This window comes from Microcebus murinus, chromosome 2 (assembly GCF_040939455.1).
Source record: "Microcebus murinus isolate Inina chromosome 2, M.murinus_Inina_mat1.0, whole genome shotgun sequence".
Classification (NCBI taxonomy): domain Eukaryota; kingdom Metazoa; phylum Chordata; class Mammalia; order Primates; family Cheirogaleidae; genus Microcebus; species Microcebus murinus.
In genome coordinates this window covers 105,964,866-106,253,223 of record NC_134105.1, presented here as the reverse complement: position 1 = coordinate 106,253,223, position 288,358 = coordinate 105,964,866, and the positions used below count along the sequence as shown (strand labels likewise).

The following is a 288,358-nucleotide window of genomic DNA, read 5'->3' as shown; positions in this document are numbered from 1 at the left end:
GCAGGAGGATCGCTTAAGGTAAGGAGTTCAAGACCAGCCTGAGCAAGAGCAAGAACCCGTCTCTACTAAAAATAGAAAAAAAATTAGCCAGTCAACTAAAAATAGAAACAAAAAATAAGTCAGGCCTGGTGGCTCACACCTCTAGTCCCAGCTACTTGGGAGGCTGAGGCAGGAGGATCACTTGAGCCCAAGAGTTTGAGGTTGCTGTGAGCTAAGTTGATGCCCCGGCACTCACTCTAACCCAGGCAACAAAGCCAGACTCTGTCTCAAAAAAAAAAAAAAAAATATATATATATATATATATATATATCCTTCTCTTCTATGTTACTAAATGAATTTCTGTTTTTAAGAGGTTGAGTATCAAAGGGTAAAAAATAAACCTTCATTTAAAAGATGAATGTTGTAGGCTTGGTGGTAGTTATGAAAGTGATTTAACTTTGACCGTGCTTCATCTTACAACTTTAATATCAAACTGGTTAGGAAAGGGGAAGGAGGGGGGGAAGGGGAAGAGGGGGGGAGGATGAAATTATTTATGAATGAATGGATTTTGTTGGTTTTTTTACATATTTAATATAGAAGTTCCTCTTATTCCCTAGAAGATCATGGCCTTTGAACACTCACACAACCTCTGAATTGTGCTTACGTAATTATAGCAGTGAACTTTGGCACCTAGAAAAGTCTGACTTTCTGAGATTATAATAGTAACTTCCAGCCATACTCTGGATTTGACTTTGCTAACCATAATTGAGCAACTGTAAATTACTGCCATATTAATGTTTTAAGGCACAGGGATAGTCTAATTCTAATTTGTAATTATTTATGTTGCCAATTATATGTTTGAAAGACATTTGTATCTGAACAACTATTGAAACTGTTAAATTCATGACAGTTTTGTATTGTGGAAGGTGGTTAATAAAAAACAAAAAGGTTGATCTTTGTCCAATAAATTGCTAAACAATGTCAATAAATCAAGTCTGAGTATTATGCAATAAAAAATAAATAAATAAATGATGCTGACAAAGCTGGATATCCATGCGCAGAAGAATGAGACTAGACCCCTATCTCTCACAATACGCAAAACCTACTCAGAATGGAATAAAGACTTAAGTTTAAGACCTGAAACCATAATATGACTGGAAGACAAGATAAGGGAAATGCTTCAGGACATTAGTTAGGCAAAGATTTTACGGCTAAGACCTCAAAAGCACAAGTAACAAAAACAAAAACAGACAAATGAGACTATATTAAACTAAAAAGCTTCTGCCTAGCAAAAGAAACAATCAACAGAGTGAAGAGACAACCTACAGAATGGGAGAAAATATTTTCAAACTATTCATTTGATAAGGAACTAATATCTAGAATGTATGAGAAATTCAAACTCAATATCAAAAAAATATATAAATAATCCCATTAAAAAATGGGCAAAGGTTCTGAAGAGTCATTTCTCAAAAGAAAACATACCAATGACCAACAGGTATGTGAAAAAATGCTCAATATCACTAATCATCAGGGAAATGCAAATCAAAACAGTAAGGAGATATCATCTTATTCCAATTAGAATGACCATTATCAAAAAGACAAAAAATAATGAATTCTGGCAAGGATGTGGAAAACAGAGAATTCTTGTATGCTATTGGTGGGAATGTAAATTAGTACAGTCATTATGTAAAACAGTAGCACTAATCCCAATAGCCAAAATACATAATCAACCTAAGTGGCTCTCAGTGGATGAATGGACAGGGAAAATGTGGTATATATACATACTGGAGTACTATTCAGCCATAAAAAATGAAATCCTATCATTTGCAGCAACATGGATGGAACTGGAGGTCATCATGTTAAGTGAAATATTCCAAACATAGAAAGACAAATACTTCACGTTTTCACTTATGTGGGAGCTAAAAAACTTGATCTCATGGAGGTAGAGAGTAGAATGATAGTTGCCAGAGGCTGAGGGGGAGGGGAGATAAAGAGAGATTGGTTAATGGGTACAAACACATAGTTAGATAGAAGGAATAAGTTCTGGTGTTCAATAGCACAGTAGGATGACTATAGTTGATAACAATACATTGTATATTTCAAAATAGTTAACAGATTTGAAATGTTACCACACACAAAGAAATGGTAAATGTTTAAGATGAAGGATATCCTAAATACCCTTATTTGATCAGTTCACATTGTATACATGTACCAAAATATCATATGTACCCCATAAATATATATAATTATTACGTATCAATTTAAGAATTTTAAAAAAATGAAAATAGGAGAGGTTACCCTTTATGAGACAGGCTGTGCGAAACAGAGGAAGGGATACTAATTTTCTTTTCTGTAAACATTTGTTCGGATTTTTAATCATATGTATATCACATGATTTTTGTCATCGGGGAATTATCTGCTGTAGAACACAATTTTTTTCCTTTGTGACACTAATGAAACTAATTAGTATTTTTTATTTTTTTTATTACAGGGTATTATGAGGGTACAAACAGTTTGGTTACATTTTTATGTCTTTGCCTCACCCAAACGAGGGTTAGAGGCATGCCCTTCCCATCTACAATGCTCACTGTGTCCTTTAGTTGTGAGTTTACCACCCCCCAACCCCTTAATCCCTGGAGAATATTATTACCATGTGAGCACCATAGTGTTAATCAGTCAGTACGAATTTGATGGCGAATACAAGTGGAGCCTATTCTTCCAATCTTGTGATACCTCACTTCGGATAATGGGCTCAAGCTCAATCCAGGAAAATATAAGAGGTGCTAGATCACTGTTGTTTCTTATAATTGAGTAATGTTCCATTGTGTACATATACCAAATTTTAATAATCCACTCATGAATTGATGGGCACTTGGGTTGTTTCCACATCCTTGCAATAGTGAATTGTGCTGCCATAAACATTCAGGTGCAGATGTCTTTATTATACAATGTCTTTTGCTCTTTTGGGTAGGCGCCTAATCGTGCTATTGCTGAATAGAATGGTATTTCTATTTTTAGCTCTTTGAGGTATCTCCAAATTCTTTTCTGCAGAGGTTGCATTAATTTGCAGTACCACCAGCAGTGTAAGAGTGTTCCTGTCTCTCCACATCCTAACCAGCATTTGTTGTTTTGGGATTTTTTGATAGAGGCCAATCTCACTGAGGGTAGATGATATCTCATTGTGGTTTTGATTTGCATTTCTCTAATGATTAGAGATGTTGAGCATTTTTAAAATATGTTTGCTGGCCATTATTCTGTCTTCTTTTGAAAAGTTTCTGTTCATGTCCTTTGCCCATGTATTGATGCGGTTGTTTGATTTTTTCTTGTTGATTTTTTTAAGTTCTAGATAGATTCTTGTTATCAGCCCCTATTAGATGTATAGAGAGAAAATATTTTATCCCATTCTGTAGGCTGTCTATTCACTCTAATGATAGTTATTATTTTTTAAAGAAATAAATGAAAACTCCTAATTAATAACTTCATATTTTATCTTTAAAAGCTGTGAAAAGAAGAACAAACTAAACCCGAAGTAGACAGACAAATGAAATCGATAAAAAGTCTCAAAGAGCTAAAAATAGAAATACCATTCAATCCAGCAATAGCATTATTAGGCATCTACCCAAAAGAGCATAAGACATTCTATCATAAAGACATCTGCACCCGAATGTTTATGACAGCACAACTCACTATTGCAAGGATGTGGAAACAACCAAGTGTCCGTCAATTCATGAGTGGATTATTAAAATTTGGTATATGTTTACAATGGAATATTACTCAATTCTAAGAAGCAACAGTGAGCTAGCACCGCTTATATTATCCTGGATTGAGCTTAAGCCCATTATCCAAAGCGAGGTGACACAAGATCAGAATAATGGGCTTCACATGTACTGGCCATCAAATTGGAACTGACTGATTAACACTATGGTACTCAAAGGGTGGTGGTGCTCACCAGGGATTCGGGGGTTGGAGGGATGGACCCACATTTGAGGGATGTGGTGAAGGGCATACCTCTTACCCTTGCTAGAGAGAGGCAAAGATATAAAATGTAACCAAAACGTTAAAAAAAAAAAAATTTATCAGGTGTTGGGCAGGTGGGAGGGGGGAGGATGGGATGAGTATTTACATACATAGTGAGTGTGATGCACACTGTCTGGGGGATGGGCACGCTTGCTTACTCGAGGGGGGAGGAGACGCAAGGGCAATGTATGTAACCCTAACATTTGTATCCCCATAATATGCTGAAATAAAAAAATTTTTAAAAGGCCAATGAAAAGATTAATAAAATTGATAAACCTGTAGCCTGATCGATCTATAAAAAAAGAAAAAGGAACAGCACACGTTGTCAATATCAGAAATGAGGGAGGTGACATAACTACAGATCCTGCAGATGTTAAAAGATTAGCAAGGGAATATTATGAGTGACTTTATGCCAATAAATTCAACAACTTTGATGAAATTAGTAAACTTCTTGAAAAACACAGACTATTAAAGTTCACTCAAAAAATATAGATAACCTCAATAGCTCTATTATATCTGTTAAAGAAATTAAAATTGTAGCTACCAATCTTCTTAAAAATGTCACATAAGTGCATCTAATTGTTAAAACCACATTTGCATCCAAAACTTTAGCTGTAGGAGTCTAAGAAATGTGGTTTTATCTTTCCAGATTCAGCAAACCAATTCATAGTATCTGCCTCCCTGCATTTTAGGTGAAGTGTTTTTTTCCTAGACTCCAATAATTTGAAAAATAAAAGAGAAAGTGGTCTTCGTACAAAAAAAAAAAAAGATGTTTCTCCTCCATTTTGAAAAACTCTTTAATGACTTAACAATTGATCAATAGATTCTGAAGCAAGAGAACCAGCACACCGATCGGGAGCTAACAAAGATTCGATAGATTCCAAAAGGCTGAGGAACAGAGGCCCCCAGATAGTCTCCAAGGAGTTAGATACCAAGAGTCCTAAGATTTGCTGTGGTAGTAAGGAAGCCCAGGTTTCAAGATTTTAGCTATTGTTTTGAGGTAATGACCAAAAGTAAAAGCTTGCAAAATTTTAGGAAAGTATATGGAGGTATTATCAGATTCACTTGCCATCTGTTGTCTTAATGTTGTTTCATACTATTTTGTGTTCCTTTAAATTATTTTTATATTTCATCATACTAAGAAATCACCAACTGTTAGTATACCAATAATTTATGTACCACTAATAAAAAAAATGCTGTCAAATAAACCATGACACAATATTTTTATTACTTTGTGTTTTGACTTTTTATTTTTTAAGAGTTCTTTTGAACTTATTCAGACATAGATATTAACTGCATATAATTCTTATGAACAAACAAAAGAAAAATTTAAGAGAAAGTAATTGGTTATGGATTCTAAAACTTCATAAAGGTATTCTACCTCTTCCAAGTCAGCGTTAATAGAGCTAATTCATTTCTTTCAATAACTGCCATTGTTCTATGGCTTTCCTGTAACAGACACTGCTAGCTGTCTCTCACCAAATTCGTCAGTAACAAAACCTAATTTTTAATTAGGTACATGATCACCAAATTAAACACTACATATCCTAGCTTCACTTGCATATAAGTGTGGTCCTGTGAATACTTCTTATCAACATAGCAGCAGAAGGATTGTGTTGGTTGTGTCTTACTTCTGATAATTCACTTTAAAAGTGGGGAAAGGGAGGTATCCTTGCTCCTTCCTCCAGCCTCCTACCTAGAAAGCTATTGTGATGGATAAAACTTTAGCATTCATGTTGAGGCATAAAAGCAGGTAACAGAGCAATGAGCTTTAAAAAGCCTGGGCCCCTGTTAACTTCAGGGAACTAGACTTTAGTGCCTACCTGTGGACTTTTATTAAGTGAGAGAGAGAGAGAAATAAACTTGTACTTTTCTTAAGCACCTGTTATTTGGGTTGTTTTTGCTTTAAGCAAAACATTTAGACCTAATTAATGCTTATTTCCAGTTTTTTTCCCACTACAAAGTACATACATACCTACGTACATGCAAAAGAGCTGCAGCAATCATCCTTGTGCGTACAGCCTCAAATTTTTGTGCTTTTGTTTTAATAAAATATGTTCCCAAGAGTAGAATTTCTGAGTTGAGGGGTTCATGAATTTTTCAGGTAAAGAGAATTTGCCAAACAGCTTTCCAAAAGGTTGTTAAAAAACCATATATTATCTTCTTTCATTGCTACCAATTTGGTAAGTTACAATGGATATCTCATTATTACTTTAATTTGCATTTTCACGACTACTAATGAGGATGGTTATCTTTCTTCTGTTTATTAACCATTTTGGATTTTCTCTTCATGAGTTATCGTTTCCTAGTCTTTGTTCACTTATTGTTTGAGTGTTGAACCTTTTCTTATAAATTTGTAAGAGGTTGTGCTCATTATTAATTGGTGTTTTTTTTTTTGAGACAGAGTCTGGCTCTGTTGCCCATGCAAGAGTGTGGTGGCATCAGCCTAGCTCACAGCAACCTCAAACTCCTGGGCTCAAGCAATCCTTCTGCCTCAGCCTCCCGAGTAGCTGGGACTACAGGCATGTGTGCCACCATGCCCAGCTAATTTTTTCTATATATATTTTTTAGATGGCAAATTGATTTCTTTCTATTTTTAGTGGAGATGGGGTCTCGCTCTTGCTCAGGCTAATCTCGAACTCCTGACCTTGAGCAATCCGCCAGCCTTGGCCTCCCAGAGTGCTAGGATTACAGGTATGAACCACCACGCCCAGCCTCATTATTAATATTAACTCTCATTTGTAATATAGATATCTTCCCAATCTACAGTTGGTTTAAGCCATCTATTGCCATAAAGACCTTTTTTTTTTAATATATGTACATTTTATTTTATAGTTTCTAAATTCCTATTTTGGTTTTATAAAAAGTTCAAAACCTCCATGTCTTTAATACTAGAATTTATTTATAGTTATCTTATGAGGCAGAGTTCCAATTACTTCTTTTTCCTAGGCTGGGCAAGGTGGCTCACACCTGTAATCCTATCACTCTGGGAGGCAGAGGTGGGAGAATCGCTTGAACTCAGGAGTTCGAGACCAGCCTAAGCAAGCATGAGAGCCCATCTCTGCTAAAATAGAAAAATTAACCAGGCACCGTGGTGTCATGTACCTGTAGTCCCAGCTTCTCAGGAGGCTGAGGCAGGACGATCACTTGAGCCCTGGAGTTGGAGGTTGCAGTGAACTACAATGACACCACTGCACTCTACCCAGGGCAACAGAGGAGTGAAATTCCAACAGAAAAAGGAAACTTTTTTTCCTAGATGGATAGCCAATCCATTCATTAATTATTCTTTGCAGTCATATGAAATAACATCCAATGCATAATTTCCATATTTACTGAGATCTATTTCTTAGCTTTCTATTCTACTCCTCTTCTATTTACAAATTTCTATTTTAATACCATGATATTTTGATGATATCAGCTCTGGGTTTCAATATCTAGTATGACAGATCTCTCACCCCTACTATTATATTTTTTTCATATTTGGGGGCCATTTTAATACAACTTAGAATTGTATTTAATTTATAAATTTAATTATATAAAATATTCTAAACCAAGAATAGATTGTGTCTCAATTAATCCGCTACATGTTTATTGTCTTTCAAATGACTCTGTAGTTTTCTTCATATGACTCTATACCATTCTTGTGAAATGTATTCCTAAAGTGTTTTAAATTTTTGTCGCTTTCTGAATGGACTATTTATTTCCATTTGCATTTCTACTTGGTTATTGCTAAAAGGAAAAATACCTTTGATTTTCATATGTTTATCTTTTCTATCTGATGAAATTCCCTTATAAATTCTAGTATTTCTTTGATTTTTCAAATAGAGTTGGAGTTTTCTAGATATACAGTCATATCACCATGAAGAGGGCCAAGTTTATCTATGGCTTGCCCATGTGTGGGGACATGCAGGTCCCTTTGCCTTAGCAGCTGGCTCTCCAGGCCCGTGGAAGGGTGCTTTTACCTGACTCCACAAAGACTGCAAAGTCAATAGGCTATTTTAACTGTCACATTTCTGAACTGGCTCACCTGGCCTAGGATTAAACCACCAAAATTACAACAACTCTTGTCGGGTTTCCCTTGATCATGGTGGTGGGAAACCAACTCCACTTCCTGCCTCTCCTTTATGAGCTTGAGTCTTTTCAAAGTATGTAACGCAGTGCAAAACGTGCCATTTTGAAACTACCAAAAACTGTCTACTGTGAATCAGAATCACATGTTTGAGCTGAAATTTCTCCAGGCCAGTGCCCTTCTCTCACCAAGAAGCTGATGTTGCTGTTGGTACTGTTGCTGCTATTGTTGAAATGTAGAGTCTGAGATACAAGCCATAGATGTAACTTTCCACCTTCCCCCGTTTTTAGTTATTTTTCTGGAACTAACAATTTGATCTCAGAAAATTCTAACAAGGCTGCTTTTACCCTCTGTTTCTCTCATCTGCCAACTACTGTATGTCCTCTTGTGGGCTATAAATCATTGTGCAGTCGTCTTGTAAACTGAGCTTATTATAGCCCACAGAAATTTCAGAAGTCAGCATTAAATTCTAAGAACATCTCAAGGCTTCAAATAAATTTTCCCATATAATCACAGCGATTATCTCAAAATGCATTGCTTCAGTGCTAGGGGTTATGATCTATCCAAACCAAACAAAATGAAAATCATAAATTCCTATGGTTCATTTGGTTAATGGTCAGTCTCCAAAGTCCACTTAACTAAGAAATACATGAGAATTATGAACAGTCATCACTGAGGCCCTCACTTGCCTCCTTTCCCACTGGCAGAAAGCAAAAGTGCTCGTATTTATTTTCTCCGCAAGGACAGAGAAAGGTAAAAGGGGACCCAAGAGCTTCAGGTGACCCAGTCTCGAGTCCAGGAATCCATTGTATTACTAAAATTATCAACTGCTACAGAGAAACTAAAGAGAGAAAATTCAGTTTTTTTCCAAAATACGTTTATTTAAATATTTTTTTAAACACACGATTTTTATGAGATTCCATCAGTCCTTTAGCAGCTTCTTTGCTCTGAAGTCCCCTTTGCTTTGTTTTTCTTTGTTTGCCTTATTCTTTTCTGCCTCTTCTTTTCATCTGCAAATGGGATTATTTTTAGCTCTGCGGGGAACAGGTTTTTGGTAAAAGCTACTTGACTTTCTGTTTTGATTTAATGCCCTTTACTTATTGATCTGTGCAGAATGTGTATCCATACAGCAATACTGAGCTGTTTAATTGTTGTTCATCTTTATGTCTCCTACTCCACTACCCTACCACTACCCTCAGCTCTCTAACCACTAAAATATCTTGTCATAAACAATGCTCCTAGTGTGTTTTCATTTCTGCCAAGCAGATCAAGAACATTGCAAATGTTTACCCAATGGTCGGCAAACAAGCCACTAAAGGTAAGAAGTATTAGCAGCACCCAATCTGGTTTGATAAAAGAGACACGTTATTGTTCCGAGTAGTAAGCAAGGCTAGAAAATGAAATACAGAGATGCACTCTTGCTGTCACTTTCATTCACCAAACATTTTAGGAATCAATCAATTCCCTCATCTCCTGGGGGACAGCAGGATTTCAGAGTGCTTGACACTGAATCCACAAATATAAAAGTGTCCACAGTGGGTTTACGGTGCAAGATGAGATTTTAAAAATAGATGTAAATGAATAACTGAAATACACAATTAAAAGGTGATGAATGGAACTTTTCTTTCTAGGCATGAAAGATTAACTGGCAAGGAACATTTCCTACAGCAAAAATATCAAAATATATGAAGCAAATGTTTTCAGACATTGAGAACAAACGGCCAGGGAGGACTGTGATCCTGAGAGCAGGAAAATAATCCATGTAAGCCTATAATTGTTCCCTGCCTTTCCACATGGAGGCAATTGTCAAATCACATCACAGGGAGGGAGAACCCAAGCAGAGCATGGCGATCTCACTCAACTGAGGAAACAGATCGAAGTTAAGAGGGTCTCAGGTAACTGTGTAAAATGTCCAGTGGTCTAACATATCTGCAAGTGGTGTTCCAAACTCAAGAAGCTTAACAAGCCCTAAGTATCACACACACACACAGACACACACACATCCACAGAGACACACAGGAGCACACTGAGATCAAATTGCTAAACAATAGTGATAAAAAGAAAATCTTAAAAGCAACCAGGGGAAAAGAACACCTTACATATATGGGGAAAATAAGAATAAGCATAGACCAGGGTGTCCACGGGCTCTGGGCACAGGGCAGCACCACACGGGATGTGCTGAAAGCTGAGGGAGTGTCCCCTCCTCCTGACTGTGTCCCTCCAGGGCGCTTTACTGAAAAAGCTGAACACTGTGCCAACTTTCAAGGAGAAATATTAAAGGAATGCTGTTCGTTATCACTGATCCTTATAACGAAGGATGAATTTGGAGCAGAGTAGCAATGAAGGGGCAATCAGCACAGCACTCAGTAAGGAACATGATATGCACAAAGGGAGTATTCACGTGTTCCAAAATGAATTCTCAACCTTAACGTTTGTACCCCCATAATATGCTGAAATGAAAAATAAATGCACTAGATCAATTAGCCGTTAATAAATAAATAAATAAAATGAATTCTCAGGATTTTCTGAGGTGTTTTGAACTGGGTATTTGAAGGAAGAAGACAGACTTTCCCAGAGAGGTAAGACTTTATTTCCAAAATAAAGCTGCGTCAAGGTGAATCAGAGCTACTGACAATTCATGCAGAAGCATTTTCACACAAACATGGGCAGGGACACGTGAACACAGGCTCTAAGAACAGAGGTCAACGGGGAAGGTGCACAAACCCAACGCGGCTTGAAAAAGCGAAGCTGACTGGCATCACTTGAGGGCAGTGTGGTACCCAAAACAGTAATGGGCTGCACATTTTTGAAGGCACTGCAGCTTGCCACACACTTTATCCCACAGCGACTCTGCGAGATCATCGAAACAGACATTATCACCCCCGTTTGGCACAGGAAGAAACTGAGTTGGAAGCTAGAACGCCAGTCTCCTGATCCAGTGTACCTGCTGCTCCATCTCATTACCTCCCTTTTTCAAAGCCATGCTTCAAATTCCTCTTCTTCCAGGAAGCCTTCCATGAATAACCCCAGGCCAATCTCCTTTTCACTTAGCACACTGAAGAATTCCTTGCATAACCTTACACAATGCCTGGGAACAGTGATTCTCTAACTTTGCCTGAGCACCCATATCACCAGAGGGCTTGATGACCAGGCCGTGTTCTGGGGTGAGGCCCCTAATTTGCATTTCTACCAAGTTCCCAGGTGCTGCTGAGGCCGCTGGTCAGGGGACTGCAATTGGGAACCACTAATTTAGAAGCTAGTGGGATCTTCACCACTGTCCTAGGTTCAGGCCTGTGAGTCTAGGATAGACAATGCCAAACGTTAACTTTTTCAAACACAGACTTTCCAACAGTTAAATCTCACTTTTTCTGGATCTCCAGAGGCCCTGACTGCAATACATGACTTCCCAGCTGGGCAGACAGACGAGTTTAAATTGGCCTTCTTATTCTTTGACATCAGAATAGTCTGCTGTTCATAAAAGTTTCCTCCTTTGTCCTCTTTAAGCCAAGAACAAAGCATAGAGCTGGGCTATCGTCACCATCATTACGATAGCACATGCCGGCCACTGTGTCTCAGCCCTTTCCTATACATTGTCTCTTTTTTTTTTTTCCCCAAAGAGACAGGATCTTGCTCTATTCCCCGGGCTGGAGTGCAGTGGCATGATGATAGCTCACTGTAACCTCAACTTCCTGGGCTCAAGCGATCTTCCTACCTCAGCCTCCCCAGTAGCTGGAACAACAGGCACACACGACCACAGCCAGCTGTTTGTTTTAGAGTCTTGCTATGTTGCCCAGGCTGGTCTCAAACTCCTGGTCTCAAGCAGTCCTCTTGCCTTGGCCTCCCAAAGTGCTGGGATTACAAGGGTGAGCCACCACACTGGGCCCATTGTCTTTTTCGAGAACTGTAAGTAGGAGAGACTGCTTCTGTGTTTGTAGTCCTTTTTGGAAGGGGGAAAAGAGATACCTTAATAAACATTTTCCTCCAACTAAAAAGGGTGACTGACCACTTGGGAGAAATATTCATACTCAGGTTAGCTTTTTTCAGAAAAATACATATATAGTATCTTCTTTTAATATAATTACACCAAGTAAAAGCTTGAGACACCTCTGTTTCTTACAAATGAATTTTCTTTTAAGAAGAAAATGTCCTTCTTCAGTTGTAAACCCAAATTCACAATAGAAACTATGCCTAAAAGCTGCCAATATGTCATTCAGGGCAAACCTTTTTAAAAAGAGACACAAACTGGTAGTTCTTGGGTTGTCATCAGCCAGCAGGTATGTATTTGGGGTGTCTCACACAGTTATTTTCTCAAATCTTGAGTCAATGTATTAAAGTCAGGAAAGTTCACACAGAAAACCAGATGTCCAGTTTTCTTGGTAAGTGTGGGTTACAGCCAAGCCAGAGCCTGACTTTCTACTTGACGACACGCACCTGTACCTGCTTCCTTTGGACAGGACAGGTGGTTTCCAGTTCAGTGCAGATTCCACCACGTGCACTGATGCCCCAGTGCTTGTCCGCTTGTCCCTGGTTTGTATCTGAGCCTGCCCTCCTGTTTATACAGAACCATCTCGGCACCTGAACTTGTAGTAATAATGAAATAATCCTAAAATTCTTTTAGACAAATGTTAAAAGGGTATGATGAGAGTTTCCTTACGACTGTTCTCTACTTCTTCAGGGTTCCTCTCCTTTTATCCTTGATGCCCCAGAAGACCAGAATGAAGTCCTAGGACTTGAGGTTCTGAGATCAGGAGAGCAGGTGTAGTGATGGGAGTCACAGGATGTCTTGATAGGAGCTGTCATCGACAGAAAGGGAGAGACCATTAAGGAAAAGAGGAGCCAGGAATGGAGGGGAGAGAGGCTGAGGAAAGGACACAGAAAGGGGAGACTTACCAGTACCTCCTGAGCCAGAGCCTCCAGGCTACAATGAGCGCAAGGAGGGACACCAGGCACACCAGCACTGCCAGGATGATCAAGCCCAGGGAGGTGCCACTCCCACCTGCGTTGGGGGAACACAGGATGTCTCTCAGCACAGGGACCCTCCCCATGTCAAATCCCCTTGTCCAAGCTCATGTGACGGAACCAAGTACTTCTTACTTCCTCCTTCATTGAGAGCACCTATTTCTATCCCTCGCAAGTGTAGATTCCCGATCTTTTCTTAAGGTCCAGGCATCCCTAAGTAAGTTTGCTTCAGCATTTGCTAGTAGAGCGTACAGGGGGAGGACAGGCCTGAGTCTAAAATCAGCTCTTCTACTTTCTGCATGACAGCGGACAGTGACCCTTTCTCAGTCTCAATTTCCTGACCTACAAAACGAGAACAGCAGTACTTGCTTCAAAGGAGAGTTCTGAGGATGAGATGAAATGCTCTATGCAGAGTCAGCAGATCCAGAACAGGAAGCACTCAGCAAACCACACCTCTCTTTGTCAACCTGACTGTCCAAAGTCCCTGGACCCCTCTGCTGGGGAACAAATCTTCCTGGGATTTCTTATTTGCCACCTACTTCTGGATCTCTGAGTTTTCTAGTCTTGTTTCTTCTTGTATACAGAATATTATATCTCAATCCCTTTTGAGTTCAGGTCTTTATTTCCCTCTTCCCTGTATCTGGAATCCCCTACTCCTATCCCTCCCCTCTCTGAAACTCCTCTATGCTGGGTGCATCCAGCCCATCCTTCCCCAGTGCCTGCCTCTCTGCCTGAGGACCTCCTCCTCCCATGTCCAGCCAGGCCCCAGCCCTTTCTCACCCCAGTGGAGGATGATGTCCTGGCCCTCTAGACTGCTGTGCGTCACCCGACAGGACAGGCCAGCTGCCTTCTCGGCCATTACATCCAGGGTCGCTCGGAGATACCACGTCTCGTCAGCATTGGGCAGGAGGTCACTGTGCAGAGTGTCTGGCTGCTCCTGCTCTCCCCGCATCCACCTCACCCACACGGGCTTTGGGTAGAATCCTGAGACGTGACACACCAGCAGCAGACGGCCAGGCCCGGGACTGGGGCCACTGGACAGCCAGGCCTCGGGCTTCACTGTACCCAACAGGGATGGGGCATCGTAGAGTGAAGACTCTGCACTAGAGGTTACAGGCCTCAGATCGGGCTCACAGCCCAACATGCAGTCTAATAACTTCAACCCATTTGAGTCACCTTCTCCAGAACCTTCCCTGGTCCTCATTCCCCTTCTCTGATCCCAGCCTCCTATAAACGGCCCTCCTCTGCACTCCTACTTCAGCTGCAACAGGTGGCAAGTTCCAAACATTGCTTTGTTAATCTATCTTCCCATGCTCACCCTCAAGCAGGGATGCTGCCTACCCAACTCAGCTTTGACCCCCAGTGTTTACCTAATTCAATTCATGGAACCCAATAAGTGCTCAGTTGACATCTATGAAATGATAAATGCCCTCACACCTTATCCAGCCCCTCCAGGGATGCTCAGATGCCCTTCCTGAGATGCTCTAGGCATGAGAACCCTGCAGTGCGGGCCTGGGGTGAGGAAGGCAGGCTGACCTTGCTTCTCCAGCTCTGACTTCCCTGCCTCAAGGAGGCCAGTGACAAGCTGGGGGCAGGTGTCATTCAGAAGCCACTGCACCGTTTCCCTTGTGCCTTGGTCATAGTTGAGCACACTGATGACCTCATTTATCCAAACTGGGGCCTTCGGGGCTGGCTCCCAAGAAGTTCCTTGGAAACTCAGGATATGGTTTCCTTCGTGGGCTATGTGCAAGAAGTTTTCCGAGGCGTTCCCAGGGCGCACCTCACAGCCTGCAGACAGTTGGAGCTCCACGGGATCTGTGGAGAGGAACCGGCAGAGATCAGAGAAGCGTTCAAAAGACTGCACAGGATGAAAGAGAGGAAATTGGTGTGAGGGTTATAACGGAGACCCCGGAATCCAGGGAAGTGAGAGTGGGTGACGGGTGACCTGGAGCAGGCAGGAATAAGGGACATTGTGGGAAGTCAGAGACTGGGACATCTCCAGGCAGAAGTGGAAATCAGAAGGGGGTGGACAGGACAGAGAATCCTTTCAGGTGGGGCCGCCACCTCCCAGCTGGGCTTCCTGCGCCCGTTCTCTCCCCTTGGATCCCGCCCAGGCTCCCATCCCTGAGCTCACAGGCTAAGCGCAGCATTTTCACGAATTCCTGTACGTCCCTGGTGAAGCTGGTTCGGTAAACTCGCAAGATATGCTGAAGCATGTCCCACTGTCGGTTGCTGAATTTGCCCCAGGACCAGGGCTTCAGGAAGCGGACGGTGGCCGAGCCATTGCTCCACGCGTGGGTCTGCAGCTCGCCCAGCCGCGCCAAGCCGTCCGTGCGCGTCCAGCTGCTGTTGGCGAAGGACGAGATCTGCAGGCAGCGGAAGGGGAAAAGCCTTTGCGGGACTGGGAGAGAAGGAAGATTGGAGGCGCGTGCCGAGTGGCCAGGAGAGCAGGCAGCAAAGGGAGAAGGAAGGGCGAAAGCAACGACAACAGCAGGTGAGCCTGGTAGGACGGGTGGCGTCTGCGAGCTCCAGCCGCGCGCTCCCCCTCCCCGGGTCCCGAGCGGGGAGCCCCGGGCTCTCTGGCTGGGCTCCCTCTCTCGACCCTCCCGGCGGTGCCCAGGGCCCTCGTTCCAATCACCTTCAGAGCTGCCCCAAGCCTGGAGGAGCGCCCAGAGCGGCAGAAGCAGCAGCGACCTCATGGCGCCGAGGGGGAACCCCGTGGAGCTCCGACCCCCCCCCGCGCTCCTCTCCGGCCTCCTTTGGCGAGGGTGCGGCCGGTCCCCAAGCCCACACGCAGGCGACGCTCTCACTCCTGGTGGCCGGCGGCTGGCTGCTTCTGCACAGGGTCTCCGATGTTAGCTCTTCCAGCTGTGAGAAGGCTGGGGGGAAGTTGAAAAAGCAGGGCAGAAAGTTGTGTCTGTGTTATAACTCCGACCCACTGTGTTAAAAATGCAAAGAGGAAAGCAAAATCAGGAAAGTCTTTGCTTTAGCAGTGCATATCTCTAGGTGGAAAGACAATGTGTGGTTTTGGTTTTGTTTGGTGTTTTTTTTTTTTTTTCGTTTTCTTTTCTTTTCTTTTCTTTTTTTTTTTTTTCTTTTTTTTTTTTTTTTGAGACAGAGTCTTGCTCTGTTGCCCTGGCTAAAGTGCCTAGCTCACAGCAACCTCAAACTCCTGGCCTCAAGCAATCTTCCTGCCTCAGCCTCCCAAGTAGCTGCCACTACAGGCACACACCACTGCGCCTGCTAATTTTTTCTATACATTTTTAGTTGGCCAATTAAGTCTCACTCTTGCTCAGGCTGGTCTCAAACTCCTGACCTGCAGCGATCTGCCCGCCTCTGCCTCCCAGAGTGCTAGGATTATAGCCATGACCCACCAGGCCTGGACTATGTCTGATTTTCATTTCCTTGACACTTTCATGTCTTTAAAATTTCTACAAGTGAAGATATCACATTTATAACAAAGTAAAAGCATGAACGTTTTCTCTGTTATACATTGAGAGGAATGGACTATGTTGGTTAAGATTCTTTACAACACTGGCATCCCAAGATTCTTCCATCTCAGTGTTCCCGGTCTCACGTTTATCCTGTGTCTTAGTCCTTGCTCTCCCTTCCCTGGCCTCTTCTCTGTCTTCTCTGACTCTTTTCTGGCAGGTGTATCCCTGGATCCTACTCTTCCTCTTCTCCCCCTCCTGCTCGGCCTGCTCACCTTCTCCTCTGGCTCCTCATTCATTCGCTCTCCAAATGCCAGCCTCCGTTTTCAAGAACGAAGGTAAGATATCAGTGTGTGTCTGTGTACCTGGACAGCCAGCTCCCCTCTTCTCACACCAAAAATAAGAAAAAGTGACAGAAACAGTGGTTCAGAGCCTTAGAGCACCCTCAAGAAAGCCCCCTCTTTGCAGAGTGGGAACCTGGGCAGCAAGCTGACACCTCCCTCTCCCTCACTCCTTTCACCCAAACCCTCTCTATTTGGCTTCTTTTACCTCATCTCCATATTTCCCCCTTTGCCACCACCCTAAGGTTTTGCCTGATCTCCCAAAGTAGCATTCTTAGGATAGAGAACAAAATCACTGGCACAGCCCACAAGATTACGCACAATTTTGCCCTGGTCTACCTTTGAGCTTGTCCCAGCACCCTGGTTCATTGGCTCTATACTTTAGCCTTGCTCAGATGCTTTCAGTTTCTCCAACATGCAAAGCCTTTTCCTGCCCAAGTCTCTGCTCACACAGTTTCCTCTGTGTGGAAAGCTCTTAACCCTCTCCTCACCTCACCCCTGCCCAGTGCCTAGTTATTTCCACTCAGATCTCAATTCAAAGGTCGCTTTCTCAGGGGAGTCTTCTCACACCTCCCAAATTGTGTGAGCAAAGACAAGAGAACTGGGTCAGACCCCACTGCCACTCCTTGTGCACTAGCTAGCTTAGAGAACATTTCCTCCCAGCACATATAAGAATTCTAATTATAAAAAAGGTCTGTCTCTTTGTGTGTTCTATTTTCAATGAGTTGGAGAGATGGCAGAATGCAGAGATCATGTCTCCTTTCTCTGGTCCCTCCCATTTGCCAAGATTAATGCTTCCCTCTCCTACACCCCATTGTAATAAGAGCCCCAAAGAGAATAGGCTTCTGCCTCTCACTCTAGGCTGGCACCTTGGAGATAGCACTAACCCATCTTTATCTTATTATGCTTCATGTTGACCCCAAACAGCTTACAATAACATAATAACTTGCTTTGATAACAAATAAGGGGATAACTTATTAAATTAGGATAAAAATTTACACAAATAATGGATAGGAGGGAAGCTATGAGGATGGCAGAAAAAATGGTTATATCAATCATGGTGCAATATCTAATTTTGCATTCTTCAAATTTCTAAGCTCTCTTTAAACACTTGAACAGTTTTATTTTGTTTATCTGTATCTTAAAATTTTCAAGTGCTAACATTCTTATAAACTTAAAGACAAGAAGCTGTTTTCCATTTCTATTTTTGTTTTTATTTTAAATCACAGAAACCAGGTAGTATAACTTTCAAAAGTTAGGGTTATCTGGAGCTATACAAATCTTTTGTCTAAACATCAGTTGATCCAGATATTATTTGCCTATTACAACTTCCACCAGTTTCTTCTGCGAAAAGAACCTTTGAATCCTTGAATGCTTTGCAATTTGTTGCCTAGAAAGAATCGTTCATAGCAAGACTAACTCAGAATAATAGAGCATAGGGAAATGATGATTTACTCAAGGCCTCAAAATAAGCCCATCGTGGGTAGTACATGATCTCATTTATGTGGGAATCTAAAACAGTCAAATTCATGGAAGTCGAGAGTAGACTGTGGTTGCCAGGAGCTAGGGGAAAGGATTAAATGAAATGTTGGTCAAAGGATACAAGTTTCAGTCATGTAAGATGAATTAATTCTGGAGATCTATAAAGTATAGTATAGTGAGGATAGTTAACAATACTCTATTATATACTTATAATTTGCTAGAAAGATCTCAAATCTTCTCACCACACACAAACACATGCATGCACAAAATAGTAACTATGTAGAGGTAATGAATATTTTAATGAACCTGATTATGGTGATCATTTCATAACTGTTAAAAGAAAAACTGTAGATGAATTTAATTTAGCAGAGGTTATTTGAGCAAAGAAACAATTCATGAATTGGGCAGACCGTGAACCAGTAAATGTCTAGAGAGATCTACCCAATAACAATGGACAGACAGTATTTGTAGACAGGAAGAGGAAGTGACATACAGAAATAGGCTGACTGGTTAAAGCTTTGTATTGACCTTATTTCAACAGGTTTGAGCAGTTTGTAGACTGTGAGTGACTGAAAGTTTGGCTGCCATGATTGGACAAGACTCAATTACTTGTTACAAGAATACACTCTCACGTTTGGTTGCAGTTTTGTTTAGTTTTTTAACATATTATTTACACATTAGGTTAGGTTACAGTTCACCATTACAGATGCAGCTTAATTTAATTTAATTTAACAGAATGTATACAGATGTTAAAATATCAAATTGTATGCCTTAAATATATATGTTTTATGTGTCACTGATATCTCAATTAAGCTATTAAAAATATTATAGCCCATGGTGGGCGTATACATCGGTACATGGTACTTTCCACTTTTCCAAGGGAGTAGCTTTGATCCATGCACCTAGATTTAATCATTTATTTTACTTCTAGAGTATTTTGAGCTTCCAAAGAGCTTTCCCATATACCATTTTGTTTAATCCCCACAATAACTAGGAGAGATGGGATTACCGTTCTTAACTTGTAAATGAGGAAACCAAATCAAATGAGGACATGTGACTCTGGAAATCAACACATAGTTAATGGCTCAGAGAAGGAACTAGCATTTTGATCTTCTCACGTATACTTCCTTTTCTCACAGCTGCATGCTGAGGCTGCACGTCATGCTCTGAGGAGGAAGTTAAGTGATACGACCAGTGTGCTTTCTTCCCTTTTGGGATTCTACAATTCTAGATCATTCTTCTGGAGAAGAGTGTAAGAATTTCTCAGATGGGGAAAAAGTAGGACTAGAATCAAAGAATTACAAATGATTTCTCAGAAAATAGCTTGAATATTATTCATCATGGAACACTGAAGGTATATGAAGCCCAAGTATCATGAGGGCAGTGAGATTATTGTTTTCTCCTTTTACCAGTGAGAAAAATAATGGGTACAACCTTCTTACTGCCCATTAGCCACCTGGCGTCAAAGTCTCCTGTCTCTCAGGATTGTATTCTGGTTGGTTCCGATTGCCATATACTGATTTGCTTAGTTATCTCTTTAATCCTAGCATTAATTTTTGTTTCCTTTTCACTTCTAGCATTAATGTTCAGTTAGCTGGCTTGATTTAAGTTTCTGAAATAAAACTTTCCCATTGATCTCCAAAGTCCTTTTTGTTTGCTTTTACTTATTTATGTGAATCATGCACACATATCACTAACTAAAAATAACTGGCTCATATATTTTGCTCCTTTATTTTCTGATCTCCTGCCTCTTCTCTCACTGAATACTATTCCCCAATGCCTACAACCCTGACTAGAGCATTATAGATATTCAATAAACATTTCCTAAACAAATACATTTCCAAGCATATTTCCTATGTCTGCAACCATTCCAAGTACTTTGTAGCCATTTTGTTATTTAGTCTTGGTAAAGACACTACAAAGTAACTTTGGCTTTGTTCACTGCTGTCTCCAGCACCTGGAACAGTCCCTGGGACACCTTATACACTCAATAAATACTTTTTTTTTTTTTTTTTTGAGACAGAGTCTAGCTTTCTTGCCTAGGCTAGAGTGAGTGCCGTGGCGTCAGCCTAGCTCACAGCAACCTCAAACTCCTGGGCTCAAGCCATCCTCCTGCCTCAGCCTCCCAAGTAGCTGGGACTACAGGCACAAGCCACCATGCCCGGCTGATTTTTATATATATATATATTAGTTGGCCAATTAATTTCTTTCTATTTTTATGGTAGAGACGGGGTCTCGCTCAGGCTGGTTTTGAACTCCTGACCTTGAGCAATCCACCCGCCTCGGCCTCCCAGAGTGCTAGGATTACAGGCGTGAGCCACCGCGCCCGGCCAATAAATACTTTTTGAAAGAATGAAGGTAGGTAGTATTAATCTACATTTTTTTTGCTGAAAAAATTAAGTACAGAGATTTTGGATAGCTTTTCACCAACTGGTAAATATTGACCCTAGAATTATAACTCAGGAATCTGCATTCCAGTGATTTTTGCACTACACTGCATGTTTTCTCCACTGCACTGCATGTCTTCCCTCATATTGCCCCAGGGAACAAATGGATATACTGCCAAGGGTGCCTAAAATGGAAAGAGAAGGATAGAGTTGGGGATATCCAGGAGCTTCAGCTCTGAAGACACTTGGGAAAACCAGTGTGCATGTGTGTGTGTGCAAGAGAGAGAGACAGAGAGAACCTGCTGCATGTAGATACAGTATTCAGGGTAACATGGAAACATTGAAAGCATTGCAAGCATTGGTGGAGAAAATAGAAGGCTAGGGGACTGAGAACACTCTAGATATACTCTTTATATGTTCTATGGTCAAGCAAAAAGTGTGCACTGTATGCCAAGGTCATATAGCAGAGTGAAATAATCTAAAGTTGGATCCAAAGATTCCTGCACCACTTCTGCAGATCCACAGTGGATGGAGTCCTGCCATGCATAGGAAATGGAAATATGCACTATGTATATCAAGTAGCAATCCAGATCTAGGAATTGCTAGATCTGACCTAGCAATTCCACTCTTCTGATTTTATTTATTTCAAGTAGTCTCTCTTTTTTTCTTAATTAGTCTAGGTAAAGGTTTTTCCATTTTGTTTATCTTTTTAAAAAAATAATTTTTTATTTCATTGATGTTTTATATATTTTAAGTCTCACTTTCATTTATTTCTGCTCTGATCTTTATTATATCTTTGCTTCTGGTAATTTGGGGTTTGGTTTGTTCTTGCTTTTTTAGTTTCTTGAGGTGCATCATTAAGTTGTTTATTTGAAGTCTGACCTGGCAATTCCACTCCTGAATACATACAGAAATGCAGGTCTGTGTGCACCAAGAAACATATACAAGAGTGTTCACAAGGGCATTGTTTGTAATGACCCCAACTGAAAACGTTTTTTTCCTTTATCAACTGAAGAGTAGTTGTACTTGTTTAAATGGAACTCTTATATATTTCTTTAGTTTGGGAATGTTCTCATTTATCTTTTTCATAGTTGCTTCTCCATCTTATTCTTAACATCTCTTTAGCTTGATTGTATACTTTCCTTTTTTTGGTCTCTGCTATGGTTTGAATATGGTTTGCCCTCACCAAACCTCATGTTGAAGCTTGGTCCCCAGTGTGGAGGTGTTGGGAGGTGATGCCTTCAAGAGGTGAGTAGGTCATTAAGGTGGATTCACATATTTCTCATGGGACCAGGTTAGTTCAGGTGGAAATAGATTAGTTCCTTCAAGAGCAGGTTGTTATAAAGCAAGGTTGCCTCTCATGGTTTGCCCTTTTTTGCCCTTTCCATTTCTCCACCATGTTTTTTTTCTTTTTTTTTTTGAGACAGAGTCTCGTTTTGTTGCCCAGGCTAGAGTGAATGCCATGGCGTCAGCCTCACTCACAACAACCTCAAACTCCTGGGCTCAAGCAATCCTGCTGCCTCAGCCTCCTGAGTAGCTGGGACTACAGGTATGGGCCAGCCCTGCTAATTTTTTGTGTATATATATATATTAGTTGGCCAATTAATTTCTTTCTATTTATAGTAGAGACAGGGTCTCGCTCTTGCTCAGGCTGGTTTCAAACTCCTGACCTCAAGCAATCCCCCCACCTCAACGGTCCCAGAGTGCTAGGATTACAGGTGTGAGACACCTCGCCCAGCCTCTACACTAGGTTTGACACAGCACAAGACCCTCACCAAAAGTTTCCAGATGTGGTCACCCAATCTTGAACTACTAAGTCTATAAAACTGTGAGCTGGAAAAAAAGAAAAGGCTCCTATTTTGAAAATATATTACCCAGTCTCAGGTATTCTTTTTAACAACACAAAATGGATTAACACAATCTCTCAGTGCATTTTGGGTAATTTCTTCAGAGATATCTTCTACTTTCCTAAATTCACATTCAACTATCTCTGTTCTGCTATTTAACTTTTCCATTAATTTGTTAATATTAGTGACAAATTTCCCATATCTTGAAAATTTAATATTTTAAAAGTCTTTCTGATCTTTTTATTATACTGTCCTGTTTTTCAATATGCTTTCAGTTCTTTGTTTTTGCTCATTAACACTATAAGCATATTTTTTATTTTTTCACATTGTGTTATTACCATCAACTCTTGGGATGTAAATGCTCTTATTGTGTCTGCTGACTCTTTTCCCAATGTAACTTGTGCTTTTTATTGTGCCCTCATACTCATAGAAGGTTTTGTTCATGTTTTATAGCCTTTTTTCCCTGTGGGAGTCCCATCAGCTTTAAGTTGTGAACAAGTCCATACAGAACAATTATGTATTTGCTTCTATACGAAGGCCCTAGATATATCAATGGCCCTGGACCCATTCCTGTGTTAACTTCTCAGCTTGTGGTTCACGCTCTGTGCAGACAATAACATACTGAGGCTCCAAACTTGTGCATATCACAGGCCTGGGGCTTTAATTTCTCCAGGAATTTTTTTTTTTCATTTTACCCAAGGCTCTAGCCAGTTTCTCCTCACTTCCCAGGGACAATGGGAAAAGGTTTTCTTGTCCCTCCTCCTACAGACTTTGCACCTGTTAGAAAATCCAGCTTTATTCCAGGGACCTCTTTAGCAGAGTATCATCTCCCATGATTCCAAGGCAAAGCCTCTTGTCCCTGCTTGGACTTTGGAAAGCCAGCCCCCAGCACCTAGGTAAAACTAGGACCAAAGCACCCATAAGCTGCCACTCTGTCAGCTCACTATTATGGATTTAATGCTTCTCTTTGTTATACACAGGCTCCTGTGAGCTTACTGGTGTTATTTACAATCTTCAGGTTCTATTTCACTCAGCATTTGCGAGCCTTTGAAATATGCATTGAGATTGGTGGACAGTCTCCATTATCTCACTGTGACTTGTTCCCAGAAATTGTACACTATAATGTTTGATGTTGTGTTTTTCTGAGCACCTTTATTGAAAAGGAGCATTTACAATTCTATCCTATCTAGAAGAGCTCATACAGAAGGGGAAAGGTCTTAAATCATCCAAATGAGGGACAATTTAAAGGAGTCTCCAGTGTTTGAAGATCTGTCATGAAAAAATGGGAACTCACTGGCTTCTCAGTTGCTTTGGCTGGTGGCAGTAGGTACAGTGTGTCAAAGTTACAAGAAAGACACAGTTTAGTTGGACACAAGAATGACAAAATTATATCACTGTTAGCATTAGCCAATTAAGAAAGGTCTGACTTTTTGTGAACTCTGCCAACAGGGATGTCCATACTGGACCCAGATGGTCACCTGTCAAATGTGCTATTGGAAAGACTACTGCATGGAGTGGGGTCATCAGATTTTGAGCTTTTTCAGTTTCACACCAAATTTTAATCTCATGAGCTCACCTTTCATGATCTGTGGCTCAAGCAACCTGGAAATCTAAGCTTATAGATTAAACATATCGGGGGACATTAACCACCAGTGAAATGGAACAAAGTTCATAAAGTAACCAAAGGATACAGGGAACCTCATCTTTATGGATACTTTCACAGAATCTCCAATTTTTATTTCAAGGAGTGAGAGGGAGCACTTATCATTTTATGGTCTTCCTTTTCCCCTCCATGACCCACAATTTACAAAGCAAATGCCTTTGAAGAGTAAACATCATGTAACAGCCACCTAGCTACACCTGCCACAGTTGTTTGAAACCATACATTGCCTTTTCTCTTGAATGTTTCATTCTTTTTGCTTCATTCTCTCCAATCACACCTTCTGCTTCCTCCACCTCCTGCTCCTGCTCCTCTTTTCCCTCTCCCTCCCCCTGTCTCACATATCTCCTGTTTCTCTTTCCAGCTGTGCTGCATCTGCTCCCACATCCTCTCAGGTCATGCCTTTCCTCCTTCCCTCTCCCACATTCTTCTCCCCCCTCACCCTTACCTCATGTCTTATCCCTCTCTTCTGTCCCAGCTCCCGCCTAGCAAACTCACTCTCTTCCCAAATGGAAGTGGCCTCTAGCAATCTAGGACCTAAAGGCTCTATCCAGGGGCTTGGAAACTGGGTTTCTCCCTACCTGGCTTCTCTGGCAGAGCCCTGGCCCTGACCCCTGTGGCTGGTTCCCGTTTCATCCACAACCCAGAACCACAGTGGAGGCTTCAGAGAAGGTGAGATGTCAACTGAAGTTCAACTGGATGAGTGAAACTGGGTTTAAGGAAGTGAACTTGCCTCTTAGAATAATGCTTTAGTTGCTAATCTTTCTTGAGCAGTTTCTATGTGCCAGCATGACAGTGAGCACTTTACATTTATTTTTCTCTTTTGATTCTCACAACAGCCTGATAAGGTAGGTAACATTATTAGAGATATTTTACAGATGAGAAAAACAAGTGTTAGAAATGTAAAGTGACTTTCCCAAGGGTCTATGGCAGGTGTCCTCAAACTATGGCCTTCAGACCACATGCGGGCTGCCTAGCACATTTATCCTGCCCTCCGCTGCCTGTCCTGCTTAGCACCTGCCAACTCATCCTGGACCCACAATTGGCATTCTCCGACGGTCTGAGGGACAGTGAACTGGCCCCCTGTTTAAAAAGTTTGAGGACCCCTGTTCTATGGTTAGAGGGTGGCAGCAATTGGATTGGAGCCTGGGTCCAGATTCTCAGCTACTATCCAACACAGCTTCCCCTTGGGGGAGGGAAACACAGGAAAGGGTTCTTAGCTCCCCTGGCCCACCCCGTGGCATGCCTGGAGCAGGAATGGTTTGGAGTATGCAAAGCGAGCGCAGATATCCCTGCAAACAATATTGCCAGAGTTACATTGTTCATAGCGCCACTGCAAGAAACTGGGCTACAAGATCTGACTAGCTTTCCCTATAGCACTTTTAAGAGTGGAGACACTGGACTAAAGGAGACTACCAAGAGGAGTTAAAAACAAGCTTTCCCACCTTAGGGGCAATCCATTTAGTCTCTGTGAGCCTCAGTTTCCTTATTTACAAAATGAGAGCCTCATATGAGACTTCTGTAGGAGACTAGGTAACGTGTGTAAATTACCTGGCACATAGTAGATCCTTGATACCTTTTGGTTGAATCTTAATCCAGTTTCTCATAGGAACACATCACCAGCCTCCCAACCTACCCATTTCTATCTGTGGGCTAATTCCAAGTCATCTATCACTTCTCACGCCAGTTAATCCAGGAGCCCCTCTCACCAGCACCCCTCATCACCCAATCTGAGCTAAGTGACAGCTCTGTTTCTCCACAGAACCTTGTGCATGCCTCCGTGTTAGCTCCACAGCCACTGTCTACTGGGCTGTCCCCCTCACTGGTCTGAGGTACTGGAGCGTGGGGACCTCTCCGTTTATCTCAATATTTCCACTGCTGAGCACAGGGTCAGACACATCACAGGTGCTCAGGAAATGGTTTTTAATTAAAGTCCTGTTTTGAAAGTGTATCTGTGGACTTAGCTGAACATACTTTGTTTTCAGTGGTAGTGTGAAAGCAGTTGCCCAGATAAACCCACTGCTATTGTGATGTTGAGACCTAGTCGCACAGTTCTCAGCATAGCCTGGAAATCCTCAAAATGCAAGTGATTTGTTTGTTCTGCACAGATTTCCTCTAAAGCAGTGTTTTCCAAACTACGGTTTTAGTGTAATCCATGTACTTGGGGCACTGGCGAGGTTATTGATGAGCGCTGCACAACACCAATGCCTCTCCCATGTCATGACTCCCCAACAGTTTTTCTGCTTTTTCTCTCAGTGAGGGGGAAAGATCATAGAACTGATCCGCACTGAAGGTCGTGTGTTCTTCCGTCGAGAGCACCCATAATCTATCCTTGTCCATTAAAAAGTATTAACTCATTCCCACTCTATATTTGGTGTCTGTAAACAGCTCCTTCACACTAAAACATAAGTAGCCTCCAATAAGAATACCATCCAATCTTTCAGCAGCCTTTGACAGGGAATTCTGTTTAAGCCTTTTTTGTTTTTTTTTTTTTTGAGACAGAGTCTCGCTTTGTTGCCTGTTGATGTCGTGGCATCAGCCTAGCTCACAACAACCTCAAACTCCTGGACTCAAGCAATCCTCCTGCCTCAGTCTCCCGAGACTACAGGCATGCGCCACCATGCCCGGCTCATTTTTTTCTATTTATATTAGTTGGCCAATTAATGTCTTTCTATTTATAGTAGAGACAGGGTCTCGCTCTTGCTCAGGCTGGTTTTGAACTCCTGACCTCGAGCAATCCTCCCGCCTCGGCCTCCCAGAGTGCTAGGATTCCAGGCGTGAGGCACTGAGCCCGGCCTGTTTAAGCCTTTAATATGACAAAATTTCGTATAAAATAAGTTCTCTAATAATATGCTAAAATAAATAAAATGAGTTCTCTGGGCATGGAGAATGAAATAAAATTTTTTTCAGTTCCATAAATACTTGATGAGCACGGAGTGGGCTTTAAGTTCTATTTGCCACTGAACAAGGCTCTCAGGCTGAGCACTTCCTTTCCCGCCCCCAGAGGCTGCCTCCTCTCCGTCCTGACAGGCTGTCTCACCCACAGAGCCCTCGTTTTAACTTCCTCCCTGTGCCTCACCATTTCTTTCCATTTTCCACCACAGAATTCCAGCTATAGTCAAGTAAAGTCTTCTTGTATCCCTGGACCTACCTACTGGACACATCTCTCCTCATGAGAGATTAGTCTCCACGTAGGCAGAGATTTTTATTAATTTTGTTCACTGCTATATCTCCAGCACTCAGAATAGCGTCTAGCATTATTGAATGAAGGAATAGTTGAATGCAATTATTACCTGGTGTTTAAGAACAAGCTTACCTTGTTGACTAAAAAAGTATATTCCCAGAAAGTTCGGTGACGATTGACTTATTGAATCTGAACTGCTAGTTTCACACTGACTCACATGCTATTTCATCATATTCTGGCTTGCCTTTCAGTTCAAAGTTTTATTTTCTCTTTTGGTTATGTTGCCTAATAGCTTCTCTGCCAAGTTGCAAATACTCACATGTAGAGAGAAAAAATTGTATAAAAATACTTAATGATTCACCTTTCCTTACGGTCAAGAATTAACAACTAATAAAATTGTTTGGTAACTGCCTGGTTTTTTTAAGCTTTGTAATGTCACATCAATCCTATGAGCAGCTAAAAAGATCATAAAAATAACATTCCCATTCAAAGCACAGACCCAGCAAAATGGCTATACAAACAAAATATGTATACAAATTAAACTTTTTTTTACTTTTTCCAAGGGTATTATGAATATAAAAACCCAGATTTAAAATATATATGCAAATCATAAAAGTGGAGACATCTGTTCCCTATTAAGTCTGTGCTTTAAAATTTCTAGTTACCAATCAAGAAGCTACAGTCGATTCAGAAGGAGCACAGTCTCTAAGAAACCATGACAGGTAAAACATTATTGTCTGACAAGTGATGCCTAGAATCAGGTCTGAGATGGCAAGGAGGGACTATGAATCACAAAATGAGAAAGAGAGGAAATTTTGAAGCATATTAGGAAAAACAGCAAGAGGAGCGAAAGTGGGTAGTTCAAGTCATGACAGTATGAGAATGTTACCGGTCTTGCATGGTTGTTTTGCTTTACTGTGGTGCTACAAACTGTGAGAAGCTGAAGCAAACCTGAGAACTTAAAAGGACATATAAGGTCAGACGCAGTGGCTCATGCCTGTAATTCTAGCACTTTGGGAGGCCAAGGCAGGAGGATCGCTTGAGGCTAGGAGTTCAAGACCACCCTGAGCAACATAGTGAGAACCCCATCTCTACATAAATAGAAAGAAAAATTAGCCAGGCACATAGCTGCACACCTGTAGTCTCAGCTACTCGGAGGGGCTGAGGCAAGAGGATCACTTGAGCCCAGGAGTTTGAGGTTGCAGTGAGCTATGATGATGCCACTGCACTCTACCCAGGGCAATAGAGCAAGACTCTGCCTCAAAAAAAAGAAGGACATATAGGATCATCCAGGAAGTCCTTGTCTCAACACCAAATCTAACTTAAATCAACTGTGTCAACTTGGATAACACTCTTAACTTTCCTGAAGCCCAATTTTCGCACCCGGAAAGTGCAGTCAACTAATACCCCCTCACAGAGTTGTGATGTTTCGATCAATCATGATGGTATACTTAGGTGTTGCATTATTATGTGCTGGACAAAAGTACCCGACATGTCCATAATCAAGCTCCTGATTCCTCCCCAACCCCAGAACTACCCTATACCAGTTTTTTTTTTTTTTTTTTTTTTTTTTTTTTGAGACAGAGTCTCACTCTGTTCCCCAGGCTAGAGTGCCATGGCATCAGCCTAGCTCACTTCAACCTCAAACTCCTGGGCTTAAACGATCTTCCTGCCTCAGCCTCCCGAGTAGCTGGGACTACAGGCATGCGCCACCATGCCCGGCTAATTTTTTTCTATATATTTTTAGTTGGCCAATTAATTTATTTCTATTTATAGTAGAGATGAGGTCTCGCTCTTGCTCAGGCTGGTTTCGAACTCCTGACCCCGAGCGATTGGCCTGCCTCGGCCTCCCATATACCAGTTTTCTTAATCACTGGCACCTCCTTTCCTACAGTTGTTAAGGCAAAAGACTTTGGGATCATCCTTTATTCCTTTCTTTTCTCCAGCCCATCAGGAAATCCATCAACTCCACTTTTAAAATGTATCCAACATCCCACTGCTGCACCCCACCACCACCACCACTACCCTGGCCCCGTATCACCCGTTTTGTTCTGTTTTTTTTTTTCACTCAGACTATTGCAATAGCTTCCTCAATGGCCTCCCAGCCTCACCTCTGGATCCTACAGTGCTTAATCTTAGCAGCCAGAGAGAGCCCTTTAAAATGTGTCGGATTGCATTATTCATATGCTCAGAACCTTCCGATGGCTCACATCTCACCCCAGGTGAAACCCACAGCCTTACAGTGGCCCACAGGACCTGTGGGATCTGGCCCCCTGCTGCACTTCCCCGACCCAATTCCCTCCCCCTTTCTTCTTCACTCACTTGGTAACAGTTACATGGGCCTCTTTACTGTTGCCTAAAACCACCAGCCAAGTTCCCACCTCAGGACCTTTGCACCCTGTTTCTACCTGGAATATTGACCCCCCTGATATCAGCATGACTTGCTCCCTTACCTGGGCCAGAACTCGGCTCAATTGTCATCTTCTCTGTGAGCCTTTCTTGACCACCTTCCACCAGGCTTCTCCTTCTCCCTGTCATTGTCTATGCCCCTACGCTGCTTTGTTTTTCTCCATCAGATTTATAATTACCTGATTATAGAGGTGATTCTACCCTAGAGACTCCAGAAAGAATATATTCCTGCTAGCTCCTTGATTTCAGCCCAGTGAGTCTCATTTCAACCCTGTCCTGTTGTATCAGTCCCATTTGACATTCTTTATATATTTACAGAAGGAAAAAAGTACTAAAAAAATGTTTGCTCGTTCACCGACTATTACAAACATTTTGGTTCCTCCTCCCCAGCCCTATTTACATGTTTTAAGTTTACGATTTTACAATATTTTACTAAAAAGAGTTTCATATATTACTAAGTTTGTGTATATGTGCAGATAAAACTATTAGAAGGGAAATTTCTAAGATGTCAATGGTGTTTTCTCCAGGTAAAGAGGTAAACCAGCAATTTTTGTTTTGTTTCACAATTTTTTCACAATTTTATGATTTTTCCCCCAAAATGTCTATAATATACCTTTAATGGTTTTATAATCAAAAGACCTTCAATTTATAATCAAACTGCCAAGGCTGATAAAGCACAGCGAGCATAGCCTGTTTCCCATAGCTATGACCGGAAGAGAAAGAGTGGGCTTCCTGTGGGGTTTGTTGACCCAAGAACCAAATGAAATAAGTCAAATTCTTGGCTGATTCTCTTTAACCACCCTCAGGAGACTGTCTGCAAATGCCTCTTAGTAGGAAGAGAAGGAAGTAGCCCAGGACTTTTGAGAGTGTAAATATAGATTTAATAAAGAGAAGGTGGGGCAGGATTCCCTGAGTAGATCTGCCTGCATCAAACAGCAAACGAAATCATAGGTGCCAGAACACCGTGTCCCTTCCTATTTAGGCACCAGCCACCCCACCCCAGACACACACGTGACCAGACAAAAACCGGTACTTGAGGAAAAGCAGCAGAGTCACCCAACACACCCAAGGACTAAGATCATTCCCCACTCTGCCCCAAGTACACCTCTCTTGCCTCAGTTTCTCTCCCTACTGTTGAGGCGCTGTGGGGTGAGTAGATCAGCCCTGGTGTGTCTGACTGAGTGCTCAAGGGTCACTGCATAAGGAAAACAAGAGGATGGGAGACAGGTGTTCTCACTCAGCAGCTGCCTCTATCATGCCCAGGTTCACATCTGCATCCCAACAGCCCTACTAATGAGGGACTTGGGGAATGCGCCAGAAATGCCACTGACTCCACCCCACCAACACCAAACTGCCTCGGCCGGCTAAGTGTAGGGAGAGAGTAAAGAGCTTTTTAGTTTTTTAATCTGCTCTATCACTAACAGCAGTGAGATCTGGGGGCAAGTTGTTTGTTTCACAATCTATAAAGTTGTGGTCAAAGTGCCTAAGCGGGAGAGTGGGAAGTCAAACAGTCAAGACCACTTTCCTAAGAGGCAACTTTGCACATTCCAGGAATGCTCCCCAGGTACAGGAAGTACACGGTTTAGGTGAAGTGAGCCTCCCTGTGGTCCCTTCTACCTCTCCCTCATCTCCCTTTATCCCTGTTTTCTCTGGACTCTCCTAATGGACCAAACATCCTCCTTATACTCATAAAAAAGGAGCCTCAACTTATGGTAGTCACTCTCCTGACCATCTACATCTCTCCCTATACCATACACCCCCATCTCTATCTGCCATGGCTTGTTCATGACAATCCTGATCATGTTCTTGCACCTTAGCAGGTTCCTCGAATGTGCTATGCTTGAAATGGGCACATCATCCAGGAACAGCTTTCAAGGGGGCTAGAAAGAATCCTTGGACTTAAAGGAAAGAGGAGAAAATGAATGTACAATTTGCAAATTTAGGCTTGACTTCGCAGCATCTCTGGAAACTAACCCCACAGAAGTATCGTTGTGAGTAAAATTGTTCTTCCCTTTCTTGCTTCTCCTTCTACTGTAGTTTCTTTTCCCAAAAACCTTTTCCTCAAATAGGGTCATATGAGTCACCTGGGAAGATTCAAAGGACGATACGGTGTGTAACCCCAGGGAATTCCCATTATAAGGAGGGCAGCAAGACAACCCTAGCTATAAAAAGAACTAAGGGAGTAGGGGATGACCTATTTAGCTGGTCCAGTCCTTTCATTTTTCAAGTGAAAATGAAATGCATAGAGGGAAACTATTTAGTGACAAAGAATCTCTATGTCAGCTCCTGAATCCCAGAGCAGTTTTTCAGACATGAGTGTGAAAAGGGAAAAGAAATACCGGCAAAACTGAAGCTATCATAGAGAACATGGTTTTACAAAGAATTAACCAGCTGAACAAGGAATGGTTTTGGGTGTGCCGTCTACATCTGTCCGCAAAGACCTGTCAGAATGAATACAGCCAGAAGGATGGCAGAAGTTGAGCAGGGACCAAAATGAGAAAGATTTCTAGTGCCTCCTAAATGGGGACTTCACACTGTAGTGTCATGATATGCCAGAAAGTAGTATGACTTCCCAGCGTTAAATATACTCCAACGAAAACACAGCAGCTCCTGAACAAATGACATATATGAGCTTCTCCTTAAGCCTCTTCCCTTCACAAGTATATGACTCAGAGTTGATCACCTTCATAAAAACTGCTTGCAGTTCAATACCAGCAACAAGCAAGGAACTATTCCACCAGGGAAATTCTATCTCCAAGTAATACTAACTCAAGATCTACAGAGTCTTCATATTTACTGTAATTTCCTAAAATAAACCTAAGGCTGGAAGAAAAATATATGGGCATTTTCTGACTTATCTTGATACCAAAAGCCATCATCCATAGCCAGTACCCTTCTGTGTAGCCAGTGACTTCGTTTAAGTCACATGAATGGGTGACGGGGAAGGGCGGGGTCAGAACTGTGGGAAAATGATGGGCAAAAGGGAGGCAGGGAAAGAGGAACCAAAATGTTTGCAATAGTTGGTGAATGAGCAAATCTTTTTTTCAGTGCTTTTTTCCCTTCTATAAACGTATAAAGAATGTCAAACAGGACCGATAGAACAGGGTTGTCGGCCGGGCGCGGTGGCTCACGCCTGTAATCCTAGCACTCTGGGAGGCCGAGGCAGGCGGATTGCTCGAGATCAGGAGTTTGAAACCAGCCTGAGCAAGAGTAAGACCCCATCTCTACTATAAATAGAAATTAATTGGCCAACTAATACATATAGAAAAAATTAGCCGGGCATGGTGGCGCATGCCTGTAGTCCCAGCTACTTGGGAGGCTGAGGCAGCAGGATTGCTTGAGCCCAGGAGTTTGAGGTTGCTGTGAGCTAGGCTGACGCCACAGCACTCACTCTAGCCTGGGCAACAAAGCAAGACTCTGTCTCAAAAAAAAACAAAAACGAAAAAAAGAAAAGAATAGGGTTGTCAAAATTGTGAGACCACTCCACAGAGAGAGGTAGTAGAGCTCGAGTAAGTAAAACACAGTTGCCTTGAAGAAGCACTGCTGTCTGTGGTTAGGTTTCCTGAGCCTGGTGCTGTGTCGTTTATGGGAGGGCCAGCAGTGTCTGAGTGTCAGCCACCTGGCAAGAAGCAAGGAGCTTAGCAAGGACAAGAGCTTCACATTCTCTCATCTATCCCTCCAGCAAGTATTTATTGAGCACCGACTATATGCCAGATACTACTGTGTTTCCCCGAAAATAAGACCTACACATAAAAAAAAGCCCTAGCAGGATTTCTAAGCATTTGTACAATATAAGCCCTACCCCGAAAATAAGACCTAGTGATGGGCGTGGCTACGCAGCGTATCTGCACAACCCGTGCATTTTGTTGCGGAGCAGCAGTGAAGAAGACGAACAGCCCTTCTCATCTGCCCCATCGTGACAGCTACTATCCCAGAGGTGACTGGAAAGGTGCGGGCAGCCCCACCAACAAGGTCGGCTCCCCCTGGAAGGTCTCAGCCATCCTGTGTGTGCTGCAAGCTGAGGCTTTGAGGGGAAAATAACACATCCCCTGAAAATAAGCCCTAGGGTGTCTTCTTGAGGAAAAATAAATATAAGACCCTGTCTTATTTTCGGGGAAACACGGTAGGAACACAAAAGTAAATAGGACATGGTCTGTGTTCACATGGAGCTTACACTGAGTGAGGTAGGTATACACTCAAACCTCAAAATAGAATTCAGCATAATTAAGTGCTAAAGTGGAGGCAAACAAGCCTGAGGAAAAGCCCCTAACCTGGCCTGGGGTGTGAGGGGTCAGGAAAGGCTTCCCAGAGTAAAGAAAACCAGAAGCCAACGCTAATGCCAAGGTGAAAGGCATCATGAGAAAATCTTTCCTCCTCAGATAATGTATTTTTTACTTTCATTTATGGCCCAGACAAAAGGACAAAGGTGCTGATCAAAAGAGGTCGGTAAAAAGGATGAGAGGTTGAAACCAGCTGAGATCATATTACATGAAGTACATGCAGATTTGAGCACACAGGAGGGACAGCTTAACTGTGAGAAAGTGACAGAGGTGACGTTTAGGCCAAAGAGTGGAGACTGAGTGAAAAACACTGGCAAGAGAATTGGGGGAGGAGATGCTGACACAGTGATATTCATGGATGACCAATTTCTTCAGTGCAAAGAGAATGTCACCTAGAGCCCATTGCTCAAATTGTCTCATTATTTTTTTCCTAGTAAACCCAACATCTGCAGAGCATGCTCACTTGTCCTTCTAGAAACCCAAAGAAAGTATTTTTTTTCTCTTCAACATTTTCTTTGATGTTTCCACCAGGTTGCCTTCTCCCTAAAAGATGGCAGAAAAAAATGTGTGTTCTCTGATATACAATCAGCTCTGAGAGGCAAATGAAACTTGTCCCTATCTCCACATGCATAGGTTTTTTTCACTGCTGTATGAGGGTGGGATTGTGCTGAACTTTTCCTCAAACTCAGTACATTCACCAAGGAGGATTCTGGTGCTGGATGACATGAAGGCACTGAAAGAAGCCTCACTACACTGGACATTTATATGAGATTTCCCTTCAAGTGGATCCTCTTGAGGCTGAGAAAGGATGGCATGCCAGATGAAGCTCTTCCCAACTCATTGCCTGCACAGACCCATTCCCCTGGGAATGCTTCCCAGGGACAATCACAAAACCACTGACACATTCCTCTTGGTGAGGTGCTATCTTTATCCTTCTCTGTTTTCCTGTTGCTGAGCTTTTTCCAGTTTGGATGCTTTACAGCTCTCCCAGACCTTTCTTGTAGTGTTTCAGTATACTCTGATACCCTGGAAATGTTCTGCTGACCAAACCTGAGGGGAAAAAGAATGACATGCCTCAAGCATACATTATTATGAGAATTCAACATTTTTCTTCTGAGAATTCAAAACAAAGGAAGAAAACCAAAATGAGGTATGGTCAGTTGTCACTCATCTGTTATCACTATCCACTTTCAACTGTTAACTTTCAACTATCACTGTCCACATTTTTGAGGGGGAAGTATAGTATCACTTTATTATATATTCCATGCTTTGAAGGAAATAATAAACAGATACTGGAAGCTCTCTGAAAATACAACCAAAGGGTTTTTTGAAAGCTAGACTGAAATAAGACTTTAACAAGAGATGCTATTACCCCATTCTCCAAAATAGATCTACCAGAACATCAGTTGAATGACACTTCTTAGACTTCTCAGATTTCTTAGATTCTTACATACCAGGAATCAAAATAAAACCACCTTATGTTCAAAATGTCAATTTATTAATAATAACCCATACTTGAATTTGGTTGTTTTTGTGGGTTTTAAGATGGAAGTGTATAAAAGCACGTATAAGTAGTTCGAAAGTTTAATCTTTACTAGTCTTATTTTGCTTGGTGTAACATATGCTTCATTCCCACTGTCACCACCTGACCCTAATTCAGGACCTTAATTAGACACACACGTTCCACTTTTAACTATCAAATGGAGCAGGACTGAACTTAGGATATAACCTATTCATACATCTGTTTCTCTCTCTCTCTTTCTCTCAAATACACACAGACCCACTCACGCATCACTCATCCATGTCAGGTCCATTGCTGTTTTGACCACAAGTTAGCAGTTTAGGGTCTACATGAACAGTAAAAGTACAGAGAATATGTGGAAAAAAAAAATCTAGAAACAGATAACCAAATTGAGCATGGTGCCAAATGCTGGGGATACAAGGATTAGCAAAATTAGCTTATTTTACTGAAGAGGTAACCGAGTCTCAATGACTTTGCCGTTTCCTCTTGGGTCAAAGACACAGTGCTGTGTGATGTGACTGGCCCAAAGACACAGCCAACAAGTGGCAGAACTGGCATGCAGACCCAGGCCTGACTGACCCCCAGGCCTGTACTCTTAAGTATCATGAAGATAGCCTCTCACACGACCATTTTAAAAGGCCCTACAATCTAATAGGTATTAATATAAAGAGATTAATAAGTGCAATAAGGTGCTTTTGTTCTTTTTTTTATAGAAGGAGCAGGGCATAGGAGAAGGAAGTTGTCTGTCCTGGGCAGGAGAGGAAAGTTATTAAAGTTTCTTGGAAGACGTGTTCCTCCAGCTGAGTTGTGAAAGACCAGCAGCTGTAGAAAGACAGGGATTGGGGAAAAGGCATCTGGGGCAAAGAGAACAACACACAGAAAAAGTAAAATAGTAAACAGAGCCGGAGAATGCAGATTTCATATTTCTCGATCAAGCGAGGAAGGGCGTTGGAGAAGATGAGAATGTTGGGGCAAATCGAAGTCAGACAGGGGAAGGAGAAAGGATAAGGGATTGCCTGGAATGCTGAACGAAGGAGTCTGAAGAAAGAGACATGGTCAGATTGTGGTTCATGACAATCACTCTGGGGGCAGCAAACTGGATGCCTTGAAAAGCTAGTGAGACCGGAGGAAAGGAGACCAGACAGGAGCACCAGCGACACTTTAAATGAGACATAGTAAAAGTCAGAATTAAGGCGGTAACCTAGAAGAATTCATTCTGCTATGAATCAATAGGAGGAGGGAGAGAGAGCAGGGGGAGACATACAGATTTGGGAGTCAGTAATAAATAAATGGCAAGAGAGGGGAAAAGCTACCCAAAAATAACATGCACAGTGAGAAGATCAAGGACAGAATCCTGAAAAACATAAAACAGTCGATGAACTGGCAATACACAAAATGACCCAAGAGGAAATGGCAAAAGGAGGAGAATCAAGAACCAATAAAGGAAAGTCTCATGAAGAAAACAGTGAATAGAGTCAAATCCTGCAAGAGGATGGGACTGTCCCTAGTAGGATGGGACAGTCCCTAGTAGGATGGGACTGAAGAGTCCACTGAATTTGGCAATTAGATTTAATTCAATGTAAACTTTATCAGCGAAGTTTGTTTAAAATGGTGGGATAATGTGCCTGACTACAGCAGATAGAAGATGGAAAAGAAAGCAGAGTTTAAGAATTTTGGAAGTGTGGCTGCAAAAAAGCAGGAGAGAGATGAAAGAGTACACAACTATGTCAGGGCCTGCTGCCAGTAGGCACTCGCATATGATACATGCTGGGAATCCAGCTTTATTGTCTTAGCTAGTGCCTGAGCCTGCTCTGCTGCCTGCAGACATTCTTGAGCAGTACCCCTGCCTCTTCCCCATTTGTGTCTGGCACAGTGGTTCTGACCCGACTTTGGAGGCACCAGGCAGAACAGTCAGATTCTGCCTCTTGAAACACAGATGAGGCTATAGCCAGCAATGGTAGAGTTCCCAGAGCCATTTGGGGGTCTCAAACCTAGCCACGTCCAGGTATCTCACTGACTGAGAGTCTGGCAGAGGATCTTGGGACTGAGGTTCCCGCGGGTAGGAAGGATTCCCAGGGCCAGAGAGAATGAACTTTCCACTTCCAAACAAGAAACTCTCAGTGAGGACCAAGGGAGACTGGCTTCATCTTCTCAGCTGGCTCTTTAACTTTACAGCTCAATTTCCTAGTTGAGCCTATGGAAGGCACTTTTGCCAGATTCAGAAAAGAACAGAGAAACACAACCAAATCAACAGGAAAAACCCACAGGAAGTCTCCTATATCTATTTGGTGTGCACTTTGCCTGGTCAGGCTCATCCTTCCTACATAAGGACATGGTGAGAAAGTGGTCCCCAAGTTCACAGAGTAGCACAGAAACCAGTTATTATAGAAAGTATGCTAAGTGGGGCAGATGATTCTACATTCCAAACACGTAAGAGTTGACCCTAGCACTTCAGATTTATGAACTTTTGTATGATTATAACTTAATGAAATATCTTCAAGTAAATCATTCTATAGTTCTTCTAGACTGTTCTTCCAAGTTAAGGACTATATTTTATTCATATCTGTAGACTCCACACTATACACTATACACACAGTACTTTACACATAATAGGTGCTCTGTAAATGCTAAAAACAAATTACTTAACTCTACAAGTGTTTAGTGAGTACCTTCTGTATACCATGTTCTGGGGGCTAAGGAAACAGTTTAAGACCTTACTCTCATGGAGCTTATGTTCTAGTTTGGGAAACAAACAATAAGCAAGTAAACAAATATGTAATATTTTCAAATGGTGATAATATTAAGGGGAAATTAAGGAAGATTTAGGGATAGACTGATAAAAGCTCTAGTTTATAGATGGTGGTCAGAGAAGGCCCCTTTGATAAGATGAACATTTGAGTAAAGACCTGAACAAGCACACTCTTGACCTAGAAAAAGAGTATTCCAGGCAGAAGGAGTGTGTTTGGCATGTTCACAGAACAGCAATAAAGCCAGGGTAGCTAGATCAGGTGAGCACAAGGAAGAGGGTATGAGGTGAGAGCACAGAGGCAGCTGGGGCTTGGAAAGGAATTATTTTGATCTTAACCTTAGATGAATTTTACCTCATTCTCAAGGAATGCAAATGAAGCTAGTATTAGTCATAAACAACCTTAGAGGTAAATATACTGCCCACATGTGTTGCAAAAGCATCCTTATCCTAAATAAGCATGGTTATTAGATTATTTGCTCTTTGGAAGATCTATCCCTTACTGCATTCCCTCCAAAAAGACAATTTAAAATAAACTGGGAAAAAATATTTCTGAACTAACAGTTCAAAAATATCTTTTTATTTTTTTATTTTATTTTCTTTTTTTTTGAGACAGAGTCTCACTTTGTTGTCCAGGCTAGAGTGAGTGCCGTGGCGTCAGCCTAGCTCACAGCAACCTCAAACTCCTGGGCTCGAGTGATCCTTCTGCCTCAGCCTCCCGAGTAGCTGGGACTACAGGCATGCGCCACTATGCCTGGCTAATTTTTTTTTTATATATATATATCAGTTGGCCAATTAATTTCTTTCTGTTTATAGTACAGACGGGGTCTCGCTCTTGCTCAGGCTGGTTTTGAACTCCTGACCTTGAGCAATCCGCCCGCCTCAGCCTCCCAGAGTGCTAGGATTACAGGTGTGAGCCACAGCGCCCGGCCTAAAAATATCTTTTTAAATGGTAATTAATACTCCTGTTCTACACTAGTCAGTCCACTAAGGTATGCTTTTTTAAAGTGCTAAGGCTTATCTTCCCCATTCATGCAGGTTTCTACTACTCATCACACGCTAATGGGTCCCTTCTGACTACTGTCTGCATGAGATTAACTTCCCAAACCTCAAATTCCTCCTACCCCTAAATGGAAGGAGAAAAATTAATTTGGGTTTCATGGCATTCTGATTCTGGAGCACTGGGCATGAAAAGTCTGCAAGTGATTCTAGTACGAGCAACGTATATAAATGCTAAAAGAATGCAGAACCCTGGAATGAGGTTAACAGTCATTTCTCATCTGAGATGAAGGCCAGGCACAGAGAATTCTGTTATTAAATCTCCTGTGAACACACCTGTCCCTGCAATACTTGCTAATGTCAAAGTGACCAAACAGCAAGATAAAGAAGAAATAGTTTGGGTCAGAACAAGGGCAGAAGGAGGCTTAAGGATGGAAAGAGGAGCATGGAACAGAGGGAGATGTGAAGAGGCAAAATACCTTGGAATTAACTGAGGGTGTAATGGGAATGAGCAGAAGAATACACAGGAATATAGAAGAGAAACTGATGTCATCTTGCACTCTTGCTTACCTATATATCTGTGTCTTCCTCCACATGACTCCCAGCAGGTAGGTGGATTTTGAGTAATATTAATACAATCCCAGCACAGCGTTCACAGAGCCCTGCACATACCCAACACCAGTTTTTCGAGGAACAAGAAAAAAAGGTTTACTCTCTTCCCCCTATTTCGCCATATATCTCCCTGACTGCTATTAGTTTAGTAGTTTCCCTTCTTTTTCTCTCCAGTTTCTTTCACTTCCCACTGTGGCCTACAAGTCAACCCAGGAATGGGCCCTCTGAGGTATTACCAAGCTTTGGAGGCCAGAGACAAAATGGCAGATCCGAGGGTTACCGTCTATTGCCAAAGATCGGCCACCAGACTTAAAAGCGGCGAAGAGGCTACACAGAGGTAAAACCAGAAAGAGACAAAGATCAGAAGAGAAGCAGAAAGAAGTTAACTGCAAGGCTGCTGCAGTGGTATGGCTCAGATCTGCTTGTGCCTGCAAACATTCACCGTGGCATCCTTCCCTTGGGGTCCTCGGCATGACCCCTGGGACAAGGGCCGAGTGCTAGAGGGGCTGTGTCTAGGACAAAAACAAGAAAAGGTACTCATGAGGGACAGAAGGATGGAGGAAGACTCCAGGGACTGAGTGTGAAGAAGAGGACGGAGACGGGGTACTTAAGACTAGTCGGAGCCAGCGTGTGACGATAAAGGGGGTCTGTAGGTGGCCGGGGCTTATGAAGAGGGAAGCCAAAGGTGTAGGAGGAACTGCGAGTCCTCAAAGACCTGGCAGAAGCAGGTCTAGCCCAACAGATAAATGGCAGGACATAGCCACACCCACGGAGACAGTCCAGAGTCGATTCCCCTATGCAAACAACTTCTCAGAGCCAATTCAGACCTACTGGCCTCAACGATTTCCTCTTACAAACGTGGACCGCCATCGCCAGAACTACAACACCCACAGTGCCCCGCGCAGGCCGAGTGACCCAGCCCCTTCCGGTGCGCACTAGCCAATGGGCTTAACCAATTTGCTCTAGCCCCGGGTAAAGCGAAGGAAGGAGAGGGCGCTTCTGGTCCTGTGACTTGTTCGTTGGACCGTCGGGGACTCCGAAAGTGCAGCGCTACGGCGAGACGGTGAGGCATCGGTACCACGGCTAAGGAAGGGATCAGCCACGGCACGGGTTCCCTATGCACACGGATAGGGCTGGCCCGCTCCTCTTGGACCCCGCCTCTTCCGGGGCGGGCCTCGAGCCTGGGGCACATGCGCACTTGCCCACCTTCTCCGGGGCGGGCCTCCGACTGGAAACCCGGGCGCAGTTAACTATTACCCATCTGTTAGGGCTGCCCTGGGCCTGGGATGCATGCACACTTCAAAAGGCCCGACAGTTGGGCAGGGACCCGGCGTTGTTTCGTTTGCTGTGTGCACAAGACTATGTATTTTGGGTAGTAGGTATTTTGGGTAATGCTTTCCTTTTATATTTTTCTTTTTGTTGTTTAACTTCAGGATGCAGCAAAGAAGTGTTATTCAAAGAGCCCTGAAGCCGATTGTGAAGTTTGGACTCTGTAACGAGCCAGCTATGGGATCTTAGGCAAGTCACTTAGTCATAGAAACACCAGCGTCCTCATCTCTGAAACTGTGACACTTGGGGCGCAGGCTGCCTTCTATCGCTGCTGGGAAGACTGTAGAAATGGTACTACTGCTGGTGCCCACAGCCCTCCCCATCCCCGTGGGCAGGAGCTGGGCGTAGGTCCAGCATTGAATGATGTGAGGACAGGGAGGGTATTTCTAGGGTCAGCTGGAAGGAGAGGTGGGGAAGGAGAAGCTTCTTTCGATTGTCTCTGGAGCCCATATCTCATCAGTCAGCAATCCCTGATGATTCTCTACCTACATATCTTCCTACTTTTCTCCATCCCCACTGCCATTCACAAATGACCATCATCTCTTATTTCCTTGTCTCCAGTCACCTGCCCATCCCCTACTGGATCGTTCTTAGAGGCAAATTTGATCATGAAAACATTTCATGGCTTCTCTTTGCCCCCAGAATAAAATCCAGACACCTTAACAAGGCTGTCATCTCCTGACTTCTTCCTAGTCCTGCAGCCTTCCTCCACTCCCTCTGTGTTCCAGTCATCTTCACATACTATCGAACCAGGCTGCCTCTTACCTCGGGGGCTTTTTGCATATAGCAACAATTTAATGAATATTCTGAACTCTGCAGAGACAATCTTGAGGAGGTTTTAACTAATGCCTTCAACCATACCCTCAATTCTCCCCTTCCAACCCTAACAGATTCTGTAGTTTTCTTTTTACTTAGTTATTAGAAGTCCAGTCTAGTGTAGTCCACTTAAAAACTTCAATCTCACATCAAGTTTTACACCCCAGAATGGGATACAGCAATATGGTGTAGGGTAGCAGAACTGACTTTCCACCTTTTTTTTTTCTTTTTTTTTTTTTTTTTTTTTTTTTTTTTTTTGAGACAGAGTCTCGCTTTTGTTGCCCAGGCTAGAGTGAGTGCCGTGGTGTCAGCCTAGCTCACAGCAACCTCAAACTCCTGGGCTCGAGTGATCCTTCTGCTTCAGCCTCCCGGGTAGCTGGGACTACAGGCATGCGCCACCATGCCCGGCTAATTTTTTTTTTATATATATATCAGTTGGCCAATTAATTTCTTTCTATTTATAGTAGAGACGGGGTCTCGCTCTTGCTCAGGCTGGTTTTGAACTCCTGACCTTGAGCAATCCGCCCGCCTCGGCCTCCCAAGAGCTAGGATTACAGGCGTGAGCCACAGCGCCCGGCCTACTTTCCACCTTTTAATGGCACCTCTCAAATGTTAGTGCAGAACAGTTCTCTGGGTGGCCTTGGACCAACCTAGTCCCCTTTTCTTGCTTGTAGTTCTCAAGAATAACTGTAGAATATGCTGGGAATGTAATATCCTGATGTAGGAAGGAATTGCCTGGGACACCCCAGGCTTTGTTCCTCTCTCCCCTGGAAGCAGGATGTCCATCAGAGCTCTTCCCAGTGGGTCACATTGCCATTGAAGGTGCCACAGGGTGGGCTATTTTGGGGGGCCCAAGTGGGGCACATGCAGAGAAAAAGTCTATCCACCTTGCACAGCTTTCTTGAACCTTGGGGGACCAGCTCACAATGGATCCAAGATTTCTTTTATCCCTTGCTGCCTACTTGTAAATAATACACTTCACATAACTTGTTGCATGTGAGTGTGCTCTGCCTTATCCAACATTGGTAGCACTTCAGCCCAGGATGTGGTTGGTGGAAGTGTTTGGCCTCCTATTCCTGGTGGTTGGCATAGTGATGATCTCTGCTATTCTCCATACAGTGGGAGTCCTCCCTTGGGATTGGTTATTAGTGGACCTGCTTCAGAAAATTGGTCCTGTGAGCAGGGTCTGGTCTGACAGAGCCATGGCTTTCTGGTGAAGTAGGATGGTGATACCCACCCCACCGTCGCCCCCAGCCCCCAGTGCAGACACATCAGCCTGGGCTTGCAGGGGCTGAATGAGTTACAAGGAAGGAAAGAAGGGTAGTAAATGGGACATAGTCTCCCCCACTCCCCTGCAGAGATGAGTGAGCTGACTACATGGACTGAGACAAAGAGAACAGAATGTAGAAACACGTGATTCTCATTCCTGGACCAGAAAGCTGGGAAGAGGGTACTCAGATGGCACCTGCAAGGGAATGGGAAAGAGGTCCTCAGTCCCTGGGACATCAGACAGGGAACCAGCACAGGCAGTATGGGCCTTCACAGATGGGGAGACTCACCATCTAAAGGACAGATATGGAGGAAGGCCAGGGAAACCTTTTGCAGTGTGGTTGGCATGTTTGTTTGTTAAAGGGACACTGCAGACCCAAATGTCTCAGGCTGAATGGCACAGTTAGAAATGGAGCCAAAGCTTCTGGCTCCCCACTGAAGTTCAATGGCTCTATAAACCTGTTAAGATAAAAAGGGAAAGGAAGGGAATTCAGACTTTTCTGGGGTTCATGGATCCTGTCACCTACATCATAATATTTACAGGTCTTCTTAGGGGAAAACAATTAAACTGATGACATCTGGAGATTTGAGGTTGAACATGGTAACATATGGTGCTTATTTGCTTATGGTGCTTATCTGCTTGTGGGTAGAGTTCTTTGGCCATTTCAGGTGCCAGTGACTAGCTCCCATCACGGAGTGCAATTACAGGCATTGCTATTTGGGCTGCATGTGGAACAGAACATCACTGCTGCCTGAGTGGGGATGTCCCTTCACAGCTAAGAATTCAAGCCATAGAAGTGGAGCATATGCACTCCTTCCTGCCACCTAAGCTACCCAAGACCCAAGACCCACCGGGCTATTGAACAGAAGCAGTACTGCGTGCTAAATGGAAAACAGAACATTACTTGGTTAATTCAAAACTTGCTACAGATAAAAATGTTATAAGCTATGCTGGCACAATGTAACTGCCCCATTTGACTGGTCAAAAAGGCCTTTGGGGCATAGAGACTAATAATGGACTATCCCAGGCTGAATGCCAAGGCCACCTGGGCTGGGAGCCAAAAAAGTATCCCAGATGAAGTCAAACAAAAATGTTTAACTCTAGCAGCACTCACTAATAAAAAGGAGGCCCCACAGCTGGTAGACCTCTCTGGGTACTGGACACAGTATGTACCCCGCTTGAGTGCTCTTGTGGCCTCCTTAGTCAAAACTACCAACAGAGCTGCCGAATTTGAATGGCACCCTTTGCACTAGCAAGCCTTGAAAGCCATTCAACAAGTTGTGACCCAGACACTGACTTTAAAACCTTTAAAGCCTGATAGAGTTACAGGTGTCCACAAAGCCCGTGTCTGCTAATGGGGAGTCTGTGGCAACAGAAAACTGCCACTAGGGTACACCGGCCTCTTATTTTAGACACATAAGTTGCCTGAGGCAACCACCAGATATGTCTCTTCTGAATGTCAATTCCTTACTGCCACTGGGCACTGATGGGGACTGAGCATCTTATAGCCAGAAAGACGCATGTGACACTGCAGCATGAGCTGCCCATTCTCACTTGGGCACCCACAAGCCCCACCAATAAAATTGGACAGGCTTGACAGACATCAATTATCAAATGGAAATGGTACGTTCAAGATTGAGCCCAGCCAGGATCCCAAGGAACCAGTTGGCTCCATAAACAAATGGCTGGCATGTCTGAAGGGACCGAGCAACCCATTAGGGGCTACTTTGGCTCCTCCTGTGGCTACCTGGACCCAAGACTCAGAGACATGCCTACTGATGGTATGGCAGGGTTTCTCGAAGGCTCTGCAAAACAACAAGCAGATGTGTCCACCAGGCTGTGGCTGCCATCCAGTCATGGGAACGGCCATCTTTTGACTGAGCTTAAACATGAACATTCTACCCATGGGGCCAAACTACCTGCAATAGTAATTACCATCCAGCCCACCTCTCCCACCATATCTTGCTACGTTTTCACCAACTCATGGGTCATTGCTGACAACTAGCCATCTGGCCAGAAGAATGGCAACTAAATGAATGAGCTATTAATGGACCTCTTGGGGTTTTTGTAAATATAATTTTTAATTTTATTTTTTGTAATGAACTATTACCTTTTTTTAATTTCAGAGTATTATGGGGGTACAAATGCTTTGGTTACATAAATTGCCTTTGTACCACCCAAGTCAGAGCTACAAGCGTGCCCATCTCCCAGACAGCGTGCACTGCACCCATTAGGTGTGAATTTACCCATCCCCTCCTGCCCCCTCCCACCTGCCCTTAATGGACCTCTTATATGGGGTCTAGGACTATGGCAACAGCTTGCTGTTGGGAAGAGACAAATATATATCATTCATGTGGACCCTGGGACTATCATAGCCCCCCTTGAGAAGAACTTGTCATGTTTTTGGATACCTCACAGGACTTTATTCTGATCAAGGAATGTCCTTCACTGCCCAAGCAACATGACAGGCACACTCTCACAGAATATGATGGACTTTCCTTGCACTCTGTCATCCACGTGGCCATGGAGCTGCAGGGGTGGGAGGCAGAACCAAGGAGTATCAGGGTGTATGATCCCTAATCTTTCTAGTCAGGTGGGTGGCGTTATCAGACATGTCAAGTTTGTATGGGGCCTGACCTCCCTTCATGGGATGGACGACTGAGGCTGAAAGGTCTGGATCACACAAGAGCAGTGGGTGCCCGCAGAAGTAGTATCCTGGGGTCTGGGGCAGACAGACTGGGCCACTACACCACCTCATCCCAACCCCTACCTGATAGGCAGGGAGTACCAGGAACTCCAGGAGGGGTGGGGGGAAGGGCAGTAACCTGTCCATCTGCTTTTCCATGAGGACATGGCAGCACGGCCCTGGAATCATCACACTTCCATTAGGCTCTCCCAAGCTGTGACCACTGCGGGTAACCTGATGAAGTGCTGGATCTGCCATCTCGTACCTTGTTCTGTCACAGACCCTAGAGGCCCTCTGATCCTGCAGTGGTAAACTACACCAGCATTGCTAACGTCACAGCATTGCCAACAGAACCCGGGGGCTGGCCTGCCAAGTGAGGCTCTGCCACTCGACACTCGGGAGGGAGCTAGAGGTGCCCTGTTTTAACTTAACTGACTCTGGCAAAGTGTCACAGCCACAGCCAACAAAACACTGGTGAGCTGGTGCTTTGACACACCATGGTCCTTGACTACTTGGACCAGAAGTGTCCTGGAAACAATAACTAAACAAGGACTGGATGAATGCTATGAACGATATTGTATGGGGGAAACTGAGCTCATGCAACTATATGATTATTGAGGCCTGGCTGGTGAATGTCTCCATGCCTATGAACAGGTCACTGAGCAATCACACAAGGGAGGGGTGCTATGTGCACATGAGGGCGATGTCTTTCTTTGAGGGCATTTGGGGGTGACCTGAATATGGGATGGGCAATGTCATGCCTGAAAGCTAATGGATGATGGGGTTCTACACATTGGGTGGCTGGGGTTGCCCCTGGATACGACCCCTGGGAATGAAGCACACCACTGTGCCTGCCAGCAGCCTAAAGCTGTGCCCCTTTACTAGGAATCTGCCAGGAGGAGTCACTGACTCTGGGTGTATGTCCCTTATGAGAGCTTTGATCCATACATAGGAATAAGTGCTCAAAAAAAAAAAAAAAACCAAAAAATTATAAGAAACCTGTCCTTGACCATGGAAAATATGGCTTCCTCCACTGCCACTGCCTTGGCAGCCCAGCAGACATCCTGCAATGCCCAAGAGAAGGTTGTTTTAGACAACAGAATTGCTCTGGAATTCCTTTCAACCCAGTCAGGAGGAATATATGCCACTACCGACACTTCTTGCTGTACCTGGACTAACACCTCCGGCATTGCAGAAGCTCGAGTGGAGGAGATCCAGAAGCAGGCCCACCAGCTGCAGACAGCGGCACATCTGAAGGATCCTTCTTTGGCCTCATTAGAAAATTCTTATCTGGATCTCTGCGACCCTGGGCAGGTCACTGCTTCAGTGAGGTCTGGCCATCCTGCTAAGGTTATAGTCCTCCTGGGCCTAATGGAATGTATTCTGGCTGTGACTCAATGATGTTTCCCTCATACTGTGTCAGCCAAGGTGTCACATGAACTGACAAGACAAATGTCCACCTCCGGACCTAAGGAGATCAGTGGACATATGAAATGCACTAACTTTGCTAAGAGGGATATCTGGGTTGTAGGTGCAGTGGAGGACAATTCCCACCCCTTTCTTGCTTGTAGTTCTCAAAAATAACTTGTAGAGTGTTCTGGGAATGCAGTATCCCAGGATAGGAAGGAACTGCCTAAAACAAACCTGGCCTCATGCCCATTCCTCTTAGGGAATGAAACATCTTGAGCTAGGAAGGAGCTGCCCAGGACATCCTGGGCTTTGTTCCTCTCTCCCCTGGAAGCAGGATGTCCTTCAAAGCTCTGCCCAGTGAGCTGCATGACTGCTAAGGTATGTGACCCCTGGTGGGCTGCCTTTGGGGTCCCTCAGCTGTGGTGCAAGTGGGGCACATGCGGTCAAGAAGTCCATCCAGCTGGCTGTGGTGGTTCACACTTGTAATCCTAGCACTTTGAGAGGTGGAGGCAGGAGGATCACTTGAGGCTAGGAATTCAAGACCAGCCTGAGCAACATAGTGAGACCTCATCTCTACAAAAAAGAAAAAAGAAAAAAAAGAAAAGAAAAATTAACCAGGCCTGGACGTGCAAGCCTGTAGTCCCAGCTACTTGGGAGGCTGAGGCAGGAGGATCGTTTGAGCCCCAGAGTTTGAGGCTGCAGTGAGCTATGACAGCACCACTGCACTCCAGCCTGGGCAACAGAGTGATCCTGTTGCGAAAAAAAAAAAAAAAAAAGTCTATCCACCCCAGGCAGCTTTCTTGAGGCTTAAGGGACCAGCTCACAATGGATCCTAGCCTTCTTTTGTTCCTTGATGCCTAGCTATAAGTAATAAACCTGCTTCACACAGCTTGTTACATGTGTTTTGTCTCACTGGACTCGGGCAATGCTAGGTGACACTGCAGCCCAGGATGCAGTGGGCGGAAGTGTTTGGACCCCCATTCCGGGTGGTTGGCATGGTGATGATCTCTACTGTTCCCCAGGTGTGAGAGGCTCCCTTCTTCCTTTGAGATTGGTTATTAGTGAACCTGCTTCACGGTGAGATGCATGTTCCTATTTGTCTTCAGTTTGAAATCTTAACTGACAATTCCAGGGCACCAAAGTGGTCCTACTTGACATCCTGCTTCACAAATGCTGTCACCTTTGCCCAGTACACTTGTCACTCACCTCAGCCCCTTCTCTCTTTTCCCATCTTCCTGCGACTGGCTCCTCCTCATCCTTTAGGTCTCAGCATAAACATCACTCCTGCCAAGAGGGAGTCTGACATTGCCAAGCCTACACAAGGCAGGAGGCTGATCGATTGTGTCCCACACTCCTGTGGCTCCCTCATCCTAGCCCTCTCCAGCTATGTGTCAAGTGACTCTTCTCCCACTAGGCTGGCCCCATGAGGGCTGGGACAGGGGGAGCTAGTTTTGTTCTTCTTTGTGCCCAAAGTGTCTCACACATATAGAGCACTTGATAGTTGTTGACGAAATATGTGAACAAATGATTTTGTGTAGTTTTGTGGGAAGAGGGAGCTATGTGGTTAGGAAAACCCTAGAGTCCTGTTGATACGCCAACATCCCCATGGCCCCAAGAACTACTGCTCTCTGTTCCTGCTTCACATATCAGATCATGTTTGCAGAAAAATCTTTGAAATATCTAAAGGGCTGTATTAGAATCTGCACTTTTATTAATCAGATTTATTTGCCCAACCTACCCTGTAAGCATTTGTAAAGAGGAAACTATGAGACAGTCAAGGGTGGGGTATTACATTAAACTCTTTGCTCCATTCCCCACTTGATTCGAAGCCTGGCTCTGCCCCATAGGGGCTCCCTTCCCACAACTTGATTGTAATGGAAGGGAAATCATGGCTGCTCCTACTACTTCACCATAGCTTCCTTCATGCATTTGTTCAACAAGCTACAATTAACTGGCCTGGAAGGGCTAATGGGGGCTTTAATGTGTGTCCAGCTGGGGCCCAGCCTAGTGGGGTCACAAAGAGGGAGGAACAGCTTCCCCAAAGGAAGCATATTCCTACACTCGGACACTAAGGCTGAGTCCTCAGGAGCTAGGGCCATTCCTTGCTTCTCCCCTGCCCCTTCCTCTCCACATCCCCACAATGGATCACAAAGGAAAGTTCATGCCCCAGAAAAATGCCCCTTGGCCTTCAGAGCCCTGGGATGAAAAAGGGTGTTATTCCCAGGAAGCAGCTCAAGACATAAGATTCTCCCCATACCCTCATCCTGGATTGTCTATGCTGTCCTTTACAATAGGGGCAGCATTTTTATCTGAAGAACCAAGTTCCTGGATTTACTAAAACATTAACTTACCCAGAATATCACACCAGCCAACAAATAGATATTGAGTGATATTTATATGCTAGTTTCTGAGGATTCTAAAGACACAATTCCTGCTCTCAAGTTGATAACCATCTAGTAAAGAGGGGAAAAATCCAGCTTCAAAACTAAGCACTATGGCCTGGAAGTGATGGGGGTCAGGAAGCTTCCCAAGGACACTAACACCAGCTTAGTCCTAATGTAGGGTTGACCAAGCAGAGAAGGGGGAGGGGAGGGATGCAGAACTGCAGACGGAGTGAACATCAGGTAGAGAAGCCAGGAGATAACAGATATCAGCCCTTGCTGGGCACCCATCCTGGGCTGGACATTACTCTAAAAACTCAACAACAACCCTTTGAAATAGGTACTAAAGCCCTTTTCATATATGAGGAAACTGAGGCATGGGGAAGTTAAGTAACTATATTGAATAAGGTCACATTTTTTTTAATAAGTGAGGATGCCAAGACTCAGACCAGGAAGTCTGAGTCCAGAGTTGCTGCTCTTCACCACTTTGTCACTTGGGACTTGCAGTTGATGTAAGCTGTCTTTTGCAAAGGACTGTAAGACACGTGGGAGAGCAGGGCTAGGCAGGTAGACGGAAAAGGATATCATGAATGTAGAGTTTATATACCAGATGGTGGCATTGGGACTTTGTCTTAAAGGCAACGGGGACCCGAATGATGGATTCTGAGGAGTCAAGGGTCTGATTTATTTGTGTATATTTATCTGTTAACATTGGGGAAGACGGATGAGGGAATAAGACTACTAGCGGTAAGAACAGCTGGCAAACTACTGAGGTGATCCAGGCAGGGACTGATGAGGACCAAGAATTGGAAGCTTGAGCTAAGGTAGAAGCAATGAGGATAAGGAGGAGGGGATGGATTCTAGGGCTGTTTCAGAAGTACAAGGACACTGAAACTGAGTCAGTGCAGGGAGCTGGGAAGGACCAGTCTAGCATGACTCCCAGGTTCTTTGTTTTGAAGAGGGGGTAAGTTTGAGGTCGCAGTGAGCTATGATGACCCCACTGCACTCTAGCTCAGGCAACACAGTGAGACCCTGTTAAAAAATAATAATAATAATTATTATTATTATTTAAAAACCTGAAGAGAGGATATGGAGGAGAAGCAGATTTGAATGGGAATGTCATGAGGATGGGTTTGGGTGTGATGGGTCACAGATGCCTGTGAGACAGTAGAAGGTTCAACTGGACAAGGCAATGGGAAGTTAGATTTCTAAGTCTGAAGTTAGGAAGGAAATCTGAGTAGAGATACACGCTGGAGAGCCATTGGCACATAGGTTGTTGCTGAAACCATGAGAGTGGATGAGGTAATCCAGAGAAGATAAAAAGAGTGGCCTTGGCTGGGCGCGGTGGCTCACGCCTGTAATCCTAGCACTCTGGGAGGCTGAGGCAGGCAGATTGCTCAAGGTCAGGAGTTCGAAACCAGCCTGAGCAAGAGTGAGACCCTGTCTCTACTATAAATAGAAAGAAATTAATTGGCCAACTAACATATATATAGAAAAAATGAGCCGGGCATGGTGGCGCATGCCTGTAGTCCCAGCTACTCGGGAGGCTGAGGCAGAAGGATTGCCTGAGCCCAGGAGTTTGAGGTTGCTGTGAGCTAGGCTGATGCCACGGCACTCACTCTAGCCTGGGCAACAAAGCGAGACTCTGTCTCCAAAAAAAAAAAAAAAAAAAAGGTGGCCTCTGGGGGGAAAAGCAGCAAACACACAGAAGAGCAACTGGGTGCAGAGGGGCCCTGGAGGGGAAGCCCAGGTAGGAGGACACTGTGCAGGCATGACACCATTAACGCTGCGGGGAGGAAAGGATTTCGAGAAGGAGGAATCGGTCAATTCTGACAGGTCAAGGTAAGATCTGAAAAACACTAGTCTATTTGGGATGAAGTTGTTGGCCCTGAGTGGCTGGTGGGATGGAAGCAAGATCAAAGCGGGTTTCAGACAAGCGGGAGGGAGGGATGGAGACAGTACTTTGCAGAAAGCTTGGCTCTGGTGGAAAAAGAGAGAGAACACAGGATCCAGGGAGTGGTTTGGTTTTTTGTGGGTTTTGTTCTGTTTTGTTTTGTTTTTAGGTAAGAGAGACAGCATGATGTATTCCTTTCCTATTGCTGCTATAACAGATTACTCCGAACTTAGTGATTTAACACAAATGTACTACCTTACAGTTCTGGACATCAGAGGTCCTAAAATGAGTTGGCAGGGCTGCATTCTTTTTGGAGGCTCCAGGGAAGAATCTATTTCCTTGCCTTTTCTAGCTTCTAGAGTTTTCCTATATTCCTTGGCTTGCATCCCAAAGCCAGCAGTTTACCGTCTTCCAAGCTCTCTTTTTCTCTCTTCCTCCCTCCCTCCCTCCCTCTCTCTGCTGCTGTTGGCACATTGCTTTCTGTCTGAACTTATTAGAATCCTTGTGATTCCATTGGGTCCCCCCAGACAATCCAAGATAATTTTCCCATTTCAATATCCTTAACTTAATTATATCTGCAAAGTCTGTTTTATCATGTTAGGTGACATCTATGGGTTCTAGCGATTAGGACGTGGACATTTTCGGGAGGCTGCTACTTGACCAACCACATAAGGTATCCACCTGGCACATCATAAGTTCTCACAAATATTATTATGATGATAATAATGTTAATATTTCTATGCTGAGGAGAAAGAGCCATCAGAAAGAAAGACATTACAAACATAGGAGAAAGAGAGAGCGAGATTCTGAAAGACAGAAAGTAAAAGACAGAAAGTACTTTCAGAAAACCCCTCCAGAACCCGGCTGGAGAGAGGAAGACTCTGGTCCCCAGACATTAAGTGAGATAATGTACACATTGCTGTCAATGATCTTGGAACGTAGCATTCACTACATATTTGCTTGCCTGCCTTATTCCTCAAGTGTTCCCAGGCTAGTAAAGGATCAGGCTATCACTCGACAACCTCAGCCCAACAACCCCAACATATACTATCAGGTAAGCTCCCCAAAATTTCACCTCTGAGTTGTCGTCATTTCTCCCAGAGCTCCTGGCTCAGTGTCTTTTGCAAAATATATGCTCAATAAATGTTTGGGGATGAATAAATAAATGAATTAATGAAAGAACAAATGATCAACCTTCATGGGCTGGGAGAACACTGATTTAGGGCTATCGGAATATAGCAGCTTCTGACAATGAAGACTTCCTCCAGAAGACTTGTTGTTTTAGCAAGGTAGAAAAAGAGAACTTAAGGAACAGGAAGGGAGGTGTCCCAGGTGGGAGGATTTCTTCAGAAGGGGAAAAAGAAAGATGGGACTGCAAAGAGGTATGTGGGGGTCAAGTTTTACCCCTTCAGTGAAATTGATTGGTGATCAGTAAAGGGCATTAGAAGCCACTAAGAATGAATTGGCCACTGATACAAGATAAAATGGGATAATGTTACTGTACTCTATACTGGAAATTTGCTTAGAGAGTAAATTTAGGTGCTCTCACCACTAAAAAAGAAAAGTAACTAAGTGAGGAAGTGAATATGTTAATTTGCTTGACTGTAGTAATCATTTCACTACATACATGTAAATGATATGTTGTACACCTTAAATATGTATAATTTTTATTTAAAAAAATAGAAATTAGAAAACAACTAATTACTCTCGGTTTGGGAGAGATATGCAAACAGCACTACAATAGAAAAAGCACTAGAAAAAAAGGGCCCTGCAGTGGAATTTTTTATAAATTCTATTATAATTGAATAGATGCCTGATTCTAGAACTAAATTCTGCATGACCTTGAACAAATTACTCAATCTCATTGAGCCTCAGTTACCTGAGAAGATAAAGAGAGCTGATGCGGGTGAAGCATTTAGCCCAGTAGCTGGTGTAAAGAAAGAAATAATGCAATAAATTATTGCTATTACTGTCTCTCAGAGTTGTCATTATAAATAACATGTGAAGCACCTAGGATAGCATTTTAATGGATGCTCAGTAAATAGACTTTAATCTCCTCTTTTCCACATTAGAAATGTAAACCAAATGCTCTCGGGACATGAGAGACGCTGGGAGCTGGAAGGCTCTTGAGACTCTGTTGCTGTCATCCAGGTGAGAGGACTCGGGCCTGGCTCAGCATCCACACAGGACCCAGGTGTTTGGGATTTAAGCAATCGGTACAGAACACCTCCCTTTTCCCCACCTGATTATATAACAGGTCCTTTTTTCCTCACCCAAATTCTGAACCAGTGGAGACAGAGAGATGAAGCAGATGGTAAAACTCTATAACTGATGAAGACCATGTTGGAAGATATGGCTTAACTGTGTGCAGCCACAGTGGCTTCCTAACAGGGAGGTTCAGGGTTATTCTGACTCACCACTCCATCACAATTATTGATGGAGAGCCACGGGCCTCTCGCTCACGGGGCCATGCCCCTGTAAAACTCACAGAAAGGAGAGGTACAAGTGGGTGTTCTGCACCCTGAAGGGAAAAGTGAATGCCAGAGCAAAGAGAGGCCAGGGGTGTTAGTCTAATAGGTTTTGTGCCCCAAGAAAGGAAACACCAAGAATGTGGAGGAAGTGTTCCCCCAATGCCATGTTCTATTTCTTTTTTTCTACTTAGACTTCCAGATACAACCATCTAGGTCATCCGGAGACACCAGCCCTCACCAGTGGCGAGGCTGATGAGGTGGTGGGTGAGCTGGTGGAGTCTGCCCTGGAGTTACTCAGGGAGCTCTAGCTGCCTGGCACTGCAGTGTGACTCAGTTTCTGGGCCCTGCCTGTTCAGAAATAGATGAAGAACAATGCAACTTTGATATCTTTGGCATCTGGTTCAGAGGACGGTGAGTTGCTTGGCCAATTCCTAACAGGTCAGAAATCTAACGTGGAAACAGAAAAGCAATCACCAGAGCTCCACCAAACATTCCTCAGTACCAGTCATAAAAGCCAGAACTCGTCGTCTAAAGTGAGGTGGGTGTAACCAGTCAGACCACAGCCTCGTGTGAAGCACGGGACTAGGGAACGAGAGGGAACACAGGAGACAGGGGTTGAGAGGCTCAGTCTGGTTGGAGAGATGAAATCAAGAGGCCTAAAACAAGGAGCCATAAAGGACACAGAGAAAACTGCTAATGAGTATAGAGTTTCTTTGAGGTGAAAGGAAAGTACTCTAAAATCAGATTGCAGTGATGTTTGAACAACCTCTTGGATATACTAAAAAACAGTGAATTGTATTCTATAAATGGGTGAATGTGAGTTATGCATCTCAATAAAGGTGTTATGAAAAGAAGACACACACATCGTGTTTTAGTGGGCTAGGAAACAAGAGACTAGAATCCCAGTCCGTATCATGCCAATAACTGTGTGACTTTGGCCACTTCCCTCTTCTTTATGCCTTAGTTTCCTCATCTGTTAGGTGAAGGTGCTGGACTAGATGACCTCTAAGGTTCCTGTGTTAGTTTCCTGGGGCTGCCATAACAGATTACCACAAACCTGGTGGTTTAAAAGAACAGAAATTCCTTCTTTCAGAATTCTGGAGGCCAGAAGTCTGAGATCAAGGTGCCAATACCAGGCTCCCTCCAGAGGCTCCCTGGGAGAATCCATCCCTTGCCTCTTCCAGTTTTTGGTGACTGTTGTCATTCATTGGCTTGTGGCCACATCTCTCTCCGCTCTGTCTTCACAACAGCTTCTCTGTGCGTCTGTGTCTCTTTCAAAATTCCCCCTCCTCTCTCTTAGAAGGACACATGTGACTGTATTTAGGGCTCACCTAGATGACCTAGAATAGACTCTCAAGATCCTTAACTTAATCTCATCTTTTGCCATGTAAGGTGATATTCATGTGTTCCAGAGAATTGATATAGATAACTCGGAATGGAGATGAGGGAACAATTCATCTACAGATCTTCGCAAGTTTATAGGAGAATGAGGAGAACTGAATTGAGAACATTGAACTGCCTTGTTTTTTCCAGACACCTCCTCTTCTCTTCACTTCTCTTCCATTCTAGTTATCCTAGCTCTTATTTAAAATAATGTACACTTGAATGGAATTTTATGGTTTGAAAAGTTACTATGCATTTTTCAGCTCATTTTGGTCCCATAAAAACCTATACACTTAGTATTCTTACTATTAGTCCATGTCTAATGAGTACATGGAGGCTCAGAGAGATTAAGTGACCTAACCAAGGTTACTAGCACTGAAAGTATCAGTGCCCAGACTCTAACCTGGCATTGCAAGTCCTGTGGCTCCCACTTTGCTGTCACCTGCCTGAATCATGGAATAGTATCAAATGATTCTACGCCAGGATGGAGTAGATGCACTTGGGTAGGTTCACTTCTCCCTAGTCTTCCTGCTAAGCACAGATAAAAACACTGGGTATTACATATTTTAAAAAAAATAAATAAATAAGAAGACTTGGAAAGGTGGGGACAAGAAGGCAGACTGACTAGGGACTTTGGAACCCAAAACTCAAAATGGCAGTGAGTTCACGGCTTTTTTTTTTTTTTTTTTTTTTTTTGCCTCATATGTCTTGGACTAGGTCCTAGGGAAGCAGCCCAGAAATGCCAATGGCCACAAATAAAGTGTCAAGAAAAGCCTGCTTGATTTCTCTAGCCAAAGCACTAGGAAAAAGGCAACCCAGGAAGCAGAACACTTTTAGACAATAACTGCCATACTGCAGCCAAACACCATGAAAAAAACCCACAGCCCCACATGCACCCTGTTAGCAAACGCCAGTGGGGAGCCTAGACTTCCACCTTCACCCAGGTGTAAGGAGGTTCCCCTCCCCCTGCTCCATCCCTCCCCCTGCTGTCATCAGAGATGACTGAATGGGGGCCCTGGACTTTCATCCTGCCCAGAAGCAAGGAGGTCTCTATCTAGGGGCACCCTCCAGCCCTGCCAGGGCAGAGTCAGAGGAGCGACCCAGGGAGTCTGGAATCCTGCATCCATCCAGCAATGAGGAAGCCCCTCTCCCCCTCCCCCTGGCTATCAAAGGAGGATGAGTGGAGAACCTGGACCTTCCACTCCACCTGGCATTAGCAAGGTGACACCCCCTGCCCCAACTGGTGTCAGAGAAAGCCTGCTAAAACAGAAGATTTAAATAAGATCCAGAGTCTCATAACACCCAAAATGTCCAGTATGCAATAAAAAAAATTGCATATCATACCAGGAAAATCTCAACTAGAATGAAAAAAAGACAATCAACAGATCGCAACACTGAGATGACACAGATACTGGAATTATCTGTAGAACGTCTACAGGGATGTTACAAAATCATAAGAATGTCTGAACGAGCAATTATGAATATGTTTGACATAAAAAAATAGAAAATCTTACTGAATGGAAGCTATAAAGAGAACCAAATGGAAATTTTAGAACCGAAAAATATAACTATCAAAATCAAAAACTTGGCCGGGCGCGGTGGCTCACGCCTGTAATCCTAGCACTCTGGGAGGCCGAGGCAGGCGGATTGCTCAAAGTCAGGAGTTTGAAACCAGCCTGAGCAAGAGCGAGACCCTGTCTCTACTAAAAATAGAAAGAAATTAATTGGCCAACTAATATATATAGAAAAAATTAGCCAGGCGTGGTGGTGCATGCCTGTAGTCCCAGCTATTTGGGAGGCTGAGGCAGGAGGATCGCTTGAGCCCAGGAGTTTGAGGTTGCTGTGAGCTAGGCTGTCGCCACGGCACTCATTCTAGCCTGGGCAACAGAGTGAAATTCTGACTCAAAAAAAAAATCAAAAACTCAGTGGATGGCTCAACAGCAGAATGGAGGGGACAGAGGAAAGAATCGGTGAACTTTAGGATGGAGCAAGGGAATGACCCAAGCTGAATAACTGTACATTGGGTAAATACAATAGACTTGCTTCTTCTAAATTATGTTTGACAGCTGAAGCAAAAAGTGTAACATTGTCTGAATCTGGATCTCAATGTATATGAAGGAAATATTTTAAAATATTATATTATAAAGGGGGAGGGTAGACGGACTTGAAGGAAGGTAAGGTTTCTACATTTGTCTCCAACTGCTAGAATACAGACACCAGCAGAACTTTGTGGTGATGGGATGGTTCTGTATCTTGATTGCAGTGGTAGTTACAAGAATCCACAGATGTAGGCCGGGCACAGTGGCTCACACCTGTAATCCCAGCATTTGGGGAGGCCAAGGTGTTCGAGACCAACCTGAGCAATGTTCAGACCTCATCTCTACAAAACAAATAGAAAAAAAAAGTAGCCAGGTGTGGTGGTGGTGTGCACCTGTAGTCTCAGCTACTCAGGAGGCTGAGGCAGGAAGATCGCTTGAGCATAGGCGTTTGAGGTTGCTGTGAGCTATGATGACACCACCACACTCTACCCCAGGCAATAGAGTGAGACTCTGTCTCAAAAAAAAAAAAAAATCTACAGGCATGATAAAATGACATAGACTATACACACACCTCATACCAATGCCAATTTACTGGTTTTGATTTTGGACTATAGTTATACAGAATGCAACCATTGGGCAACATTAGGGGAAGGGTACACAGAAACTTTTTTACTATCTTTGCAACTTACTACCGTTTTTCCCCGAAAATAAGACAAGGTCTTATATTTATTTTTCCTCAAGAAGACACCCTAGGGCTTATTGTCAGGGGATGTGTTATTTTTTTTAAGCACAGTACAACAATCTACATTTATTCAAATATGGTTAAGTCGTCTTCTTCTGGAACATCATCATAACTCTCCAAACCCTGAATTCTATCCTGAATTTCTTGCGACTCTATTTCCTTTAGAACCATTGGCCCCAATCTCTCATGCGGAGAGCAATAGAGCTGTCATGGGGCAGATGAGAAGGACTGCTCGTCTTCTTTACTGCTCCGCGACGAAATGCACGGGTTGTGCAGATATGCTGCGTAGCCACCCTGTCACTAGGTCTTATTTTCAGGGTAGGGCTTATATTGCGCAAATGCTTAGAAATCCTGCTAGGGCTTATTTTATGTGTAGGTCTTATTTTCAGGGAAACACCGTAGTTATCTAAAATAATTTCAAAATAAAAGGTTTTTAAAAAGACGATTGAAGGAGCATTTTCACAGGCCATCAGGGCAGTCCGTTTTCAATCTGGGGCTATCTGTGAAGGCAGGCGGTACTCAAAGGGCAGAAATTTCTGGACTGGAACCTCTGGCTCAGACCCTCGCCTCACCCTCAAGTGACATCACAAAGCCTCAGAAGCCCCACCCACCACCCCGAGGTGCTGCCAACTAAACTGTCAACGGAGGACTGTGTTTGTAGTGGAAGTAGATGTTCAACCCCGCTGAGAAAACCTCTCTGCCTTCTCCATTACACCCAAAGGAAAATGGCCCCGTGTGAGGAACAGGATCAGCAGATACACGACACAGTGCCACACCCACTCCTAGGAAACTGCAAAGAGCAAGCCCAATTTGCCAGTGTTTGCTTGGTCGTGTGGACAGTCTGCTGACACCACCTACCTACCTTGGTTGTCTTTGAGAAACCTACGTCTTCCCTACAACTTCCAGCCTTCTTATGGGACAAGGATGCATGTAAGTGTGCCACTGCCACACCTGATCTTGCTTACCTAATAGAAGTTGTCTTCTTCTTTGCACTCCTGATGACTCTAGTCACTCTACTCATCCTGGTCTGGAAAGTAACCAAAGACAAAGGCAACAAGAACAGAGAGCCAGACCCAAGAAAGGAGGCAGCAAACTGATGGCATGAAGACCTATGTCTCTTGGTGGGCACTCCACTGAGGTGAGGAGCTGGCAGCCCAAGAGGCAGGGCCATCTCGGAGCTGTCTTAGCACCCAGAGCCTGGGAAGGAAGAGCTGCTTTAGCCACTCAATTCTGCCAATGCCAGATGTTCCCCCCAGGCTTCATTTCCCTTCTCCACCACCCCCCCCCATTATAATGCACTCGTCCTGCTGCTCTTTGGCTTGTCCTAGCTTCTCAGTTTGAATGTCTTCTCTCAGTGGATCTTCTAGGCTAAAATTATAAACGGCTCTTGATTTCTGCATTCACGGAGGAAAGGAACAAATACATGGAGAATTAAAATTGATTACAAAATTCCCTTTATAGGCCACGCCTGTAATCCTAGCACTCTGGGAGGCAGAGGCAGGCGGATGGCTCAAGGTCAGGAGTTCAAGACCAGCCTGAGCAAGAGCGAGACCCTGTCTCTACTATAAATAGAAAGAAATTAATTGGCCAACTAATATAGATAGAAAAAATTAGCCGGGCATGGTGGCGCATGCCTGTAGTCCCAGCCACTCTGGAGGCTGAGGCAGGAGGATTGCTTGAGCCCAGGAGTTTGAGGTTGCTGTGAGCTAGGCTGATGCCACGGCACTCACTCTAGCCTGGGCAACAAAGCGAGACTCTGTCTAAAAAAAGAAAAAAAAATTCCTTTATAAATTGGGCATGTGTTAGCTATGAGACATTGAAATTACTGGGAGCTCAAAGCATCTCAAACTATATGATGAAGCTGTACTGGAAGCTCAGTTTCAGAAGATCCTTGAAATGGAACAGCTCACTCTACCCTGAATTCTAGGTAAACGCCTTCCTCCTTTTCACCTAATTCTGGGAATAAAGAGTACATCTTCTAAAAAAAAAAAAAATCTGAAGCACCAAATACTTCTCTCTCCTCTTCTCCCCCATCCTTCAACATAGTGGGTTGGCAAAATTTTTAACTAAACATAATCTAAAATGACAATTTTTCTTTTTTTGTCCTTTCAATATTTGGAATAAATTAATAAACTCCAAATTAAAGAGGCAGGTTTTTTAAAAAAAAAAAAACCATACTCTCATCCAGTTAAGTTTGGGTTATCCTAGGGAGCATTTGGCCATGTGCCTGAAAGGAGTGAGTATTTTTCTGGAAGAAAAAAACTCTTTGCCCAGCTCCGCTGTTAACCCTTCCTCCTAGAAAAGCATCGTATCAGGTGTTCCCCTGCCCCCACACTCACGTACACTTGACCCTGAACATCTCAAACCAAGATCCCCCTCCCTCAAAAACCCTTTCCCACTGCTTAGAACCATGGCACTGTGCTCGGCCTGCTGTGAAATGCCCTCTGGCACGTGGGCCATGCACTCTGCATCCCAAACCACGGGTCACTCTTCCACTTCCGCTTTCATCCGCAGACAGTGAGGAGCTTGGTCCCATGGGGAGGCCGGCGTTGCTGCCAGACCCAAGGGGAGTCTATCCCAGCCAGGGCTCCCACCTGCCTTCTCCAGCGCCTGGTGGTGGCAGTGGTGGTGTTTGTTTTTGTGGTTGGCCAGCTTCAGCAGAAACAGAGCACCGGGTGGCTGGCAGATGGGACTGAAAAGACCCTGGCCGAGGAAGACATAGTCGTCTCCCCTCTGGCAGCGCGGGCCCCCTTTATTAGAAGCCGCTGGCATTCCTCTCGAGGTGGCTATCATTCCCCTTCTCGATCGAGCACGTCTGCTTGGGAAGTAGGGGTGGCCGTGGGTGCGATGGTTACGGGTGCCTTGACTTGCGTGGGCATGGTCTCCCTGCATCTCTTCACTCGGGAGGAGTTCCATGAAAGGTGGGTGCACTCCTCGGAGTTAGCAGAAGGACCCTCAGTGCTCCTAACAGTCTCCAGATCTTTCTCTCCTTCCATGCAGATGCCTCTAATTCTGAACTCTTACTGTGCATCAGGCCCTGTCCCTGGCGCGGGGGGTACAAGAGCAGCAGAAAGGTGCCCCATCTTCTCTCCCTGCAGCCCATACAGCACAGTGAGAGGCACAGATGTCATGAAAGAATCACGTAGATGGATGCTTAACTGCAGACTGAGAAAATCTCTCTGAAAAAAGGAATTTGGCCTTACGACGATGTACGTCAAAGGAATCCACCTAGATGGAGAAGGCTTAGCTGAAGAAGTAACGCTTGGGCTGAGGGCTGGAGGATGAGTGGACGTGAAGCAGGTGAGGGGCGGGAGGACAGGGGCCAGGCCCCTGGAGGAAGAGATGCACGGGCCGAGGCCTGGGAAGGGAGGAGTCCATTGCATTAATCAGAGAGAAGGACAGTCAGAAGGGGTTGTGGAACACAGAAACTGAGCACAGGAATAGCACAATATGAGGCTGGAGATGTAGGCAGGGCCAGCTCTCACGAAAGCCTGGTGGGCAGCGATCATGGAGCTCAGAGCCATTTCCTTCCATCCTCTAAGAGCTCCCTACGCCTCAAACTCCTCGCGCACCCCACAGTCTCCTCAGTTGCCGTTATTTGGGACTTAAAAACAAACCAGCCAGACTGCATTGTAAGCTTAAGACCACCAGATGGCAGCAAAGGATCAGCAAACCTAGTCCTTTCAGCCACTGTGTAGGCAAAGGGACCTTCTCTGCCTTGCTCTCTGATAGCCGGACTGTCAGTGCCTCCCTCTGACTCCATAAAGGACAATCAAGTTGTCCACAGTAATGGGAATGTCTTATCCAGAAGATCTCCCGTGCTTCCCCTTAACATACAGCACCTTTATGCTGCTATACCCTATGAAAAGGGCATTTTTCCATTATCTCCGCTATAAAAGGGAAGCTGAGGCACAGAGCATCAGGGAGGCTGGCTGCCCAAACTCTCACAGCAGAGCCTAGGTTCTTTTCCTCTCCCCCGCTGCCTCCTGCATTCATTGTGAAATAATACATCCCTCGCTTTGAGGAAGTTCTTCTTTCTCTATCAGGAATGCTTTTGCTCTAAAATGCTGCCAGCATGAGTTTGAGGTGTTCTCTCGAGCGAGATGTGCAGCAATTGGCCTGCCTTGGACGCCTCGTGTCTGCCTCTGTTGTCTGCTCTTATGGCTTCTCCCTGGCACCTTCAGAGAGGTCCGTCCGCAGCTCCAGCTCCTGCACCTGTAGGCGCCAAGCCAAGTCCTGACCACCATGGAGCAGCCAGTGGGCAACAGGGAGCCAGAGGGTGAAGGCAGTGAAGAGGAGGGCGACGCTGTTCCTCCTTTCATGGAGTCCCAGTCCAGGTGTCACTGAGGGCTTCCCTGGGGCCAGCAGCAACCCTAGGTGCTTTCTGAGAAAGGCCAGGAAGTGGGAACTGTTGGAATGCTCTGAACATTCAGAAGCCAGAGAGGTCTGCGTGTGCTAGAACAGTCAGGCAGAGCATCCTGAAGCAGCCACATGTTAGGGAAATAGAAATGAAGCACGGAAGGAATTGCATGAGGCATGTGAAGGGACAGTGAGCCAGTTGTGTGGTGCACAGGAGGGAACAGTGGGATCAGATTGGGAAAACAACACCAAAAGAGTGGTGGAGGGCCACCACTGATTTTCCCAATCAGGTTTCTGATTTCCTGATTCAGGTTCCTGATTTTCCCAATCAGGTTGGGAAAAGAGTACCAAAAGACTGGTGGAGGGCCTTGGACACCAGGCCAGGGTGTTCAATTTCAACAAACAGGGAGCCAGCGAAGGTTTTTGAGAAGAGTGACAGGTGAAATAAATGTTCGAGATTAATCTGGCATAGTCAATATATAAGATGAATAGGAAAAGTGAGACACTGAGTCAAGAAGACTAGTTAAAATGCTAGTTTAATAAAACTTTCCAAAGTTTCTAATACTTTTCTGTTTCTGTGACTTTGCCCATTCTATTTCATCCACCTGAAATGCCCCTTTGTAAACCTGTCTCTTCTCAGTAGTTTTTTGTTTGTTTGTTCCTTGAGACAGGGTTCTGCTCTGTTGCCTGGGCTGGAGTGTAGTGGCATTGTCACAGCTCACAGCAACCTCGAACTCCTGGGCTCAAGTGATCCTCCTGCCTCAGCCTCCCGAGTAGCTGAGACTACAGGTGCGCACCACCACACCCAGATAATTTTTTTTTATTTTGGGTAGAGACAGGGTCTCACTACATTGCTCAGGCTGGTCTCAAACTCCTGACCTTAAACTCCTGCATTGGCTTCCCAAAGTGCTAAAACTATAGGTGTGAGCCACCGTGTGCAGCTCAATAATACTTAAAGGGTGTCTCTGAAGGAGGTAGGAGGAGTGGAATTCAGAGGGGTCCATACCCACAGCCACAGCGATGGGGATCTTTGCCCACTCCCATCCTCCCAGCTCAGAGTGCCCACTGGCTGCGTCAGGGGCTGAAACAGGTGATGCCACAAGTCAGGGGTGGGATGAGACACCTCAAAAAGCGTATGTAGCTGTCTTCTCAAGAGGATGTGAGAATGGAAGGAGACCCCACACACACACTGGTCTTTCTCCATGCCTGTACATGCTCTCTAATGGTTTTAGCCCACCGAAGCTCAAAACCTGTGGGTTCCCTAATTGATAATCAGCACTGCCCAGAGCTGTCGTCATCCAGACAAATGCATGATGTGTCAGAGTCAGAAGGGCCACAGGCCACCCAGAACTCCACTCTCATTTTGCAGAGGGGCCCCTAATGCCCAGAGAAGCGAAGGGAGGCAGAGATGCAGGGGAGCGGCTCAGAGTGAGTCCTGGAGGCAGCCAGTCACCTGCAGGGAACCCCGGCTCCACCCTCCCACCAGCTGCCCATCCATCCACAGGCAAAGCATCTAAGCCACTGGTTCTCAAAGTATGACCCTGGGATCCCTGGGGACCCCCCCCAAAAAAAACCATCAGGGAATCTATGAGGTTGAAACTGTTTTCATAAAAATATGAAGATTTTTTTTTCCTTTTTCACTCTCATTCTGTCATGAGTGTACAGAAGGGTTTTTTGAGAGGATACAAGACCCATCTTGAAGACATATGCAAAAAGATAGAACAATGACATTCTTCTCCCCAAATATGTTATTTCTGTTAACATATAATAAACTTATCGCTATAATTTTATATGAATTACTAAGTACTTTTTAAAGTTAAGTGTTAATTTCTAATAAACAAAAGCTCCTTGGGGGTCATCCATAATTTTTAAGATGGTAAAGGAGGACTGAAAGTAAAAAAGTTTGAGAACCACTGATTTGAACTCTTTAAGCCTCCATTTCCTTGTCTGTAAAATGAGCATAATGCTTGTTTCACAGGACAGCTCGAGGCTCAGAAAAGACACCTCATGGAAAATGCCTGGATAGTCTTCCTGGTAAGAGTGGCTGAGTAAGATCAGTATCCTGTTTCTTCAACCTCCACTCTCTCCAGCATCACCCCAGGGCAGGTCTTGCTTTTCTCTGGGGCTCAGAGAACCCAGAGTACGGGGTCCGGGGAGCAAAGCACTGTGGAGTATGCAGGTGCTTCTCTGCCAGGAGCCGAGCTGCATGCACAAGGCCCCCATCTGTGCCTGGGGCAGACCCCTGGGTCAAGGCCACCATCCAGCGAGTGACACTCCTACCAGGTGGCACACAGTAAGGTACCTGTCGGAAATTGCTGAGATCCCAGAAATCTGTCAGCGCATCTGCAGCTCACCTGTCTCACCAGCTGAGGGCAGAAAGCCCCCACAAGTAGAACGGCAGAGCAGGCTCCCGACACACACGCACAGAAAGCTTTGGACACGTCCAGAACAGGAAAGTCACATTTAGGGAATGTCTCCCTTAAACCACTGTTTTAAGAGCCATGACATTTCCCAGCCACGAGTAAGTAAGGGCTGCCAACCCGGCAACAGGGATGGTAAACACCCCTGGATAAGTCCCCACCCTAGAGTAAGGGAAACATCCTCGCAGTGCTCAGCTATCAGTTTTCCTTTAAACAAGAAGGATTCCAATATTATATTGCCTCCTTAGGCCTTTTTTGTTTTTGAGACAGAGTCTCACTCTATTGCCCAGGCTACAATGTCTTGGCATCAACCTAGCTCACAACAACCTCAAACTCCTGGGCTCAAGCAATCCTCCTGCCTCAGCCTCCCCAGTAGCTGGGACTACAGGCATGCGCCACCATCCCCGGCTAATTTTTTCTATATATTTTTAGTTGGCCAATTAATTTCTTTCTATTTTTAGTAGAGACGAGGGTCTCACTCTTGCTCAGGCTGGTCTCGAACTCCTGACCTTGAGCGATCCTCCCACTTCGGCCTCCCAGAGTGCCAGGATTACAGGGATGAGCCACCACGCCCAGCCCTCCTTAGCCTTTTAAATTACTGCTGCCTCCACCCCTCCCCCACCAGAGTCTGTCTTATTTCTAATTAAATACTGGGAGGAGTCAGAAGACGGACTCCTGAACTTGCCTGTCCACTAATTCCCTGTATAAATGATCCTCAGTTTCCTCATGTGTAAAATGGAGAGGAAAAAAATACACCCATCTCATAGGATTGTCAGGCATTAAGGAGAGAGATAAAGGATCTTTGTGAAGTCTAAGGTGCCATTTAGTAATTCTTGCTGTTAACATCTCAGGCAGGAAAAGCCAAATTGGTAGATCCTGTTCATATACAAGTAGATCTTTTTTAATGTATTCAGAAAAAATATATGTATACCTGGTTTGAGTTCAGAAAAAAAGCACTGATTTAGGCCAGGCCCGGTGGCTCACACCTGTAATCCTAGCACGGGGCAGGAAGATTGCTCGAGGTCAGGAGTTCGAAACCAGCCTGAACAAGAGCGAGACCCCTGTCTCTACTATAAATAGAAAGAAATTAATTGGCCAATTAATATATATAGAAAAAATTAGCCGGGCCTGGTGGCGCATGCCTGTAGTCCCAGCTACTCGGGAGGCTGAGGCAGGAGGATTGCCTGAGCCCAGGAGTTTGAGGTTGCTGTGAGCTAGGCTGACGCCACGGCACTCACTCTAGCCTGGGCAACAAAGCGAGACTCTGTCTCAAGAAAAAAAAAAAAAAAAAGGCAGTGATTTACTAAGAGCAAGTTCCTTGGAGTTTTGTTGGTATCCTTGATTCTATTAATGAACAATCTAAGTAAAATGGTTCTATAAACAGCCATACAATAGTGACCTGGGAGAAAACTGTCCTTTCCTGTGAATAACAAATAGCGAATATATACCTCTTTAGAGTTTACACAGTGATTTTACCTACATTGCCTCCTGATTCCTCTTCTGAACACTGAGAGGAAGCTATCATTAGTCTTCCCTCTGAAAAACAGGCCCAGAGAAGTGAAGTAACCTGCTCAAGGTTTTAAAGTGAGTCAGGGGTGCAGTCGGATCTTCTGAGCCTAATGCTCCCATTCTTTCCACCCTTCCCCCTCAGAAGACCCCACCTGAACTCCCAGGGAGATTATGTGGGCAGCTCTGGTCGCCAAAGGCTTTATATGAACCAATTTATCCAGCCTGCTACAGGATAACCAAGAGGGCTCTGCACCCCCATTTCCTCATCCCCAGTAAATGCCAACTGCTTTTTCTTGTCCCAGCTGAATGACGTCCCAGCCTTTCTCCTCAGTGTGCAGGGGCTGCCAGCACTCCTCAGAGGCCAGCTCCCTCCTGCCACCCAGGCAAACCTCCCAAGCAAGGTTTCCTCCTGAGCCACAGTGTGGAGGGGTTCGGGAGCAGGGCTCAGCTGAGGGGGCAGAGGAAAGGAGGGACCTGAGACATCCTTTCTAGGAAGGTGGAGATCTCAGAGGACCAAAGTCAGGGGCACTAGCCCTGTACCTACTGCTTATACCTTAGTGCTCTCTGCAGGTCACTCGACGACTGCCCTGGTCCTTGGTTACCTCATCCATAAAAATGCCTTGTATATTTCAGAAAGCTCTTTTGAATAAACCCAAGTGAAAGGAAGGCCCAAATGCTTGCTGTCTCTGTCTGCAGGAAAGCTTTATTTGATCTCGCCAACTATCTACCCCCAAATTGCACTTTTTCAATTCACATCAATATGTATTTCAGCCAATTGCTTCTACTCTTAACCTGAGATACATGGATATATTTTGGGGGGGGGCACTCAGACGTTGGGGGGGTGACTACACTTTCACTAACTTCTAAGTGAATTTGGCATTTCTTTATTACAAGCCCCAGTAGTATTGGCAATACCTGTGTCTCAGTCAGTAATAGAAATCAAGATGTTTTCATATCCTATCAGTTGTTGCAGGTCTCTTGAAATATTGTTTATAATCATCATAACTTGGAAATTATAGTGGTTATTAGATCTGTCTCTGGATCTGGTTATTGAATGCCTTGTTAAAGAAGGCTGTAGATTACCATGTCACACATTTGGTGTTTGAGTCTTTCAATAAGTATATTTCAGTAAAATTGGCTTCTTCTGTAATCCTATGTATTCTATTTCAGTTTAGGCATTTGAGAACATTGCGAGGAGTCCGTAAGCTTCACCAGACTGCTAGAAGGGATTTGGGCACAGAAAGAGTCAGAGCTCCCTGACCCAAAATGCTCCCCTGAGTGCTCAAGGATGTCTGTGACCAACCAAGCTCCCAGCACCAAGCTCCTCTGTGTACAGACGGACACCGAAGAGAGCCGGCTGAAGGGTGAGGCACCTCATCTCCTTATCCCCAACAAGTACTGGGAATTGCTATGTCGTCTAATTCTCACAAAGATCCAAGGAAGATGACCACTTGAGTATGTTTCAAAGAGGAAGAAACAACAGCTCACACAGTAGTAAGCAACAGAAGCCAAGGTAGGAGGATCATTTGAGCTCAGGAGTTCAAGACCAGCCTGAGCAAGAGTGAGACCCATCTCTACTAAAAAGACAAAAAATTAGCCGGGCGTGGTGGTGCACCCCTGTTGTCCCAGCTGCTTGGAGGCTGAGACAGGAGGATAGCTTGAGCCCAGGAGTTTGAGGTTGCTGTGAGCTAGGCTGACGCCAGGGCACTCTAGTCCGGGCAACAAAGCAAGACTCAGTCTTAAAAAAAAGGGGGGGGAGGGGAGCAAGAAGAAGCAGTAAGCAACAGCCACCCCAGCCCACCCTCCCTGCCCCTCTGTGGTCAAAGGCCATGTCTCACATTCCCCCCACGGGGCCCCATCCTGTAAAGGTGAAGAGCTGGACTAGGAGTCGGGTACAACCAGCTGTGTGACCAGGGGAAGTCACTCGACTTCTCTGAGCCTGTGAATCCTCATCACCACAGTGAGGATAAACACATCCATTCCACAGGGTTTCCTTGTGTGGGTTCAGTGAGAAAACATGTGTAAAGAGCTTAGCATGGTGACTGGCCCCTGCTAGCTATATCCTAAAAAGTAGCTATCATCACTATTAGAGAAGGGACTCAGCACACCGCATTTGTAGTTGCATTACAGCCCATTGAAGAAATTACAGGCACTTCTAAGGCCTCTCTCTCCAGCCTCCAATTCCGCTCATCAGAAATAGCCACGAGTTTTGTTTGTTTTCCCTCTCTCTCCCGGCATCCGTGACTTCTTAAAAGCCAAATGGACTTCCCCTCCTCCCCAGCGAGGAGCGCAGGCTGCAAAGATGAAAGCTTCCTCCGTTTCGGGGCCAGGGACGGCGGGCCCGGGTGGCGGGCTGCAGTGCAGGGACCCTGGGCTCGCCTGAGCAGGCCGCTGTCCCCAAGCTCGGCGCGGGCCGAGGGGAAGACCGCACCGCCCGCGTCTCTGCGTGCATGTGTGTCATTTATTTTCTTGCCTGGCTGGGGGGAGGTGGCTGAGGTTCCACAAGCTGTACCTGACAGATAATTACACAAAGACAAATCGTGCCCTGCCTTACCCTTCTCCCGGTATGGAAGCCTCCAGACTCCGTGTGTGTCGCGGGTGGGGGTGGGGGCGGGGATGCGCGGGGCGGCGGGGCGCAGCACCGCGGGCGGGGGAGGGGCCGGCCCCGGCTGACCCATTACTCATCTGCCAGCTGGGGTTGACAGAGGAGCCGGGAAGAGCTGGGGCGGGCTCTGCCTGAAGCACGGACACTTTTCCGCACTGGGTTCTGGCTCCCTCAGAGGGCGACAGACACAGCGGGCGTCGGCGCCCTCGCGGGGGCCTGGTCCAAAGTCGGTTGCTCCGTCAGGGGCCGGAAGCCAGACCGCTCGGGGGTCTCTGCAGCGCCCCCTGGGGGAGAAGCCACGCAGAGCCGGGAGGGGCCCGACGCCCCCAGACCTGGTTCGATTCCCACGCTGACGGAATTCCAGTTTCTCTAGTTTCTCGCCGGGGTTTCTCCTCATCTCCTAGATTCCTGCCCAGACCCTCTCGAATGCCACTATCTTCTCCTTTTTCCTTTCCCTTCCTAGTAAACCTTTTTGTGTGTTCGTTTCATGACAAGGATTTTTTTTTTCATGTTCCCAGGCGAAAACCTGGAACACTGTGTATATAGCCTCCAAACCTCCTACACATTTTTTAAAAATTGAAAATGGTAGTGATGTTCACTGTAATCTTGAATGTATAATTATTTTATGTTGACCAGCATGGAAACTAATAAAAATAAATCGAGCCTATAAACATATTAAGCTTACTATTTTTTAAAAAAAAAAAAAAACATCTGCTCAGGGATGTTAAGACTTTAGTTTTAAATTCTCCCCAAACTGAAGGAGAGCCCCAACTTCCTCATCAATGAAATGGAGAAAAAAATACTATTGTGAACTAAAATAAAATATTAAGCCTTCCTCCCAGCTGACCAAATGGACCCCCTCTTGGCCAAGGGAACCCCAGAAATACCCCAAAACTGAGCTGCTGGCCATAAGAAGGAAGGTCAGACATGCCTCATCATCACGCCCCTTCCTTCTTGGAGATACCCTTTGTAACTCGTTAACAGGACTAAGGCTAGACAAAGCTTAAATCACACCTGCCCGTCAGCCATTAACAGATCACTTGAGTCTGGGTATACCGAGTCCAGTATATGTCCGGTGGCTTGTCTCTGATTAACAGACTTCCTTATCTCAACTTAAAACATTCCAAGCCTTTAGACAAAGCTTCATTTCTTTAACTCATCACAAATCAGAGAATCTTCACACCCACCTATAACCTGTAATGCCCTGCTTTGAGATGCGCTGACTTTGGGGGCTAAACCGATGTATGCCTTCCATGTATTGATTTTCAACTTTACATGTAATTCCTGTCTCTCTGAAATGTATACCAAACTGTAACCCAACCACAGCAAGACCACTTGCTAAAGGCTTCTTGGGCATGGCTCTCCAGGCCACGGTTGCATGTATTCGGCTCAGAATAAACCTCTTTAAATTATTTTACAGAGTTTGAGTTCTTTTCCATCGACACTATCTTCCTCAGAGAGTTCTTGCTTAGTGCAAGGCATACTACTGCGTTCACTTATTTATTCATGGAGCATCTATTAAGTACCAGCAGAATGTCTGGCACCAGGCATGACTTAGTTTGGTCTGTATCATCAAAGAGAAGGACGGAATATGTAAGAGTCCTCTGGGAGGGGCCCCCAAGGCAGGAGTGATTGATGAACTCCACCGAGGGGTCAGGGAGAGCTTCAGTGAGGAGGCTTTGTGATCAATAGTTATCTCTTGGGCCATTTTCTTTAACACAGAGTTTGGCCTCCTTTTGTTCCTCAAAACAGATTGCCACCTGCCAGACTCCCTCCCTCACTATATCTATATGTGGCATCTCAATCTCAGTTCATTCTTCCCTCCGGCCTTCTCTGAACCCCCAAGTGAGACTAGCAATCATCTCTGCTCCCAGAACCCCACACACTGACCTTTATCTCACAGCGGAATTACCTGGGGTTGGACCTGCTCCCCCACAGGAACCCTGGACCCTCAGGGCAGGGGCCACCTCTTCCTTCCCCAGCCACCATCCTCACCGTCCCCACATCCCCACGCTGGCACAGAGCAGGCTCACAACTGCTGCTGAGCTGACCCAGCCTCTCCCCATCAGTCTCCTCTGGCTCTGTCATTCTCCCCCTTTCCCTCCCTCCTCCCTCTGTCCTCTTTCTCCATTTGGCTTCTGCTCATCCTCCTCTCTCCAGCTCTGCAGAGCCTCCTCCCTGCTCTTTTGTTCTCTTTGGGAGGATCTATAACAGAGGAAAGATGCCCCCCTCCTTGTCGGGCACATTCATTCACCTCCCTCGCCCGTGCCCGGCCATCGCAGTGGGTAACACTCTTCTCCCTGCCATTTTCTGCCTTCTCTTGGCTCCTCTCTCTCCCCAGAGCTGGGGGCTGAGCTCTAACAGGTGGTCCCAAGTCCCACCCAGTCTCAGTGGCAGCCGTTTCTGCACAAGCCCCGCCCCCCCACATATTCCCATCCAGGCACAGCCCGGTCCACACACACACATTTTCCCTACACAGGCTCCACTGTGCACACATGCACCCACACACACACACACACACACACACACACACACACACACACATCCAGGGGCTGCCAGCCTTTCGGTGAGGAGCCACTTTTCCTTTTCTGAAAAGGGGTAGGGGATACCTTGAAGAGTAAACCCACAAGTTCTTTGGAGGGCACCCCCCTGTACTATTGGAAATTCCAGCAAACCTCAGGGGACAGGGTCCTCAAATGTCAACAGGCCTGGAGAAGATTCAGCAAGGAAAGTCCAGGTCCCCCAAAATACAGCTCCTCCCCGCAATCCAAGTCACGTGTGCTCAAGGATGCTGGACCAGTGGTCCCTGGTCAAGTCTTGGCCTGGGCACTGCTTCCCAGAGGTGTTCCTCCCAGCCCGCCAGGTCCTCCTGGCTCTGCCTGATGTGCCCTAATAGCTCCTTGCTCCCTGAGAGCCTTTTGACTCCCTCCACACTGAGGATCTCACCTCTGGGGTGTCCTGAAGCTCTGGACACCAATGTCCCACTCCCTTTACTTTCTAACCATCCTAGTCATCACTCTTCTTGTGGCTCCCCTTGCATCCCAGCCCCTCTTCCCCAGCTTCTGTTGGTTACACACCCGTCCCAAACCACACCTGCTCCTCTTTCTTCCCTGCCCCCAGCCTACTCAGCCACCCTCTTCTACAGAGAGCCTCCCTGAATTCATGAGGACACAGAGGACACTCCCTTGTTTGGGACATTCTCTTTGGTCTCTACCCTTAACCTAGAGTCATAGATTGACATAGTTTGCAGAACCTCAGGGTCCATCCAATGCAACCTCCTTATTTCCCAGATGAGAGAGCTGAGGCTGTAGAGGGGACGTAGGTTACCAAGGGCACACGGCTCAGTCACCTGTATGTAAACAGCATGCATTCACTCTTTGTTCAGTGCTCATATACTGTTATACAGATATCGGCAGACTCATTCCATGGCCTGGGGTGATGGTGTGGTTGGTGAAGGTGGGCCTGGGGGAGATGAGAGCTGAGAATAATTCTGCATAGGACCCCTGGGACAGACAGCCTCCTCCTGTTTCTTTCTGAGTCATCCTTAGGAACCTCAAAGCTGGGGAGGTGGTTAACTGGCTGACACAGTCACCCTTCACTTGGAGGAGAGCTCTCCAGGAGATGCTGGACTGGCATGGCAGTCTCTCTCTCTCTGTCTCTGTCTCTCTCTCTCCCCTCACCCCCCTCCCCTCTCCTGGGAGTTCTTGGTCTTCAGGGAGGGAAACATTTCTGGTAAATGAGGAGGCCATGGGCAAGAGCTCAGGAGAGAATAGTGTTCATTCTTGGGGTCAGTCTTCACCACCTGGAAACGATGGGAGGGGTGCTGAAGGCGTCTTTCTGTGGGCATAAGGACAAAGGTCAGGGTCAGCCAAGAAACAGACAATGAGGGAAACCATGGGGAAAAAGAGAAACAGAGATGGCCCAGTACCGGAAAGGAGTCAGCCAAGTTTCTCACCAGGCTGAATCCCAAGCAGGAAGAGATGACTATTTTCACCCCAGGTCCTGGCACAAAGAAGAGAGTGATGGGGAGGAAGGGGAGTGGGGGGCTCAAAGAACACGAAACGGAAAAACAGGAGAAATGGAAGAAACAAAGGAAGCCCCTTAAGAAGCAAAGAGGGGAGCAGAAAGGAAGGGCAGCGACATGGAGGCGGCAGGAAGGCAGGGACACGACTCGGGAGAAGGGCAGAGGAGGGGTGGGCGCGAGGAGCCAGCCGTCCTCCCGCGCCCACCGCGGGCTCCGGGCGGCCGCCGGGGGGCGCCGGGCGCACCGTGCGCTCCCCGCGCCTCGCCCGCCCGCCCGCCCGCCCGCGCCTCGGCCCCGCCACACTCCAGCAGAAGCCATTACAGAGAACAAACTACCTTCTTGTCTCCGAGATGGGTCCCCGGGGCGGAAGGCAAATTGCCTGCCTCGTGCATAATAAACCAGGCGTGGAGAGCCGCGCGGAGGAGGCCGCGCCGCCACCGGGCAGCCTGGCGGCGGACACCGAGGGAGGCGGGGAGGGGGGACAGTGCCTCCCGCCCCCGCCCCCGCCCGCGCCCGCCCGGAGCCCCTGCGGAGGGGCGGCTCCCAGCTCCAGGAGCAACTCAAACCGCTTTGAACCCCGGGCGGCTCCTCGGTAGCCCCATCCCCGCACCTAGTCCGCACACAAGTTTAGACTGTCCGCACCAAGCACGCGGTGCCTCTGCTCGGTCCGTTCCCTCTGCCTGGAATGCCTTCCTTCCCCGTGAAAAAGCGGCTGCCCTTCGCGTCGTTCAGGTCCCTGCTCAGAGGTTACATTCTCCTCACTTTGAACTCTCAACAGTCAGAAATAATAAAACAGCTCTTTCTTCGGGCTAAAGTAGCAGCACTTTGCTCAGACTCCCAGTATTTAGCGATTACATCCAAGGAGCAAGGGAAAGCAAGAAATGGCCTGGCCTACATCATGGGGAACTGTAAGTAGACTCAGGCGGCCTCCTAAAACCCTATGAGGGGACTCAGCAAGAGGTGAGAGTGGGAAAAGGGGACTGGGGTCAGTTTAAGGAGGCCCTGGACCAACTTGTTAGCGGGCTTAATTTTATCCTGACCTTGACTGGGAGCTGTGGGATGATTTCAGCCAGGAGAGCATCATATCAGATTTGCACTTTAGAAGGATTATTTCAGCAGCAGAGTCAAGTATGGATTAAATGGGGTCAGGCTGAAGACAGGACGATCAGATAGGAGGTTCTGGTATTCATCCAGACGGGAAGCGGAGAAAGCCCAAACCAAGGCAGGAGTAATAGAAATGGAGAGAAGCAGCCAGGCTGGAGTGTGCCTAGGAGGCCAAACTGGCAGGTACCAGCAGGTGACTGATTGGACATGAGGGATGGGGAAAGGGAAAGAGGAAAACAAACAAGCCTGGCTCCCAAATTGGGTTTAGATTAAAAACCTGGGGGAAAGGTGATACCACCCAGGAAAGAAAAAGTGGGTTTTACAGGTAGGGCATGCTGTTTTTGAGGTGCTGCAGGGATATTTTAAAAAAAAACCCTAAATATGAATCTGCAGCTCAGAAGGAAACTCTGCTGGGGAGACAGGTCTGGGAGCATCAGCATAATTTCAGTGGCTTGAGGACAAAAGAGGAGGTGTGATTACTCTCAAAAGCATGGGCACAAGGAGAAGAGGGCCCAGGACAAAACACCAGAGAATACCTACCTTTAAGAGACAGGCAGAGGAAGAGGATCCCACTTCTGCTGAGAAGGACTGGTCAGAGAGGTGACATCAAGAGCAAAAAAGGAGTTTCAAGGAGTGATCATTAGTGTCAAATGCTGCAGACAGGTCAAGGAAGTGTCAGGAAAAATTGTCAGGAAAGACTTTAAAAGGGACAAAGATTATTGGGTGTCCTGTCTAATTTACCCTTCAGGGTGATCTCTGCCTTACATTGTCTGGGAGCTATTTTACCACTCTGTTAAATTGTAGAAAACATAATAATGCAGATGATTTTTGCCCATAGAAATGCAAATTAGTTGTGTCTAGTAGAGTGCAATTGATTAGTGCCCTGTGGATAAACCCGTTTCATATCTATTTGCAAATTCTTTTCAGAATTCCTGGTTGACCTATATAAGTGTGGTACTTTGAATTTTCCTTTGAACCAGATGAAATATGTTACTGGAACCCTGATTAATTAATGGATTAAATGCACTTTTTAACATGTGTTCATTTTATATTTGTGTGAAAGTTATTATTTAAACTTTAAGAACATTATTCTGAAACAGAAGAAAATAACTGAAAAGTGACCATTAGATTTGACCACTAGAGCAAGATCTGCTTGGCAAGCTTGGCAAGAGCAGAAGACAAGATTTTAGCCAGGTGCGGCGGCCAGCACTTGTAATCCCAGCTACTCAGGAGGCTGAAGTGGGAGGATTGCTTGAGGCCAGGAGTTTGAGACCAGCCTGGGCAACACAGGGAGACCTAGTCTCTAAAAAAAGTTTTTTTTTTTTAAAAGACAGATTGTACTGTGTTAAGAGGGAGAGAGGAGGGTGAAATGAGGAATGAAAGACAATGGTTGTCAAGGAACTTGGCGTGAAGGGAAGGAAAGACATTGGGTATTAACGGGAGGGCACCATATTGTGCGAAGAAGGAAGGATTTAAGAAAAAATGTGCATGACTTCATGATGTAGATAAGAGCTGGCACTGTAATTCCTCTTTAACTTGTCAATACTGGCCAGGTGCAGAGGCTCACATCTGTAATCCTAGCACTTTGGGAGGCCAAGGCAGATGATTACTTAAGGCCAGTAGTTGAAACCAGCCTGAGCTACATAGAAAGCCCTCTCATAGCTCCACCCTTATTCCCTTCCTAACCCTTCTACAAAAACTAGAAAAAATTAGCCAGGCACAGTGGTGCATGCACCTGTAGTCCCAGCTACTCAGGAGACTGAGGCAGGAGAAATGCTTGAACCCAGGAGTTGGAGGTTGCTGTGAGCTATGATGATACCATTGCACTCTAGCCGGGGAAACAGAAGGAGACTTTGTCTAACAATAAAACAAGTAAATAAATAAATAAATAAAAATTGTCAATACTTTGGTAAGCTGTGCTGTGTATAAAAGCAATGACAGAGGCACACATGAGGCGGTAGTGGGGGAGCTCTATGAAATGACAAAGGAAGGGCTCTTAATTTGACATGGTGGGGTGCAGGCCCTCTGTGAGGAGGTAGCTCCGGATTTGAGTCTTTAAATAAGAGTGAGCCAAGTTATCTTTTCCTAAGATAATTATGGAGGCTCAAAAAAAGTCAGACATATTGCACTGAGTCAATATGAAGTGTTATGAAGGAAGCAAGCTGTGGTGGGAAAGCCCTATAGTCGAACGATCTAGATCTTTCTCTTGCCACTGATTTGCCATGAACATTATAGATACAGAAGCAATATGTTCTGCATGGAAAATTCGTGCAGTACATTTGAAATTGTACTTTCCTGAAAATCTAGGTTGTTTAGTTGCCATCATTTTGACATCCTTAAATGACACCAGAATCATGGATTCCACGTTAGTGCTTACAGGGAAACTCGAGGATCACGGATCCAAGCCCCTGCCTTTTTAAAATGCCATTCTAGTCATCTAAATTCCAAACTCCTAACTTTTTACATATCAAAAATGGGAAGGTGTTTCCCTGACCTGGGAATGCTTCAGTGTTATCGGCGATCTTAGATACCTGCATCCGACCTGCTCGACCAGCCCATTGACCTAAACTTAAATGCTAGGCTTTTCTCCTCAATCCATCAAAATCCCAATGGTTGTACAATTGCCCTGAGATTCTCTTACCCCCATGGAGATCTTAAATACAAGAGGAACCTTAAATATGCAGAGGAAGGGGTCTGTGTTCTCTTATCAAAAAGGAACCTATTTTTGAGCAATGAGGTCTGTTTTTCTTTTCCTACTCTAGTAAGCATCTGCCTTTTTAAAAAGGAGCCCTGGTATTCCAGCTTCTTTTTGTGGCATGTAGCCAGGACCAAAGGGACAGGCATCAAAAAAATTGTTTTAATAAGTGAAGAGACTGTTAATAGCCCTTCAGGTTATTAGAAGGAGAGAGCTGGAGCCTTGGGAGCCCTGAGGCTGGAAGCCTCTCAGGTTTATTTGCTGAGTTTTCCTCCTAGCTGGCCCGCTGGGTGTTGGGGATGGGAGATAGCAGAATTCCTTTTAAGGTCTAACTTCAGAGGCCCATTATTCTGCAAGTTGCATGAAATCACATATATGAAAGTGCCTGGCACACTTACTTAATAAATGTTAACTCCTTCCCCATTGCAAGCCCCCATTCTAACCGTGTGAAATCTCAGATGGTTTCATTGAAGGAAGGAGGAGCTAACATTTTCATCCCATGATAGAATGTCACACGCAGCAAAGTCAGTGAAGTTAGATGGGCAAGTGACAAGGTAAAGACAGAAAGAAGGTAGGCAGGGGCCAGCTAAGGTAGAGCTCATAGGAAATTAAAGTGTGGGTTTTATTTTAAGTGGAATAAGAAGCCATAAGATCTGAAGTAGAGGAGTGATGGGATGTGATTTACATTTTAAAAGGATTACTCTGGTTATATTATTTTTGTTAAAAACTGCTATGGTCTGCTATGTTTGTGTCCTCCCAAAATTCATATGTTGAAATCCTAACCCCCAAGCTGGTGATATTAGGAGGTGGGAGATTTGGGGAGGTGAGTAGGTCATAGGGCGGAGCCCTCGTGGTTGGGATTAGGCACACTGACAAAAGAGGCCCTGGAGAGCCGCCCTGTCCCTCCCTCCATGTGAGGACACAGTGAGAAGGTGCCATCTATGGACTAGGAAACAGGTCCTCACCAGACACTGCTGTCAGCACCTTGTTCTTGAACTTTCCAGCCTCCAGAACTGTGAGAAATAGATTTCTGTTGTTTGGAAGACAACAGTATTTTGTCCTATTAATAGCAGCAGACTCAGATAAAGGCTAATTTTCTAGTGTTGGTGGTGAAACTAAGAACAGTTTCCTTTTTCCAGATCAGGTAACAATTCCCTAGGGAATTGCTACCAATGCCCTGCTGTGGGAAACAGCCTCTAAGAGCACTAAGACTGGAAGTAGGGACACCACTTAGCCACTGCAGGAGTCTAGGGAGAGCTGATGGGCCCTTGGACTGGAAGATGGCTGAGGACACAATGTGGAGTGGTAAGATTTGGGACACTTGTTCATTTAGTCTCCAACTGTGCTAGCTCTTCCTTCTGCTACTGTGGTAGTATCATTATCATCAATTTATGTATAAGAAAATTAAGACCCAGAAAGTGTCCATAACTTGTCCAAGGTCAAATGGCTAATAAATGGAGTTTACGCTAGAACTCATGTCTCAATTCTCAAACCAGAGAGAAAATAGATCTAGATTCTTTTTGCTGTTTGCTTTGTTTTGTTTTTGAGACGGTGTCTTGCTGCGTTGCCTGGGCTAGAGTGCAGTGGTGTCATCATAGCTCACTGCAACCTTAAACTCCTAGGCTCAAGTGATCCTCCTGCCTCAGCCTCCCGAATAGCTGGGACTATACTTGTGTGCCACCATGCCTGGCTAAGTTTTCTATTTATTGAAGAGATGGGGTCTCGCTATGTTGCTCAGGCTGGTCTTGAACTACTGGCCTCAAGTGATCTTCCTGCCTCAGCCTCCCAGAGTGCTAGGATTATAGGTGTGAGCCACCATGTCCAGCCAAAACAGATCTAGATTCTAAGAGCAGGAAGGGTCTGGATCATTGTCATGCTTAGCCATGCTGTTAAAAAATTACAAGTAGGCCCACCACACAGAGCACTAAGTCTTGGGACACCCCAAAGAATCTAGGGTGTAGTGCCTAGCATGGCCACAGCTGAGCTGCGGGGCCTGGGAAGCCCTCTTATTCTATAACCTTGGGATTTGTGCCTGAGAATCTGGCACCATCTCCTACTTGAGCCGAGGGGATGGGTCTTAGGACCATTGGAAGGTGAAGGGGCCACCACTCCCTCCTGGATAAGAGCCAGAAGGTAGTGCCTATTTACTGAAGTTTAGGAGGTGAAGGAACACAGAGGGTCTTAATAGGTTGAGATGGGGAACTCTCCCTCAGACTAGGGGGGTGAGGTGGGAGACATTGAATTTCCTAATGTGTTCAGAACTCACCCAGAAGGAGAAGAGACAGGAAACCAAATCGAGAAATGGTTTGAAGAATCAGAAACAGTTAACTGAGGAGAGACCTCTCAGAAGAGACAAGGCATCATGACGACTTCATTTCAATATCAAAAGGCCTGCCTGGGGAAGGGGCAGACTACTCAGACAGCAGTGTCTTGAAGGTAGAACCACAGCAGCCTTGGGTAAAACCTGCAAGGAGCCAGATTCATGCTTAGTAGAAGGAAGACATGTCTTCCAATTAATCCTGTCAAAATAATAGAAAAGCCTGTTTTTTAAAGGTGGTGATAATAAATCAACAGTGCTGCACGTTTACATATATTAGCTTGAAACATATAAAATTGCTGCCATTCAACCATTTTTGCTCTACAAAAACAGTAATTTCCTGTGGCTCAATTGACTACATCTTCCTATCTCAGAATAATTCCCAAAGCCATTTTAATGGCCTACAGGTCCTCACAGGGTCTGTTCCACCTCCCTTCTCTCACTCCATTCCTTACCACTCTCCTCTGCTCTTACTGCTCCCCCAGCCACACTCCTTGCTGGTCCTGCGACCCTCTAAACTCATTTCTGCCTCAGGGCCTTTGCAGTTGCTGTTCCCTCAGCCTAAAAACGTTCTTTCCCCAGATGTAAGTCCAGCCTACTTGTCCTCTTCTCCTGGATGTTTTTTCCCTTGAAATCCCCAAATTCCTTTCTAAGGGGCCTGGAGAGTCACACTTTACAAATGATAAGATCTCATTATTAAATGGATTTTTTTGGGTTTGTTTTTTTTTTGACCCAGTATAATGTGGCTTACTTTCCAACCTGATTCCTGTACAGCAACAGTCCCCAAACTTTTCGGCACCAGGGACTGGTTTCATGGAAGACAATTTTTCCACGGATGGGGAGACAGCAGCGGAGTATAGCATTACATGTTATCTTAACCCAAGCATTTCTTTCTACTGACTCCAAGTCTTTAGACAAAGCTTAACTCTTTCAACCAATTGCTGACTAGAGAATCCCTAACATCTACCCATGCCTTGTAAGCCTCACCTTTGAGATGTCCTGCCTTTCTGGGCTGAACCAACGTAGACCTTCCATGTACTGATTTGTGACTTTGCCTGTAATTCCTGTCTGTCTCCGTGAATGTATAAGAGCAAACCGTAACCTGGCCACCTCAGGGACATTTTCTCAGGAGCTCTTGAGACTGTGCTCCCTGGGCCTTGGTCACTCATATTCAGCTCAGAATAAACCTCTTTAAATATTTTCGCAGAATTTGTTTTCTCCATCCACACTTTCTCTAACCACCCAACACAAAATAGCACATCTGTGCTCCCTTGGTCCTTCTCTGTGCCCCTTACCCTGCTCTGGGTCTCTCCTTGCTCCTACCTGACATCATTTGTTGGTTCATTGTCTTTTTCCTGTTATTACATTGTAAGTTCCATGAGAGCAGAGTCTTTTGTTCCCTGCTGTGTCCCTAGGTTTTGATATAGTATCAGACACATGGTAAATGTTCAATACATATTTTTTTGCATGAATGAAAGAATGATTTCTGATAAGGAAACTAAGGCCCAGAGAGGACAAGCGATTTTCCCAAAGACACGGAGCTGGTGCCTGGGGAAGCTGGGGGCACACCTGAACATGCAGATCCCAAGATCCAGATGGCATAAAGAGCCACCCTGCATTCCAGGCCCCTGATGGTCTCAATGCAGAGCCCGTTTGTCTCTAGAGCTGAACTGCAGCTTCTGCTCTGGGTCCACAGTCGGACCAGATGGCCTCAGAGGGGCTTTCAATTTTTGAGATTCTATTATCCACAGTTAAGCATCCATTTTAGTGAGGGGATCACAGGGCCTCTCTGGGAGCAAGGTTTTGGTCCCCCCTCAGGCTATCGCATGGCTCTGGGAATCAGCCCCTATGCTAGGACTTGACAGGTTACTGTTTGAAAAGAAGTCCCAACCAGTGTCTCTTTTGGGGAGCTGGAACATTAATCTGAGCCTCAAAATATGAGATATTCCCCAGTTTGCAAATGAATGCAGGATGTGTTTGCATAGCGACCACCAAGAGAGCAGTATTATGTGGAGAGGAACAAAAAGACAAAGCTCCTCCGTTCAATTCTGGGAGCTGATGGCTCTGCTCTCCCCGGGAGGTTGCCTCTGTGTAGCTAATTACAACGAGTAAAGGAAATGGGAAAGTGAGTGCGGATGAAGTGATCTTTCTCCTCCCCCAGGTTCCCGCTTTGCAAAGAGCTGGTCTTTTGGTTTCAGAACCCTTGGGGGCTGGCACGATGGGCTCTATCAGGCCCAGCTGGATGGGCACATTCTCCTAATGTCTGTCAGGTCTCTGCAGAGCAGTGTTTGTGTTATGTTTGTGGCAGAAGGGGGGTGTGGGATGTTGTAGGCAGCGGGGACAAGGTGGGGGCGGGAGGCTTCTGGGTGTTAAGAGATCAAAGTCACCAACTTACATTTGAATAGCATTTCGCAATTTACAAAAAGGCTTTTCTATTATCTCCTGTCTTTGAATGCTCACAACATTTTAGAGATAAAGACACGGTAGCTCTGAAAGGTGTGCTGACCTGCCAAGCATCAGTTACAAGAGGCTTTGCTGAGATTTTAACCTAAATCTTCTCATTCCAGAGTCCTTGCTCTTTTCATAACCCTGGGCAATTGGTCACATCTTTCCAGATGTCCCTAAGGAAAGGAGTGAAAGGGACTGATACCCACTGCTTCCCTTTCTCTAGAATAACAAAAGCTAACATTTACTGACTACTCACATGCTGGGAACTCTGCTAAGCACCTTCTATGAGACAGGAACTATTGCTGGTCCATTTCACAGAAAAGAAGAAAGATGTAGAGAGGCAAAGTAACTCACCCAAGGAGCAAATAGTGAAGGAGGATTTGAACACTGTCTGTATTAATCAGGATGGGGCACACCGTGTTGCAGTAACAAACCACCGTGAAATTTCAGTCTCTTAACAAAACAAAGCTTTACTTGTCCCTCAAACTACATGTTCATCACAGGTTGACCAAAGGGCTCTGCTTCACAGAGTCACTCAGGGATCAAGGCAGAGGGACTCCACTATTGCGAAGCTGCACCATCTGGAATAAATGGGCTCCTGTCACTAGGGCACGGGAAGAAAACGCTGGAGGATCTCACACTAGCAATTAAATGCTTTGGTCTGGAAGTGACATGCCACTGCTGTTTATAGCACACAGGCCAAACTAGTCAGATTGGCCTTGTCCAACAGCCAGGGAACTCGGAAAGAGAGAACCCAGTATCAGTAAGTACTGGTCATGTCTATCGGGTTGGCAGACGGACTCTCGAGTCCATGCTATGCTACTTCATCAAGCATGAACTCCTTCCTCTAGGTTACATTCCCTTTATGCATTGTGTTCATGGCTTTGCTTCCCTCCCTCTTTCCTTCCCTCTATTCCTGCATTCCTTCAACACGTACTGAGCAAATACATACTGAGCACTCTGTTGGGTGATGGGGATACTAAAATAAATGATACATGCTCTCTGTCTTCAAGTGCCCTTATTTTAAGAGGAAAGTGCTAATGTGTCATACACAAAACTCCAGTGATCAAAGCAGGTTATAAATGAGATCAGCAAGACATAGCTAACCCATGGGACCACTCAAAAGGGAGAGAAAGTGAGCAATGAGTCAGGCAAGGCTTCCTGGAGGAGATGGCCTTTGAGCTGGGCCCCCTAAAGATAAGTAGAATTTGGAAATGAGAGAAAGTAAAGGGACATGGACTCTCCAGGCAGAGAAAAGGGCTTGGACAAAAGCACAGAGGCAGGAAGGTGCAGGGGCATAACACGAACAAGGCCTGACTCCACTGGACTGTATTGAAATGCAGGGTAAGCCAAAGAAAGGATTGAATGACTTGGGGTCATCTCATGGAGAAATTTGAACTTCACATTTTGGTGTGGAAGCACGAACAGGAGCATTTTTATGCCTAAACCAGCAGCTCCTGTTGTGAAGCAGAAGACCTCACAAGGAGGAGCGCCTTTTACAACTTTGTAAATCCAGATGACAAAGGGATTGTGTCACTATTACTTGTCCTAAGACTGGAGGTGACTTGGAGGAAAAGCTAGGCCCCCTGTCATAGGAAGAGGCCTGTGGTGTTTCTTGTGGCTAAGAAGAGAGTAGCTTTAGGCGTTTGGAGCCTTATGTCCTGCCCTATACAATTTGTCCCAAAGTAGCTGCTAGCATGTTGCTGGGCTCTGGGGATGCAGAGAATACAATGAATGTATCCCAAGTGGACATACGGCGCAGGAAGCACCTCTCCCAACACCATGTCGAGTTCATCTGGGACCCTCTGTTTATACAATCTTGTTTCTTCTCTTCCGCTTGTTTGTTTCACTCTCTTCTATTTGCTCCCAGATCCTGTCTATCAGTGTGACTTGACTTGTGCCAGTGCAACTTACCAGCTGTAACCTATAGATTCACCTTGCACCCTGGTCTCTCATTCTCACCTAGGTTGGACTCACCTTGTGCTACCGGTAGTCTCTTGGTCCCGGCCACATGTCTTTAGACTCCAGCCCTCACTGCCCACCACCCCCTCCCTCCCTTGGCTGCAGCTCCTGGGCTGTGTGACCTCCAACTCTCTTGGAAATGGGTTGCTTTATCTCTGAACTATTTTTTCAGCTCTTACATCCTCTCTCTGTTTCTTGTGTTCTGTGTTGTATGTACAAAAAAGCTACTGTGGACTGTCTTGAGTTTGCTTGGTCACTAACTGGATGAGGAAAGCAAGAAGCCCTTGTATTGCTCTAATGATTTACAGCTTCCAAAAACATCATCAGGGCTGGATGCCGTGGCTCACACCTGTAATCCCAGCACATTGCGAGGCCAAGGTAGGAGGACTGTTTGAGGCCAACAGTTTGAGATCAGCCTGGGCAACACAGCAAGACCCTGTGGCTCTAAGCAAAAAAAAAATTTTTTTAATTATTCAAAAATAATTTCAGGTATCCTCAAACACTTCTGTGAAATGAGTGAAGTGAAATCTCTACTCAACTCAGGGAATTTAGGATTTCTTGGCAAGATGGCCTGTGTGTGCACTGCTGCACCAGCTGTTCTTTCATTCTGCTTCACTACAAGTTCAAAAGGTTAGATACCCGGTAACTCTGCTTTTAGTAAATGAAACCACCCCTGCTCACACACCCACTCCCAATTCCTTTGGGATGTGGATCCCAGATTCAAAGTCTCCCCTTTCCCTATCCCCATAATCAGATTTGGCACAGAACATTTTGATGCTGTGTTCCAAAAGCACTGCTATAATTGGCCTCAGGGTTCTGCGACAGTCACAGACTGGTGAACAAACGGTGTTTGCCCCATGGCCTAGAGGTGACACAAATATGTAGTTTCTGCAATCTCAATCCAAGTCTATCTCTTTTCCCCAAACCAGGGCCATCCCATCCAAAACCAGGCAGGCTTTTCAGTAACTAGCTGCTAACGTATTAAATAACACAAAACATGGAACTTTTTAAAACATTTATATTTATATATATAAAAAAATTAAATATATATAATATATAGTGTGTTTGAGACTAAAAATATAGTACATAATATTTTAAAAAAAGGAAAAAAAAAGGCAGAATAGGAAAAAGGTGTGAGGGACACACAGATACACATTGCTAAAAATCTACGATGGTTTGTCCTAACAAAAATAATATATTTTTTTTCTCTTCTCTTAGTTATCATCATGGATCCATTTATTACTGGGGGGTTGGGTGGAGAAAATTCAACTGGAGCCAGACATGGCAGTTGCAATCCCAGGAATAGCTGGGGGTAGAAAATGTGACCACAGGGAGCTCTGGACCTCTTTCTGGTGAAATTGTAGGCAGCAGAATCTTCTGGGTCACTACTGCTAACAGGATTGTGTCAAGAGTTTGATTGTATTGGCAATTTGGCTGCTGTCTCCCCAGAGTTAGTATTCCCAAGCGGCAGCATCTGAAGAGCCCAGGGACCACCAACACTCAGAGGCCCGTGATTTGGGCCAGCAAAAAAGCCAAGGACAGAGGCAGTGGGCTGGTAGGAATGAGTGATAGTTCTATGCAAATGGAGTTATTATTATTATTTTTTTTAAGGGCAGGCTTGTACCAGAACTGCCCAGCATGGCCTGTGACTTCTGCGCAGCAATTATTTCTCCAGGGACAGGGCCTGGAGCTCCCTCACAGTGATGCAAGAAAATGGGATCCCACCCCCCCATCCATTTCTGAGGCCCCTCCACCAGCCCAGAGGTCTGGAGTGTCAGGACCCAGCAGACAAAGGTGAGCCGGTGCCATTCTCAAAGTCTGAACTTGGGGACAGAGAAACCCTGCGGGGTGGGGCAGGCCAGGAGAGAGGAATGGGATATTTAAATGCTAATTTGATATCCTCTTCACAAAAATAAATGCCCTTCCAATCACATCTCCTGGTCTGTGCACTCCGGCTTCATCACAGCCTCCTCACAGGCCACACCAGGGTCAGCAGCTTGGCTAATCCCACCGGGTAATTCTCAACACGCACAACGGCCCAGAGACAGGGTGGTGACCAGGCTCAGGTCAGACAGCACTGATGCACAGAGAAGCCTTGGGAGGGCCTGGAGTTCAGCAGTGGGGACAGGACTGTCCACACAGAAAACAGCAAGGCAGCAGCTGAGCCAGTTCGCTCCAAAGGGGGTCTTGGCTTTAACGTGGTTTTCTTCAAACCCAAATGGCCCAACATTGCTATGCACCTGGGTCAAATACACTGACAGGCCCTCCAATGCCATCTGAAGGAGCCCGGGACTCGTGGCTCCTGACAGAGCGTCCACAGGTTAATAAGAGGGCCTGGTGCAATGTGCTCCTTGCTGTAAAGCAGAAAAGGCTCCCCTCAACACCACGAGGGGAGAGGCGACTGCTGGCATAAGGAGAGAACATACTGCCCAGAGACAGGGCAGTCAAACTAGCCCCTTCACTCCCAGCAAGACGTTTGTGAGCACATAGCCCTGCTCCCATCCCTGGCCTTTCTCCTTTCTAACTTATGGTTTTTGCTTCATGCAAACCCCATGGCTGGACTTTGAGGGATCCAGGATTTTGGATGCAGGCTGGGCCCTCCATAAAGAAAGAGACCACGACTCACCCAGAATCACGAGAACCTCTTCAAGACCAGAATTTCTGTCAAAACTGCTTTACTCCTCTTCCCTCCACCAGTTCCCCTTGCAGAAGGCTGCTTCCCAACAGGGTCCGCTGTGCCCACTCATTGTGCCCTGGCTCTAGACACCTTGGACTACAGGTTTCACTGCTTGGTAAGGGGAACGGGCCGACCCTGGGCCAGAGGGATGTTCCTGAGGACTGGGGTGGAGGGTGGCTGCTCCCATTTTCCCAGACAGTAGTTGCCTGAAACCTGGGTACACAGTAAAGGAAACACACCCTGTCCTGCCCTGGCAAGAGACACTTTTGCAAACCTATTGGGATTATATGGGGAACACCATGCATGACCCAAGGGCTAAAGGATAACCCACCATATTGATTTTGCTCGGAAGTTTAGGGTGTGCTTTTTGTTGCTGTTTAGGATGCAGGGGTCCCTGTTGGGAATCAATTCACACTTCGAATAAGATAATGAAGCCCATGGCGAAAATTTCGTTGAATAGGAGAACCTTCTATCCACCAACGTGCTAGCCACTGTTCCCAACTCCTTGCTAGGGATAAGCTATCCCTCCCCGCCCCACAGGCCCCACCAAGCAGAAACAGCAAATGAAGAGCAGACTTGGTTGGTGCAACCCTTACCCCTCACTTTACAGGCCAGAAAATTGGGGGCGAGGAATGTAAAGAGGTTAGGCCAAGGTCACTCAGTTAACAGCAGCTTCAGGACTGGCTCTCAGGTCTCCTGACCCTAGTCCCTTGCTCTTTCCACTGAAGCAAGAATGTCGAAGGTGATCAGGATCACCAAGTACAGAGCACCACCAGGCTAGAAGACTCAAGCATTAGACAGCAAAGCTCTGTGATCAAGCCCACTCCTCAAAACAGTAGTTCCATGGGGCCTACCAGGCAGTTCCAATTCAGATTCTGATGGCACCAGCGTGTGAGTTGCAGAGGGCAGGCAGAGGCTTGGTTGCTGATGTTTCCTTTGCCTTACATGGTGCTTGCTCGACACGCAGGACCCAGTCCGTGTGTTAAACAGCAGAGAACAACGAAGTAGCCCTGTACCAGGCTTCTGAAAACTGGGTTTCCTTTTTCTGCACCTTCAGCTGAATTACCTAGTCACCTTGGGCCCTTCCTTGCCATCATTTCAACAGAATGGGCCTAATACTTAAAACAAAAAGAAGGAAATAGAATCTGGCCAAACCCAAAACAAGAAAAAAATTTTTTCTTGAATATTCATGTTTAAAAAGCCATCAATCATAGGTTTTAAGTGTTCGGATTACCCATGGCTCTGGTGTCTATGAAAACAGTAAAACTTTGTATCCATTTTCTGCACAGGAACCTGCATTCTTGACAGACCTTCCCACTGAGTCCTCACAAAAAGACTCTTGCAGAAAGGGGTCAGCTTCCAGGGGTGGGACACAGCTGGGAGCCCACAAGTGCCAGCCAGGCCCAGTCCGCAGGACCCTCTCTGCTGAAATAGAGGACACAGAGGCTGCCTGGGAAGTCGGAACTGGAGCTACTTGCTTCCTGGGTATTATCTGGTTACCAGCAAAGGGATGCCTGGGAATGTCACCCCTCAGGCCCATCAGTAAGGGTGGTGATGGCCCGTGGCTGATGAGCATGTAACTCATTAAAGTGAACATGAGTAATGAATGGTGACCACCGAGAAAGGGCAAGGAACATTCTGGGAATTGCACCCGAGGCCCCGCCTCCCACCAGACAAGCAGCAGCGGGGAAGGCAGAGAAGAGCCAACTCCAGGCACCGCTCCCTGGGAAGGCGAGGCCGGGGCAGGGGCAGAGGTTCTCTTTGGTCGGAAGGTGGCGGCGGCGAAGCGGTCGTGTGGAATGCGTGGATGTGCGCGCGCGTGCGCATGGAGGAGGAGAAATGGGCCGTGGCGTGCCTGCAGCGCCCTTCCGTGCCACCTTCTCCCGGTCCGCACAAGTTCTCTGTCGGGGCCGTTTCCCGGCCCCCCTACCTCTCCAGATTCCCTCTCCACCTCTCCCCAACACTGCAACATCTGACAGTGTGTCTGGGGCTCGCAGTACCCGCTCCCTGCACAAAACCGGCCCACACAGGGTGGGTCATCCAAAGCTTGACGCTCAAGGCACTGAAAGTGGAAGAAGGAATCTGATTGGTCCAAGAAAGAAAAAAAAAAGACACTTAACAAAAACCTGTCTAAAGAGAACATCTCCCATGCCCCCTTGGAAGGTGGCCTCTAACCAGCTGGTGGGCCCCCAGGTAGGACAGTAGAGCCTGAGAGCCAGGCCCTCTCCCTAACCCTATCAGAGCGCCCACCTGTGTGACAGGTCTCACCACCTGAATGTGTAAAATGTATTCAAAGTGCTTGGAGACTGAAAGAGTAATGGAGGGTGCTAGGAACCTGGTGGAGAAGAACAGGTGCCCCTTTCCCTTCCACTGGGACTTGTATTTGGGTGGGGGAATCCTTACAGCTTTTTCCCCCCCAAATGAGGTTTTCATTGTTTTTGTTGTCTTTGAAATATAGCCCAAAGCACCCCACCCTACCTCACTCCTCCCCAAACAGGCTCAGAGTCAAAGCGAGGAAGTGGGGCAGACGGGGAGAGACAGGTGGCTCCCTCTAGTGTCGGTTCTGGAAACTGCTATGCAATAGCGGTCTCTTGGTCAATTAGGACACGGTCCTTCTCCACCTGGACCCGGACTTATCTGGCTGGCCCCGCACAGAGAAGGAAATCGGGCAGTGCTGCTGGGGACGCCTGGCTCCCCTGCACGCTGACAGACGAGTGTCCACAGTGGGCAGCCAGAGTGACTGGCATTTTGATCCCGGCTGAATGAGGGCTGGATTTGAACTCGGTGCCAGGGCTGTTCTGTAGACAAGAGCTAAAACAAATCCAAGGTCCCTTCTGCAGTCCCCTAAGGAGGGAGAGATGCACCCAGCGCATGAATGCACACAACACAGGGACTGGCCGGGCTGTGCCGTTTTCCACCTGCCTGTGCCAGAGCCACCCACTCCCATACTCCATGTCCCCTAGGCCAAAGCCTGCCCACACCCATATACCCCCGTTCCCACTTGCGGGAGACCAGAGGGTGGGATAGAAAGGGAATGCTAAAAAGTGCCCCCTCTGCTCTCCCCAACCTTCACATCCCTGTCCCCTAGCTGGGGTCAGGCAGGAGCGCAGGTCGGAAGAGACACACCCTCCCGAAGAAGAGGGAAGGGCAGGCCCGGGAGGCTGGGGCATGCACAGAGCACCATCCTCGGGACGGGGTGTTTCTGGGAGACCTGCTCCCCACCTGCCACGGCGGAGGAGGAAGGCTGGTCCGAGAAGGGAGCAACGAGCAATGCCCCTGAATATCAGGGAACAGCTGTGAAAGCCTTCTCCTCTGCCCCGCAGAGACGCCCCAGCCAGGCTCTGGCCCTACACGTGAGTCTGCATGCGCTGCTGGAATCGCTGCCCGTAGTCCGAGTGCTGGGAGGTGTAGGAGAATCGAGTGGCCGTGGCGTACTTGCCGATGGGGTCGTACGCCTCATATGGGGTCCGCTCCAGGCCGGAGGGCGGGGCCTGGGGGTAGCCCAGTCGGTAGGTGGGGTACCCAGCTGCCCCGGGGAAGGGATGGGAGTTGAACTTCTCATAGTTCTCGTAGGACAGCTGGCTGGTGGTGTCAGTGCCAGCTGGGGCAGCAGGGCCAGGGGGCGCAGGCTCCGGGCCGTAGTCGGAGGCAGGGGCCCGGCTGTAGGTGTTGAGCTGGGCGTAGCCGCTGGAGTGGGAGAGACGGGATGAGGGGCGGCCGTCGAAGCGGGCAGGGCCAGGGGCGCGGTAGTCAGCATAGAGCACCGCCCTGGAGGACGGGCGGTCTTCGTGGGCACGCACGTTGTAGTAGCCGTTGGTGGGGTCCTGGGGGCAACGAGAGAAGAGGAGGGAGGCGGCATTATCCCTCTTGGGCAGGGACCAAGTCTCACCACGGCCTTCCGGGCCTCCTCCTCTGGCTCTCCCCGCGCTTCCCTCTCGTACCACTCCGCTCTCTCTGCTCCTTCACCCTCCTGCTGGCCACCCCCCCACGCCTGTCCTCACCTCCACCCTGCAGGCCCCCAGCCCCCGTCCCAGCCAGCCCTCAGGCCCCTTCCCGGTCCCACCTTCATCTCATACTCCTCCCGGGTGTCGATGGTGTCGCAGCGCAGGTCCTGCTTCAGATCCACATCATCCTTAAAGGACTGCAGACAGCAGGAGTGGGCGGCGTCAGGAGACCCGCCCTGCTCATCCCGCCACCCACACCCAGAGGCCGCCTGCCCACCGGAGGGGTCTGGGATCCAGGGCAGACCCGAGTTCTGTGTCCTCTCCCAGCAGAGGCTCCGGGATTCGGTGGGGGGGAGGCCAGACTCCTGGTTCAAACTCTAGTTGTGTTGCTAACATGTCATGTGGCCTTGGGCATGTTGCTGCCCCTGTCTGCGACTATTTCTTTATCCTAGCAGTGAGGTAGCTGGACCAGAAAACTCCTAAGCACTTCTGTCTCTCACACTCTGTGGGGAAAGATGGGGCAAAGGATGCCAATGGAGAATCCCCCATCCCCACCCTGCTTATCTTTTGCTGGAGGGAAATTAGCCTGGGTGTGTGTGTGTGTGTGTGTGTGTGTGTGTGTGCAGCAGGACCAGCATAGGCCGACCCATCAAGGGAAGAGAGAATGACAGTGGTTATCAGGGAGCTGGGAGTCCTGGAGTGTGAAGGGGCAGTAGCCAGGGAGGGGCAGGACCCTCACCGAGTAGATGGCCTTCATGACCCGGGTCGCGGTGGACACACTGGCAGCATCGTCCTCCCGGTCAGAATGCATCGTGAGCGGTTCTCGGTTCACCGTCTCCACTTTGATGTCCAGCTTCCTCAAGGTCACATCCTTGCGACCTGGGACAGGGGGAGGTAGCCTAGACCAGATGCTTTCTTCTGGCCTCCACAGTGGCTGTTTCCGGCCCCCCTGGGCTGGGAGCCCCACTGCCAACCCCACCACCCATCGCAGGCACTGCCTGCCGCGTGCCCCGGGAGGGCCAGGGGAGGGCTGTGGGCCGCACAGGGCCAGTACTCACTGCCTTTGCGGCGCCGGTAGAGGAAGAATACCAAGGCGATGAAGAAGAAGATGAGCAGGATGCCTGCGCCGATGGTGGCCCCGGCGATGACGCCCACAGGTAACACCTCTTCCGATGGGGAAAGGGAAGGAGCAGGGTGAGGATGGAGCCACACCGGGAGCTGTGCCCAGTGCTGGCGGAAGGCTGGGCCACAGCTCCGGTGGCAACCCTGGGTGGTGTGCAGGGTTCGGTTCCAACTGAGCCTGGGGACCGTGCTGGGTTTAAGTCAAGGGGATTTGAGAGAAAGGTCTGGACTGAGGTTGGATTTAGATCTGTGCTTTCACTTGGTCGGAGTTGAGGGCGTGGTCCAGTCTCGTCCCTGCAGCTGGGGTATTAGCTTGACCATGGCCTTGGGTCTGTCTATCCCTCTTGGTGAGCTCAGCTGCTTGTGAAGCTTGGTCCCTCCTTCCAGGGCTGGGCTCTTGTCCCCAAACTCCAATCTGCCATTCGTGTTCCCACCTCTTTTGCCACCTTCCCACCCACACCACTGAGACCATCCCATCTGTACCCACCCACCCAGTCTTCCTGGGTTCCCTCTGCTTTCCAGAGCTGAACAGGGATTCAGGAATCCTCCTCCAGCCTTCTCTCTCTTCCTGGCAGTCCCAGTTGAATCCAGATCCTGCTTACAAGTCTTCTCATCTGGGACCGCCCCTGCTGAGCCCACGCCACTTTCTACTCTCTTCTTCCCCCAGCCCCTCTCTGGCATCCTCGGCTAGGACGGAACTGAGGGAATCCCATCGTTTTCCACAGAGTTCCCCACTTCCTGCATCTAATGGCTAGTTCTCAAAAAACAAAAAACCAAAATGCTAGCGTTCCCTCATCAGACTTGACAGCTCCCCAGAGCCAAAGGGAACAGCTCCTTCATCCCGCTGGAAGTGCCTTAAGGGAGGGAACGTGTCTCTCCTATCAGAATAAAGGTTCTTGAGGAGGTAGAGGGAACCAGAACTTACTGGGCACCTACTGCATGCCAGGCATTTTATAAATAGTCTCCCATTTAATCCTTGCAACTACCCAGTGAGATAGGAGACAGACCGCCTTATTCCCTTTTGCAGTTCATTTGATTTTCTCCAGCTGAATTCATTTGCCCCTCTCTGTAAGTTTGTCTACTAAACAGAAAGTTTCTTGAGGGCAAGAACTGTGTCCTGTCCACAGCTGTTCTTGCAGCCCCCAGGGCAGAGCCTGGCACGTAGTAGCAGATGCTCAGTAAATGTGAACAAAAAGGAGCAAACTTCCCCCGCTGAGCAGCACCGAGGCCAGGTTCTGCGGGGGGAGGCCCAAGAGTTCTCTCCCCCTCTGAGCCCAGCCCTGGAAGGAAGGGGCGGCAGAATTTCCCAGGCTCCCCTGGCCCCCACTGGGCATCACCAGTTACCTCGCTCTTCTAGCTGTATGATGGCAGTGCCCGGCCCAAAGCTGTTCCAGGCGGTGCAGTTGTAGTGGGTCTGAAAGTCGGCCTCCATGACGTTGTTGATGGTGAGCGTGGACAGCACCCCGCTGCCCGAGTTGGTTCTCTCCACTGTGTAGCGCTCCAGGGTGCCCACCTCCAAGAAGTTCTCCTTCCATGCCCAGGCCTGCGGGGGGGGGGGGGGGGGCGGAGGGAGGTAAGAAAGGGGCGGGTGGCAGAGGCACGTGCCCAGTGTCACCTGATCCACCCTCAGGGAACCCTCACCCCATGTGCCCTGTGTGCCTCCAGCTCCCCTAACACTGAGTCTGCAACAAACCTAAGTCACACCCACTGCCTCAAACCCACGGGACTGAATCTCCATTCAGGGAGGGACAGTGGCTCCCAAACATGGCACACATCGGCCTTGCCCTCAGGGAGATTCTTTAAAATCTAGGTTCTTGGGGTGTATGCCCTAAATATGAATCTCCAGGGGAGAGGCCCAGGAATCTCCATTTTCCTAATGATCCCATGTGATGGGGACGCAGGTGATCCAATGAACCGACACTGGGACCCCCCAGGTGTGGTGGGAAAAGTTCTGGAACACCGGGCTCCCACCCTGGCTCTCCCCACTGAGTCCCTGTGTGGCCTCCCTGTCCCTTTCTAGGCCTTATTTTCTTCATCCGTAAAAGAAGAGAACCAGGCTAGCGCTAGACAGTGCTTCCAGCCCGATAGTCTGTGATTCTAACCAAGCATAACTCAATCTTCAGGCTTTATCTTTAACCATCCCACACGAACCCGCCTGGCTGGCTCTGGAGACCCATCCACAGCCTCTTAGAACAGAGAAGGGCATCCCCCACACCCAGCCAGCCCTGACCGTCCAGCCAGGGCGTCCTGCCTGCCTGTCCCCTCTCCCTCAGAGTGGAGCCCGAGGGGTGGGATGGGGGCAGCTGAGAACTGGCTCCTTTCCAGGGATCAATCCTCCCAGCTCTGCAGGGAAAGCCTCCCGGGAGCAGAGCCGGGCGGCCGTGGTAATGAAGTGTCCCTGGGCAGCCCTGGAGTTAGCCAAATGGTCATTAAATGTGATGAGGGGTTTGACGGTTAATGGTCACGGAAGGAATTAATGGCTCTTGGTGTGGGGGAGAGGAGAAAGGAGGGAGGAGAGTGGCGAGGGGCTGGTGGGAGGGAGGCAGGAGACAGAAGAGGGGAGTGGGGCAGAAGACTGATGGGAGGAAGGGGAAGAGGCATGGGGAGAGGGGAGAGACCAGGAGGCAGTGCGAGGGCAGGATGTGGGGTAAGAGACAGCAAGAGCGCCAGCCCAGGGGAAAGAGAGGGGCACTAAGGATGAATCGAGTGGCTGCCCCACTAGGCTTCTCACACCTGTGGCTGCAGGGACTTCTCACAGCAACCCCCTAAATGGGAGTTATTGCCTCTGCTTTATAGATGAGGACACTGAGGCTGACAACACTGAGTCATATGCTTGGTGCCACACAAGTAAAGCTGCAGGTGGGACGTGAGTGGTAAAGGGATAGAGAGACAGAAAGGCAGAGGATGGAAAAGGGATGGGAGACAAAGCCAGAGGGCCCCAGCAGAGAGACAGGGTGGGCTGGCTGTCCCCAGGCGGCCCCGCACTCACTATGCGGTCCGGAGGTGGCGTGCTCCCAATGAAACACTCCACCTTGCCACCGTCACCCCTAACAGCATACTGCACCGCCTCGCTGGAGATAATGGGGGGCCCTGCAAGCAAGAAGACACACGGTCAGGGCCAGTCGGGACCCGAAGCACCTGCCCACCCAGGCCCCGGCCGCCTCAGGCCACTCACCATTCACATAAAGTGGCACCTCCCGCTCGGCCACTCCGATCCGAGGCACGATGGCCCGGCAGGTGTAGGTGCCGGCATCTGCCTGAGTCACGGACTTCAGCAGCAGCTGGTTGCTGTTACTCAGGACCTGGGCAGAGAGAGCAGCCTCGGGTGGGGAGCCAGGAGGCCTGGACCCCTGGGTCCAAGAGGGCCCCCGCATCGGAGGCATTGGAGAGAAAGCAGGAAGGGCCACAAGTGAATTCCCAGAAGGGAAATGGGTTCCCGAGTCCGTCTGGTCCACGCCCTGACCCTACGCAGGTTGGCACATGAGCACACGTCTCTGCGACGGTGGGCAGGGACGTGGCAGGGGCCAGAGAGAGCAGGTGCAGGCTGCAATCATTTTAAGAGGATGCAGCTTCTTCTGTTCCAGTATTTTTATTGCCAAATGAGGTAGGACATTTTGCTCTGAAATTCCTCTTCCCACATTTCTGGCCCAAACCATCTAAAGTGGGTCTCAATAGAATCCAGGGAACCCTCCCAGCTTCCCCGCCTCCCTGTGCAGCATCATTCACCAGACCTCTGCCTCGGGCCCCTTCCCACCTCCCACCCCTCCCTGCTCCCCTCAGCCTCTGCACTGGCCCACTGTCCTGAGAGAAGGGTGGGGGGTGACTGCAAGCACCTTCTCCTTCTAATCCCAAGACCCTAGAAATAATCCAGGTTCAATTTGAAAAATAATGCTGAATCCTCCCCACCTCCACTTCCTCCCTCTACAACCCCCACGGCCGCACCCCTTCCTGCCAGCATTCAGCGCAGGCAGGAATCTTACCATGTTTGAGTCCTTTTTGGTCCAGGTGAGAGTGAGGGGGGGATTCCCAACCCAGACACAGGTGAGGGTCACATCAGAGCCAATGTCTGTGGTCGTGGGTTTGGGGTCAACCACGATCCGGGGGGCAACTGAGGTAGGAAGAAGCCTCTCGTGAGGGTCTCAAGCCCATTGGGGTTCAGCTCCCATCCCGACCTGCTGCCTGCCCACCCACGGAGCCACCCCAGGCCTTTAGTGGCTGCCGCACCCGGTCCCCGTCCTGCCTTCCCGCTACTCACAGTGGACGTTTACTAGAGTGCTGACATTGGTGCTCCCCACTTTGTTGTGGACCTCACAAGACACAGGCTCCGTGAAGAAGGAATAATCCACATTCGTCTCGTAGCGACTCTCATGGGCATCTTCAATCAAGAACCCCCCCTTGGCCCACCTGGGGGAGGAGGCACCACAGAATGGGGGTCAGGGCTTGAACCCTCCCAGCTAGATCCAGTGACCTGGGCCCCCCAACCCCCGCCCAGCCTCAAGGGCCTCTCCAGTATCACACCCCAGAGCGCTCCCAGCCCCCGACCCTACACCTGTAGCCCAGGATCTCGGGGTTGGCTGTGGCCTGGCACGTGAAGACGACACGCTCACCCTCCTGCACCGTCTGTGGCTCAATGGACAGGGTCACTGTAGGAGGGTCTGCAAAGTAGGGGACAGGGAGTCAGGGTCTCGGTTTCTGGCCCTTGAGTTTCTTCTTTCCTCCTTAGTACATATACTCAGACCTCACCACTCTGGGGGGATCTGGGAATTCGAGTTTGCAGTGTTATTTACTGCAGCTCCAATAAATAAGCTGTCTTCCTCCCCTTTTCCACACGGAGCCTCTAGGGGGCCAGCTAAGGTGACCACCAAGGATGGCACCAAAGGACAAATTATTCAAGGGATTAATGAGCCACTGTGGCCACTAGGGGTCAGTGTGGGGTCGCCTGGCTCACTAAAAGGGATGGGGTAGGGGCATCCACAACGGCCGGCCGCCATGCCCCACAATTCCCTGGGCAGAGGGAGGTGAGCACACCCCATGCCAGATGATCTCGCACTGTATCTCATTTAATGCTCGAAACCCCAAGAAGCAGGCACAGGTCCACAGTCCCTTATCTGAAACCCTTGGGACTAGGATGCATTTCAAAATTTGGAATTTTTCAAATTTTAGAAAGGTAATGCTGTGCACAGTAACACTCCATAGTCACACACGTTAATTCATCTGCAGTGAAACGCAAGACTATTAAGTTTAATAAAAGACTATGAAGAGCCTCGCTTCAGGTTAAGGGATTACAGACTCATGTTTTATTCTCTGCAAGTGTACAGAAATGAGAAACTGAGGCTCAGGGAGATTAAATCATTGCCCCAAATCACATGGTTTAGACCCAGGACTGCCTGACTCCATAGCCAGTGCCCCTTCTTCCAGCTCTTAGCACCCCCGGTTCAGAATCAGGGAATCTAAGAGAAAGTGAGCATCTGCCCTGGGGCCTGGGGAGGAGCCTCATTCTGTGCTTCTCAAAGGGCTGCTTTTATTCTCCTCCCCTCCTCACTGCCCCGTACTGCTCCACCCCATCCCGACCCATCCCCAGCCCCACTCACGGTGCACATCCAGCTCGATGGAAGTCTCCTTGCCACTCGGGATGGCCTCGTTCATGCTGCGGCAGGTGAACACACGCCCGATGTCCAGGTCTGTGGGGTTAATGAGCAGCTGGCTCACGGTGGTCTCCCTCTTCCCATCCTTCAGCAACTCCTGGCGTGAGACAAGGGTGGGAGACATGGTCAGCCCCAAAGCCCCACCCCTGCTCTCAAGGTGTCCCAACTCAGAGCTGGGCTTGGGCTGGAGGGGTACTTTAACCCAAAGCTCAGCCCCCTTCCCTCCTCCCAATATCCTCCCCATGCTTTTTTTTTTTTTTTAAAGTAATAGACTATTTTATTTATTTATTTTTTTCAGAGAGAGGGTCTTGCTATGTTGGCTTCCAACATAGCCTGGGTTGGCTTCCAACTCCTGGGCTCAAGTGATCCTCCTGCCTCAGCCTCCCGAGTAGCTGGGACTACGGGTGTGCATCACTGCACCCAGCTCATAGATTATTTTTTAGAGCAGTTTTAAGTTTACAGAAAAATGAGCAGAAAGTACTGAGTTTCCATATACTCTCCTCCCCCACCTCACCATTCCTCCATTAGCATCTCACATTAGGGCAATATATCCGTACAACTGATGGACCAATATGGATATATTATTACTAACCGAAGTCCACAGTTTCCATTAGAGTTCACCCTTCATGACTCCAGCGCCAAGTCCCTCCTCTTTTGGAAAGTCTTCCTCAGCCAGCACAGCCCTCAGGACTCTCTCCCAGCCTGAACTTGTGCCCCCTACAGCCTGTTTGCCCTGCACACAGCTCTGGGCAATCCGGCCTTGCTCCTAGGCACCGTGTGTGAGTGAGTGGTCCAATGCTTGGTCTCTCCTGCTAAACTATAAACTCCTTGAGAGCAGGGAAGGGGCTCATGCCTCAGTCTCACACTGCCTCAATGGCACCCAAACTGAGGTCCCCAAATATGGTCACCAGACCTCTTGAGCTGTTTTCTACATTGCAAACTGCCTAAGGGAAGCCGCACTATTAACCAAGGAAGACCCTGCAGTTTGATGGCCCGGCACGCATCTTGCTGGCCTGGAGCAGCACCAGGCTAGTATGATAACACTGACTCCCTTCTGCTGTTCCTAAACTCCACTGTCTTTAGTAAATGTGAAAAAAGGGGGTGGATGACAAATGGCCATTAACAAATCAACCTGTTTCATTGTCAAAATATTTGAAAACACATAGCCTGGCTGGGAGGGAAATAACAGAGTTCTTGGTTGTAAAAAACGGTAGCGCCACTGAGGACAAATCATCATTTGTTGAATGGTGAAACTAAGGCTCGGAAAGAGTGAAGTGAATTGTCCAAGGTAATACAGCGTGTTAAGGGCAGAGCTAAAGCCAGAATCCAGGCGCCCCTGGGGTTGCACGAGGAACACAGGTGAACGCCTCTCTCTCTAAACTGAGAAGCGTCTCCTGCAGCACCTAGCAAAGGGCTGGGCACACGTACACGTTTGCCCACGGCTGCAGAAGGAACCCCAACTAGGTGATCTGGATTTTGACTCCAGCTGCACCGTTGTCCACTTTGCCATGTGACCCTGGGCAAGTCACTTGATGCCTTTCTCTGCCATGGCTTCCTCATCTATAAAATGCATACAGTAGTCCCTGCTTCCCCAGACTTTTAGTTGTGATCATTGGGCTCATATGCCAACTAGACGCTGAAGGAAGGGGGTAGAAGTGACCAGGGGAGAGAGAGCACAGTCGGATCCAGGTACAAAACCCAGCTCTGCAGCTTGCCAGCTATGTGACCTTGGGTAAGTCACTCAACCTCTCTGAACATCAGTTTCCTCCTGTGTGAACTAAAGTAACATCTTCTTTATGGGACTCCTGTGAGAATTAAGATTGTCCATAAAGTGCTTAGCATGCATGGTGCCTGGCACGCAGTAGGTGCTGCTTAATCCATGGCAGCTATTATGACTATTAGTCTTAGTAATGGCACAGTGAACCTGGGAATTCACTTCTCTGGGCCTCAATTTTCCCAACTGTATAATGAGTGGGTTGGACCAAATGACCTCAAAGGCCGCTTCTGTGTCCCCCCCGAGTCTGCAGTCCACCCTCTGTGGGGAAGGAGAGGTGAGCAGGAGATCTAGGCCCAGTAGGATCAGGGGGGACAGCCAGGGCTCACCGTGCTGGCCACGGCACCCTCCTGCTGTGTCCCGTCCCGGAACCAGATGATGGTGGCTGCAGGCTTGGCGTTGAAGGCTCGGCACGTGAGGTTGTGCGGGGTGCCTGCCTGCAGCAGAATCACAGGGCCTCCGTCAATCCTGGTGTCCTCCGGGGGGACTGCGGGGGAGAGCAAAGCAGAGTCAGCCCTGATGACCCACCCCCTGCCCCTGGCGGCATCCCTCCCTCTGCACGTCCACCTCTTGGCGGGCGGTGCCACCCTACCCCCTAACTCACAATCACTGTCTCCATTGCTCCGGTGGTGGCTTCGCCCTAGGTCCCCAGCTCACAAGCTTCCCCAGACCCTGTTAGTTCTTTCCTAGCTTGTACTCTTTTCTGGTACTACGTGTCCCTACCATTGCTTAAGCCTACACAGAACAGATGGAGGAGGTGGCCACAAGCTCAGGAAAGGGCTGGGCTATCACAGGGCTTGAGTACAGCCCCCACTGTGTGTGGGGGGGGGTGGTGAGGAAAAGTGGCTAACCCCACAGGCTTCTCCCTTCCTGTCTGCTTCTCCGCCCTGCGGCAGCCAGGTGGACAGGCCTGCTGCAGCAACCTCATGTCACACTGCTGGCAGGTTATTTCCCCAGAGCACAGCTAAGACTGTGCCACTCTCCTGCTCAGACACCTTCAATGGGTACGACTGCCTTGAGCATGAGTTCTAAGCTCCTCTGCCTCCCGTCCCGGGATTCTCAAGCCAAGGCCTTTAATTTCTCACCTCCTTGTCTTTCCATATACTGTTTTCTTTCCATGTGGCATGCCCTCCCCTTACAGCTCCTGTTGAAGTGCTACCCATCCTGTCCAAATCCTGGCTGATGCACAAGACTTTCCCTGCCACCACCCAAAGCCCCCACGGTGGTCCCAGCCAGTCACTTGGAGCTCTTTGCACCATCTACCTTGGATTTGGGTTACGTATAACAATTTATCTATTCCCACCTCAACCAAAACTGTTATCCCCTGGAAAAGCTGGGACCCTGTCTCACTAATGTTTATATGGTCACCAGTGCCTAGAATGTGACCCAAGTAGGTGCTTAATAAATGCTTAAGGAATTGAATTGATCAGGTGTCTGATGCTAGCAAATAGGAGGCCTCTCCCTACCCTATCTCCCCACCTTATGCCCAAGGCTTTCAAATGCTGAAGTGACCCAGACTACAAGTTCCCTGAGGGCAGGCAAGTTCCCTAAGAGCTGCCCAGAGCTTGGGTGACAACAGATGCTCAGGGCTATTTGCTGAATGAATGAATAAGTGACTGATGAAATAAAGGCAGAAGGATTTTGATTATAATCTTTCTGGCCCACCCAGGATTCAACCAGAAATGAGAAGGGATTTTGCTTGCCTCTTTCTGGGAAAGAAAAGAAAGACTCAGAAGGACTTTCTAGAAGGAACCCTAGAGAGGAGACCTTGGGCGGCCCATGGAGCCCAGTGGTGGGTGGGCAGGGCTGTCCTCAGTTTATGAAATGGAGGTCTCCATGCTGGGGCTTCTAGTAGATAGAAACCTTGCAGCCGGTCCTAGCATTCTGTTCAACTCCTGCATGCCAGGTGATATAGCAGGAAAAGAATGAAGTTTAGACTGAGGCTGCCCTGGTTGCAAATCCTGGCACTCCTGTTTACCTGTTGTGTGATCTTGGTGAGTCCCTAAAGTCACTGAATCTTAGTTTCTTCATCAGAGACAGAACAATGCCTACTCACTGGACCCTTGAGAAGGTCGGGTATGATATTGTGTATAAACTGTCACCGGCAGAATGCGTCAGCTTACCACCGGGGCGAGAGCCAGCAGTGGCTCCAAGTCCGGCCAGGCTAATTACCCTCTGCATCCTGGCCCCTCCTCCCAGATGCCAGTGTATCTGGTTCCAGTGCCAGATGGGTGCAGGTTTGGGGATGGGGGCGGGAAGCAGCTTCAGACGTAGAAAAAGGTGGAGAGCCACCACTCAGGGCCTCCAGGTCTGCCTGGGTCCCTCTGAGGTCACACCAGGAGTGAGGTCTTGGGTGGGGACAGCTCTGAGGAGATGCCATCCCAGATGTGTGCCCAGACATGCGGAGTGCCCCGAGGGGAAGGCATCCGTCTCCCCTGCCCTTGCAGTGTTCCCGTTCCCTTTGTTCAGGCAAAGACCGTCCACCTGTCACCTCTGCCGCTGGCCTACCTTGCTCTATCATTTTCCAAACTCTGTGCCCATCCTCCACAAGCCTATCCCTGTCCTCTCTATTGGGGCAAAGGAAAATAAAGCTGTTGAGGTGTCTGCTCAGCCAGCTGTTAGAGGTCATGAGTCCAGATGTGCATGTGTTTATGAACAAGAGTTTATGATTTGCACGTCAATATGCCCACGTGCCTGTCGCCTCAGTTTCCTTGTTTGTAAAATTTCAAAAATAATACTGACACCTATTCCTTAGAGCTGTTATTGTAGAAATGAAACAAGAATCAAGAGTGTGAAGCCAACTGCAAACTATGATATGATTGACAATAATTTCTACTGTTCAACTGGATGTTCACCTTGTGTTGGCCAAAGTGCCACGTGTACATGCTTTCACTTAATCTGTATCATGGAGTATATTTCGTTAATCCTTTCATAGTAAATACCATTAACCCCAATTTACAGATAAGAAGGTTACAGGCTCAAGAAGGTTAAGCAAATGTGCTCAGAGGCAAGAGGGTGAGCAAAAGGGCAGAGTGGGGTGTGGGCCAGGCCCCCCAGACCCCTAAACCACACTCCTCACGCAGCCCTCAAGTTATTTATCACCAGGGGTGATGAGGGGGTGCAGGTGTGTGGACCATAAGGAGGAATGGGAGAGGCCACTCTGTGAAGAAGGTCGGCCTGGGGAGGAAGGGGCTTGGAGACCATGGCTGGGGAGAAGGTGAGTCTAAGGGGCCGGTGGTGTGCAGGGAGGCTGCTCCAGCCACTGGGCACAGCCCACTCCTCATTTCTGCCCTGCCCAGTCTCTGGGCCCTGCTGCCTTGAGCAAAGGCTATAGGCAAGTGGGTAAGCAGGAAGGGATGCAGAAAATGTCATGCTTTCTTATTGTCTCCACATGCTGCAGGTGGCAGGGTGTCTGCGAGTCCAGGAGAGAGACAAGGAGGACAGAGAGTGAGAAGACAAGTGCAGCTGGACTAACCACCCCCACGTCCCTCTCAGCTCCATCGGCTCCTCCACCCGTCCAAGCCCCCCTGGCAGGCCAGTGAGGCCCACACCTCCACACCCGCCATGCCCCCCAACAAGGCTGTCGGCTCCCCTGCTCCTGCAGCTCTCCGTCATTGACCTGCACTTTTTAACAAGGTGCGCCCCCCCCCATCTAGAGTTCCTATTGGCATTCTCCTCTTCCAGGAAGCCTTCCTTGATGGACCAAGCCACTGGATGCCATTATAAGCCCTTATTCCAGCAGTACCGAGGGGCTTAGTTGGCCTCTTTTCATCTCTCTCTATCTCTCTGTCTCTGTGCTGGGGTAGGAGAGAGAAAAGAAGAGTATCAAGCACTCCTCATAAGGATGAGTGTTCTCCAGGGCAGGAGTTGCACTTTCCAGGGTCCAAAATAGAGGCAGTTAAGGAGGAAGAAGAAGGGACAGGGCTTCCTAAGCATCTCGTGGTTCCCTTGGAGTGGCTGATCCAGCATGGGGGCTGCCCCCCCCACCAGTGAGGGATGGAAGACGGTGTCTTGGCACCCCATGTTCACCCTCCAATTCTTGCTCTCTAACCTCAATCCTGTTCCTTGCTAATTCTCCCCACTTTAGTCCTAGAGAGGAAAAGGAAGTCATCCACCGGCCATGAATCCCCGTCCTCCAGGCCCTGTACAGCTGAAGAAATCGGCCGTTGGGTCCCTCCAGTCCTCACTTACTCTGACGCCTCACATTCGCCCACTCTCACAGTTTACAAGTCCCTGTGCAGCAAAGCCGCAGTTGCTAAGAAAAGGCTGATGTCATTGTGCCACGTTACCAGTGAGGAAAGCCATGCCCGGGGTCATCACCTCTTCATGGCCGTCGTGCCAAAATGGCCAAGGAGCATCCGGAGCCCAGGTCTCCTGACCCCAGCAGTTCAGGACTGCTCCTGCTACACCAGGACAGCTTGTCACCTTCTCACCTCCCTCCCCCACAGAATGAAACTTCCTTGTGTCCAGGCTCACTCAGCTCGGCTCCTCTCTCCTTCCTCCCATCCGTCCTGGCGCCTCCCCCCATTTCAGTGATTCCAGGTTAGGGGGAGGAAAAGGAGGCAGGAAAAAAGTCAGGGACAGAGTCAATGACAAAAGGGAAGGCAGAGGGTCACAGGCAGACAGAGTGCTAGCCCGAGACAGAAAGCACAGCAGAGGCAGGGCACCGCGAGACAAGACAGCAGGGAGAGGGGGGAAGACTGATGGGCCCAGAGGCAGGCGGAGAGGCGGAGGGGGCCAGGTGGGCAGGGGGCCTGCAGGCGCCGGCCTCATTCCGGCACTGTGTGCAGGAGAGAGTCCCCTCATTATGCAAATGGCCTCGGGGGTTACCATAGAGGGACATCTGCTCAGTCCCCCTGTGAGCGGGTGGCTGCCAGGCGCCTGGCTTCCAGAGCCGGCCCTCTGACAGCAGCCGTCCAGACACAGCCCCTCAGACCTCAGCCCCTCAGAACTCAGCCCCAGGGCCCATCCCTTCCAGCCCTGCCCCCCGAGGAGCCCCCAGGTGAACCCGAGAGGAGGGTGAGGCCGAGGGAGCAAAGGAAGCAGCTAAGGGGGGCGAGGGAGGGAAGGAGCAAGGAGGCCCTTTCTGGGCTCTCGGGCAGCAGAGGGGCAGAAGCAAGAAGGGAGGGGCTCCCTCACCAACAAGCCTGTCCGCCAGGAGAAACCCCATTTCCATCACCCCACCCTTCCCTGCTCCCGTGGGGACTCGTCCCTCCAGCTTTGTGTCCAGAAGCCGAAAGCCCTGTCCTTGAGTGGTCTGGGCACAGGCTGGAGCAAAGAGGACTCGGAGCCTCACACAGCCCCCGCGTCCTGCTCCACTCCCTCCTACCTGGACCTGGCTTTGGGGGAAGTTTAAAGAAGGAGCTGGAGAGAGAAAACCAGGGACAGGGGGACGGTGGGGGCGGGGATGAGGCCAGCAACAGAGCAGAAGATGAGACCCTGAAGAGGGAACCGGAGAGCAGGAGGGGCTGCGAGGACAGGAGAGGCGCGGAAGGGCGCTGGGGTCATTACTGAGCACGGTGAGCTTGGCCCTCCGGGAGCGCAGGGCGGCCTCGGTGGCCTGGCACTCGTAGGAGGCGTCGTCAGACAGCTCGGCATCCGTGATCTCCAGGTTGTACTGCCCGGCGTCCGCGGAGCCCACGACCCGGTACCGCGGCCAGGCTGCAGAAACAGAAAGGGCGAGGCCCGGGGTGAGCCCCAACCTTGGAACCGGGACGGCCCCGCCCCTAAGGACACCCCACTGCCCACCCCTCATCCCCTGCCAGGGCCCAACAGACCCAGAGCTGCGCTCCTCCCTGTGCCCCGTGCTGGGACACCACTGTCAGGGGAGAGGGTGAGGTCCCCAACGCGGGCGCCTGTCGTCAACCCACCCCCGCCCCCGCCCCCGAGAGACTGGGAGCCACAGAGCTGGAGGAGCGGACAGGAGGGGGGCAGAGGCGGAGAGGGGAGCAGGAGCAGAGGAAATCTCTGAAGCTGTTTGCAGACAAATGTCTCTCATAATAATAGGAAAGAAAGAGGAGCGAAAAAAGGCAGACAGCAGGGAGAACAGGAGAGGGGGAGAGAGACAGAGCATGTGGGCGCCAGGAAATATAGGGCACCACCGCACAGACGGGAGCTCACTGGGGGCACTTCTGCGGGACTTGCAAGGCAGAGGGAAGCCCTAGGCAGGCCCGGCCTTGCCCCTGCGCCGTGGGAGGGCGGATGAGGCAGCCCCCCCCCAGCTGCCCCCAAAGCCCCTAAACCAGAGTCCTGGTTTCCCGTGGTGGCCGAGGCAGGGGTGGGGGTCTCCAATTCAGTCTCCCTTGCCCTCCCTCCCCCAGGCTGCCACCCCCCTCCCACTCTGCTGCCCTCCTCTCCCCTGTTCCCCACCATGGCTGCCTCCCATTATCTCCCTCTGTCCAGAGGCTATCGATCCTTCTCACTCCATATCTATTGATCTCTCTCTCCAGTTTCTTTCTCTTTCTATCATCAATGGATGCACCAGACCCATCGCTTTCCTTTATACGGATTGCTCCACACAGACAAATTTCCCCTACCTGGGCTAACACATGGAGCCCACAGCAAATCACCTCAACCCCCACAAAAATAATGAGAGTGGAAATATACAGGCCCCTGCCATACTGACATCATCACCGTGCTTTGCTGCTCACAGTGTGTTTTCGCAAAGCACATTCTCTCATCGGGCTCAAAACTCACAAATGCACTTCCAGGGCAGGCAGGCCTGCAACTACCATACCTGTTTCACACCCAGTACATGAAGGCCCAGAGAGGTGGAGTGCCCTTCCTGAGGTCACCCAGCGGGCAGGCGGTGGAGGCGGGACTAGAACCCAGCCGTCCCGGCCCCCCATCCACCCTGCCAGGTGGCCTTTCCAAAGGTCTCTTTACTTGCTTTAGAATACAGGAGGTTGCTTTCTGTTTTTGACTGACTCATTACATTTGCTTCAGCACCAGCTACATACCAGTGCTTAATAAAGGCTTGTTGAATGAATAAATAAATGAGTGCTCGGGCTGATATTAAAATGAGTTTTTGGCCTCTGAGCAGACATCGCCCGTGCAGGGGGGAGGAGAGAGGCTGGAGCAGAGCCAGCCTGGCATAAGAAACTTGCAGGACGCAGAAATTGCCCGTGCTCTCTCCTTCCTTTGCCGTTCCTCCTGCTAGACCTCTGCCCGTGCCACCCCTCAGGGTGTCTGTCTGTCCATCTGAAGTTCTCTTCTAACCTCTCTGGTGTCGTGCTGCCTTCCTCAAGCCAGTCCGCAGCAGCAGAAAAGGCAGAGCTAGGGGTTGGGAAAGCAGTGGAGAGAGACGGAGCTGGGGAGAACAGGGAGGGGGAGGCTGGAGCACCGAGGAGGGTGGTGAGGACACTACGGGATGGTAAGTCCAGAAATCTACGCTGGGAGTGGGAAAAGCGTGCAGAGATGAGACAGTTGGGACGTTGGGTGGCTGGGTGGCTGCACTCACCTTTGAGGCCCTGGCCCATGCCCAGGGCCAGCCCGTCCTTGGTCCATTGCACAATCCCAGAGTAGTTGAGCAGCACACAGGGGAGCACGGCCCGCTGTCCGGCCACCACGGTTTGGTCGGCTGGCTCCTGGCTGAAGCGGGTCTGGGTCCCTGCAAAGCCAAAGGCAGCACTGGATAAGGCGATGAGTGGGGAGAGGGGTCCTCCAAGAGCCCCCCACCACGCACACTCTGCAGGAGGCAGGAGGGAGAGCACCTCAGGCTGGGGAGGAGGACTCTCGGGTGTCTGCTCCACTTCAGCCTCAGCCCCTTCCCTCCAAGCTGTCACGTGCTCACCCTTTATTCCTTTCCCCTCCATGGCCCACAGGAATGGGTTTCAGGAGCTGGAGTGCTTGGACATTGTTGAAAGCGGTGCAGTGTTATGTAAAGGTCTCGGAGATGGGTCTAGTCCAACCCTCTCATTTTACAGAGGAGGTCCAGGGAGAAGAGTAACTTATCCAGGGGCACCCAGTGAGTTAACGGCAGAGCTGGGATGAGAGCCTGAGCCCCTGCTCCCCGGGGCCTGGGCTGTTCCTCCATCAGCCGCTGCTGATGGAGGAACCCCCCACACCCGTGTTAACAACGGGTGGTGCATTCATAACGATGGCTGCTGGTGATGCTGCAGCCCCCCTCGATCCTTGGGACTTGGGTCCATTCTACCATGACCCCTAGTTGGACATGAGTCATGTGAGCCAATGGGAGCCAACATGAGCCACCACATGCATGCAACTATGCCAGGTACAATTCTCCCTTCAATGCATGTAGTAAGTGCATAGGTTTCATGGGGCAGGCATGTCCACAGGTGTGTAACAGAAGCTTCCTGGGCGGGGAGTGTATCCAAAACCAAGTAGCTCTGAACGCACTTCTTGACATGCTTGCACTGCTGTGTGTGTTTACTCCTTGCTCCCAAGTGCTGGGGGCGTGAGTGTACACACGTGGACACACCTGCACACCCCCAGCCTCCCACACTAGCACGGTGGGAGCTGAGAGGCCACGTGACTCTGTTCCACTCTCCCTCCGGCTGTGGGAGCTACACATGGCTGCCCGGCTGGCAGCTCGGCCGGGAGCATTTGATTAGAGAACTGCAGAGTAATTGCCTTTAATTGTGGAGCCTAAATGGAGCAGGGAATTGCATTGCGGGTTTCTTCTCCCCCAGCACCCGCTCCAACCAGCACTGGTCAGCCCCAGCGGTGGGGCAGGCTAGACTCCCTGCAGAGCTACAGGAGCTGTGGGCTCAGCGTCCTTCGCCAGGTTGTGGGAAAAGGAGAGGAGGGGAAACTGAGAGGCCGGAGGACAGCAAAGGGAACGGTCTGGGCTTCCTTGCCACACTCCCTACCTATCACACCAAGTAACCAAAATCAGCTCTCCCCAGAACTCAGGGTCTCCTACCTCTTCTTTCGCTCCCTAGCTCAGGAGTCTTTGCAGAGGCCAAATCCCCAAATCCAACCCTTTGCAAACCCAGCTTTCCAAAATTTCTCTAACCTGCCATCACTACTGTGTGTAAGCAAACTTAACTCACCCCTCCCCATTCCAAGATCTCCCTCTAAGCCATGACAGATCCTAGTCTCCTCTCTCCCTTCGTTTTTCTCCTCCAGCCCCATTTCTCCCCTTCTTTCCGAACTTGCCCCACATCCCCCTCTTCCAGGAAGCCCTCCTAAGCTGATCCCTTGGCCCCTTGGGCAAACACAACTGGTCGCATCAGCCAGCCCCGCTGTCCTCTCTCGAGTTATCAGGGCTTATACCCATGTTTTTGCTTGTCACAGGGTGAAGGGAAGCTGGTAACTGGGGGTTTGCCCTAACTGTTATAGCAGAACAGGAACCTCTCCTCTAAGACTGAGAGTCATGATCTCCCCTCCCCCTGGACATCCATCCACATTGGATGCTGCACACAAAGGGGACAGAAAAAGAGGTGGCAGGGGCCAGGAGTGGTGGCCAGGATATGATACAGTGTAGTCAGCCCCCTTACTTTACATGTGCAGGTACAGCTCTTTGGGTCTGCAGGGGCCAGGAAGTTTGAAACAGGGTCCCTCCCCCGTACTCTATGAGGGTGTCCCCAAACTCTGCTGACCTGATCTCCCACTCACATCTTCTAAAGGAGAAAAGGATAAGGCTCAACGCACATTTTGAAGGATTAGGGTGGCAGGTGCTGAGATCCTGGGAGAAGGGTGGGTCAGGTGAGCAGCCTGTATTATTAATTCAGGCATTGCCTTCATTATTATTCAAATTTATTCATATCCTTGCGCATTTCTCTAGTGCAGCTACATGCTGCAAACTCTCCACACTCACGTTTCTCCTTCCCACAGCCCCCGGAGCCCAAGTCAAGGGCTTGAGAGTGGGGTGGCTGGTGAGCTCTGGCTCAGAGATGGAATTTATATTCATAGCTTTCCTGCATGGGGCCTGGACATCCCGGTCTCCTGGTGACATCTCCAGAGGACGGTGAGCAGCTGGCTCCGTGTCCACGTGGAGTGAGGAGGTGACTGGCCTTGCGGCAGGATGGCGGTGGCGGGGGGAGCACCTGGAGTCAGATTTGGGAGATGGGGAGCTTGCTGCAGTGAGGAGTGGTGTGACCTTGGCCATGTCACTTCCCCATCCGGGCCTCCATGTGCTCACCTGCACAATGACAAGCCTGGACCAAAAACTGCAGATCCCTCCATGCTCGAATACTAAGAGTGAAGGTTTAGGAGACACACTAAGGTTTACATTTTGCCTGTGTGGCTTCTTAACTGAGTGACCTTGGCCAAGCTACTTACTCTCTAAGCTTCATTTTCCTGCTTGCTAAACTGGGGGAATGATAATGCCTGCTTCCCGGGTGCTGTGAAAGCCAAACGAGATGAGGTGAACACAAGGCCCGGTACAGTCCTTCGCACATACCCACTAAATGGTAGTTACGGTCGCTGTTTACCCTGAGCAGTTAGACAACTGGAGAGACAGCCAGAAACCTGAGCAGAGACGTGTCAAAGAAGGTGGTTATGTCTTTCTGGGGACTTTGAAATAACATTTTCTCTTGGTTTAGGCCTGTTTGAAGCCATTTCGTCCAGAGACAGGGAGACGGAAGCAATGACCCTGCAGACAGCCCCGACAGGAGGGGAAATGAAGGGGTCTTGGGGATTTAACTTGATGGAAAGGCAGCCTAGATCCTGAGCCCACAGAAGTCACAGGCAATGTTTTCTGGTCCCAAAACAGCCCCTGCAGGCAAGACAGCACCTGAGATGGCGTCCAGATGCCCCCAGGCTATGCCAGCACGGTTCACGATGAGGAGAAACCCGAAGTCTGCTCTCGCCAAGTCCTGTTCTCTCTACTCTGCACGTGCCAGGCTTCTATTACCCCTTCCCACTCTTGCACAGGTTCCGTGAGCAGAACACTCCCCCATCCTCTGATTCAAACAGTCACCTCCTCTGGGAAGTCTTCCATGATTTGCATGCATTCCCTCGGAGCATCTGTACTCACTCCTCTCTTCTGCCATAGCAGGGGCCACACTGCAGCCCAGTGGCCGCCCCCTCCCTGCCCGGCCCCAGAGACAACTCTTGGAGTCTGAGCTATGTCACTCATAGCCCAAGACCCACCACCGGGCACAGGGCCTGGCGGCTGGGCACACCACAGAGGTTCTGAATAAATCTGCCGAGGAGTGAGAGTGAGCAAACTGCCGACAGTCCTGCCTTGCAACACCCCCACCGAGAAAAGGGGGCAGAGCATGCCCTACCCCCCCCCCCCGCGAGGCCCGCAGACTCCAGCAGAGGCAGACGCAGGCCAGGAGGGTGAAGGGGACAGCATCTTCCCCCAGTGAGAGGAGGGACAGTGCTGGGGACAGGAACTGGAGATGGTTCTGGGAAGCTCCCTGGAAAAAGGGAATGTGGAGCAGGGCTGAAGGGTAGGGAGGCAGGTCTGAAAGTTTCCAGTGCAATGATGGGGGGATGCGAGGGAGTGGAGGAGAAAGCCTGGGAAGGGAGCAGCGAGGTGCAGACCTCAGACAGGACGCAGCTGTGCAGTCAAGAGAGGGTGGGAGTGTCCTAGTGGCCTTATACTGAAAGGTGGGGATGAGGTATTGGTATGTCCTGGAGTGTCAAGACAGTGCCAACGACCCACACAAGTGGCCTAGCAGGTAGCCCATGCACACGTCCCTGCACACCCCCCTCTGAGGTCCTGGCAGCCTGGCCTTCTACACCTGGCCTGTCTACACCACAGAGCACAGCCTGCCCCAAACTGGGGTGAACGTTCAGTCCCATCCCTGCACCGGTGCCCACTTCCAGGAAACAAAACCAGCGCCAGGCAGAAATGCAGGGAATCAGCCCACTGCGGGGTGAGAAGGTGGGCCGTGGGGAGCCAGGGAGGGCCTGACCACAGGCAGAGCGTGAACACAGACTTGCCCCAGCTGCACTGCCAAATCCTGGCAGCTCCAGTCTGGGGGGAACGTGCAACTCTGCGGTTCTGTGTGTGTTTTTAAGTGGATTTCCACCTGCTTGGATCTCGCTCCCTCCCCAGCTTCAGACACCACCACAGACGCGGTGAACTCTTAAGCAGCCGCCGTGGAGGCAGGCAAAGAGCTACCGAGCTGCACGCACACGTGAGGAGCGTGCACACTCACACACACGCCGAGGAGGAGGCCAGCAGAGGTGCAAATGAGGCTGAGAAATAGAGCCAGAGACAGACACCCACACAGAGGTGCAGGGATAGCGGGCAGAGGAAGGAGAGAGGGGAGTGAGGAGGGAAGAGGAGAACTCTGCCAGGGAGAGCCCAGGAAGAAAAAGATGCATGCTGAGGCCAGGCCCATATAGGGGGTCCCCAGGGACGGAAAAGCACCAGGAAAACCCAGTGTGACAAAGGACCACAGAGCACAGACACCAGGCCAAAGCAGGAAAGCAGGAGGAGAGAGGGGTGGAGACCGGGAGAAGACAGAGAGGTGGGCAGGGTGGTGTGGGGGCCATGGTCACACTGGGCCAGCACCCCACCTCTGCCCCAGTGTTGGACTCTGCATCGTTCCACCAGAGTAGGGGACCCCGGGAGGCTCTGCCAGGGTTAGCAGGCAGGTGAACAGCTGAATAAGGTGATCAGAGGGGTGAGAGGAGCTCCGAAGGACCCAGGGGAGAAATCTGGAGCGCAGCAGGGGATACTGCAGGCAGCTTGGTGCTTCTTGGCAAGGTGAGGGGAGGTGAGAGCTGGGGGGACCCTGAATTCCCCCCAGCCTCCCCTCCACCTCTCTCCCAGACCTCCTTCCTATCAGGTTAACCCACAGCCCTCACCACCCCTGTCCCCACAGCACAAAGCTCCTCTAGCCTCAGCCTTGAACTTGTTCCCCCCCCCCTCGTCTCCCACCACACTGTTTGGGCTTCTGGTTGGCACTTATCACAGCCTACCTGGGATTAGAAGTTACTCTGTGCGTGTTTCTGTCTCCCCCACCCTCCCAGGAGCCCCTGGACAACAGGGATGATTTGATTTACCGTTCTTGTCCCTTCACGATGAACACTTCCCATTACCAGATGCCGACCATGCCAGGCACTGGGGCAGATGCCTCACACACCTCGTTTCCAGCAGCACAGTCCACTCGCAGCGGCAGTCATTATTACCTCCTTTTTAGATAAAAGGGAAGTAAGGCTCAGGGCACTTAAGGTGCAGCTTGTAAGTGGCAGAGGTGGGTTTTGAACTCAGGTCTTTTGGGGTCCACAGTCCTCGCCCTTGGCAATGCTACAAGAAGCCTCTGCAGAATGAACTAGCTTCATGGCTTCCAGCTGGAAGAGAATTGCGGGTGTCCCTAAGTTCTGCCCATCTACCACTCCTGATCCCGAGCTACAGCTCAGACTTCACCTGAATGCTGCTTACCTATGGCGGGGGAGGGGGGGCAGTGCTCCTCGGACCCCAGTGCCCTAGAGCCACACACACTCGCCCTGTGCTCTGCTGACAGCACTGGGGAAGGCTTGATGTAAATGTCCCTACATGAAGGCAAGAGTGGTACCCAAGGCTGGAGCAGCCACCAGCAGTGCCCAGAGAGGTTTCAGTGACTCGCAAAACACCGACAACTTTCGGCCACACCGGTGGCCGCCTACAGGAGCAGCAGAACGACAAACAGCCCTGCTTACCGCGCCACACAGCTCACTGGTACAAGTTCACTTATGTACACAACTACCCAATGAGTTGGTACAATTTTTATCCCTAATAAGGCAACGCCCCTGCAGTCACACAGCCAGTAAGTACCAGACCCAGCAAGCACAGCCAGGGACCAGGCCCTGGAATGCCATCTGAACAGCCTGGGTCCTGCTGAGTTCTGGGACCTCCCAGCTCAGATTCAGGCCATTGTGCGGACCTGTCCCCAGAGGCCTGTCTACCTGCCCTTAATGCCGTCCTCTGTCCTGGGACACTCTCTCCTTCTTAACCCTGATCTTCCTGGGGCCACTGGCTCTGTCCTCCAACTCCCTCCTCCATCTTCATCACAGCACTGGGGGCCAGAGCCGGCCAGTCTCCGTGCGAACACACCTTCTGTTCCTCCAGAGGCCTGGGGAGGACAGGGAGGGCGAATCCTGTCTTTCACTACAAACTAGGAAGCGACCTCTAAGTCTACCCTAAAGAGGTTGGAAATGCTCACAGCTTCTCACACACACGCTGTACACTTCTTGTGGGCATGTGCACCACAACACGCAAGCACACGCATTTGCCGCCATGCACACACGCACACCCCTCCCGACTTCTACATTCAAGTCTGTGTCCCAGCACCCACGGGCACCCGTCTGCTCCCGTGTCACTGCACACGTGCCCTGGCGGTCATGTCCCCAGAGCCCAGGCTGCCAGGCCAGCCCGGAACCAGGGAGGGAACGGGGCCAAGCACACGAGAAGCCAGGGAGCAGGAGAGGGGGGTGGTGGAGGACAGGCCCTGTCTCCCCGGATTTATCAAACGAGCAGTAATGAACCCCCTGGGCCAGAGCAGTCCCCACGCTCTCCACTCCAGATCGCGCTGCTGGTTCAAAGGGAAGCCTTTGATTCGCACCGACAGCTTTCAGATGGAACTAAATCTCTCCACACTCCACTCTCCCTCCCTCTCGCTGCCTCACATCTTCACTCTCTGCCCACCCCCACAGGACTTTCTTCCCCCCACCCCAGCCATTCCCTTCTCGCTCCATGAAAAATACAACAGCCAGAGAGGTCTCCTCACACTGGATTCTCTCAGAGAAGAGAGGATTTCAATTCTCTGGGCTTGGTCCGCAGCCCAGCAAAGGGGGAAGGAGAAAGGGAAGGGACAGAGGAGGAGAGAAGGCAGGGGGATGGAGGAAGGGAGACACAGGGAGGAAGGGTGGGGGGGTGCTGGGCTGGGCAAGGGTGTGGACAGACAGGATGCCCCTGGATGACCACGGATGCTGGTCTGACCATGGGATGGGGGGTCTAGGCCTGCTGATTCTGCCTTACACAGAACCCAGCCCAGTATACTGAAGTGCCCCAATCTGGCGTGACTGCCTGCAGAGACTGTAACCCCTCCTTTGACAGATGAGGCATCAGGGGCTGGAAAACTCTACTGACTTGCTCACAGAGGATAATCTCAGAGGAATGACTATAAGTAGAAGCCAGGTGACACAGATATCAGATGAAGAGTCCGAAATGACAAACTGCATCCCCCAAAGACAAGTTTCCAAACATTCAAGGACTACTGTCACCTCTACTCTCCTGCCCACCAAAGCACTCTGGCTGCATTTCTCAGTTTGAAGTGAACAAGACACAGTGAACAGCGGGGCCTCGAATGCCCTGACCCAACCCACCTGCACCCCCTTCCCACTTCTGCTCCTTTCTTGCTCGTCCCAGGAAGCCAAAGCCATAAGCAGAAGAACCAGTCTCTCCTCCCTCACCCCAACTGCTTGGCCACAGCCACCCCGATGTCCATCTCTAAGGCTGGGGGTAGGGTAGGGACAGCCAAAGGCATCTTTCCAGGGACCAGATGGGATTTTACAAGTGGCCACATTCTGGCCTGGTTTCCTTGCATTTGAGCGACCACAGAGGCCAGCTGCAGGGGCCGGCTGTGTTCATAGTGACAGGGCAAGTGGGCCAGTGGATTAGTCACCCAAAGAGACAGGAACAGAGCCCTGAATAAGGCAAGGGGGACTGGCCCAGCATGGCCCTGCCGGGCGGGGGTGGGGCAGAAGTACTCCAAACCAGAAGTTGGGGGTGCAGGCTTATCTGGTCCTGGCTCTGCCACCAACTGGCTGTGTGACTTTGGGGAGGTCACTTCACTTGTCTGAGTCTCAGCCTCTATGAACTGTAAAGGGAAGGAATAACTTGGCCCCCAAGGGCCTTTCCAGCTCTGATGCTCTCAGATCCCACCCCTGCCTCCTGCGCTCCTGGACCCTCAGCCAAGCCTTGAGGACACTCCTGAGGACTCAGTCCCGTGTCCCGTCATGCTCAGACTGGGCAGGGGAACTGGTGTGCCTGGGCCTGCCCTGCCGTTCCCTCCCTGGCTGGGGCACTGTGGGAGGTCTGAGGGTTTGTGACACTGAGACAGAGACCGAGAGGACCCAAGGGAGGTGGGTGTCCAGCATAGGAGGAGAGAGGCCGTCCTTCATTGTCCCTGTAAGGAACTCCCACATCCCTTCCGACAAGTTCCTGGTGGGTACATGAAAGACAAGAGGGCAGGCGGGCTGGGGACCCTGAAGTGACCTGCCAGCGCAGGCCCACGCACAAAACTTCAAGCTTCACGTGGAAGAGGCTGGCAGGGATGGCTGGAAACATTCCCACCTGCCCCATATGGGCCTCCAGCCTGTGGCACCTGGGCCAGACCTAAAGCAACAGCTCTATGCAAATGTGCCCTGGCAGAGGCCCCTGAGAATGTTTTATGGGAAGGACAATGGCATGGTGAGCCCAGTGGGCTTGGCTGCAGCAGGTACGACAGGCGGGAGCAGAAAGGGGGTGGCAGAGCTGGTGGATGGTTCTGCTGGAAAAATGAGTCTCAATCTGGCATCAGTGGGCAAGGGACGGAGGCTGGGGGGAGAGAGGGGGCAGGTGGCAGGCAAAGACTTAGCTCAGAAAGGAGACAGAGGCTACAAGGCAAGGAGGAGAGAGCAGAAACTAGGACAGGGCCAGAGAAGCCTGGGAGAGGTGGAGGAAGGAGCAGGGTGGAGAGGCGGGAGAGGGACAGCCTCTGCCCTCCACCCCACCCAGGCCCTGCATCTCCCTCCAGCCTAGGGAGCAGATGGGCGCGCGGCCCAGCGCCTGGCTCTCCAGCAGCGCCCAGAGTGCAGAGTGGAAGGGAGAGAAGCAGAGACACGGGACACTGGAGGAGATGCCTCGACATGCAAAGAAAAAACAAGAAGGGAGGAAAGGATGGCAAGAAAGAATTGTGGACTGAAAATAGAGAGCAAAGGAGACAAAGAGAAAGTTCATGCTGGGAAGAGGGAGCAAGAGGGCGTAAAAGATTGTTTTAAGGCCAGGCAAGGAAGGAAGGCACTACAGGACACTACGGTATGAAAGAAATGGGGAGCCAGGCATAGAGGAGAGGGGAAGACAGTTGCATTAGAACGAGGACGTGCAGGTGGGCAGGAAGGGCCGTGGCGACAACCAACCCAACACCTTTCATTTTGAAGAAGCTGAAGGCCAGCAAGGGAGGGAGGAATTTGGGTTGGGCATGTCTCCACGTCCCCTTCCAGCCAGACTGCTGCTTACCGAGCCCCCCCATCCCCACGAGAAGCAGGTGCACCCCAAAGCCCACTCCGCCTGCACTGATGGTGGGGCAGAAGGGGGCTCTACCTGGAAACCCTCCTTCACCAAAGGAAGGGAGGGAAGAGGGGCACTGAGAGGGGAGTTATGGAGAAGGATGGAAGATGGATAGAAAATGACAAGATAAAAACATAAGGAGACCACCTGGGAGGGAAACTGAGAAGGGAGACAAGGAGGACAGAGGAACAAGAAGACACTGGAGAAGGCCGACGGGGTTGGCGGCAGGGGCAGGGGCCGTGCAGGTGGATGGGCAGGAAGGTCAGGGTGGATGACCCCTCACCCTCTGGCATCCCCTGAAGGTCTTGAGCTTTTAGGTCAAGAAAAGAAGTCCTTGGGAAATGCAAGGGAGCTTTGAAAGGCCCAGCCGAGGAGGGAGAGGCAAGGGGAGGAGACAGGCTGTATCTGAGGCAGTATGAGGGTGGGCTCAGGCATCGCTGCTCCTGGCCTCGGCCCACAAGTCCTGCGGGGCCCTCGGCTTGCCTTCTGAGGAGGGAGGTCAGTCAGCCACTCCTCACGGCCTGCCCTCCATCTGTCCCTGGGCAGACAGCTCAACTCTTCCTGGGGTCTAACCCCATTCCCTCCTCCTACATGAAAGCCACCCCCTGGGCACAACACCTCCCTACGGGCTCCATAATTAAGAGAAGTGCAAGTTCTGCTCCGAAAGCCTCCCTCTGTCTGCATTAGCAATCGCAGTAACCACTACCTCGAATAGTCCTAGTCCGAGAGGAGCCAGAATGGTACCTGAGTCCCCCAGCAGGCCCGTGGCCCAGGAGGAAGTGCAGGCTGGCCCCCAGTCCCTCCGCTTGGCTTTTAGGAACAGTCTCCTGAATAAACGGCCTCAACTCTGAGAAATGCAGAAAGAGCCAGGGCAACACTGAGGAGGGCATTCTCTCCTTGACCCTGAAACCAAAAGAGCCAGAAGGAAATCCAGTTCTTCTGATACCAGGCAGCCACCGTTAAGGACACGTCTCCGTCTCTAAGTTTAACAAGTTTCATTACATCTCCACACCCCCTCACCTCACCCCCATTACCTCCCATTGCACACCTCAAAATTTTTTAAAACCGGCCGGGCACGGTGGCTCACGCCTGTAATCCTAGCACTCTGGGAGGCCAAGACAGGCGGATTGCTCGAGATCAGGAGTTCTAAAGCAGCCTGAGCAAGAGCAAGACCCTGCCTCTACTATAAATAGAAAGAAATTAATTGGCCAACCAACATATACACAAAAAATCAGCCGGGCATGGTGGCACATGCCTGTAGTCCCAGCTACAGGCATCGGGAGCCTGAGGCAGGAGGATTGCTTGAGCCCAGGAGTTTGAGGTTGCTGTGAGCTAGGCTGACACCACAGCACTGACTCTAGCCTGGGCAACAAAGCGAGACTCTGTCTCAAAATAAATAAATAAATAATTTAAAAAGCTATTAAAAAAAATGACCAGCACGTCCAGGTCATTAGTCATCATTCTCCGTCCAGGACCAGAACCCATCATCACAGATGACTTCGCAGATTGCTCTAGCACTTCCAGATGGACTCTCTGAGTCCGCGAGCCGGGTGAGCAACTCTCTCGGGAAGGCATGGGGCTCTGGCGAATGCTCCCGGCATGGGCACCTGGCTCTCCGCTAGTGCCTCTGAGAAGGGCTAAGTTGGCAGGCACTAGACATGCCCACAACACAGGTGTGAGCCCAGAACCCATTACTGTGCCTTCCGCACAAGCCTCAGGCCAGGCATCGGTGACTGCAGATCCCAGGGAGCAGATTTTTGTATTTACGTGAGAACTTCCCAATAGCACATAGCAGTGAGCTCCCCATCACTGGAGGTCTTCTAGCTAAGGCTGGGTGACCACCTGGCAGCAACCTTCCAGGGGGCTCTGGGTAACATCGAGGACCCCTTTCAACTCTGGTGCTTTATGGTTCTATTTACACACTCATGTATTTTCTTCTTACTTTGGACATACACCCGTCAAATAATCAATCCATTACAATTCGATCAAGGTGGACTTGAAGTTCAAAAGAAGGAATTCTTTAAACAGGGCCATCTGAAGGGGAAAGAACAGGTCAAAAAAATGGTCTAGGATGAAAGTCAAAGGTGTAAGTAAGACCTTTGTCTCTCAGCAATGAACCATAAAACTTCAAAGGGACAGTGATGGGACTTGAATATAATCGTATTGATTTAGACCTGCAGTTATTCTGTAACTATGCTGCATTTTAATCTGGCTCCTTTTTCAGACTATTAGATGATAAACTTGAAGCAACAGATGTAATCTTAGTTGTGCATCTTCCACACACTATAGGTGCTCAATAAATGCTTGTTGTTTGGTTATCTCCATTAATGATTAATGGATAAAACACCACCTCCCAGAGAAAGTCAACTCAATTCAATATACATTTATTCATGTCATCAATATTTATTTGTTTATTAATTTATGTATTTGGAGACAGGGTCTCACTCTGTCGCCCTGGCTGGGGTGCAGTGGCATCATCATAGCTCACTGCAACCTCAGAGTCCTGGGGCTCAAGCGATCCTCTTGCCTCAGCCTCCAGACTGGCTGGAACTACATGTGTGCACCACCATGCCTGGCTGATTTTTTCTGTTTTTAGTAGAGATGGGATCTTGCTCTTGCTCAGGCTGGTCTGGAACTCCTAGGCTCATGTGATCCTCCCACCTCAGCCTCCCAGAGTGCTAGGATTACAAGCGTGAGCCACCGCGCCTGGCCAATAAATATTTATTGAGGACCTAATACATACCAGGCACTGTCCTGTACCCTGGGATGCAAAGGTGAACACAGCAGACTCGGTCCTGCCATCACCCAGTTTAAGGTCTCACGGACACACCCAAGTGTCCAGGTGATACAGTGTGACGAGAGCCGTGACGGGACAACAAGGCAGAAAGTACCTGAGTGAGATCGAGGAAGGAACCCTAGTGGAAGCGATGTCTGCACCGAGCTCTGGCGGATGAGTGGGAGCTATCCTGGCAAGCAGGGAGAGAGGGGAGGGGAGGTGCTCCGGGAAGGCAGAGGGCATGGGCAGCGGTGTGAAGTTGGGGAAGTGTGGCCTTTTAGATCCTAGAAACGGTTCACGCTGGCTGGTGTGTCGAGCACAGCTCTCCTGAAAGCCAGACGCTGTGCTTGGTGGGACGGGCACGCTGAGTAAGTGGGAAGTTGCCTGCTCTCGTATTCTGTCAGGGGAGACAAATGAGTTAACAGCCAAATAAGTTCTGAAAAGCTCTACCAGTGCCATGCAGTAGTAAACAACGCTGGTGAGATGAAATCACGGTAGAACTGGTGGGGACAATGACATGGGAACCTGTACAATCTGAACACTGCTGTGGGCATGGACACGGGGCTCTTTTTTCACTAAGGAGCTCACAGCCTCAATAGATGCTTGCGGAATGAACATCTTAATGGATGTTCGTTGAATGAACAAATAAATTGCATTTTTTTTTTTTTCAGATATCACTTCCAAACTGGTCTTCCCTTGGGCTGAGACTCACATCTTGTTAGCCTTTTCTTAGCTCTGGGCTCTTTGTGTAGCCATACAGGTTGGACACTGGAGGCCTGGCTTGGCACCCAGTAGACATTCAATAAATACACAGCTATGGACAAGAATTGCATTGAGCCTCGAAGACGGGAAGGATTTCAACAGCCAGGGAACTGGGGGAAGGGTATTTCAGACAAAGGGAACCGCATGAGCCGAGACACGGAGACATAAAAGTCCAGTGAGCAGTTGGAAGTGGCTGTGATTCAGGCACATAAAGAAATTGGAACCGAAATGAGACGTCTTTAAAAATGTAACACTTTCTCTTTCTGGGCATTCCCCAGTCTCTGCCCTCCACAAACTTCTGGGCTGTTGAGGGAGAATAGACACAGACAAAGAAAGAGGTTGAGACTCAGAAAAACAAAAGTGAAAGCTGTGGCTTATCCAAGCTGCACAGAGCCATGGGTGTCGACCTGGTGAGGTCTGGGGACAGGCTCGAGAAGGATCAGAAGGAATAAGGGCACGTGTGGTGGTGTGAGTGTGTGCGTTTTGTGTCTGGGGGCAGGAGCATGTGTCCTTGCTCGTACCCACCTGTCTAGGTAAGCGTGTGTGTGTCACTACATGTCTACGTATAAGTGTTGGCATGTAGCTACCAAAAGGAAGACTAGGGACCCTTTCTGCCTAAAACCAGGGCATGCTAGGCTTTTCCAATTAATCTCCATTAAAAAGATTTCCCACAAAGGCTCTTCTAGAAGCCCCAAGTTGGGGTCATCTGGATCAATCCTGCGTAAAGTAAAAGCAGCTCCAACCGGCTGCGGGATTGATCCATCTAACTCGGTTCATTCTACACGTGCAAGGGGCACGGAATGTTAATTTGCTGCAGGGAGCTGAGGAAGCCTGGAAGTGGAGGCTCCGTAATTAAGAGCTGCAGGAGCAGAGTCTCAATATGGCGGGACTTGATAGGCAGAGGCCCGCACAGGGGACGGAAGACTTCAGGGTTGATGACGCTGGCGCTGGGGCTGGGAACTCTGGTCTTTCTGTGTCTGCACCTCATCTTTTCCATTCTGCCTGACCAGTTTGCTTGTCAGGTGGGACCCAAGTGCCCCAAGAGCAGAGGAGGCCCAGGGAAAACAGAACCATTCATCTTACCACTCTCAGAAGCTTACAGGACACTGGTGGGGACATGGTGGCGGTGACCAACTGCAAGTCCATGGTGAGGGTGCACGAAAAAACTTTCTCTTCAAGGCTGTGCATACTGACGACTGCTCTTGGGACCCCAAAGCATGTAAGTCCCAGGGCAAACTCTGGGTTCTTATTTCCATGAAGAAGGCAAGTATGTGGCAGAAGGGGAGAGCAACCTCGTATACGTGACAGGCACTCTGCCATCTCCCAGAAGACCTACACCCATCCAGAGCCTGCTGCACATCCTTCAGATCTGCCTCCTCCAGGCAGTCTTCCCAGAGGAGTTGTAAAGGAGGTGTTGGTTTTCTTTGCCCATCCCAGCTAAACCAGCCACGCTGGCCTGTGCCCTAACACATGTGCCTTTCTCAACCTGTCCACTCACCAAAAATTCTGCTGATGTGGGGACACTCAACCCTGCTCACTTGTCTCTTTGTCCGTGTCAGTACAGCACGACCTCAGGACCGCCTAGATGCCGGAGGAGGAGCCAGAAGCATGTGACTGATGAAGGTGCTCACAAAAAGCTGCCTGGAGCGGAGCTTGACGTGGGCCCTTGGCAAGAGGATGCAGACATCCAGGTGTACGAGAAACCTTGAGAAAAGCAGCCTGCCTCTTCCTCACATTCTCTCTGCATCTCTGATTCCTCCCTTCCATTTTTAATCTCCCCGTGTTGCCCCCCCCACCCACCCAGGGGAATGGGGAGGGGGTCTCTCTTTCCTCCGCCTCTGTTGTCCCTGGTCTCTGCAATAACCTAATGATTTCTCATTTAGCTGCCTGGGCCCTCGATGCAGAGAGGCTCCTTTTGATTGCTTGTGACACCTATCTCACAACAAATTTAGCACCTCGTTTCCTAGACGAGCCAATATTCCCCCTCGATTATCTCCCTGTGAGGGGGACAGGGCACCGTGCATTCCAACTAGCAGGCTATGCCTTCCCCGATATCAGACTCAATCAAGCTCACAGTCCACCAAGGGACGGATGGGGGAGTTAGCTCTCACGGGAGCACAGGGGGCTCCAAGAGCAAGGGGGAGGCAGAGGAGGGGGCAAGGCACGACTTCTGGAAACCCGGCCCTCAGTGGGTTTATGTGCAGAATTCTCCAAAATGGAAGGTGGGGATGGGAGCAGTTTAACCTTTGCTCAGATACTTCTGGAACTTTCTTCCTAAACAACTCCTGAAATTTTGGTATTTCATCAGGCCACCCCTTAATTTCTGGGCTTGGGGACAATCCTGGAGTCATGCTATTTCACCCTGGAATAAAACCAGGGAGGAAGAAACACTTCCTTGCCCCCACTCCTGCAACTTATTCCATGGAAATGACTTTTCCTAACAAAATCGCCTGCTCCTGGCTGGGGTGCTAGGAAGGGCAGGAATTCTGAGGGATCTGCCCCCTGTGACTGAGGAGGGGAGATGAAAGGAAATTCCTCCGGCCCCAGAGCCTGGGGGAGGTGAGTTGGAGGGATGAGTTGGGAGTGTTCTCTGAGTTCATGGAGAAGGAAGGGGCAGACTGAAATAAGGGGGGGGGGACTTCTGGCCAGACCTGGGGAGTGATCAAAGGAGAAAGAGGGAGGGAGTGATAGGAATGTTAGGCATGAAGGGAAACTCAGGAGGAAGGGAGGCACTGGGAGGGAGGCAGGAGGTGGGCCAGGGAGAACTGCTGAAGACAGAGGGTCCCTGGCATGTGGAAGGCAGAAGTGAGAGCCTGGGGCTGGCGGGAGGGGGGCAGTGGTGGAGGGGAAGGAGGGCAGGACTGGGTGCAAATGGTTCATCCTAGTGACTACAGACAGGGAGAAAGAGAAGGAGGGGGCAAGCGCTGGAGACCCGAAATGTGATCTGTGAGAGGACAGAAGCCATCAGTACCCCCCAGAAATGCGAGAGGCAGACTCCCCACTAGGCAAGGTGGAGGAGGAGCAGAGGAGGAAAGGAGAAGGGGCCAAACACTAGGAAGGGTGGCAGATGGTGGCTGTCATTAAAGGATTCCTGTAAGTCTGGGAAGCCTTAGACAGCACAGACAAGCTTAGGTAAGCAGCGGGAGGAGAGAATTAAGGAGCAGACCCTGGAAGAAGAAAGTTACCCAGAAACCTCACACCAACCCGCATGGTTACACATAATCTAACCCTTATTCCTGCTTCAACCCTAACCCCAAACAATAACCCTTTCACCCAACCTCAACCCAACACTAATTTCAACCGAAACCGAACCCTAATAATCACTGTAACCCCAAATCCTAGCTGGAACATGTGCTCCTTGAAGGCTGGGCATCTCAAGTCCCCTCAGAACCTGGTACAGCATAAGTGATCAACAAACGCTTATTGAACAAATGAGGACATAAACCAAACCCTAACAGGAACCTCTGCTTCAAGCCTGACCCTTCCTGCCTACCCCAGTGTCTAAGCCCGCAATTTAGGGAGTAGGATGATGAAAGACTAAACAGAAGATGTTAACTCAACCTGGAGGCCAAACTGAAGTGGGTATGTTGGTCCCTGAATTCTCAGGCTAATTGCGGATGCCTACTCTTGCCCTAAACCCAGCCACCCAGAGCTGCTGTCCCAGGGGCTGCTGGGTGCAAGAAGCTAGGACTGAGCATAGGTTTGTGGCTGGGCCATAGCCATGAGGCTCAGGACAAAGGAAGCTGAGGCTGGAGAGAAGTAAGAGTGCATTAGATCCGAAGAGGCAAGTTTGAGCAGAGAGAAAATGACAGCGCGTAAGTCAATGGACTCCAGTTCAGGAGCAGGGTCTAAACATCTTCCCACCTACAGCCCTGACCCTGAGATCTCTTGCCCAGACACGGGGTGCAGGAGCACTTTATAGGGTGCCCATGGGAAGCTGTGTTGGAGAGGCCGCTCTAAAGAGCTCTGAGCCGCTCTGGGGACTCTTCCTATCTGCCCCATGACTGAGGAGTGGGGACCTCTCCCTCGGGTCCTACCCGCCCCCTTCACGTCCCCAAGGAGCAAGGCTCTCTCATCTCTCAGGACCTGTCGGCTGCGGCGCCGGGGAGAGAAGCTGAGTATTATGTTCTGTTCTTGCCGCAGCCAAATCTGATTATCAGGACGTGTGATGGATGAGCTGGGTTTGGACCCCCAGTTCAGGGAGTGGGATGATGGAGTTAGCCTGTCACTCTTTCCCCAGGGGATGAAGCATCGGGTCCCAGATGTCGTCTGGAACATGCATACCTAGGAGATGTCTCCCTGCCCCAGAGCCCTGGGAGACTGAAAATCCCTCCCTGGCTTCCAACCATTTCTTGATATAAAGACCTTGGAGCCCCAAAGCTCCTGCATTAGCTCCCCACGCCCTCAGAAGGCAGGACCAGGAACCCAGGTGTCAGAATCCCCAGCCCTGGGTGAGACCCGCTGCCTCTGGCCAGCTGCCAACATCTGTGGGGGCCACTTTGAGAGAGGGGGTGGAAAAGCCTGCCTCAGCTTTTGGCTAGGGGCCTCCAGGCATTTCTCAGTGACAGCCATGGGCCTTAGAAGCCTGGGGCAGGGCAGGGAGGGAGGAGGGAGAGAGACGGTGCAGAATAATAATGAAGGATTTTTAATAACTCGTCAGCTATGGTGTCAGCTGAACAGCAGCGGCAGCGCAGCCCGTTGGGAAAACTTGGTGAGGAATTGTCTTCCTAGGAAGTGAGAAGAGTCAGCGGGGCTGAGGGCAGGGAGGAGGCGTCTGTCTTCCGCGCCCCCAGCACCACAGAGCTTTGAGTTAGCGTCCAGACAGTGGTGCAGGACAAAGTGCAAACAGGATTACAGAACCCCAGGCCTGGCCCTCCGGGAGCTTCCACTCTGCGGCTGAAGATGCAAGCAATCTAGGAAGACGTTACAGAGCATGGCCAAGCCCCCTCCAGAAAAACACATCCCCCCAACTCGCCCTGAGAAATCAATCAACTGGAAGGCAATTACACGCTTATCAAAGGGCTTCTTCTCTTTACCCAATAATTCACCAAGGAACTGTTTGAAGTAGCAGTGTCATCAAAGAAGGTTAGAAAAAGCCCCTGGTGACCACCTTTTCAACGGCCTCATTTTTCAGATGAGGACACCGAGGTCCAAAGACATTGCAGACACAGTTTGGTGGCAGAAGCAGGACTCCTGGAAACCAGAAATCCAGGTCTCATAAAAATTAGTGTGATTTTATTTACAAAAGCAGAACTTCCATATACTTTTCAGGGGACCGACCGCTGCAAGGAGGGCAGCCATACCCCTGCGTGTCAAGGGCAGATGTCTTTTGGGTGAGAGCAACGGGAAAAGCTGGGGTAACCCATCATAACCATTACGCATCTTGTCTTTCCCTCAGGTCACCCCAGGAGGGCTTCCTGGAAGGAGCAGCTGTGGGTGTAGGCTGGGAAATGGAGAAAGATTTCCCAAGCCTTTGGAGCGATGGGGAGGAATGAAAAGAGGGGGGTACTGACCCTACACACGTGGAGGCACAGGAGCTGTGGTGGGAGGGATGAGAAAGATTCCTCTCCTAGAAGGTCAGGGGCCTTAAAGGCTTAGTGGCTCTGAGCAGACAAATAAAGACAAGGCAGGGAGTCCTTTCTGGGATCCCCTGGAAGCCCTGGCAGCCTGCAGCGAACATCCCACATTCCCCCCAATCCCCAAAGAAAGCGAGTGGAGGTATCAACCTTCAGCTGCCTTTGGTTTAGCCCACAGTGCTGGAGGTAGGGCACTCACACCTTTACCCCATCAACCCCCAAGAACCCCAACAGGCAGTGGCATCTCTGCCCCCCAGGCCCTGGCACACACTAGACACTTAATTAGGGTTTGATGAATGAACGACGGAATGCTGGGGTCTTTCTAGGAGAAGATGAATAAAGGAGAAATGCAGGATAGGAGGAAGGAGATGGGAGAGTGGCAAGGGAGGCCCTCCCACACCCTGGCAGGAGGCCAAGACTGAATGATTCCTTCCGTGTTTCAGAAAGAGAAACTAAGGCACCAAGGAGTAGGCACATGTTCCACATGAGAGGTCCAGAAATGAAACCTGGAGTCAGCCCCACAGTCCCAAGCCCAGGCTGTCAGCCCCCCTGCCCAGCCAGCTGCTCTGGAAGATGTAAAGTGCTATCTAAACGTGATGCATTATTAACACTTTAGAAATCATATTTCACAGCCGCCCGGCTGGAGCTGGAAAATGAATTCTTCCTCCTGCTCTCCGGCAGGGGAATTATTGTTGGAGCCAAATGTGACAGCAGTGACATGTGACCAGGGCCAAGAGAGGGTGGAGGCATGGGTGCCCACCTGGGGCAGGTCCTGAGTGCTCTTCTTCTGCCTGGGGCCTTGAATCAAATACCAGGGCCCGACCCAGGCAAGGCAGTCGACCGGACCCTGCCTCCCCCCCTCATGATGATCCCCCTTCAGGGGTCCCTGGCAGAAGGTGGGTAGAGCCTGTGACCCTCTCCCCCGTCCCAGGCCACTGCTGAGCACCTCCCCAGGTGCAAACCTTGTCCTGGCCTGCAAGGAGGAATTGCAGAGGGTGGAGGAGGCTCCAGCCTAATGGGAGAGGCGAGACCTGAGGAGGGTGATACAAGGGCAGAAAATCTGTCATCACTATTGCAGGGGCTTCCTGGGAGGGAAGGGTACAGAGCAGGATGGGGAATGAGTGCACGGGAGGAAGGCGAGTGGCCCCCAGGCAGGCCCAGAGGTGTAAAAGGGAACCGTGTTGACAAACAGGGAAGGGCTCTGCCCATCTGGGCTGGAAGGAAAGGAGTGGGCAGGATGGGGTGGGGGGAGCATGTCCCTGGCAGGGCAGAAGGGAGGAAGCAGGCGGTGAGAGCTGCATCCTGTCCTCGCTGGAGAAGCCCCAGTCATGGAGGGGGGTGGCGGGGAGAGGAGTCCCGCCTGCAAACACCAGTGCCTGCTCCCCCCAGTAAGCAACCAGGAGGCCTCAGGTGGTGGATGCGGAAGAGGTAAAGCTGCCAAAGCCACTGCCATCCCATCTGGGACCCGAACCCCAGGCCTTCCTTTAGGGTGCTGGGCTCCTGTCCGTGGGCTCCGTTGGCCGTGTAGGCGGCTTGCAATTAGGCATGGGGAACAGACAAACCAATTTTCAATTACAACCTTATCTACAGGGTGCATAGATGTAAAGGCGGGTACGTTTGATTCTTTTCTAAGCCAGCCTTCAATATTTGCAGTGCCTGGAAGGAGATGCAGTGAGAGAGCCCAGGCAGCCCTGGCGACATATAAATTCTGCTCATAATTACATGACTTTCAACACCACGAGATGCCAATAAAGTATTTGCAAGGCACACAAATTAACGGCATGTTGGCATTCCCGAGACGGTGCTTGGACAGCCAGGGCACAGGAAGGGGGGGGCTATGGCTCTTGCCTATGGGGTTGGTGGAACTGAGGCTAGAGGCAGACTTCTCCCTAGTCTCTCAACAAAGATGCCTCCTGTTCAGGTCCCCCAGTCCTACCAGCTTATATCTCGTAGATTCCCAGCTCTGTCAGAGCTACAAAAGTAAAGGACATAAGCTGTGCTTCTTCCAGAAGGGAGTAGAGGGGGCCAGAGGGACCACAGAGAGTGGTGCTGCCGAGCTGCTGTGATGACAGCAAAGGTGAGGCTTGGGAGACCCCCCACCTCCTCAGTCCAGTCTCTTTCCTTGCTCCCATCTTCATCAGCTGGGCCAGCGATGGGCTAGGCCACCCCTAGCCTGTTCGTTCTCATTCATTCAGAGGGGAAGGCAGGCAGCAGAGTCGCAAGTGCTTGGGGATGAGGTTCGATCAAGTGCCTGCTCAGCCTCTATGAGCCCCGGTTTCATCCATGGTAAAACAGTGGCTGGGGAAGGCCCAGGAAAGGGGACAGCAAGAAAGCCTGCAGAAACACGCCTGAAGATGCTCGGTGAAGTGCCGAATAAAGTCAAGTCTTCTCCACCCACAGTGCAGGCGGAAAACTTGTCAAGATCAGGAACCGCCATCCTCCCCACTGCTCTATTGTTTCAACATCTCCCAGCACAGGTCTCTCTGCAGGAGTAGATACTCGGTAAAATAAATATTTGTTGAATTGAACAGAATTGAGGAAGACAGACTATGAGGAATTCTAATGGACAATTTGGCAGCGGCAGACTTTAGTAGAGAGAGTGGCAAAGAACACGCGAGCTAGCTGGAAATCTGAAGAACTGGGTTTGCGCTCCAGCCCTGCCACTTACGACTGGGCACCAGGGAGACTGGGGGTGAGCCAGCACCCCCTCCAGCCCCACGTCCCCACCTGCAAAGGGAGTGGCTGGAGAGAAGCTCTGGAAGATGCCGCCCAGCTCTCAAGACGGCGTGGGTTCTCTGAGGACAGAAAAGTGGGCTCTGAGAACCACTTGGAGAAAGTGTCCTGACGAGTTCCTGGCACCAGCTCAGGCTGGCTATCGGCACCTTACTCAAAGCTCAGCATGCTGTTTGGGATAATCAAAAATTAAATAACAGTAATAATGACGCTTCCATAAATATCCACAGGCAACTTGTTGGCAAGAGATCTTGTTTATATAACTTCTACGAACGAGTCCCTGCCACGCTGAAGCAGTCTCCCGTCTGGCTCTGCCCTCGCTCACCCTCGGTTCCAATCCACTCCCACCCCTTTCTCGGTTCTCTTCCAGCCTGTGTGGCTCCAGCAACAACTGGAAGAACTTTGAAACCTGAACGCTCGAGTCAGTTCAACTCTGCTCCATTCTAATCAGCGAACAAGTACTGGGGACCTACTATGCGGCAGGGTTTATGCTGAGCATGGAGATAAGGGGATTAATACCGCATAGCCTTGCCCTTGAGGTAGGTATAATAAATAGCTTTAGTTAAATATAAGGCTCCAGTCCATCTTCAGCTTTGGTGTTTAAGGGAGAAGTGATTCATTCCAATGGTGGGAAAAGAGAAGAGAGTGAATCTGACCAAGAGTCTGTGCGAGGGGCAAAATTAAGCCTTGAGCCAGCAGACGTGGAGTCAAGGGACTCTGGGCACAATGAACAGGGAGGACGGGGCAGAGGAGTGTGGTGCGTTGGGAAGAGTCCGGCATGGCTGAGTCACTGGGCATTAGTGGGAGGCAGGGTGGTGAGGATTAAAAGTGATAATCCCCTTAAATACACTTGCAAGCTACTTGTGCCTGGCAACGGTAAGATGCTGCATCTTTATTGTTTATGTATGATAAGAAAGGACAGGTCGACTGGGACCAGACTGTGCCACGTCTTGAATACCATTCATTCATTCATCCCCTCCATACTTAATGTGCATGTACCTTACTTATGTGGCAGGCGCCGCGCAGGGGCACGGAGATAGGAAGTAGAATCCCACATGCCTCCTGCTCTCAAGGGATTTCCCGTGAGCACAGACTCCCACCCATAAATGTGGTCATAGGTGTAATGACACAGGTCAGGAAGGCTTCGCAGAGGGGATATCGCTTAGACTAAGATTTGAAATATACGAAGTGTTCACAAAGCATATAAGGGAAGTGGGGGTGGGGGAATACCTCTAGCAGAAGATAAATGTCGGTGAAGTGTTGGAGGCATGGATGTTTTGTGGAATGTGCTAATCTGCAAGCAGTTCTGATTAGCCAGAGTTCGAGAGAGAGAGGGAAGAAAGATGGGGCAAGGGAGGTAGGCTCGATCCAGATCAGACTGAGTTTTAGATGCCGGATCAGGAGTTTGGATTTTATCACAGTGGTTAAGAGAAGTGATTAGACAGAATACTCTGCCTGTGGCTGGGGAGAGGACGGGTACAGCAGGGAGCTGCTGCACTGCTTCTGGAGAGAAATTATAAGGATATAAAACTAAGACAGTGGATAAAGAGAAATGGAATGGATATGAAATATGTGAAGGGGGTAGGATCAACAGGATTTAATAATTGGGAGAATGTGGACGCTAAGGGGAATGGGGAGCCATTTCAGTTCAAGTAACCAGACAGCAGGTGAGGGCATTTAAGGGGAATCCTGGGGAGGAAGGTTAAGGTGGTAGGGAGGCAGGTCAGTGATGAGTGGCCTGGAGGCCATCCAAGGTCATTCTAAGGACTGTGGGCTTTATCCTGCGGATGATGGGGATCTACTGAAGGGAAGATTTTAGAAAAATTACTCTTACATCCTTCCCAGGAAAAGAGTAAGCAGGCGAGGACAATGAGTTAGGAGAAAGGAAAGGGGGTGGGGGAGAAAGTGGGTGGCCATTCGCTGTGTCCCTCCAAAAAGGAGATCACCAGAAGTTACTCTAGTGGTGTTGTCGTGGCTACCTGCTGGTCGTTGGTAGTGCGGACAATTGTGAGGATTAAATGAGATACCCATAGTATATAACTTACATGCTATGTATATACCACATAGTAGCCACTGCTATTATTTCAGTAATACCAACTCTCATCTTTAGGTATTCATCGTGTGTCACTATAGATGATAAGAGCTGGAAGTAGGAGCTGGGAGTCAGAGTTCTTGTGTCTCCCCTTGCTTCAGGAAAGGCCACAGGAAGGAGAGGAAGCCCTTCCAGGCAGCAGGAAAGCATGAGCAAGGCACAGAGGCAGACGGACAGAGAAGGTGCTGAGTGTGAGGACAGAGAAGGTGCTGAGTGTGAGCAAACCTTGTCGGGGCTGCCCCTGGGCCCCTTGGCCTCCCCTGGCCACACCCACCATCAGAACAGCGGATTCCATTTAGCCGATGCTGGAAGTATGAGGAGGGGGCCTTTGTTCTCAGCAACAGTGGGCAGATAGTTCTTTTTCCCCAGTAAGGTCTATGCTAGAGCAGGAGAAAGGGGAGGAAGACACAAAGGACTTCCTGCTCTCAAGTATTCAAGAATCCAGAAGAGGCCTGTAATCCTAGCACTCTGGGAGGCCAAGGCGGGCGGATTGCTCAAGGTCAGGAGTTCAAAACCAGCCTGAGCAAGAGCGAGACCCCGTCTCTACTATCAATAGAAAGAAATCAATTGGTCAACTAATATATATAGAAAAAAATGAGCTGGGCATGGTGGTGCATGCCTGTAGTCCCAGCTACTCGGGAGGCTGAGGCAGGAGGATTGCTTGAGCCCAGGAGTTTGAGGTTGCTGTGAGCTAGGCTGACGCCACGGCACTCACTCTAGCCTGGGCAACAAAGCGAGACTCTGTCTCAAAAAAAAAAGAAAAACAGAATCCAGAAGAAATAGGATTTTGGAAAAATATGGATAGTGAGACCAGAGAAGTATCAAACTTGAGAGCAGATATCTAATGCCATTCTTCAGAACCATGGAATTTTAGATTTGGAAGAAACGTACACAAGATGATCTAATCCCATCCTTTTATGTTGAAGATAAAAAAAAACAACCCAAGGCCCAGAGAGGTGAAGTGAATCCCTTGAAGTCACAGAGCTGGTCAATGGCAAAGCCAGCATAGCTTTGGTCCCTCTGGGCTTCTCCCCTTCCCCATCCCTCCCAGGTTCCCTGTCACCAAAAAGGTCCCCTGAACACCGAACACTGCATTGCAGTGCTCAGTGGCTCCTCAGACCAAGTGACTTCTGGCATCAATGGGCAACATTCTCCTGTATTTCTGTTGGCCTTCGAGTCCTCTGTCTGATTTTCTTGACCCCTTGCAGAACTCTGAGGTGAAAGGAATTGGACTGATCCTCTGTTCACACTAGGAGGCTGCCAGTGTGGGCAATACTGCTGCCTGGGACTTCAGGGGTGCAGTAGACCCTGGAACCCAGGAATTCCTGGCCAAATGTTGTAGATACACGCCAACCACATCTCACACGTCCGTGTGCATGCACACATACATACCCTCTCTCCCCAGTTCCCACCTCCAGACAATGATTTTTGGCTTGAAACCTGAAAAACTGCCAAGGCCTCGGTCCTCACCCAGGGATCCCCAGGAATTTGCTCACCATCACTTGCAACCACCTCAGTGCACAGAATTTGTGGAGTCCGGCTCTGATGATCCTCCCTCCTTCACTAGGGGGTTGCAGCTGCCTGTGACAGGGTATTTTCAGCTTCATTTCCTTGGTCTTTCTGCCGACCAACCCCGTTACCTCCCAACCTCATTTAAACCTGGGACTCATCCCAGACACTTTGCTCTTTCTTACCTTGTAGCAAGTACTACCGAGTATCCCTCTTCAGTGGGTCTGGATCTATCCCTTCCTCTCTACCCCTGCTATCCTGGTGGAGATCTTTGTCATTGCTCCCCTGGACTATTGCAATAACTTCCTAATTGGTTCCCCTGCCTCCAGCTCGCTCCCCTTAAATCCATTCTCCACACAGTTGCCAGAATGATCCTTCGAAAACACAAATCTAATGATATCACTGCCCTGTGTAAAACCCGCCAATGGCTCCCCACTGACTTCAGATGAAGTTCAAATTAGGTTAGGCGCTGCTCAACCTAGCTGCTACTTACCTCTTTAGTATCCTCCTCTGCTCTCTCCAGCGTGCACTTTACCTGGGAGAAATCCCAGACTGCCAGAGGTCTCTGCACATACCGAACAGCGTCCTACCTCAGTGACCTGCCTTAGGATTTTCCCCTCTCCTGTCGCTGGCTCACTGTTCTTCATCCTTCAACACACGGTTCAGGCTTAGTGCCCCCAGAGCCTTGGTCTGGGCCAAGGCCTCACCTGAACTCCCACAGTACGTGTGCATCCTATAACTCTGTGAGGTACTGAGCTGAGCTCCTTGAGGACAGGTGCAATGTTTCAGTTTTCGTTTTATTTCTTTTGTTTCTTAGAGATGGGTCTTGCTCTGTTGCCCAGGCTAGAGTGCAGTGGCATGATCACAGCTCACAGCAACCTCAGAGTCCTGGGCTCAAGCCATTCTCCTGTCTCAGCCTCCTGAGCAGCGAGGACTACAGGCATGCGCCATCACACCTGGCTAAGAGACCCTGTGTTTCTAAAATTCATCTTTATCTTTACCAAGGATGTCCGGCTCTTAGTAGACTCTGAACTAACACTGGTAGACTTGAACTGAACCCAGAAGTTAATTCCCTCTTCCTTTTCTGCCTCCTAAATCTTCTTCTACGAGTGTCTATTCATTCTGCATCCTCACTTGCTAATCCAAGTTTTCTTCATCTTTAGCATAACCCAGATGCCCCTTCTTCCAGGAAGCATTTCCTGTAAGTCCCACCTTAACTGCTTCTCCTGACATTTCTGAGCTTAGTTTGTGCTCCATCCCTTAACATCTCCACCTCATTTCTCTCTCAGAAGTGGGCGTGACTGCGACCAAACTGGACTGCCCATTTCTCTCTCAAGCACGTTGAACACTTTGCTCATTCTTGGTCAATGTCACCCTATTTTCTATCCCGGTAACCTCCCCTCCAGCTGGAGGGCAAGGACTCTGCCTCACTACCTCGGCAGCACCCAGCACAGAGCCCGTATTTACCATAACAGGTGCTCCACGGCGGTGGTTGAGGGCCGGCCTTGAACTGCTGACTTGTACGTTTCATGCTATTTTTGTGCGTGTGCAGAGGTGTGTGTTCCCTTTTCCTTCGTAGGTGTTTCACTTCACCTCCCTGTGTCCCAATTTGGACGACATCTCCAAGGTCTCTTCCCACTTTGAAGCTCTGTGATTCTGTAGCTGTGAGTTCACTGAGGGCGGGGGCTAGATCTATTTCCTCCCCCATAGCTTCGGCACACTGAAGGCCCAAAAAAATCATGCTGAATAAAAGCCTCTCCTAGTCCTGTTTCTCTCCTCCTTTTCTTTCTTGAGGGAGGCAGCAGGACACCGCAGCTAACCCTGGCTGGCTCCCCTCGGCAGCCAGCTCTGCTATTTATTCAGCATGGAGCAACTTGCTTTACTTCTCTGTGCCTCGGTTTCCTCATTTGTAAAATGGAGGTAACATTAGTATTTCCTCATAGATACCGTGTTTCCCCGAAAATAAGACCTACCCATAAAATAAGCCCTAGCAGGATTTCTAAGCATTTGCACAATAGAAGCCCTACCCCGAAAATAAGACCTAGTGATGGGCGTGGCTACGCAGCTCATCTGCACAACCCATGCATTTCATCATGGAGCGGTAAAGAAGACGAGCAGCCCTTCTCATCTGCCCCATCGTGACAGCTACTATCCCAGAGGTGACCGGAAAGGTGCGGGCAGCCCCACCAACAAGGTCGGCTCCCCCTGTCAGGTCCCGGCCATCGTGTGCGTGGTGCAAGCTGAGACTTTGAGGGGAAAATAACACATCCCCTGAAAATCAGCCCTAGGGTGTCTTCTTGAGGAAAAATAAATATAAGACCCTGTCTTATTTTCGGGGAAACTTGGTAGTAAGCCCAAGGTAAGTTTTAATTACAATTATTATTCTTGTCCTATCCTTCTTCCTTCCATCCTTCTTATTTACAGTCTTTATTTATCTAACCCCCTTTAATCTTTTGGACTCAATGTGTCTCACCAACATCAGAGGGGCCCCCAGGACTAAGGCTCAGGAATTACAGGGAATCCCACAGTTTCAGGCCACTCTTGAATTCCAGAGACCTTCTTAAAGTAAGAGAATGTGACGCAAGGTTAAAAGGGCAAAGCTGGGGCCAGAGGGGAGGAGAAGAGGAGAAAGTCGCAGGCAGAAGACAGGAAACTGTCCGGCCTCACAAAGGAGCAGACTCTTCTGCTGGAAAACAAACCGGGGAAAGCTCCAAGAAAGGGGCAGAGGACAGGACATGCTTTGCCTGAGACCCAAACCTCAGCCCCAGTGCACTCTCACGCCTGGGTCAGAGCAGGGAGAGGGTAAATCATAGTCAGCATTTCACAGTTCTGGGAGGGTGTGTTCACTGGACCAGAAACTCAGGAACTCGGTCCTGGCCCCAGCTCCATCTTTATAATAATGGCGTGACCTTAGCCAAGGCTCACCGCTCTGAGCCTCCGTCAACCCGACTATAAAACAGGGACAACAGAACGATCCTGGCAGGGCTGTGGTGAGGATTAGAGGTGCCCTGTAAGTGATAAAGCACCACCCATCTAGCAGACATCATTTTTACGAGGGCTGTATCTACATGGCCTAGCCATCCAGAAAACGTGCCTGATAACTGAGGTTCAAGTGCCTTTTTAAGCCTCATTTATTTAGGCCAAATAGGCTCTCAGTTATCAGAAGGTGGCATATCCTCAGCCAACGATTACGGCTACTCCGCCCAGCCTGACCTCTCCCTGAACCTCCACTCCCCACCCCAGGCGGACACGGGCCAGCGTCAGCACTTTCCACGGGGCACGGCAATTGTGCGTGTCGCTCTCCGCCGCTAGCCCGAGAGGGCTGTGTCTTCACCACAACCGTCCCGGGTGCCTGGGCCAGTGCGGTCACGCCCGGGGGCATTCGACACGGACTTCCTGAAGGAGGACACAAACGGACGCACAAAATTCTTTTTTAGGCTGCACTACAATCCTTCTCTTTGTAGCTCCTAACCACTGGTCCTAGTTCTTCTCTCTGGAGTCACATAAAATGAATTTAATTCTCTTCCGTATGACACTCCTTTAAGCATGTGAGGAGAGTTATGGCATGCCCCCAGAGTCTCCTCTCCTCATGACCAAACATCCCCGGTTTCGCAAACTGCTGTTTCCACAGGCGTCACATACAAATGAGCTGCATTTGCTCCCTGTTTAAAAAGCCCAGCTCTTGACCCCATGCCCAGCTACACACCCCCGGCCGCCATCCTCTGCTCTCCTCCATAGCAAAAGTGCTCGGTCCTTCCCCTCCCCCTCTCTCGTGAACTAACACCAGAGTTTTCTTTTTTTGCTGGGTCACCGGTGACCCACAAGTTGCTAAATCCAACGTGAGTCCTCATCCTGTCTTATGGAGCAGCAGCACTTGTTACAGCTGATCACGGCCTCCTCAAAGACCTTACTCGCAGGTCTCGCAGGATCCCACACTCTTTTGGTTTTCTTCTCCCTCCCTGGCCCTCTCCCCAGCTTGCTGTGATGGCCCCTCCTCTCCCTGTTGGGCTGGCGACATTCCCACGGTCCTCACTCGCCCCCTTCTCTCTCTGTTCACTCCTGGGGTGAATTCATTCAGCCGCCCCATTTTAAACACCCTTTCCACTTCGATGTTTTATCCCAGCTCAGATCTCTCCCTCCAGCTCTAATGGCATCTGCCAAACTGCTTATTTAACATCTCCGCTCTGGTGTCTCACTGCCATCTCATACTTAATATGTCCAAAAGTGAGCTCCTAATCTTCCACTCCCAAACCGATCTTCTCCATGAATGACAACTTCATTCCTCTCAGTCTGCAGGACAAAGGTTCGACATCATCCTTAAAACCTCTTTCCTTCTCATCCTTTATCTAATCCATCAGCAAGTTCCACTAGTTCTAATTTCCAAATAATTCTAGAGGTGGATCACTGTGCATGGCTTCTAGGTGAGCCACTGGTGCCCAAGCCAGCATCTTGTGCCTGGATCACTGCAGTGACCGTCTAGTGGGTCTCCCCGCTCCCACCCTCTCCTCGCACACTCTATTCTTGACATAAATCCAGGGCAATTCTGTTAAAACAGAAATTATACCATGTCATTCCTCTGCTCAAAACCTACCGAAGGGCCGGGCACAGTGGCTCACGCCTGTAATCCTAGCACTCTGGGAGGCCGAGGCAGGTGGATTGCTTGAGGTCAGGAGTTCAAAACCAGCCTGAGCAAGAGCGAGACCCCGTCTCTACTATAAATAGAAAGAAATTAATTGGCCAACTAACATATATATAGAAAAAATTAGCCAGGCATGGTGGTGCATGCCTGTAGTCCCAGCTACTTGGGAGGCTGAGGCAGGAGGATTGCTTGAGCCCAGGAGTTTGAGGTTGCTGTGAGCTAGGCTGACGGCATGGCACTCTAGCCTGGGCAACAAAGCGAGACTCTGTCTCAAGAAAAAAAAAACAAAAAACCTACCGATGGCTTCTGATTTCATTCAGAGGAAAAGCCCAAGTTCTGATTCCTTCAAGGCTCTTGTCCTGTAGAAAAGAATTTGTCTAGTTGTCCAGTTCCCAGGATGGAGGTTCTAACCCCTTGGAATTTCCCAAGTAATAAGTGTGTTTTTGTTATTCATGGTAGACCCTTGGACCACACGTGGGTTTATGCCAATGAGGTGACTCCGGACCGGACCGGGGCTGACTGTGCAGGCAAGTCGAACCCTGTGGTTAGAGGGCTGGGGCTCTGAGCCACGTGACATCAGCCTGGTCTGCTGATCTCCAGGGAGGGGAGGGAGGGAGGAGACTGAATCACATGGCAGATGATTCAATTAAAAAAAACCTCAATAAAAACTCTGGACACCTAGAATCATGGGAGCTTCCTGGCTGTAAACACATAGATGTGCCCAAAGAGCGATACGTCTTGATTCCACAGGTAGAGGGTATGGAAGCTCTACGCCTGGGGACCCTCTGAGACCTCGCCCCGTGTGTCTTTTCATTTGGTTGGTCCTGATGTGTATCCTGTATAATAAAACTTTTAAGTATAGCACTTTCCTGAGTTCTACAAGCCATTCCATCAAATTATCAAACCCAAGGGGGTGTGGGAATCCCTGAAGTGGTAGCCAGCTGGTCAGAAGTGCAGGTGGCCTGGGGACTCCTGCACGTGAGGCTGGTGTCCGAAGTGAGGGCAATCTTGTTGGGGACCGAGCCTTAGCCTGCTGAGTCTGCACTAACCGGGTGGCTGGCAGTGATGGCTGGTAGTGGACTGTTGGAGACTAAGACCCTCCACATGTCCTACGCATGGGCCTACGCATGGGCCTCGCCCCCAGAAAATAGCCTAAGACGAAAATAGCACCCAGCCCCCCAGCTATAGTTCCGAGAAGAATGCATTCCATGAAGTGCTTGCTCCAGGGCATGCTACCTGCAATTGTTCCCAACCCCCTGCCAGGTTGGGGTTGAGTGATCCATCACAAACAGCTTCCGGTGCCATTGGGATGCTGATTTGGGGCTGATTAGCCCACACCCAAGCCTCATCAACCCCCCACTCTATTTTTCTGTTTCTACTTCCTTGTTTCTGTATATAAAACCTACTAAAAATCCAAGTAAAGTAGACCTTGACAACCCTTTGCTTGGTCTCGTTCCTTTCTCTCGCCCATCTCTTTCAGGCAAGGTCCCCCTTGACCCCCGAGAGTAACAGAAGGTCCCGAGGGTCGGGACAAGTGGCGCCCAATGTGGGGCTCGAGGTACGGACCTTTGTCGGATGACGCCGCAGCAAGCTCCTCGGCCGAGAAACCCCTAGAGAGACCTCCTTTCTGCCGCTCAGAGAATCGACGGTCTGGTGAGTAGATTTTTTACATTGTCATCCCATCGAGATGGGCCATTCATTGTCTAAAGAGGCCATTTTTATCAAGGATCTTAAGGCCTCACTCAGAGAGAGAGAAATTAAAGTTAAGAAAAAAGACTTAGTAAAGTTTTTTGTGTTCATTGATCGTGCTTGTCCTTGGTTTATTATTGGTGGACCTGAGATTCACCCACACAAATGGCAAAAAGTAGGTAGAGATTTAAACGATTTACTTCTAAATCAGGGCCCAGATGCCGTCCCTGTATCTGTTTTTTTCGTACTGGGGACTAATCAGAGATATTGTTGAAGGGGCAGATTCAGACCCCAATAAAAAGCAGCTGCTCTCAGTAGCAGAATTCTGCCTCTGACCCGTGTCGCGGTCTGCTTCGAGAACGTCTTTAAAGACGGCCGAAGGGCCAGCTTCTCCTAATAATTTCAAGAGACCAACATGTCCTTCCCCTTGCCCCTCAGTTTGTATTAATATGCCCCCTCAGGACCCCTCAGCTGAGCTCCAGACATCTAGAGACGAGCTCCCGATTAGTAGGCCAGACACCAAGACCCTCTATCCTCCCTTGCCCGAGGGTACAGCCCCTCATGCATTCAATTACCCGGTATTCAAAAAACAACCCCTCCGAGAGTCCCTCGACACCGCAGGAGAACCAACCCTCGAGGAGGAAGCAGCCCGATATCACAATCCCGAATGCCCGCCTCTTGCCGCGGCACCCCATAGACCTCCTCCTTACGCGCCTCAGCTTTGCGCGCCTTCATTAATGCCTCCCCTTACGATGCCCTTACTTTTGCGTACCAAAAAAGACTTAAGTCAAAGGGTTACACAATTAAGAGATGTTTTACAACTTCAAAAAGAGTTTGCCCAGCTTTCCAGTGACTTGTCCTCCCTCCAAGATACCGCTTAAAGATTTGGTTTTCATTAGCCACCCACGTCATGAGACCGCCCAATCATATGCCACCTTAAATAAAAAATCCTTAAAATCCTCCCATAAAGCCCTAGCATTCCCGGTAGTTACCGGGTCTAATAGGCGAGGAGACCTCACCGCCCCTTCTTCGAGCCAGTCCCCGCCCCAAGATTCAGATAATGAGGATATGGAAGGGAGAGAAAGGGAAAGTGAAAGTGATGACCCCCCAGAGGAGGCAGTCCCGGGGCCCACTGCAGAGCTCACTGAGTTCCGCAGACTAAAACTTAAGACTTTAAAAGAATTAAACTCTGCCGTTAGGACGTATGGGCCCAATGCACCCTTTACCTACTCCCTCCTAGAGGCAGCCTCGGGGGGCGGCTACCTGCTCCCCGGAGAATGGGTCAAACTAGCACAAGCGGTCCTTTCACCTGGACAGTTCCTCTCATGGAAAACCGACTTTCTCGACCGCTGTCAGACTACGGCTGCTAATAATTTAAAAAACCCCAATTCTGCCTCTTGGACCCTTGAAAAACTTAGCGGACAAGGGAAGTTTGCCACTGAACAGCGCCAAAGGGGACTCCCGATTGGGCTTTTGTCTCAGACCGCCTCAGCCGCCTTCGGCGCCTGGCGAACACTTCCCTCTACGGGATCTGTTCTCACTCCCCTGACAAAAATCACCCAGGGAGCTCAGGAGGGCTTTAGTGAATTTGTAGGTAGGCTTTTAGAATCTGCTGAGAGGACCCTCGGACAGGAGGATGGCGATAATAAACTCATTAAACAATTGGCCTATGAAAATGCCAACAGCGCTTGCAGGGCCATCCTCAGGGGCAAACTTAAAAACAAAGACCTTAATGACATGATTAGGATGTGTAATGATGCTGACCCCTTCGCCCATAAGGTGTCGCAGGCTGTGCAGCTTGCGGTTGGGGCTGCCATTCAAGGCACTGCAGCACAGAGAGGCTGTTTTAAGTGTGGTCAGCCAGGGCACTTTGTGAGACAGTGTCCCTTAGCCACCTCCTCTGCTGCCCCTAACCTTAGTGGACCACCAGGCAGGCCAACTCGGCCCCCTTCCCTCTGTCCTCGCTGCAAGAGGGGATACCATCGGGCTAATGAGTGCCGTTCTAAGACCGATGCCCTTGGAAATCCCTTGCCCCCCCTTTCGGGAAATGGCCTGAGGGGCCAGCCCCGGGCCCCTCATCCTATTCAATTTCAGTCGGCCTCGGGGAACAGCCGACAAGAGGATCCCCAGCCCCTAGATTCCTCCGAGCAACCACAAGGAGCGCAGGAGTGGACTTGTGTGCCTCCTCCGACACAATATTAAGACCTGAGGATGGTGTTCAAATTTTGCCTACTGGCTCATTTGGACCCCCACCGGCTAACATGTTCCTTTTTATTCTGGGCTGAGCCTCCTCCACTCTTGCAGGGCTCATAGTCCACCCTTCCATAGTAGATAGTGACTTTACCGGGGAGATTAACATCTTAGCCAGCGCGCTTACTGGCCCTGTGTGTGTCTCTAAGAGACAGCGCTTAGCTCAGGCATTACCCTTGCCCCTTAATACATCCTTCCCAGCCATCGCCTCTAACTGAGGTGCTTCCTGCCCTGGCTCTTCTGATCTTTATTGGGTCCAAGCTATCACCAAAAAACGACCCACCCTGCGGTTAAAGTTAGATGGTAAACTTTTTGAGGGCCTTCTTGATTCTGGCGCCGATTCCACGGTTATTGCCCAGGACGCCTGGCCCCAATCATGGCCACTGCAGCCTTCCCTTACGCACTTACAAGGTATAGGACAGTCTAGAGATACTCTCCAGAGCTCAAAAATTTTAACATGGGAAGACCCTGAGGGAAACAGGGGTACCACTCAACCCTTCGTAGTCCCGAGCCTACCTGTTAACTTATGGGGGCGTGATATCCTTGCACAGATGAATGTTATTATGTGCAGCCCCAATGAAGTTGTAACCAGCCAAATGCTTAAACAGGGATTCCTCCCAGGACAGGGCTTAGGCAAAGAGAGTCAGGGACTAAGAGCACCCTTGACCACCCTCCCTAAGTCAGACAGATCAGGACTGGGGTTCAAAGACCATTTTTCATAAGGGCCATTGATCCCCCTGCACTTCAGGCAGATAAAATCACTTGGAAAAGTGACTCACCTGTCTGGATCGATCAGTGGCCCCTCCCATCTAACAAGCTAGCCGCAGCTACAGCGTTAGTGCAGGAACAATTAGCTGTCGGACACATAGAGCCCTCTACTTCACCATGGAACACCCCCATTTTCGTCATCCAAAAAAGGACTGGCAAGTGGGGGCTACTACAAGACTTACGGGCTGTTAACCAAACAATGGTTCCCATGAGGGCACTACAGCCTGGTTTGCCTTCTCCGGTAGCTATCCCCAGAGGCTACTATAAGATAGTCATTGACCTGAAAGACTGCTTTTTCTCCATACCATTGCACCCAGATGACTGTAAGCGCTTCGCCTTCAGTCTTCCGGTAATAAATTGTATAGGACCCTCCCCGCGTTTCCAGTGGCGAGTATTGCCTCAAGGCATGGCCAACAGCCCTACCCTTTGCCAAAAATATGTAGCTCAGACAATTGATTCTTTTAGAATTCAACATCCTCAAATATATATAATTCATTATATGGATGACATTCTTTTTGCCGGAGCCGAGGAGGCAACCTTACATCAAGTTACCATGCAGGTTGTCTCGGCCTTACAAGCTCGAGGCCTCCACTTGTCCCCTGAAAAGATTCAGGTTTGCCCCCCTCCTCTGCAAAACTAATTCTCACCTTAGTCAACACCTCTATCAGGACCATCCGAGAGGCCAATAATTCAAAATATCAGGAGTGTTGGGTATGCTACTCCCCCCGGCCTCCCTTCTATGAGGGTGTCGCTACATTTGATAAACTATTATTTACTAACAACACCAGCAGACTCAAATGGGGCCTAGAGACCCATGGTGGCCTGACACTCAGCCAGGTCACAGGCATAGGCCTTTGCCTTCTTAGCCCAAGAATGCTCCCTCCCGCACCCTTAGAGAAAATATGCAATCAGTCAATTACTGTCAACTCCACTTTTCAGTATATTCAGGCATCTAACACCTCCTATTTTGCTTGTTCTTCTGGCCTTACCCTGTATGTAGTCACTGCAACGTTTCTTGAGCATAGAGAATATTGTGTGTTAGTCATGCTTTTCCCCAGACTCACTGTACATCCTGCTGACGAATTGCTTAAATTTTGGGAGCGTGGCACCACAATGCCCCGAGAAAAGAGAGAGCCCATCACGGCCATAACACTCGCAGTTGTTCTAGGCCTTGGTGCCACAGGGGCTAGAACAGGCATAGCCTCTCTAGTCACCTCCAACCAGCAGTACCTGCAGCTCTCTGCTGCCATCGATAATAATCTCCGAGAGCTACAGCAGGGCCTAAAATATCTCAAAGAATCCCTCGCTTTGCTTTCTGAGATAGTGTTGCAAAATAGAAGAGGCCTAGACTTAGTGTTCCTCCAAGAGGGAGGCTTGTGCGCAACACTCAAAGAAGAATGTTGCTTTTACACAGACAAAACAGGTCTGGTAAAAGATAGCATTGAGAGAATTAGACAGAGCCTAGAAGATAGAAAAAAACGGAGAGAACAAAGTGAGGCATGGTATCAAAATTGGTTTTCTACATCCCCCTGGCTATCCACATTGCTTCCCAGTGTCTTAGGGCCGTTTGTAGGTTTTTTGTTGCTTCTCACTTTTGGGCCTTGGGCATTCAAAAAACTAACTAACTTTGTCAAGTCGCAGGTAGACGCAGCCACACAAAAATCGGTCTCCGTGTTTTACCAACGGCTAGAACAAAGAGGCTCCAGAGAAGACCTCCATACAGAGTCTCCCCATTCAGCCACAGAGGGTCTAAATTTTTCTAACCTTGCCTCAGACATAGAACGCAGTTGGTTCCAAAGGCTGTGGAGACGCCCATGATGGGATTATCGTGATGCCACGTACCAGGTGCACACCCCCACCAGCAGTGAGGTAACTCCATGACGGGAATATTGTAGGTCCATGCCCGGGGGCACACTTCATAATCAAAAGTGCCGGAGCTGGATGCCACGTACATAGCCTAAGACAGAGGCCTCACCATCATTTCGATCGCCCGATCTTACATTTGGGGTGCTGGTCGTGGAAGCCCATCGCGTAGCCTAAGACAGGCTCTCCACCAACCTGTGTAAATCTCCCTCATATTAATAAAGATAGGGGGAGATGTTGGAGACTAAGACCCTCCACATTCCAACGACTTGTCCTGACTTGTCCTATGCATGGGCCTCGCCCCCAGAAAATAGCCTAAGACGAAAATAGCACCCAGCCCCCCAGCTATAGTTCCGAGAAGAATGCATTCCATGACGAGAAGAATGCATTCCATGACATGCTTGCTCCAGGGCATGCTACCTGCAATTGTTCCCGACCCCCTGCCAGGTTGGGGTTGAGTGATCCATCACAAACAGCTTCCGGTGCCATTGGGATGCTGATTGGGGCTGATTAGCCCACACCCAAGCCTCATCAACCCCCCCACTCTATTTTTCTGTTTCTACTTCCTTGTTTCTGTATATAAAACCTACTAAAAATCCAAGTAAAGTAGACCCTGACAACCCTTTGCTTGGTCTCGTTCCTTTCTCTCACCCATCTCTTTCAGGCAAGGTCCCCCTTGACCCCCGCGAGTAACAGAAGGTCCCGCGGGCCGGGACAGTGGACTGTAGCCCTTCACGTACACACGCCTTACTTCTATTACTAGTTCCCTTGCTCACTTCTCAACGTCCGTATTGGCTCTTCCTTAAACACACCATACACGTTTCCCCTCCAGGACCTTTGTGTTTGCTGTTCTTTCTGCCTGGAACACTCTTCCTCGTCAGCTCCCCCCCTCCTTTCTATCTTTCCTCTATTACCACCTTCTGAGCAAGCTCTTCCCTGACCACACTACTTACAATTGCACCACTGCCCCAGCACACTCCAGAGTCCCCTTCCCCTGTCCTGTTATTCTCTATTTTATCAATATCCAACTTACTGATATTTTACTTATCAATTAATTTGTGTATTGTCCTTCTCCCTGGCATAAGCCTTATAAGATCCTTCAGGGTAGAGGTTTTCTTTTCCCATTTTTAAAAATTTATTTATTTATTTAAAGCACAAAAGTGAGGTTTATTGAGGAGAGAAAGGTAGGATTATAGGGCAAGAGCAAGATATAGGTTTACAGAGCTTGATAAATACGCCATAGATGACGACCAACCAGACTCACTGTCACAGCAGGGCAAGCAAAAGGAAGGGCAAAGAGAGCCTCTTTTCCCATTTTTAAATTGCTGCATCCTCAGCACTTAGAAAAAAGTGTCTGGTACTTTAAAAATACTGAGTGAATAAATGAATCTATCATCATTTCTAAGAGCTTCACCACTGTGCTCCTTTAGGGAAGTCCTGTTTGTCTACCTCCCATTAAAGTGGGTGTCCAGAAAGGACGGAAGCTCTCTCTGGGCAGGAGCCTCCCAGTCAGTACAGAGGACTGTCCCCACCCATGGGGACTTCATATTAAGCCCAACCTGGCTTTGGAGGCAGGCAGAAGGGAGCTCACCTCCTGCCCTGCCACTTTTTCACAGTTGCCTTTTCCACAATGACTCCTCTGTCTGGCACTTGTCCTGCCCTGCCCAGACTGCTTGTTTTCACAAAGGCAGGGGCCCCGTCCATCCTGCTCACTTTTGTACACACAGCATGCAGCACAGGCCTGGCATCCAGTCCACATCTAGTTGAATGAATGAACGAACGTTCAAGCTTGTCCAATTTTATGTGTATTGTCTCACTGAATCCTTAACACTCCCCATTAAGATACCTATTATTAACCCCATTTAATAGATGGAAATGTGGAGGCTAAGAGAAATTAAGTCATTTTCTTAATGTTACAAAGCTAATAATTTGCAGGACTAAGCTAGAAAGACAGGATTAAACATCGGGTCTTTTTGGCATTAAAGAGCGTGACCCTCATCTCACTGTAGTATGGCCTCCATGGTAATGTCACCGTGGACAAGTGAAGCAACCCCTCTGAGCCTCAGTTTCTTCATCTATAAAATACGACTGAAGATTAGATGAACTAAAGTGTATAAAGCACTTAGCATAGTAAATGCTATGCAAATGGTAGCTATTAGTAATAATGATGATTATAAAGTGACATAAAATTGCATTAGCCTTTTTGTCATCCACACCATGGTTCTGAGCTCACCTTAAGCTAGTTAATAGTTGGTGCCTGGCGGGGAGTACATGGTGTCCTCCCAGGAACAGCCACTGCCCAACACGGCAGGGACTGCTGGAAGCCCCAGCTCCCCCCATGCGGAGACCATGGCTGGTCTTGGCGGGAGCGTGTGGGCGAGCAGGGGAGGAGCCTCACCCTGCCACTGCGGTTCACAGCCCACCACGGCCTCCCTCCCCAGTGCCTTTCCAAAAGGCACATTTTCTACTATTTCCCCCTCTCCCCCAGTGGGAACCCAGGAACGTGGGACCCAGGGTCATGGGGTACCCAGCCCAGGGGAAGGTGATGGGGAGCAGTAGCCACCAGATGGAGAGGAGAGGCCTTATCTGGGGAGTCCTGTCTGATTCCCAAAGCTGCCCCTTAAGCCCCCCAGAGCTATCGGTGTTCCCAGACACACAGAGGCCTTCATCCCCTGAAAGGGAGCAGCCAGGCAGAAAGACAAAGGCCTTATCTGATCCCGGCTGGGGTTGAGGCCACAGGCTGGGGGAAGGGAGCCATGCGAGGGGCCAGTGCAGAGGGGCCCCAGCCTTGAGGGCTGAGGCGCATCTGGGCAGGCATGGGGGAGGAGCGGCCTGCAGTCGGAACAGAGGACCGGAGGTGCCCACCAGATGACAGTATCTCGTGGTTGTGCCACCGCTTTCTGCCCACTCTCTTTTCCCATCTTCAGCCTCTCCCAGTGGAGATCTCCCGGCCCACTCTGTAAGCAGCTTCTCCCTCTCTCTCCACTGCCCGCTTCCTGGGGGTAGGATGGAGAACCATCCTTTACCTGGCATGAGACAGTACACTGCAGGGAGCATGAGCAGCAGGTGGTCAGGAGCAAGGCAGCGCCAGGCGCCTGGCAGGTTGCGCACAGCCTGTCCGCGCATGCATCCGTTGTCTCACCTTACCGGGCTGGGGGACAACTGCACTAACTCAGGTCATTGGGAAGACTTTAATGAGGCAATATGCATATATGCAAAGCACACAGAACAGTGCCTGGCACTTCCTAAGGACTCAATAAACATTAGCTATTGTTATAGCAGCGTGGAACTCTGCAGATTTCCATAATCTCACCTCATCACACAATAGCCCTGCGAGGGCGGGACTCCCGTATTACACCCGTGGAAGCTGAGGCTCAGGTAACAGAATGAGGTAATGCCATAGCCAAGACGCAAATGCTTCTGGACCCATGTTAAAGATCCCTTCCCAACACCCTAGCTGCCTCCCAATGACACAGGAAGTGGCAGGAAGGCACAAAGGTCACCCTCGCCCTGTGCCCCGAGTTTCCAGGCCGGGCCCCTCTTGCTACTACCTGCATGCTTACTTGGAAACATTGCTCAGTTACTAACTGAGTCAAACCTGGACATACACCCTCATCTTCTGGGGAAGTGCCACACCGGCCACGCGTCCTGTCTACTCGCAGCCCCCGGCCTGCCTCCGCTCTGGTTTGCGAGGTGCCCTCTTCCTCTCCTGGCCCTCACTCTGTGCCTCTGCCGCCGACTCGCCAGCTCTGGAAGTGCCTGACGGCCCAGCACGTTCTCTGAGCTCCCGAGAAGGCCCTTGAACTCCTGAGGTCCACTTTGTTCTTCTCACCCCTTCCCCAGAAAGAAGCTTTGAAACAGAACAACTACCTAAGGCTCCTCCCCACCTCCTGCTCAAACCCATGCTCTTCCACTCCAGCCAGGCCGACCCGCTGCCTGCAGTGATGCAAGAAACGCCCTAACACTGGCCCAGGGTTTAGAGTACAGAGCACTGTCTGCCATTCTGCCACCCCACAAACCCGAGGGGAGACTCGCCCACCATCACGCACACGTGAGTAGGTAATGGCGTGGATCTGAATCTGGTTCTCCTGGGAGAGGACAGACATGAGGGATCTGAAGAGAGGGGTGGGACAGCCCAAGGGCAGGTGGAGAGAAATCGTCCCTCTGGGTTAGGTTCTAAGATAAGGAGAAGCAAGGCTTGGCGGGCAGGGGTCCCTCAGCCTCCTAGTGACTCCCACTAGCAGGTCTGCTGACATCCCCATCCCCTTAGAAACTTGAGCCTCATTACCTCCCAGAGGGACTGTCCCCTCGAGGGCCTGGGTCCCTTCCTCCCCCTCAGTCCTTACCTCCAATTGGTTGTCAATTCCAACTCTGGAATACTTTTTAAATTAGATGCTTCCTCTCCTGAATTGTCCTCCCTTGGTTCAAACCCGTGTTCTTTCTCTCCTGGACAATTTCGAGACCAGCAGCACCTAGTTGTCCGGGCAAGTGACACCCCGGAGCCATGCAATGCATGCACAGCTGTGTGGAGCAATGAGCGGCCTTGTCCATAGCCTGGTATTAGCTGATCCTCCCCTAGGCCTCAGCGGGACCTGTGCTTCCCTCTAGCATAACTCTTACCACAGCTTACGACAATGGAAAACTGCTTCCGGTGTTGCAAGATCAAGCTCAAAAACCACCTCCACTGTGAAGCCCTCCTAATGCGCCCAGGCACAGTGAGTCACTATTTTATCCGTCTTATCCATCTCCCCCAGGGATGCTATTCAATTCATCTCTGTATCGCCAAGGCTCACTGGAGTGCCTGGCGCATAATAGCTGCTCAATAAGCGTTTTTGTTGAATGACTGCCTGTAGACTCTCCCCAATCCACACTCACCTGCTGTCTCTCCCCTGTTCCACTCCTACTTCCACACTGCCCCAGAGTTATTGCCCTAAAACACAAAGCTGTTCACGTCCCTTACTGCTTTAAAACCTCCATTATGTCCCTGCTGTTGACGATAAAACTCAAAATCCTTAGACACCCAAGACCCTTCATAACCTGGGTCCCAATTTCCTTCCTACTTTACCTTCAGCCGTTCACCCCACAGCACACACTTCAGCCCTCCTTCTCTGAACAGGCCAGGCCCTTTCCTTACTAGGGCTGGTGTCAAAGAAATGCTTGTTCTCACTTTCTGGAATGTTTTCCCCCTCCGTTTTCTTCCGACAATGGAAAACTGCTCCCGGTGTTGTAAGATCAAGCTCAAAAACCACCTCCACCATGAAGCCCTCCTAATGTGCCCAGTGAGCACTATTTTATAGTGAGCCACTATTTTATATCCCTGTGACAATGGTGAGGAGGGACCCATAATTTATAGAGTGCTGACTATGTCTTATCTAATTTAATTCTCCTTCACAACAATCTTAGGAGACAGGCATTACCATTCTACCAAACTTTGGCTCCAATAGGTCACAAAACTAGTAAAAGCTGGAATCAGGGTTTGAACCTTGTTCTGTCTGATTTAAAGTCCCTGCTTTTTCTTCTTCTTCTTCATTTCACTATCTTTGTCCTTTATCACGGGGCTGTCTTGAGCAATGCTTCATGGGATTTCTCAGTCTCCTTGTCTGTTCCCCCTGTTAGACCCACGGCTAGAGGCTGGTTCTCACCCGTGTGCACATTCCCAGAGGCCAAGCCCAGGAATGGGCTTACAGAGAAGGGCCTCAATAAATGTGGGCAGCTGAACAGACAAGTGAGGGAATGAATGAATGGATGAAGAAGGACTGAAGGTTACATCACTCCCCTGCCCATGAGCAGTAATGCAGGAATTGTCCAGGGGAGAAAAACACGAGGGAGGCCCGGTCTCAGGCTCTCAGCTGGAAAGCCCTTGTGCATCAGCTGTCTCCTCTCTTTGGAGCGCTGCTTTAGAAGCAAGTCAACAGCCCACAAGGAGATGGCATGGTTGCCAAAAAACAAGGAAACCAAACACATCAAAACAAACCAAAAAACATAACAACAGCGCCCAGAGGTGACAAGCGCAGCTCTCTGTAAAGAGTAAGACAGACACGCTCTCTGCCTTCTGGGGCCTCCCTCTGAGACTCACACACCAACCCAGGTAGCAGCATCTAGGCCACTTGGAAGGAAGGCCAGGAAATAGACAATCGATGCATGACCAGACTGTATTTACACCAGGGCCCAACAGGAGGCACGAAGGGGTGCGGGTGAGGGAAGAACCGTGCTCAGGCAGAGAGGTCCCTCGAGACAGTAGGTTCGGGAACTAGTGGAGCGCCTAGAGAAGAAGCCAGCTTGATGAACTGGCGAGGGGTGCAGGGTGAGAGGTTCTGGCACACGCGACGTGAGTGCATGCGCGTCCCGGCCCCGGTCACCCCAGCCCGCCCGGCTCCTACGTCCCGCTCGGCCCTTGCTGCCCTCATGTCCTCCAGCCCGAGTCTCCGGCCAATGCCACTAATTGTTTTCTCACTGGCCAACTGGTGGGAGCAAACGGCCATAAAGGAAGCAAACAGCACATGCCGTGCATCCAGCGATTTTACTGTTGGCAATTTGATACAGAAAAATAAAATGAGGACAGAGCTGCCGGGCCAGTAAAGGGAGGTATATTTCCAAGCGATTTTTCCTTTTACTGCTGAACAGCCAGGGCTCCTCTTCGTGGACGATTCCATGACAAGCAAGACACAGGCATTGTCAGCAAAGTCTGGGCATTTGTGATGCGAGACCAGGCAGGCTGGGCCTGGGGAGGGGTGATGACGGAATGGCAGAGCCTCGGTGCTGGAAGGAACGATGGCGGTCACCTTGTCCACCCTCCCGCTCAATCAGAAGTCCCCAGTCCAGCATGCCCAGCATGTGGTCATCCTGCTCTTCCTGACCCCTCCCGGGCTGCAGGGCTTACTGCCTCATGAAGCAGCCCTTTCGATTTGCTGACAGCTCTGGCTATTAAAACGCTATTCTTTATAGTCTGTGGAACTCTGCCTTTCTGTAATGTTCGTACCCATTCATCCTAGTTCAGCCCCCTGGAGCCTATCAATATTTATTGAGGACCTACTATGCACCACTATTCTAGATTCTTAAGTTATAACAGTGAACAAAACAAAGCCCCTGGGGGTGTTTATGTCTATTGTGCAAGTCTACCATTTCTTCCACATGCATAGGATTTTTCACTTCTCCCCTGATCCTTTGGAATCCTATTTGCGTTCAGTCTTCGGTCTGTGAGATCTCTGAGGGCTAAGAACAATCTCTCCTACTACACCCTAAGAAGCATTTCTTAGAAGACTAGGAGGAGACAGTTGTGAAGGAACTTGAAGATGCCAGCCTTTTTCATGCCAGCCTGTTTTACTGTCAACGCCCTAACACTCATTCCCAGTAGACATGCTCTGGTCTACTTACTGTCCCACCCACCACTGGTTGCCCCTCCAGCTGTGGGGCACGGCCTCCCCACCTCCATCCCTGCTAGGGCCCCAGGGACCAGAACCGTGCGGGGCTCATAGAAGACTCAGTAAACATTTGTTGAACCGAGGACTAAATGGATGGATGTACAGAACTCACATCATACACAGGGAGAATGGATGAGGTCTCCACACTGAATTCTATCCACCAGGCAGGAAGAAATAGCTCTCTCCCTCACCAGCCAGGCAGATGGGTGGCAGGCCCAAGAAGAGCCTCCCAGGGAGGTTTGTGGGCACAGAGCCAGGCCCTAACTCAGCTGGAGCCCCCGAGCAGCTAGCATGCTGGGCTTGCCCCACCTCGAGCTGAGACAGAGCCTGGGACTGCTTCCCGGCGAGGAGCTGGGTACGAATCACAAGGAGTCAATCAGCCAGGCTCCCCGGACTCAGCCCAGTGCCCTGTGGGCCTCAATCTGCCATGGGCCCTGAGGAAAGATCTGGGAATAAGAGGAGATGGGTCCCTGCTCTAGAGACCAGGTTCCTAGGACACTCAGGACAACAACCCAACAGCTACCTGGGAAGCCCCATGTGAGGCCACAGAGCCCAGGCTGACTGTGCAGGAGCAACTGGAGTCCTGTGGGCCCCATCAGAGGATGCGTCCTGGAGCAGGGGAGTTGCAAACAGGGTTTGGAAGGAGAGCCAGGAGTTGGTAACTAACAATAATTAAAATAATGGTCATTTATTGAACACATATGTAAGCCAGGCACTCTGCTAACCACTTTATAGACATCGATTCACTTAATGCTCACAACCCCCTGAGAAGTGGGTGTGATTGACCTTTTTCACAAATGGAGAAACACAAGCCTAGAAGGATGAAGTAACTTGGCTGAGGTTCAAGGTTACCCAGAGGCAGCAGTGGGATTTGAACCCAGGTGCCCAGGACCCCAAATCCGGATTCGTTGCTGCATGGCACCAATGGGCCCCCTGGCAGCCTCTGGGATTTGTCCACCACAGGAGACCCAAAGGAGACACTAGGGGCCCTGAGGGGCACCACTGAGACTGTCTGAGCTCAGGCTCCACCAAAGGCCAAGGCTCCAGGGCTTCACTGCAGACCCTCCCACTCGGGCCCCGCCTGAGCTTCCTCAGGCAGATCAAAGCCCACTGCCCAGCCACAGCCGCCCTCGCTCCTGTCTGACCACCCTCACTGGTCTGCTCTCTCACAGTCTTCCTCCTCCAGACAGTGTGCTTCGTGGTGCTGTTATAACTCACTGCAACGTCAAACTCCTGGGCTCAAGTGATCCTCCTGCCTCAGCCTCCCTAGTATCTGGGACTGCAGGCACGTACCATGATAGTAGTCTAGTTCTTGCTCAAGCTGGTCTCAAACTCCTGGCCTCAAGTGATCCTCCTCCCTCAGCCTCCCAGAGTGCCAGGAGTATAGGCACGAGCCACCACACCCAGCCTGGACTGCCTTCTAATGCTGAGCATCAGGGACGTGCAGTAGTGTCCCGGTCTGCAAAGAAGCTGCACGTTCTTCATCCTAGTGGGCTCCCCAAACCACCTACACTGCCCACCACTGGTCCCAACACCTCCAGGTGATCTGTCTACGTGGCGCTACAGGTACGTCACAGCATCCACCTGAATGAGTCACAACAGAAAATAAATCCAGAACAATAATGAATAAATACATGAATGAATGAAACAGGTGAAGTTCTGTCCTCCGATTCTGTGCTCCAGGGGGCGCCACATGCATTGCCGTCCGCGTGAACAATGCCCCTGAACTTGCAGTGTCAAGGCCCAAGGTCCCTTCTATATCAAAAGACAAACAAACCACAGCACTCTGGATTATCTCCAGTATCCCTGGGTTTTGATTGTTGGTTTAGAAAAGAATCTCTCCACACTCTGGGTCTCTGCATTTGCTGAGGACCGAGGGCTGACAGTAAACTCTTTCAATGCATAAATCCTCCCCTGGAAACCCCAAATCCCTCTGGCCCTGCATAGCTCTGCAGGGCTCTGACTTTTGGGGTGGTAAAAATGTCTTTTTAAGGGGCAATCGTATGTTCCTCCCCCATCACTGGCACTACTGCTACTAGGATACTGACTGTGGCTAAAATCACCCAAACGTCCAGTTACTGCTGCTGGACACACAGTCTCCATTTGAGCAGGGACATGGCCTGTCTCCATCATCAGAGTGGTTCTCTGAAGCCCTGAGAGATCATAGCCTGGTAAAAAGAACTAGGACTTCGGGATCAGACAGGCCTAGGTTTGAATCCCAGCTCCATCTTCCCTTCTCTGGGCCTTAACACCTCATCTGGAACAAAAGGTTGGTAATTCTTATTTAACAGGGCTCCACGAGAATTAAATTAAATGGGTCAACAGTAAGTAGAATATCTAGCAGTGTCTAGAGTAAAGTAGGAACTCATTATATATTCATTCTCCCCCTCTTGATTTCCCTCCTTTCTCTGTATCTACCCTCCTAGTGTGCAGGGCAGGATCTTGTCACCCTCCTGACCCCCTTGCCCTTCCACTGGTGGAGGAAGGATGTCAGGGATGGGGACAGAACGCTCTGCAGTCCTTGCTGCCTGGCTCCGAGTGAGTGCAGCTGCCACTGTACATCAGCACACAGCATCTGGACCTCCCTTCTCTGCGATACTCACTGCCCCAGGCTCGAGTCCCAAGGGGGCTGTTCTAAACAGGTTTCCTTCCAAAAGATAAAAGAAAGTGATGGATGGTAAGTAATTGATCCCTTAAAAGAGGCAGAGAGGGAGAGCTACCTAGCCAGGAGGCAAGGTGGAATGGCTCCTACCAGTTCCTGCTTCAATTCCCAGATTTCAAGACACAGTATGTACCCAAAGAGGTGGAAGAAAAGGAGGCAAGAAGAACAAAACAATGGCAAAAATAAATACAAACAGACACACACACATACACACCTGCACGCAGGCACATGACCAGTTCGGTATAGATGTTTATCAGGTAGAAAATATGGAGAGAATTTAAATGTTGGTTTTCTCTATTTCTTTAATGAAAAAATAATATTCCTTTGTATCTGGTAGGATGAGAAACAAATGTGTCATTTTCAGTAATAACTGGGTAAGCCCCACATTATCCAAAGATATATCTATCCTAGCTAGCTACTAAAGTTGAAGACCATCCACAAGGGTCTCCTGTCCCTCGACCCCTACTGACTGGGTAACTGACACCAGGACTAATACAGAGTTAGCAAGAAATAATAATCCCTTACATTTGATGAACAGCTTACAATTCACAAGTCACTTTCATATTCATTTAATTTTCCTGAGCCATAAAAACTCAGCCCTCAGAAGCTGAATCTCAGAGTTCAGTAACTTCCCCAAGGTCTCACAGCTGGTGAGAGCAGATTATGAACTTGAACTCACATCTGACTCCTAATACTACTCTCTTTTCACTAAGTCACACTGCAAAGCAAAGGGAAAGAAATGTCCAGGTAACTGGACAACAGAGATTGGACAACAATTCCCATCAATGTTGGTCATGGCTCAGAATCCTATTAGAGCTTGGGTTTTAGGGATATGAAGGATGCCAAGTACTTGGATATAAAATGGAATGGAATTTGGGAAAGGGGAATCTATGAGAAACTGAGGCACCTAAAATCAAAGAGGAGAAGGATGAAGAAAAAGTCCATTTCTACCTCTGAAGTGTTAGCTCCAAGGTGTGTAGCCAAGAGCCAAATAAGAAAAGGAGTCTGCAGCATGGCTTGGAGGCAAGGCTCCCATGACCTCCTGATTGGAGTGTCAGTGGAGATGGGCGGTACAACGAGCTGCAAAGCCAGGAGGGGAATGCACTGTGGGGGAATGAGACCAAGAAGCTCCCCATCCAGCCCAGAACTGCAAGGTGCTCCTTGAAAGCGCAGATGGTCTCTACAGGGGAAGAAGCACAGGGACAGCGGTGGGGTGCTCTCAGAAGGGAGTGGGGACCCGCCATCCCAGGCTGGGGGTGATCTGTAAAGAGACAGGTGACAACCAGCAGAAGGGCACTCTGTGGAGGATGGATTCTTACTCCGGAGTACAGACTGGTCTGGAGTTAAAGGAAGGGAAACCCACCCAGAGCTCATCTCTTCTCAGACCTGCTGGGAGGCCTCTGAATGGACTTACCTTTTTACACTTCCACTCTCTGCAGCCTGCTCCCAAGGGAAATGGATCTGCAAATTCTGCCTTCGATGCCCTTCTGACTCCTACTAATCCCAGCGACAAGGGGATGGGGTCCCAGTTTCCTTATAGCCCATCTGTATGGAAGTTAACTTCACACATTCATTCAGGCACCCACACTGTGCCTGGCACTGAGCCTCGAGGGGACAGTCAGCCCTGACCCCAGGGAGCCCACTCACAGCCAGCCCCGTCACCCTGCTCCCTGCTCTGTCACCCTGCTCCCTGCTCCGCCAGACAGGCCCAGCCTGGCCACATCCTCTCCAGCCACCCCTGGCCCCGGGCCTGGCTTCTCAGCCCCAGTCCCCCAGTTCCCAACACATACTCAGCACTTAATATTTAATTTTTCCCTGTCTTGTCTCATTTGCATGTTTTTAGAAGACTCTTCCATCTCCTATAATATATCTCCAAGTAACTGGGAGCCCTTAAAAGACAAGGGTTAAAACTCCCCGTCCCCTCAACTCTGCCCACAGGGAGAGTTGTGGGCAGTACTAGGAATCAGTACTAGGAATTCACTGCCAGGCTACACTGTTTCTAGCCCTCACCCAGGCATTCAAACTGGACAGGTAAGTATTGAGTACCTAGTGCATACCTCTACTTTCTGCTGAGAAAACAAGTGGCTTTAAAAGGTTCACTGACTTACCACAAGGAAAAGTGATGAGTGACAGAGAGGGATTGGAATTGGGGTCTTTTAACTTGGTATCTCTCTCTCCATCCCACTTGGCCCCTGAGCCTAAAGAGGATACTCAGGAAGAACCACTGGGCAGTCTGGGCCAGTCTCAGTCACAAGAACACAATCCCAACTCTCCAGGCCTCACGTAGGGGACTATGTGTGCATGAGTGAGTGTGTGTGTATATGTGTGTGTGTGCATGTGTGTGTGTGTGTGATGGAAAGGAGAAAGAAAGGAATAAAGACAAAGGAATAAGAAGACAGAGGAGGAGGTGGGAGGACAAAGGTATCTGCCATCAAAGAAGTGGGGCTAGAAGCGAAGGGAACCTTCCCACTTACTATTCTATATTAGGGAAGACAGCCTACCATTTGTTTCCCATTACTGCCTTCAATTCCCTTCTCGTTCAGGGGACCTGGAGCACAGAGCTGGCTTGTTGATTGGTTTGAGTTTAATTCATTTGTGTAATATCCCTGTTCGGAACGATGTCTAATTAACACTTTTGTTGGGGGGAATAAAAACCTCCCATAATCATTAATGAACTGGGGAGGGGAGGGGAAGCTTTCCCAGGCAGCAGCCTCAATTCTACTGGGCTGTTTGCTGGCTCCATCTTAGAGATGTCTTAATGAGCATTTCGCTTACTCTGGACCGGGACAAGCAGATGGAGCCGAGATTTGATGATGGGATGCTCAAGTTAGTTACGTAACATGAGTCAGCACTCACACCTAGTGCTGGGGATCTTGACCGTAGGTGCGAAACCCAGAGCAGGTACGTGGCTGGACCGTTTCCACCAAGCAGGGCAGGGATTTCCAGCTGCTGGATGAAATCCCAAGTATGAGACTACTTCTTTCTGGTTTACTCACCCCGTTCAGGCCTTGCAGGGAGAACTGATATCTTAGATTTGTTTATAATTTCACAGTTTGCAAAATGGCTTTATAAATGTTAGTTCACAACTCCTAGGGTCAGAGGATACCAATCCTACTTAATAGATGAGGAAAGTGAAGCTCAGGGAAATTGAGGGTCTTGCTCAAGCTCATGAAGCTAAGCATGCCATGGCGAGGAGTAGAACCCAGATTTTCTGACTCCAGAACCCTGAGCAGACTTGGTTTGCTCCTTTGTGCTCCAGAGAAGGCCCCTAGAGCTAAAACCCTGTTGAGGATATAAAGAAGGCACTGAGATAGTTTGGACTTTTGGACTTCTACTGGTCAAGGAACCATTTAAAATTACATGCAAGACTCTGAATGGCTTGTGTATGTGAGGGTGAGGAAGGGGGGGGAATCCATAACCTTCATAAGATTCTTGAAAGAGTCTAGGATCCCAAAGTCACAAGATTTAGCAGTTTGGTGTACTAATAAGAAGACCTGGATTCTAGCCCCACCACTTTGATCTGGGTGACTTTATTTTTATTTTATTTTATTTTTTTTTGAGACAGAGTCTCGCTTTGTTGCCCAGGCTAGAGTGAGTGCCGTGGCATCAGCCTAGCTCACAGCAACCTCAAACTCCTGGGCTCAAGCAATCCTCCTGCCTCAGCCTCCCGAGTACGTGGGACTACAGGCATGTGCCACCATGCCTTTTCTATATATATTAGTTGGCCAATTAATTTCCTTCTATTTATAGTAGAGACGGGGTCTCACTCTTGCTCAGGATGGTTTCAAACTCCTGACCCCAAGCAATCTGCCCGCCTCATCCTCCCAGAGTGCTGGGATTACAGGTGTGAGCCACCGTGCCCAGCGTGATCTCGGTGACTTTAGGTAACCGTTTAACCTCTCTGGGCTTCGATTTCCATACCTGAGAAACAGGAATCATAAACCCCACCCTGCCTAATACACACAGATTTTGTGAGGACCAAAATACACATAAGGGTAAGAGAAATGGTACCTAGAAGACAATGATGGGAGAGAGAGTTATTTTCACTGTTCATCCTTTTGCAGTTTTTATATTTTGTCCTATATGCATTACCTACTAAAAATTAAAAATTTAGCAAAAATGCATTTAAGCCATCAGGCTATCTATAGAGTATTGTACATACACAGTCTCACTTAATTCTCTGAACAGCCCTGCCAGGTAGAGATAATTTTCCCAACTGCATGTGAGGCAATTGAGGCTCGGCTAGCTCAGATAAATCATGCAATGTCATGAATGTGACTACATGTTAGCAGGTCTAGGATTAAAATTCGTATCTCTCTGATGTCAGAGTTGCCATTTGCTTCTCTCTCTCCTCGCCCCACCCCACATTACAGGTGCCTGTGCTCATTCCATCTCATAAAAGCTCAGTGTTAAGAGATAAACTTGATGAAGATGGGAGGAGAATAAATTTCGCTATATAGCTACAGGAGGGCTAAAAGTTTCCCCATCATTATCTAAATATAAGACTCTCATAACTGTTCACCTTACAACCACACCAACTGTGCAGTGGCAACCTGAAGAATAGTATTAAAAGATTATACATATATAAACATATATATGTGTGTATGTGCACACGCATGCGCACACACACACACACACACACAGGTTTTTGTTATAGCAAGAGAGTGAGAGAGTTAGGATGGAGGATGGCTATTGGCCTGCACTGCATGTCTGCCACTGCGGAGATCGGCCCAGGCAGCTTGGCAAGAGCTGTTCATATTGTCCTACCCCTCCAATGCACTCACCCTTGCCTTGCACAGTCTTGTAAATACTTTGCTGTTGATTCATGATCGGTTATTGTTTTCATTCTGCTGCCTACATGCCCTGTACAGGTTTATCCATGTCAATGCCTCTGGCTTAGACTGCAGCCCCCAGAGGGCAAGGGCTGGGCCGTACGCACATCTTTATACAACATCCACACTGAGCCAGACACAGTTATGTGCTTAATAAAGGACTGAGCAGATGACCACAAAGATAAAGGTCATTTATTTCAACTTAAAGGGAAATGAGGCCTCTGGGTAGGGCGATTTTCACCAGACAGTGCTGTATGGTGGAATGTGCACTGACACCTGGAGAGAGGTCAAGATCTGCATCCTGGCTCTGCTTGGTTCTACTTAGATCCAGAGCAAGAGAATTAGCCTCTGTCAAGGATCAGTTTTATCCACCTATGAAATGGAGACAATAAAACCTACTCCAGGGAAGCTGGCTTACTGCTGTAGCCCCTGTGCCCATAGGCGAAAGGGATGAATACTCCACAGATTCTTGCCAAAGCTGGTGGCTAGAACTAAAAGTAGGCTTTGCACCCAGCTTTGGGAACCACTAAAGAGGAAAGAAGTAGCCCAAATTCTCCTTAAATTTCATTTAAGTTGCATTAACCCTTCTCTAGCCATTCTGGATGGGACACACAACATGGCTACAAACTCCCCAATACTAGGAAGGGTTTGCTCAAGTAACAGACCAACTAGTGCAAATTACCATGCAATAGTACACCCCGAAGACCCACCCATCCAGGAGACCCTGAGCAGGCACACAAAACAAATTAAGTTGAAGTTCCCACAGAAGTTCTGTGGCTGGTTTTGCAGAAGGTCAAGGTCAGGGGTTGGTAGTTAAGAGAGTTAGGGCATGTTCCAAGCCTGGAGGCAGGAGTGAGCAGGGCCTAACTCAGGGACTTGGCCAGAGAAGGGGTGTGTAGGGGAGTGACAAGAAGTAGCATTAGCATTTCCAGCAAGGGGGAGTGGTGGGGAAGTAGATGGGTTGGTCCTTTTGAAGTGGTTTCTAGATTATCATTCCTTCCCTGGGGCTGCCTCTGCCCTATCCCTAAAACTGAAATCCTATCAATCCTCCCACAAGGTCAAGCCTCTCCAGGGGAGGATTTGTCCTTGCTCTGAGCTTCCCCCTATGCTACTCACTTGGCAATTTAGCATCTACTGCCTTGCTCTGAGATGATACAAACCTACTGAGGACCTACTATGCTCTGAGTGCTTTCAGCTCTTCTAATTCTCCCCACACCTGTGTGTTCATTTACATTATCCCCAACTCCCAGAAAGGCTTTTGTGATGTTGTACAATACATATTTGGTCCAGGCTCCTGGCATACAACTCCTAAAATCCTTGGAATCTACAAAGAGACAAGTGTCTTTTGTATGCTAATGATTAACTAGTGGCTGCATTTCCCAGGTAGCTTCAGGATGAGGACTGGTCACCAGAAAATCCAGGGCAAGATTAGAGGGTTGGGACTTTTAGTCCTGCCCCCAACCTCCAGGGAGGAGGACAGAGGCTGAGGGTTAAGTTGATCTCGAATAGCCAGTGATTTAATCAATAATGCCTATGGGCGCCTAGCACTCTGGGAGACCGAGGCAGGTGGATTGCTCAAGGTCAGGAGTTCAAAACCAGCCTGAGCAAGAGTGAGACCCCATCTCTACTAAAAATAGAAAGATATTAATTGGCCAACTAAAAATATATAGAAAAAATTAGCCGGGCATGGCGGCACATGCCTGTAGTCCCAGGTACTCGGGAGGCTGAGGCAGAAAGATTGCTTTAGCCCAGGAGTTTGAGGTTGCTGTGAGCTGGGCTGACACCACGGCACTCTAGCCAGGCCAACACAGTGAGACTCTGTCTCAAAAAATAAGAATAATAATGTCTATGTAACGAAGCCTCCATTAAAACCCAAAAGGACGGGGTTCTCAGATCTTCCAGACAGCAGAAAACATGGAGGTTCCTGGAGGGTGGCATGCCCAAAGAAGCAGTTAAATTCCTGCCCCTTCCCACATACTTCTCCCTACACATCTCTTCACCTATATCCTTTGTACTATCCTTTATAATAAACCAGTAAATGTAAGTTAAGTGTTTCCCTGAGTTCTGTGAGCCACTCTAGTAAATCAATCAAACCCAAGGAGGGGCTTTGGCAACCCCAATCTAGAGCCTGCCGGTCAGAAGCATGGGCACTTGCAACTGGCATTGGAAGTGGGAGCAGTCTTGCGGGACTGAGCCCCAACCTGTGGGATCTTACGTTGCCTTCAGGTAGACAGTGTCAGAACTGAATCAGAGGGCACCCAGCCAATGTCTGCTGCTCGCTTGCAGTTGTGTGGGGAAAAACCTCCACACATTTGGTCACATAAGTGTTCTGTGTTTATTATTGCGGGGGGAAGAACAGATGACAAACTGTTTTTCCCACTCCGCTTTGGAGCATGAAGGTTGGGAGCACGGTTTCCAGGCCAGACTGTCTGACTCCAATCCCAGCTGCTCAGTCATGTCTGAGCTGTGAGACTTTGGACAAGTTACTTAACTTCTCTGTGCCTGAGATTCCCATTCTGTAAAATGGGCATGACAATATACCCATCTCTTAGGATCACTGTGGAGATCAAATGCATTAAAATCACTGAGAAGGGTGCCTGGCGCACGGTTAGTGCCTAAAGAAATTGATGCTTGGAAATTTGCCCAAGACCTAGTAAGTGATAAAGCTGGGATTATAACCAAGTCTGTCCGACTTCAAAATCCATGCTCTTTCCACTTTTCCAGTGTCTCATACCCTCGTATTTCTTTAAGCATGCTGTCCCTGTCTCTCACAAGTCCCCATTAGGTTATAAACCCCTTGTGCTAGGTGGCAGCCTCCTATTCACTTCTCTCCACAGAACCCAGTGGTGTTCGAGCAGTGGGCCCAGAGAAGCAAGTCCAGGGTGGACGTACACTAGATGCGGCTCCCACACTTGACCCAGAGGACAAGAGCAGGGCGGAAGCTGGGCTGGTGTGAGGCTGGAGTCTCACCTACCCGTGGTTTGCTTTGGTGCAAAGCATCAGTACCAGACAGAAATCCTGGGCAGGGAAAGGGGGCCCGTGAAGGTGCTAGGGAGAAGCCAGCCCTGCCTGCAGCTCCTGTCCTCCTTCCCTGCTTCTCACACAGCTGTTGGCTTTCCTGTGACTTACCCAAGAGGAGAGCAGTGCCAGGGTGCCAAGCAACATAGGCGTGCCCCCTCTCGCCAGCCCACCCAGGCTGGCAGCGTGCCCATCCCCCAGTCTGAGAGGCCTGCCTGAACCGGGGCAGGGCCCCCATCTGCCACCCTGCCAGCTAGCTGCTCAGCACTCCTACCTGCCCCTGCCCCCCCCCCCCCGCCCTTGCTCCACCCCACTGTCCCCTGCCCTTCTGCTGGGTGAGGGCATTTCTCAGACCTCCTGACCTCCTCCTGCCTAGGAGGATGGAGGCATAATTAAGAGCCGCCTCTCCTGGGGAGTGGGAGAGGAGAGTGGCTCATTAAACCAGCCACGCGTGCCTCTTCCATGGCTCTCTCCTCAGTTTCTGCCTTTTCTGCCTGCCCTCTCCTTCTATCTCCTTTGCTCCCACTCCCCTCTCCCACCCAGTCCCCCTCTGGCCTCTCCTCTTCCTCTTCTGCTCTAGGCTGCATCTCTTCCCACCTGGTCTTCCTTCTCCAGCTAGTATCCCTTCTGGTCTCTCTTTGTTCCCTTCCTCAGACCTTCCCTCTGGCTGGCTGGCCTTCCCCCTGCGGCTCCCTTAGCCTTTGTCCCTGGTCTCAGTCTTCACTTCCCAGCTTCTCCGGTTCTTTACTCCCTGCTGCCCTTTGCTCCCATTATTTCCAACACCCCTTTCTTTGTCCACAGTGTCCCCTACTTTTCTCTTTCTCCTTTTTTTATTCTGTTCCCTTCATTCCCATTCCTATCCTCACCCTCTCTCCCACTCGGGGTCTCCACCACACTGGAAGAAATATTTGCGTACATTCTCTCCCTTTCCTGGTGGGAGCAGAGAACGGGGGAACTCGGGAGGGCACTTCTGCCTTTTCTCACCCAGCATGCTCTGCTGCATTCAAAACCTGCCCGTCAGTCCAGACTGTGAGACCAGCTGACAGGTCACAGCCTGCGTGCGCAGTCAGGGCCAAGGAGGAGAAACTGGATGATTCCTTCTCTGTCTAGGAGCTACCGCGGTCCCTCAGTGACAGGGTGTCTGCCAGCCACACCTGGGCTGCCCACAGCTGTTGCCGAGGAAATCGGAAGGGAGGACCTCTTTTCTTTTTTGGGTCTGGTTTCTTCCACTTAGGGCAAAAAGTTCCAACCTCTGAGGAGTTGCTTAACTTGGTTTGGTTTTGCCACACCACCCCCTGCTTCTAAAAATGCTGCAGGCAGTGAGCTGCCTTCCATTCTGAGGTCAGGGCGGGTCCCTTCTACAACCGAGTCCAAACCTTCCTACCCTTTCCCTCCAGGTCCACCACTTCCAGGGCTGTGTTCACTGTGCAAAACCCTCCTTGTCCCCATTCCCTCCCTCCCTCCACTTCCCTGTCTCCATTTTACCAAGATGATATTAGACAACAGGGATGCCTTTCCCAGCACAAGAGCTTAGTGTTTCCTTCCCATTTTCCAAACAGTTCCTGAAATGGCACTGCTTCCAGGAAGCCTTCCTCGACTGACTCCACCTTAAAGCTGGAAGAGATCTAAGAAATTATTTAATCCCTTCTCGATTTAGAGTTAGGACACTGAACGCCAGAACAGTTAAATGATTCTGCCCAGTGCACGTTCAGTATTAATGGCAAGGCCGGGAAAAGACACCCAAGTCTCCTAAATCCTCTTCTTGTGCACCTTCCATGGTACCAAGCTGTCTTGTTGTCAGAGAAGGGAGAATCCATGTTCCTGTCTGGTGGTCAGGGGATTCCCACAATAAAGCCTCTTGTTCTTTACCCCAAAATACCTTCCTTTGTAGGCAGTCTGTTTGCTACATTTGAGATGGATGTTGTTGGTCTTAAATGAAAATTTACTTGACTGTGAGCTGCTGGAAGGCAAGTAAACACATTGTATTCATCTCTGTTTCCTCAGCCCCTAACAGTGCCTGGCACCCAATAAATGACTGCCAAATTGAAACTAACTGAAATGAAAACACACTACTGACTGTCTAAAACTGCAGAGCCCTCACCATCAATGACAGGGTGTGGGAGATTTTGTGGACAGGGATGATAAAGCATGGCCCAGTCCACTGGGGGCCAGTCTCCTCCTGCCACTCCCAGAAGACAACAGGGCCCTGGAATGATGCCTAGGGACACAACTTGCACTTTTTGCCCTTTGCGAGGCCAAAAGGAAAAGGCATAACCTTCCAGCCCCGACCTTTGCATTTGCTTGGCCCACTTCATGGCTGCAGGCCAACCCTGTGGAGAAGAGAGAGTGGGAGCCACACAGGGCTCCAAAAAGAACTTCAGAAGACACCTGTGGACCCTAACATCATCCAGGGTGGTCGCTCCTGGCTCCTCGTGGACCTAATCCAAGGGCTCTCTCCACTGGCACCCCCACACTGAGCATATGCAGCAAGGTCTGCCAAGCAGGACGCAGGCTGGAAGCAGGCTGGGGGCCGTGGCACTGAGGCCCTCAGTTGCAGGTGGGGAGGGGAGAGAGAAGAGTCTGCACAGTAGTACTTGCCTGAACACTTGGACCCCCTTTCTGTCCCCCTCCCTTCTGATCAAGTTATTGTGCAAGCTGTTCTGGAGGCTGTTTGAGGAGTTCAAATCTCAAGGCCTGGGTTTTGGCAGCTGGCAAAGGATCTGGGGTAAGTCCTGACTTTTAGCCATAGGGGGAAGGCACCCCACAGCAAGGATCCTGGGGGGAGTTCGGGGTCACTCTGGACCCAGTGGAGCCCCTTGGGCATGGGATATAAATTCAAAAGAGAAAGAGAGGTCAAAGAATATGGGTGGTATTTAGCTGTAGCAGAAAGAGCACTGGAATGGGAGTCAGGAATCAGGGCTTCTAGACCTGGCTGGGTCAGAATCAGCTGCGTACCACTGGGCAGGTCACATCCCTTCTCCGGTCTTCAGTTTCATAATTCATGGAAGAGATTATATCCAAGGTCCTTTCCAGAACTGACCCCCCCAGAGCATAGTAGGTGTTTAGCACATGTTAAATGTTTGGATAGATGTAATTCTGAGACTCCCTTCCTCAGGACATTTATAATGTTCTCCACACCCCTCCAGTCCCACTGGTCTCATCTGGACGACAATGGCCCCTTCAGCATCCTCCTTGCTTCATGCCGTGTCCCCACTTCCATGTACCCAGAAATCAGAATGCAGCCTCTCAAACTTTCATTATGTTGACCCACTTCTCAAGAACCCACAATAGCTGCCTACTAAGAATCCAGGTGCATAAGGGTTTAATGACTACCTGCCAGGCCCCACCCACACACCTGCAGAGGATTTCTTTCTCCCCCGTGCAATCCACACCATGTCTCCTCCTTCTGAGCCATGCTCCAGATGTAGAGGAAGCCTGGCCAAACTAGCACCATCCACAGCCACACCCAGTATTATTTCCTGTCCCTTCAGCGTTTAACACCTCAGGCTGCATTATATTTATCCACAGTTGCTCACATATATCCTGGTAAGGATAGGCATAATTTACCTCCGAAACCTTACAAGTGAACAGAAGGGGCTAAGAAAAACCCTTTTCAAGAAGCCCACCACAGCTGCCATGCCCACAGGACTTCCAGGGCCCACTCACTGTTCCCCAGGAAAGGGAGGAAGGCTGAAAACACAATTTTATATATATCCTGTAACCTGTTATAGAAAGTAAACAGTATTCAGGCAAAAACCATGTACATGCACATTTCTTCTTAACCTCAATTACAGACTTACCCAAAGAGTTACAGCTAAAAAGAGCCTTGTCTTTTACTTAGCCCTACTTCCCTGTGTTAGGGGTCACTAAAGCCCAGAGAGGTTAAACGACTTGTTCAAAGTCACGCAGCTCATTAGTAGGAATGAAACTAAGATGAGGGTAATGCCCCAAACAGGGCTCTTTCCAAAATGCCATGATACTTTCACCAGCCAAATGAATGAGCCAAAAACCCAGGAGTCATTTTGGCATCATGCAGGCAGCTGAGTTCTGCTTTTGTGGCGGAGGATCTGCAGTACGGTAAAAGATCTGTCCCGGTCACCCAGCAAAGAGTCCTGATAGCAAAAGGGGAACACACAGGTCTGAAGAAGAACTAAAAGGATTTTATAATTCCGTTCCAAGAAAGAATTTTAACAGCCCCAGGATACAGTATTTTTGACTGTGAATTTTTGAGGTTTTGGTTGAGATGGTTCCTTGATGCCAGCCCACACTGGCCGTGGTAGGTTGCTGCTGAGGGTGAGACCACCAACTCTAAGTGCGCTGTGGAAATCCCGGGAGCTTAGCAACTGAGAGGAAGAATCGCGGAGGATGTGGGCCACTGCTTCTTCCTCCTGCAAACCAATAAATGCAACTGCCCTTTCAGGTGGTCCCGTCATCAATTATGATGAAAATGTTCACAGCTCAGTTATCCACACCATTGAGGAAGAGCAGTGGTGTGGATAATGCAAAAGTCATTTCTTTTTAGCTTTAGAAAGCTGATAATGAATTTTTAGCAGCACCTAATTATGTTCCACTGAAGATAATATTTTAAAAAGTGTTTTGCATTCTCTGGGCACACATTAAGGATACTGTGAGAAGCTGGGCTGGAAGAAGAACCACACTTCAAATTAGACATTCTTTATAGGGATCTACCAAGTGGGTAATCCACATTCAAATAACTGGGATATTTGCACAACAGCATTTGTGTGTGTGTGTGTGTGGACTTACTGTGTGGCAGTCACTCTACTATGTGCTGGGGAGAAGAGGCAAGAGAGGGGAGTTACAGATATAAACTAGTCACTGTCCCTGTTTTCAAGGAGCATGACAGTCTAGTGCAGGAGGTTTAGGTAAACAAGTCACTGTCATTAAAACAGAATATATAATCTGTCAAAATAAGAGCAATTTGCTTTGAAAGCCCAAAGGAAAAAAAAAGAGTTCATTCTTTAGGGGGAGTTGAGGTGCATCTTGAAGGCAAATGCAGACGTCAGAGGGTAAAGGATAGGAAAAGGGGTCTCTGGAGCTGAGAAAATGTATGGGCTGTCCGGGGAGCAGTGAGGGTGACCAGTGGAACGTCCCCACCCGGTGCTCTGGGAGGAGGAGCGCTCAGAAAGTTAGGAGACCTGACTGGTTTTAGCCTTAAAGCAAAAGGAAATGCTGTCCACCCCAAGCCCCCTTCCAATAAATATGCTCCCTGCTCAGCCATCACTTTTTTCAACAAGATCATTCTTGCCCAGGTTCTCCTAAAGCAAGTTGCTTTCCAAAGAGAGCTAAAAAAATTCACCCTGGGAAAAAATTCCTGTCCCTTGTCCACAGCAGTCTATTGTCGACCTCAAACTTACTCCATTCAGAGCTAATTCCTCTGGGATTCCCAGACCTGGGACTTTCTTTACAGGGGAGTTGCTGTGTTTGGGGCCTCTTGCTCAGCCGTCAGCCCCTCTAAACCCTTCTAATTTGCAGCTGCTTTAAAACTGCGAGAGAAAAAAAGATGGAGAGAGGAGGCAGCTCTCTCTGCCTCCCTGCCTCTTTCCCTAGCTCTGCGGTTAAGCTCAGCAATGATCCTACAAGCCTGGAATTTGAGGAATTTCCTGCCCCGTGCTCCCTGGAAGAGCTGAGAGAGACCTAGCAATTAGGCCTGGAGTTTCCACTCCTGCCTCCCTCCACTCAAGTTAAGTGCCTCGAGTGAAAACCTCGGTCTAAGGGGGGGCCCGAGAGGTGCTCCACCTGGGATGTGTCTGTGGCCTTGACGGTCAGCATGAATGTCACCCCCACTGCCACCCCCTCCCTTGCTTACGCCCTCCCCATCACCCAAAGGGTCTCTGCCAAAGTGCTCTGCATCCTTTCCTTTGCCCACCTTAGAGTGTAGTAATAATACTACTACAGGACATACACAGAGTTAATTCCTTCCTGAATCCCTCTTGTCCTTCTGCAATTGTCTAAGAATAATTCAACGCTTTTTTTTTTTGCCTTCCCTCCCTCCAACACCAGGGAAGCAGAGCTAAGCCTCAGCTCTTCATTCCTTCCCCTCCCATCTGTTCCTCTCTCTCTCTCTCTCTCTTGCCCTGTCTCCCTCTTTTCTTCTTTGCCCATATGTTCATTATATATTGACTTATTCGACTTGTGCTCTTGTTCAGTGCCGGCTACAGGCCGAGGTCTTAGATCTGCTCCCTGGCATCAGGTCTGTCTCTGAGACTTCTGGAAGGCAGGGTAGAGGCTCTGGGCCTCTATTTCTTTGGTTCAAGCCAGAGACATGGGAATAGGAATGGGGAAGATGCTCCCAAGTCCTCTGAATGAACCTTATGTAATCTTTGCTGCAGCAGCTGCAACAGCAGAAGCAAATTTCTCTTCCTAATTATGTTTTGTTCAGGCTAATATTAAAATTGGTACATAGTCTCTCATGGCACATCAACTGATAGCTGGATACCAGGTCCCGGGGCACAAATAGTTCTCAGGCTGGCCACCCACCTGCCACCAGCACAGCCACTGGGGAAGCCAGCCAGCCTCGCTCACATCGGCTTCCTGAGTGACAGCTCCTGCCCCTCTCTGCCCTTCCCCTCTTTATTCCAGTGCGCCCCCTCTTCCCAGTGTCCAGCTTTGTGTTTGCTCCCTCATTCTAGTTGTCCCATTCTTGACATCCCTGCAACAACGCCCCACATTGTTGGCCTTTGCTTGCACCCTTCCTCCACTCAAGGCACATTTCTGAATCTTTTCTGCCCAGAGTCCTAAAGAAATCGACTAGCTGGAACCTTGCTCTCCCCACCTTCCCTCTGCACCCATAGAACACACCCAGTCCCAGAGCCAGCACCCACCTCACCCCATCTGCTCTGCCGGGTGCCTCCCACCTGCCCGCAGCCCTTCCCGGGGGTCTCACCAGCTTTGCCATCACCAGCACTAGATCAGTTCCCAGGCCCCCCACCCCCACCCCACCCCGCTTGCTCTCTGCTGGGCTCCCTTTCCCGCAAGTGTCTGGCCGGGACCAGGGCCGGCTGCACAGCCGCAGCCGTCGGAGCCCTTGACAATTCTGACCCAGGGTGAAGTTAAAATGGCAGCTTCCTGCTTCCCTTTCCTTCCCACCCCCACAATTCTTCCTCTCAGCATATTCTACCAGCCTGGAAAGGACAAGACTCTCTGGTTAAAAAGGAAATCAAAGCGATTCCACTACTTCAATGGGAACGTTCACTATCTCCAGATTTCCTTCAACTCTCAAGATATTTGCCCGCTGAGGTTGAGAGTTGCCAGTTCCCTTCTCCTCCCTCCTCACATTCCCTTCAAACAAAGCTTTTCTGTCAGGTTTTTGACCCTGATGAAGATTTTTAAGATTTTTAACTGGCATCCTTTTTTTTTTTTTTTTTTTTTTAGCTTTTCCCCTCTTCCTCTCTTCATTCTGAAGGATCTTTTGTCTTCTAAGCAAAAGAACTGAGAGATTGGGAGGGAGGCCTGCCTTCTTTTTTTTTTTTTCCTTGTAAGTAACTGAGGAGTTTTGTTTTGTTTTTAAAGACAGGAAAATAGAAAAAAATAACCAACATGGAAGTATTTTTTCTCAAAAATTTATTTGAATAGAGAAAAGGGGAAAGTCCTTGAAAACGTGAAAAGCAAAAAAAGGACCCTTGAAAGGAAGGGAGGTAGAGAGGGTAACAGAGAAAATGAAGAAGGGCTAAAAAGACCTTAAGGGAATGAGAGAAGAAAAGAGAGAAAGAAGGACCTTGGGAAATGCATCAGGAGGAGAAAGAGGGACAGGAGGACATGAGAGGCGCTGGCTCGCGGAGAGTGGCTCAGGTGACACCTTTCCTGGGCTGTCCACTGAGCACTTGCTCTACTGGAATCCCGCCCTGAGTGGTACACAGAGCGCCAGGGACTCACACCTCACAAGTGCCTAGCATACAGTAAGTGCTCAGTAAATGCAGGGTTGAACAAAACAGAGCTGTCACGGTTATTTTTTTCTTCTTCTTTTTCTTTGTCCACCAAAGTTTTCATTTTACCAGATGAAAGTCTGGTTGAAAATGAGTAGACGAGAAAGAAACAAAGAACTCAGGACCAACCTCACCTGAGCAACAGCAGGTAGTGCATGCAAGGCTGACAAACCGAAGGTGCACACACTGCGTTAACCTCTTCTTGTCTTCCCCTATTGTCTTCCCCAGGCTCGGTGGTTCTCATCCCCCCATCATCGGGCAAAACTTATCTAACTGCTGTCAGCTCTCAATTACTCACACATAGGTTCCTCACTTTGGAGATTATCCACGGAAAAATCTTAATCCCGGGCAGGCAGGCCCGTTCCCTTTGCCACCCAGAATGTTTCGGTTGTCAGTCTGGTGTGAGCAGGGAATTAGAAACTCATTTAAATAGCGGTCCAAGTCAACTCTAATAAGCAAGGCAAATCTGATTATTATCATCATCATTATCACCATGATGCGTTCCAAAGTTAAAAAAAAAAAAAAGATTAAAAAGATTGTGACTGGGTGATATCCGTGTCAAGGCTCTTCCTTCTATTGGGTGAACTGGGAGTTAACTATATTTACAGATGGCCTTTAATCTGGATAGCTCTCTGCAGCCTCTGGTCCATAGTTACAGCACCTCTAAAATAAAGATTACAGACAATTTATATTTTCGTTCACTTAAAATAGTAGCTGACATTTTCGTTGCTTTCTTATTATTTGCCAGACGTTAAGCTATACGTTTTATATATCTTAACTTGCTTAATTAGCTTACTTGTTTCATAAAAGATTTGAGGAAGCATGCATGGCCAATGATATAAAAAATAAATTAAGAGAAGAAACTAGACACTGGGTGGGGACGGTGGGGATTAGGGAAGCAGGGAAAGAGACTAAGAATAGGAGAAATACACTGAGGTTGGGATAAAGTTAACACACTAAATATAAGCCATAAGATCCTGAGTGCCTCATCAGAGATGAACTGCAAGGTTTAGCCCTGAGCTTCCAAGCAGCCAATGCAAAGGGGAAAAATTCAAAATTCATGGCACAACTGACAGTATCCATAAAATAAAAACTAACCGGTGGCTTAGGTAAAGCACCACTCTGGAACTTTCTCCCATGGATCCTCATTAAAAGGACACTGTGTGATATGTTGAACCAGGTCCTGGACAACTTTCCTACCATAAACATAAGAAGGAGTTTCGTGGGGCTGTTCCTTAAAACATTCCTTAGTGCAGGCTGGTGGCACAGTGCCAAATGCTCAGCTCAGTAAAAGCAATTCTTCAAGGGGCCAAAACCACTCAGTCCTGGCTCGCAAATCTCTGGTGGTCTGGCTTAGTCTGAGGATAAAACTGAGAGTAGCTGCAGGAACAGGCTGGAGGTGGGTGATAACAGTGGGGGCGGGGAGCTGCAGGTATAAAACAGGGACTCTTCCTATGTAGCAATTTTGGCCCCCAGCTCTGAGCTACAACCCAAGGTGAGAAGAAGAAAAGGACATCACAGCCCTCTCTGATATTCACAGTCTCTTGGGAGGCCTCTGAAGGTAGGGAAAGGCAGAACTCAAAAGATTATTTCCCTAAAAAGATGGGGTGAGGGGCCAGCCAGCTGTTGTGATGTCTGATGAGGTGACTGAATGAAACTCATTTAAATGAGAAAAAAGTACTTTGGCATTTAAAAAATTTTGCAGAATATACCTAACTCCCCCTCCCCCCCAAATATAGCTTAGCTTTTGGCCATCTTGAGGCTTGGGAAGATTAAGCCTGCTGGAAAAATCCTAAGAAGCATTCAAAGAGGAATTAGAGGTAGCATTAAACACAGTTAAGTAGCCCCAGTAAAGCTCCCAGACTGGAAGGCATCTCCCCTTCTGAGGAAGACCCCAAGCGTCCCAGCAATCCAGAGACATGGGGGGGGGGTGGCGCAGCTAACACAAAAGTCGGCGGCCTCACCTCCCCTGTGGTATTCAAGGAAGGAAAGTCCACAACTTAGTTATCCACCTAGCAACTCAGTGTCCAGAAGTTTTTCCACTTGTCTGACCAAAGCCCCCCTTTTCCCCCACAAAGACTGTATTTTTCTTAATAGTGAAGGAGAGAAACTTGCCCAGTGCTGGTCTGGGGAAGTGGGACTGCAGTGAGCAGGGCAGTCCCCGTTAAAGGAAAGAAGATTGGAGGGAGGGCCGGTGCTCCAGGGCTCCCTTTGAAGTCCTCCTGGAAAGCGAGGGGAAGGAGTGCAGGGTGGGAGAAGGCAGGCCTCGGAGGGAGGCTGGAATCTCAGGCTGAGTCCCGACAATGGGCAGGAGTATGGAACCTGCAGCCTGTTACTTAATTATCTCTGAATGGTTTTTGTTCCTGGCTTTAAACATTTACCCCTATTGGGTTTTCACGGCTTCACAAGCTCTCTATCTCCTTTTCTTTGCCGTTGCCATGGCAACAACTCTGGGCTTACAACTGCTCTCTGATTTTAAATAAAAGTTGAGGTTTCTCTCTCTTTCTTCCCTCCCCTCTTCCCTCTTTTTTTCTCTCTTACTATAGATGAGGTTTCTCTCTCATCTCCCCTTCCCTTCCCTCCCTGCCCTCCAGTTCCCCCACCTGGCTTTTTCTTTATCATCACCTCATTCTCTCACTTCCTCCTTCCACCTGCCTTCTCTCTAAGCCCTCTCCCATATCTTTGGGCTTCCAAGCTGGTCCTAATCCGCTGGTTACCATGACAGCAAGACTAGGCCCCTTAGGAGGGATGGGGCAGAGGTTGAAAGATAAGGGCATCTCTGGGGAAGGGAGGGGATCTGCTGACAGACCCAGGAGCTGACAGCCTGGGTGTCACCTGATAGCCTCTGGGGACCCCCACCTTCCTCCCTGGGACTCTATTTCCCCAGTGGGTAATGGGCAGTAGGTTCCTCAAGTCACCACTCCCCCCCCCAGAAAGGACTTTTTGACCTGGGCAAGGGGGAATGGTGGGAGAGGCAGGGAAGTCTGTGGGTGGACACGACCTAGATGAAGCAGTAGTTTTCCAGTTGGTGGGAGGCACGTGTGTTGGTTTGTTGGATGTGAGGTGGCCTCAGGTGGAACCGCCAGCTCTGGTCACTACTCTGTGCCATGAGGCACTTACCCTCCAAGTCTCTGAATCTTGGTTTTTGTTCGTAACGTTCAGGGGTCACAGGGTCTCAGGCACCTGAGACCCCAGTTAGTCCTGTTGTCTGGAGTCATAAGGAGTGTGTTTTTCCCTGCTTAGGGTGGGAAGGTGGCAGATATTCCAGCAATCCTCATCACCAACTTCAGATGGTTCCAGAGGAAGACAGGGCTCTATCCACCACCACCCATCCATCCCCACTACCCAAGCGACTCTCTTTGCTGTCTGCCTCTTTCCCCCCGGGGCCCAAGCCTGAGGAGACAGGTCCGTCATGGCTTATGTGGAAACCTAATCATTTCTGAAATGTGCTAGAGCAGCCTTCCCCAACTTTTTTGGCACCAGAGGGACCAGTTTCACAGAAGACAATTTTTCCATGGACAGGGGCTGGGGGTGGGGGTGCTGAGTGGTGACGCAAGTGGTGGGGAGTGGCTGTAAATACAGATGAAGCTTCGCTCACTTACTACAGGAAAAACTCCTTTACTTCTTCCTCTACAACGTAAATCTCTCTCTCTCTTAATTTTATGGGGTATGGATCAGGGTAAATATTTGGATGAAGGGAGAAATGGACACCAGTGGGGCATTTTAGAAAAAGCTATAGATGGGGAGTGAGAAGACTTGATTTCTAGTTCTAGCTTTTCCTCTGGTTAGCTCAGTGGTTCCCGGTTGGGGCAATTGTACTTCCCAAGAGACATTTGGAAATGTCTGGAGACATGTTTTATTGTCACACCTGGAGAGGGGGGGTGCTACTGGCTTCTAGTGAGTAGAGGCCAGGGATGCAGCTAAAAATCCTACAATACACAGGAACGCCTGCCCCTGCCCTCAACAGAGGGTTAGCTGCATCCATCTTAGGCAAGCCATTTCCTCATTCTGAGCCTCGATTTCTTTGTTCATAGATTAGTGCCTTATACTCAACCATTCATTTAAGACACATTTCCTGAATGCCTGTGCCAGGCACTGTGGGGTAGATTACAAGAATAAGACAAAAAAGGTCTTTGCCCCCAAGGACTTCAGGTAACTTATATTCACAACTCCCAACGAGTGGCAAAACAGGATTTATGAATTCCATGATATTATTAAGGAAATGGACTTGCACAAGGTCACATAGAAAGTCAGAAAGGAAGATGGAATTTGCACTCAAGTCTCCTGACTACAAATCCAGGGCCCTTTTCATTAATTCACACAATAAAATGTTAAGATTCAATTGAACAATAAGAGCTAACATACATACACTACTTGCTTAAAGCATCTCAGCTACCACGCCAGGCATTCTGCTCCGGTTATTTAACGTAATCGTTACCATCGTTCTATGACATAGACGCAACTATTCTTCTACAAAGAGGTGAAGTGACTTTCACAGGGTCACCTGGATAGGAGCCGGCAGGCAGGTCCTGGATTTCAATCAGAGCAGTCTGCACTCCAGATCTTGCTCTTTTACCCAGAAGCTGAAGAGTGCTTTTGGGGCCTCGCATCATCCTCCAGTACAAGCTCCTGCTTGTACAACTAACTGAGGGCCTGGAAGAGCACATGACTTGTCCAAGAGAAAGCAGTCCACGAAGAAGAGTCAAGATTAAAAATCCTGGTCACCTGACTCCCATTCTAAAGTCAACGCTAATCTCCCCTCGAGCTTTATAGTTTTTAATCTTACTGGGGAACAAAAGTGGGAGGCAGGAGCTGCACCATAAAAAACAGACCAAAGTCCACAGACCCAAGCATCAAAGCTTGAGGGAAGGAGGCAGGAGGAAAGTGGAAGGAACAGCTGGTGGTCATGAGGATGGAGAGAGCTGCCTCCAGATGGAGGAAGAGAATCGGAGAGGCACTGAGGAGGCAGTGCTGGGGGAGGGAGCTCAGAAAGAAGAAAGGTAGTGAGCAGGGAGGAGGGGACCCAGCCTGGGAAAAGGAGGCCTCTGCGCCAGCTGTCAGGCTGTCAGTGATGTCCTCCCTGCCCTGGCCGCCTCCTGCTCCTCCTGCAGGCTCCTTCCTCCCTGCTTCCCTCTGGGGAAGCGCTGCTCACCCCACCCTGGCTGGCAAGATTTCCTGGTTTGCTCCCTCACCTGACAACCCACCCCCATCTCCCGGTCACCCCATCGTCCAGGGGCTTCGACGGTGCCAAACCGGCCCCACTCCACAAGAAGTGGACAAAAACACGCCCCCTCTCCATGTCCCCAAGGCCTCTGGAAGCAGCTCCGCCATCCCCTGCTGCAGGGCAGTCCTGTAGAGAATCCTAAGGTGCCCAACAGACCAGGGCACAGAGAAGCCACCAGGCCTGCCAGCTCCTCCCAGCCTCTCCTTCTGGAGTCTCTTCCAGGCCCATTTTACAGATGAGCAAATGAGGTCCCAAGACTTCTGGGAGCACCCTAACCCTCGCAGAGGGGGCCCAGGCATGCCTTAGGAAAGAGGCTGGGGTTTGTTGTTTGTTAGTTTTCTTTTGTTTTTAACAAAACATAATCCAGGGCCTTGGGGAATTTGCAATCTGCTTGGAAAACTGAAAGGTCAGTGCTTTAAAACTGAGTGTAAACTGATCCCTCGAAATGAGACAAAAGAGAGGAGGGCTGGTCAGGAAGGGCTCTCTGGAGGAGGTAACCCTTCCGAGGTCAGATGGCTGAGAAGCCTGCACAGGAACGCTGTAGGTCTTTGCAGACAGACTGAGATTCCAGCAGCTACCAGTACATGGCCCTGGTTTTCATTTCTCCCCCTCCCCCACAGCTCAGCTCTGGTCAGCCTCTGAGATGATTAAAACCAAAAGAATTTTAAATGTCTGGAATTCACTTTTCACCACCGATGCCATTGGCTTATTTTCTCTCCCTCTCTCTCCCCTCCCTTCTTATAATTTCCCCTCTCGGGAGAGCTCTCTGTTTGCTTCACTCCCTTCTTCTGGCCCAGTTTGCTCCAAGATGATTCCCAGTACACACCAGTTAACTTTGTTTTCATTTTGGAGAAGAGGAGAGAGGGGGTTGGCTGTCTCAGGCAAAGGGGAGGGTGGAGGGGCCTTGATCTTGCTGGCGAAAGTTCCCAGAAAAAGAAAAGAGAAGAAATAGCTTTCAGGGAAAGAAATCTGCCGAATGTTTATGTTCCCACAAGACTCTGCAAAACCTTTTCATAGACCAAAGTTAAAGTTCAGGGCAAAGCCAGAGCATGTTTCTTCAGGGAGAAACTCTTACCAACATGCACACACAAGCACCTACACCCTTGGTCCAGGGTCCCCCACCTTCCCAAGGCAGGCTGGGCCACTACAGGGTAGTTTGGGGTGTGGGGGGGTCTTACTCCTGCCCCCTTGCCCTAAGTCCATACCAGATCTGAAAATATATAAAACATTTACTTCCACCCTGGTTCCTGAGCAAATCCTGCTGCTCGTGTACCCTCCCAGCAAGCCCGGGCCCTTTGAAATCAGTATCTCCAGCCTTGGCTCAAAAACCAAATCAAAGAGATCCAGGACTGCACTTGGGAGGAGCCAGTCCTTTTCATGAACTCCCACAGGATGGGAAAGAGTCGGGAAAACTGTGGCCAGAAAGAATCCTGGAGATTAACCTTCTCATTTTAGGATCAGAAAACAGGCCCAGGTCACTGAATAAGGTCACTTCCTCAGAGGGGCAAACGGGACTAAAATCCACATCTAGACCCACAATCCAGTGCTCTGTCCATAACGCCTCCTGCATATAGATGTTCCTATTGTAACGCCCAGGAAACCAGAAGCTGAGTCAGAAGTTGCAAGCCACATAAGTAAGTGAGACTCGACACATTTAACGCTTTGGCACATAGGCGTGTGGTGGGCAACCGGAGGCCTGGCAGCCAGCAAAGGGAAGATCAACCCTGCTTGGAGCAGAGTGCCAATAAGCTTTGAGCAGCCCCCGGCCTGGACAATTTATTTGTGGAAAGAAAAATTGCACTGGGACAGAGTGGCCCAGGCTGTCATGGCTTTGTTCGATAGCACGCTCCAGAAGCAGCACAGGGTAGAAATTGTGTGCTCTCCCTCCCTTGTTGAGAAAGTAGAACAAAAGGGCTCTCCCCCCCTTGCCAGATTTTTGAGACACTTAAAACTTGTTTTATGTGCTCTCTACTAGACACAGGCTAGGCGCTTTCATGTCTGGTGGTAACAGTAATAGTAGCAGTAATAACAGTATCATTTGTTAAGCACCCATCATGTGTTAAGGACTCTGTTTTACATATACAGTTGCCAATCTTTTGCAGACTGCCATTTACCAATGAAGAAAGTGAGACTTAGAGTTTATGTTCCAGGGTCTCTCCACCAGTTAATGGCAAAGAAAGTGGTAGGATCCAATTTATTTCATTCTAAAGACCAAGCACATTGGACCAGGGCCATGAAAGACAATTCAATATATACAGAGAAAAAGTGACTCTTCTGTGTCCCCCATCCCCTCCTCTAGGACCTGCAGAAGCCCAGGCCACAGAGACTTGCTGAGCAACAGGAATGAGGGACAGACACGGGAGACGCATCAAGATTTGGGTCCTGGTCCAGCTCTGGGTCTAACTCACAGGGTAAACTCTTCTGCCTCTCGAGCCTCTAGCATACATCTTCCGGACTGTGTCCTTTCCGTTCACCTCTGAGTTGGAAGCCCAGGGAAAGCCCCATGGTGGTGGCAGAGCCAACTAACTGTCCACTGGGTCTGTGGGGGGGTGTCCAGCAGCAACAGTGTCCTCTCCCTCCCCTTCCCCTTGTGTCCTATCCTGTGCTCTGACCTTGTGGAGACAGGGCCGTTTGGTGGTAAGAACATGACTTTTACAGCCAACCAAGCAGACCTAGATTGGGCAGCTCCCTGAGCGGCAGTATTTCCCGTCTCTAGAATGGGGACGATGGGCGTTCTGTGACAGCTGCACAGCCCCCATATGGTATGGGTGCTGAGTAAAGGCGAGGCCTTTCCCTGCTCATCTGACCAGATTACTGAGGGGTCCCTCCCTGGACATTTCCATGAGTCCACCCCAGAATATGCGTCCTGCTCCCCGCAGGCCAGGGCCTGGGTCACACTCCGACAGTCGCCCTGCCCTTCCTTTCCCCATCTCAGCCTTTCCCACTTCAGCTTGCCCCACTTCCCAGCACATGGTTGGATGAACTTCACTTGGGACCACCTCCTGCTCCTCACTAGGCTTCCTGGTCACTATGTATGTATACCTCCTGCTGTACCCACAGGGCAAGCCAGAGGAGCCAGAGACACACAGCTCAGCCTCGGTGGACCAGGTGGGGCTCCCTGCCCACTTGGCTGAGGCTCCCAGGGCCTGCCGGCCGACTGGGGGTCGTGGTTCCCAGGCCCCCTCACCCCTCCACGTGTCCCTTTCTTCCCGCTGCCTGCCCACCCCCCAGCGTGTCTCTTCCCACTCTCCCCTTCTCTCCCTCTTCCTCCCCACCCCCCTCGCTGCCGGCTTGGAGCAGGAGGTTATGAAAATGAGCTGCGTGCCCAGGAGACTGTAATTATCTGCTAAGTGTGAAAGCCAGAGTGATTAATTAAGAGATAATAAAAAGAAAAGGAGGGCGAGAGGGGGGCCTCCCGGCTTTGCTTTGATGATAGAACCTGAGGTGAGCCAAGCAATTAGGGGAATCTTTATCGAGAGTTAGCTATAATCCACAAATTATCAAGCTCCAAATGCTTCAGGAGCAGGGCGCACTCCACTCCTGCAGAGTGACAGACCCACAGACAGGGAAGGACAGCAGGAGGGGAGGCCCGGGGGGCACCCGGCTGGGGGGCTGTCGGTGGATGGCCAGCCACTGAGGAGTGGGCTGTGCAGACTTGTCCCCTGCCAGGCCCTGGGTGGCACTGCCAGGACTCCAGGCCATGGCTGTCCTGGCCTGGACAGGCCTGGAAGAAGGCCTCCCACCCTTGAGAAGGACACGCTACCCCTGAGCAAACACGGGCTGTCCCACAGGCAAGTGCTGCCCACGTCCCTCTCTCCCCCTAGACACATGGGCTCTTCCTCTTCTCTTCAGAGGACTCACATCCCACCCTGCCCTCAAGGGAGCAGGAGATGCTTTAACACCAATCCTCTCCGGAGGTGCACGGCCGCCTGTGCATGTGGCGAGCATGTCACGCGGCTGGTGTGAATGCTGCAGGGGCCACACTTGACAAGGCGATACCAGCGCTCTCAGCCCCCAGAGCCTCCAGCCCACACAGCCTGGCTGGCAGACCTCCTCCCAGCCCCCTCCCTACCACCAGCCCTCCTACAAAGTGGTCCTATCCTGTTCCATTGCTCCCTCTGGCCTCTTCCCTCCCCTGTCCCCCCTTCCAGGGAACCTTCCCTCACTGATCACCCCGCTCCAGTATCTCTTTCTATCCTGTTCTGTACAGATGCACAACAGGGTTCAAAAACCTCCCCTTCTGTAGATGATCTTGGTGTGTCTTTATAGGCTGGCGAAGGTGCAAACCTATCTCCCCTATTATAATCAGCTGATAGTAGAAACCAAATCTCCTCCCTCAAGTTCAACTTTAGAGCTAAGAGTGTGCTTATCTAATATCTAGGGTAGGGATCCCCAAACGTTTTAAACAGGGGGCCAGTTCACTGTCCCTCAGACCACTGGAGGGTCATTGGAGAGTGCGGTGCACATTCCACACATGTGCACTGTGGGCCGGGGACCAGTCAGTCGGCTCCTAAGCAGGACAGGCAGGGGGCGGCAAAAACACCCAGCGGGCCGGATAAATGTCCTTGGCGGGCCGCAGTTTGAGCACACCTGATCTAGGGAAATGCCCACAGTCCTTATCCCAAAGGCAGGTACCCCGTCACACACACCCTACCCCTTTCTCTGCCCACACTGACATCATTTGGGACCCATCCAGGCAAGGCTGGGCTAAGGACATCCCCAAGTGATTCCAAGAGGAAAATATTCCTGCTCTGAAGCTAGAACAGGTCCTGACTACGAGGTAGGCCACCTCTGCCTTTGCCCCACCATGCCCAGTTTCCTGCATACTGGCCTCAGCAGCAGATGCCAGCCTCTCTCCACCTGGCCCCCATGGAAGGAGGAGGAGGGGCCCTCAGGCCATTGGCTGGAGATGATGCGAAGGACACCAGAGCTCTCCAGCCCCCAGCTGCTCTGAGCTGCTGAGAAGGGGAAACTGGACAGGTAAGGGCTTGGTGACTCAGCCAGGTTCCTGAGAACTCCATCCTCCCGGCCCTGGCTAAGGACACTGTGGGAGGACAGCCGTGGTGTTTGCTGGAAAGCAAATCTGACCCCTAATGAGAGAAACTTCTTGGGCTCACGTGGTGCCTAGGAGGCAGTCTCACCCGTGACCTCTCTGGGTTTGCTTCTCTACTACAGGGACCTTTGCCTCGAAGCTTGAGAAAATAAATCTATTGGGGAAAATGTTATTTAACTAGGCATAGAGAATACTGGAGACATATTCAGTTACCCTAATTAGACAGTTTCTATGCAGGAGCCGAAAAGATTTAGGCTAGACACAAAGAAGAACTTCCTGCTTGCCAGGAGTATTAGAAATGAAAGTGAGTGAGCAGAGAGTACTAATGGAATTCCTTCCTCTTCAGAAAAAAGAACAAACACTGATGTTGCTAAGTTGACTCAAATTAGTCCAACCTAAAGAGAAATATCTTGAGGGTCCAAACATGTTGTAACAGGTAGGAATAATCATCTACATTATATAGATGAGAAAATATGTCGGGCTTCTTTTGTTTTGTTTTTATTTATTTATTTTTTTAGAGACAGGGTCTTGCTCTGTCACCCAGGCAGGAGTGCAGTGGCATGATCATAGCTCACTGAAACCTCAAACCCCTGGGATCCTCCTGGCTCAGCCTTCTGAGTAGCTGGGACTATATGTGTGAGCCACCACGCCCAGCTAATTTTTTTTTTTTTTTTTTTTAGAGATGGGGGGTCTCGCTATGTTGCCCAGGTTGGTCTTGAACTCCTGGCCTCAAGCAATCCTCCCACCTCAGGCTCCCAAAGTGCTAGGATTACAGGTGTGAGCCACCGCTCCTAGCCATGGATGTTGGGGTTCTTAAAGAATCATCACTCCACTTTCACTTCTGATCCCAAGATCTAGGTTCCAGGGAGCCCAGTCTGATTGCTCCCACCCCATCTTTAGTTTGCCTATGCTCTCATTCACACCTGCAGATGGCTGAATGTGTGTTGGTTTTCTGGGGGACTAATGGGAGTTCCTGTTTCTCCCAGTAGACAGGATTCCCTACTTATAAGGACCAAGCTTCCCCCACACAACCAGGGGGACCATGAACACAAGCAGTCTCTCCTCTCTGGCCTGGGGCTCTGCACGGCACACAGATGGAGAAGGGAGGGAGAGAGTGAGTTAGCACATCGTTGGGGGCCGAACAGCGATTAGGTCTATGTGAGTGAGAGGCTGACCTGCCCATAGACAGTTCCCCATTTTGCCCCCAAATCATGCCCCTGGTTAAGCCTATGACCTACCTTCCTTCCTGAATCACACAATCTGCTCATGATCCAGTTTTCAAGCCAAAGCCCATAGGGTCAAGGTCTTGGCCAGATGCTCTTGTCAAAATGTTTTCTCCCAAATCTCCCATTGAGATATGAATTATGAGGACTTTCTTCATTTAAACAGAGAGAGAGAGAGAGAATGGAAATGACTGGCTCAGGCATGAAAGAGTTTTCACCAACACACTGGCAGGTTGCTTTTCAACTGTGCAGCTGGCAGCTGGCAGCAGGAGCGAAGACTCTCGGCAGGGTGGGGGCGGGGTGGCCAGGAGCTTGTAAGGTGGTGGGGAGGGAGGAAGCTGGACAGGTCAGTCTTGGGCCTGAGGATGGGCATGCTGGCAAGCTCTGCACCCTCTCTGGTCCCACAACCTGCTTCCCTAAAACAAACATATCAATGCTCCCAAATCAATGATCCACCAGGGCTGTGCTATACAACTAAGCTGGCTAAAAAGTGATTTCAGTTAAATGAATTCTATTTGCTCTTGATTCTCATCAGAACATTGAAGATTTGTTTCCCTGGAGGAAAGCATCCTTCAATACCTCCAACTGTGGTCCTAGGACAGGCAGCATCAGTATCACCTGGGGGCTTGGTGCAAATGCAGAACCTCCACCTGACCCCAGACCTCCCGAGTCAGAATGTGCATTTTAACAAGATCCCCAGATGTTTTGTAAGCATGTTAAGGTTTGAGAATCATTGTTCTAAGTTCACACTAAGTTGAAATGTTCTGGAGAAACAAGGTTTAAAATGATGGTCAAGCTTCATGTGCATTGCCCTGAGGGTGCTTTTCCAGAACTTAAAATAGAGGAGTATTATCACTCCATTTTACAGATGAGGAAACTGAGGCTCAGAAAGGGTAAAAAGGCCAGGGAATTACCAGATCCAGGACTCAGACCTACTTCTTTTTTTTTTTTTTGAGACAGAGTCTTGCTTTGTGGCCTAGGCGCTCACAGCAACCTCAAACTCCTGGGCTCAAGCAATCCTCCGGCCTCAGCCTCCCGAGTAGCTGGGACTACAGGCATGTGCCACCATGCCCGGCTAATTTTTGCTATATATATATTAGTTGGCCAATTAATTTCTTTCTATTTATAGTAGAGACGGGGTCTCGTTCTTGCTCAGGCTGGTTTCGAACTCTTGACCTCGAGCAATCCGCCTGCCTCGGCCTCCCAGAGTGCTAGGATTACAGACTCGAGCCACCACGCCCGGCCCAGACCTACTTCTAAACCAGAGTGCTTGCCACTGCACTGTGCTGCCTCCCAAGCTCCCACCTCGCTGAACCCCAGAGCACAGGGCCCAGTCAGTAATCCCCACATCACTGGTCACCTCCCTTGGCACAGTTAACAGAGACTGAGCTGTATTTGGCCTATTATTTGTTCATTCCTCCTTCTATTGTCTGTTTCCCCCAGCTCTGCCTTGGACTGAACTGTAAAAAGCAAGCACTGTGCAATATTAACAACAGCTACGATTTACTGAGGACCTATTGTATTCCAGATACTGTTCCTTAATATGGATTCTTTCATCCAATCCTCACAACAACCCTATCAGGTAGGAATAATCATCTACATTATATAGATGAGAAAACTGAGGCTCCAAGTAAGTGACTTTGGTCATGATCACACAGGCGGCAGCCTACCCAGGAGTCCCAGGGCACTCTAGGGCTTACTCAATTCCGGGGACCAGGTTGTGTTGAAAGAGGCCAGTCAACAACATGACCCTGGTAGGAAACTGTAGGCAGTGTGCACAAACTAAATCCCTTAGAAACAGGCTTTACAGGCTTCTCTCTCAATTTTCTGCATAAATGGAGAGCGGCAGTGGCTCAGATAATCCAGAAGTCATTTTAACTTGGCTTTGCAATGCATTCGTTTTTTCTTTTTTTTTTGCAAAGTCAGAGATTTTCTTTTCTAATTATATTTGACTCAAACTGACATTAAAATGAGTTTGCATTCTCACTTCGCCCACTGCCTGGTGAAGGGAGACTTCCCAGATGTGTGCTGTGTGATAGGCATGTCAGTCTGCGATCCAACATCATCCACAAAGCAGCTGCCCCCGGGGGTGAGCGCCCGAGGGTTACAGCACTGGCAGCTCGGCCAGCGGCCAAGCAACAGGGGAGTGTGGGACCTCTGGGCATTCCCCCACCCCGTCCCACAGTGAGGTCAAGCTGGTACATCTCCAGCCAGAGTGGGGAGGTTGAGGGAGGACTGAGACAAAGGGGAGCAAGTCAAATGCTCTGGGTTCAGGATTAAAACCCATGAGTCCCACTGTCCAGACAGAAAGTCCTGGATGACAAGGGAATAAAGACCAAAGTTCAGCTTTCCTCGGAGGCTCCATCCTGCCAGCCCGCCTGGCCCCAGGTTTCTGCTCCTTTGAAATTGCCTTCTCCCTCTCCTGTGTTCTCTTTCTCCCCTCCCGCCTGCCCATCTCTGCCCCTTTCCTTTTAATAACCTCCCAGTTAAGCGAATCAAATGGGAAGAAGCAGTTAAAAGCACCCCTCGGCTTGACAACGCAGGGTAATGGAGCGAGCAGGGCCCCAGGCTGTTCCTGGGAGAATTCAGGAAGGAGGAGGAATAATAATAATAATAATAATAATAATAATAATAATAAAAACCCCAGCTAAGCAGATTACAAGGACAAAGTTAATTTAGAAATCAGCTCCGTAGGGTGGGAGTAGGGGGTGGGCAAGAGGGAACTGGATACAGAGGTTGGGAGATTTGGGAAGTGCGCTTTACATAAACCGCCTTTGTTCCTGGAAATCATAATCCTTGGGAGGGACCTGGGCTCGCTCCTTCGGATTCCTGGGCTCCTTCCATCCGGAGCAGGGGGCACAATCAGGGATTGTCCAGGGCCTGGATGTCTTGAACGGGGCCGCATTCCAGAGGCTCGGCCGGGCCGGCGCAGCCCCAGAGCTCTGGGCTGTGACGCCCCCTCCCCCGCCCGGGTTCCCCTCCACTCCCCCTCGCTGGACGGTCAGACTTCGCTGGACGGTCAGACTGCGGCATTTTTCACATACCTCTCGCACAACCTTTATCTCATAGGATTGTCAATATGTGTTTATACATCCATCTCCCACACCGGAATGAGAGCGCCTCAAGGACAGGGACTAAATCTCACTTACCTTTTTATCCCCAGGCCTAGGCCCAGCGCTGCTATTTTAGAAAACAGCGCTTGCTCCGTTGAACGCGGGCTCTCACCCCCCTGGTGGGACCCTCTTCAAAGGCTTCCATTTGAATAACCAGAGCTTACTTCCTCACCCAGGTTTTAAGAATTTCTAGGCTCAGCCCCTAAATGCACATACATATATCTCGAAGGGTCTCTGACCTGTGGAAACAGCCCAGAGCTGGCCTGGAAGGGACTGAACCCAGATGGGCCCTCGGATGGAACCAGACGGTTCTCCTTGACTCCAGGCAGTGTAGACACAGCCCAGGCTCACGGTGGCAGGGATGATAAAGTGCCCAGCCTCAGATTCAGGTATCTGTGAGGCTGCAGGGCTCTGCTCTGAGTTATCTCCATTGAACTCTGCCTCCAGGCATCTTTATCTTATACCGAAGGCTTCACAGAGAAAAAGATTTCCTCATCCTCCCAAAGTCTCCCAGACTCAGGTCACAGATCTGAGACTTCCCAAGGCGGAACTGATATTTCTGTAAGGTTTCCTGCTCACTTCTGCCTGGCCAAACCCTGATTATCTGTCTATTTCATCTTTAAAAAAAAAAAAAAATTGAAGGGGTTGCAAATTTCTCTAGCCACTCCAGCAGAGGAAGAGTTTAAGAGAAAGGGAGGGTTTGGTGAGGAGTGAGAAGGGCATCATGCCGGTTTTTAGCACATCCTTTGCCTACTTGAAAAACAGAAACCTCTGGCTCCCCACTTCTTACAGGGCAGCCTTTGGCCTGGCTTTTCAAGGCCTCCTCGGGTCTGGCCCAGTTTACTGTTCTGGATCACCTCATCTGTTTCTCCCCACCCAGCCCAAATCCTCAGTCCAACCAGCCTCAGTGCACCCTGCACATTCCAGCAACTACACCAGCAACTATTCCAGCAACTTGGAAAGCCTGGCCTGTCTGGTAATGCTCTTCCTCTTCCTGCCACATCCACGTCCTGTCCATCCGCAAGCCCTCTTCCTCCACGGGCCTTTCCTGGTCACTTCAGCTCACAGCAAAGTCCCCTCTCCTGAACTCTCCAGCTGTGACCTGCACACTGTTACCATGGCACCAACGACCCCCTGCCTTGCATTCCCAGAAATCCTCAGGCATGCACATCTTGGTTTCTTGGAGGGGAGGCGCCACATGCTTTTTTTATTCCACAAAATGCCTACCAGTATGTTTTACACACAGTAAGGTACATTTGCTGATTTAAAACAAAAAAATTAGTTCTCCCCATTGGGAGAAAGAGGAAACTGAGGCCGACTGAGGTTGAGTCATTTGCACCTAAATCATGAAGTGAGATCCTTAAGGGCAGGGGACAGTATTTTAGTAACTTTGCAAACTGGTGCCTGGCACACAGTAAGCACACATACGTTCCTGCTGAATGAAGGAACGAAAGTCCTTACTCTTCCCACGCATCTGCCGGTGAGGATATACTCATACTGCCTCAGAAGGACATAAGGGGCTGGGAGAAAAAGCACTAAATGGCCCAGTCCAGAAGAAGAATCTGGGCTGGTACAGTGGCTCACGCCTGTAATCCTAGCCCTCTGGGAGGCCGAGGCAGGAGGATTACTTGAGGTCAGGAGTTCGAGACCAGCCTGAGTAAGAGTGAGACCCTGTCTCCACTAAATAGAAAAAATTAGCCAGGTGTGGTGGTGCATGCCTGCAGTCCCAGCTATTCGGGAGGCTGAGGCAGGAGGATCTCTTGAGCCCTGGAGTTTGAGGTTGCCATGAACTATGATGATGCCACTACACTCTAGGCTGGGCAAGAAGATGGAGAATCTAACTCCTGACCCAGCATAGAATGGAACTGTCCTTCCAGGGATAGTCCTGCTGGACAATGGGCAAAACCTCCAGAAACCCGAATTCCTGATGTCCCTTCTCTGCCTCAAAATTCCAGCCTCACAGCCTTCTGGAAGAGCCTTCCATCACCTTCCTCAGCCAGGCCCCAGAGGGATGAAGCAGCAGCATTCTCTCTTGGGACACTGACAGAATTTGCTACAGAGTACTAGAAATTGCCACCCCTGGATTTAAGACCCTTAATCCTAAGGAGGTTGGCTGGCTGCAAGGCCCATTTGTTTCAATATGATCCCAATTTTGTTAAATGGGCTCAAGGAGGGCAGAGAGGGATGAGGACTGCAGCCCCTGGAGACAACAGAGCTTAATAAAAGTTACTAGAGAAATTAAACGTGGAGGGAGGGAGAAATTGGGAGCTTGGAGAGGGCTGATGGAGGGAGAGCAAGTGGGATGGGAAGAAGGAAAAAAATGTGGGCCTGGCACGGTGGCTCACGCCTGTAATCCTAGCACTCTGGGAGGCCGAGGCAGGCGGATTGCTCGAGGTCAGGAGTCCGAAACTAGCCTGAGCAAGAGCGAGACCCCGTCTCCACTATAAATAGAAAGAAATTAATTGGCCAATTAATATATATAGAAAAAATGAGCCGGGTATGGTGGCACATGCCTGTAGTTCCAGCTACTCGGGAGGCTGAGGCAGAAGGATTGCTTGAGCCCAGGAGTTTGAGGTTGCTGTGAGCTAGGCTGATGCCACGGCACTCACTCTAGCCTGGACAACAAAGTGAGACTCTGTCTCAAAATAAATGTGATCTTCAGTGGTGTCTGGGAGCTAGAGCGCCTTTTATCCTGGGCGCTACAAGGACTTAATCGGGTTCGCATTGTCTGAGAACCAGGGGCCGGCAGGTGTGAGAGCTGGGCTGCAGGATGGAGAGGGCCCAGTGTCACAGAATGGGGACCCCAAGGCGTCCCTTTCAACTTTCTCAGCCTCACAGTGTGTGCACCTATCAGAGGATGAGGAGCAGGCAAGATGAGGCAGAAAGTAGTGCCTTCAAAGACTCAGGAGGGCTGCTATGGATAGAAGTAAAATGATACACAAAAATGTAACACTGTTGCACACTAGTGCTCTGGTGACAGGAAGGACTCTGGTCAACACAGATATCTGTCCAGACCTGTATGGGGAGAGAAGCGGCTGCATGTGCAAGTGCACATGAGGACATGTGTGAATACATGTATATGCGTATAGTGAGACTGCAGCCGCACGCTTGCGTGCAGCGGTAATGTAGAAGAGGTGGATGTGAGATCTTCAGGAACTTCCTTTTGGGAATTACCTCCACTCCTCCCCCCTACATACATACAGCACCACCACGTCCTTAATTGGATTCTAAGTCCTGGTCCTGTCCCTTACTAGCTGTATCATCTTGGACAACCTATTTAACTTCTTTGGGTCCTTGTTCGCTAATCTGTAAAATGGGGACAACACCTGCCTTTAATAGATTATTGTTGGTATTAAATTAGTTACTAATATATGCAAAACACAAAGTAGGCCCTTCACCAAAGTGAATGACCTTCTCCCTCACTTTGAGAGAGCCCTTTTTTTTTTTTTTTTTCCCCTGACTTCTGAGCCTGCCTCTCCCTGGCTTCACATTTCAGAATCAAGGACATGACAGCCTCATTCTCCTCTACCGCTGACTACCCACCCCCACACCCCAGCCTTTTCCAGGTCAAAGCACCCTCCAGGAGACTGCCAAGTCAACTGGCCTGGAGGCCCTGGGAAGAAATCAGACAGGATCCGGTAGGTCAGGAAGGGGCGCAGCTTTCTCGTCTCTGGAAGCATGGAAAGGAATTTCCCTGCCCTCAAATGGAAACTGCTCCCAGATATTGGGGAGATTAAGGACCCTGCCCTCTATCCCCTCCCTCCAGCCCCATTTTCACCCCTTAGCAAGTCATTTAATTTCTTTAGGTGTCTGTCTTCTCATCTATTAAATGGAGAAATAATAACTGCTGATTTCATAGGATGATCTTATCTCTCCATCAAATGAGATGGTCCCTGTGAAAAAGATGCTAAAATTGGGAAGCACTATAGAGACACAAAGTTAAAAGACTCTAAAGGTGGGAGGAAAAGGGTTGAGGCATTATTAACCTCCTTCTGACAAAGCACAGTGTTTACAGTCCTACCCCCACTGACTAAACATGTATCCTGACTTCTAAGTTTTGCCTCATAAATGATCCTCAAAGCAAGCCAGGGAGGTAGATGTGGCCTTGGCATTCCTGGACTGAGAACTGGGCAAAAAGGCTGAGTTAAGCAAGGCCCCAGAGAGGAAAAAGGCCTAGCCACACACCTACCCCCAGCAGCTGCCTCAACTCTAAGGGAGGCAGTGGGCTTTGTAGCCAGAGAAAAGAAAGTTGGAATCTGGGATCTAACACCCTAGGTATGGCCTTAAGCAAGTTAAACTCTCAACTTTGGTTTGCTTATCTATAAAATGGGAGTAACATTCACTTGAAAAGCACACAGTACAAACTCAATAAAAGGTAATTTTGATGCTTTGGTATGGAGCTGACTTCCTATAACCACTTTCCGCCACCTTAAGCAAGACAGGGAGGTCCCCAGGGCACAGGCTAAGAAGGACTAGAGGCCTTCTCAGGCAGGCTGGAATAAGCCAGGGGAGACCCTTGGGAGACCCTTGGGAGACCCAGATCCAGCTTTACTCCTTGCCTCTGTATGACTCGGGGCCTTTCCAGGAGCCAGCCTTGCCTGGTACAGGGGTATAGCTCCTAAATTTATAGTTCATGGGCCTGAAAGGCTGTGTTTAATATTGGAAACAAACACAAGGCTGCACACCTTTTTATTTGCCAAGTCCTTAAAAAAAATAAAAAGTCATTAACTAACACTGTCATATCATCAAAGAAAAACGATTTAACACCAAAAAAAATGTAGGACAGAATTTTGGAACAAAGGATTGTTTAAAAACTTTGAATGAGTTTACCTTTACAAAACACTCACTCCCTTTTCCTCCTGGTTCTCATGCTGCTGTGGGCCAGGAGAAGCCCTGTCCCAGCCCAGCATCCACTCCTGCTGGCACGCAGGATCTCTGGCGAAGGAAAAAGGTGCAGGCTCTGGGGGTCAGCTGGCTCCTACAGCTACCAACAATATACTTAACGTATCTAAACCTCAGTTTCTCATCCGTGAAATGGGGATAATTAAAGGGCCAACTTGGGGGTTGTTGTATAGATTAAATTAGATAATGCATGTAAAGTAGTTAACACAAGGGCTCAATAAATGATCCATATTATTTCCAGACTCTGAAATGCTGCCACCTTGGGGCTAGTATCCCTCCTCATCTCACATAAGGGCTCTGGTTCCTCCCCACTCATTCAAATGCCAACCTCTTCCACTTTGCTGTCCCCTCAAGACCCTTCCCCAGACCTTTTCTGAGGTTTCCAACCACTGATCAGTTTCCCCTCTGGGTCTGCCACAACCCAGTTCCCTCCAAGAGAGATACAAAGAAGAGTCTTCCTGAAGCCCCAGCCCAAGGATCTGGGCAGGGGCTAGAAAACAAAAAAGGAATCATAAAGAAGAGATGACAAGGAGGTGCTGACAACTCAACTGCCTATATATGTCCAGCCACAGAGTTAGGACAGCAAGCATTTGCTGGGCACTCTTCGCTGTGCCAGATGCCTGTTCCATGCACTTTACTTGGATCAACATATTCAATCGCCATCACAACCCCATAAGTGTTGCTACCAGCCTCACTTTACAGACAGCAAACTGGGGCAAAGAGAAAACACATAACTTGTTCAAGTTTACCTGGCTAACAAATAGTGGAGGTGGGGGCTGGGTGCGAGTCTGATTTAATCACCATTTAATCCTGCTCCTTCCAACACTGCAGCACTCTCATCCAGTCAATCGATTGATCGGGTATTTAAGGGGCACTTATCATATGTGCAGCACTATGCCAGAAACTATAGGGTAAAAGAGAAATTAAGACTTAGTCCCAGGATATGAAGAGGTCCTGGGTGGGGGGAAGCGGGTTCCCTGCCCCCAGCTGCCCGGAGAACCAAAGGCAGAGCCAGGACAACCAACCACTCAGCCATGGGAAAAAGAAGAAGTGAGAAGGCCTGGACCATTCCTCCTCCTTCTGATAGGGTTCTCTGGAGTCCAGGGCTGTGGCGCTACTGAGTACTTGGTTCACGCCCTCCCTTTGGGTCTAAGTGAGCAGGAGACAGAAAGTGGAGTCCAGTCAAGGTCAAGGAGAGAAGGGCCCAGTACCCTGGCTCCTGCCATGTCTCCCCTGCCTCTTTGCCAACCTCAACGGCAGAAGTGGGCTGTCTGGAGAGTGTGTGTCGTGTGTAGCACAGGGAAGGGAGAGCCCGGCTACTCTCCCAGGCCCCAGGTTCCTGCCAGGATGTAGTTGTACTCAGGGAGTTGAATACTGGGAATTTAGGGGGCCCTCGGGCCTTTTCCCCTTCCCCTCTACGCCTCTCAAAAGCAGTGGCAGGAATGCCAGGGGAGCTCTGGGGGCTGGAAGGATGGGTTTGTGTCCTACCCCCACACCCACCCCGCCTCTGGAGGCAGCTCCCGCCCCGAGCCGGCCTGTCATCCCACATTGCTCTGATTAGCTATAATCTTTCTTTTTCAATTTCTCCTCCCTGAGACTAGGGAGCGAGAAAATCTCCCAGAAAATGAATAAATATTTCAATTTTCGGCGCAATCAGTCTGAGGAGCCGGCGCATGATGGAAACGGGGGGAAGGATAATGGTTTTCATTTAGATAAGATACAGAAAATTATTTAGTGAAAAATGAAGATTGATGAAGCCCATTGAAATTCTTTAGAATGCGATTTTTATTCTCAGCCTAGGCTGAATCTCCCCTTCCCCTCTCCGCTCCCCTCAATTCTATGTCCTTCCCCTACAACCTACTCTCCCCCCATTTCCTCTCCACTGTCCCTCATCCCCCCGCCCCGCCCCCCTTTCCCCTCTCACTGGCCCAGTCCCTGACCTAGAGCCCTAGAACCCCCTTCTTTCTAAGGATGGAGACTAAGGACAGGGAGTCCCGCCAAGCCCCCTCCCCCATGTGTGCCCCAGTCTCCCCAGACCCCTAACTCCTTCCCTCTCTGCCTCCTCCCAATCCCTTGCTGAGCTCCCCCCAACACTCAGTTGTCATTTCCTCTCCTCTCCTGTCTATTTTCTCCCTGTCTTTTCTTTGGTATCCTCTCCCCCCACCCCAGATACTTGTTTCTACCCCTGTTCAGGTCTTGCTTTCACCCCTGTTCCAGGCAGGGAGGTGGAAGCTCAGTTTACCCTAACCCCTTTCCCCTTTCCAAAGGGAGAAAGAGAGAAACACACACACACACACACACACACACACACACACACACTTCTTTCTGTGCCCGATTTAATCCACATCTCTCCTGTTTGCTAACTGCAGCTTTTGTTCCTTAACACTCATTTGTATCCATGTTGCTAACATGTGAGGGCTGCAAGAAAGGGGCAGACACAAGCTCGCCCCCAACACATACCAGTACTGACCCAGCAGCCCCCTCCACCACCACCATGGCCCTCCCTCTGCCCTCCTCCAGCAGCCTGGCTGAACAAAGTCAGAACTTAAGTCATCTTCCCAACTTTCTGCCAAGTGGCTGGGCTGGCCTGGCCTGCCAACCTCAGGGCCAGGCCTCCCCCTTTCCCCCAGGCACTGCCTCCTGCTCTTGGCTCACACCGAGGACCTGTGCCCTTCCCCTGTCTTAAGTGTGTGTTGAGGGGGGCCTGGGTGCCCTGTGGGGAAAGATGAATCCAGACCTGCCCTCACCAACTCAGCCAGCTCTGCCTTCAGAGCTGGGGAGGGGCCTGGCAGGGAGGGGAGGGGTCCGGCACAAACACCCCACCCACAAACCCAGGAAGGGAGCCGGGAGCAAGGCAGTCATGCCTGGGCTGTTCTACCAAGCTGACCTCCCAGATTCCTTCTCCCCCCCCAAAAAAGAGACCACCTCCTCCATTTTGTAGCCTGTACATCTCCATAGGTGTCTGCCTATATGAATGTCTGTTCAAGTTTCTTTGTTTGCTTGAGGGTTGGTATCTGTGGAAGGGTTTCTCTGTGTATGTCGTGTCCTTGTAAACGCCTGCCTGTCATACATGTACTGTGTGTATGAGTTCTAATGCTGGGGTGTGTGAACGGGAGTGTGTGCCAGTTTGGGGGAGGAATCTGTCTTCCTCAGATGTGTCAGTGTCTTTGTGTATATGTGTCTGTCTCAGCGTGGGGGGTGTTTGTGGGTATGTCTCTGTCTCAGTAGGTGAGTAGTCTGTCTCAGTGTCTGTGGCTGTTTCACGGTGGTGTGTGTCAATTTCTGTGTCAGCTCCATTTTGGGGGAGGTGGAGGGGCTCCGCAGGGTTAAATCTTCCTTAGAGTCAGACCCCCGGAGGCTGAACCCACTCCCCCAGACCCCAGTCCCGGCTGGGCCCTTGGCTCCCTCGTCCCCGTCCCTCCCCCGCTTCCCCAGCCCTGCCCAGGATACACCAACATCCTCATCCCTCTCAGCCACCTCCCTCGCCTCCCAGCCTCTCCCCTGCAAATTCCAAATAAGCCCCAGACATCAACACTTTCCCGACCCCAAGTGGGGTGTCAGTCCCTCTAGAGCTCCCCCTCCATATCAACCCAGCCTGAAGCTGTATTTGGGATTCCACTCTCCGCCCAAAGCCTCACAGGCAGGGGTTCCAACCCCCCACCAGAGGCCCCAAGGCGCCCCTCCCTTCCTCCAGAGGGGGCAGCCCCAGGCAGTCTGGAGCCGGGGTTCAGACTCAGGCCCCCCAAGGGCTGGGCTGGAGAGGGGTATCCCTTCCGCAACATTTTTGGAAGTGTGGGACCCAGCTTTCCTTGCACCTCGACCCCCCCAAATCCAAAAACCAGCCTTCGCCTTAGCCAGGACCCCGGTGTCCGGACCCCCGGCCTTAGAGGGGTAGGTAGGGCTGCCGGAGGCTCCGGGAAAGACTTTGAGCGTACGAGTCCCTTTTTCACTCTGACCTCCAGCCCACGCGGCCCCAATTCCCTGTTCTCCCGCGCAGCCAGAGGAAACAACTTGGGCAAATCAACGGAAAACTCATTCTCGCCAGCCCCGGCTACTCCGCGCCCCCTCCCTCAGGGCTCCGCGCGCGTACCGAGCCCCCGCCTCGTGGCGTCTGGACCCCGGCGACCGGCCGCGGGCCGCGGGACACCCGGAGCTCCCCCGGCGGGGGCGCAGTCCCCGGGGCCCTGGGGGGAGCCGAGCGCGCGGGGGCGGGCGGGGGCCCTTACCTTGGGAGAAAGTATCGGAGAGAGTGAGGATCCAGACGAGGAGGCTCAGCATGCTGCCCGCCCGCCGTGCGCCCGCCCGCGGCTGGGGCCCGGAGTTGGCGAGGGAGCTGGAGGAGCGGGCTGGGGAGGAGGGGAGCCCGGGAGCCCGCCCCCCGCCCGCCCGCGCCCGCCCCTGCACACACACACACACACACACACACGCGCGCACACACACACACACAGAGGCACGGGCGCGCGCGCACACTCACGCGCACAAACTCAATTCCCTTCCCTCCGTTCCTCTTTCTCTCCCTTTCCTCCTGGTCCTTCTTCCTGTCCCGTTTCTCGCCCCTACCCGCCCCCAGCCCTTAATTATTTCTCGACTCTAGCTTTATCTCTCTGGGTCTCTCTTTCGGTCTCTGTGCCGCTCTCCCTTTCTCTCCCCTTCTCTTCCTTCCCTCGCTCCCTCCCTCCCTCCTCCTGACGTCTACTCTCCCTCCGACGGCGCCTCCCTCCGCGAGCCCTCCCCCGGCCCCCCCAGCGCGCGCGCACACTCACCCACACCCCTCGCAGGGGCTGCGATGGAGCCAGAGCAAGGAGAGGGAGGAATCGAGGGCAAAGGGGTAAAGAACGCGACAGTCGCGGGCCCCGGGGCAGGCGCGGCGCGACCCCTGCCCACCCGCACCCCCTCCCATGTATAGACACGATCTGGGTCTCTCGGGCAGTGGAATTTAGGAACTAAGCAGAAGAGTGTGTGTGCAGGGGGTGCGGTATGGGCTGAGGATGAGCGTCTAGCCCAGAGGATGACTGGGTTATTGGGGTGGGGGGAGAATGAGTGTTTTTCGGGTTTTGCCTGGGGGGAGGCAGGGAGTTAAAAAAAAAAACAAAAACATAAAGATCTCTCTCCCCCCTCCCTCTGTTTTTAATCCCACACCCGGAATCTAATCCCTAGTTTCCCCAAATCAAGAATTCCCAGTTGACTAGTGAATGCTTGACGGGGGAGGGGCACGCATTCCTCTCCCCACCTACAGAACCCAGAGCTGCTTCTTGGACCAGCCTTCAGCCCCTGCCCCGAGGGTCCGCTCAGCTTCCGCGGGGCCAGGCTAGGTACTGGGAGCCCTCAGCTGCCGGGAAGAGGCACAGCTGCCTCGGTCCTTTGTTCATTTCAGGCACCTACCCATCCAGAAGGAGAAGCCAGCCAGCTCGACGGCGGGAAGGGCCAAGGCCTGGCCTGGCCTCTCTGAAGACAAGACGGAGGAGAGGGCGCCCCCAAGATCTCTAAGCACCCTGGAGTTTGAGATCCTTCGGGGTCCAGAGATCTAGGAACTGGAAAGTAGGGGGGAACTCCTGGAGAGAGTAATGAGAACGTCCAGGAGGGGATCTCCGCTTTCTTAAGGGCCCACTTTGGCGACCAGCACCTCTCCCAACCCCTAACTCCATGCTTCTGCTCCCAGGGTCGATGGGGGTGCTTGGCGGTCTGGGCGCTGGGGGATGAATCGAGGGGAAATAACAGAGGAGTCACAGCAATTGCACAATTTTACAGTAATGCGCTGGTCTAAAGAGGTTTCCACCTCTTTTCCTCCCAGATTCTAGGTTTCCTGGGTCTCTAACCTTCCCCGCCAAGACTTCTCCATTTTGGCCCCCGAAGCTAGGCGCGTGGCTCTCTGGTGCCCTCTGCTGATGTGTGGCAGCCACAACTCCTCTTTCCTGCAGGGATCCTGACGCCAGCCACGGGTGGGGGCCCTGCAGCCTCAAGGCCACATGTTACCCTCCGGATCCCTAAGTGCGGCCCCCAACGGAATCCAAACTTCGCAGAACAAATCCCCTTATTAGAGGGATTTGTTCTTTAAAATTTGGATTCAGTCAAAAGGCCACACTCAAGGATCCAGAAGGCCACATGTGGCCCGGAGGCCGCAGGTATGCACAGACCCAGAGAATCCTTCCTACATGTGAAAACACATATGCACAGGCAGACGCACAGTTTAAGAAGAAAGAGCCATGCCTAGCCCAGAGAAATAGGAATGCAACCCAAGCACACAGACACGTAAGGGCTTTCGTTTATTCACTTGTTAATCATATATTCCACAGATATGTCTTCAGTGCCTGCTATGTTCTAGTCACAATTCTAGGCTTTGGGGATACAACAATGAAAAAAACTGACAAAGTCCTTCCCTTTTAACATTCTGTTACAGAGGAGAGGAGAGGCTGTAGAAAAATATAAAACACCCAGGTTGTGATAAATGCCTTGGGAGACAAATAAAGCAGGGTGAACGGAGTGGGGAGTGGAATGGGGAGTGGGAGGGATGAAGGCATTGATGTCCATGTAGGTAGCCAAGGAAAGCTGCCCTGCTGAAGTGACATTTGAGCACAGACCTGAAGGAACTATGGGATTCAGCCCTCAGGTATCTGCGGGGAGACTGTAACAGGTGAGCACTAATACAAGTGCAAAGGGCCTGAGGTAGGGGTGCTCAGGAAGTATCAGTAAAACAGGCTTTCCTCTTTCCACTCTGCCTGAAGGTACATGGGGGGGGGGGCAGGTGACCAGGATTTAGGAAGGTGTAAAAAAGAAAAAGGCCCTAAGCCAGGGAGTATTCTTAACTTAGTGCTTCTTGCCCAACTTCCGGATTCTGATAATGTGGACTTGATAGCAACTCTCTGTGTAAGGAAGGACTGGGATATCCAAATCTTTTGGCTTCCCTTGGGCCTCCTATCTCACCCTGAAACCCTAGAAACAGAGGAGCCAGGTTTTTCTAGCTCTCTAACAGCCAAAACAGTAACTCCACCTCTCTCCCCTGGTCTGTTGACTTTCCTTCCCCTTCTTTCTTTAATTCCAAATTCTCAACAGTTCAGTCCATAGCAAACTCATTTCTCTAGAATCCCTTCCACCTAAGCCACCCAGCATCCCAGATCCCGGAGCTTAACTCCCCATCCCCAGCCGGTGGTCCTCAACACCAGCTGTGCAGTAGAATCTCCCAGAGGCTTTTAGAAAACAGCAGTGCCCTGGCCTCACCCCCGAAGATGAATTGTTCTGGGGTGAAGTCCAAGCATCAGTGTTTTTAGACATAGCCCCAGGTAATTCTCATGGGCAGCCAGGGTTGAGAACCTCTAAGCTAAGCAACCCCCCCTCTTCCCAGGGCTTTCCAGGCATTGCCTTCCACAAGGTGCATGCCACAGGGTCCCCTGCTCTCCTCCCTCCACTAGCATTTCTTCTGCCTATTGCCAGCCTTGTATCGCCCTCCCCTCCTGAGGGTAACCCCAATTAAGCGCCTCCAACTTTGCTCCATTCTCATCTCTCTAGCACTAATGTTCGCAGTGTTGTCTAACTGAATTAACTTAAGTGTCCCAGAATCTAATAACATAACTCTTATCAAACTGGGGACATCCTGGGCCAGACAGAGTCCCTAGTATCAGGCAAGTTCTCTGAAGACAAAGCCTGTGTTTTTTCCATGAAATGGGACATACCTCCCTAGGACAGGACATCCCTGGGGGCATGTCCCCTCAGTCTGGAGCTCCTTCCCCAGCAGAGAGGCACAGAGTGGTTGAGAGCCAACCACATGGACACTGAAACCAGACCGAGGGGTTCGAATCCAAGCTCTACTGCTTACTTTCTGTGAGACTTTGGAGAGTTTACGTACCTAACCTCTCTAACTCTTGTTTTTCTTTAATCTGAAAACAGGGGTAATAATAGTACTTTATGGGACCGTTGTGAGAACTGAGTATAACTTTTTTTTTTCTTTTTTTTTGAGACAGGGGTCATGCTATGTTGCCCAAGCTGGTCTTGAACTCATGGCTCAAGGTAACCTCCCACCTCCGCCACCTGAGTAGCTGGGACTACAGGTCATGCCACGGAGCCCAGCTTGTTGTGAGGGTTGAGTGAGTCAATATTCATACAGCTCTTAGAAGAGTGCTAGGCACACAGCGACTGCTCGGTAAACGCTAGCTGTGATTATTTTGGGGTTTGGAGCTCCCCAAAGCAGGGACCTTTTGAATCTTCCTCCTGCAGATTTGTCTTCACCTCCATGCACAGAGCCCTGCCCAGGCAGAAGCATGCGGGTGTGCAGGTGGCGGTAGTAATCCCTAAGGATGCTACTTCACCTAGAAAAAAGGAGAGACACGGCCAAAGGTTATACATGGAGCTAAGAGAAATATTAATAATTTTTTGAGTACAAAAGCAAAAAGATCGAGAGGTCAGGGAGTGAGCAGGAAGGCAATTTATGACCATCAGCAGGAGAAGCCACCTTGAGAGACAGAAATGAATTCTTTGTCTCAATGAGGGCTAAAAGCGGCAGAACAGTTCTATAAATTGTCCACTTTCCCCCTAGAGGGGGTAGAGGATTATGTCCCTGCTGCTTACCAGAGACGGAGGAGAGAAAGGCCGAGATCCTGATTTTCAGCTTGGAAAATAATCCTGACCCTAAAGGAGACCTTGATCCCCGAAGGGTAAAGGCTCTGGAGTAGTTGCTTTGTCTCTTCCCCAGCTGCAGAGCTGTATTCCAGAGCAGTGGCAGATGCATCCCTTCTTCAAAAGTCCTTCCATCAAACGGGGCTCTTCCTCATTCCTTCTCCACTTTTCTGTCTGCTTATGCAGATAATAGGCCTTGCGATTTCCCGCTGTTCTACCAGTCCATTTTCTCTCGTGCTCCTTTTCCTTAATACGCTCAGCTTTTGCGATGTGTAAGAGTAAGGGCAAAGGCAAGGGCCTGCCTTAATGCAGTGGGGAGAGACTCTAATCTGCACTGTGAGGGGAGAGTGAGGCAGCAGGAAGAAGAGCACCCGTCAAAGCACCCTGGACCACTCCTGAGTGGCCAGGGGCCCCTGAACCTGCGTCCGGCCGGACCGGCCTCTCTGTAAAGAGTACCTGGCTCTGCAAAAGGAGTGAGAAGAGGGATTCTGGGCCTGGGAACTGCTGGTTCCTCAGTTTTGCCACCTGTGCTTGATGTCTTACCAAGGACCAGTGGTCTCAGCAGTTGACATGATATTTGTCCACCCCCTTCCCACATCTGTGCAGGGCAAAGAACACATTCCGAGGGGGCCTGGCGCCCTGGTGCGTTTAGGATATGAGGCTTCCAGAAGGAAGCTCAGCAGAAACTAGGCACCCTGGGCAGTAGTGAGGTTAGTAAGTGGCCATCCTCAGCCTCCTCCAGAAGGGGACAGGGGACCAAAGAGGTCAGGCGCCGTGGAGAGGAGTGTCAGAGGATATGTGAGGAAGCAGTGCTGCTATTGAAGTAGAAGAACTGGAGGCTAGACCACACAAGGGACTGTCTACTGAGAAGGAGTGTCCAAAATATTTAGAGAGAGAGAGATGGTTTGGATGGGGTGAAGCTGCTCGGAGGCAGGGGCTTAGCCAGGACGACCTTGGCAAAGACAGGTTCCCAGGGTGTATTTACCATGTCCCGGCATTGCCTGTGACCACCGAGATCCATCCCATACCACCCATTTTCAGCCCTTCCCTTTCCATTGCTTCATATTCCAGCTCCAATGGGGAGACAATTCGTGCTAAATGGACCAGTTATTTCTTATTAGGTTTAATGAGGATTTCATTGCCTGAGCTCACAGGGATTGGAAGATCCCTGCTTCCAACGAGAAGCCTAGCTGAGGATACCTGCTCAGAGAGAGAGAGAGAGAGATAGAGAGAGAGAGAGTTAGGGTTCAGCAACCCCAGGCAGAGAGGCCTCTGGTAGATAGTGGGCGTGTGGGGGAGGGGAGAGTGGGGAATAGACTTAATTAGGGAAAAATGGAGACAGTAATATGAATTAATGTCTCAGACAAAATGAAGTCATTCCCCTTCAAGATGGTGAAAGGGTCGGTCAAAGGTCGCAAAGCAAGCGACAGTAGACCCAGGACCAGGACCCAAGCATCTTGCCTCTCATGCCAGGATTCCTCCGTATGTCTTGCTGACTCCAACTTTCCCACCCCTGCACCCGAGACTCATGCCAAATGCTTTTATCAGCAAAGACCCTCCTTACACCTACGCAGCTCTGCCCACTATGGAGCTCTGGTCTCCTGTAGGCATCTGAAAATCAGAGAGGGAACTGAGAAAGCCGGAAGCAGGGGATACTGAGGAGAAGGGGGAAGCCTTTCATCTTCCCTTGGCCCTTGGTTTTCCCACATCCTAACCCCAAGTCCCCAGTCTCTTCGCCTTCAGCACTCCCTGGTGCTTCCTTGAAAACCTAAAACCACCAATCATTAGATCCATTTACTATTAGGACTGGGTTATGGGGTTATGGGTTATGTTCGAATGCAAGCTAGAGATGGGATTAAGTTGGCAGTTAGGGTTTTGGTTTTGCAGTTGTGTTAAGGACACTGAACATCATGGAAGATTTAAGGGTGAAGTTGAGTGAGGTTCATATAAGGGCCCGGCTTACTTAACCCTAATTATAAGAGAGACCATTAACTTAAAGCACAATGCTTAACAATGTCACTCCAGGCCAGGCGTGGTGGCTCACACCTATAATCCTAGCACTCTGGGAGGCCGAGAGGGTGGATCATTTGAGCACTCCAACCCTTATAACTCTGAGTAGAGGCTTCCTAAGAGTTTTGATTGATGTTAATTAAGTATTTGACCAGGCATGGTGGCTCATGCCTGTAATCCTAGCACTCTGGGAGGTCAAAGAGGGAGGATCACTTGAGGCAAAGAGTTTGAGACCAGCCTGAGCAAGAGCAAGACCCTAACTCTACCAAAAAATGGAAAAAATTAGCCAGGCATGGTGGTACATGCCTGTAATCCCAGCTACTTGGGAGGCTGAGGCAGCAGGATTGCTTGAACCCAGGAGTTTGAGGTTGCTGTGAGCTAGGCTGATGCCATGGCACTGTAGCCTGGGCAACAGAGTGAGACTCAGTCTCAACAAAAGAAAAAAATAAGTACTTAATTCATTCACCCATTCATTCATCTATTCATCCCACAAACACATATAAAAAGCTTACTCTATGCCAGGTGCTGGGCTAAGCACTTGGGGTACAAAGAAGAATAAAACACACCCCCTTGTTCTCCAGGAGCTCACAGGCTAGTGGAAAAACTGGACAGTAATTACAACAGAGTTGGGAAGTGTAGAGACAGAAAAATGCCCATGTTTATTAAGAATGCAAAACAAGAGTTACTGAACTCAGCTTGGAGGCATCAAGAAAAGTTTCCTATAATATTCAAAGTCTGAAATGTGGCCTGAAATAAGACAGTTCCCCACTCTGGGCCTCAGTTTTCTGCTAGCTCTGATGCGCCCATGGTTCTGTAATACTATAATACTCCTTGTCTCTAATACAGAATCAGGGGCCATTCCCTGGGGTGCCTATCGAGGGGTTCCATTAGGGAGCACAGAGGTGTTCTGTAAATGCTCTGTGATTGAAAACTGTTTCTAGAAATCCTTGGGGCCCATTTCCTCCCAAGGAATTGGAGCCAAGCATCCTCCTTAGGCCGAGGATGAAGGACCCATTTCCTGACTCCCACCCCCTTCACCTGTCCTGGTGGGCCTCCTACATGTGACAGCCAAGCTCCAGGCCAGGGGCACTCCTCTCTGCTTTCACTGGCTTCCGGCTTCTGTGCCAAGGAACAGGCCTTGCAATGCCTGCCAGGCAGGGTCTGGCTGCTGGCTCAGGTGGCATTTCCTAAACGGACAGATGGAGAATGTTGGTTTAATGTCTCTCCAGTGCTTCTATTCCAGCCTCCAAGGCATAGCCAGCAAAGAGGGCCTGGCACCAAGTCCCCTCTTCCAGGCACTGGCAGCTTCCCCTCTTCCACCCGCCCTTAGGCCTGAGCCTCAACCCTTCCTCTGGCCCCGCCCGTAGGTCCTCCCCTCGTCTAGGCTTTGGGAGCAGATCCAAGGGAAAGCAAATTCCCAGAAGTCTGTCCCCCCACCAAAAACAGAACAAAACAAACCCTGGCCACTCTGCAGTGGTCCTCTTTCAAGAATGACACCACCCTCCATCCCGTTGCTCAGGCCACACGCCTATGAGTCTGTCCTTGACTGCTCTCTCTTCCTCCCCATTCACACCCACTCAGTCTCCAGATCCTGTGGATTGGTTTTCCAGTCCATTTCCTTCCATCTCCACTGTCACCACCCTGTTCCACATGTGTCATCTGTCTGCTCACTCCCCTTTCTCATCAGCTCCGTTCTCTGCGGCCCCAGTGATCTTTCTCAAGCTCAAATCTGACCACATCGCTCCCCTGCTTAAAACTCTCTGCTGACTCTTATTGGGCTTAGGCTCAGATGGCATCTTTCCCTGGGCTCTGAGAGCCTGCCTGGGGTGGGCTTGCCCTACCCCCCAGACTCACTGCTCCCCACACCCGTCCTGTGCCTTATATTCCAGCTTCACCAGGCTTCTCTGAGTTCCTGGCACTGGCCATATTTCCCTTATCATTGGGGCCTCGACACATGCTGTTCCCTGGACTACAATATTGTTTTCCACCCGGGGCTCCACTCCCACCTTGCCCCCTAAGCTAGCATCATCCCTTAGACCTCACGCTAAATGTCATTTGCTCGTGGAAGCCGCTGTAATTCCTCCAAACAGGTTAGATCACCTTGTGATTGCCCCCAAACACCCTCTACTTCCACCAGTAACATGCATCACACTTGTAACTCGATATTCAGTGTCCGTTTCCCCTCTGGATTATAAACCCTGTACGGGGAGAGACTGTGCCGGTATTGTTCACTGCTGTCACCAGGGTGCCGGGCACATAGTAGGCTCTTAGGACTTACAAAAAGAACGACATGTTCCTGATTTTGGGTTCTCCAAAGGATTTCCTGGAGCATACAGGGGGCCGGGCTCCATTTTACAGACTACAAGCCAGCTTCGGGGCTAGCAGCTGGACTGCAGGTGGAACTTCCCAACTCAGTAGGCATTCGATCACTCCAGGCAATCACCCTTCCAAGGAGCTGGAAGAATAAGAGCAGAAATGGCAGGAAAGTTTATCTTCTGTTGTTCAGGATGAGTGTGTGTGTGTGTGGGGGAGACACTTATTATCTTGAATGTGAAAAAAAAATCCCAGGGAACAGTGAACAAAGCTATAAATACAGCCGAACGTCGGGTGACATCACCTGAGCACAGTGCGGCGATTTATGGCCAAGTCACACGGCCCTAAAGTGTATTTATAACGGTGTAACTCACTGGTACTTCTCCCTGCCTGCCTGCACTCCCTCGCTCCCCTGTTCAGTGGTGGCCACATTCCTTGTTCTTCTACTGAAACAGGGTGGCCGGGCCAGGCACCTGCTCTGGGGGCACTTGCATGCTCTGAGGAGTGGAGCTGTCTTTTCAAAATATACATTCAAAAACCTGCTATAGGCCGGGCGCGGCTCACGCCTATAATCCTAGCACTCAGGGAGGCCGAGGCGGGCGGATTGCTCGAGGTCAAGAGTTCGAAACCAGCCTGAGCGAGACCCTGTCTCTACTAAAAATAGAAAGAAATTAATTGACCAACTAAAAAGATATATATACAAAAAATTAGCCGGGCATGGTGGCGCATGCCTGCAGTCCCAGCTACTCGGGAGGCTGAGGCAGAAGGACCGCTTGAGCCAAGGAGTTTGAGGTTGCTGTGAGCTAGGCTGACTCCACGGCACTCACTCTAGCCTGGGCAACACAGTGAAACTCTGTCTCAAAAACAAAACAAAACAAAACAAACCTGCTATGGTTCCTTGTTTCCTAGAGAAAGCTGGACATTCAAAGCATGCAAAGCCTCTGGCCTCAACTTACCTTCTGGCTTCCTGTAGAGCTTTGTTGGGCAGTTTTATTCACATATGCCCCACAGACCCCAAAGCCCCATTCCTCAGCCCATTGGTGTTTCCCCAAATAGTCCCCAGGTTTTTACCCCTTTGTTCCTTTGTTCATGCTTTTCCCCTGCATGTGGTATGGTACATTTTTCTACCATGAGTCTCTGGTCTATACTCCTCCTTTAAGGCCTAACTCAGACGCAACACCTTCCCTGAGTTGCCCAGTGGGATGACATGCCTTTTGGTTCTCTCTTTGCAATGCCATTGACTTTCCACTCCTTGAGGCCACCTGTTTACTATTATAGTCATGCCTCTCCTCAAACTGTGAGAGCCTTCCCCATCTTAGTTCCTCCCTCAGGGTCTGCTTAGGATCTGCCACATGAAAGAAGCTCAAAGAATGTTTTTTCTATGAAATATCTGTCCCTCTGGGAACCCAGTCTCCCTTGAGCATCTACAACATGTCTGGCACCATGGTAGACACTGTACAGGTGTACAGTGTCATTATAAGGATTTTCAATCCTTATAATGACAAGGCAGGCATCACCATTCCCACATCTCTGTAGGGTAACTGAGGCAGAGAGAGGCCAAGTAGCTTGCCCAAAGGCACACAGCAAGTGAATGTGACCATAGGATTCTTATCCAGTATGTCAACTCTACCATGTTTCTTCTATTCCTGGAGATCTTGGGCTGTGCGTTCTCTAGCCTGATTTCTATGTGATATCCCAGAGTTTGCATTCTCTTCAAACACACAGCCAGCAGAGAGCCTGCCTCTTCACAGCTAGCTCCAGGGTGGCTCTCAGGCACTGGGGTTATCGAAGAGGAGTTTTCTGAGGAAGCTTGTCAGAGAATGGCTGCCACGAAAATAAGCAGCCCCAGGCCCTGTGTTCTGGGGGCCTCGCCTCATTTACATGGGGAACAGAAAGCTCAGAGCCATCAGAGAGACAGAGATAAATAGTCACCTGCCAGCCACTCCTCTCCGTTCTCCGCTTCTCTGCTCCTGGATCTTCTTGGGCGATTTGACCACCATCTCTGTTTTAGCATCTAAAGGGAGAGAGAAGCAAGGTGACCTGAGAGTCTCCCCCTCACAAACACAGCATCGAGCCCTGGTGGGGGCAAGGTGTCAGAGGAGTTCAGCTGGGCTGGCACCTGAGTCAGGGTCTCCTGCAAGCCAGGGACTGGGAAGTGGGGACAGGTGGCAATGGCAGAAGCAAGCCAAAGGAAATTAGAAAAATGACGTCTCTCCAAGTCAGCCTGAACTAAGTCACTAATATGCAGCTTAAATCATTCAATAAAATCCAAAATATTTGCCAAGCAAAGTGATTTTGTTGAGAAATTGCTATTCATAGTATTAATAATTCTAATCTCTTCTATTACTGCTCATAATTGGAAAGTAAAAATGATGGATGCTATAGCTGGATGCTATAGGGGTTCACCCCTACTCTACCTTCTCACGTAGGTCACAAATTTGCAACCCCAAATTTGGGTGCAGGGCCCAGCACATCCATTACACACACAGTGTGAAGTGAAGGAAGTTTCCCTTCACTGGTGATACGGTTGGTGTCTTTTCTTTGATACTTTATTCCTCAACCCTGAGAATTGTCCTACTGCTCTAAACTTCCTCTGGGGAATACCTTCATATTAAACTGTGAGGGACTCCATATCCTGCCTCCCTCCTTCCCTACTACCAAAGTGTATTTTAAAAGAGAGCTAGCACTGGGACAATGCTTTAACCAAAAGAATACATTTCTGACAATGTAATTATAGATACCTTTGTGCTTGATAAGGTAGTGTTTTGGAGGTATACAAGAAAGACCCTCTATAGCCCCCCAAATTATACTTAGCCCAAGAGTCTACAACCAGAGGCAGACTTACCATAAAATTAATGAAGCTCACTTGTTCGGGGGCCCTCCTAAGGCCCTGGGAAACACCCTGCTGGTATGTTCATGTGATTCTGCATAAAAGATGCAAGAGTAAGATACTGTAACCACAACTGATGTCTGTTTCCATTATGATTTCCCCTCTCTCCCACCTCCTCTCATGTCAGGTGGTAAATGAGCCACAGGCATGTTGGGAGTCTGGCTAAGTGGAAATTGAGTTGAAGACGCATTTAGGTTGGATTAGAGGGCTCTGTAACGTGGCCCACACTCACTTGCCTGTGGAGTGGTAGCTAACTCTCCTGGTGTAGGAATGCCTTCCAGGAATATCCACACAGCCGCTGAGCTGACTCAGGTAGCAGCATGCCACGGAGATGCAGGACCAGAGAGTCATGGTGGCAAGAAATATCTTCTAGTGCCTGGACTTGAAATGTATGGAGTCAGAAGTATTTGAAATGTATGGAGTCAGAAGCCAGTCCGTGGAAGATTTTTCTAGTCACTAGATGTGTAACGTTGCGAGCAGGGGCTGGGTTCTCACTGATGCTCTGTCAAAATGGAAGTTTTCTCCTATCAGGAGTATGCTTAATAATGTAATGTATACAGTCGCAAATATATCACGTGAGGATGTTTTTCATGTATTTTTAAATGAAATTATTAGGTAGAAATTATTCTGATATTAAGAAGTGAATTATAACATAAACTCAGATTATCCCAAAAGAGGTACTGCATTAAGAGGAAGAGGCAGATTGCTAATAGGCTCTGGGATTGTTTATTTTATTTATTTTTTAAATTAATTATTTATTTATTTTTTGAGACAGAGTCTTGCTCTGTCACTGGGCTAGAGTGCCATGCTGTCAAGCCTAGCTCACGGTAACCTCAAAGTCCTGGGCTGAAGCAATCCTCCTGCCTCAGCCTCCCGAGTAGCTGGGACTACAGGCATGCGCCACCAAGCCCAGCTAATTGTTTTCTATTTTTAGTAGAGACAGGGTCTCGCTCTTGCTCAGGGTGAACCCAAACTACCCTCCCACTTCCACCTCCCAGAGTGCTAGGATTACAGGCGTCAGCCATCGTGCCCAGCCTACATAAGAGAACTTGAATTGTCCTGAAACCTTACGACTCAATTATGAAAAAAATTTGCATAGTCTTTTCCCCCCAAATTTGACAATCCTAAAATAATGTGGTGTTATCAAGAGTAATTTCAAAGTTGAAAGACTCTTTAAAAAGCTATCGATAATTTAAAAAAAAACAAATTTTCATCAACTTTGCTAGAAGAAAACTGAATTATCTTTCTGCTCTCTCTATAAAAAAAAAATTGCAAAATCATTATGAAGAATCAATCTAAGAATATACAGCCAAAAAAGGTAGAACAAAATTATATAAGTGTGCCGGGCAGTTAACTGATAAAAATTATCATGTTGTTTTTCTGGATTTTTAATGATTTTTTATTTGCCAACTTTTTAATATGGAACTTATTATGATTTCTCACTTTTAAAATAAATTTTCGCTTCTTTATCTTAATTTTGCATTTATAGTTTTGTATTCTTTTCCTTAATGGGAAATCTCTCTCCCCAACCAGTGTAAGCCTCGGGCCCCATAACGTTGGATTCACCTCTGTCCACAGCACCGGCATTTTATTAAGGCAACGTTGTGTGACAACAACCACCACCACCACCGCAGCGCTCTTCCTGGCAGGCTGCTGCGTGTCAGCGCCGTTCCAAGTGGTTTACACGGATCCTCTCATTTACTCTCCTACCACTACATGCTTCCTCCATTTTACAGGTGAAGGAACTGAAGTCCCAGCTGTTGGTAGGTAACCTGCCCGAGGTCATTCAGCTGGGAAGCTGGAAAGCCTGGAGACAACACAGGAGCTTGTTTCCTCTCTGTTTCCCTCACCTTCCCTGACTCCAGGGGAAAGAGGGAAGTCCTCTGACTCCACCCCACGCAGCTTGTCTTACAGAGAGGCAGCAAGGGCTCAGAGGGGTTGAGCAAGTTGCTGGAAGACACACAGCGGGCAAATGGCCGGAGGAGCAGGATTGGAGCTCCAGGCCGCAGGGTTCTCCCTCCACACCACCAAACACTGGCCGAGGCCTTGCCCCTCCCAAGTCGCTCCTGGTCCCCGGGATGGGGGTGGGGGTGGGTGAGGCCAGGGTGGAGGGGACGCTCTGCAGGTGTGACTCAGTGGCAGCCTGGGGTGGGAGAAGGGGACGGGGACGCAGGCTGGAGTCTGGGAAGAAGATGCCTTCAGAACGCCAGCGTCTCCAGGGGCAGCGGCAGTGACTTAGCCCCCCCCCCCCATTTCATTAACTGGAAAATATACTGGAGCCACAAAGGGCTGGGGGAAGGGGAGGGCCAGGGCCCAGCTGCCGCAGGGCGGAGGGCTGAGGGCAGAGGGCCAGGGTGGCGGCAGAGGGGGGAGGAGGCCTCACCCCCTGAGGCCACACTGAGGCAAATCCCTGGAGGCCCAGCCCCAGCCTGCAGCCCCCTCCCCTCCTTTGCTCCGGGAGCCCTGGAGCCAGAGAGCTTCCTGGGGCGAGGGCGGAATTTCCCCCTCAACACCCCCCACTCCGCTCTGTGGCCACAATGGGCCGTCAGATGGTGGGGAGGAGCGGGGACAGCGCCGCACGGTCCCCTCCTCAGGGCTGAACCTTCTGCTCCCTGAGCAGAACAGAGGGACATTGAGAGTGTGGCCCCAGGGAAGGGCTGGCCCAGGGGGAAATGGCATTTTAAGAGAGCGAAATAACGGACTCGCTGCCTTCTGCAGTCCCCGCGCATACACGGAGTTCCTGGTCCCTCTTTTCGAAGCACTCCCTCTTTCATTTGCCACAGGGTCCCCCGAGCTGTGCTTCTCCAGGGCCACGCCAGCATCACACACCGCTGACCCCCAAGTTCACCCCTTTCCTGGCCGTCCCCACTACCCTCCAGCCCATTCTGTGTTAGCCGCTAGGGCTACCCCAGCTAAGCACCACAGACTGGGCGCCTTAAACCACAGGCGTTTCTTTTCTCATAGTTCCGGAGGCTGAAAGTCTCAGATCTAGGTGCTGACAGGGTTGGTTCCTTCGGAGACTTCCCCTGGGCTTATAGATGGCTGTCTTTCCACTGTGTCCTCACGTGGTCTTCCCTCTGCATAGCTGTGTCCTACTTTCCCCTTCTTATAAGGACATCAGTCATAGTAGATTAGGATCCCTCCTAATGACCTCATTTTAACTTAATCACCTCTTTCAAGACTCTATCCCCAAATACTCAATTCTGAAGTACCGAGGTTAGGTCTTCAACATATGAATTTTGGAGGGACCCAATTCAGCCCATAACATGTCCAGACCAGTCTGCAGGTAACAGGATTACCCTAGACTGGACACTGTGTCACCCACAAGCACGCCCTACCTAACACCTCCCTCACTTTTCCCTCACACATTCAGGGCCTCTCAGAAGTACCCGGTCACACAGGCCCGCACCTGGCGAATACAACCTAGCACACCGGGCTATCAACCTCCAGGTCCCCAGAGCAGAGCTGGCTTTTCTCTCTGCAATTTGGGGGCTGCCTGTGACAGAATGATAGCTCTTCAGCTCCTTTGGTCCTTTGGGAATCTCTTCTTCCTCCCACAATGTTTCAGTACTTTTAAATAATTTATTTTGAATAGTTCAAAGTTTACAAAAAATTATGTAAAAATGAATACATTGAGGAGTCTCCTTCCTGCCACCTCCACCCACCCTGCCCCTCCTCCCACCCAACCCTAGCAGGGACCAGGTTTAATTAGCTTCTGCTCTGTCTTTCCAATGTTTCTGTATGCAAATATAAGCCCATGCAAATGTATGTGTGTATATTCCTCCTTTCTTTTCTTTTCTTTTTTTTTGAGACAGAGTCTCACTTTTTTGTTGCCCAGGCTAGAGTGAGTGCCGTGGAGTCAGCCTGGCTCACAGCAACCTCAATCTCCGGGGCTCAGCGATCCTACTGCCTCAGCCTCCCGAGTAGCTGGGACTACAGGCATGCGCCACCATGCCCGGCTAATTTTTTGTATATATATTTTTAGTTGGTCAATTAATTTATTTCTATTTTTGGTAGAGACGGGGGGGGGTCTCGCTCAGGCTGGTTTTGAACTCCTGACCTTGAGCAATCCGCCCGCCTTGGCCTCCCAAAGTGCTAGGATTACAGGCGTGAGCCACCACGCCCGGCCTATATTCCTCCTTTCTAACAGGAATGGTAGGTAGTATTCACTGATTGACCCCTTGCTTTTTTCACTTAACAATATATCCAGGAGATTTCCCTACAACTGTACAGATGGCTTCACTTTTTTCTTTAACAGCTGCATAGTATTTCATTAAGTGGATGCAACATGATTTATTTCACCAATCCCCTATAGATGGACGCCTGGGTTGTTTCCAGTGCTTGTCCTCTTGAGAGGAATGTCTTGAAAACCTTCATCAGCCAAGGCTTCTCAACCCTTGGAGAATATCAGGGGCTGGAGGGAAGGCAAGAGGGACAAAAGAAAGGGTCCACAGGTGTCAGGAGACGTGGTTTCTGGCTTTGGGTGTGTTTCAGACTAATGGGGGATATATGGCTGTTCTGCCCTGTGATATCTTCTGTATGAAACAGAGCCTACAGAAGCTCAGAACTGACACTGCCTTGCTGATTCAAGGCCTATGGGATTGGTGATATCACTGAAAAGGGGCTAAGATTAGAAGGAAACCTTATAGGTCAATTTTTTTTTTCCCTCTCTGTTTTAGTTATCTCTGCAGTGTAACAGAATATCACAAATTTAGCAGCTTAAAACAACACACATTTATTTGCTCACAATTTTTTAGGTCAAAAGTCTGGGCAGGAAGAAAGACAGGAAAGCTGGATTATGGGATTGGGTTGGGGGCAGGTTTGGCAATAAGTAGCACAGTAGATCTAGAGCCCCCAATGTTGGGGACAAAGGGGAGGTAGGTCTGGGAAAGTCTGGCAGGGCTGCGGCATGGACATTGTCACTGGGTTCTCTGCTTGGGGTCTCACCAGGCTGAAATCAGCGTGTCGGCTGGGCACGTTCTCATCTGGAGCTCAGAGACCCTCTTCCTAGCTTATGAAGGTCGTCAGCAGAATTCAGTTCCTTGTGGTTATAGGATTGAGGCTCTCAGCTTCTAGAAGGCAGCCCTCTCCATAGGCAGTTTACAACTTGAATGTTTGCTTTTTCAAGGCTGGCAGGAGATCCTTTCTGCTGCTTCGAGCCTCTTCCTTCAGGACGGGCCCTGTCCCTCTTTTGCGGGCTTTCGCCTGACTAAGCAAGCCCACTCAAGAATAATCTCCCTTTCCGTGAACTCAGAATCAACTGGACCAAACTTAACTTGGGACTTTACATCTGCAAAATCCCTTTGTCAAGTTTGTGCCTGCCCTGCCCTCGTGACTGCTAAGTCACCTCCCACCCAGTACCAGCCGGGTCTCTTCTCTAGACCCCTTTCCCCACCCAGGGCAGGCACCCAGGCAGGCCCCATCCCTTCCCTCCTGGGAATAAATGTCAGCACCCACGTTATACCGCCTCCTGTGGGATCAGGTCCAGCATGCTCAGCCTCCATGCCACGACGGACCTTGAACCTAGGTTGTCGGGGTACCATTGACCTGCTATTGCCACTACAGTAAATTGCCTCTTTGCTCCCCTTGCATCTAAAGCCTTTTCTTAGTGTTCAGTCTAGTGTGTGTGTGTGTGTGTGTGTGTGTGTGTTTATCTATACATTTTGTATGCTTACCTGCACACAGTGCCAGGCTTAGTGCTTGCACTCAATAAATCTGAGTTAAATGGAGAATATAGTCCTCGGAGGATCCTATATCTGCTCCAATTCTAATGAATGAAATGATGAAACATTCATTCTGTCTTCATGCCCTCTCCCCGTCCCAAGCACAGGACAAGGCAAAAAGGCAGACCTTCAATAAATATTTGTGGAATTTAAACAGCTGACGAGGAGCAAGAGAGCAGGCGGGACTGGGTGTACAGATTCAGGAGGGGAGGAGGAGCTGGGAGCTGGGCCAGGGCTGGGCCCAGTGGATGGACTAGGGGGACAGAGAGCCACCCACCATCAGTACCCCAGCCTGAGCAGACTTGGCAGGCAAGCTGAGTCTAAGTAGCACTTTCTTGCTAAGTGCTCTGTGGGGAGGTGTAATGTGTCTCTATTTAAAATTAATTTTTCAGAATTGGAAGACCCACTCTGAAAGGCAGTGCTCCCTTGGTGGCTGCTGGCAGGATTGGAAAGCCATAACTTTGGAGAGAAACACAATAAACCAGAAATTTCCTCCCAGGTGAGCAAGAAACTGCCTTTCTCCTTCTGAAGAGAGCATTTTCCAGAACTTTGCTCATCAAGTAGCTGGTTTTCAAGTCATTTCTTCCATTCCAGTCGACTGTCTGTCGTCCTCTCTGATGGATGGGACATGGGCCTAGGCAATCCACATGCAGGAGAGAAAACAAAAGTAATTTCTCCCTGGCTCGAGGCTGTGTTTCTGTATTTACATGTGAATGGAGTAGCATCGGATGCTTTGAAAATTTGCAGTGCTTGCTGCCAATAAGGAAACACCACCATACGGTGGACTTTGGAGAATTTATTCAGTTCAACAAATGCTTACGAAGCATGTAGGTACTGGAGCTACGATGACTCATTCATTCATTTATTCAACCAGTCTTTATAGAGTGCCTACTATGTGCTAAGTATTGTACTAGGCATTAGAGAAACAGCAGTGATAAAAGTAATAAAAGCAGACCAAAAAATCCTTGCCCTTTCAAAGGGGAGACAGACAATATTATAAATAAGTAAAAATATATAGTATGTTAGATAATGGTGAGTACTAAAGAGGTAAATAACGTAGGAAGGGGGTTAGCACGTGTTGGGAGGTGGGATGGGTTTGCCAGGGAAATACCGGAAAGGTGCCATTTAATAAAGACCTGGAGGAGGTGAGGGAGTTAGACATGCAGAAATTCGGGGAAGGCAATCTAGAGGGAGCACAGTGAGTGTGAAGGAGGGTCACGTGTAATGTGTTTGAGGAACAGCAGAGGGGAGAGTGTCACTCAAGCCAAGAGGGTGACGAGCGTGGTGACAGGTCAGACAGGTAGTGGTCAGAAAGGCAAAGAGGGGCCTTGGGGATCGCTGTAGAGACCCCGGGCTCTTAATACCCACAAGACGTGCTACCAACAGATGGTTGTGAGCAGGGGAATGGTAATGACACAGCCTGACTTACGTTTTGACAGGAACACTTTGGCTGCCATGGTGAGAACAGACTGCAAAGGGAAGGAGACCAGTGGGGGAGACTGTTCAACAGTCAGTGCAAAGCGAGTTGGGCCAAGCAGAGGGCTGGAGTCTGGATTTATTCTAAAGATAGCGTGGACATGATTTATTGATGATTAGATGTGAGGTGTGAGAGCAAGAGAGGAGGCGAGGACAACTCCCAGCATCTCGGCCGAGCAGCTGGAAGGATGAAGGAAGACGCTGTCATCCAATGAGACGAAAAAACGCAGAAGGAGCAAGTCTCGTGGGTGAGGGTGCAGGCAGGGAGGGAAGGACAGGAACTCGGTTTTGGACGCGTTAAGCCTGAGGTCCCTGCAGGACACCCTAGTGGAGACGGCCAGTAAATAGTCGGATAACAGACTCCAGAATTCAGGAAAGAATATTCTGAGCAGGAGAGATAAATTTAGGAGGCATTAGCATATAGATGGTATTTAAAGCCATGAGACCGGATGAGATCACCTAAGATGTGACCGAGTGTGGATGAGAAAAAAGAAGAGGTCCAAGGATTGAAATTGGGGGTGCTTCAATCTTTAGGGGTCAGGGAGACAAGAAGGAACCAACAAAGGAGAATTTGAAGGACTGTAGAGAGAAAATCAAGGGAATGCAGTATTCTGGGAACCAAGGGAAGAGAGAATTTGGAAGGGGAGACAGTGGTCAACCAAGTCCAAGGCTGATGCTAGGCCATGACGAGAACTGAAATGAAGAGTTCATGGGTGACCCTGACTGAAACCTTCTTGGTGGCGTGGTGGGGCCCAGGCCTTGGCTGAAGGGGGTTCAGGAGAGAATGTGAGGAGAGATGAGAAACAGTGAGTGTAGACAGCTGTTTGAGAAGTTATGCTATAAAAAGAAACAAAGAAATGGATAATGGCTATATGGGGAAGTGGGGCCAAGCCTTTTCCTTTAAGATCGGAGAAATATTGCCAGGCGTGGTGGCTCATGCCTGTAATCCTAGCACTCTGGGAGGCTGAGGCAGGAGGATTGCTTGAGGTCAGGGGTTCCAGACCTGGACTGAGATCCTGTCTCTACTAAAAACAGAAAAAAATTAGCTGGGCAATGAAAACCAGAAAAAATTAGTTGGGTCTGGTGGTGCACGCCTGTAATCCCAGCTACTTGGGAGGCTGAGGCAGGAAGATCACTTGAGCCCAGGAGTTTGAGGTTGCTGTGAGCTAGGCTGACGCCATGGCACTCACTCTAGCCCGGGCAACAGAGCGAGCCTCTGTCTCAAAAAAAAAAAAAAAAAATTTTGGAAAAATAAAGATGAATATGGTATGGTCTGTCCTCAAGTTTCTTTAAGTCTAGGAGGGAGACAGGCACATGAGCAGAAGTGATGACATAGAGCTGTTCACAGGGTTTCATAGCAACACCCTCGAGGAAAAAATGTAAAAACTCTAGCCTAATTTAAGAAAAAGAATACTTTGGAAAGATAAATCCTAAACCAGGTCTTGAAAGATAAGTGGCTTTTATTCAGGGGAAGAAAGAGGGAATGGCATTTCAGCTAGAAGGAAGAAGATAAATCAAACCATGGAAGCCTGGGACAGCTTGCTGCGTGCGGGCATCCCAAAGAGAACTGGCCTGCCTGGGTGCGACTCCCAGACTCTGCAGGATATGTGACCTTGGGCAAATTGCTAAGCCACTCTGTGAATCAGTTTCCTCCTCATAAAGTAGGGGGGCATAATAGGGTCTGCCTCACAGGGTTGTCATGAGGATGAAACATGTGCGTGCCCGTGACAGTGTCTAGCACATAGTAGATGCTCAATAAATGCTAGCTCTTCTAATCACTGGGTGCAGACAGTGAGGCAGGGATGGGTGGAATACGACATTGAAGACATCATTAGCCAGACATAAAGGGACCTATATGCTATACTCAGCATTTTGACTTCATCCTGGGGGCACTGGGAGCCTCTGCACGGTTTCAGGAACATGATTGGATCGGTGTTTCAAGAGGCTCAATATGCCCGCCTGGTGGAGGGTGGTCATGGGGAAAAAGATTTGGGGGGCGGAATTCAGAAGACCTGGCTGTGTATTCCAGCTCAACACTCCTCTGTGTTTGAGTCAGTTCCTTCTTTGAGCTTCATTTTGTTCACCTGGGAAGTAGGGATTATAAAACACATCCAAAGAATGGCTGCGAGGAGTAAATTAAATAACAGAATGAAAGTCCCTGACCCAGCGCATGGCACATAATAGATATCCAACAGATATTTGTTTTGACTTTTTCTTTTTTGAGACAGAATGTCACTCTGTTGCCCGGGCTAGAGTGCTGTGGCATCAGGCAAGCTCAAAACAACCTCAAACTCCTGGGCTTAAGCGATCCTCCTGCCTCAGCCTCCTGAGTAGCTGGGACTACAGGCATGCACCACCTTGCCTGGCTAATTATATATATATATATATATATATATATATGTATATATATATATATATATATATATATATATGTATATATATATTAGTTGTCCAGATAATTTCATTCTATTTTTAGTAGAGACGGGGTATCACTGTTGCTCAGGCTGGTCTCGAATGTTTTGATTTTAATATCAGAAATCATACATGGGTGGAGCTAGCCTCTTAGTTTCCCCATCTTTATGCCCTGTCCCACCAGGCCAGCCCTTCTTGCTTCTGGAAACATGCTAGGGACAGGTGGACTGGCTCATGAACCTACACAGTGTCATTCTTGCTCTCTCCTGCTGCACTCTTCTCACCTCTGTAGCTGTCCGCCTCTGAGCTGTGCACTACTTAGTCACCTCGACTCAGTGGTCAGAACCCTGACCTCCCCTCAAAGTGCCCGCCATCTCCAAGACTAGGACCACACCCTCCCGTCCAGCCTGGAAAGTGGGTAAGGAGAGCTTCTTGAGGTCACAAGCCTTTCCTTTACCTGCTGATTGTCATGAAACGGCTGTTGCTTTTCTGCTGACCCTTGCCACATTGAACACCTTTCGCTTTACATTATCATTTTGCAACACCTCTGTCTTATCTCCAGAGTCTGGACGTTTCCAGAAGGCACAAACCGCACAGTAAATATGTCTGAGTACCTGCCTCTGCCTAGCACAGCCCTCGCTCATGGCAGGGACTTGCCGTGGAATGAACTGAACGAAGAGTTGACTGATGCTCACGCAGTGCTGAAAGCCTGCCAAGCTGTGAATAAGTGTGAGTTGGTTCGATTATGAAAGATGGGAAATCATATCTTCTCTTTTAGAGTGGAACATAAAGCCTCCCAGCCGCCTCAGGCTTGCTCAGGCAGAGCAGGCAGGGCTATGACCTGTGAGCCCAGAATTGTACCCTTGATAATCTACACGACAGTCAGCTCATTAGGCCTCACAGTCATTCCTGCCCCCTCTCCCCCTGCCCACCCAGGGCACGCTGATGAAGGAGGCAGGGAGCCTCAGTGGGCAACAACAGTTCAGAGATCTTCTCCCAGCAATGAGTTCCTGCCTCTACTCGAAACACTAAATAAGCCGATTTACATGATCTTCTTCCTCCTGTTCTCTCTCTCTCTCTTTTTTTTTCTTTGAGACAGAGTCTCACTCTGTTGCCTGGGCTAGAGTGCCATGGTATCAGCCTACCTCACAGCAACCTCGAATTCTTGGGCTCAAGCGATCCTCCTGCCTCAGCCTTCCAAATAGCTGGGACTACAGGCACATGCCACCACGCCTGGCTAATTTTTTCTATTTTTAGTAGAGACAAGGTCTCACTTTTGCTCAGGCTGGTCTTGAACTCCTGACCTCAAACAATCCTCCCGCCTTGGCCTCCCATTGGGGCACATTTCTGCGTCTTTGGCTTCTCAACGTCTAACACAGAGCCTGGGACATAAGAGGTGCTCAGTGCATGCTCACTGAATAAACGCCTGTAGGTAAAGGACCCTGGGCACTGCAGTGTTGCCCTGCAGGACAAACTCCAGATGGCCAAGAAGGTCAGCCCATCTCTGGCTCCACATTCTTGAGAGGTGACACAGGAGGGTTGCTTTCTCCAGTAACCTCATCCCTGGGGACTCTGCCAGGTGGCCTGGCACCTGGGGAGTCTGCCCAGCTGGCTAGCAGAATTTGTGTCACCCTGTGCAGACCTCAGCAGTAAATCAGCAGGTGTGAGGAATGCACCCCGGAGAGTGATCCAGCAGTGGCACGAATGAGTAATTTACAAAGCCCATTAAGGCGGCACAGAATTACTTATTTATGGGAACTTTCTGACAGATCTGCGGCTTAATCATTTATCCCTGCGAACATTTAGCCAGGGTCATTGGTAAATAATTCACTTATTACACACTCTGGAGTGGTTTATGGTACTGTGACTTATGATCTCACAAGAGTTCGCAGCCGGGGAATTGGAATGTGAAGGCCAGGGAGGGGAGGGGGAGGCTCAGGCCTTCTGGATGCAGGAGGAAGGTGTCCAGGCCCCAGCGAGGAGGGCCTTCTGCTCTCAGTCAGACTGATGTTGCATCACAGGAGGATTCCAGTCCCTGCTCTAATCTCTGGGAAGATAGAGAGAGAGGAAATAGGTGTTTAGAGACTGGTCTGAAAATGCTAGGTTTTAGCTCTGGGCTGAGTGAGGATAAACTCCAGCTTCACTAGCTCTCCAGGGCCTACTGGGGAAATCCAAATGCCTGACATTTAAGACCCTTCCCAAACTGCCCTGTTCCTTCCCAGTCTTATCACTCATTGCTTATCTCGGCAGCAGCCATCAGGGCCCACGCTTGGCATGTCTCCCCTCTCCCCAAGCATTTGCTTCACTGCATTTACCTTCTCTTGCCTTGTGTAACTCTGCTACTTAATATTCAGCTTTTATTTCAAAGCTCACCTCCTGCATGAAGTCGTCTAAACTACCTGAGCCATGTTCATCCTCTCCGTGAAGTTCCTGAAAACTTACAAAGTGCCATGCATACAACATGTTATACATTGCCATTACTTAGTCTGCTCTCCTGGCTAGACTAGGTGTCCCCTCAGGGCCAGAACTCAGAACCCACTGAACATGGTCCCCACTATAGCCAGCCTGTCCCACAGTGAGTTAAATAAACATGGGCTGTTGTTGATGATGATGGGAACAACAAAGATGATAGCGAAGACCATTGTCAGGTTGACTTCCTTGGCATCCCACCACGGCTTCCTTTTTCTCTCTCACATCTTTATTTTATTGAGACAGAGTCTCACTTTGTTGTCCTGAGTAGAAGAGAGTGCTGTGGCATCAGCCTAGCTCACAGCAACCTCAAACTCCTAGGCTCAAGCAATCCTACTGCCTCAGGCTCCTGAGTAGCTGGGACTACAGGTGCGTGCCATGATGCCAGCTGATTTTTCCATTTTTGGTAGAGATGGGAGTCTCACTCTTGCTCAGGCTGGTCTCGAATTCCTGAGCTCAAGCGATCCTTCCACCTCGGCCTCCCAGAGTGCTAGGATGGCAGGCACCGCACCCAGCCTCTCTCTCACATCTTCCTCAGTGGGACCATCTTCAAGGTTCTATGAGAGTTTAACTGACATTGTAAGTGGATGGAGGAGGGATGAGTTTGGCAGGTTCACCAGGGAGGAATCAAGTGTAAAAGGATAGGGAATCCGAGTGCAAGTGCCAAGCCCTATACTCCCATTGAAGATCCTTCCCAAGCCACGTCTATCCTGCCCTTAACATTCCAGGAAGATCCAGTAGATTCCAGATGTGTTTTCCAGAGTTCTGGTTTAAGGGGATTAGCTTGGCTTCCTGAGTTTCAGGCCAGCTAAATAAGGTCTTCTCCCTTTGTACTAATACCAATTGTTGCCCAGATGGTAGAAAGACTCAGCAAGACGGTTTTCCCTAATTTTAGATCTCCAATGTGAAGAGACAAGAGATAATTTACTATCTCCCATCTTCTGCCTAGTGTCTCTTGCTAACCAGGAAGTCTGCGATGTAGTGCTGCCATCTGCTGGCCGCATTTTCTTTTCTCCTTGTGTCTCTTCAGTGTCCTGTCCACCTTGCCTCCAAATTCCAATCTCTTTCCCTCTCTCTTGAAAGCAGGTGGCAAATACAACAGGTCTTTGGCCAAAAAGAGAAAATAAAGGAAAGGAAAGGAAAGGAAAGGAAAGGAAAGGAAAGGAAAGGAAAGGAAAGGAAAGGAAAGGAAAGGAAAGGAAAGGAAAGGAAAGGAAAGGGAAGGAAAAATAAATAAAACAGGTACAGAGATTACCCTATTGGGTTTGAGAAGAAAATGGTTTACAAACAGAAAAGCTTTTTGCTTCCCAAGGGGTGCATTCCACGCGGAGTGTCTAGCCAGATGCCCCGAGTGTAGGCCAGAGAGCTGGGGAGGTCCGAGGCAGTGGGCACGGAGCCCCTTCGCTCTGATCACAAGGAGCAGGAGCACTGAAGACCTTTGTCTGCATCCTGTGGAGGTAGGCAGGAGCTTCTGAAAGCTGCTAGTAAGAGGCTATCAGGAATAAAATACTGTCTTTTATGTCCCTTTATTCCAAGGAATGAGGGTGGTTTTGTTGGCTGGTTTCTGTCAGGCACCCTCCTATGTGGTAAATAATCCTACCTTATTTGACAGCTGAGGAAACTGAGGCGGAGAGAGGATTATCAGTCCTCAGGTTAGTGTGGATAAATGATAATACTTTTAGGGTGAGGCTGTTGAGCCTGGATTGTCCCTCAAGGGCATCTGAAAGCTCTGACTCATCTCATGTCACACAGTGTAAAACATTAAAGTCAGTGCTGAGGAGGGCTCCCGCTTTCTTCTCCCACACAAACCCTAGCTTCAGCATCTCTCTGTAAGGTCACCCAGAGGCTGGTTAACCTGGCTGACAGGCACACATAGCAGGCACAGCCACAGCCAGCGGCTGGTTTCTGCTCTCCTTTGTCCCCAAGGCTCAAGGCTCAAGGCAAGAGAAGCAGATTGGAGAATGGGAGCCAGGAGAAGGGTCCAGAGAGGAGGAATGGCCAGGGGGACAGAGTGTAACAGGAGAAGGGGAAGTCACACAGAAGGAAAAAGTATACCCAGGTGAAATACAAAGATCAGAGGACTTCGAGCTTACAGTTACCAAGCTGTGTGTCTTCAGGGAAATTTGTCATCTGTAGAGCGGGCACAATACAATTGTACCTACCTCATAGGACTATTTTGAAAATTAAGTGAGATAATATGAGTGAAACCACCCACCTTAGCGTTCAACTCACAGTCAGCCCCCAGTAAGTGTTTGTTGAATCTGAAACCATGAAAAGTAGAGGGCTGATTTATTGTCACCTCATCTCCTGTGACAACTAGCCTAGATTAACATTAATTTTTCTGGTAACCACTCATTACCAAGCACCACAACACCTACTGACCCAGGGCTCTGTCCCAGCCCCAGCCATTCCCATAAGCCGGGGAAGTGGTCTCACTCCTTCCAATTTTACTCTTCCCAGTGGCAGGCTTTGCCTCATTCCTCTAATTGCATCAGCATCACAGAAGCTATGTGGTATATGCCAGAATGCAGCAGGTACTAATTAGGAGTCACACGCATTCAACTGGAAGGTGGTAATTTTGGTAATTTTGTTTCCTGGAAGGACAACACATTTGCATGCATTTGCAACATGAATAAAGAGCCTTGAATTTCCAGGAATCTGGATGACAGTCCATGCATGGTCACTGCCTGTGTTATCTTGGGTAAGTCTCTTTCTTCCTTCAGTCTTATAATTTTCGTCTATGAACTGAGGGCATCTCTAAGTAGGATGATCAACCATTCTTGTGTACCTGAGACTGAAGGAGTTCCCAGGGTGTGAGACTATAACCAGGGAAGTCCTGGGCAAACCGGCACAAGTTGTCTTCCTGTCTCTGAGCCTCTTTTTCTCTGATACTTTATGTTTCAATCAAGGGCCTACCCAATTTTACCTCTTGGAAGTGCTTTCAGATGCAAGAAATAGAATACTCAACTAAGCTCTTTGGATACATTTTTATCCTTGGAAGGGAAATTGGCCTTATCTTTGACTTATAGACAAGGAAATCAGACATGATCAGCCTAGGGTTACACAATGACAGAGCTGAGATTCCACCCAGGTTAGTCCGACTGCAGTGGCCTTACCATTCTTGTTTTAATAGTCTGACTTCTGAGTGGTTTTCCTAGACTTTGTGTAATAGCCACACACTGTAGGCACTCAATATATGCATGGGGTTGCTAGTTTCCTCCACCTGATCCTCTGCATTTCCTGGTTTCTGAAGAACTCAACCTTTTGTATGAAAAGACTGTATCCCCAACACTTTTCATAATAGTACCTGGCACCTAGTAATACACATTTGTGGAATGACTGTTACGCATAGAAGTTTCTCATTTCCCAGGCTTTGTAGACATTTGGACTGTTAAAGACAGTCTGGGTCTAGACAGACATATGGTTCTGTCATTCTTGGAGATTTTTTAACTTAATTCTCTATTTTTATAAGTGAGAGACTGAGACTAGGAGGGATGGCATGATATGTCCAAAGCTCATCCAGCTAACTTAGCACCTCTTCTTTACCCCATGAAGCAGGTATAGCCAGGTCAAATACTCCTTTCTTGAATGGAGACAGGGAGCTGATCTAACTGTTTTCAGGTCAGGCTGCAGCACCTCCTGGTGGATCCTGGTTTACTGTCAGGGGACATTGTCTCACTGTCAGGTAGAATTTAGGTAAACCGTGAAGAAATCTAGCCTGCCTTTTTGGGATAAAACATCAGATTTAATCCCACTTTTGCCAGTAACTAGGTTGATGGTCTTGAGCAAGTTGTTTAACCTTTCTAGGTCTCAGCTTCCTCTGCTATAAAGTGAACATAGTAAAGGTGTTTACTTTGCATAATGGTTGCGAGGGGTAAATTGAGGGGCTCCATGTAAAGTGTTTTAGCACAAACACATACCCCAGAGTGAGCGCCGAATAAGCTGTAGTTGTGATTGTTACTATCATTATTAGATTGTGGCGAGCTGAAGTGGAATATTTGACTTTGTGACTTCCCCACATTTTTCTTATCCTTGCTCTGGAAGGGGCTCTACAGCTGCAGAAGGTCACTGGTGTCTGAGGTTTGCTTTTGCACCGCTCCTCTGTCTCTTCCGACACATCCTTCTGCCTGTTTCTGTCCACTCAGCCTTCGCAGAACCTTGCGCTTGGCTCAGATGAGCAGCTTGTTGAGGTCAAGGGGCTGGCCCTCCGGAATGCCCTGACATTCTACTCTGGAAACCGGTGACTCTTCATTACTCCTGGCAGAGGCTGGCCTGTCAGTCACTGATAATTAACGGAGCCTGAAGATGAGCTGCTAGAGAAAGGGCACCTGCCACTACCTCCCACACGGTGCCTTTCTGGTGTGCTGGAGCCAGTTCAAGCCCATGGTTAAATATCCAGGAATCTGGCAAGTCAGTTGTTAAACTGTTAATATCCAGGGATTTTGTGAGCCAGTTGTTAAGCCGTTGGTAGCCTCAAATCAATTGTGGTGGCAGTATTTACACCACAGAAATCAGCAAACACTACAAATCAGGATGCTGTTTCACCCTGCAGCTGCTAGTACACCAGCACAACACTGAACAAACAAATCCTTTTCCTCCTAAAACTCACTAGCCAAGGGGAAGACTGCCGGATTCTGGGCTTGATATGTGGTTAACCCTCACGTTTTAAGAAAATTGATTAGTTTAGTTATAAGAGTAATACAAGCTTGTTATAAAACATCCAAATAATAAAGGACAATAAAAAGTAAAGGTCTCAGTCTCTGCCCATTTATCCCTTCCAGTTGCAGAGATATCCACTCTGTTTTATTTTATTACTTTTTTTTTTTTTTTTGGTTCTCTCTAGAACTCTTCGGTAGGTATAGAAAATAGTTGTTTTATATATACTCTGGTTTGTTAAATGGGCTGAACAAGAAACTGCTTCATTTCTCTTTCCTCCAATCCTGCTATCCATCATGTTATATAGAATCTCTCTGGCTCGCCCCTGAAGACTGGCTGGAGCGGACACAAAATCTGTCTGGTCACTTCCAAGCATTGAAAAAATGGTGCAGTCCAGTTCAATTTAAAACTTAAATCTCACATCCAGTTCCAAGCTCCTCTCATCCCCCAGCCTTGGGCCTGAGCTGCGGCTCAGAAACCTGCAGTGGGAAAGGGGCGGGGTCGCTCATTCTTCTTCTATCTCCTCCCCCGTGGGGCAAAGGAAGATGGATAAATTCTTTTTATTTAGGGGCTGTTCTTTGTGGTTCTTTCTTGGCTCAGTGGTTGTCCAGCATGCCCTCTAGGATGTCAGCAAGTTCTTGGAAGGTCTGTCACAGGGGGTCACCTTACTGTTGTTTCCTGCTGGCTGACCTCTTGTGACCCACCCTCAAGTCCTGTCCCTGCAGGCACAATCTGTAGCCACCACTTATTCATGTTGTTCCTTCACCCCAGTAGGAAGCCTTCTTGGGTGGGATCTCATCGAAATGGCTCTAGTGTGGCTACTTTCCACAGCATGAACTTGGCTCTCAGGAAATGCATGCATCCTTGCTCCACCAAATGGTCAGAGTGCAGTTTGCCCAAATGCTGATCCCCGTCTTCCTGCCTTCCATCATGTCCAGCTGCAGCCATGGTAAGTAGGTAGCTGTCATGGGCCCATAGCTCTTCCTGTCTGTGCAGAGGTACATCCAGGTGAGCTGTGATCGCTGCAGTCCAGCAAGTGTGCAGCCTCTGTTCCTGTAGGCACTTCCAGTCTTTGTGAATTATTCTTTTGCAATTTTTCTCTGTTGACTTGTGTCAGGAGGAAGCCCCCTACTTCTCCTCCTTCCTAGTGGTGGGAAAAAAAGCATCACAGGACTCTCCTTGTATGAGCAGCTTAAACTTCCATGTGAATTTGTAGTCTCCCTTATGGGGTGGGATTGGAACTGGGTGAGCTTTTGTCATCTTTTCCTAAATCCCACAAGTTGCATTTGGTACCTCCCTTTAGAATGTAGGGATATTTACTACTTGCTGTTTTCAGCTTTGGGGCTTGAGATGAAATTTAAAGACAGTCCATATATAATTTTATTAAGCAAATGGGATTATTCTCACATATTATGTTACCATTTGCTCTTATTGCTAAGCAAAATATTATATCTTGGGTATATTTCTTTGTCATTACAGAGATCTACCACTGCCTCTTTTTTAAAAAATGTATCTTATTTGTTCTCACACATTTCTTGGTTTTGCTGTCTTGTGTACATGACCATTTCATAAACAAGGGCTTTTAGAACTGCTTAGAACAACAAGCAGCGCTTCTTTCTCTTTATGATTTTACATTTCCTTATTGTTATTGGGCGTCTTAAAAAAGGTTCCAAAAGGTTGGAAACAAGTGTGCCTGTGTTCCTTAGCAGCAGGGTAAATTTCTTTACTCTGAGCAGCACTAATCTTTAGGAACAGTTTAGTATTTCTACTGAATATATCACCGTGTATACGTGTGATGATTATATTTAATCAGTCCCCTATCGATGGACGTTTAACTGTTCCCACTTCTTCCCAATTATAGACATTATACTGATTATCTATCTATCTATCTATCTATCTATCTATCTATCTATCTATCTATCTATCTATTTATTTATTTTGAGACAGAGTCTCACTCTGTTGCCCGGGATAGAGTGCTGTGGCATCAGCCTAGCTCACAGCAACCTCAAACTCCTGGGCTCAAGCAATCCTTCTGCTTCAGCCTCCTGAGTAGCTGGGACTACAGGAATGGGCCACCATGCCCAGCTAATTTTTTCTTAATATGTTTTTAGTTGTCTAGTTAATTTATTTCTATTTTTAGTAGAGACAATATCTTGCTCTTGTTCAGGCTGGTCTCGAACTCCTGAGGTCAAACAATCCATCCACCTCAGCCTCCCAGAGTGCTAGGATTACAGGCGTGAGCCACCGTGCCCAGTCTTCCATCTATCTTATATTCTTTTTTTTTTAAAGTGAATATACAATTTATTTAACATTCACACTTTATTAAGACGTGTAATATAGCAATTTTACTGGGGATTTAACCCTACCTAGGACATAATTGCTTACTGGGCCCTAGCAACAGGGTCCAGTTCAGGTTTAGCACAAATACTTTATTGAATAAATGCAATACCAAACAAAATGCATTCAAATGCTTTCTAATAAAAAGCAATTTTAAAGGCCTTTCTATTTGGGCTAATGACACATACAATAAAGGCAGATATGTTAGTTTAACATAATTGGCTGATTTTATACAGCAGTTATATCTTTTAGTCCACAAGAATATTATTAAATGATAGAGAACATTTAATACAAACATTTCTATAGAACTAGGAAATAAATTTCTAAGAAAGAAAGAAGAGTTTACAGACCCCATCTTTTATACCCACCCCAATAGTCTAATTCTAAAGAAGATAAAGCCAATAACTTTCCTCACAAGAGCTCATGACTAATGTCACTTTGCTATCAAAATCTGTATTTCTGATCTGTTATGAGCATTGAGACAGGATTCAAATATTCCCAAAGAAGCACAGTGCACGTTGTGATCGCTTATTCAGCAACAGCGAGCGCTGCATTCAAAACTATCTCATCCCAGGAATTAAATAAGGTCAGCCACATTCATGGCATTTCCTCCACTGTAGTATTGTAGAAAGTCTCAATGTCATGAAGAATCCTCTTGCCTTCTTCAGTAACAAAGTTTAGAGCCACACCTCTCCTCTCAAATCAACCCCCTCTGCCAATTCTGTGAATGTAGTTTTCACGATTGGTAGGTAGGTCATAGTTTATAACCAAAGACACTTGTTGCACATCAATCCTAGGAGCCAACAAATCAGTAGTGATTAGAACGTGGCTTGACCCTGATTGGAATTCCCTCTTGATAACATCTCTTTCCTTCTGGTCCATGTCACCACGCAGAGCAGATACTGTTAAGTCTCTCGCGTGCATGTTCTCAGTGGGCCAGTCCACCTGGTGCCTTGTATTGAGAAATATAACAGCCTGTGTAATGGTCAGTGGCTCATACAAGTCACAAAGTGTATCCAACTTCCATTCCTCTCTTTCAACATTAACATAAAACTGTTTGATTCCTTCAAGAGTTAATCCTTCCTTTTTTGAATTGGATCTCTCATGAATTTTTTGGTTTCTTCCAACACATCACTTGGCCTTGTGGCAGAAAGCAACACAACATGAATACTTGTATTTAATTTTTGGAAAATCTCATAGATTTGATCCTTAAACTCTCAGCTCAGCATTTCATCTGCTTCATCCAAAACAAACATTTTGATCCATTTTGGAGAAAGGTATCTTTTGTTTAACATATCAAACACTCTCTGGTGTACCAACTACAATATGTGGTGCTTCAGCCTGAAGGTTTTGCATTTCGTTTCGAATATTTGTTCCACCAATGCAAGCATGACAAGTTGCTCCCACATAGTCTCCGAGGGCCAGATTTACCTTTTGGATCTTTTTTTTTTTTTTTTTTTTTTTTTTTTTTTTTTTGAGACAGAGTCTCGCTTTCTTGCCTAGGCTAGAGTGAGTGCCATGGCGTCAGCCTAGCTCACAGCAACCTCAAACTCCTGGGCTCAAGCAATCCTCCTGCCTCAGCCTCCCGAGTAGCTGGGACTACAGGCACGAGCCACCATGCCCGGCTGATTTTATATTATATATATTAGTTGGCCAATTAATTTCTTTCTATTTTTATGGTAGAGACGGGGTCTCGCTCAGGCTGGTTTTGAACTCCTGACCTTGAGCAATCCGCCCGCCTCGGCCTCCCAGAGTGCTAGGATTACAGGCGTGAGCCACCGCGCCCGGCCCCTTTTGGATCTTTAATACAAGGAATGATAGCTCTCTACTGAATAGCTGAAGGATTCTCAAAACCATAAGTAGAGATGCCCCGAAGAAGAGACTCTTTTAAATTCATATCATCAAAGTTATAAATAATCTCATTCCGATTGCTCTCGATGACACCATTGGGGTCCATTCCCTCTGGTCCACCATGTTCTCTGTTATAATCCGTGGAGCCACCAGACATGGTCCCTAGGACCACTCAGCACCCAACTGAAAATATCTTACATTCTTGTACACTAACTCCTTGATTTTAAGTAAGCAAAATAGCATAAAATGTGATCCTTTCCCCCAGAACACTTTTCCAGAAACCTCTTTTGTAGGCAGAGGCCTCTTCCAGAAGGCAGAGAGAAAGGCTGGAATTAGGACACACAGGTTCTCAGAAAGGACCTTAGAATGATGGTGACTCTGTTAACTTTCCTTTTTAGCAGGAATTTCTCTGGAGTTGGCACCTGGGGGCCTCTGAATCTAGAGCATGGCCCATTGATCTGAGGCCCGAACAAGACAGAGTACTTCTGCGGAACCCAGTGCAGAACATTCAGCAGGTATTCCATAAATGTTTGTTTACGCTACAGCATGTTGGCCAACCTTATACAATGGCAGGCAGCCCAGGAACAGTTGTCCATAATTATAACTCAGTCAGATTGACTTAGCTGTGACTTGTATATTGGGCTTGTTTTCTACATCATGCTGTTTGTTCACTGAGTTAGATCTTCACAGCTCACCACACCTGCTGTGGTCAAGTGACTCCATGAGAAGCTCTTGGCCCAGAGCGTACATCCTTGGGGCATAAGGCAGGAGGTAGCCACACAAAAAGTGACCAGAATATTACTTTTTGAGCCAATATCTGGGCCAACTCACATTTAAAGAAATGGTAGTCTGGGAGAAAAATGCAACTGAAAGCATTCCAAATTTTTAACCAGGAGATATTTGTCCTTACAGTGCGATTCACCTTAAACTCCCCTCTTGGTTTCAGTCTCTCTCCTTGGCCAGGCAGAGAGTCCACAACAAACCCTTCCTTCTCCTTCTCTCTGTATTTTTCACAAACTCCTTTCCTTTGGTCCACTGGGCTCTCCTATGTACCTCTCTGCCCTTCCAGGCATCTCCCTACTGTGAGGCTCTCCCTTGCCGACCACACACACACACACACACACACACACACACACACACACACACACTCCTCCAGACCTGTGACCCTTTTTCGTTTTAGTTGCACTCCGTGCCTTAGGAGGTGTAGCTCACCCTCCCTGCTCACACACACTGTTGCCATTTTCCTCACAACCTTCAGCACCTTTGGGAATTGCAGGGAATAACATGTCCCATTGCTTTACACATGGTGTGCAATTAGTACAGGCAGCATTTCCCTGGCCACTACATGTCCGCCTCTCTCTTCTTTCTTTCTTTCCTTCTTTTCTTTTCTTTTCTTTTCTTTTCTTTTCTTTTCTTTTCTTTTCTTTTCTTTTCTTTTCTTTTCTTTTCTTTTCTTTTCTTTTCTTTTCTTTTCTTTTCTTTTCTTTTCTTTTTTCTTTTCTTTTCTTTTCTTTCTTTTCGACAGAGTCTCACTTTGTTGCCCAGGCTAGAGCGAGTGCTGTGGCGTCAGCCTAGCTCACAGCAACCTCAAACTCCTGGGCTCAAGTAATCCTACTGCCTCAGCCTCCCAAGTAGCTGGGACTACAGGCATGTGCCACCATGCTCGGCTAATTTATATATATATATATATATATTTTTTTTTTTAGTTGGTTAATTAATTTCTTTCTATTTTTAGTAGAGACGGGGGGTCTTGCTCAGGGTGGTTTCCAACTCCTGACCTCGAGCAATCCACCCGCCTCAGCCTCCCAGAGTGTTAGGATTACAGGCGTGAGCCACCACGCCCAGCCGCTTCTTTCTTAACCTATCTGGTGGACGTGCTTCTTGGATCCTTCCTCCAAATCCTGCTGTAAAAGAATCAAAAACACATCCAAGGCGATGATGGTGAACATCCTGGAGTTGGGCACCGGTGCTGTGATTTCTGGATTCTTATCTCCCTCCCAGGATCAACAGTACTCACGTCTCTGGTTTCAAGTCTTGTGTTGATGCACTGAATTCCTATTTCTGATCAATGACATCTTTGCCTGGATAATTCATACTTCAAGTCTCAGCCCCAGTGCCAACTACCCCAGGAAGCTTATCTTGACTCTCCAGGTGGGATGATGACCTTATCTTTGGGCTCTCAATGGTGCTGTGCTTACCTGCATCTTAACACTCACCACAGTTTGGAGGGTGGGCGGGATGGGGACGCAGGTGTGTGATATGCAGCCACACCACCCTCCTTCATGGGCAGCACGCTTCAGGAAGACATCACTCTAGGGAGAGCAAGGCTGCCTATGGCCAAGCAGCAGATTCCTAGCCCTGCCCTCATGGGCTCTGAGCCTGAACTGCAAGTTCAGGAGGGCAGTGCTTTTTGCTCCTCACGCACCCTGGTCCCCATAATAATATGTTATGGTTTTTTTTGAGACAGAGTCTCACTTTGTTGCCCAGGCTAAAGTGAGTGCCGTGGCGTCAGCCTAGCTCACAGCAACCTCAAACTCCTGGGCTCAAGTGATCCTGCTGCCTCAGCCTCCCGAGTAGCTGGGACTATAGGCATGCGCCACCATGCCTGGCTAATTTTTTCTATATATTTTTTTAGTTGGCCAATTAATTTCTTTCTATTTATAGTAGAGATGGGGTCTTGCTCTTGCTCAGGCTGGTTTTGAACTTCTGACTTTGAGCAATCCACCTGCCTCAGCCTCCTAGAGTGCTAGGATTACAGGTGTGAGCCACCACGCCCGGCCAATAATATTTTTTTAAAAGCCTTATATTTTTCCTAGTAGAAAAATAATAAATGCTAATTATAGAAACTTGGGGAATACTGACAAGCACAGGAGACAGAGCCACTTGTCCCCATAGCTGAAAATAAGCAAAATTAATATTTTAATATATTCCTACCAGCTTATTTACTGTACAAATTCTAGTTTAATTTAATTGTGATCAAGTGGTAAACACAAAATTGTACATGTTGACATATATATAAAAACATAGGCTGGGCACGGTGGCTCAAGCCTGTAATCCTAGCTCTCTGGGAGGCCGAGGCGGGTGGATTGCTTGAGATCAGGAGTTCGAAACCAGCCTGAGCAAAAGCGAGACCCCATCTCTACTATAAATAGAAAGACATTAATTGGCCAACTAATATATATAGAAAAAGTGAGCCGGGCATGGTGGCACATGCCTGTAGTCCCAGCTACTCGGGAGGCTGAGGCAGTAGGATTGTTTGAGCCCAGGAGTTTGAGATTGCTGTGAGCTAGGCTGACGCCATGGCACTCACTCTAGCCTGGGCAACAAAGTGAAACTCTGTCTCAAAAAAAAAAACAAACAAGCAAAAAAAAAACCCAACATATTTACTAACTAGTCAAGCATATAAGAGAAAACACCTATAAATATAGAACAAAATACAAGGAATGAAAGAGTAGTGTTCTAGAATTCCACACCAAGGAATAACCTAGTTACATTTTAGGATATTTTCATAAAACCTCAAAAAATTACATGTTTGCATAATCTCATACCATGTGTTTTGAATTTTAATCACAGTTAACAAAGGAACATTCATAGAATTTAGTTGGCAGATTTTATATAAAGGTTTTGGTGACATTCATTTTCCACCTGGTGGTTTATTAGTCTTGTTTAATTAAAAAGTGATTCGGGCTATAGTGATTGGCTTTAAAGATGTAGAAAGTCATTAATAACATTCTTTGGCAATGAAAATGGTTATTATGTTCTTTTGTACGCTTCTGCTTTTGAGAAATGGAAGAAAGGGGGAAAAATAAAGATTTTTTAGTTTAATAATTATCTCAGCTCACTGTCCCAATCATACAAATTGGCCATGCTACTCACAGTTGAAACAGACCCAGTTAATGTTTTATATAGCTTTTTATTATTTTGGCAAGTGATTATCTGCCAACTGCTTTTCCTATTTTCGAGGGGGGAAAAGGCAAAATCAAAATAGAATCTGTAGGACAGCAGAAGACAATCTTGGAAAATATACAGGGCTGGACTTTGACTACAGGCTGGCAAAGCTGCTTGATAGCACACTGTTCCATTGTTCCTCCTGGCTTCGAGTCCAGGTTAAGTAAGAGAAGATCCATCAGTCTTTCATACTATGACATCGCCATTCTTTACTTTATAATCTTGGTTTCTCTTTTATTGGCTGGAGAATATCCTCAAGTGATTTGTTTCAAGAGTGGCCCATATGTGGTAGGTACGTGTTCTGAAGCCTTTCATTTCTGTTATTTGTTTTTATCATTTGGTCCTACACACAGAAAGCAATTTGGCTGGGTATTCTTGGGGAGAATTCCTCCCACACAGTACTCTCTAGCTCTTGCCTCAGCAAAAAACAAGGGAAGAGAAATCTGAAATCAGCATTCCAGAGAGTTGGTGAGAAGACTGATGATTTGAATGGCAGGTGGGCATCACTCACACTGCTCAAAAGGCAACGTCCACACTGTAGAAGCGGATGTCCAGGTCTCTGCTTAGTATAGATTTGGCATTTCTGAACAGAGTGAGGGGAGTTTGGAAAGGAGGTAGGAAAATTACTTTGTCTATTCATTCTCAGATAAGCCACCTGCTCTGTTTTTCCCAACATACCCCCAAAGTGTCCTTCTGTTGTGTTTTGTTTTTTCCAGTTCAATTTCAATGGCCTTAAAATTCGTGGAAATTCCTTTTGCTTTCTGACAGTAGGTTGATTGTTTTTTAAGTTTTCATTTTTAGTGTCATTATTAGGTAAGTTTGTCTTTTACTGGGACTTTATGGGTATTTAGTGTGGAGCATCAAGAGACTGGGCTGGGGGTAACTAGCCTGATGCTGTTTTAAAACATAAATCTAGGCCGGGAGTGGTGGCTCACGCCTGTAATCCTAGCTCTCTGGGAGGCCGAGGCGGGCAGATTGCTCGAGGTCAGGAGTTCAAAACCAGCCTGAGCAAGAGCGAGACCCCGTCTCTACTATAAATAGAAAGACATTAATTGGCCAACTAATATATATAGAAAAAAATTAGCTGGGCATGGTGGCACATGCCTGTAGTCCCAGCCACTTGGGAGGCTGAGGCAGGAGGATTGCTTGAGCCCAGGAGTTTGAGGTTGCTGTGAGCTAGGCTAACGCCACGGCACTCACTCTAGCCTAGGCAACAAAGCGAGACTCTGTCTCAAAAAAACAAAAAAAAACAAAAAAAAACATAAATATAGCCATGAAATTCAGAAAGCTTAATGAATCTGCCATGAAGTTGTCATTTGGTTAGACAGGGAAGGTTACTCGGGGCTATAATGAGAAATGATTTTGAGCCATGTAGGGGTGGGGACAAGTATATATATGCTGGTTGCTAGTTCCAGGGCCTTTTCTCATTCTGTTCTATCTCACTTTTTTCCCTGTTCTATTCTATCTCACGTGATGGTTGGTTGGGAAGAACACGAGCAGTGCCCCAGCAGACAGGGCGATCTTTCTGCCATTATCCTCTAGGTAGCGGATGGTTCTGTGGGGCTGCTGGGCTCTGCACACAGGCCGTGTCAGTAGTGTTGTGAATGCAACAGCATTAAAGCCACAGTGGAAAGAGGGCTTGCGTCAGTCCAGGTCCTCTGGGAATCAGATGCTAAAGATGGCATTATAAATTCAAGCGATTTTGGAAGACGGGAGAGAGGGTGCAGGAGAAGTCAGGGAAAGTCTTCAGACAGTGGTGCTGGCCTGAAAAAATGAGATGGGAGGTATGAGGGTTGGGAAGAGATGTAGACCATGGTATATCTCTGGGGAAGTCTTGTCTAGCCGGGCGGGAAGCTCCAGTGCAGGTTGCCCATTGAGGAGTGCATGTTGGGAATGGCCGTGTTGAAAGTACCTCTGCTGCCCTGCTGTGCTCAGTGGCTGAGGCTGCCTGGGGAGAGTCTAGCTTTGGTTCAAATGCTGCAGCGGATCTTCAAGGTGTTACAGCTGGAGGTGCTGCAGGCTAAGTGCACTACTGGGGCAGGGGCTCTCTTGAAGGGAGATCTGACCAGTGCCCTTTCACGGCTGCCACAGGGCTCTTTCCACACTCTCCAGGAGGGGCCAGGAATGTCACCCATCCTCACAGCACATGATGCACAAGACAGCTAGTTCCAGTGACTGGATGTAAACTGAGCAGGTCTATTCATAGGCGACCCTGGCATCTCTCATAGGGCTGAGTGGGCAGGTTGTCTCCAGGGACAGTGACATTGAACTTCAGGTGATATGGTCTGTGCTTGGATGGGCCCCCAGAGCAGCACAGAGCCCAGCTGAAGGGTCAACCTATTATTATTATTTTTTTGAGACAGGATCTCCCTCTGTCGCCCAGGCTGTAGTGCAGTGGTGTGATCAGAGCTCACTGCAGCCTCTCAACTTATTTTTGAGCAAACATTTCACCTCTCTACCAACAATGATTGAATAGCAACGACAAAGCAAACCTGGTACTAGTTACAGCTGATGTAGGAGAAAACAAGATGAAGCTTCTGCCCTCAATTTGCCTATATTCTAGTGAGGGAGAAATAATACTAAAACTAAGAGAATGGTGGTCAGCACAATTAGCACGTGGCAGCATCAGGAATGAGGCAGGAAAGGGAAGTACAGGGGAGAGATGGCTCCTCATACAAACTTCATCCCTCCTTGGAAATGAAATATGAAGAGAGGAATCTTGGGTCGTGGAAGGTCCTAGAAGAGAGGAATCCAGGACCCAGCCTCTGGGTCTATCCTGCCAATGCCAGTGAGTGTGGAAGTTGAGAAGGGAGCTTTGTGCTGAGCAGAGCGAGTGGAGGCATCAGGCGTCTGGACGTCTCTCCATTCTACCCCAGCTGGGGATGCAGATGAAGGGGATGAACTCAGCACAGAGATTTGGGAACACACCAGGTCTCATTCCACTGACCTCTTGGCTTCTGCATCATGGAGCCATTCACTTTCCCTTCTCTCCATCCTCCAACATGGATGGTCAGGGCTGGACCAGTCAGGGACCATGTTTCCTAAGCCTTTTCAGGGAGTTTGCACCTCTAGGCACAGTACCATGGTGTCTTGGTCTGCAGGTCAATGAACAGCCATGCTATATCCAAACGAGGTTGTTGGGAGGTGCTTGTCCATATTTTTAACTCCTTCTCTCTGTTCACCATTGACTCCTTTTTTTATAACACTTAAAATCATTAAATGGAATCAACTCTGATGAGCAATACCTATGTCACTTGTCATTATTGTCCTGAGACCCCTCCAATCTTACTCCCTGATGCCACCCCCATCCATATCTCTCCTTCCCTTGGGCCCAGTTCCGGAATTTTAGCCCCCAAGAAACCATTATCGTTTCAACACCCTGGCTGCAGCTCCACCGGGGTGGGTTCTGGCTGCCATTTCAGGCTGACAGACCCCTGGCATGGCAAGAAAAACGAAACGTGAGATTCACTGAGACAGGAAGTGAGAATGGGGGAGAAACTGGGAAGAAAAGGGGTTGGGAGAGAGGAGCTCAGAAAATCAGTAGTCGGAAAGCCAGAGGCCCTGCGTGGATGATGGGGAGATGTGGGGCTTTTCCACCCGGACCCCGAGGGGGCACGCCAGCTGGAGTAGCAGATGGGCAACTGGACACTGGGCTAAAGGAGCCTCGCCACTCGGCAATCACAGTTCTCCATCTGGCTTGACCTCAAAGTTAATCTGGATGCAGCGACAGGAGGTGAAGTATCCAGAGGGCTCAGGCCGGCGGCACTGGCTGGATCTTTCTCCCAGCTCACGCTGCGGGACTGACGGTCTCTCCCCGTTTACACTGGGCACCGAGACAGCAGGACGCGTCCGTGTCAGCAGAGGGCACTCTTTCCTAACGGACTGTTTGTGCTTACCCCGAAAGCCTGCTCTGAAGGAGGAAGGCTCAGCGGGAATAATAACAAGGCTCAGTCCTTCCTCTCAGCCAGAGGGGATCCAGGGTGCCTTATTCAGAGCTGGGACGACGGCCACCTGTGTGGTGCCACCAGCAGGACTGCCTGATGCTGGAAGAGCAGAAGACTCGGGTTCTCGTCGGTGGGCGTGTCATTTACCCTCTAAATGTGTACTGCGTGCCGTGTGTCAGCACTCTTCTAGGGCCAGGGATGCAGAAGAGATGGAGGTAGAGGCAGTACGGGGCGGTGATTAAGAGAGTGTGGTCTGAAATACATGGCCTGCACTGGAGATCTGCCACTTCCTGTGTGATCCTGGGCAATTGACTTAACCTCTCTGGGCTGCACCGTCTTTACCTATAAGATGGCAAAGATGATAAGGGCACTGGCTCAGGTCTATTCTGAAGGTTATATAAATTACCCAAGTGCCTAGAGCACTGCTTGGCATGTGTAAGCTCTCGTTAAATGCTTGCTACCATTCTGGTTCTCGACAAGTTCACATGCTAGTCCGTCAACAAGTATTTGTTAGGAATTCCGCTCCATTCCGGGGACTCTGTCAGGTGCTGGAGATGTGTGGGGAAGAAAGACGTGACCGTACCTATATGGAACTTACAATCCAGATGGTAAGGAAGTATCGTAAGTGCTAGAAAGCAGTGTGGGATGTTACTGGACCTAGCGCTGGCTCTGTTACCACCAAACAATGCGAGCTTGGGCCAAGTTGTTTCATCGCCCTGGCCTTGGTTTGGTTTCTTCTTCTAGAGACGAAAAGGGTCAGACTTCATCAGGGGTCCTTGATGATACTGCAGGCTGGTACCATGGTGACAATGGCACCTTCATATCTACCTGGAAGTTCAAAGGGCCCATCATAGGGAGATTCCACTGACTCAGAAGCCCCCTATACATCTTCCTTGTCCCCTCCCCACACATACCAGCAGCCCTGGGGTCTCTCATGATGCTTTTAGGGTTAGCACTGGCTTTCCACCCACACAGGTAGAGATCCTTGATTGAGTTAGTCTCTAAGATTCTTTCCAGCTTCCAGATTCAGATTTCATGAAAACTTCTTCCCTTTGGATCTGCTAGCAGGTCTGGAATCCCCGTGTTGCTTCTCTGTTGAAATGCAGTTGTTACTGGTATGGGTGTTATCTCTTCTGGTGATTCCAATTGATCAGATGTGAGTTGCTGGGTCCTGTGGCTGTAGGAGGCCTTGACAGTGACAGGTGCTGGAGGACGACAGGTCCTCATAATAGAGGCCCCCTGGGACCCCTGTTAGAGCCCAGCTAAGGGTGCCACTGGCAGTCTGCTTCTGAATAACAAGTGAATAATCCATTGCACTTAGGAAGCCTTGAACGGGCAATGACAGCTCTGGCTGCTGTTTTGAGAATTTCTGGTTGACTTGATCCTTGTCTGGTTGATTTGAGCCTTGAAAACCATACTGCTCTCCGAATCACCCTCATGAAGCAGCACAAAGCTCTGCAGTGACATTTGTGTGAAAAAAAAATTGAGGTAGGAAGACGGCCTTGTTGGGTGCTGGCATTATAGAAAAGGCACCTGGAGTCTCCCCTTTAGTCATGATGGATGTATATGAACTTCATGGAGGGGTCTGTTGTCCCCAGGATTTCTCATGTACCTGAGAGGTCAGCTGCTTTGATTAAATACAGGGTGTACAAGTGAACTCTACTGAGACTCCTGGCTCTTCTTAGTTATGAAAAGGGGACTATGGTGCCCACTGTTTGCTGCACTGACGTTTGAGTCAGATGCCTGCCTGCCTAGGAAGCGTGTGCTGTGCGGGTCCCGCCCTCCACGGAGGAAACGCAGGTTGATGTGTAATGACCGTGCTCGGGGCTTGCGGACTGCAGTACTGGAAAAGTGCGGGGTGTGGCAAGTGTGTCTTCCGTGTTCCCAACCTCCTCATCAGTCCATTCACACCCCAGCTGCTCTTCCTACAGCCGCCAACAGGATCTTCGCAGCGGCTTCCTGGCACCAGCAAAGTAAACAACTTTGTACCGAAGCATCCAGTGCCCTCCACCGTCAAGTTCCGACTTCCCGTTGTCTCTTCCGAGCCTTTCCAGTGTTTCTCTGTCAGTTTACTAACTGGTCTCTGAGCACGTGGGATGTCTCAGGTGCCTGTGGCCTTTTCTCCTGCTGATCCTAAATGGTAATATCCTTTTCCTGTCTGCCATTGACTGATTTTTTTTTTAACTTATTCTGCCCAATTTAAATGTACGCCTTCGGGAAGCTAGAGAGAGCCGTGGTTATCAGTGCAGGGAAACAGACCCGAGCGTGAGGCCCAGCCTTACCGTCTCACGTTGGGAGACTTTGAGCAGGTTTCCTGTTTCTTACTTTATAAAATGGAGAGAGCATTTTCCTCCTCACAAGGTGGTTCTGAGGGTCAAGTGTGACAATGCCCGTAAAGTTGCTCAGTTCAGTGTGGGCAGGTAGTAAGTCGCTAAGGGAGCTATTCTTAGTAATTTTATAGGATTTTGTCTTAGTTTGGGCTGCTGTAACAACAAACTACCATAGACTGACTGCGCGGCTTAGCAAGCGTTTATTTTTCACTTCCAGAGTCTGGGAAGTCCAAGATCAGGGTGCTGGCAGACTGTGTCTGGTGAGGGCCTGCTTCCTGACTCCTAGACAGCTGTTTTCTTGCTGGGTCCTCACGTGTGGAAGGGACAAGGGAGCTCTCTCCTGGGCCTCTTTTTAAGGCACGAATCCCATTCACAGGGCCTCTGCCTCATGACCTAAACGCCTCCCCAGGGCCCCCCACCTCCTTGACTGGGAGGCTAGCAAATGGGAATAGCAAGTAAAGATACAAGGAAATAAATTTAAAGAACGAGAGAGAAAATTGGTGTGGACCAACAAGGGCAGCGAGCCGAGCGCGGAGGGAGTAACTCTGCACCCGAGGTTACAAAGCGAAGAGGAAGAAAACCAAACCCAAACAAGCCAAACAAAGGAAGTATAAGGAGGAGAAAAGATAACATACAGTAAAAGAGAAAAAGGCGCTTAATAAAATAAAAAGAATTTTTATATTCAGTACAAAACCAAAGCTCAATTCTGCATTACACACAAGCAGCATTTCTCAAAGAAAGTGGCTCAGGAAAGTTAAAAGTGAAAGAATGGACAAAGACATGCCAAGACAGAAAGCACCCAATGAAAGTGGAAAAGGCTAAAATATGTAAAAGTCTGTAAGTCTCGTAAATCTTTGGAATTAAATATCTTAGCACCAAAATAAACTTAAGCACACACAGCGACAATAAAAAATGATACCTGTAGACTAGCAGACCAAGTGGCTAAAAAATAAAGGAGTATATGATTTGAATTATATGATCAATAAAGAGTTCCTAATATATATATGTTAAACACTGAATCCAGGTAATGGAGAATTCACATTGTTTTAAGTACTCATGGATCACCTACAAAAATTGACTATATTTTAGATCACAAAGAAAATCCTTAGGTTGGGCGCGGTGGCTCATGCCTGTAATCCTAGCACTCGGGAGGCTGAGGCGGGAAGATTGCTTGAGCTCAGGAGTTCGAGGCCAACTTGAACAAGAGTGACACCCCATCTCTACTATAAATAGAAAGAAATTAGCCAGACAACTAAAAATAGAAAAAATTAGCTGGGCACGGTGGTGCGTGCCTGTAGTCCCAGCTACTCGGGAGGCTGAGGCAGAAGGATCGCTTGAGCCCAGGAGTTTGAGGTTGCTGTGAGCTAGGCTGACGCCACAGCACTCACTCTAGCCTGGGCAACAAAGTGAGACTCTGTCTCAAAAAAAAAAAAAAAGTGTAAAATCAGGGGGAAATCTTATCACCAGATAATTTTTAAAAATTCCTCTTTAAATCAACTTTGAAGCCAAAGAAGAAAATAAAACTGATACAAACTCAAAAATAATGATAAAACACTACATATCAAAACCTGAGAGATATGACTAAAATATTAATGTTCTCAGGGAAATTAATTAAACATTTGGAATGGGTATCAACAAAAAAGAATGGAAATAAAGTATTGATCTAAGAACTTAGGAAAATATCAACAAAACCACTTAAGATAAAAGTAGGCATTAATGAATAAAATAAATAAAAAATCTTCACAGTAGAATATATGAATAAATTCAAAAGCTTTTCTATGAAAAATAAATAGATAACACCACTGAATAGCCTAATCAAGAAAGAAGGGTCAATGAATGAACATATATAACATTTGAAAACCTACATTGAATGGATGATTTTTTAGGAAAATATAAATAACTATATTTTATGTAAGATAAGATAATTAAATAAATAGAATAATAATCATGAAAAAAATTGAGAACATTATTAAGGAGTCACATCTCCAGGTGATTTTATGCTAATTATTTTTTTTTAATTTTTTTAATTTTATTTTTTCTTTTAGATATTATCATAAATCTTTTCCCAAAGAAGTAGGGGAATACACTAATTATTTTTAATCTTCAAGGAAAAGATAAAATTGGAAGTATTTTAATTTTTTGAGCATAAAGAAAGAAACCTTCCAAAATAATAAAAAACCAATATGGCATTCATATCAAAGCTTTTCAAAGAAAGAATAAAAGATCACAGACAAATTCTCATTATGAATATCTATGCAAAAGTTTTGCATAAGATATTATCAAATAGGGTTCAGCAGGATATTAATATAGATCACAAGGTAAGTTGCAAAAATTATTCATTATTAGGAGATCTGTTATTATAATTCACCATATTAAAAGAGAACAAAAATGACACCAGGAAGATGTTTTAAAAATTCAGCACCTACTTCTGATTAAATAGTAAGTAAAATTATTATTAATTTTAGATAGTAGGTAATATCTTCATATTATAAATACATACTATGTTTTCCCGAAAATAAGACCTACCCATAAAATAAGCCCTAGCAGGATTTCTAAGCATTTGTGCAATATAAGCCCCACCCCGAAAATAAGACCTAGTGATGGGTGTGGCTGCGCAGCGCATCTGCACAACCCATGCATTTTGTGGCAGAGCGGTAAAGAAGACAAGCAGTCCTTCTCATCCGCCCCATTGTGACAGCTACTATCCCAGAGGTGACCGGAAAGGTGCGGGCAGCCCCACTAACAAGGTCGACTCCACCTCTCAGGTCCTGGCCATCCTGTGTGTGTTGCAAGCTGAGGCTTTGAGGGGAAAATAACACATGCCCTGAAAATAAGCCCGTAGTGTGTCTTCTTGAGGAAAAATAAATATAAGACCCTGTCTTATTTTCAGAGAAACAGAGTATCTTAAATTAAAAGCCAGCATCAGGGCCAGGTGTGGTGGCTCACTCCTGTAATCCTAGCACTCTGGGAGCCCTAGGCAAAAAGGTTGCTTGAGGCCAAGAGTTCGAGAGAAGCCTGGGCAACAAGTGAAGACCATTCTCTACCAAAAAAAAAAAACCAAAAAAATCAGGATGGCATGTGAGTATAGTCCTAGCTATTAAGGAAGCAGAGGTGAGAGGATCACTTGAGCCCAGCTTATCTCCAAAAAAAAAGTTAAAACTATAAGACACACACACATACACATATTGTGTGTGTGAGTGTATGTTATTATTTTTCTGTATCTATGAAATGTCTGTTAATATTATTAAATTTAATAAACACTATAAAATAATATGCAGTTTATGATAATTTCAGATATATATTCATTGATACATATTTGTATATCATTTTATTAAAGACTATTTAGCTGAAAAAGTGTATGTCATGAAGATAGAGAGTAGATTGGTGGTTACCAGGGGCTGAGGAGGGGAGATGGAAGGGGAGAATGAAGGGGGAAAAAAAAGAATATAAATGTCTTTATTACCACCGAACTGTATACATAAAAATGGTAAAGATGGTAAATTACAGTGTCTCCATGTTTGTACATTTTTAACTTGAAAGACTAAGCTACATGTATGTCCTACATTAGACCCCAAGTCCAAATTTTATCATCAGAAATGGTTGCAAAAGAATATTCATTGTTGTAATATTAATTATACTGAAAACAATAAAACTGTCAGTGTTAGGGAATTGGTTAGATTATTGTACATTCACAAAATGGAGTAGTGTGTAGTTATGTATGAAGTAAATAAATTGTTTTGGTGTAGAGAGATATATGAGATATCTAAGTAAACAAAGTGAGGTTATAAAGTGGCATTGTAGGTTGGGCGCGGTGGCTCACGCCTGCAATCCTAGCACTCTGGGAGGCCGAGGTGGGAGGATCGTTTGAGCTCAGGAGTTCGAGACCAGCCTGAGCAAGAGCGAGACCCCATCTCTACTAAAAATAGAAAGAAATTAAGTGGACAACTAAAAATTCTGGTGGCGCATGCCTGTAGTCCCAGCTACTCGGGAGGCTGAGGCAGAAGGATTGCTTGAGCCCAGGAGTTTGGGGTTGCTGTGAGCCAGGCTGACGCCACGGCACTCTAGCCTGGGCAACAGAATGAGACTCTGTCTCAAAAAAAAAAAAAAAATTATAAAGTGGCATTATAGTATGATCCTGTTCCATGTCTATGATGAAATTACTATTTATAAACAAGTATCAACATGTGTCAATTAATCTATAGATCAGAAACAAAATTAATTACAGTAAAAGAACTGCCCTGTTATTAGAGAGAAATACTTTAGTGTGCTATGTTAAAAAAAAAAAAAGCATCACCTCTCCCACCCCCACCTCCCCACCACATCTAGGTAGTACACGGTAAGATGAAGAATGGCTAAAGTTCTTCTGAAAAACAAAATAAAAGACGTCATAAAAGACATAGAAAAATAATTTCCCAAAATACCACAAGTCACTTTTCTCACTGCTAAGTTAGAGTGCCAGAGATTACTTCTTCAGGCCGAAACCTCCCTATGTGGTAGCTGCCCACTGGAGTCATTCTCATGATACCGTGACATACACCCAGGACTTCACAGTCATCTGAAAAATTGCATCTGCACAACTGCCTATGAGAGAGGCAGAGGAAAACATTCTTATTATTATCATTTGGTAAATGAAGGGATCAGATCAGAGAGTTTCAATGACTTACCTCAAATCTCAGAGCTAGAAACTACTAAAGACTATTTGTCTATGTTTTAGGCTTAGTAACTTGATTGTATCAGTATCAGGGCTGGACCCATATTGCTGAATTAATTCTCATTGTACAGACTCACAGAAGACTCACAGAAGACTCATTTACAGACCTAAAGATCAATTTTTTTTTTTTTTTTCAGATAGAGTCACACTCTGTTGCCCGGGCTAGAGTGCCATGGTGTCAACCTGGCTCACAGCAACATCAAACTCCTGGGCTTAAGCAATCCTCCTGCCTCAGCCTCCCGAGTAGCTGGGACTACAGGCACATGCCACCATGCCCGGCTAATTATATATATATATATATATAATATATATTTATATATATATTTTTTTTAGTTGTCCAGCTAATTTCTATTTTTTTTTTTTTTTTTAGTAGAGATGGGGTCTCACTCTTGCTCAGGCTGGTCTCGAACTCCTGAGCTCAAATTATCCGCCTGCCTCTGCCTCCCAGAGTGCTAGGATTACAGGTGTGAGCCACCACACCTGGCACTAAAGATCAATTTTTAAAAGTTTTATATATTGGATATATCTTTCAGGGTTCAGAACACTATATATAATACCCCTTTCTTAGTACCAAGATAATCCATTCATTTAGTCATTCAAAAATTTGAGTATTTATTTATTTATTTTTTTTATTAATTGTCTACTTTATGCTGAATCTGTTGTAGATGCTGACTCTTGAGTGACAATACAAAAAATATATCCTTATTCCCATGGAGCTTATGGTTTAATGCAGGAAGACAGATATTAAAAATTGTAATAAGTTCCTCAAAGAAAAATTATATTGCTATGAGCAAATGAAATAAGGCAAACATTTATATTGGGCTCGTATTAGGCTTCTTGACAAAAAGTGACAGAAATCCAACTTAAATGAGCTTATGTTAAAAAAAAAAAAAGAGAGAAAACGTGAGAGAAAATGCAATGACTGTTTTAGCCTGAGTTTTCTAGAAATAAGAGCCAGAGGCAGGGATTAAATTGTTGACACTTTATTTCTGATGTGACTACTCAAGTCAGCAAGGGCAAGGAAGAGGGGAAATGGACAGAGGGAGATATGAGGGACTGTGAAGTGGGACATTGCCATTCTGGCCTTCGTCATGTCAAGCCATGAAGAAACACAGCAAGGTCACCAAACAACTGTACCACTTACCTGGCAAGACTTCTCTGTGGAGGTTGCAAGGAAACCATGCCTTAGAGCAGTCCGTGAGAGCGAGGAGGGATGGAGAATCTATCTGTTCCCCCCCCCATATCCTGTGTGGTGGTGTTTAATCTAAGCACTAGAATGTTTAATGAACATCGAATCAGAGTAAAGGGCTTTTGACAAGTCACTTGGGCTGTGGTAGGTCTTGGCCCCCTCTCACCTAAACAAATCTTGTTATACCGAGGCACACTGATCTGGGTGAGATGTTGATCCCTTAGGCCCTTAGTTTATTGAGATGGTGCCCAAGGCTTCTGAAACCCCTGGACCATTACTTCCCTACTGTAGCAGTCCCCCGGGGCCTTCAGATCCCCTCTGGTTTATACCGCATTGCCCCCAAAATATTATCATGATACAAAAAACTTTGGGAAGCATCGACTAGAAGTCCGCATTTCTTATAACTTTGTCTTATGTCAGCTAAGAGAAGTATTTCTCCTGTCAGCTGACACAGATTGTACTGGAGATATATATACTACACACACACACACACACACACACACACACATATATACATGCTTCACTTTTAATTCTAGTGCAGGGCAGAGATCCCCTACAGCTGAAGTAGGGTGGTGGTAAGTGACCTGAGAGTGTGTATCAATAGGGGTCATCAGATTTTGGGGAGGAAGTGGATTTTTCAGACCTCAGGTTTTCTTGGAAGCTCAGGGAAACTGATTCGCTCTTCTCTTCTTATTTTCATCTTCCTTCTACTACCTACCTTTGCCCACCCTTGCCACATCCAACTAATTGAGAAAGACTTCTTTAGTTCTAGCGAGTTTCTGTGTCTGATTGGAGCATATGATATCCATCAAAAGTTTAAGGGAGGAAAAATGGTCGAGAACCATTGATAGTTAATCTCACTTTTTAAAGTTATCATTTTAGACTGTGGTTTCCAAGATTATAGCTCACTGATTACCACTTTGTTGCATTCTAGGCTCCTTAATGGGGATTGGGAGCTTCCAAGACTTATCAAAACCGATTTACAGATAATTCTTTTGGATGGATCATTCTTATTGGGAAGAACTGGCCTATGGCATAGTTGTACTATTATATGTTGAATCTTGTTTGCCTCCATTTCACAGGGTAAGAATACTTTATTTTTCTTTAAATTCTGGGGCTGCATCCTATATGTACAGCCTCTATAATGATTTTGGCTGTAAATCAGGTATAGCGTTTATGACACCCTCTGTTACCTTATGTCACAGTACACTGCTTCAAACATCTTTGTACATTTTGACATTCATTTTCCTTTTGGGGGTATATTTCTAAAATGGGATTACTGAATCAGAAAGAATTTGAACAGATCTTTTCATATATTGTGAGATTATTTTTCTGAAAACTACCATTTTTCAATGCCACCAGCAATATATTTATTTCCAAATGACCTAAGACCATTGCACTTTATCCTTTATGTTTATTTTTTTATTAATTTAGCTACATTATGCCTAGGAAAACATAAAAATATAAATATACACGCCTTTCCTCTTGTTCCTCTTTCTAAGTAGAAATCTTTCCTTGCTTTGCTCAGTGTTTGGATGAGATGGAGATAACAGGAAGAGAACTGGGAGACACTGAGAAGGAAATGAGTGATTTCCATGAGAAAGGGCAGAGGTAGCTGCGAAAGAAAAATATTCTAAACAAAAGAGAGAAAGAGGTTTGAGGTAGGAGTAAAGCTGATGTTTACTGAATATATAGAAGAGAGCTAGGAGAACTAGAGTGCTAGAAGAGATTTATAAAAAGTTTTGAAAGTAATAGCTGCTATACTGAGTGCAATTTTGAGGGAGAAAGGTATAGAAAAGAGATATTGAGGGAATTTGGCTTTGTATTGTGCAATAAAATTTCTTTTTTAAAAATTTAATTAGGAAAGAGATAACATTCACCATGACTACCACACTTGTTGGTTATGATATAAATGTTTAGGATTATATCCTCATCACAGGATAATGGTCTCCAAATACCCAACCCTCTCCAAGTTAAGGGGATGTTGTGGAGAAAACTGTGATATCTTAATAATGCCCATTGAGGAAATAACGTAGTTTAGACCTGGGTATATTCCATGGAGAACCAGAATTATGGTGTTAGGTGAGTTCATTGATATGCAGAAAAATAACCTCCTCTGTAGATCAGACTTTGTTGTCTGTTTTTCTAACTCACCCTCTATGGGTATCCGATTTCCCAATAGTCTTTCCTAGGGGGAGAAAGGTGCCCTTTGTCTGACCCCAGGGCCTAAGACAGGGACTTCCGGGGACTGGATGGCTGCTGTGAGGCATGCCATTAAACAAATTTTGGAACCACAATTATAAACTGGAGGAACTTGTGTGTAGTGATCTATAGTGGGGGTAGCAGACATTGAGTTGCGAGCACACTGCTGAAGTTTACAGGTTGGCTAACCTGGGAGGTGAAGAACTATTGGAGATTAAGTGAGACTCTGAAAGGTCCAGTTGCTGTCTACAATGTTCCCCTTGGTAACAAATCCAGGACTTACCAGGATTTGGGAAGGTAAGGGCACTCTAGCATTGAGCTTAGTTCCGGAGAAGAGCGACATCTGGTGGCACTCATTGAGAAAAACGCTCTGCGAACACGCTGCCATCTTCCTCACTTGTCAAGAGAGGATGCACAGTCAGATGTTCTACGATAGCTGCCAGATATTCTCGTTAATGTATTTTCCATCAGGACGGTTACAAATCTAAAGTTTTCTAAAACAAATTTTGCAGACACATCTAAACCGAGCCAGGCAAAATTACTGCAAAAGGGTGGCAGAGAGGAGCCATGCCAACCCGGTAAGAGCAAGATAATATCAAGGATGAGGGTGAACTTTAAAGTTTCAGGGACCCTAAGTGGCCCAGTTAGATTTTTGGAAACCTTTTTGAAAAGATGACAATAACCTCACTGGGTAAAAAATTGGCAGGAACAAAAAGTAAAATGTTTAGTGTTCAGCATTTCCCCCATCCTTGTTTTTTTTGTGGAGAATTCCTTGATTGCATTGCTCAGTTGAGCTTATCAATATAATCAAAGAGCCTATCAATGTGAGTTTTTGAGTGTATTTGAGGGTGGTCTGAAGATGCATATAAAACTTTTCACATGCTTATAGTTCAAATATTTTCAATGTTTGAGTAATAACAACAGAAAGACAAGACACAATACATATAGGTCGGGCACGGTGGCTCACGCCTGTAATCCTAGCACTCTGGGAGGCCGAGGAGGGAGGATCGCTCAAGGTCAGGAGTTCAAAAACAGCCTGAGCAAGAGCAAGACCCTGTCTCTAGTAAAAATAGAAAGAAATTAATTGGCCAACTAAAACTATATCGAAAAAATTAGGCGGGCATGCTGGTGCATGCCTGTAGTCCCAGCTACTTGGGAGGCTGGGGCAAGAGGATTGCTTGAGCCCAGGAGTTTGAGGTTGCTGTGAGCTAGGCTGATGCCACGGCACTCTAGCTCAGGCAACAGAGTGAGACTCTGTCTCAAAAAAACAAACAAACAAACAAAACACAATATATATAAATGTAAGTTTGAATGAATGAAAATTTAACAAATATATATATATATATATATATATATATATATATATATATATATTTTGAGACAGAGTCTCACTTCGTTGCCCAGGCTAGAGTGAGTGCCATGGCGTCAGCCTAGTTCACAGCAACCTCAAACTCCTGGGCTCAAGCAATCCTCCTGCCTCAGTCTCCCAAGTAGCTGAGACTACAGGCATGCAACACCATGCCTGGCTAATTTTTTGTATATGTATATTAGTTGTCCAATTAATTTCTTTCTATTTATAGTAGAGACGGGGGTCTCACTCTTACTCAGGCTGTTTTTGAACTCCTTACCTCGAGCAATCCGGCCGTCTTGGTCTCCCAGAGTGCTAGGATTACAGGCGTGAGCCACCGCGCCTGGCCAACAAATATTTTTTTTTTTTTTTGAGACAGAGTCTCACTTTGTTGCCCAGGCTAGAGTGAGTGCCGTGGTCAGCCTAGCTCACAGCAACCTCAAACTCCTGGGCTCATGCAATCCTGCTGCCTCAGCCTCCCGAGTAGCTGGGACTATAGGCATGCGCCACCATGCCCGGCTAATTTTTTCTATATATATTAGTTGGCTAATTAATTTCTTTCTATTTATAGTAGAGACAGGGTCTCGCTTTTGCTCAGACTGGTTTCGAACTCCTGACCTCGAGCAATCTGCCCGCCTCAGCCTCCCAGAGTGCTAGGATTACAGGTGTGAGCCACCTCTCCCGGCCGCCAACAAAAATTTTTAAAGGGAGATATTTTAATAGTTTAGTTAAATTTCTTAGACATTGTAGACTGCATTTATAAATTTAATGCACCATATTTGATTTTCTTTTCCAGTAAATTATCTAACAGATTTTCTCATGTACTTAAGTAATCACAAATCAAATAAATTGCACTTATAAATATGGTAACTATTCAGCTCTCCTCAATGATATTTACAAACTTAGTAAAATTCTCTTATAAATTTCAGCTTATAACCACAATTCTATTGAACAAATTTTCTCTCAACCTTCTAGTGCAGGGGTGGGGAAACTTTTCATGCTGCAAGGCTGCATTAATTTAGCTGTAATCAAATAAAGCTACATTCAAGAAACTTCAGTTAGATATACTTACAAATGTACATTGTTTTGCAAAAATATATCTACTATGTGCTTAGTAATTTCAAAAATGAAAACTATTTGTTAATTTTAAGGTTAACTAACCTTTTAATGACTTTGCTTTTTGTTGGAAAGTATTTGAATATTTGGTTGCAGCATGGAGGAAGTCCATAGTTTCAGTTGATCCTAGGAGTCATCCTTGGAGAAAAATGAAAAAGGTAAAAATATTGAGCTGAGTAAGTAAACTTTAATATAGCTGAAATTAGCCTGAGTTGGCAAGATTAAAGCCTATTTACTTATTTGACAGTAGGCAGATGGAGATTAGAAATAGAAATTAAATTTAATTATAAACAAAGTAAGAAAGTTATCATTCTTGTACAGTTTGGTTTATGGCTTATGTATAGTTTCATTCACATCTGGTTATTAATCTAACAGGAATTATCTAGAAATAACTTTGAAGCCAGTGTGTTGCATCAAACAGATTAGTATTTTGATTGGCATTAAAATGTGTTCTAGGAGATATCAATTATCATGATCATTAGGTTTTTCAGTGTGATTTGGGATGAAATAAGGAACGAGGAGTAAGTGCCAATTTTTGATTCCATCAGGGAACGGAGAAGAATACAAATGCAGATGTTCACTTTATTGTCTTCTTGAAAACGTGCCGAGGCAAGAGGGTTAAAAGAGAGCATGTCACATAATCAAATACCCAACAAGTTGGGATCAAGTTGACAGAAAAACTAAAGTTGTTTACCATGGATCAGGATTAGAGAAGATCAGGAAATTGACTGATAAAAAGTGGAAATAGAAACAAGTTGGGGGACAGGGGACCTCAGTGAGAAAGGGTTGGGGAAAGGAAAGTGTTAGAAAATTCAATAAATGAAAATCTGTGCTCAGAGGTTTGGAGGTGCCATCTAAGGTTTCAGAAGAGAAGCAGTTCTGGGCAATGTTGAGGCCCAAGACACGGGACTGGGAGAGAGTGAAGGTGGAAGTAGCAGAAGCCAAGGAGTTCAGGGAATTGAGACGAGGTGAGTGGCAGGAGGCTTAGCCAGCTGGGGCACATGGGATGGGACTTAGGGGGTGAAGGATCCCAAAGCTATGTGGAAGTCACAGTTTTCTAGAGAACATTGATAAAAGACACACATCAAAGGCTAGAAGACACCCTTCGGGGTGCTCTAATGGAATGAGTTCCATGAAAAAATCATTATTTATTATTTGTATTTAAGTTTTATTTATTAATTTTTTGGAGGTGTTTAGATTCAATTTGTTTATTTATTTTATTTTAGCATGTTATGGGGGTACAATTAATAGATGAATTTATTGAGACCTGTTTTGTGGCCTAAGATATGATCAATGTTGGGTAATGTCCCAAATGTTGCTGAGAAAAATGTGTATTCCGTAGTTTTTGGGTAGAATGTTCTGTAAATGTCTGTTAGGTCTATTTGATTTAGAGTTTGGTTTAAGTCCATTCTGTTCTGCTTTGATGATTGTTGAGCTCTGATAGTGGGTGTTGAAGTTCCCAGCAATTACAGTAGCGCTATTTATTTCTTTGCTTAGCTCTAGTAAAATTGCTTTATGTATCTGGAAGCTCCTGTGTTGGATACATATATATTTAGGAATGTTATGTCTTCTTGTTGAGTTCCCTTTAGCATTATATAGTGACCTTCTTTGTCTTTCTATACCTTTGTTGGCTTAAAGTCAATTTTATCTGATATGAGAATGCCTACACTGGCTCTCCTTTGATTTCTATGTGCGTGGAATATTTTTTTCCATCCTTTCATGTTGAGTCTGTGTGTCCTTGTGGTTTAGATGTGTTTCTTGGACACAGCAGACACTTGGGTTGTGTTTTTTCCTTTATTCAGCTGGCCTATATCTTTTGACAGAAATTTTCAGTCTGTTCACGTTAATTGATAGCATTGGTATGCTGGATGTTGGTCTGTTCCTCTTGTTTGGTTGTCCCTTATTGCTTTGTTTTACCTTTTGTTCTATTGCTTTATAACAATTGTGAGTTTGGGGCTTTGTTTTTTTTTTAAGGTAACTTTACACTGGTGGATATCTGTTGTGCTGATTTGTGTATAATACTCTTCTGGGTATTTCATGCAGGACAGGTCTGGTCATGGCAAATTCCCTCAGTGTTTGCTTCTCTGGAAAAGACTTAATTTCTCTACCGATGGTGAAACTTAATTTTACAGGATACAAAATTCTAGGCTGGCAGTTCTGTTTAAGTCAATTGAAGATGGGGCCCCTAGCCCTTCTAGCTTGTAAGGTTTCCTCTGAGAAGTCTGTGGTTAGCCTGATGGATTTTCCTTTGTAGGCTATTTGATACTTTCATCTTGCTGATAGTAGAATTTTTTCCTTCATTTTGACTTTGGCCAGGTTGATTGCTATGTGTCTTAGAGATGACCTATTTGCTATGAATCTTCCCAGTGCTCAAGGTCTATCTTATATCTGTATGTCTGAATTTCTGGTAATGCCAGGGAGATTTTCCTCAATAATTTCCTTAAATAGGTTTTCCATGCTTTTAGCTTGCTCTTCTTCTCCTTCAGGGATACCTATAATTCAAATATTAGTTTGCTTCACATTGTTCCATATCTTTCTGAGTGAATGCTTGGACTTTTTTTAATTTTTATTTTAGCGTATTATGGGGGTACAAGTGTTAAGGTTACATATATTGCCCATGCCCCCCTCCCCCCTCCAGTAAGAGCTTCAAGTGTGTATATCCCCCAAATGTTGCACATCTCATTCATTGTGTTTGTATATACCCATCTCCACCTCCCCCATCCCACCCTCCCGACACCCGATAAATGTTACTCCTATATGTGCTTGAACTTTTTAATACTCTTCTCTGCCTCTTAGAATGACTGAATTATTTTGCGAGCCTTGAGTTTAAGCTCTGAGATTCTTTCTTCTCCTACGTTTAGCCTGCTGTTAAAGCTTTCTGCTAAGTTTTTTTTTTTTTTTTTTTTTTTGAGACAGAGTCACACTTTGTTGCCCAGTTTAGAGTGAGTGCCGTGGCGTCAGCCTAGTTCACAGCAACCTCAAACTCCTGGGCTCAAGCGATCCTACTGCCTCAGCCTCCCGAGTAGCTGGGACTACAGGCATGTGCCACCATGCCCGGCTAATTATTTCTATATATATTAGTTGGCCAATTAATTTCTTTCTATTTATAGTAGAGATGGGGTCTTGCTCTTGCTCAGGCTGGTTTTGAACTCCTGACCTCGAGCAATCCGCCTGCCTCGGCCTCCCAGAGAGCTAGGGTTACAGGCGTGAGCCACTGCGCCCGGCCTTCTGCTAAGTTTTGAAATTTCCTAAATGACCTTTTCATTTCTTTAAATTCTATTATATCCTTTCTTACACTGTCTAGCTCTCTATTGACTTTTTCATTGATTTCCTGAAACATTTTTTTTATCTTCTTTTTGTTGGTTTTCAACTTTCTCTTCAATTCTATTCATGTTATTTGCCATCCATATTCTGAATTCCATTTCTGCCATTTTGGCAATTTCCTTGTGGGTGATATCCACTGCTTTAGTTCCATTGCATTCCCTTGGAGATGTCAAACTATTTTTTTTGTTTTTATGTTGCCAGGGTTCTTTTGCTGGTTTCTTCTCATCTGGCTCCTCTTCTCCTGACTCTGGGTTACTAGGATTGCAGGACACCTGCTCTCCTTTGCTGGGAGCTCTGTTGAACCAAGTCCAGAAGTGACAGCTGCTCAGGGCTGTGGGTCCTGAGTGAAGTGTTGGACCTTGGGGAGGTTCTGCTAGCCCAATAGTAGTGGCAGGGACTTAGTGGTGGGGTCTTGGTGTCCAGTCACATCTCTGGAGTCTCAGAGGTGGAGTTGCAGGGCTGGTGGAGGCCTGGGAGCTACAGAGGCAGAGCCTCAGACTTAGGCACAGTGAGAACTTCAGAGCTTGCTCTGGGGATTTTGGGGGCAGAGCCACCCGTATGGGGGGCTGTTCCACCAGTATGGGGACTGCTGATACTTGCACAGGCAAGGGTTTTTCTCAGCAGCCCACAGTCCATGTAGGTGACCTGGAGCTGCTGGTCTCCAAGGTTCTCCCCTACCCCTAGGACCTACTGAGGCAGTTGTCTGATGCTTCCAAGGTAGTGCCTGTGGCATCTGAGGCTCCTCCTCTGTTCAGCAACCATACCAAGGAGGGGGTATGTTTGGCCCCCAGTCACAGGGCATGACATGAGGAATGTCTGTTTCCTCCCCAGCTGAGCAGGGGTGATGCAAATGCTACTGATGAAGACTGGGTCCTGAGCAGACCTGGCTCCGTGCACCAGAGCGATCAGGATGGTATCAGTTGCAGTAATCTGGGGTTGGCAGGCACCAGATCTCTGCTGCACCTCCTTTCTTGTGGAATGCCTCTGCACAGGCTCTGAGAAGCTCCCTGATCAGCACAGAAGTCTGTACCGCAAGAGGGAGATCCCTCCCAGATCGTGCTGCTTATAACTTTTGTTTCTCTCCTAAAAAGCAGTGTCCTCTCGGGTTGCCTCTATCCTGCTCTCTTCACCTCTTCCCAACAGTGTGAATTGTATTGGAATCCCCAGCTCAGTCTCTGAGATGGGGGGTTATGCTTGTGAGTAAGAATGAACCATGCCCTATTCGATTGAGTTGGTAGATGCTGTAATTAGCTATAGAGTTGTTCTCCCTCTCAGTGGTTTATGCTTGCAGGAAAGAGTCAACTGCAGAGATATTCTTTTGTGTCTGTAATAAGCTCTAGTCCCTCAGGAGGAGACCTTGAATGCCCCAAGCTTTGGGAGGGGCCTGTGTCTCCCAGGGGGTTGCTTATTCTTCACCACAGCAGAGGTGGGTGAAGGAGGGAGGCTGGGCATGGTTAGGTTAGGTGAGCCTGGGGGGCTTTGCAAAACTGCTAGGGAAACTGACCGGAGGAGGGTCAAGGCAGCTTATCTAAACTGAGAAGGCTGCTTGGGGGGAAGGGGTCATAATTCCTGGCCTTTGGAAGTGAGGTCCGTCCCTCCTGCATTACCCTTGCCCTCCCGTGTCTGGTTACAAGTGGGTGTCTGAATGGGCCACACTTGGTTGCTACGGCACTGTGGGCTGCAATCTTCCCTGCCAAGGGACCCTCCCTAGTCCAACAGTGAGGCTTTGAGCCTTGTCAGTGCTTCAAGGTAGGGAAGGATGCTGGGAGGACGGTCAAGGCAGGTTCTCCAAGCTGGGAAGGCTGCTCATGAGCAAGAGGCCACAATTCCCCAACTGGCTGTTGGAAGTGAGCTCCACCCATCTTGTGCTACCCATGCCATCCAATATCTGGTTGCAAATGGGTGTCCAAACACACTGTACTTGGTTGCTATGGCACCACAGGCTGGGATCATCCCTGCTGGAGGACCCACCCTAGTCCAACAGTGTGGCTTTCCTTTGGGGCAAACAGATACATCCTCAGATCACTGCGTCTCAGACCACCACAGTGTTCTCCCATCAGTTCCATCCACATTCGCTCCCTCACCTCCTGAGTCCAGCTCCCAAATCTCCCCTCTGTGTCCCCTAGCAACCTGCTCAGGCCTGGGGGCACGGGATCTGGCCTGTGCATCTGACCTGTTGGTGTGCGTCTCTAGGAAATGCTGACAGGCAGGGAGCTCCCAGACGGGGCACCTCAAGTCACTGCAGGTCCTCAAGTGTGGACCTCACTCTCCATAGAAACCTTAGACTGGAGGATGCTCCAACTGGGGAGAGGTGGTTGCTTGCCAAATTCTCTGCTTAAACTGCTCTTGCAGTTATAGTGGGTGGGGAAGGGACAGGGAAGGACAAGGATCAGAATGGAAGAAAGCCGCTCTCTAGTCTCTCGGGTCACCCTCCTTGGAGGGGAATCCTGTGGGGACAGTTCTGTGTTTGCCACAGTGATTGGGCTTGTGGGGGCGGAAAAGCTTCCAAGTAACTTGGTAGTCTGTGGATCACCAAAGGAGTGTGGGAGAGGAGAAAGGGATCCTCCCTTACCCCTTCGCTGGGCTTTGAGCCTCTCTGGGTTTGGTCCTCGCCAGTATCTTTTCTTTCCCTTTTCCTCTTCCTTCTCTGCTTCACAGTTTTCCTCCATGAGGTCCCTGGCTGGCTCTGGCCCTTCTTCCTTTGACCTCCACTGGACCTGTGTCCTTTCTCTCCTGTCCTTTATCTGAAACCCTTCCTTCCTTCCAGGTCAGTTCGGTAAGTGACGTCTCCAGTCAGACTCTTGCCTCCCTCCTCTTCTTACTCTTGATTTCTAATTTAATTTCTTTGTGTTTAGAGAATTTCCATTGTAGGAAATTTGATTAAAATTCCTCAGTACTTATTTTATGGGCAACAAAGTGAGTGTTACTTGAATGTATTCTGAATGTACTTGAAAAATACATCCACATTTGCTGAGTGTAGTGTTATATAAATATCTATTAGGTCAAGTTGCTAGTGCTGTTCACATTTTCAATTTCCCTATTGATTTCTTTGTCTTTCTTTTTTACATGGAGTAATTAGTTCTGTGAAGGTGAAAGGAAGGAGGATGATCCAGCAGAAGGAACAGCATGTATTTAGGTAGTAAGAGGAATAAAGTGTGTAAATAGACTTCTGTTGAACCACTCCACTGAAAATACCAGTTAACCGAATCCCAGCCTTGGGCACAGGTTAATTCTTAGCCAAGAGACTCTTCAAATGGGATACACAATCAGCTTCTGTGAGAATGTGCCATTAGCTCTCAGCCTTGGTGTACCTTAGCAGAGCTTGAGATAAGTTTCTACCTTCCATCTGATCTATCTGCTCTATTTATGTTCGTGTCCCATTAGAGTGGGAATTTATCACACTTTCCAAAGTATTGCCACATCTTGGCAGAACTGAGGGCACCTCATAGGTGCCGACTTAATGCTGAATCAATTCATGAAACTCTGTCCACTTTCCTAAGTCATTGGCCATGACTCATTCGAACTACTCCCCCAAAGAAATGTTCCCAAAAATCTATGTCTATAGAGCAAACTGGATAATTTGACGGGCCTGGGGAAGCAAGCTGATGACAAGGAGACTATAATACTTCAAAGCAATCATGTGCAGTTAGGAATGCTGGGACTCCAGGTCTTGCAAAGGATTTGGACTTAAGCAGCGGGAGATGCACACAGAAGACTCAGATAGGGACTAGGTCTCACTCACTGTTCTTCTTTCTCCTCGTTTACAACAGGGGTAGCCTCAGGGACACCATACACTGCTGTGCAGTTTGTGCCCTTTATATGTCCTGGGGATATTGGGATGGGTGCCATTCACATTGTGCTCTGTGGGACTGCTTCCCTGGAGCTGTGCAGTGCACAACCAGGATGACCCTGTATGGACGACCTAGGAAGAGGGACAGAAGTCTCACCTAGGTGGGTCAGCAGCTTAGCTTCCTCTTTCGGGGACGAAAACAAGTCTTGTCTATGTCAGCAGAGGGCAATCTACTCTAATGGATCCTTGAACTCATTATTAGAGGCAGAGCCAAGCTTTTTGAAACAAACTTAGCGCCATCTTATCAGCCGTGGAGGATTTAAAGTTACCTTAATAATGTGTGTGTGTGTGTGTGTGTGTGTGTGTGTGTGTTTTACTCCAATTGTGAAATATTTTAAACAATTTTTATTTTATTTATTTGCTAATAGGTTATATATTGACATGGTTCAAAATTCAAAATGTGTAAAAGGGCATGCATTCCCATGTTCAGATGCTTCATTTCCATCCGCTGGAAACAAATCTGTCTTGTCAATTGCTTAAGTAGTATTTCAGAGAACTTTTATACTTAAACAGCTAAGCACATATATGTATGTTTCTCTTCTTTTTTTGTTCTAGAAATGGTAACATATTGTACACGCTTTGCTGTACCTTATTAAACAAAAGCTCTTAGAGATCATTTTCATCAGCACAATAAAAGATCTTCATTATTTTTATAGTACTATTCCATTGCATGGGCATAATGTAATTTATTTAACCTTCCCTCTGTTGATGGATATAAAGGTGGTTTCTAATTGTTTCATATTTCAAATAATAATGCAGTGAAATGAATTTGATTGTTTTAAATGATTAGAGCTTTTTGTTTCCCGTCTAAGAATTCTCTGCTTACCTTTAGGTCGCCAAGACATTTTCCTATGTTTTCTTCTAGAAGTTTTATGCTAGTGTGTTTTGTGCTTAGGTCTGTGATCCCTCTCAATTAATTTTCCTCTTATAGTAAATGAGAAAGAAACCAAAGTTCATGTTGACCTGATGCTATTTGTTGAAGTCTTTCTTTCCCTAATTGCATTGAGTTGGCACCTTAGTTCTAAAAAATAAATAAACTGACTGTGTATATGTGGGTTTATATCTGAACTCTCTATTGTGTTCCATTGATCTATTTGTACATCCTTATGCCAACACCAGACTGTCTTTATTACTTTATAGACTGTCTTTATTCAAGTATGTCTTGAAATCAGAGTGTCGAAGACCTTCCATATTTTATTCCTTTCTTAAAATTGTTTTGGATATTTTATACCTTCGTATTTTATATAAACTTTAGGATCACCCATTCAATATTTCCAAAAAAGCATGCTGTAATTTAAATGGGGATTGCATTAAATCTATGGATCAGTTTAGGGAGAATGGACATCTTAACAGTGTTGAGTATGCCCATTCATTAATATGGTATAACTCTCCATTTACTTAGGTTTTCAGTTTCTCTCAGTGATGCTTTGAAGCTTTTAGTGTAGAGGGTTTGTATATATTTCATTAGATTATTTCCTAGATATTTGATTTATTTTGATGCTGTTGTATAAATGGTGTTGTTTTAAATTTTTATTTCACTTTTTTTGTTTCTAAATATTGAAAGGCAATTGACTTTGTATTTTGAACTTGAATCCTCCAAACTTGCTAAATTATTAGTTCTAGTAGGTTTATTTTTGTAGACCATAGGTCTTCTATGAACATAACACTTTGTCTTAAAATAATTGTAGTTTTACTTCTTTATTTTTCCAAATTTTATGCCTTTAAAATTTTTGTATTGTAATATCGCACTGGATAGGACAGATGATATAAATACAGGCAGTTAGGACAGAATTCTTTGCTTCTTTCCTTATGTCATGTTGACTATAGGATCTTCATTATTATCCATTATTAGCTTACTAAAAAATGCTCAATATCTCTAATCAGGGAAATGCAAATCAAAACCACAATGAGATAGCACCTGACTCTAGTGAGAATGGCCCTTATCAAAAAGTCCCAAAACAAGAAATGCTCGAGTGGATACAGAGAGAAAGGAACACTTACACATTGTTGGGGGACTACAGACTAGTAAACCTTTATGGAAAATAGTATGGAGATGCCTCAAAGAACTAAAAGTAGACCTACAATTTGATCCAGCAATTCCACTACTAGGCATTTACCTAAAAGAAAAAAGGAATTTTATAAAAAAGACACTTGCATTCAAATGTTTATAGCAGCACAATTCACAATTGCAAAGATGTGGAAACAACCCAAGAGCCCATCAATACATGAGTGGATTAATAAAATGTGGTATACGTATACCATGGAGTACTTCTCAGCCATACAAAATTGGTGATCCAGTGTCTTTTGTAGCAACCTGGATGAAACTGTTGACCATTCTTCTAAGTGAAGCATCAAAAGAATGGAAAATAAAAACCACATGTACTCAATACTAAATTGGAGCTAATTGATGCACACTTATGTGCACACACGGAAGTAAAACTCAGAGAAATCAAATAGGTGGGAAGGGGAGGAGGAGATGGATAAATTTACTCCTAACGGTTCAGTGCACACTATCTGAGTGAAGGGTATACTTATAACTTTGACTCAAACTGTACAAAAGCAAATTATGTAACCAAAACATGTGTACCCTCATAATATTCTGAAATAATAAAAGTAAATACAAAGAAAGAAATTTTCTTTCTTTTTGTTGAGTGTGTTTTGTTTTGCTTTGTTTTTTGAGACAGAGTCTCACACTGTTGCCCAGGCTAGAGTGCCATGGCATCAGCCTAGCTCACAGCAACCTCAAACTCCTGGGCTCAGGCGATCTTCCTGCCTCAGCCTTCCACGTAACTGGGACTACAGGCATGTGCCACCATGCCTGGCTAATCTTTTCTGTATATTTTAAGTTGTCCAGCCTATTTCTTTCTATTTTTTTAGTAGAGATGGGGTCTCGCTCTTGCTCAGGCTGGTCTTGAACTCCTGAGCTCAAATGATCCTCCCGCCTCAGCCTCCCAGCGTGGATTACAGACGTGAGCCACCACGCCTGGCCTTGTTTTGTTTTCAATCATGAGTAGAGGTTGAGTGGAGCTATCAACAGGAACCGTGGGGAGGGCTTCTTGCCTCAAAAATCTCTCCTCTTTTTTCTTCTCTCCTCTGCAATGCCCTTTACCCCAAATATCAATAGCGTTTGATTTTTTTCTTTTTCTTTCTTTTTTTTTTTCTTGAGACAGTCTCACTCTGTCAACACAGCTGGAGTGCAATGGCATCATCATAGCTCACAGCAACCTCAAACTCCTGGGCTCAAGCGATCCTCCTGCCTCAGTCTCCCAAGTAGCTGGGGCTAGAGGCATGCAACCCCATGCCTGGCTAATTTTTCTATTTTTAGTAGAGACGTAGTCTTGTTTTTGCTGAGGCTGATCTTGAACTCCTGAGCTCAAGCGATCCTCCTGCCTTGGCCTCCCAGAGTGCTAGGATTACAGGCGTGAACCACTGCGCTTGGCCCAGCATTTTCCTTTGTTCGAGGCTGAACCCGGTCAGCCTTCACATAGAGGGATAAAGCCCCTAGACCAGTTGACTTCTAACTGCTGACTGCTCCAGTATTCTGAATACGCGGAAGGATCTTCCCTTTGGATCCGTTAGAAGGCTTGAACTTCTCCCATCTAGTTAAGATCCATTAGTCATTTTGGTAAGTTCGCTTAGCTTAGAGTGATAGAATCACCTTCATCGAGGGAATATTGTGAAGTTTCAATGAGTCGACTCATGCAGACCTCTTAGAACAGCGTCTGGTATCTGTTAAGAGCTCGGCAAAATTAGCTGTTTCTGTTATTATTTGTTTCACTGTGATAGAAATTTATCGACCAGGTTAGAGTCAAATTTATTGATCCGAGATTTGGCACCACAGCAGAGACAGGAACCCAGATGAAGGACGTCTACTGGAGAGGGTGGATGCCCTGTCAATCCTTGGGGACAGCGTTCTGGATCTGAGCCACCACAGCTGGATCCTGCCCTGGGTGTGCCTCCTACATGGCTGTGTCTCAGTCTGAGTGAGACTCAGTCAGGCCTTAAATAGCCCTGGACAACTCTGGCTGTTATCTGCAACTTCAAGGTTAGATCTGAAGTCTGCCTTGCTGGCTGAATCACCCCAGGGCAGGCAGCACAGCACTTTAGCCATGCTACAAGTGGGGCAAAAGGACTTCCCTGTTGCTACTAGCTATGGCGAAAATGTCCACCCTGTCTCCCTTGCATCTACAATTCAACGTATCACGCTCTAACAGAACGAAAGTGTTTGATTTCTTCAGGAAGAAATTTCCCCCCAGATTTCCCTAGTAGTCAGTTGCTTTGTTTAACTGAAAGAACATGTAAATTTTGTGCTGTTTCCAGTTAGCCAATTGAGAAGACAGTGTTCGCTGTGCTTGCTCTCTGACTTTCACATCAGACACCCGCAGGCATGGCAAAGACGGCGGCGAACCTTCTGGGAGTGAATCAGGCTCAGACATTTCCTCCCATGAATAAGTGGCATGCAGCGTGCCCACTGCTCACTCCAACCTAGAAAAAGAAAAGTGTGCGATTTTGTCCCCAAAGCCCCACTGTTGTGAGTTTTGTTATGTCTCCCCCAAAAGATATGTTGAAGTCCTGACCCACAGTATGTGACTTAATTTGGAAAGAAGGTTTCTGCAGAGGTAATCAAGTTAAGATGAGGTTATTAGAGTGGACCCGAATTCACTATGACTGATGTTCTCATGAAAAGGGGAAACTTGACGCAGATGACAGGGATAATGCTATAGGAAGGTGAAGCAGACACTGGGATGAGTGATGCCTCTACAAGCCAAGAAACTACTTCAGCTACCAGATGTTGGGAGAGGCAAGAAAGGACCCTCTCGTAGAACTTCAGAGAGAACACAGCCCTGCGAAGACCTTGACTTTGGACTTCTAGCCTCCAGAACTGTTTGTGCTTTTGTCATGGCAGGGCTAGGGAACTAGTACACCCACCTCATCATCCTGGACCTCTTCCTTTACTCAGAAATCCTTTCTTCTCTGACCTTTTCTTCCAGGAGCTTCTGTGCCCCAAAGCCTCGGAAAGGAATGGAAACTAAAACTCGTTTGCACCGAGGTACACATAACCTTAAAAGAACATGAAGCGTTTGCTCTCCTGGGCACTTGACTTGTGGGGTTAAACTCTTACTCTAGAGGAGGTCCTGGGGCAGTGGGCCCAGCACAGGCTCGGAGTCGGTAGACCCCCCTTGGCTCCTCAGTTTTTCCATCAGCCAAAACTACATACTCTCAAAGATCCCTTCCAGATTTGACATTTGTTGATGCTTTGAGTGTATAAATAAAGCCCCAACAGTGGGATCTCAGGCTTATACCTTGGTGGGAAGAATGACGTTGTTCTGTCTAGGGTATTGTGGTCGAGGCCCTGAAGATACAATGGTGCAGTCTTATCCTAGGACTTACACATGGGTTGGAGAGGCAGCCCCAAGCCTCTGTGCTGGCCAAGCTGACATCAATTTCTAGAGAGTGCAAAAAAGCAGAACAACGCAGGACCATCTGGCCCAGTCTGAAGGACAGTCAGGGACCAAAAAGCAGTGATGCTCAAAGCTGCTCAGCATGCAGCCCTCTGAGAAGCTCTCCAATCTCTACACAGTTCCTTTTGGCCCCTGCTCTTGATGTAAAAGCAAATGGTCCCTTTATCCTGTAAATGAAACAGCTGATTTTTCACAGAGGTTCGTGTCTATCGCTTTCTACTCTAGAACTCTGACTTATTTCTAAGACACACTACCAGAGCAGAACAGGGAGGACGTATGGTGAGGAAGATGCTCACTCTTCCTCCCCACACCTTCCCTTCCCTCCACCCCAACCTCAGGACTGGATCAATGCATATCTCTCTTAGCAGACTTCTGACGTGTGTTGGTTTAGGACAGACTGCTGACTCTCGCAGACATACCCAGGGCAGTGATGGTCTGGCTGGGCTCCATGTCCTTGACACATGCATCATGGCATATGTAAGGCAGTAGCTACAGGGGAGGCTTCTAGATTACTGGGCATGAGGGAGGGCATGTCCTCTGACCTTCAGGGCCCCAGCAGGTGCACAGAGGTGATGAGAAGACCTGTGATCTGGCGGAGGCCTGGAGCTTGGATGAAAAAGCTGCAGAATATGAATAAGAAATAATAGTTTAAAGCAAATGGTGAGTATCGAAGGAATGGGCAGTAGGTGCCAGCAAAATACCCCAGAAAGGCTGGGCAGAATAAACCACACCTTCAGCAGACACCAGTCCAGAGTGTCCAGAGGTGAGACCAGGCCACCCAAATGCTGAGGAGACCAGAGAGGAAACTCATTGCCCACAAGCCTGGCTCTGTCACCTCCAGGAGAGTAAGTGTGTTCTGTGCTCCTCTTCCCACCCCCTGCCTCCCTCCTCTACTTCCACCTGTAATCCCAGAAGGAAAATAAAGAGGGCCCCCTTGAGAAAGGGGATAAGATAACCCCTTGGGGAGTTTAAATTTGGGATGCACTGAATATGTCTGAAAAAGGGCTGAATTAGCAAAGAAAGGACCACTGAAAATCAGCCCAGTCTGAGATATATTAAATTGGCATAATTTTTAAAAATTTATATATTTAACTGGCACATGCTTTCTTTTGACATCAGCAAGGGTGAGAACTCAAAAATAAGATGTGATTGGTTACAGATAAAAATGTAAGTTTAAATTCATTGCACATCTGAATTGTGGTATGTAATTTTTACTCTATCTTGCACATATGTCTGGTATTTCTGTATGTAATATATCCCATTTTAGACCATAAATGAAAACAAAACAAGTAATAATAATGTTTGAATAATAATAATGTTTGAACAACAAACATTTATTAGCTTCCACTAGAGTTTTTTCTTATTTTGAATGGGAGTCTTATTATCATCCTCATGGCCTTTGTACCTGGTTGGTGAAGGACACCTGGACTGTGGCCATCTCAGCTGCAGGTGTTGTTCTCACGCCCAACTTGACACAGTGCTCATCTTCTCTTCTCATTCCCACAGGAAGCATCCTTTCCACAAGGCATTATCAAGTATAATTGGTTTGGCAAACTTTTGTCTCTTAAATTACTTGGTAGGGTACAAATAGAAAGTAACTTTATTACTAGCTAAAAACTTACCTCTTTTAACTTACTTTGTTGAGTCTCTTTATTTTCCACCACTAGGTAAAATTTCAAGAAAATCTTGTAAGATTTCCAATCACTTTCAGGTAGTAATGAGTTGTATTCTCTCTTCAGATCGGGAAGAAAGAAAGAGAGAAAGAGAGAGAGAGAGAAAGAGAGAGAGAAGGAGAGAGAGGGAGCGGAGGGAAGAATGAAGGCAGGCAGGCAGGCATGGAAGCAGGTAAAAGAACAAATCTGGTCCATTCTAAAACTTGACTTTCTCCTATGACAGAGTCTTCCTCGCCCCTCTCTGAGCACAGAGCTGGCTCCTGAAGCCTGTAGCAAGGAAAGAGGGATGCTGTCTGTGTCTGCTTTCTTCTTGCTTCACTCCCTTCTCAACTCAGTAGCTTCTCTTTTGGACCCCTAGGAAGAGGGCAGGATGGGGGTGTTAATAACAAAGGGCGAAGTCTTCTGTGAAAAGACAGTTACAATGGATCTGGTGCCCCGTGCGCAAGACCCATGTCCCCATACTGCCTCCTTTTCTTTAGCAGCACTTTGTAGCTTCTCCAACATCTCGTCCACATGAGCACCCACCTGCCCTTTCCCCATGCACTGGTGCCTCCTCTAGTCAACTGCTTAGAACTCCCCCACTGCTCCTGGGCCTTCCTCACACGCTCCCTCTGTGGAGGTCACTTCATCCTCCCAGGCATCCTCTGGGTTGGGTCACCTTCAAGATGATCTAGTCAGGTCCACGTGAAACCATGGAAAACACACATCTCTTCTGGGTAGGATTTGAGTGCACAGTTGCTTCCTGGCACAGCTCCTGCCAGCTGTTGGCCTTCAGATGTGCATAGATGTGGGCTGGCCACCAGACCAGGGCCCTCCAAGTTCCAGCAGACCTGAGCAAAAATTTCCAATAAAAGTCCTTTGGTTTGTTTGGGGGAAGGTGGAAGAAAGTACACAGTACACTAAAAACTCTCTTTAAAGAAATTCCTTGTTATATATTCCTTCTTAATTAATTCTTTCTTGGCATTGTCGTATAAAGCCTGGATATGCAAGAGGGACTAATGATGGCAGTAGCTGGTTTCACAGTCTTTGAACATGCCCTGAACAAATGATCTAGCACTTATTTTTCCAGGCCTTGGGGCTTCTACCAAAACTGAGACCATTTGGAAATTCATACTTAGGAGCAACAGAGATGCTACTGAAGATTTTATAGGGGAGATATGAGAGAATGTTGAGGATTTGCATCACTCCCTCATAATAAAAGTAAATTCAAATAAATTTGCATTAAGCATTTTAATTTTTCCAATATATCTTTTCTCAGTCTCACGGAAATTGAATCTTGATTCTACCCCTTCAAGATATGAGGCATCATTGCCTATGTCTATGTCTATATCTAAATTTATACACCTCTCTCTCCTTATCTCCATTTGTATAGAGAATTTCTATTAGCAAATTTACTTTAAGCCCCTATTCACAATTTGGTGATACTTCCAAATAACAAAGGTTAATGTTAAAATATTACTATTAATTAAAATATTAATTAAATAACCATCACTTTTGTCTCATATATAATGGTCAATTAGCAATATTATAACAAATCATTAAGTATTAATTGATTAGAGCATTAATATTAACCAAATGTTAAGGATAGATACTGTACTAATAGTTACAAGACTACACTGGGGACTATGAATTAAAGATTATCCCCAAATTCTTATATTTATACTGTAGTATTCAAAATTGCTGTCTTTTAATATCATATTTGTGTCTTGAAAGAAAAGACTGTCTTTAAATGATCTCTAACTTCTCCTCCTCCCTCCCAGAGCCTAGGACAGTGCTTGGTACACAAGAGATAATCAGCAAATATTTGTGGTTAAATTATAGATTTTTTTTTTTTTTTTGAGACAGAGTCTCACTTTTGTTGCCCTGGCTAGAGTGAGTGCCGTGGCGTCAGCCTAGCTCACAGCAACCTCAAACTCCTGGGCTCAAGCAATCCTCCTGCCTCAGCCTCCCAAGTAGCTGGGACTACAGGCATGTACCACCATGCCCAGCTAATTTTTTGTATATATATTTTTAGTTGGTCAATTAATTTCTTTCTATTTTTAGTAGAGAAAGGGTCTCACTCAGGATGGTTTCGAACTCCCAACCTCGAGCAATCCGCCCGCCTCGGCCTCCCAGAGTGCTAGGATTACAGGCGTGAGCCACCGCGCCCGGCCCAGATTTTTGATTAAAAATGTTACTGCCAGGTTTGAGCACTGAGAGGGTGATGGAGGACACCCCCAGTCTGCACTTCCTTCTCCTCTTTCCCCCTGCTTTCAGCCACCCCCTCACATCACTATTATCTCATTCTTGCATTTCCAACCTCATTTCTTTTTTTTTTTTTTGAGACAGAATCTCACTCTGTTGCCTGGGTCAGAGTGCCGTGACATCAGCCTTGCTGACAGCAACCTCAAACTCCTGGGCTCAAGTGATCCTGCTGCCTCAGCCTCCCAAGTAGCTGGGACTACAGGCATGTGCCACCATGCCTGGTTAATTTTTTCTATATATTTTTAGTTGGCCAATTAATTTCTTTCTATTTTTAGTAAAATGGAGTCTCGCTCTTGCCCAGGCTGGTTTTGAACTCCTGACCTTGAGCTGTCCTCCCGCCTTGGCCTCCCAGAGTGCTAGGATTATAGGTGTGAGCCACCCAGCAGGGCCTCCAACCTCTTTTCGGGCATAGGTGACATGTTCCTGTTAACAACAGAGGAGCCAGGAGCCAAGAAAAGGAAACTGACACCCCTGCCCAGACAACATGTGACAGGAATGGTGTGGACACAGAGAGAGGATCAGCAGGCCCAGAAGATAAGAGATCTGGCTGGATAGAACAGACGGTTCTCTTGGTCATGTAGAGTAAGGAAAATCACCATGTGAGGGAGGGTTGGAATTTCAGGGTACAATATTCTGAAGGCTAAGCAGAATCTGCCATTCTGCACTAGCACAACTTCCTCCATGCAGGGGCAGTGCAGTGCAATGATGCCCAGTGACCTCTGGGACACTTCCCAGCCCAGGCCAGCTCCTAGGACAGCTCCCTTTCTTCTTTTCTAGTGGGCCCTGTACTGAAATATTTGTTCTGACCTTATCAGAATGTGGGCTTTTAACGTGGCAGTGTGTCTTTCACGGGGATCTAAATTTAGGATCAGGGCTATCCAGAGACCCTGCTTCAGGGCAGAAAGGCCTGAGCAAGCCTAATTAGCATTAGGAAGTGAGCTGGCCCTTCTCTGAGGTGTGATCCTGTAAGCCACTTGCTTTGCTGTCACTTTTGATTTTCCATTTAAAGGAGGAACATAAACACGATTAAGCAAGAAAAATTAACTATTTATTTAATAAAAGGCAGAAATGAAAAAGTGATCACCCTAGCATAAAAATAGCATAAATAAATCTAGTTAACAAAACTGCCAAGAAAGGGCCAAACTATCTTGTTTAAGGTCATACTGTTCTGTGTGAATATCTTAATGTCAGTTAAAGAAAAAAAAAGGTCACACAGTGTTACCACAGTGTGACTGAGTTGGAATTGGAATCAAGTTTACCTGCCTCCAAAGCCCAGGCTCTTAGCCTTTATGCTGTAATGCATCTTTTAAAGGATAGTTGCAGGGAAGTCCAGAAAAGCACAGTGGAAGTTCCAGGGCAGAGCACACCAGGGACACACGGACAGCCAGGGCAGGTTTTACTGCCAGCAGGGCGAGAACGGCCAGCCTGGGTGCCCTCTGGGCAGCCATGCACACTGGGTTTCCTCCCTGTGGACGCCACTCTCTGAGCTGCCATCACTTGTCCTCCTTGGAGCCCCCACTGCAAGTACCTGAAGAATAGGAGATCATTAGAACCTCACTGTGCTCTGAGAGAAGCACAGGTGTCATGTGTGTCCCTTAGCATTCTCAAGAGTCCCCACACCCAAAAGATCAGTGCTGGAGTTTTAAGAAGTCCTTAGGGCCTCTTCCCTGTAAGCGATTGGAATGTTTTTTTTTTGTTTTTTTTTTCTGGTAGTAAACAGCTCTGAGATTTGGCAATTTAAAAAATTTATCTGCCCGGGGTTGGTGGCTCACGCCTGTAATCCTAGCACTCTGGGAGGCCAAGACGGAGAATTGCTTGAGCTCAGGAGTTTGAGACCAGCCTGAGCAAGAGCAAGACCTCATCTCTACTAAAAAAATAGAAAGAAATTAGCCAAACAACTAAAAATAGAAAAACTTAGCTGGACATGGTGGTGCATGCCTGTAGTCCCAGCTACTTGGGAGGCTGAGGCAGGAGGATCACTTGAGCCCAGGAGTTTGAGGTTTCTGTGAGTTAGGCTGACACCATGGCACTCTAGCCCAGGCAAAGAGAGTGAGACTCTGTCTCAAAAAAAAAAAAAAAAACAAAATGTATCAATAACAACCCACCAAAATAGGTAATGGAGTATCTATTAACAGTGATATAACTAAACATCTACAGTTATAGATAGCTCATGGTCTCTCAGACAACCTATTCTGTCTTCAGTTTTTTTCTCATGATGAGTTAAAAATTGTTTCCCTGTAGTTTCCATGTACTGGTGGTGTTTTCACCTCAGGAGTTCCATTGAACAATTTTATTCCAAATGCCTAAAGACCATGCGCATGCTCCCTGAACCCTAAGCCTTAGATCTATTTCTAATGTGACGTGATTTTGAGCTCCTTCTCCATCCTGGTTGCTGTGAGGGAAGGAGGCAGATGCACAAATGAGAGCAACAGGAGGGAACGAGAGCTGTTATCCACAGGCGTTTGCCGATGTTCACCAAAAAGAGTGGCCAAACCCACAGAATCCCGTGTTCTGGATCATAGCTCTTGGAAAGGCAGCCCAGGAGAGGCCTCCTCCTTCCAACAACCATCTCAGAATGTGAGTCTCAGCCCACCATGCAAGGCGATATGGACAAGGAATACAGCCAAGAGACAGCATTTCTGATGGGTCTAAAGGCTTGGTGATGTTCTTTGTCTGACCATACAGTCATTCATGGGCTCATTCATTGAGGCAACGATCATTTTTTTTTTTGAAACAGAGTCTCACTCTGTTGCCCAGGCTAGAGTGCCATGGCATTAGCCTAGCTCACAGCAACCTCAAACTCTTAAGCTCAACTGATCCTTCTGCCTCAGCCTCCCGAGTACCTGGGACTACAGGCATACGCCACCATGCCTGGCTAATTTTTTCTATATATTTTTAGTTGGCCAATTAATTTCTTTCTATTTTTTTTTTTTTTTTTTTTTTTGAGACAGAGTCTCACTTTGTTGCCCAGGCTAGAGTGAGTGCCGTGGCGTCAGCCTAGCTCACAGCAACCTCAAACTCCTGGGCTCGAGTGATCCTTCTGCCTCAGCCTCCCGGGTAGCTGGGACTACAGGCATGCGCCACCATGCCCGGCTAATTTTTTTTATATATATATCAGTTGGTCAATTAATTTCTTTCTATTTATAGTAGAGACAGGGTCTCGCTTTTGCTCAGGCTGGTTTTGAACTCCTGACCTTGAGCAATCCGCCCGCCTCGGCCTCCCAAGAGCTAGGATTACAGGCGTGAGCCACAGCGCCCGGCCAAATTTCTTTCTATTTTTAGTAGAGATGGGGTCTCACTCTTGCTCACGCTGGTTTCGAACTCCTGAGCTTGAGCGATCCTCCCACCTTGGCCTCCCAGAGTGCTAGGATTACAGGCGTGAGCCACCGTGCCCGGCCAACAATCATTTATTGCATGCCAGGCACTGGAAGCATAAGGGGGAACAATTAGGATGGTGTTTTACTCCCGTGGAGTCCATGAATACTTGACACACCCTATTGTTGGTCAGAGGGATTCTACTTGATGCCACACTAGCAGGACACACAGCGTGCCCTTCATGACAGCAGCCCCCAGGGCGTCTGCTAGCTTCTGACATGCGTCATGTGTTGATGTCCTCCAGGCAATTACCTAGTTCCACACGGCTTTGGGTTTCCCCAGCCTGTGCCTCCCATCTCCCTCGCTCTTCTGGGCAATCCTCTTACGGATAACCTCTTCCCAATTCCCTAAACTCCTCAGTTTCTGAAACTTTTACTTTCTCTCTCTTCCAGGCCCCTGGTTGTGCGTAGTCATCACCCAGAACTGGTCCTTCTCAGAAACCTTAAATGCTCCTCTCCAAATCTCTGGACAACTTCCCTTACCTCGAACTTTCTAACACTTTCCTTTTCCCCAGCCCTTCCGCATTGGGGTTCTCCTTCCCAGCACTTACTTCTGTTTTCACTTTGTATCAGCCCATTTCTCCCTCTTCTCTAGGTCTTGCCCACCACCCAAGCTGGTTCTGGAGCTTGAACCCCTGGCTTTATGAACCTGTCACATCAACCCTCTGACTGCAGCCCGAGAGGCTCTCGCAACTGGGCACACTGACACCACTTACAAATGTAAGTTTTTCAACACAGTGCTGAAAAATAGATATTTTACTTGTTTCTCTTCGGGGTCCCTTTTCCTCTCAGGGATTGTTTCAGACCTTGACCATGAAGCTCTCAGCCCCCCTGCTCAGGTGAAGCAGCTCGTCTCCCATTTCATCCTCCAACACGGTGACTATCAGGTACAGACTTCTACTTCTGTGCCAGTCTCTCTGGACTAGCGCAGTGGCTTCTTAATGCAGTGGTCCCCAACCTTTTTGGCACCAGGTTTCATCGAAGACAACTTTTCCATGGATGGCAGGAGGGATGATGGTTTTGGGATGAGTCAAGCTCATTACATTTATTATGCAGTCAGACCTCTCTGCTAATGATAATCTGTATTTGCAGCCACTGCCCAGCACTAGTATCACCATCTCAGATCATCGGGCATTAGATTCTCATAAGGAGCATGCAACCTACATTGCCTGCATGCACAATTTACAGTAGGGTTCATGCTCCTGTGAGAATCTAATGTCACCACTGACATGACAGTAGGTGGAGCTGAGGTGGTGATGTGAGCCAGGGGAGCGGCTGTAAATACAAACGAAGCTTCACTTGTGCAGCTCACCTCCTGCTGTGAGGCCTGGTCCCTAACAGGGCATGGATTGCCACTGTGCCTCCCATTGCACTGGCACCCACAGGACCCCCAGGTACTGGTCTGTGGTCTAGCTAGGGTTTGGGGACCACAGTCTTAATGGGTCTTCTTGGCCAATTAATGGTCATCCTGCATTCTAGTTCCTCCTCCACGCTGGGACTCACATGGAAAATGTGAGCCAGGGCACACGTGGACAATATGTACCATCCTTCAGCAGCTTCTTGTATTCTGCAGGACAATGTCCTTTCTGACTGAAAAATCTTCCTTTTCCTTTCTTCGTGTTCTTGCTTCTGTTATTAAAATTCTATATTGGGGGGAAAGCTTTTGTCTTTTTTTTCTCTCCTCTTCTTTCACTCGATTTTCCATGTGGGAGGGAGAGAAATACATTTCTGAATCATGTGGCCTGTGCTCTCCAGTGGGTTTGCCTGTCCTTGGACCACATGATGCCTTTTCTCCTCCAGAGTAAACTCAGTAGTGCACATCTGGCTCCTGAAGAATGGAGGAGAATACACAGGATCTTAGATCCTCGTTGCAATGTAATGCAGCTTCCTCAACCATAAAGCTGATAGTTTGAGCCTTTTCTGAATTCTGTGTCTGTTACTGAATCACTTCAGAATCTACAGGGGGAAGGATGTGAGTGTTTAGCATTTACAAAAGCATTCATAATAGACTCTCCACTATCTGGATCTTGTTGTCATTTGCATGTCATCTAGTGTCTTTACCTTTCTTTCTTTTTTTTTTTTTTTTTTTTTTTTGAGACAGAGTCTCACTTTGTTGCCCAGGCTAGAGTGAGTGCCGTGGCGTCAGCCTAGCTCACAGCAACCTCAATCTCCTGGGCTCAAGCGATCCTACTGCCTCAGCCTCCCGAGTAGCTGGGACTACAGGCATGTGCCACCATGCCCGGCTAATTTTTTCTATATATGTATTAGTTGAACAATTAATTTTTTTCTATTTATAGTAGAGACGGGGTCTCACTGTTGCTCAGGCTGGTTTCAGATTCCTGAGCTCGAGCAATCCGCCCGCCTCGGCCTCCCAGAGTGCTAGGATTACAGGCGTGAGTCACCACGCCCGGCTTTGTCTTTTACCTTTCAACACCGATAATCCCTGACCACCAAACAGGCTGTGAGCCAGTTCCTTAAATGGATAATGCTGTTTCATTTGTGTGTGTATGCATAGCAAAGCCCTTTTCCATTCTGATTTTCCACTCTACTCATCCTAACCCCTGCTCAAATATCATCATTACTGAGAAGTCTTCTCTGATTAGCCCTAAGGAGAATGACCATTTCCTCCATTATGTTCCCAAAGTTTCTTATACTCTCCTGTCTTATAGCAGTTTTCACATGCTATTGCAATTATTAGACCATATCCTCTTGAATAGCCAAACTGTCCCTTATTCACCCATTCTGCCTCCACCCATCACACTGCCTGGTGACCATGGGTGCTAAAAGCTGTTTTATTGAATAAGTAAATGAAGAAACATAGGATTAAAAATGAATGCCTACATATTTGCATGCTTTACATCTGATAAAGGGCTACTAACTAGAATCTACATAGAACTCAGAAAAATCAGCAAGAAAAAAATCAAGCAACCCCATTAAAAAGTGGGCAAAAGACATGAACAGAAACTTTTCAAAAGAAGATAGACTAATGGCCAAGAAACATATGAAAAAATGCTCAACATCACTAATTATCAGGAAAATGCATATCAAAACCACAATGAGATATCGGTTAACTCCAGTAAGAATGGCTTGCATCAAGAAGTCCCCAAACAATAAATGTTGGAGTGGATGCGGAGAGATAGGAACACTCATACACTGCTGGTGGGACTGCAAACTAGTGCAACCTCTGTGAAAAGTAATATGGAGATACCTTGAAGAACTAAAAGTAGAACTACCATTTGATCCAGTAATCCTATTACTGGGTATCTATCCGAAGGGGAAAAAGACATTCTATAAAGAAGACACCTACACTAGAGTATTTATAGCAGCACAATTCACAATTGCAAAGATGTGGAAATAACCCAAGTGCCCATCAACATGTGAGTGGATTAACAAAATGTGGTATATGTATATCATGGAGTACTACTCAGCCATAAAAAATGATTAACTACCTCTTGCATTATTCTGGATGGAGCTGAAGCCCATTGTTTTAAGTGAAGTATCACAAGATTGGAAAAACAAACACCACATAACTCACCATTATATTGGTACTAATTGATCAACACTAATGAGCACACATGGAAGTAACACTTATTGGGTGTCGGGCAGGTGGGAGGGTGGAAGGGGGGATGGGTAAATCCACACCTAACAGATGTGATGCACACTGTCTAAGGGATGATCACACTTGTCATGTGGTGCAAAGGCAATTTATGTAACCAAAGCATTTATACCCCTATAATACTCTGAAATAATAATAATAAAAAAATAAGAATGCCTACAATGAACCGAGCTTTGTGCTGTGTGACCCAAATATTACAAAGAAGCTAAGTTATCTCATTGTAGAGGAAAAATTACCCTGCTTGAAACAGCTGGGGTTATGTTAGCATATGAAGTTGAGTGATGGATTAATGTAGAGTTGAATAGTTCTTGAAGCATAGTTATACCTAATAATGCAACATGGCAGAGGAGCCTGGGAATACCTAGCGTCTTACTGCTCAAGCTCTGTCTTTCATACCTTAGACCTAAGGACAACCTGAGTCCAGTGATCATGATGCCCATCACAACAGGGACCTGCCTCCTCTCAGCTCCTAAAGATGGGCATACATCAGCACAAGGATAGAAGAAGAGCAGATCCGTGTACTGGACTCTCTGCTTAGCATTAGGAAAGCTGGTTTGAAGCCAACAAAACTAGGCCTATATGCAGAGATTGACAGCTTGACCCTGGATTATGGCCTATGAGATGTGCCTCCAAGGGCAATTCTGCATTTATTCTATGGCCTCTGGCTTTTATATCCTTTGGGCACTTCCTTCTGGAGTAAAGGCATCAAAATTGGCCGACTTACTCCACAAATCATACGTAGAGGCTGAGCACTGCCTGGTATTCTAATGATTATTCTATAATAATAATCATATTTTTGGCACATGCCTTTCCATGTGGGAGCTGTTTCCCCTGTTTGCATAGTGAAGGGGCCGAAGCAGAGATGGGTGGAGCTGGACTTACAGCAGAACCAAGTTATGACAGCCTCTGTTAGTTTAGTTTTGTTTTAGCATCTTTCTGACAGTTTTGGCCACCTCCCTTCCTCTGGAGCATGCTGAGTGCAGCAAGTTCAGCTCTGTCAGTTCTGTCCTCTGAATCCATTGGTTTCTGGTCATCTGACAATGCTTTGACACACTCAAGACCTGCCTCTCTCCTCCCTCTTAGGGTACTAAAGCCCAAACTAAATATTACTGTTTGGGGACCTCCTTCTATTCTTAAATTCTAGCTCATCATCTTCAGCTGTCTGAGTTATGGCTCTGCTATTCTTCTTGATCCTTGGTGAGTATCTCCGCTACTGTTGGGTTAGGCTTTAGAGTTTTCCAGAACTTTGATTAGGGTCCTCTCTCTGCTCCCCTGGCACAGATTCAGGGTGGTCTTCAAGGATGGCACTTTCAAAGATGGTTTTCTCCCTCCCTTCTATAATCTGGCAACTGTTCTAAACCTTAAAAAGCCACTTAATCCATACCCAATTTATAATCTACTGTGATGATTTGATTTTTTTGCTATTTCCCTATATCTTTACTGACAGATTTATTGCACTTTATTCCATTTCCCTTTTTACATAATTTTCCTTAAGTACTATCTATAAGAAGACAAATGAATGGACCCTGGGTAGCAGCAGGTAGAGCCATGAAAGGAAGTAGAGTTGCAAGACAGTCACCTTTCATTGATCGTATTATCTGGTTTCCTCTGAAAGTGTTTCTTTCATTTAATGTTTCCCGAATTTTCCCCAGTTTCTTATTGCCTAGGTTAACCTAGAGATTTTGGAGCCAAAGAGACCTGGGTTTCTCATCCTGGCTCTTTGATTTCTTAGTTGTCTGAGTTTACTGGATACCATACTTCTCTGGAATCTTGCTCTCTCATTTACAAAGTGAAGATAATATTATGTTCCTCAAAGGCTTGTTAGGAGACTTTTCACAGGATACAAATATAGGGCATCTAACAATGCCTGCTGAATCCCTACCTGAATCAATCACATCCATGTTTATTGCCTTGATGATCTAGTGCATCACCAAAGCCCATGTGGGTCTCTCAGCTGGGCACTTCTGTGTCCATTGTGGGGTGCTGGCCATCTCTTAAACATTTGCAACCCCTGTACTACCCAATAGCTAATCTTCGCCCTCAAGGATATACTATTGGGTCTTCCAGGCTCACCTACACTTCCTCTCCTTCGTGAAGCCTTTCTGGTCTGTGCCACCTGCAATTATCCACCCTGCTGCAGAACTTCCAAGTCACTTACTCATTATATCACTTTTGTACCTGCGTATCAACCATTTTTCCTTCACACGTATACAGGTTTTGTGTGTGTGGTTATGCAATGATTCACATATGTATGACATAATCTGGAATTTTAGATAGTTAGACAAGGTCCCACTGAGTCTGAAAGTAGCCACATTCTGAAGACTGAGGGCATGGGGTTAATGAGAAGTTGTCTGGAAAGCAAGAGAAGAAAATATTTCAGGATAAGCCACTGAAATACTTGGACCTGCCTGAGAGGCTATAGGCTGGAGATCCAAACATACACACTCTTCCAGATAAATCGTATAAGATGGATGGTGGGCAAGTTCTATAGTTGAAAATGCTTCAGGGACTAATGAAGTTCACAGGGTTTGAGACTCTACAGCATTAGGAGGGAGCCTCATGGACAGAGGAGTCCATCCACACAGAGACCCTGTAGGAATAGACTCCCGTGTTTCAAACATGTGCTGGGGTTTGAATCTGGAGGTTTGGAATTAAATGTGGGGCTGCTTTCTGAGCTGCTGATCTAAATCCGAGGTTGGAAAACCACAGCCTGCAAAGGTGAGAATGATTTTTCCATGTTTAAGTGGTGGGGAAAAAGCACATGAAAAATAATATTTTATGACACATGAAAATTACATGAAATTTAAATTTCAATGTCCATAAATAGATGTTTATTGGAACACAGTCATGCTCTTTTGCATGCATACATATGACTGCTATCATGCTATATGGTGAGAGGTGAGTATGTGCAACAAAGTCTATACAGATCACAAAGCCTAAAATATTTACTATCTGTCCCTTTATGGAAAGAGTTTGCTGACCTGGTCTAAATGCAGTGCCAGGCAGGTCCTGCCCCTTCCTTCTACTCTGCACGCCCCACCTCCCCTTCCCCCACCAGTGCATCCAGTGCTCTCTTCTGCCAAGCCAAGAGGCTGCATAGCCACACTTTTCCTTCAGACAGTAATAACCAATCAGTCTAATTGACTAGAATAGAAAACCAAATTGATCAATGCCAGAGGTCGGGCCACCATCACACGTGAAGGGAACAGGCTGGATCGGGCGTCTACGGTAGAAATGGTGTCTGTGGTTCCTAGCCAGTGTCTGTGTCCTTCCAAGCTGGTCATCCCAGGAGAAGAAGGTGCCAACAGGACTGACCTTGGAGTCTCTATCTACCGCTCTGTCTCACAAAGCCTGGCAAGGGAGTTGTGTTCTTTGAACGAAGCCTTGGAAATTGACATCATGACCTCACTAGCTGCCTTCTTTCTTTCCCAGCCATTTGCACCAGACCTGGACTCTTAGGTAAGATTCTTGGGGAGTTTTCTGAGAGGGAGGCCTCCAAGCTCAGGGGAGGGGAGATTTTGAAGCTTCCTGGGCCTTGGAGAGAGACTGTGGTTCAAAACAGGCCCAGTAAAATTCATTTCCGGCTTCCCACACACCCATTCAGTCTTGCAAAGGGTTTAATGTTGTTTATCCCGGCAGGTGACCTCTCCCGGGCTGGTTTCTGTGGCTGCATGGCCATCATCCAAGTAGGAGATAGCGACATTTCAGGTCCAGAGGGCACTTCACCTCCTTGCGGGCCTATGGGAGAAATGAACTTTCTTCTGCTCTGCTGGGTTCCAGCACATCTGGGTCCCCCTGCCAAGCTTAAAGGCACCTTTGTTTGAATTAGAAATTCGTCTGCTTCTGTGCAGCACACGGCCTCACCAGCAAAGCACAGGCTGGATTTCAGCCTCCACTGGCGACCTTCCTGGGGAGTCTTTGGGGAATGTACAAATTGCACACCCAAGGAGAGGGCGGGGCTGCACAGAGAGAACGAGTCTGTGGCAGACGAAGGGTTGGTTGTGCATCATCAGTTTCTTCGACACTGTCCTTCAGGCTACACTGTCACTTGATGGTAGAGGCTTTCCCAGAGAGGAGCAGCTACATGCTCTACTTTTGGTGCGGAGCATCCTACACCCTGTTGGATGCAGCTTGATTCCTTAAGGAATGCTGCTTCTGGGCTCTCATGCTGCCACTTGGATTACTTCATCTTTTTTCTTGGCTTCCAGGGCTGTCTGTTACTGCAGGTAGAGTGCAGGTAAGCAACTGCTCTCTTTACAGCCCCCGTACTCCAGGATGTTGGTTCTCTGCTCTTGGGCCCGTCCCTCAAGCTCTCTGCTGACCGCGTAGGCTAAACACACTCTGCCTAGGACTCGCTGCTCTACGAGCCCCTCTGCTCTTCTCTCTGCCTTTTTTTTTTTTTTTTTTGAGACAGAGTCTCGCTTTGTTGCCCAGGCTAGAGTGAGTGCCGTGGCGTCAGCCTAGCTCACAGCAACCTCAAACTCCTGGGCTCAGGCAATCCTGCTGCCTCAGCCTCCCGAGTAGCTGGGACTACAGGCATGCGCCACCATGCCCAGCTAATTTTTTCTATATATATTAGTTGACCAATTAATTTCTTTCTATTTATAGTAGAGACGGGGTCTTGCTCTTGCTCAGGCTGGTTTCGAACTCCTGACCTCGAGCAATCTGCCCACCCCGGCCTCCCAGAGTGCTAGGATTACAGGCGAGAGCCACCACGCCCGACCCTCTCTGCCTTTTAAATCTTTTCTCAGCCCTTATATTCCCTCAAACTGAATTTCTTGTATACTTACTATGTGTTTCCTCTTTGCTTATTTCTTCTTTCCTGAGAGCTGTTCTAATCTTCTACTTCATAGAAAATGAAACTTTATTAAAAGTGAGAATTTTATAATCCCAAATGAAATAAAACATCTTGTGCTCAATTCCGACAGCTAGTATTTCCTGGAGTAGACAATAATGCCAATCCAAACCAATGTTAGACACAATCACCCCAGAGTGATTGCTCTTGACTTATATTTATAACCAGATGTATAAACCTTGAACTCAGGTGTGCAAAAATGGAAACTTTTCTTAGTTTTTTAGGGTTAAATTTTAATTTCTTTCTCTAGCTTTCAAGTTCCTATTGCTCTCCCAAAAAATTAAGGAAGAAAGGGAGAGAGAAAAAAACAACAACAAATAAACAAACTAACCATGAACTTCAGATCAAAGTTTTCTCAATCAACCACTTCTCCCGGGTTGATTCCAAGTTCCCAGGGAGTTTTGGCAAGGTGGAGACAAGGCAGGAAGTGGGAAATGTGGCGCTTAGAAGTCCTTTTCCATCTGTGCAGGCATCTGGGTCAGACCATGTGGCCCATGCTGGCCTCTATTAAGCTATTTCTATCCCAATAGGCCACAGACCTCCTGTCCACATGTGGCCTCTCCTGGTGCACCAGCCCTTTCTCCGCTAACTGCCCTCCTCCACAAAGGCATGGCAAATTCAGCCTCTGCTATATTGCTCTGAGACTGCAGGAGACTTTCTGGAATGGCCAAGCTACTTAATATAAGCTACTTGAGGGGAACAATGCTATCAATCTTGTTCATCACTGTTCTCTGAGTTCATTAAAAAAATACTTGAAATGTAGCCTGGGCATGGTGGCTCACGCCTGTAATCCTAGCACTCTGGGAGGCCGAGGCAGGAGGATGCCTCGAGGTCAGGAGTTTGAGACCAGCCTGAGCAAGAGCAAGACCCTATCTCTACTAAAAATAGAAAGAAATTAGCTGGGCAACTAAAAATATATAGAAAAATATTAGCTGGGCATGGTGGCACATGCCTGTAGTTCCCAGCTACCCGGGAGGCTGAGGCAGGAGGATTGCTTGAGCCCAGGAGTTTGAGGTCACTGTGAGCTAGGCTGACGCCACGGCACTCTAGCCCGGGCAACAGAGCAAGACTCTGTCTCAAAAAAAAACAAAAAAAAAACTTGAAATGTAGTATGTGCTCAACAAATGTTTGTTGTCTGATGGGCTCTTCCTTGGTCTCCCTACCTAGCCATCTCCACTCTATTTTTATGTCTTGGTGGAAGGGAGAACATTTCTATTAGTCTTTTCCACCCCCAGAGTTCTATTCATGGAGCAGAACCAAGTCCTCAATTCGTCAGAGCTTATATGGAGGTTCTATGGAGCCTCTCTCCTACTGCTAACCTCTAGAATTCTCTAGACAAACTATTATGGCTCTGAAATTCCGAAGCTCTGACTTCCCTTGCTTGATGCCCTCTGTATTTCTTCTGAACGGGGTGCTTGCACAAGGGACAATGTCACAGATGGGTTGGAGTGGGCCACTGATAGTGAGAGAGAGTTAGGTTGTTCAGCCCAAATTGTATGCAAACACTCTGCCTCAGTCTGGCTCCCGTGGACAGAGACATGAGGTATGAAGAAGAAAAAACACAACAGATACCATCTTTACACTTCTGCTCTGGCCTGGGGCTTCCATGCTGTTGGACAGCATGACCATAGGACCACCGCTGCCATGAGGATCATCTTCCTCATCTGTGAAACAGTGGAGTGGATGGACTTTATGATCTGTATAGGTTCTTCTGGTTCTGATCACCAGGGAATCTGAAAATTCTGTTGAATCTTCAACCAACGTCTTTCCCTCAGTCTTCCAACTGAAAAAAGCCAGAAGTCATGTGTAGGTATCTTGGAGTTTCTTGGTAAGGTACAATTAGCAGTATAGCAGAATCAGAACTCAGAGTTGGGGTCCCAAGCCCCCCTCCCTGGATTTCCCTTCTGATCCCTCCTTTTCGGTCCCCCAACTCTCCACACCCTCTGTCAAGGGCAGAAGAGGCCCAGATTGACTGAGCAGGTGCCTGAGCACCCTCTGGCTTCCTCCCAGGTCTCTGGCTAATACATCTATCTCTTTGCAGAGTCTCCATTCACGGTGCGGCTGGTGGGAGGCTCCCACCGGTGTGAAGGACGGGTGGAGGTGGAACAGGAGGGCCGGTGGCACTTGGTGTGCGATGACGACTGGGACAAGAACGATGTGGCTGTGGTGTGCCGGGAACTGGGCTGTGGAGCAGCCAAGAAAGCCCTTAGTGGTTTTTTATATAAGCCACCACCAGAACAATGGCAAGAGTTTCTTTTTCAAAATGTCAATTGCAGTGGGATGGAAGATGCGCTGGCTCACTGTGAAAAAGATGAAGGCGATATTGATTGTTCAATCGAAGAGGCTGCTGGGGCCTTGTGTGAGAGTGAGTACTGCAGGACTCATAGCCCATCTGCCAGCGGCCCATACCCCTCCCTCAAGGCCACTCCTGTGGGTCTTTCTTCCCCACCATGGACTTCCACACAGCGGCTAATTGGCCTCTGGTCCCTCACTTCTCACACTTTCTCAGTTGTGAATGCTGGAGATAAACGATATCCTCACTGAGCACTGTTGCTCCTACTGCTTGGTCGAGCTAATGCTTTTTTCCTAGTTTCGATTTAACCCGTTTCTCTTATTTACACACACGCAAACAAACATGCACTGATCAAGAAACCACTAAACATTTGTCGAATAGTGTGTCTTGTTTATGGACCTGCGGGTGGAGTTATGGGGGAAGAAATGAGCTTGCAAAGTATAATGTTCGTTTCTTGGATAGTTTCAGTTTTGAAGGGGTCTACCATCCAGTCGGGTAGATAGGAGATACTCATAGCAAACCAACACAATCTCATCGATAGATGATAAAATACATACATAGAGAGGTTCCTTTTACTTCCCCACATATATTTGCTATCCTTCACACAGAGACAGAAATTATTAGTACTTTTGCCTCCACTAGGCTGTGATTTGACTGAGGGGCTAGTCTATGTCTCCTTTTTTTTTTTTGGTCCGCCCATAGAATTTGTTACTGAAGAAGCATCGCTTTTTGCCTTGATGCTAAAATCTCATTCCTATTTCTTAGAAGGATTGAGGGTTGGGAGCACTAATCTGGGATACTTGGCCGATAATGCCAACACTGAACCACAGGGTTTTTGGTTGTGGGCACATCTTGTATGTTATTGTATCATTTTTTTTTTTTAATCTACACAATGTTTCTAACTGCCTCTTCTGAGCAGCAAATGAGAAGTTGAAAGTGAAAATAATTTGAAAAATTAAAATGCTACAGAAATGACAATGATTCAACCTGGAACTGAGAAACTATGTTTCCTGCATTGATTCACTCATTCATTCTTTCAATCAGCATCTATTAGGCGGTATTAAGCACTTTTTTTTTGAGACGGAGTCTCACTGTGTTGCCCAGGCTAGAGTGCTGTGGCGTCAGCCTAGTTCACAGCAACCTCAAACTCCTGGGCTCAAGCGATCCTTCTGTCTCAGCCTCCCGAGTAGCTGGGACTACAGGCATGCGCCCCCATGCCCGGCTAATTTTTTCTATATATTTTTAGTTGGCCAATAAATTTCTTTCTGTTTTTAGTAGAGACGGAGTCTCGCTCTTGCTCAGGCTGACCTTGAGCTGACCTTGCTCAGGCTGACTCCTGACCTTGAGCTTTCTTCCCGCCTCAGCCTCCCAGAGTGCTAGGAGTATTAAGCACTTTAACATAGATTATACTGAACACTAAGAACTGAGAGATGTGTCCACTGTGTCCCGTTTTCTGGGAAGAATATGTTCTAGTAGAGGATAGACACTTCCTTTTTCTTTCTCCCCAGACCCAGACAGCCCAGTTTTTGAGGAGGTGAGGCTGGCCGATGGCCCTGGGCGCTGCAAGGGGAGAGTGGAGGTGAAGTACCAGGACCAATGGAGCCCCGTGTGCAAAACAGGCTGGAACCTCAGGGCCGCAAAGGTGGTGTGCCACCAGCTGGGGTGTGGGAGGGCCATACTGGCCCAAAAGCACTGCAGCAAGGCTGCACAGAGCCAAGGCCCCATCTGGCTGAACCAGATATCATGCTCAGGAAAAGAAACAGCGCTTCAGGATTGTCCTTCCGAGCCTTGGGGGAAGAACAACTGCACCTATGAGGACCACGTGTGGGTTGAATGTGAAGGTAATGCCTGTGCATCCAGAGACTAGCTTCATTCATAGATTTAATTAAATGGAATCCCATTCAAACAATATTTACAAAGAACTACTCATGCACCAAAGGACCATTGCAAACTTATTTAATTGTGCTTATTTAAATGTGCTGTTTCTAAAACAGGGATGATAATACTTACCTTTGTATATGAAAAGGCTTTAAATAATATTAAGCACTACACTAACATGAACTGTTATTGTCTTGAATTCTACATAATTGGGACAGGGCACACCAATCCATGTATCTGTTGAGTTCTTCAGTTTTTGAAAACTATTAGAAAGTCATTTATAAATACCATAAATTTAGAAAGTTGATGGGGAAGTGAAAAGGCCCTAGTGAGAGGAGCAGACCCGGGCTGCAGGGGTTGGAACGTGATGGAGACCTAGTGAAGGAGCTATAATCACAGAGACACACGTGAAGGGTTCTGAATGTGCTGATGGTGTTTGGTGAGGATGTAGACGATCTTATTTTTTCTCCTTTCTTTTCCTCTCTCCAACCCCCAACTTCCTCCTCCATCCTGCAGATGTCTTTGACTTGAGGCTGGTAGGAGGAGACAAGCGCTGCTCTGGGAGACTGGAGGTGTTTCACAAGGGTGTGTGGGGCTCGGTCTGCGATGATGGCTGGGGAAAAAAGGAGGACCAGGTGGTATGCAAGCAAGTGGGCTGTGGGAAGTCCCTGTCTCCATCCTCCAAAGTCAGGAAAAGCTATGGCCCTGGGGTTGGCCGCATCTGGCTGGATGATGTTCGTTGCTCGGGGGACGAGCAGTCCCTGGAGCAGTGCAAGCACAGATTTTGGGGATACCATGACTGCACCCATAAGGAAGATGTGGCTGTGATCTGCTCAGGTAAGTCCTATAGAGGGAGCTCATGAGGGCTGTTGTGGAGGGGGATGAAGGAAGAGAGGGCAGTGGGGGTGGACTTGGGGGATAAGGGTAGCTCTCCCAGGGCCATGGCGGTGCTCACTGTCATCACCTGTTTGTGAGTACTTTCAGGGATATGACTGGGGCATTCTAGTAGGTTTTCTTCATCCTGGGGGTGGAGTTGGGGTTAGGAGTAGGGCTGACACCAGGAATACAATAAAAAAAATCTACAAGTATTGAATGTGAGAACAAGAGGAGTTTTGAAAATTATTTGATCAACATCCTTATATTAAACATGAAGAAATTGAGAGTCAGAGAAAATACGCAACTTTCCCAAATCATAAAAATTGCTTTCAAATCATAGAGCAGAATTATAATGACCAGTCTTTACTCTCAACCCAGAGTTAGTTCTCTTAGATGACCCCCATCCTTAAACCCCAAGTTTAAATCATGGAAGATGGGCTCACCTCATTCCATTTGTTGTCACTGTCCAGATTTTAAGTGGGTCTGTGGGAGTGGGAGCTATGGTAGGGGGCTCTTTGAGAATGTCCATGAGGGAGTCTTATCAGAGAAGCCAGATTACTGTCCCTGAACCGGAGACCTCTTCAGGGGAGGGCAGAAAGAAGCCCTGTCCCAACTTGCACCAGGAAATGCAAGTGCAGTCCCTGGTGGCTGACTCAGGAGAGCCACAGGCCTGAAGCCCAGTTGTGTAATCAGTGCGGGGCTACTTGGTTAAACAACTAACTCTGGAACTAGGTAAGAGCTAAGAGTTGGCCAACGAGTGTGGAAAGCAGTTAGTACCCGGAAAAGAATGGATTTAACAACAGAAGCCTAGGGTTTGAGCCCTGCTGCTACTATGAAGCTATGTGGTCTTAATCACTTAACTCTTCTGAACCTAAGTGTTTTCATCTGCAAAATAGAGAGACACTTGTCGCATGGACCTCACAGACTTTTGTGACTGTGTGAGGATAAGGCATGCTAATGCATGTGAATGCCGTCTGTGAGTCACGTGGGAGCTGGTAGAAGAAGTCCCTGGGGTCCTGCACCAGATTCTGATCTAGCTTGCGTCAGTGAGGGATGTGTGTGTAGCTCAGTTCTGTTTCCTATTCTGGGCCCCAGTCTTCTTCCTTAGCTTATCTGAGCTTGAATGGAATAATCCCTTTTTGGCCCATCTCCATCCTGACTGCATTTTCCTCTTCTCTTCACAGAATAGCATCCAGGCCTTCCTGATGTTGGAGACCCACTGGCTCCACCTGCCCCTGCCTGTTCTGGGCCCTGATGCTCATGCTGGCCCTCAGGGTTTGACCACCACCCCCTTGTTGCCCCGGGAGTCAGATCCCAGTGCTTACGTCTTGCTCTGAGTGCCAAGCACCCCTATCACTGCCTTTAGATATGATCTGTTGAGCTTCTTCTTGCTTAGGAGGATGAGCTTCCAGTTGCCCTATGCTCACCACTGACTCCTGGGCATTGGTTCCAGCCTTTCCTGCCTCTTCTCAAGCTGCCTGGAATCCTCAGGCCTGTCACTATGACCAGATGTGCAGGCCATCGCTAAGGGGGATGATCTGTGTCTTTAAACAACATGAAAGGACTGAAACAATGAAAGGAACATTTGAAAGGAAATGTGGGTAGACAATATTTTGGAACTTGGGGGAAACCTTAGAGTTTTTTTGAACTCTTTTTTTCTCAAGCTTCAGGTGATCACAATAATAACACCTCACTACTCTGCTGTTTCTTAGTGAAAGTAGATCGTTTTTTTTTTTTCAGGAGCAGAGCGTTGTTCTGTCATCCCAGAATTTTTCGTGACACTTAAGAAAAGATGTTTCCTCCTCCGATTGCCCCAATAAATCATCTTTCTTGTCCATCCCTATACGACTTGGCAACATGGCTGAGATTTAACAAGAGGGATCTCACAAATACATTTTATTTATCCAAGGAAAAATGTATTGGTTATTGGGGAAAAGTCCAGAAAGAGGCAGAAAGAGGTTGGAGAGGTCTAAAGTTGCATCTCACGACAATTAGAAAATACCATTTTCAGTGTATCAGTGGAGACTTTGGGGCCTGCAAGCCTGAGGCAAGACAGAATGATAACTAAGAAGAGAATCAAGATTTAGTTGTAAAAATCGGCACCTATATACTCTGAGGCTAAGCTGAGTATTCATCAAATGGCTACATTTACACTGTCTAATACATTAAATCTCACAGTCTCAACAGTTGCCTCCCTGTTAAATACTCTTTCTTCCCCTGAGGAAACAGGTGTGTCAGTTACTCTGCAATGCCTTTTAGCCAAGATTAGGTAGAAGAGAACCTTCCAGCAAATACAGCCATATGTGTAAGATGGCTCTCCTCTGGGTATGGAACTGTCTCCCTGTCTTTCTCCTGCTCCAGTCTGTGAACTTGAAGTCAATTCTGCCACTCTTGCACTTCAGGCTGACATCTGTCTAATAATCCAACTCTGATGTGCCTTTCTAATCTGACATCTTTTTTGCTTTTCTTCTAACCAGTGTGTTTATATTTCTAACACAGAACCACACTGATCTCTGGTTCCTGACTCTGGTTACTTCTGTCAGAACAGGTCAACAGTTCAGGCAAGACAGTGAGCGTGAGGAAGGGTGCAGAGGAACTGGAGGAGGGTGGGAAGCCCAACAGTCGGCTGGGAGTCAGGGAGCAAAGCTATGATTCCCTAAGTCACCATCTGTCCCAGAGTACTCATTTTCACAGCGTTAGGTTTTAACAAGGAATGTAAAAACACTGAAGAAAGGATAGAATTTCTGACATTGTTGAAATAATGGAATAATAGAGTCCTCTGAGAAATGAGTCCCCAAGGAGGTGCATAGAGCTGATACTATTTGGCGACAAAGACTTGTCCATTCATTAGGTGCAGGGTGTGATTGTAATGTTTACTCTGTATTATTCATATAAGAAATGTGAGAGAGATCACCGCAAGAGGGAACTGGAATCTTGTATACTAGCTATGGGATGCCAAGGTTGTTGATGACACTAGAGTGTATTTATGTTTCCTAAACCAACTGTTCCATTGTAGTTTAATTTGTTGAATGAATATTTAAGAACTACCATGGGAAAATAGGTAGAGAAACTCAGGTTCATAGAAGAGAGGAAAATGCCTTACTATATGGATCTGAGAACCACAGGAAGCCCCTTCACAGAGCTACCTGGGTAAGAATGAAACAGATAGAGAGGAACATACATGAGAGACACAGGGATTCTAGAAAGTATTTTTGGTTTCTGGTTCTTATCTCTTCCTGGGGTCCTTTGGTTTCTGGTTCTTATCTCTTCCTGGCCTTGGCTTCTGTGACAAACTGCTCTATGTACTTTAAAACATTTTTTTATTAGATTTTCTCATGTTGGGTTTTGTACTTCCAACCAAAAGAACGCCAAGCAATTCACTTATTTTAAATGAATAAAGTGACGATTAACTCATCTTTTGCAAGGTTGATTAGATTAGTAGTGAATAGACTCTCCTTGCATTTATAAAATCAACTTTATGGATCTGAAAGGGTGAGAATGAGGGCCTGTAACAGAAGTACTGCCTTGGTTGAATGGATGCCCAATCAACCAGCTTTACAGAGGTGGCATTTAAAACCCATGGCCTCCACATTAAAACACAGATCAATTAAAGATCCAATGAAGGTAGGTTATAAACTATAGGCAGCTCAGAATGACAGCTACTCATGCTTTCTGCTTTCCTGTTGGAAAGGCTTTCTTCAACTTTGCTACCTGGAGAAATTTTAGTCATTCTCGATGTCTTATTTCTCTTTAAAATATAATTTAAATCAGGTTGCAACCCAGCTTAAAGCCCTTTGAGAGCTTCTCATTTCATGTTTTTTCTAAAAGTACTTGTGATGATTAACCTTATGTGTCCATTTGATTGGATCACGGGGTGTCCAGATATTTGGTTAAATAGTATTTCTGGGTGTGTCTGTGAGGGTGTTTCCAGATGAGATTAGCATTTGAATCAGTAGGCTGGGTTGCCTCCCCAATGTGAGTAGGCACCACCCAATCCGTGGAGGGCATGAATAGAAGAAAGAGGCAGACGAAGGGTGAATTTGCTCTCTATTTAACTGCTTGAGCTAAACATTCATCTTCTTCTGCCCTTGGTATGGGACTTGCACTTGATGCCCTGGTTCTCAGGCTGGAACTTATACCATCAGCTCTCCAGTTCTTGGGGCTTCAGGCTTAGACTAGAGCCTACACCATCAGTTCTAGCTCTCCGGCCATCAGACTGAGACTGGAACTACATCGCTGGCTTCCTGGGTCTCTAGCTTGTTTTTTTTTTTTTTTTTTTTCTTTTTTTGAGACAGAGTCTCGCTTTGTTGCCCAGGCTAGAGTGAGTGCCATGGCGTCAGCCTAGCTCACAGCAACCTCAAACTCCTGGGCTCAAGCAATCCTACTGCCTCAGCCTCCCAAGTAGCTGGGACTACAGGCATGCACCACCATGCCCGGTTAATTTTTTCTATATATATTAGTTGGCCAATTAATTTCTTTCTGCGCCCGGCCTGGGTCTCTAGCTTGTAGATAGCAAATCATGGGACTTCCCAGCCTCCATAATTGTGTGAGATAATTTCTTAAATAAATTATATATACACACATGGGCACACACACATATTATTTGTTCTATTTCTCTGAAGAATCTTGGCAAAATGCAGATTTTGTTATTGAAAGACATTATAGGCTGGGGGCGGTGGCTCACGCCTGTAATCCTAGCACTCTGGGAGGCCGAGGCAGGAGGATTGCTCGAGGTCAGGAGTTTGAAACCAGCCTGAGCAAGAGCAAGACCCTGTCTCTACTATAAATAGAAAGAAATTAATTGGCCAACTAATATATATAATTAGCCGTGGATGGTGGCGCATGCCTGTAGTTCCAGCTACTCGGGAGGCTGAGGCAGGAGGATTGCTTGAGCCCAGGAGTTTGAGGTTGCTGTGAGCTAGGCTGACACCACGGCACTCACTCTAGCCTGGGTAACAAAGTGAGACTCTGTCTCAAAAAAAAAAAAAGAAAGACTTTATAGAGGAACAGAATTTTAACAATGAATTATCTGAATTGGTTCTTCCATTTCTGGAATTGGCTTTCTAATCTGATTTGATAGAAAGATGCTAATGACTTTATTTACAATAGTAAAGACGACATGAATTGGTAATAGAGATGCAAAAAAAACGTCTCCATTGGATATTCCTAATCAACACTTATAACGAACAAGAGTCTCGGTGACTGTGTATAGGATACTTTTAAATATGTTTGGAAAACTAACAAATATATCGAGGCTAGCTGTTTACTTTTAGTGTGACCGGACAAAATGATGAAAGAAAAAGATGAGCTCAGGAATTTGAATCCCCAGTTCCGTCACCACATAAATCATCTGAAAACTTCTATATGTGCCCTGAAGGAGACCCTTATATCTCTGGTAGGGGCAGGGCTGAGATTGCTGAAAATCAAATGCAAGATCTTATTGTGTGACTGGCTGAATGATGACAACAAACAAACCCCTAGCCTCACAGAATGTCTACTGTTCAAGTGCAGGTATTGATAGGGAAATAATGGGATCCTGTAATTTGGGAGTGGGATGTGTGAGAAGATTCTAATAGAGCTGGGGACACTGAGCTCCTATATTCTGGTAAGAGGACAGAGGACATAACTTGCACCATGACCTAGAGAAATAAATTTGTGAGGGAGCCCTGGCATCTTTAAGGAACTCTGTGATCACTCTTTTCTGTAGGCTGGATCTTGCAGTGGAAATTGCAGTGACTAGCTTGAGAAACCTAAATGCAGTAGGAGTAACTGGATTCCAGGATGACAGGGGCAAGTGGTGGTATTCGACGACCAAAAGCAAGGCAGGCATGGTTACCAAAGTGGACAGCAAAGTCAAAATTGCAATCAGAGTAGACTGACTCTTGGAGACCTATAGCATTGACTAGATGATCATGTGTTTCTAGAAGTGAACTAGATAGGAAGCCTACTAAATTCTTGCTTGATCTGTATAAGCAAGAACATTTTAGGTCAAGTCAACAACAATTTAACCTGAATCATAAAAACAGAGAGTCACACTCCTCAATCAATCCCCAGATTTAAGCCAACTTACAAAGCTAGAACCTCTTGAATGAAGGAGAGTACGGACCCTAGCACATTACAAAAAATTTATGCTCTTTCTCCAAGTCTTCTCCAAAAGGACCTATGGCCCTTTACTAGGGTAACTGTGCATTGGAGAAAAGGAAATAATGAAATCTTTTGGGGTCTACTGGATACTGGCTCAGAATTGATTCTGATTCAGAAGACCTAAAACATCACTGTATTCCACCAGTCAGAGTGGGGGTTTATGGCGTTCAGGTGATCAATGGTGTTTTAGCTCATGTCTGTCTCACACTGGGCCCAATAGGTCCCTGAACCCATCCTGTGGTTATTTCCCCAGTTCCAGAATGCATAGTTGGAATAGATACACTTAGCAGCTGTCAGAAGCCCACGTTGGTTCTCTGACCTATGGGGTAATGGCTTTTAAGGTGGGAAAGTCCAAGTTGAAGCCAATAGAAGTGCTTCTACCCATGAAAATAGTAAGCCAAAAGCAACACTGCATTCTTACAAGGATTGCAGAGATTAGCGCCACCATTAAGGACACTTGAAGGACGCAGCAATAGTGATTTCTACCACAAGTCCATTCAACTCACCTCTTTGGCCTGTGCAGAAGATAGATGGATCTTGGATAATGACAGTGGATTATCATAAGCTTAACCAGGAGGTGACATTAATGGTAGCTGCTTTCCAGGTATAGTTTCATTACTTGAGCAAATTAACACATGCCCTGGTACCTGGTATATAGCTACTGATCTGGAAAATGCCTTTTTTTCCATCCCTGTCAATAAGGCTGACCAGAAGCATTTTGCTTTCTGCTGGCAAAGTGCTGAGGAGGACTTTATTAATCAAGTGGATACAGTGACCTGTTCTGTGGCTATTAGTCAGCCTGTTTCCTAAGCCACCCCTCTGTCATGACCCAATGGACTCATGAACAAAGTGGGCATGGTGGCAGAAATGGAGATTATGCATGGGCTTAGCAGCATGGACTTCCAGTCACCAAAAACAACCTGGCTACAGCAAATGCTGAATGCCCTATCTGTTAGCAGCAGAGACTAACACTGAGTCCTCAGTATGGCACCATTCCCTGGGATAATCAGCCAGCTACTAGGTGGCAGGTTGATTGCATTGGACCACGTCTGCCATGGAAGGCTCAGTGTTTTGTCCTTACTGGAATAGATACTGACTCTGGATATGGATTTGCTTTCAATATATAAAATATTTCTGTTAAATCTACCATCCCTGGGCTTACAGAATACCTATCCACCATCATGGTCTTCCATACAACATTGTTTCTCATCAAGGAACTTCCTTTACAATAAAAGAAGTGTGACAATGAGCCCATAGAAACACCAAAAATATTTGACAACATTCAATCCATTTTTAAGAGAACTTAGTAGAGTAGGAATAAAAGGAAACTTCCTTAATTTGATATTTGAGGCATCTATGAAAAACCTACAGCCAGTATCATAGCTATGCTATTATATCATAAATCTAGAAGCAGTTGCTACTTTTCACTCAGTAGATCCAGTCAGCCTAATGTTGTCAATGCAATGGACCACCGTGGTGAAAGATGAATTCATTCTGTCTATGACTGGAACAACACAAAGATGTCTGTTCTTACCCCTTCAATTCAACTTTTTTTTTTTGTTTTTTTTTGAGACAGTCTCACTCTGTTGCCTGGACTAGAGTGCCATGGCATCAGCCTAGCTCACAGCAACCTCAAACTCCCGGGCTCAAGTGTTCCTTCTGTCTCAGTCTACCGAGTAGCTGGGACTACAGGCATGTACCACCACACCCGGCTAGTTTTTTTCTATTTTTACTTGTTTGGCTCATTTCTTTCTATTTTTAGTAGAGACGGCGTCTGGCTCTTGCTCAGGCTGGTTTGGAACTTTTGAGCTCAAACGATCCACCCACCTCAGCCTCCCAGAATACTAGGATTACAGGTGTGAGCCACCATGGCCAGCCCTTCAATTCAACATTGTACTGGAAGTTTAAGCTAATGCAATCAAGCAAAACAAAACAACAAAAAACCAACAAAATAATAATAATAATTAAAGCTGTCTTTATTCACAGATAATATAAAAAAAGTCTGATGAAATCTACCCAAAGGCTACTCAAAGTTAGATTGCAGAATACAAAATCAATATATAGGCCAGTCTTGGTGGCTCACTCATGTAATCTTAGCACTCTGGGAGGCTCAGGCAGGAGAATCGCTTGAGGTCAGGAGATCGAGACCAGCTTGAGCAAGAGCGAGACCCCCGTCTCTACTAAAAATAAAAAGAAATTAGCCAGACAACTAAAAATATATAGAAAAAATTAACCGGGCATAGTGGCATGTGCCTGTAGTCCCAGCTACTCTGGAGGCTGAGGCAGAAGGATTGCTTGAGCCCAGGAGTTTGAGATTGTTGTGAGCTAGGCTGACACCACGGCACTCTAGACTGAGCCACAGAACGAGACTCCATCTTAAAAAAAAAAAAACAAAGATCAATATATAAAAATTAATTGTATTTGTATGTTCCATCAACAAACAATTAGGAATTTAAATGTATAAAACATTATTATTTACAATGGAATAAAAAATATGAAAGATGTAGGAATAATATTGACAAAAGATTTAAAACATTTGTATTTTGAAAATTATAAAACATTGCCTAGTGAAATTAAAGAATACCTAAATAAATGAAGAGTTATGACTTGTTTGTGGGACAGAACACCCAATATAGTTAAGATTCTCTATAAATCTTTCTTGCCTGAGGGAGGCAAATATTTCTTAGACAAAGCAAAAATAGCATGAACCATGAAAGAAAAAAATTCATAAACTGGGCATCCTCAAAATTAGAAAATTCTACCCTTTGAAAGGCACTGTTAGGAAAATAAGAAGTCAATTCATAGACTGGTCCAAAATGTTAATGGTGTATATATCTGACAAAAGACTTTCTCAGGAGATATAACAACTCAATAACTGGACAAACAGTCCTATTAATAAATAAGAAAGTGATTTGAAGAGGCACTTCAAGAGAGAAAACACATAAAGTGCTAATAAACACATCAAAAATATTCAACCTCATTGGTTATCAGAAAAATGAAAATTAAACTCATGAGATATCTCTATTAGACACATCAGAATATATCAGAATGACTTAAAAAAAA

At 47.6% G+C, this 288,358-nt stretch overlaps 3 protein-coding genes and 2 pseudogenes across 4 annotated transcripts; 1 reads left to right on the top strand and 4 right to left on the bottom strand.

The window, feature by feature from the left end:
- Positions 1-10,632: 10,632 nt before the first annotated feature.
- Positions 10,633-15,853, bottom strand: CD1D (CD1d molecule). The gene is made up of 6 exons (XM_012748739.3): positions 15,663-15,853; positions 15,159-15,425; positions 14,561-14,839; positions 13,805-14,083; positions 12,956-13,061; positions 10,633-12,858 (listed from the first exon to the last, which is right to left on the bottom strand). The coding sequence occupies exons 1-6, from the start codon at positions 15,721-15,723 to the stop codon at positions 12,837-12,839; spliced, it is 1,014 nt and encodes a 337-aa protein (XP_012604193.1). The 5' UTR covers positions 15,724-15,853; the 3' UTR covers positions 10,633-12,836.
- A 71,960-nt stretch (positions 15,854-87,813) lies between these two features.
- KIRREL1 (kirre like nephrin family adhesion molecule 1) lies at positions 87,814-192,835 on the bottom strand. Of its 2 annotated transcripts, none has more exons than XM_012748708.3 (15): positions 192,401-192,835; positions 106,410-106,559; positions 104,462-104,611; positions 99,280-99,437; positions 97,123-97,273; positions 96,081-96,186; positions 95,787-95,935; positions 95,512-95,639; positions 94,707-94,881; positions 94,521-94,621; positions 92,876-93,074; positions 91,468-91,575; positions 91,149-91,288; positions 90,529-90,606; positions 87,814-90,289 (listed from the first exon to the last, which is right to left on the bottom strand). In XM_012748708.3, exons 1-15 carry the CDS (start codon positions 192,450-192,452, stop codon positions 89,813-89,815), a joined length of 2,322 nt encoding a protein of 773 aa, XP_012604162.1. In that variant the 5' UTR covers positions 192,453-192,835; the 3' UTR covers positions 87,814-89,812. The 2 variants fall into 2 exon arrangements, with proteins under 2 accessions (XP_012604162.1, XP_012604163.1); XM_012748709.3 differs by having other exon boundaries at positions 94,707-94,833.
- On the bottom strand, positions 87,818-88,498 carry LOC142869585 (uncharacterized; annotated as a pseudogene).
- Positions 192,836-223,482: 30,647 nt separating the features above from the next.
- Positions 223,483-224,423, bottom strand: LOC105862429 (eukaryotic initiation factor 4A-II pseudogene; annotated as a pseudogene).
- Positions 224,424-270,321: 45,898 nt separating this feature from the next.
- CD5L (CD5 molecule like) lies at positions 270,322-281,335 on the top strand. Its single transcript, XM_012748740.3, has 6 exons — positions 270,322-270,446; positions 272,682-272,708; positions 276,146-276,469; positions 277,906-278,238; positions 278,792-279,112; positions 280,336-281,335. Exons 1-6 carry the CDS (start codon positions 270,419-270,421, stop codon positions 280,338-280,340), a joined length of 1,038 nt encoding a protein of 345 aa, XP_012604194.1. The 5' UTR covers positions 270,322-270,418; the 3' UTR covers positions 280,341-281,335.
- Positions 281,336-288,358: the final 7,023 nt, after the last annotated feature.

Coding starts and splice junctions, on each gene's coding strand:
- CD5L (XM_012748740.3), top strand. CDS start 270,419: ATGGCTCTGCTATTCTTCTTGATCCTTG. Junction 270,447..272,681: donor GCTATTCTTCTTGATCCTTG/GTGAGTATCTCC, acceptor TTTCTTTCCCAG/CCATTTGCACCAGACCTGGA. Junction 278,239..278,791: donor CGTGTGGGTTGAATGTGAAG/GTAATGCCTGTG, acceptor TCCATCCTGCAG/ATGTCTTTGACTTGAGGCTG.
- KIRREL1 (XM_012748708.3), bottom strand. CDS start 192,452: ATGCTGAGCCTCCTCGTCTGGATCCTCACTCTCTCCGATACTTTCTCC. Junction 91,576..92,875: donor CATACAGCTAGAAGAGCGAG/GTAACTGGTGAT, acceptor CCCCATCGGAAG/AGGTGTTACCTGTGGGCGTC. Junction 90,607..91,148: donor TCATGAAGGCCATCTACTCG/GTGAGGGTCCTG, acceptor TGCTGTCTGCAG/TCCTTTAAGGATGATGTGGA.
- CD1D (XM_012748739.3), bottom strand. CDS start 15,723: ATGAGGTCGCTGCTGCTTCTGCCGCTCTGGGCGCTCCTCCAGGCTTGG. Junction 15,426..15,662: donor GGCTTGGGGCAGCTCTGAAG/GTGATTGGAACG, acceptor CTTCTCTCCCAG/TCCCGCAAAGGCTTTTCCCC. Junction 12,859..12,955: donor CTCTGGCTCAGGAGGTACTG/GTAAGTCTCCCC, acceptor TGTCGATGACAG/CTCCTATCAAGACATCCTGT.